This window comes from Leopardus geoffroyi, chromosome E3, assembly GCF_018350155.1.
Source record: "Leopardus geoffroyi isolate Oge1 chromosome E3, O.geoffroyi_Oge1_pat1.0, whole genome shotgun sequence".
Classification (NCBI taxonomy): domain Eukaryota; kingdom Metazoa; phylum Chordata; class Mammalia; order Carnivora; family Felidae; genus Leopardus; species Leopardus geoffroyi.
This window is the reverse complement of record NC_059340.1, coordinates 15,554,832-15,781,785: the sequence shown is the minus strand read 5'-3', so window position 1 is coordinate 15,781,785 and position 226,954 is coordinate 15,554,832. Positions and strand designations below refer to the sequence as shown.

Sequence of the window (226,954 nt, the reverse complement as noted above, 5' to 3'; positions counted from 1 at the left end):
AAGTATAACCGTTACTTCTTTTAACCTTTATTTAGTCTTAGTTCCACAGCTGACTATACATATCTATAATGCTCCTTACCATACCTTATGTTGACATCGCTCTAGTTTTGGTTATGCTATGTTCATACCTCTCATTTTGGTTATCTGAGACTGTTCTTTAGCAGATTCTTCAGTAAGAGTTCATGGAAACAATATCTCGAATGTTGATAATAGTACATGCTCTTTACATTTAAAAGTGAGTTTTTCTGGGGTGTCTGGGTGGCTCAGCCGGTTAAGCTTCCTACTGTGGCTCAGGTCATGATCTCAGGGCTCTTGAGTTCAAGCCCCGAGTTGGGCTCTGTGCTGCCAGCTCTGAGCCTGGAACCTGCTCCGGATTCTGTGTCTCCCTCTCTCTCTGCCCCTCCCCTACTCACACTCTGACTCTCTCTCTCTCTCTCTCTCCCTCAAAAATAAATAAACATTAAAAAAATGTATAAAAGTCAGTTTTGCTAGATATAAAGTCCTTGGGTCACATTATCTTTTCCTTGAATATCTTAATCATTTTATTTTCTCCTATTCTTATCAAGTATTGCTCTTAAAAAGTCTAGCAATGTCCACATTTTGTTTCTCATATAAGCCACTTTTTTTTTTTTTTTTTTTTTGCCCAGATGCCAAAGGATGTTTTTCTCCTGAAAGTCTAGTGAATTTATTTTTTTAGTTAATTTATTTGGAGAGAGAGAGAACAAGTAGGGGAGGGGCAGAGAGCAAGGGAGAGAGAGAGAATTCCAAGCAGGCTCCACACTGAGCCACCCAGGTACCCTGAAAGCCTGGTGAATTTGTTAGTATGTCTCGACACTGGGTTTGGGTCAAGAATTCTTAGGTACATGGTGTGTGTGTGTGTGTGTGTGTGTGTGTGTGTGTAGTTTCAAATATCAATTCAGGAACATTTTCTTAAATTTTGTATTTTGCATAATGTCTTGATTTATGCATATTTTATATCAAGATACATACAGGGGCACCTGGGTGGCTCAGTTGATTAAGCATCCAACTCTTGATGTTGGCTCAGGTCATGATCTCATGGTTTGTGAGATCGAGTCCTGCACTGAGCTCTGCACTGAGTGCAGAGCCTGCTTGGGATTCTCTCTCTCCCTCTCTCTCTACCCCTCCCCCACTCCCTCTTTCTCTCTCTCTCTCTAAATATAAATGAATAGACATTTTTAAGAAATTATAGGGATGCCTGGGTGGCTCAGTCGGTTAAGCGTCCCACTTTGGCTCAGGTCATGAACTCATGGTTTGTGGGTTGGAGCCCCACGTGGGGCTCTGCTAACAGCTCGGAATGTGGAGCCTGCTTTGGATTCTGTGTCTCTCTCTCTTTCTGTCCCTCTCCTGCTCATGCTCTGTCTGCCTCTCTCTCTCAAAAACAAACATTAAAAAAAATTTAATTATAGATACGTATCTTGATTTTTTATATTTTTCTTGATTTTTATATTTATCTTATTTACTTGGTTCATTTCTCTACTTCAGAGACTTCTATGTTCTTTTCTTTTTTTAAAAAATTTTTTAAACCTTTATTTATTATTGAGAGACAGAGAGACACAGAGCATGAGCAGGGGAGGGGCCAAGAGATGGAGAGACAGAATCTGAAGCAGACTCCCGGCTCTGAGCTGTCAGCACAGAGCTGGATGCAGGGCTCGAACTCACAAACCGCACACAAACCGCGAGGTCATGACCTGAGCTGAAGTTGGACGCTTAACCGACTGAGCCACCCAGGCGCCAGGAGACTTCTATGTTCTGTATTGGCTCTTCTTTGCCTGTCCTACATATTTGTCATTTTCACTCAAACCATTTTGTTCTTTTCTATCAGGCTTCTTTACAATTAAAAATGATTTTCCTCCCAGGGCATCTGGCTGGCTCTGTCAGTGGAGCACACAACTCTTGATCTCGGGATTGAGTTTGAGCCCCATGTTGGGTATAGAGATTACTTAAAAATAAAATCTTAGAAAAAAAATTGGGGGGTGGGGGCACCTGGGTGGCTCAGGTGGTTGAGCATCCGACTCTTGACTTCGGCTCAGGGCGTGATCCCAGCGTCATGGGATTGAGACCTGCATTGGGATCTGTGTTGAGCATGGAGCCTGCTGAAAATTCTTTCTCTCAATCCAATCCTTCCCCGCTTGTGCACGCTCTATCTCTCTCTAAAATAAAAAAAGAAAGAAGAAAAAATAATTTTTAACATAAAAAAATTAAGAAAATGTTTTTCTCCCTTCTATTTCTCTTAAGACATCTTTTATTGTGTTTATTTGCTCGTGTTTCTTCTAATTTACTTTTCATTTCCCCCCTTTGTTTCCAATTCTTTACTCATTTCTAGGATTTTCTAATTTGTTTTACTGTAGTTCTTTCTTGTGTTGTATCATTTTCTTAATAATTTTAGATAGCATGTACCTGGGTGTCTCGGTCAGTTAAACATCCGACTTTTGATCTCAGCTCAGATCTTCTTCTCAGGGTCGTGAGTTCATGCCCCACGTTGGGCTCCATGCTGGGCATGGGGCCTACTTTAAAAATTTTTGTTTTGTTTTGTTTTAAGCTGGTTTTAAAATAGCGGGTTACAGGGGCACCTGGCTGGCTCAGTTGGTAGAGCATGGAACTTTGATCTCAGGGTCATGAGTTTGAGCCTCACATTGGGCATAGAATTTACTTAAAAAATAAAATAGTAGGTTACAATTTGAGCTGTTTTGTGGGCAAAATGTTATTCTGCTCTTTTTCTTTTTTTAGTAATGACTTTGTATGAGATTTTATCTTTACCTTTTCTGCTGTTTATTTTATGTGAGATTAATTTTCTGGAGGTTTTAGAAGGAGTTGTGTGGTTCAGTATGGTTTTTCTAACTTCACAGAGCTCCCTCTTTTGTTTTTATATAATATTAAAAAATGTGACGGCTTGCCAACTCTGTTTCCCTCCCAGATCAAGGACTGGCAAAGGCCACCTGTTTTTATAAAGTTTTACTGAAACCCAGTCCTGCCCAATTTTTTTACATATTGTTTATAGCTGCTCTCAGGCCAAATCAGCAAAGCTGAGGAGTTGCAACATGAACCCTCAAGCCAATAAACCAAAAATGCCTATTACCTAGCCCCTGATTTAGACCTTTTCTTTCTTTGTCTCTGTTGCCTCTGTTCTGCTCAATTTTGATTGGACTCCCAGCAGTGTCTTCTCAAAGTCAGGCCCTGTCCTAGAAGCAAGACCCTCCCAGTCAGTTTTGAGAGTTCACCAGGAAGTGGTCTCAGACCTTAGCACCCCTTGCTCACATTTTTTAAACTGTGGTAAAATATATATAACATAAAATCTATCATTTTAAACATTTTTTAAGGTTAACAATTCAGTGACATTAAGTATATTCACAATATCATGCAGCCATCACCACTGTGTATTTCCAGAACTTTTTTATTATCTCAAACTGAGATAGTTCCTGGTAAACTTTATTCTACTTTCTGTCCCTATGAATTTGTCTATTTTAGGACTTCAGGTAAGTGGACTCATACACCATTTGTCCTTCAGTGTCTGTCTTATTCCACCAAACATAATGTTTCAAAATCAACCATTTTGTACCATTATCTGAATTTCATTCCTTTTTGTAGCTAAACAATATTCCATTGTATGTATATACCACCTTTTCTTTATCCATTCATCTGTTGATGGGCACTTGGATTGTTTTCATCTTTTGGCTATTGTGAACAACGCTGGTATGAATATTGGTGTGCAAGTCTCTATTTGAGTCCCTACTTTCAATTCTTTTGATATACATCTACGAGTGGAATTGTTAGATGACATGGTAATTGTATTTTCACCTTTATGAAGAACTGTCACGGTGGCTTTTCCATTTTTCCATAGCAGCCGCACCATTTTATATCCTCACCAGCAATGTACATTGGTTCCAGTTTTTCCACACCCCTGCCAACATTTCTTTTTTTCCATTTTGTTTTTGGTTTAATCATAGCCATCCTAATGGGGTTGAGGTAGTATCTCATTGTGGTTTTGATTTGTATTTCCCTAATGATTGATGGTGAATATCTTTTCATGTGCTTATGGAGCATTTATAAATCTTCTCTGGAGAAATGTCTACGCAAGTCCTTTGAATTGTGTTTATTGTTGAAGGAGTTCTTCATAGACTCTGGATATTGACTTCTTATCAGATATAAGATATATTACTCCCATCTGTGGGTTGTCTTTTCACACTTTTGATAGTGTGCTTTGATTATTTTCCCTTTTTAAATTAATTAGTAAATTATGCAGAGCTACTTTAAGATTATATGAAGATCCTCTTCCTCATCAAACTTTCCATCATCATCTGTTGATTCTTTCTTGAATCAATGACTGCTATTTTTGAGCCACCAACCATGCCCCAGATACTGCACTGGCTGCTTCATGTACATTATCCTTATGTGGCAGATGTCATTGAAGCTGAAGAAGTGAAACAGTGGCCAAGGACACACAGCTAGTAAGCAGCGGAAATGGGAGGAGACTCCAGGAGCTAGAGTTCATGTGCTAGAGCTGGGGAAGCAAGTGTTAGCTGAAAATAGTAGGGAACTCCAAGCATCAGGTCTGTTGAGCAAGCCTGTTTCTGATGCTTCTTTCTTGTGTTTCCCAAACACTGCCTAACCTAGAGAGAGTGTAGGGCAGGCATGCTTCAGGGCCAAGGACTGTGACATGCTGGGTGTGTTCAGCAGTCAGGTGCCAATTCCAACCACTGGGTCACTACGTATCTGCAGGGTCCTGTGGTATGGCGGGCTCAGTAGCTGGGTTGAGAGAACCAGAAGCCCCAAGTTGTCCTTTGACATGATGGGGCGGCGGGGGTGGGGGGGCAGTCTTAGTAACCTGGCAGGTTCTGGGTTAAACATCCCCATTCTTTGGGCTCTTGTGGGACCTTAGCTGGGAGAACCAGAACATAGGCAGGGTGGGGTCCTGGGGTAGGGAGCCAGAGCCCTGAGTCATAGGGTGATCGAGGAGTCAGGGCCAGGGCAAGACATGCTGAGCCAGAAAATCTGGAGGAAAGCCATGGTCTGAATGCTGGGAGGAGGGAGAACTCACCAGATATAGCCGAGGTCACAGGAGAGGAGGCAATCAGGGTTGGAGCCTAAAACAGTTCTAGAAGGTAAGGATCACATGAGGCTGGTATGGGAGATCTTGAACCTATGTCTAGAAATCTCCAGTGATAGAGGCTTGTTCTCAGGGCTGACAGTGGCCTAAGCCTAGTAGATTGGCCTAGTCTGGGGATGCATAAGCCCAGGAGCATACATTAGTCATGGGTAGCCTGTTGGATCAGACTTTGTGGTGAACATTCACCTCTCCTACAGGCCTCTCAGGCCCATACCCGCCTCAGTTTTCGGGGGCTCAGCCTCTGTGTCCTATTAGCTGCAGTCACCTAGCCCAGCTACTCATCTGCCATGATCACTCAAGCCCCAACCCTCTTTTTGACGAAAACTGCATTCTACAAGACCTTTGTTCTAAGAGACTTTCCATGCAGGGTTTTTGTTTTTTTGTTTTTTAACCATCCAGAAAAATAAAAGCAGCACAATATAAAAATACTTTTCACTGAGCCATCTTAAAGTGAGTTAAATATATCAAGGCCCTTTACCCCTAAGTAATTCACTGTATAATTATTGCTGTTTTTTTCTCGCTTGCAACTAATAAGCAGTGTGGGAACGTCATGCAAATATTGCCTTCTTTATCGAAGATCCCCCCTAGATTTAGCATCCACTGATGATTCTTGCCTAATCCAGCTTTACCATGATGGTTGCAAAACAGTTGATCCCACATTCCTTCCACATTTTCCATTCTGCCCTCAGCATTTTCCAGTAAACAAAAGAGCTTCCTTCTCTCGATTTATGTATTTGTGGACTCTTTTTTTTTTTTTTTTAAGGATTTATAATTTAATTCTTAGTTCTTTTGGTGTTCAAATTGTCCCAGACTTGCCAGTGAGAACCCTTTCAAGCTGTCTCGTAGGTCCATGTGACATAAACCCACTCTTTAAAAAAGCATGTCCTTACTTGCTGGTATAACAAGGGATTCCAAGCGTTCTTTATGCCAGCCTGGAACTCAGCTAGTTCTCTGAGGACCCTGATTCGTTTAGTGGTGAAGGTCTCAGAGATCAAGGTCAGAGAATTTGGTGCCCTCAGTGCTCCTGGAGTGTCCTTTCTTCTTGGCTCTCTCAATGGACAGAGTCAGGAAATATATGCAGGTATACCTGTATGTACATATGTACGCATGTTTACACAGTCATAGATGTGTGACACAAACATGCATATACAGATCTTAGAAATCATGAATTTACACTAATATACCCTCAACAAGGTTATTTCTTGCCTTCCCCATTCTTTATTTGTATATCCCTTCTCCTTTCGTGAGAATCCTGGCTCCCATTTGCTCAGTCCTATGTTACATCTAAAATAGTTTATTATATTGGGGCTCCTGGATGGCTCAGTTAGTCAAGCATCCGACTCTTAGCTTCGGCTGAGGTCATGATCTCACGATTTGTGAGTTCGAGCCCCATATCAGGCTCTGCGCTGACAGTGCGGAGCCTGCTTGGGATTCTCTGTCTCCCTTTCTCTTTGCCTCTCTTTCTCTCTCCCTCGCTCTCTCTCAATAGCAGCACTTTCAACAATAGCCAACTGACGGAAATAGCCTAAATGTCCAGCAACTGACAAATGGATAAAGAAGATGTGGTTTATATATACAATGGAATACCACTTGGTAATGAGAAAGAATGAAATCTGGCCATTTGCAGCAATGTGGTTGGAACTGGAGGGTATTATGCCAAGTGAAATAAGTCAGTCAGAGAAAGACAGATACCATATGTTTTCACTCATATGTGGATCTTGAGAAACTTAACAGAAGACCATGGGGGAGGGGAAGGGGAAAAAGAAGAGTTACAAAGAGGGAGGGAGGCAAACCATAAGAGACTCTTAAATGTTGAGGACAAACTGAGGGTTGATGGGGGGTGGGGGAGAGGGGAAAGTGAATGATGGGCATTGAGGAGGGCACTTGGGATGAGCACTGGGTGTTGTATGGAAACCAATTTGACAATAAACTTTAGTTTAAAAAATCCAAAAGTAAACAAATATTTTTCTAAAATGCTTTGAAATAGTTTATAACATCTATAATGGTTTCTGAATTGCTTTTCCCACACCATTACAAACAGCAGACCTAGTAAACGCAGTTCAGGATTTGTTTGCAATTCTTCCCCTCCACCATACTCCCCGTCCCCAACTGAGGGAATATAGTCAAATACTGTGTTAAATTACTTCAAATTCGTTCATTTTCTCCTGTTCAGTGTGATTATGGTACTTTTTTGAAATATTAGTTTACTTGTTTTAGTTTGCTTTTAGTTTTAATTTACTTCCTTTCCATTTTTTATCGACTTAATTTTGTTTTTGAATATGTGGGATATTAGCATGCTTTCAAAAGTCAAAGCTATATAAAAAGATATGCTCAGAGAAATATCATTTCCATCTATTCCCCTCCACCCCTGTAGGTAACCAACTGCATTGTTTTCTTGTTTGTCCTTCTTGTGTTTTGTTTTGTAATAATAAGCAGATATATGTATATTTTCTTCTTTCCCCTTCTTTCTCATGCAAAACATAGCATACTACATATGTGTAGTATAAGAAATACATTTGGTCTTTGTTCCTGGTTCCTGGCACAGAGCTCCTGAAATCCTTAGAATTTCCTGAGTGATGGCAGTGTCTTTAGTTACTCCTAAGGAGCCCCTTTTTGGGCACACCTGACTTTAGGCTAATGAGGTGACAGTGTGGGCCCCCTAGATAGCTTTAGGATGGGGCTGGTCACCAGAAAGACCAAGTGATTAGAGGGTTGGAGCTTTCAGCCTCATCCACTGACTCTTGAACAAGAAGATTCAATGAGCTTTCTGGCTGGTGAATACAGCCACATGCCAGAAGGGTATCACCTCCCAGTTCTACGGGGATACAAGCTCTTGCTCTCAGGACCCCTCTAGGCCCCAACCTACATACCTCTTCATCTGGCTGTTCATCTGTATCCTTTAAAATAAACTGATAAACATAAATAAATCTTTCTCTGAGTTCTGTGAGCTACTCTGGTGAATAAACGAAATCTGAAGAGGAGTTTATGGGAAACTCCAATGTATAGCCTGTCAAACGCACAGGTAAAAACCTGGATTTGTGATTGATGTCAGAAGTGGGGCAGTCTTGTGGGACTAAGGGGGGGGGCAGTCTGATGCTCTCTCCAGGCAGATAATGTAAACATTGGGTTAAAGGCCACCCAGGCAGTGTCACAGAATTGCTTAATGTGGGACAATAAGGGACAATGTGGGACATATATGGAGTACATAAGTATTCAGAGTATTGTGTAGTATAAAGGAAAACAAAGGTTTTCCCTTCATAATGTGCTTTTCTGCAATTAAATCTCTTTGCTTATCGCCTGGAAATCATTGTATCTCAGTCCACAAGAGTCTTCCTCGTTCTCTTACTCCATGAGCTCTTGTAAATGCCAGAGTTTATTCACCCAATCTCCTCTGCTTGGACATTTAGGTAGTTTCCAGTTAATATTAATATTGCAATGAAAAACCTATGTATTTGTATTATTGACAGTATATCCTCAGTATAAATTCTTAGAAGTGGGATTGTTGGGTCAAACAAAAGGTATATTCCTTTTCTATGGCTGTGTAACAAGTTACCACACACTTAGCAGCTTAAAACAACACCTATTCATTAGCTCGAGGTTCTGTAGATCAGAAGTCTGGGCAAGCACGTCTGGGCTCTCTACTCAAAATATAACAAGGCATAAACCAAAGATATTGACTGTGATCTTATCTGGAGGCTCTAGAAAGAATCCGCTTCCAGGAAAATCCAGTGGCAGAATTCAGTTCCCATTTTGTTGTGGGCATTCAGCTTCTACCAGCCTCCCCCTTTCCTTGCCACATGACCCCTCCAACTTTAAACCAGCAACAGTGTGTTGAATCGTTCTTGCTTGGAATTTGACTTCTGTCAAAGGCAAGCAAAGCCGGAAATTAGTTAAAGCAGTAAGGACAGATTTTAATCAGTAACAGCTATTGCAATAGGGAAAAAAGTCCAATGTGAACCAAACTCAACGCTGAGCTATCTCAGGCAGACATTTTAAGAAGGGCTAGGGTTATCCTAGGGATGTGGCCTTGAGCTGGTAGAAGGTATGTTAGTGTCTGTTGAAGTCTGTGTAGGCTAATGCTGAGATAGGTCTTTTAGTTTTAATTTACTTCCTTTCCATTTTTTATCGACTTAAAGATCAGTGAAGAAGAGGGTTCAGAGGAGCTTGGCCAGAGTTTGGTCAAAAAGGGAATCTTTAAGGCACCTTGGTGGCTCAGTTGGTTGAATGTCCGACTCTTGATTTTGGCTCAGGTTATGATCCCAGAGTTGTGGGATCAGACCCAGCATCAGGCTCTGCACTGAGCATGGCGCTTGCTTGAGATTCTCTCTCCCTCTGCCCCTCTCCCCCACTTATACATGCTCTCTCTATATATAAAATTAAAAAATTTTTTAACAAGGGGATCTTTGTCACTACTTCTGCTGCTGCCAAAGAAACTGTGCGTTTAAGTGGGCTCGTGTGATCAAATTAGGCCCACTTGGATAATGTCCCTTTTGCCATATAGCATAACATAGTCATGGGAGTTACACCAAGGAGTGAAGGTTATAGGGGCCATCTTAAAATTCCCAGCCCTCCTTCCAGCAATTTTCCTCGCCAGCCCCTACCTGGATCATACCTGAACCAAGATAAGAGGTCTGAGCTGTTTGGGGTTCTGAGCAATGCTAAGGCTAACTCAGCCTTTGGTTATCAGGAATGGAGACAAGCCTTAGACCCATAGGAACGTCCTTGGTTCCACAGTGTGGAAGCAGTGATGGAGGCTATAAACAGTGTCTTAGAGAATGAGGGTAGGGGCACCCTCTTAAGTTAAGTAAAGGACTGTTCTGTGGGGCGAATCCCATCTGCAGTTTTGTACAAGAACATACACCCACCTCACATGCCCTTTAATGTTCATCATGGTTTCAACCTCCTTGGAGTGACTTGGCCCTTGCTCCTAGAAGCCATTCCAGTGTGAGTGGCTAGTAGGAGCACGAGCTCTTGGTCAGATAAATCCATACTCTGCCATTTACTGGTTGCAGAACCTTGAAATTACTTAGCTTCTTTGTGCCTTGATTTCTTCACCTATGAAATGTGAATGAATAGTAGTAGCTACCTCCTGGGACAGTTGGGGGGGAATCAAATAAAATCATGTTCATAGAATGCTAATACATTCTTGGCACACAGTGAGTGCCCAACAAATGTTAGCTGTCTGAGTTTATCACTCTATCTGGCTTCATTTATGGCTCCATACCCCATGTTCTTCTTGGCTTTCCTGTGGTCCTTAGTGTTAGCCTCTGGATTCTCTCAGCATAGCAGCTCTTGGTTCCCACGTGTCCTGTCCTGGAGCTTGGGTGCTGCTAAGGGTAGAGGCCTAAAAAAGAAAGTACCCTGCATGCCACACATCTTCTTCAAGACATCCAAACAAGAAGCAACCTCCTATCCCTCGGGAGCCTTGCGTGCCACTGTCTGTCTCCCTGCTTGACTCAGTTCCAAACAGAAGTCTTGAGAAAAGGCATCTCTTCTGTTAATCTATTGTTATGTAACACAGTACGTCGAAACTTGGTGGCTTCAAAAACCGTTTTGTTTGTATCATGATTTTGTGAGTTCAGGAGAGGGCTTGGTTGGGTGGTCCATCTCTGATCCGTGCTGGGGCAGCTGGGGCTGGAGGATTTACCTCCAAAATATCTTGTTCAGTCCCATACTGAGCACCTCCACATGCTGGTCTCATCCTTCAGGACCTCCAGATGCTCGGGTTTTTCACAGCATGGCTGTTGAGGACAGTTGGACTTCTGACAGAGAAATTGGCTCCCCCATTCCCAGAGGCCCAGATGGACTCTGTGAGGCTTCCTAGGAAATGCACCCAGAGTTTGAGAACATCATCTCTGCTGCATTCTTTTGGCCACACAAGTCTCCAAGGCCAGATCAGATTCTTGGGGAGGGGGATTAGATTCTACCTCTCAGTGGGTGCAGCAGCAAAGAATGTATGCAGGTTTTAAATCTATCACAGCAGCTCATGCGTGGAAGCTAAAACCCACCTGGAACCCAGCTGCGAAGGAGCCTGGGAAATGTCGTTTTAGGATTTCTAGTCTCTGCAGCATAGAAGGAGAATGGGACACAGGAAAGAGGCTGAGGCAATCAATCTGCTGTATCCATCACAGTCTCTTGGCGTTCAGTGGTGTCTTGGATCAGATTCTACAACCAGCTTCTCTTCATCCTTGGTACCAGCATCCTTGAGTTCAGATGGGAATTGGGAGTGATCAATCAGTCCCTCAACCTAGCCTGTCCTTTAGGTCAAGGCTTTATAATTTTTTGTAATTCTTTTTAATGTTTATTCATTTTTGAGAGAGACAGAGACAGAATGCGAGTGGGTTAGGGGCAGAGACAGAGGGAGACAGAGAATCCAAGGAAGGCTCCCGGCTCTGAGCTGTCAGCACAGAGCCCGATGTGGGGCTCAAACTCACAGACTGTGAGACCATGACCTGAGCTGAAGTGGGACGCCCAACCGACCGAGCCACCCAGGTGCCCCAAGGCTTTAAAATTTTTTTAACTGAGGGACGCGTGGGTGGCTCAGCCGGTTGAGCATCCCACTTAAGCTCATGTCATGATCTCGAAGTTCATGAACTCAAGCCCCACATCAGGCTCTCTGCTGTCAGATCCTGTCTCCTCTCTCTCTCTGCCCCTCCCCTCCTTATGCTCCCTCTGTCAAAATCAATCAATCATTAAAAATTTTATTTAAAAAGTTTTTAATTTTTTTTAACTGAAATAGCAAAAAATATAGCTTATATCAGTATATGGACAAATATATGTGACTGAAATAAAGGTTTCATTAAACAATCCTTAACTTTATTATGTGCAGTGTTCTCCTGATTTTCTACTGTATTCTCTTTTTTAAGCAAAAATACTAGTTGTGCCTCCACTAAATTAATTTCACAGCGTCCGACTTCAGCCAGGTCACGATCTCACGGTCCGTGAGTTCGAGCCCCGCGTCGGGCTCTGGGCTGATGGCTCAGAGCCTGGAGCCTGTTTCCGATTCTGTGTCTCCCTCTCTCTCTGCCCCTCCCCCGTTCATGCTTTGTCTCTCTCTGTCCCAAAAATAAATAAACGTTGAAAAAAAAAAATTTTTAAAAAAAATAAATTAATTTCATGACTCACTAATGGGTTACCATCCACAGTTTGAAAAGCACTGCTGAAGCTACCTTTCCATAGGGAAAGGAAAACAGGGGGGAGAAAATGGGTCAGCAGGAAAAAAATTATATAAGAACAAAAAAAGAAAATATTTCCTCAAAGGAGACTTACTTAATTCAACAGAAATGTAGTCAAGTATATCATTGTTTCACAAGTACTCATCCCCTTCCCTGTGAGGTAATGATACATACCCCACCTCTTAAGCCTTCCGTTGAGAGGCTTGGCCGTGGGACTGCCTTTGGCCTTTGACATGCGAGCAGGCATGTCTCATATCATGTCCGAGCAGGAGCTTTTCAACGTTTATTTATTTTTGGGACAGAGAGAGACAGAGCATGAACGGGGGAGGGGCAGAGAGAGAGGGAGACACAGAGTCGGAAACAGGCTCCAGGCTCTGAGCCATCAGCCCAGAGCCCGACGCGGGGCTCGAACTCACGGACCGCGAGATCGTGACCTGGCTGAAGTCGGACGCTTAACCGACTGCGCCACCCAGGCGCCCCATGAGCAGGAGCTTTAAATGCAGTTGCATGGCTTGGCTTGGTCTCGGGTAATTCTGCCCTCTGCTAGAAGAACAGTACGTTCCAGATAGGTCTGTTCCTTCAGCCTGGGTGCCAGAGTAATACACAGAGCCAAAGTGCAGCCCATTCTCAGCCCTCACATAACATGAGAAACTGATATTTGTTATAAACCACTTAGATTTGCAGTTTGTTACTACAGTAAAGCCGACTAATCTAAGAAGCAACTTAATGAGGGGCATCTGGGTGGCTCAATCGGTTAAGCGACCGGCTCCTGGTTTGGGCTCAGGTCATGATCTCATGGATTTGTGAGTTTGAGCCCCATGTTGGGCTCTGTGCTAACAGTGCAGAGCCTGCTTGGGATTCTCTCTCCTGCTGTCCCTGCCTCTCCCCCACTGTGCTCTCTCCGTCTCTCTCAAAATAAATAAATAAACTTTATTTAAAAAAAATTTTTTTTAACGTTTATTTATTTTTGAGACAGAGAGAGGCAGACCATGAACGGGGGAGGGTCAGAGAGAGGGAGACACAGAATCTGAAACAGGCTCTAGGCTCTGAGCTGTCAGCACAGAGCCCAACGCGGGGCTCGAACTCACAGACCACGAGATCATGACCTGAGCTGAAGTCGGCCGCTTAACCGACTGAGCCACCCAGGCGCCCCAAATAAATAAGCTTTAAAAAAAAAAAAAAAGAAGCAACTTAATGGAAAAACAAACAAAAATCCAAAGCACTCATTTGAACATTTAAACCATACAGAAGTATAGACAGTAAAACAGAGTTCCCCTTCACCAACTCCCTGCTCCTTCAGGAGGTCGTCTTTGATAACATTTTGGTTATCTATTCAGAGAAGCAAATTTTTGAAATGGCTGTTTTCTAACTTTGAGATAAAATTAGCACATAATTGTCCACAAATAAAGTTTTATTGAAACACAGCAGACCTATTTTGTTCATGGCAGTTTTCACACTAAAACAGCAGAATTGAGTATTGTGACAGAGCCTGTAATGCCTAATGTACTTAACTATCTGGCTCTAAATGGAAAAAATGTGCCGGCCCTTGGTCTAGGTCCACCAAATACTAACATTTGGCATTTTGCAGCTTTTGTTTTTATTTCTCTTTCATCTATGAATTTTTTTCTTTTTTTTTTTAATTATTATTATTTTTTCAACGTTTATTTATTTTGGGGACAGAGAGAGACAGAGCATGAACGGGGGAGGGGCAGAGAGAGAGGGAGACACAGAATCGGAAACAGGCTCCAGGCTCTGAGCCATCAGCCCAGAGCCCGACACGGGGCTCGAACTCACGGACCGCGAGATCGTGACCTGGCTGAAGTCGGACGCTCAACCGACTGCGCCACCCAGACGCCCCTGAATTTTTTTTCTAGACCACTTAAAACAATGTATAGATCTCATGACCCTTTGTCTATATTTCAGCATGTGTGTCCTAAGAACAGGTTTACTCTTCTCCACAAACCACATCATAATTATCACACCCAAAACATTTAACATTAACACAATTCTAGTAACTACTATTCAAAATCCTCCCAAATTGGCCTGAAAGTGTCCTTTCTAGCCTTTCCACCCTCAATTCAGGATTTAATTAAAGACTATACAGTGCATTTAGTTTTCATGTCTTGTCAGTTGCTTTTGATCTAGACCAGTTCCCAGTCTTTTTCGGCTCTCATGAAACTGTCATTTTTGAAGAGTCCAGCCAGGACAGCTGTTCAGGTCATCTCTCTGGACTTGACTGTTTTTTTGTCACTCGGTATTTGATTCAGGTTAATCATTTTCATTTTTGGCAGAAATTCTACATAGATGATGATGTGCTCTTATCAGGAGGCCCATGATGTTACTTGGCCCAACTATTTGTGATGTTAAATTTTGTCACTTGTTTATGCGGAGTCTGCCAGATTTCTCTGCTGTAAAGGTCATTTTTTTCCCCTTTGTAATTAGCCAGTGATCTGTGGGGAAATTCTTCTACCTGTACGAATAACCAATTCCCTAACAACCTTTGCTCTGTGGTTTTAGGCTCTGTCGATGATTCTTTCCTGAATCAACTGTTGTCATGGAGAATGGTCTCCAAGTGATTTTAAAGTACAGCCAGCATTGGGAATCGCTAGACCAGTGCTTCTCAATCTGTGTTTACAAATCCCCTGGGCACCTGGTTAAAAGGCAAATCAACTTCGGCAGGACTGGGGTGGACTGAGACTAAGCATTTCAACGTTTTATTTATTTTTTGGGGGGACAGAGAGAGACAGAGCATGAACGGGGGAGGGGCAGAGAGAGAGGGAGACACAGAATCGGAAACAGACTCCAGGCTCTGAGCCATCAGCCCAGAGCCTGACGCGGGGCTCGAACTCCGAGACTAAGCATTTCTAACGGGTTCCCAGGTGTTGCTGGTCCACATGGACCACACTTTACATATCAAGGCTCAGTCTAGCCTCTAGACAACAGCTACAATTATGGATACGATACCTTCCTTCCCCAATTTAGTTTTGCCTACTTGTTAGTCAAGACTCTCAGTTACAAACAACAAAACACACTCTAGCTCAGAAAAGGCATGCATTAGTGGACATTGGGCAACTCTCAGAACCATTTAGGAGCTTGGAGCTGAGCTCCCAGGAACAGTGCCAGACCACATTGCAGAACTGACCTAATGAGGGAACCAGTCTTCCCACTGCCAGGCACTGAGCCCATCTGCGCTCATGCCAGTGATGCAAACCAACTGCACCCACAGCTGCCACCAGCACCAATGCTACACGTGTGCCTGGAACTCTACTGCAAGTTATTGCCAGCCCCCCAAACTGGATGTCTGCTGTCACCCTCACCAGCAAATGGATTCCACAAAGAGCCCGCCTTCTCATGTTCATATTTCTGCACCAAAGTTTCACACGAGTATGTTAGATTGCTGGAACCTAGGTCACATGGCCATTCCCTAGCTGCAAGGGAGGCTGGGAAATCATGTTTCCTGGCTTCTCCCTTGGTGGGGGGGGGGGAATAGGAAAGATTCATAAGGCAAAAAATGCTCAAGAAGGCCCTCCAAAACATGACAAATGTCCAATACAGTTATTTGAAAGAATAAATGCAGTAAGTCTGAGAAATCTATGAAGAATAAGAATAGTAATAAAGACTTCCCCTCTTATATGGAAAAATACATTGCAAAACTGTAATAGTGTGTGATATTAGAATCAGAATGGATAGATAAATCAAGAAAAGACTTAGATCCAGATCCTCACACTTTATATCAAAATTAACTGATAGTTTTGGGTTAAATTGATTTTTTCTTAAATTAAAAAAATTTTAACGTTTATTTATTTTTGAGAGAGAGAGACAGAGAGACAGAGTGTGAGTGGGGGAGGGACAGAGAGAGAGAGGGGGACACAGAATCTGAAGCAGGCTCCAGGTCTGACCTGTCAGCACAGAGCCTGACGTGGAGCTTAAACTCATGAACCGTGACATCATGACGTGAGCTGAAATCAAGAGTTGGACGCTTAACTGACTGAGCCACCCAGTAACCCCTAAACTGATTTTTTTAACCCATTAAAATACTAGAATAAAATAGAGTAAAATATTTGTCAAATTTCATGGTGGAAAATAACTTTCTAAATTTAATAATATTGGAATAACTCACAAATAAAAAGATAAATAGTTTTACCTTTATAAAACAGAGAACTTATATACTTAAAATTGAAGGGAAACAATTAACTGTGAAAATAATGTGCAATAAATACAACAGGCAACATGTTAATATCTTTAATATATAAAAATTCACAGGGGCGCCTGGGTGGCGCACTCGGTTAAGCGTCCGACTTCAGCCAGGTCACGATCTCGCGGTCCGTGAGTTCGAGCCCCGCGTCGGGCTCTGGGTTGATGGCTCAGAGCCTGGAGCCTGCTTCCAATTCTGTGTCTCCCTCTCTCTCTGCCCCTCCCCCGTTCATGCTCTGTCTCTCTCTGTCTCAAAAATGAATAAAACATTAAAAAAAAAATTCACATAAATTAATTTTTTTAACTGCTAAGAACTTTTAACTCATTTACCAATAGGATATATCTACACAGTTCACCAAGAGCCAAATACAAATGGCTAATGACAGACAGAAAATTTTCAACCTCACTGGGAATGAAAAAAAAAAGACAAACCAGCACAAAGGTATTTTTTAAAAAATCTATTGATAGAAGGGGCACCTAGGTGGCTCAGTTGGTTAAGCTTCTGACTCTTAATTTCGGCTGAGGTCATGATATCACAGTTTGTGAGTTCAAGCCCCTGCATTGTTGCTTGGGATTCTCTCTCTCCCTCTCACTTTGCCCCTCCCCACACCTTTCTCTATCTCAAAATAAATAAACATTAAAATATTGATAGCAAATTATATATAATATATACAAATATATAATATATTTATAACACACATATATAATATATAATATATAATCTTAGCTCCACCCCAGTCCGGCCAAATCTGATTTGCCTCTTAACAATATGCCCAGGGGATTTGTAAACACAGGTTGAGAAGCACTGGTCTAGTGATTCCCAACGCCGGCTGTACTTTAAAATCACTCAGGGGCCATTTAAAACAATATTGATGTCCATTTACATTCTCCATGACAACAATTGATTCACATGTTATATATATATATATATATATGGTATGTATTTGTTATCTCTTTCTCTCTTAATAAGAATATCCAGTCTTTAAAAAAAAATTTTTTTAATGTTTATTTCTGAGACATAGAGAGACAGAGCATGAGATGAGTTGGGGAGGGGCAGAGAGAGGGAGACACAGAATCCGAAGTAGGCTCCAGGCTCTGAGCTGTCAGCACAGAGCCCCACGCGGGGCTCAAACTCATAAACCGTGAGATCATGACCTGAGCCGAAGTCGGTTGTTCAACCAACTGAGCCACCCAGGTGCCCCAAGAATATCCAGTCTTAATGAAATAAAGAATAGATGGATATTTTCACACATAGCTTATATGTAATAACCCTATTTGGAGAAAAACAGGGCATTCAAAAGAATATTTGGTATTCAAAAGAACGATGACTGCAATGGATTGAAACACATCAAGAATATAATAATCTAAGCATTCCTACTACTAAAACACAAAAGCAAAACATTATCTTTTGAACTTCTAGGATACCAATTCATTCTGCAAGTTGGTAAAGGAAGAAAAGAATTAAGCATTTATCCTGCCTTCCTTATCAACTCTATTTTGGGATACCCAAATTGCTGATGAAAGAAATTTCTTCTTTTCACAGAATTTCAGCAAAAGGAATTATAGGATTAGAAAATCACTATTTACAATACCTAATGAAGTAATAAATTTAGGCAGTGATTATCAGTGGCTGTTGAAAACATTTGGTGAAATAAGCAGACTGACAGCTTATGGACCCACTGATCAATTTTAAGATCATACAAAGGGACAACCAGATGCTGAGCTTTTGATGTGATGTAATAGGCAGCATATCATTCCCAATGAAGTATTCATGCAGAAAAAAATTCTTTTAGCTTAATCAAATGTCTCTAGAATAACAGAAAATATGGAGGCTAGAGAAATGTGTTAAATGTCATCATAAGGATGTGGTCAACCAAATCCAGTTTATGGGGAATTTACAAGAGTGAAACGTTAAGACATATATCAACCAAGATCTTCTTTGGATATTGATTTGAATAAATCAATATAATTTCAGACAATCAGGGGAGATTAACATAGACTGATTGTTGGATGATATTAATGTATTATTGTTCATGCTGTTAATTATGATAATAAAATTGTGTTTGTTTTTTAATTTTAATTTTTTTAAGAATTTTTTTTAACATTTATTCATTTTTGAAAGGCAGAGAGAGACAGAGTGCCAATGGAGAAGGGGCAGAGAGAGAGGGAGACACAGAATTTGAAGCAGGCTCCGGGCTCCAAGCTGTCAGCACGGAGCCCAATGCAGGGCTCGAACTCACAGACCGCAAGATCATGTCCTGAGCCAAAGTCGGCCAGCCAACTGACTGAACCACCTAGGCGCCCCGTGCTCATGATAAATCCTTATCAGTTAGAAATACATACTAAAAATGTTCATGTTAAAGGAGAGATTAAAATCTCTTTTTCAGGGAAAAAAACCTTGGGATGAGGAATAGATCCATAAAAGAAGGATGGCAAAATCTTCATGTCCATGGGATGCATTATACTCTTTGGTGTTTCATTTGTTTAAATTTTCACAGTAAGGAGGTAAAGAAAGTAAAAGATCTTTCACCTTGACTTTGTAATTCTACTCCAGACGATCCATTCTCGGAAAATAATTTAACATATAGGAAAATTCTTTACGCATAAGAACATCAATCCCACGAGCATTATGAATGCCAAAATTACAACCTAAATGTCAAACAACAGGGCCACAATTTTATCAACTAGATATGTCCCTTAAGGGACTATTATGTGACCATTAAAACATATGTTCATGAAGACTTGTAATTATATGACAAAGTGCTTGTGTGGAAATATCAAGTGCAAAAAAATAGGTCACAGGATTTTATATAAATTAGTATACCAGTCAGCTTTTGCCACATAACAAACCACTCCAAATTTAGTCACATAAGTCACTTAAGTATTTATTTCCCTTGTTTTGTGTGTCTGAATATTTTGCAGCTGGGTCTGGATAGTCTGGGATGGCTCATTCTCACATTTGGCGGCTGGCAGGCTGATTGGTCTAAATGGGACTCATGTGGGACCGTTCATCTCTATTCCACGTGATCTCTCATCCTCCAAAAAGCTAGCCCAGCCTTCTTCTCACAGCACTTTCATGGGCCCAAAGAGCAGCAAAAGAACAAGTGTCAATGTGTGAGCACTTTTCATGCCTCTGATTGCCTCACGTTTGCTAATGTCCCATTGGCCAAAGTAAGTCAGGACACTCAAGCGCAGAGTCATCATGGTGGGGTGGTGGGGAGGAGGTGAGCAAGCTGGAGGTCTTTACTGCAAGATTCTACTACAAGTATGGTCTCATCTATGATTTTTTTAAATACGAAATTTATTGTCAAATTGGTTTCCATACAACACCCAGTGCTCATCCCAACAGGTGCCCTCCTCAATGCCCATCACTCACTTTCCCCTCCCTCTCACCCCCCAACAACCCTCAGTTAATTCTCAGTTTTTAAGAGTCTCTTATGGTTTGGCTCCCTCCCTCTCTTTTTTTTCTCCTTCCCCTCCTCCATGGTCTTCTGTTAAGTTTCTCAGGATCCACATAAGAAAGAAAACATATGGTATCTGTCTTTCTCTGTATGACTTATTTCAGTTAGCATAACACTCTCCAGTTCCATCCACATTGCTACAAAAGGCCATATTTCATTCTTTCTCCTTGCCAAGTAGTATTCCATTGTGTATATAAACCACAATTTCTTTATCCATTCATCAGTTAATGGACATTTAGGCTCTTTCCACAATTTGGCTATTGTTGAAAGTGCTGCTATAAACATCGGGGTACAAGTGCCCCTATGCATCAGTACTCCTGTATCCCTTGGGTAAATTCCTAGCAGTGCTATTGCTAGGTCATAGGGTAGATCTATTTTTAATTTTTGAGGAACCTCCACACTGTTTTCCAGAGTGGCTGCACCAGTTTGCATTCCCACCAACAGTGCAAGAGGGTTCCCGTTTCTCCACATCCTCTCCAGCATCTATAGTCTCCTGATTTGTTCATTTTAGCCACCCTGACTGGTGTGAGGTGGTATCTGAGTGTGGTTTTGATTTGTATTTCCCTGATGAGGAGCGACGTTGAGCATCTTTTCACGTGTGTGTTGGCCATCTGGATGTCTTCTTTAGAGAAGTGTCTATTCATGTTTTCTGCCCATTTCTTCACTGGATTATTTGTTTTTTGGGTGTGGAGTTTGGTGAGCTCTTTATAGATTTTGGATACTAGCCCTTTGTCTGATATGTCATTTGCAAATATCTTTTCTCATTCCGTTGGTTGCCTTTTAGTTTTGTTGATTGTTTCCTTTGCAGTGCAGAAGCTTTTTCTCTTCATGAGGCCCCAATAGTTCATTTTTGCTTTTAATTCCCTTGCCTTTGGAGATGTGTCAAGTAAGAACTTGCTGAGGCTGAGGTCAGAGAGGTTTTTCCCCGCTTTCTCCTCCAGGGTTTTGATGGTTTCCTGTCTCACATTCAGGTCCTTTATCCATTTTGAGTTTATTTTGTGAATGGTGTAAGAAAGTGGTCTAGTTTCATTCTTCTGCATCTTGCTGTCCAGTTCTCTCAGCACCATTTGTTAAAGAGACTGTCTTTTTTCTATTGGATAGTCTTTCCTGCTTTGTCAAAGATTAGTTGGCCATACTTTTGTGGGTCCAATTCTGGAGTCTCTATTCTATTCCATTGGTCTATGTGTCTGTTTTTGTGCCAATACCATGCTGTCTTGGTGATTACAGCTTTGTAGTAGAGGCTAAAGTCTGGGATTGTGATCCCTCCTGCTTTGGTCTTCTTCTTCACTATTACTTTGGCTATTCGGGGTCTTTTGTGGTTCCATACAGATTTTAGGATTGCTTGTTCTAGCTTTGAGGAGAATACTGGTGCAATTTTGATTGGGATTGCATTGAATGTGTAGATAGCTTTGGGTAGCATTGATATTTTAACAATATTTATTCTTCCAATCCATGAGCATGGAATGTTTTTCCATTTCTTTGTATCTTCTTCAATTTCCTTCATAAGCTTTCTGTAGTTTTCAGCATACAGATCTTTTACATCTTTGTTTAGGTTTTTTCCTAGGTATTTTATGATTCTTGGTCATCTATGATTTTTAAAAACTGTGTATTGGGACACCTGCGTGGCTCAGTCTGTTAAGCACCCAGCTTCGGCTCAGGTCATGATCTCACATGGGTTTGAGCCCTGCATTGGGCTCTGTGCTGACAGCTCAGAGCCTGGAGCCTACTTTGGATTCTGTGTCTCCCTCTCTCTTTGCCCCTCCCCCACTCATGCTCTCTCTGGCTCTCGAAAATAAATAAAAACGTTTAAAAAAAATTTAATAAAAAAAATAAAAACTGCATATTAATAAAGCCAAAAGGAACTATCAAAATGTTAACAGTGACCCTTTCTGAGTGGCATTTTTCTTTACATTTTAATATTTTGTGGCATGTTCTAAAGTGTTTGTAATAATATGTACTTTTTTATCATGGGAAAGAATTAAGTTGAAATAAAGAAAGGAAAATAGAGAAGGAAAGAAGAAAGAGAGAAAGAGCATAGGGGGAAGAATTGAGGGAGGAAAGGAAGAAAGAACTCCTAAAACTGATTTACAGCTGGAAGGCTGGTTGCTTTCCAGGGACCGAATTTTCCCGAAGAGTGAAGCTGGGACATGCAATAAAATCTGAGTGGTGTCTCTCTCTCTCTCTCTCTCTCTCTCTCTCTCTCTCCCTTCCCCCCCTCCCTCCTGGGTTGTTAGATCTTCATAGGGCCACAAATAGCATCCAGTCCAGTTATTTTCTTCAGTGTCCACTTGACAAGACTTCTGCTCTAAGTCTCTATGTGCTGGGGCCTTTGCTTCACCCCACACTTTGGATGGTCTATTCCAATGCATGCTCTGATGCAGGAGAAGAGCTGTGCTCATGGGAGACTCCTTTGGTGTGCAGCAGGATGGGGTGGGAGAAAGGGCAGCAGGATCTCCTGATGTTGCAGCTGGTACAGTCACTTAGAAAAGTCTGGCAGGTCCTGAAATACCTAAACATTGAGTCACCACGTGACCCAGCAATTCCACTCCCAGGTACACACCCAAGAGAGATGAAAATGTATATCCCCACAAAAACTTGTACACAAATGTTCGTAGCAGCATTATTCACAATAGCTAAAAGGTGGAAACAACCCAATGTCTGTCAGCTGACAAGTGGCTAAACAAAATGTAGCATATTCAGGGTCACCTGGGTGGCTCAGTTGGTGAGGCTTCCAACTTTGGATCAGGTCATGATCTTTTGGTTTGTGAGTTCGAGCCCCACGTCGGGCTCTGTGCTGACAGCTCGGAGCCTGGAGCCTGCTTCGGATTCTGTGTCTCCCTCTCTCTCTGCCCCTCCCCTGCTCATGCTCTGTCTCTCTGTCTCTCAAAAAATAAATAAAACATTAAAAAAATTTTTTTAAATAAAAAAAATTTAAAAATGTAGCATATTCATACGATGAAATATTATTTGGTTATAAAAAGGAATAAAGCACTAATTCATGTTACCATGTTGGTGAACCTTGAAAACTTTGTGCTGAGAGAAGCTAGTCACAAACGACCACATATTATATTATTCCATTCATTTGAAATGTCTCTAATAGAGAAATCTATGGAATAGATTAGTGTTTATGACTAGGAAGAGATGAGGATGAGGAATGAGAAGTAAAGGGTACAGTGTTTCTTTTCTAGGTGATGAAAATGTTCTAAAATTGATATGATGATTCTTTTAGTGTTCCCAGACCCAATTCCAATGTGTGTGGGGGAAACACTTTGGACACCAACAGGACACCAACAGGATGTCTCTGGTGACAAACACTACCTGGAGATTAGATTCCAACAGGTTAAGGGCTCAATCCTGTACAATTGCCCCCCAGCCCCCATTTCAGATGCTAGTTGCAAGCCCGAGGCTGTTACATGTGCTTCTAACCCACTACGAGTTGAAGGTTCTAACAATCTCCTCAAGTTAATTAATTTGCTAGAGCAGCTCACACAACTCAGGCAAACACTTAATTTACCAGTTTATTAAAGGGTGATAAAGGATACAAATCAACAGCCAGAGGAAGAGACACACAGCGGGGGACTGAAACTTCTACCCCTCTAACCACATGGTTGGTCCTTCTGGCAAACAGCCCCTACCCTTGGGTGGGGTCTAAAAATGTTATGTTCGTTAACATAACAAAAGACACATTTATGACTTTCAGCACTTAGGAAATTCCAAGGGTTTTGGGAGCTGTGAGCCAGGAACTGTGGCTAAAGACCAAATATATTTGAGAAAAATATTTTGGTCATCTGAATGACCAAATTTATATTTCTTATAAATCACAACATTGCAGTGATGGTTGCACATCTCCCCCGAATATACGAGAAACCACTGAGTGGTATGGGTGAATTGTATGCTGTATGAATTTTATCTCAGTAAAGCTGCTCTTAAAAAGAAGAGCTATGATGATAGGGGCATACATATGGTCTGTGACAGCAAATCAAGGGAAACCAGAAAAGGGCCCGATTACTCCAGGTGAGGATGGTCAAGGGAGGAGTGTTTCAATGAGGCCTTAAAACCTAATGGGAAGGAGGGCACCTGGGCGGCTCAGTTGGTTAAGCATCTGACTTCGGCTTAGGTCATGACCTCACAACTTAGGAGTTCGGACCCCGTGTCAGGCTCTATGCTGACAGCTCGGAGATTGGAGCCTGCTTTCGATTCTGTGTCTTCCTCTCTCACTACTCCTCCCCCACTTTGCACCCCCACCCCACCCCCCTGCCAAGAATAAATAAACATTAAAACCTAATGGGAAGGAAGAGGAGGTAAGAAGATTCTCAGGGTGAAGATTGCGATCTGGAACACAGGAATACAGGTGGGAAATTGGGGAACGTGTTGTGGGTGGCTAACTTGTGAACACTTGGGTGAAACAGACAGGAGAGGGTAACAGGAACATTCTTGTTTGAATGCTACTGCTGTGGGCTGGCTTCAGATTTGTTAAATATTTAAAGCCAGCTCTTTGATGCTTGGGTACTTTAGGGAATTCTCTGAGGAACTCCTTTCCTTAATCACTGGGTATAGGGCAAATGCACATCTCCTTCTATAAAATTCTCTTAAAAAAAAAAAAAATTCTCTTCATTCCCAACATTGAAGCAAAGAATTAAGACGAAAATAACTACTTTTCAGAAACCTTATACGTTTTGCATTTGGTCTAGTCTAGCATTTTTCAACCTTAGAGCCACAGACGTTTTGGGCTGGCCAGTCTTTGTCGTGGGGGCTTTCCTGTGCACTGTAGGACGTGTAGCAGTACAACTGGCCTCTACCGGTTAGATGGTTAACACCATCCCTTTCCCCAGTTGACAACCAAAAACATCTGTAGACATTTCTCACTACCAAATGTCCCCTAGGGTGGGTAGTGACAAAATTGCCCCAGATTAAGAACCACTGACCTAGGCCCTTGCTACTCACAGTATGGACCAGCACCATAGGCATCATCTGGAAACTTGTTCGAAAGGCAAATTGTCAGGCCCCACTCTAGACCTGACGAATGAGAATCTACACTTTAACAAGATATAATTTGTACGTTCGTTAACGTGAGAAGCCTGGTCTACACGCCCTGCAGCTTCTAATGTATTTTGGTGACTCAGGTGAAATAAACATTTTTAACATAAAAAGAAAAAATATCAAGGCCACGGCCTAGACTTATTGGCACGGTGTTTTTTGTTTTTTGGTTTTTTCTTTTTTTGCACTGGCCCTTAACTTGGTCCTTGCATTAGAATCTCCATGACCTTGATCTCACGGTCCGTGAGTTCGAGCCCCGTGTCGGGCTCTGTGCTGACAGCTCAGAGAGCCTGGAGCCTGTTTCAGATTCTGTGTCTTCCTCTCTCTCTGCTCCTCCCCTGTTCATGCTCTGTCTCTCTCTGTCTCAAAAATAAATAAACGTTAAAAAAAAAAAAAAACCTCTCTCCTTAAAAAAAAAAAATAGAATCTCCATGACCTTTCTCAAACTATACGAGTTCAGGCCCCAGATTTTCTGATTTGATGGGTTCAGCATGGGGATTCAGGGTCTATGAGTTTTGAAATATCTCTCCAGGTGATGTGTCCCCAGTTAAGATCCTCTAATCTAATAGTACTGGGTCCATAGCTGCGTCATACCAAATCAATTTTTCAAACTGTAAAATTTCTTGAGATAAAATCATTGGATAAGAAGTGTGCCCTGGCCATATTTCAGAAACACAGGGGAAATGGGGTCATATTTGGATTCTGGAAGTGGATTTTTTTCTGTGGTCTCCAAACCCAGAGGAGTGTCGTCTCTGGACGTGCTCAGTTGCTGAAATCCCCTCTCTTGCCTCAGGATCCAGGGAGCTGCACTTTCTGTCATCACAGCCTGCATTGCACACACCCCTGCTGAAACTTTGGCCATCCAGCTCAGGCATAGCTTTCCTTCCAAGAATACCCAGGCTTGCTTAACTTCCTCTGTCCTCAGACAAGAATGGCTGGAAAAAGTGACAGGGCAGGGTTTCTTGGAAAGCAATCTGGCCTGCATCAGCACTAATGATTAAAATGTGTCCTCTTGTGGCTAGTCCCCAACAGACAGCACATTCCTAAGCTATTTTAACTCATCAGTTCAGAAATTCTAGAGTTCCTGTCCTGGGTTCTTGAGGTCTGGATCTTTTTTCTCCTGGAGAACAGACACAGACACCACTGACTAGAGTGTTCTATACATCCCATAGAGCACCTATCTATGTATCTAGCATCTATCTATCTATCTATCTATATCTATCTATCTATCTATCTATCTATCATCTATCTATGTATCTATCATCTAACAACCTGTATCCAGATATAGATATCATCATCTAGATATAGATAGATAGTTGTAGAAATATTTCTATTACAAAGTTATATAACCTTGAATTAGAAAGTTTAGAATGCACTAAAACTTTTACAATCCTGTTAAAGTTTAGTGGTCAGAACTTCCTTGGAGTTGTTACGGTAATGTAGGAAATGCCAAGAACAGGCTGCCTTGGAGAATCTTGGGAAACTTGACTGGCTTCATTATGCTTCTCAGGCCCATAGAAGCAGGCCACAGAACATTTCAGGCCCTGTCCAGAGGCCAGAATTTTCCCAATGTCTACAAGGTCTTGTGTCATCCTACATAAACTGATTTTTTTTCCTTCACAAATAAACACAAAATTAACTAGTTTCAGTATGGCGGACATCTGACTTGAAGCTAAGGCTTCACCAATTTTGTCCCACTTAATCATTCCCACTTTGTCACAATTGCGTTAAGTTTATGAGACCTTTGCTTTTTAACACCAATCAATACCTATTCAATTAAACATTTAAATAACGACATCAACTGCTATACTGATAATGATGACAATTGATGATGCTAAAGAGGGACTGTCGGCAGCTACACAACACCCTCATGAGTTAGCCTGAAATCATCCTGAGTTGGCTGGCATATAAAAGTTCAAATTTGGCCTTTGAAAAGTGTGTTGGGTCTGTCTGTACACCGTGCATTCAATGTATGACAGTGTAGACTGTTCAGGATTGGACTTAGGCAAGGTTGAGAACCATCTGTATATATAGGACACATCCTTTCCCCACATCACATTATCCAAAATTCTCCCCTCTGTTTCCTCGAAATTCGGAACCTTACCCTCTGCCTCATGGTGTATAAGGTCGTTGTCAAGAGAGGCAAAAGTGGTGCAAATATTTAGTATTTCTCTTGAAGTCCCATCCAGTGCCAGCATCTTATTTTGGGAAAATCTTAACATCTTGATGGTAGCATTTGCCAGTTAGACCTGTAACAGCCCTAAAATGATCATATGGGTAATCTTAATGACAAACATGGTCATTAAATTCTAACCAAAGCTTGGCATCCAAACATAAAAATAAGACAAGTGCTTACATTAGATAAATCCTGCATAAAAAAAGAGGATAAGGGATACCACTTCTGATTATCTATCCCAAGCAGAGGCATGTGTTAGAGAAGACCTGTGTTAGAGAAGACTCTGTCTAAGGGCATCCGAGGGAATGAAGTGCAATCCAAACTGTGAGCCTGTCTGGCTTACCTGAAATCTATTTGAGAATACCTCTTTTAAGTCTACTCAACTCCATTAGTTGGATTCTTGGTTGCAAGTGGTAGAAACCCAACTCAAACTAGTTTAAGTCTCAAGATGGATTTATTGTAAGGGACAGTGGGCTCTTGGGACCTATGCATTTTCTCTTGGATCATGGGTCTCTTGGAACCCATAAGCATGAATGCAATTGGGCCTCAAGGGCTATATGGAGTCAGAGACTCAAATACCACCAGCTTCTCTGTCTTCTCTCTGTGCATCTCTAAGTTTCACCCTTTTTTCTCAACAATGCATCTGCTTCCAATCCTCCAGTCTACATGATCTGAAACGTGGTTACAGAGAGCACCTAAAATTTATGTTTTTACAACTTCAGACACAAAAGAAAATGTATTTCAACTCTTTTTCATTCTCTGGTCCAAAACTCCATGAGAATTCTTTCATTAGATCAGTTTGGGACAGGTGCCTTACCTTGAACCAATCAGCTATGGGCAGGGGACAGATCGCATAATAATTGGGCAGCCTGAAAGCAGAAAGGAAGGGACAAGTGCAGCAACTAGAAGGTAGATAGTGCCAGCCAGTCATTCCCATATATGTCCACTGAACCAACAATCCCACCTTTTTGATATCTTCTTTTGCAGTCATTAATCCATGTGTGAGTCTTTTTTTTTTAAATTAAAAAAATTTTTTTTAAATGTTTATTCACCTTTGAGAGACAGAGAGAGACAGAGCATGAGCTGGGAAGGGGCAGAGAGAGAGGGAGACACAGAATGTGAAGCAGGCTCCAGGCTCTGAGCTGTCAGCACAGAGCCCGATGCAGGGCTTGAACTCACGAACTGTGAGATCATGACCTGAGCCGAAGTCAGACGCTCAACTGACTGAGCCACCCAGGCGCCCCTATCCATGTGTGAGTCTTAAGAAACATATCATGTTCATGGATTAGAAAACTCAATATTATAAAGGTTAATTCTCCTCAAGTTGATTTATAGATTAGACATAATTCTTATTAAAACTCAACATGTTTCTTAATAGATCTTGACTAGCTGATTCTAAATTTACATGAAAGTGCAAAAAGCCAAGAATAGTCAAGATACTGGCCTGTAGTGGAAGGTCTAGTCTGTACTGAATGAGCCACTTCCTACTCACTCAAGATAAGACTTTTTTAAAAAGTTAGAAAGAAAATACTCTGTAGCTCAATCCATGTCATTGCAAATGGCAAGATTTCATTCTCTTTTATGACTAATATTCCATTGTATGTATACACCACATCTTCTTTATCCGTCTACCAGTCGATGGACACTTGGGCTGTTTCCATAATTTGGTTCTTGTAGATAATGCTGCTATAAACATTGGAGTGCATGTATCCCTTTGAATTAGTATTTTTGTATTTTTTGGGTAAATACCTATAGTGCGACTGCTGGATTGTAGGGTAGTTCTATTTTTATCTTTTTGAGGAAACTCCATACTGTTGTCCAGAGTGGCTGCACAAGTTTGCATTCCCATCAACAGGGCAAGAGGGTCCCCCTTTCTCCACATCTTTGCCAACACCTGTTGCAGAAATATAATTTGAGTTCAACTGTTCTTTTATAAACTAGCAACTTTTGCATTACCGTACCCATTTTTGTATGAAAATTTTAAAACAAAAGCTTTAAGATCTCTGTGATGTCTGTATGTTTATGTCTGTCTATGTATGCATTATTATAGATGTGTGATATTTTTCTACCTCTGTATGGTGTTGCTAAAAAGTAATTTGCAAAGAGCTCTATTTAATTGGCTTAAAAACAAACAAGCACTGGGACACCTGGGTGGTTCAGTTGGTTGAGTGTCTGACTTCAGCTCAGGTCATGATCTCATGGTTCGTGAGATTGAGCCCCACATGGGGCTCACTGCTGTCAGCATAGAGCCTGTTTTGGATCCTATGTCTCCCTCTCTCTCTACCCCTTTCCCATTCATGCTCACTCTTTCTCTCAAAAATAAATAACACATTAAAAAAAGAAAACAATCAAGCACCATATAAATTAAGTACATTCTCAGAAATATAAAAACAACCTCAGTGGTTTTCAGGTTCATATGATCTAGGATAAGTCTTTAGTAAATAAAAACTGGTTAAAGTTTGTTGGTTTAATTAAAATAGATGTGTCCTTTGAATTATCAGCATTAAGTATAACACTTTTATCTAGGTTTACTAAAAGACAAACTCATGTTATCTCTGTTACAGAATTTATCAGCAAGAAAAATGGCTAACTTTTGTCTAGTGTCTCATGAAATTTTCATGTATTGTCTAAGCATGATTGCAGGAGCAAGTGATTTAGATAGACATAAATGAGATGAGTTATTAAGTGAATTTTTCAGCAACTGTTATTTTTTATGGTATGTCTACTAACATAGTTTCCCCAAATCTTTTTGGTAACTTGAAACTTAAGAGTTTTGCTGAGTTAAGTTAAATGATGGATCATTGAATATCTAGAACACTGTCAAATAAGATAAAATAATAAAACATTAATTACTGGACATAGGTTTACTTATTTTTGGCTTCTTTTTTAAAAAAAAATGTTTAAACGTTTATTTATTTTTGAGACAGAGAGAGACAGAGCATGAACAGGGGAGGGTCAGAGAGAGAGGGAGACACAGAATCCAAAACAGGCTCCAGGCCCTGAGCTGTCAGCACAGAGCCTGATGCAGGGCTCGAACTCATGGACTGCAAGATCATGACCTGAGTCGAAGTTGGACACTCAACCGACTGAGACACCCAAGCATACTTTTGGCTTCCTTTTACAGAGAAACTAAATATATTTGTTCGTGCCATACTGGAAAATTTACTAGGAACAAGAATATACTCCTAGAAATTATGAAATCTCTTTATAAATTTGCCGGTAATGGACAATTGTTTTCTTCCTAATTTTCACTATAAATTAAGGTTTTTAGGGGTTAAAAATTCTAATATGTTAATTAAAAGTAATAGAAATAATAAGGGGAACATCTCTGTATAGAAGGAAAATAGAAGTGTATTTTCAGTAAGTAAAGTATAAGGAATAGAGATGTATTTTTGTTGAAGGAAAAGAAAGTAATTTTGTCCTAAAGTAAAGCTGATGGTTTCAGAATGGGAAAGAGAACAAAGGGCAAACTAAATGGACATAGAAAGTTGTAGAAGACTTGTGGAAAAGAGATCTTGGGGAAGGAATTTTATGTGTGGCCAAACTGGCTAATATTGAAATGGATTTAATTAAATTTTTAAAATTTTAATTAATTTTAATATCAAAAGTACACTGATACAAAATTAGAATTTGGGTTCTCTCTGTTAAAAAGGCAAACTTTTTCTTAGAATATTGGTCTGCTCTCAATAAGAAATTTAAACAAAGGTGTTGGGTTTTTTTGCTTGTTTTTTTTGTTTTTGTTTTTTATCTTTTAAGTAATCTGCCTAGAAAGAAAAAATTTGGGGTTTTACCGAAGTAATCTCAGGGTGCCTTGGTGGCTCAGTTGGTTTAGCATCCAATTCTTGATTTCGGCTCAGGTATGACCCCAGGGTCATGGGATTGAGCCCCTTGTGGGGCTATGCTGAGTGTGGAGCCTGCTTAAGAGTCTCCCTTTCTCTCTCCCTCTGCCCCTATACCCTGCTTGCGCTCTCTCTCCCTAAAATAAATAATAATAATAATAATAATAATTTCCTGTGTTTCATGTTATCTTTATCAACATGTCTTTGATTATTCAAGTAAACCTAAATTTCTCAATATTAAAAGGGCTAAGTTTTGTTCAGAACTATGTAACCTTCTGTATTTGCCTTTGACATTTTTTATTATCACTTTGATTAAATGGATAATTAAATATTATTTCATAATGCTCTGTGATCCTTTTTAGTCAAGTTCCCAAAACCTTTTGATATTTTAAAATAACTTCCCAAAATCTAATTCTAAATAAAGTCTTTTTTCAACCTCCAACTAACCGGGATTTTTCAGTGGGTCCCAGGAACATCTCAAAAGGTTTGTTCTCAGAGCATCTGGGTGAGTGAGTCAGTTAAGCGTCCGACTCTTGATATTGGCTCAGGTGAGATCAAGCCCCACATTGGGTTCTATACTGGATGTGGATGGAGCCTGCTTGGGATTCTTTCTTTCTCCTTCTCTCTGCCCCTCCCCTGCTCATACTCTCTCTCCCTCTCTCACAAAATAAATAAATAAACATTAAAAAAAAAGATTTGTTTTCTCTCTTTATAAAAAAAGAGATACTAAACCAATTAGGATTATTTGATATATTAAATTACATGGGGGGGGGGGGCGCCTGGTTGGCTCAGTTGGGTGAACATCTGATTTTTATTGCTGTCAGTACACAGCCCTCTTTGGATCCTCTGTCCTCCTCTCTCTCTGCCCCTCCCCTGCTTGCACTCTCTCTCTCAAAAATAAATGAACATTTAAAAAAATAAATTACTTGGTAAGTATTATTAAGCAAAAAGCAATACTTCTGTTAATATAAGTGTTCTGGAAATTGTTTGAAATTCCTAGGAATCTGATATGTCCTGGTATAATGTTATTAGTAATAATTCTAATTATTTCAAGATGTTGTGTCACAGAAATAACCAAATTTTCTGGTTAGTAGTGAACTCTCATCAGATCTTTAGCAATGGGTATTTTAAAGTCTTTTATCATTTACAGACAATTATTGTTTTATCCTGACACTTTTGTAAAAGTAAGCCTCATGGAAAGGACTGTGCCAAGTATTTACTACCAACACTGATGCCAAATTATAAGGTGTTGAATCTTGGGTGCATATTTCACAACTGAAGAAGGCTCCACCTTACATCTGGTCCTGTGCAAACGCTGGAGACCTCACAATCAAATTGCCTCGGAAGAGAAGTAGCTGACATTGAGGTAGACTGCTTCTTTCCAAGACATCAGATCAAGACCATTTCTTTCCATTTCTCTTTCCCTATCTAATTATCTTTTTTCTTTTTTTTTAAAGTTTATTTATTTATTTTGAGAGAGAGAGAGAGAGTGACATGCATGTGAGTCGGGGAGGGGCAGAGAGAGAGTGGAAGAGAGAGAGAATCCCAAGCAGGCTACACGCTGTCAACATAGAGCCCGACTCAGGGCTTAAACCCACAAACTGTGAGATCATGACCTGGGCCGAAATCAAGAGTCAGATGCTCAGCCAACTGAGCCACCCAGGTTCCCCTAACCATCCTTTTTCCCAATTCTTACACCATGAAGTGCCTTATGATTCTTTTGTTCACCTTTTGCCTTGCTCTGGCCTGGAAGGGAAATACCATTGTTTACATATTTCAGACATTGCAAAGGGAGATAATCCAACTTCCAAACGTCCGTTGGATTTGCCATGGTTCTGAAGATTCTGTGGTTTTGCCTGTCACAAACTTCTTCCTGATTTCCAATGCCTCAATTTCTCTACAACAAACTCAGCTTCCTCTCCATCATATTAGGCTCCCTAACCCTGGGTGTCTATTTCCCTGTTTCTGGTTCAAAACCCCAAACCTGGGAATCTTGCATCCAGGCTCTTACACAGAAAGGTACACAAGGCAAGAATAACCAAAATAACTTCTTGTGTGGTCTACAGATCCTCAAGTTTTACTGGCCTCTATGGCTGTCACCTTTCTAGTCCTGACAACAGACCCAAACAGGAATTATCAAGAGACATTCAATGATTCAAAGTCTTTTCCTTTGGCAGATCTTTCTTCTCCTGGTTAGGAGTAACTACAGATGACACTATGGTCAAGAACCTCTCTCTTGAAGATGTTGCAGAATCTGCTACTGAAGCAGTAGGTGCCCAACAACATTCCTTAGATTCTCTGGCCGAAGGATAGCCTTTGATTATCTTTTAGCTGAGCAAGATGTCTGAGCTATGGCCAACACCAGTTGCTGTGCCTGGACGAACGCTTTTTTATGTCACTGGAAGCTACATAAAATCATTGAATAATCCACTTAGCTTACAAAAGTGACCCTTCAATGTCTTTTTTTTTTGATTTCTCTGATTTTGATTGATTTGAGTCTTGGGGACCATGGCTCTGAAGTGCACTTCAGATATTGGGAGTTAGTCTGTTTATAATAATCACAATTATCTCCTGAGCATACTGCATTCTCTCAGACACTTTATTTTTTTAATTGTTTTTAATGTTTATTTATTTTTGAGACAGAGAGAGACACAGCATGAGCAGGGAAGAGGCAGAGAGAGAGGGAGACACAGAATGTGAAGCAGGCTCCAGGCTCTGAGCTGTCAGCACAGAGTCCGACACGGGGCTCGAACTCACGAACTGTGAGATCACGACCTGAGCCAAAGTCGGACGCTTAACCGAATGAGCCACCCAGGCACCCCTCTCAGAAACTTTAAATACATGTTCACAGCTGGTAACCACCAAGCAAATGACCTCCCTAAGACTAGAACATCAGAAAAGGAACAAAGGGAATGACCGACTTAAAGAATGTGAACCAAATGCTGTGACGAATGAAGACCACACAGAGAATAAGCAGCTTCAGAGTGGTAGCTGGGAACAGCGCTAATGCCTTACATTTTTATCACTGCTCTCAGACTGAGTCTGATCAAAGGGGGGAATTGTTGAAAACAAAACAACATGCCCCAAATGGAATCGATTATTTTAATCCCCACAAACCCAGACTTAACTTAATTACAGTTTTGGTTCTTCCAGAAATGGAATATTAAATCAGTTAGTGAGAAATTACCTGGTCAAATCAGTTAGTGAGGCAACCTGCTTCATAGTCTCCTGCCATCCCTTAAAGGATTGCCACAACCAATCTGCTTTTTGCTAGTATAACTTCCTTGTTCCTGTTCTCTTCTGCCTTTTGTCTGCTGGCCGATTCATGAATCATTGAATAAAGCCAATAAGATATTTGCAATTTACTCAGGTGAATTTTTTTAAGTTTATTTATTTATTTTTGAGAGAGAAAAAGCACAAGTGGGGGAGGGGCAGAGAGAGGGAAAGAGAGAGAATCCCAAGCAGGCTTCACACTGTCAGTGCAGAGCCTGATGTGGGGCTAGAACCTACGAGCCATGAGATCATGACCTGAGTGAAGTTGGACGCTTAACCGACTGAGCCACCCTGGCATCCCGAATTTTGTGTTTTTTTAACAACAGAAAAATATTTGTGTCTAACTCCTCATCTTCTCCCAACTAGTGAAGGGTGAGGAGTTTTTCAGTATCTGGAAATAATTGCACAGAAGTTATAACTCCAGACACTCTATTTTTTTTGGTATTTATTTATTTACTTATCTGTTAATTTAAAGTTTATTTATTTTGAGCAAGAGAGAGAGAGAGAGAGAGCGAGCAAATGAGCAGGGGAGGGGCAGAGAGAGAGAGGGAGAGAGAGAATCCTAAGCAGGCTCTGCACTGTTAGTCCAGTCACAAATCCTGAGATCTTGACCCGAGCCGAAACCGAGTCGGACACTTAACTGACTGAGCCACCCAGGCGCCCCTTATTTATTTTTAATTTTTTCTGTTAATCACCCAGTGCCTTTCATGACAGCTGCACCTCTTCATCCACATCACTTATTTCACCCATTCCTTACCTACCTCTCCTTTGGTGACCATCAGTTTGTTCTTTGTGGCCAAGAGTCTGTCGTTTGGTTTGCCTTCCTCTGTTTTTCCCTTCGCTTATTTGTTCTGTTTCTATATGAGTGAAATCATATGGTATTTGTCTTTTTTCTGACTGACTTATTTCCCTTAGCATAATACTCTCTGTCTCCATCCGTGTTGTTGCAAATGGCAAGATTTCATTATGTTTTCTGGCTGAATAATATTCCATTGTATATATATACCACATCTTCTTTATTCATCAATCAATGGACACTTGGGCTGCTTCCATATGTTGGCTATTGTAAATAATGCTCCTATAAACATTGAGGTCCATGTATACCTTTGAATTAGTGTTCTTGTATTCTTTGGGTGAATACCCAGTAATGTGATTGCTGGAACATAGAGTAGTTCTATTTTTAACTTTTTGAAAAACTCCGTACTGTTTTCCAGAATGGCTGCACTAGTTTACATTCCCACCAACAGTGCAAGAGGGCTCCCCCTTTCTCCACATCCTTGCTAACACCTGTTGTTTTTGTGTTGTTGATTTTAGCCATTCTAACACATGTGAGGTGATAGCTCATTGTAGTTCTGATTTGCATTTCCCTGATGATGGAGTGATGTTGAACATCTTTTCATGTGTCTGTTGACCATCTGTATGTCTTTGGAGAGATGTCTGCCCGTTTTTAAATTGGATCATTTGGGGGGCGCCTGGGTGGCTCAGTCGGTTGGGCATCCGACTTCGGCTCAGGTCATGATCTTGTGGTCGCGAGTTTGAGCCCCGTGTCGGGCTCTGTGCTGACCGCTCAGAGCCTGGAGCCTGTTTCAGATCCTGTGTCTCCCTCTCTCTGACCCTCCCCTCATTCATGCTCTGTTTCTTTCTGTCTGAAAAATAAATAAACACTAAAAAAAAAAACTTTAAATTGGATCATTTGATTTTGGAGCATTGGGTTGTATAAGTTCTTCATATATTTTGGATGCTAACTCTTCATTGAATATGTCACTTGCAAATATCTTCTCCCATTCTGTAAGTTGCCTTTTCGTTTTGTTGATTGTTTCCTTCACCATGCAGAAGCTTTTAATTTTGATGTAGTCCCAATGGTTTATTCTTGCTTTTGTTTCCCTTGCCTCAGGAGACCTATCTAGAGAAATGTTGCTGCGGCCAATGTCAGAGAAATTACTGCCTGTGCTGTTTTCTAGGATGTTTATGGTTTCAGGTCTCACATTTTGATCTTTGATCCATATTGAGTTTATTTTTCGTGTATGGTATAATAAGGTGGTGCAATTTCATTGTTTTGCATGTTGCTGTCCAGTTTTCCCAACACCATTTGTTGAAGAGACATTCTTTTTCCCATTGCATATTATTTGCTGCTTTGTCAAAGATTAATTGACCATAAAATTGTGGGTTTATGTCTGGATTTCGTACTCTGTTCTATTGATCCATGTGTCTTATTTTTGTTCCCGTACCATACTCTTTTGATCACTACAGCTTTGTAGTATAAGTTGAAGTTCAGAATTGTGATGCCTCCAACTTTGCTTTTCTTTTTTTAAGATTGTTTTGGCTGCTCAAGGTCTTTTGTGATCCGTACAAATTTTAGGATTGTCTGTTCTAGTTCTGTGAAAAATACTGTTGGCATATTGATAGGAATTCCATTAAATGTGTAGATTGCTTTGGGTAGTAGACATTTTAACAATATTTGTTCTTCAAATCCATGAACCATGAATGTCTTTCCATTTCTTTTCTTTTTTAAAATGTTTTTAATGTTTATTTATTTTTGAGAGAGAGACAGAGTGTGAGTGGGGGAGGGGCAGAGAAAGAGAGGGAGACACAGAATCTGAAGCAGGTTCCAGGCCCTGAGCTGTCAGCACAGAGCCCAACACAGGGCTCAAACTCACGGGCCATGAGATCGTGACCTGAGCAGAAATCAAGAATCAGATGCTTAACCGACTGAGCCACCCAGGTGCCCCTAAAGGATACCTAATTTTCATTAAATGAATTTGTTAATAATTTATAGATTTATAATATATAATTTGTGATAATACTTTGACATTTTATGATATGATTATAAACTTTTGTATTTGAAATTTATTTCAACATGTAGTTTAACTTTTTAAAAAATATTTGAGGGGCACCTGGGTGGCTCAGTCAGTTAAGGATCTGACTCTTGATTTCAGTTCAGGTCATGATCTCATGGTTTGTCAGATCAAGCCCTGAGGAGGGCTCTGCCCTGACAGCATGGACCCTGCTTGGTATACTCTCTCTCCCTCTCTCTCTGCCCTTCCCCTACTCACGCACGCATGCACACAGTCTCTCTCTCCCTCTCAAAAATAAAAACTTAAAAAGGTTTTTTAATTCCTAACACTTTATAAAAAAAGAGTTCAGCCTATATATACATTTTTTTTTCTCTTTTTAAATATGCTTTATATCTTAAGGGATTGACTTCTGCAGTTGTGGGGGCTGGCAAAGTAAGTCCGAAGTTCGCAGCCGGGCAGGCAGTCAGGAAGGGAAGGTCACGAGCAGGCTGGAATTCCACATACACAGGTGGAAGCTTGTTCACAGACAGAGGGAAGGAAGATCCAGAGGGAATAGATAAGAATTGTGTGAATAACGAGGAGAAACTGTGTGTAGGCTACCAAATGGCCGCTGCCTTCCTACCACCCGCAGACTGCCAGGCAAGAATATTGCTTGTAGCCCACACTAACTAGGATCACACTAGAAAGAGAATTCTGGGCTCTGTAGTTAAGCCTAGCTGAGTTGCCGCATCACATACCCATCACACTGTGTGAATGCCAGTTTCAGTAGGTAATGCTGTTATGCCCAGAATTCGTGATCCCCAAAGACCACCAGGGAGCCGAGTCCGATGCAAAAGCAAAAGAGCTTTTATTGGAGCTAGCTCGAGCTCAATCCCCTACCTGCACCGACGCAGCGGTGAGATACCAGAGAGAGAGAGAGAGCGGGTTTCAAAAGCACAAAGATTTTATAGGGATCATGGCCTCAGCCAATTGGCTGGGGAAGGGTCGTGGACTCAGCCGATTGGCTGCCAAAGTGTGGTCCCAGATCAGCAATTATCATCATCACCTGGATCTTGTTAAAAATGCAAATGTTGGGCCTGGTGGTCACAGACCTACTGAATCAGAAACTCTGGGGGTGGGGCTCAGCAATCTGTGTTTGAACAAGTCTTCCAGGAGATTCTGATGCACCTGAAGTTTAAGAACCACCATGTCTGAGGATCTCTAACATGTTTGGCCTCAGTGTACACAGAACATTTCTCACTGGTCACCTATTAACCATTGGCTGTCAGCCTCGCTGTGCTATATAAATACCTAGCACCAAACACCATCCCCAGAGACTCTGATTAATTGGTTTGGGGAGGGGTAAAGTTCCCAGGTCATTCTAAGCCTGGACAGGGTTGAGGGCTCCTGCCTCTGGCCCCTACCTGAGAGAAGCCCTCCCTCTTCTACTCACACTTTCCACGCCTTTCACACTCCCCTTCCTCCCACCTCAGACTTCGGAAGAATGCATCAATCGGTAGCTTGCTTTCTTAGAAAACATAAGTTACTCAAGGGGAGGAGGCGTGGTCTGAGGTTTGAGCGGGAACCTCTTTCTGTGGCCATGTCAGGGACATAGTCACTAGGCGGCCGGCCTAGGTCTGCTCTTTCAATGCCATGATATTATATTCATTAGTCTCACCTTTGTCTGTACATTATTGCCAACTTCTGACCCTCTGCCTCCTGCACTTGCCTCCTGTGGGCAATCTCTCTTCCCCCATCCAGCCTAGTGTTTTTTGTTCTCAGAAAACTGGCATAGGCATGTATTCTGGCCTTCTCTAGCTGTTTTAAGGCCCAGCTGGGCCCATTTGTTCAGACTCCTCTAACTCACACCCCAGAACTGCATGTCCCTCCATAACAATATTTGTTCTTTCAGAAATGGGATTCACCCCTGCTCACAAATGTTTCACTTAATCAATGATCTGCTGTTTAAAATTTTTTTAAATGTTTATTTTGAGAGAGAGAGAGAGAGAGGGAGAATGAGTGGGGGAGGGGCAGAGACAGAGGGAGACACAGAATCCAAAGCAGGCTCAGGCTCTGAGCTGTCAGCACAGAGCCTGCCACAGGGCTCAGACTCACAGACTGTAAGATCATGACCTGAGCCAAAGTCAGATGCTTAACCAACGAAGTCACCCAGGAGCCCCAATGATTTGTTGTTTTAAAAACCACTTTGCCGGTACTTTGGTTATTTACATCAATGCCTTCACACTCCCTTGCTGCCTATGGCCTAGAATTTTTGAATTTAGTTCTTCTGGGAGCACTGGGCCTGTACAAGCCTGGAGTATTCTGCATTTTTATTTTTCTCATTGTGTGCATGTAAATATTTTACCGGAATGTAAACCAGAAGTGGGCTTGCTGCCTTGTTCACTGTTGTGTTTCCTCTGCTCCACAGGGCCTGGCACGTAGCGGGCACTCAATCAATATGTGACAAATGAATGAGTACCGAATACATGCACATTTCTGTAAAGCATGTTTGTTCAATGTGTAAATCTCTGTATAGGTGTTGGTGTGTGTGAGTGTGTGTGCATGTGTGTGTATTTGTTGTGTGTTGAAGAAAAATATTTGGGTAGCCCCAAAAGAGCCATTAGAGACTATTTTAATGACTTCCAGCCATGAGTTTAGAATTCGTTCAGAGAACATTTGGAAAATTACCGTTTGTGTAGAATGGAAGAAGAAAGTACATGGATCCATCTGTAGTGGGTTGAATGGTGCCTCCCTCCCCGAAAGATACGTGCAAACCCCCAGAACCTGTGAATGTGACCTTACTCGGAAAAAGGGTCTTTGCAGAGTAATCGAGTTAAGGATCTCACTATGAGATCAGCCTGGATTATCCAGTATCTGCAGGATCCTGCCTGAAAGCCAATGACAAGTTGTCTGTGAAAGGAGAGGGGCAATGTGACCGCAGTGGCAGAAATTGGAAGATACAGCGAAGGAAGCCACGGAATGCCTGCAGCTACCAGAGGCTGTACAGGCTAAGGAAGGTGTCCCCCTAGAGGACCTGCCGAAGGAGCACGTCCTACTGACACCTTGATTTCAGACCTCTGACCTCCAGAACTGTGTGAAAATAAATTCCTGCTGTGTTAAGCCACTTGGTTTGTGGTGATTTGTTATGGCAGCCGCAGAAAGCGAACACACCTTCTGTTGGGCATACAAGAGCTTATGGCCAATTTGTCTGGGGCCATGTGTGTCCTGTGGGTATGCACACCCACGTTCCACCCTGACTGCCAGCACAGGGTTGTGTACAACAGCACAGCAAATATTTGCAAGGAGTGGAGCAAACAGGCAGAGGGTGTATCGGGGAGCCTGGCTGGGAGGGCCAGACAGGGCCCAGAGATCCAGAACCCTTCAGATTCACTGGGCCCCTGGAAAATTTCCAGAAATAATATGTCTGAGGCACTTCCCCCTGGAAATTACCAGGGACCACTAGGGAATAAGGAAGGAAAGGATGGTTTTTCTGCTTCCTGCAAACTGGTCCCTTTCCAGAGCGTGATCCTATGAAGGGCCAGCCCCACTGTGGCAGCCCTAAGGGGCCTGAAGTGCACTGAAGGGTGAGGGGGGTGCCTGCCAGTCATACTTCAGTGAGCTGCAGCTCAGGTCCCAGCATGGCATTCAGAATGCCTTCACTGCCTTCTGCTTAGTTTCCTGTCCTGGTTGCTTTTCCTTCTCTGTCCAATCTGGCTAGAGCCTCAGCCCCTGGGCGTCGGCCAGCTCCACTTTCCTTGAATGACTGGCAAAAACAGCAGGGCCAGGCAGGAATCACCATGAGACAGGGAACGGGATATTTCCACAGTCCCTGAAATACTAAGTAGTTTCAACAGATTACTTGTAACTTACAAAGGGAAAAATGTTAGCTTCACAGTGGAGAAACCTAACTTAACCAGAAGTTAACACTGACCTTGTGTGCCTCTTGCTATGATGGCACTTCCCTTTGGGGTGTTCCTGACCCCCAAACAGCAGACAAACTCAATTTGAAGGTATTTACAAATAACTAGTATGCCTCAGAAGACAGAGAAAGGGTGAGGAAAGAGACAAAAGTGACATAACTAAAGGCAACACGCAGATTTGAAGGAAAAAATAGCTGTAAATGTAGCCGGGGCACAGGGTTGCAAGAGCTTGGCTCTGGGGTCCCAAACAGACCGGCTTCAGCCACGTGCCGCTGACAAAGGCAGAGACACAAGTGGCCGTGAAACAAGAAAGGGATTTATTTCAGTGAGGCTACCACCCCAAGACAGCTGCACTAGCATCTCAAACACTGTCTCCAAAGTGCCAAAAATACCTCCAGGTTTAAACAAGGAAAATATGGGACAAAGGTCGGTGGGTACCTGCAGGTGGGCAGTGAAGATCAGGTCGCTCATTGTCTTGGGCTCAGTCACAAGGCAGGGTCTTCCTGGCTCAGTCCGGTCTTTACAGTCTGTATAGCTCTAGCAGGTATTTGCGGTTCCCATCAGGGGATGCTTTGCCTGCAAGCTCTTTTGCCTGAGTTCAGAGATAAGCTGGAAAGAAAAACCTAATCAATTAGAAAGTAGAGACTGAGGTCAAAATGGAGGTTGTTGAAATCCTCTTTCATAAAAGGACATTATTGGGACAATTTAGAACTTTGAATATGGACTGTATATTACATACATTAGATAAATTTCCTTCACTGGATCAGCGAATAAGAGAATGTCCTTGTTTTTAGGTGACACCTATGAAGTATAAAGGAACATAAGACACAGTGTCTGTAATTTGTTATCAAATGGTTCAATAACAACGATAATTACATACAGATAGATATCCAACAAAGGTACCAAATGTTAACAATTGGAGAATCACTGGTTGGACACTTGGTAAAGGATATATATATATTATATATATATATATATATATATATATATATATATATGTATATTTATATACATATATATAATATATATATATATGTATATTTATATACATATATATAATATATATATACTGCAGTTAATTGTACTCTTTTTAGCCCTTTTTTATGTTTAAAATTTTTCAAAAAAAAACACAAGTGAGGACTTTTTGTCTGTAAATTACAGAACAAAGTGAGGTGATGATTATTAAGGGAAACACTGTCCCATCATTCAATTTAATCCATCTCAACAAACATTCCAAGGCCTCTTATGGGCCCAGAAGAGCGTTGGGTGCCGTGGGGAATATGCACCCTCATCCAAGTGGCTTCCTGTCTGCTAAGGGTGAGGGAGGAGAACCAGACAAATACACAGAGAATAAAAATGCAAAATAGAATAGGAAGAATTTCTTTTTTTTTTTTTTTTTGTAAATATAATTTATTGTCAGCTTGGCTAACATACAGTGTACACAGTGTGCTCTTGGTTTTGTGGGTAGATTCCCATGATTCTTCGTTTACATACAACACCCAGTGCTCATCCCAACAAGTGCCCTTCTCAATGCCCATCACCCATTTCCTCCCTCCCCCAACCCTCCCATCAACCCTCAGTTTGTTCTCTGTATTTAAGAGTCTCTTATGCTTTTCCTCCCTTTCTGTCTGAAACTATTTTTTCCCCTTCCCTTCCCCATGGTCTTCTGTTAAGTTTCTCAAGTTCCACATATGAGTGAAAATGTAGGATATTTGTCTTCCTCTGACTGACTTATTTCACTCACCATAATACCTTCCAGTCCCATCCAGGTTGCTGCAAATGGCAGGATTTCATTCTTTGTCATTGCCAAGTAGTATTCCATTGTATATATAAACCACATCTTCTTTTTTTCCCCCCAATATATGAAATTTATTGTCAAATTGGTTTCCATACAACACCCAGTGCTCATCCCAAAAGGTGCCCTCCTCAATACCCATCACCCACCCTCCCCTCCCTCCCACCCCCCATCACCTCTCAGTTTGTTCTCAGTTTTTAAGAGTCTCTTATACTTTGGCTCTCTCTCACTCTAACCTCTTTTTTTTTCCTTCCCCTCCCCCATGGGTTTCTGTTAAGTTTCTCAGGATCCACATAAGAGTGAAAACATATGGTATCTGTCTTTCTCTATATGGCTTATTTCACTTAGCATCACATTCTCCAGTTCCATCCATGTTGCTACAAAGGGCTATATTTCATTCTTTCTCATTGCCATGTAGTACTCCATTGTGTATATAAACCACAATTTCTTTATCCATTCATCAGTTGATGGACATTTAGGCTCTTTCCATAATTTGGCTATTGTTGAGAGTGCTGCTATCAACATTGGGGTACAAGTGCCCCTATGCATCAGTACTCCTGTATCCCTTGGGTAAATTCCTAGCAGTGCTATTGCTGGGTCATAGGGTAGGTCTATTTTTAATTTTCTGAGGAACCTCCACACTGCTTTCCAGAGCGGCTGCACCAGTTTGCATTCCCACCAACAGTGCAAGAGGGTTCCCGTTTCTCCACATCCTCTCCAGCATCTATAGTCTCCTGATTTGTTCATTTTGGCCACTCTGACTGGCGTGAGGTGATACCTGAGTGTGGTTTTGATTTGTATTTCCCTGATGAGGAGCGACGTTGAGCATCTTTTCATGTGCCTGTTGGCCATCCGGATGTCTTCTTTAGAGAAGTGTCTATTCATGTTTTCTGCCCATTTCTTCACTGGGTTATTTGTTTTTCGGGTGTGGAGTTTGGTGAGCTCTTGATAGATTTTGGATACTAGCCCTTTGTCCAATATGTCATTTGCAAATATCTTTTCCTATTCCGTTGGTTGCCTTTTAGTTTTGTTGGTTGTTTCCTTTGCTGTGCAGAAGCTTTTAATTTTCATAAGGTCCCAGTAATTCATTTTTGCTTTTAATTCCCTTGCCTTTGGGGATGTGTCGAGTAAGAGATTGCTACGGCTGAGGTCAGAGAGGTCTTTTCCTGCTTTCTCCTTTAGGGTTTTGATGGTTTCCTGTCTCACATTCAGGTCCTTTTTCCATTTTGAGTTTATTTTTGTGAATGGTGTCAGAAAGTAGTCTAGTTTCAACCTTCTGCATGTTGCTGTCCAGTTCTCCCAGCACCATTTGTTAAAGAGACTGTCTTTTTTCCATTGGATGTTCTTTCCTGCTTTGTCAAAGATGAGTTGGCCATACGTTTGTGGGTCTAGTTCTGGGGTTTCTATTCTATTCCATTGGTCTATGTGTCTGTTTTTGTGCCAATACCATGCTGTCTTGATGATTACAGCTTTGTAGTAGAGGCTAAAGTCTGGGATTAACCACATCTTTTTTTTTTTTTTTAATATATGAAATTTATTGTCAAATTGGTTTCCATACAACACCCAGTGCTCATCCCAAAAGGTGCCCTCCTCAATACCCACCACCCACCCTCCCCTCCCTCCCACCCCCCCATCAACCCTCAGTTTGTTCTCAGTTTTTAACAGTCTCTTATGCTTTGGCTCTCTCCCACTCTAACCTCTTTTTTTTTTTCTTCCCCTCCCCCACGGGTTTCTGTTAAGTTTCTCAGGATCCACATAAGAGTGAAACCATATGGTATCTGTCTTTCTCTGTATGGCTTATTTCACTTAGCATCACACTCTCCAGTTCCATCCACGTTGCTACAAAAGGCCATATTTCATTTTTTCTCATTGCCACGTAGTATTCCATTGTGTATATAAACCACAATTTCTTTATCCATTCATCAGTTGATGGACATTTAGGCTCTTTCCATAATTTGGCTATTGTTGAGAGTGCTGCTATCAACATTGGGGTACAAGTGCCCCTATGCATCAGTACTCCTGTGTCCCTTGGGTAAATTCCTAGCAGTGCTATTGCTGGGTCATAGGGTAGGTCTATTTTTAATTTTCTGAGGAACCTCCACACTGCTTTCCAGAGCGGCTGCACCAGTTTGCATTCCCACCAACAGTGCAAGAGGGTTCCCGTTTCTCCACATCCTCTCCAGCATCTATAGTCTCCTGATTTGTTCATTTTGGCCACTCTGACTGGCGTGAGGTGATACCTGAGTGTGGTTTTGATTTGTATTTCCCTGATGAGGAGCGACGTTGAGCATCTTTTCATGTGCCTGTTGGCCATCCGGATGTCTTCTTTAGAGAAGTGTCTATTCATGTTTTCTGCCCATTTCTTCACTGGGTTATTTGTTTTTCGGGTGTGGAGTTTGGTGAGCTCTTGATAGATTTTGGATACTAGCCCTTTGTCCAATATGTCATTTGCAAATATCTTTTCCTATTCCGTTGGTTGCCTTTTAGTTTTGTTGGTTGTTTCCTTTGCTGTGCAGAAGCTTTTTATCTTCATAAGGTCCCAGTAATTCACTTTTGCTTTTAATTCCCTTGCCTTTGGGGATGTGTCGAGTAAGAGATTGCTACGGCTGAGGTCAGAGAGGTCTTTTCCTGCTTTCTCCTCTAAGGTTTGGATGGTTTCCTGTCTCACATTCAGGTCCTTTTTCCATTTTGAGTTTATTTTTGTGAATGGTGTCAGAAAGTAGTCTAGTTTCAACCTTCTGCATGTTGCTGTCCAGTTCTCCCAGCACCATTTGTTAAAGAGACTGTCTTTTTTCCATTGGATGTTCTTTCCTGCTTTGTCAAAGATGAGTTGGCCATACGTTTGTGGGTCTAGTTCTGGGGTTTCTATTCTATTCCATTGGTCTATGTGTCTGTTTTTGTGCCATAACCACATCTTCTTTATCCATTCTTCAATTGATGGACATTTAGGCTCTTTCCATACTTCGGCTATTGTTGATAGTGCGGCTATAAACATTGGGGTACATGTGCCCCTATGAATCAGCACTCCTGTATCCTTTGGATAAATTCCTAGTAGTGCTATTGCTGGGTCATAGGGTAATTCTATTTTTAATTTTTTAGGAACTTCTACACTGTTTTCAAGAGTGGCTGTACGAGTTTGCATTCCTACCAACAGTGCAAGAGCGTTCCCATTTCTCAACATCCTCTCCAGCATCTGTTGTTTCCTGAGTTGTTAATTTTAGCCACTTTGGTGGTATCTCAATGTGGTTTTGATTTGCATTTTCCTAATGATGAGTGATGTTGAGCATCTTTTCATGTGTCTGTTAGCCATCTGGATGTCTTCTTGGAAAAGTGTCTATTCATGTCTTCTGCCCATTTCTTCACTGAATTATTTGTTTTTTGGGTGTTGAGTTTGGTAAGTTCTTTATAGATTTTGGATACCAATCCTTTATCCATATGTCATTTGCAAATATCTTCTCCCATTCCGTCAGCTGCCTTTTGTTGATTGTTTCCTTTGCAATGCAGAAGCTTTTTATCTTGATGAAGTCTCAATAGTTCATTTTTGTTTTTAATTCCCTTGTCTTCGGAGATGTGTCAAGCAAGAAATTGCTGTGACTGAGGTCAAAGAGGTTGTTGCCTGTTTTCTCCTCTAGGGTTTGGCTGGCTTCCTGTCTCAGATTTAGGTCTTTCATCCATTTTGAGTTTATTCTTGTGTATGGTGTAAGAAAGTGGTCCAGTTTCATTCTTCTGCATGTTACTATCCAGTTCTCTCAGCACTATTTGCTAAAGAGACTGTCTCTTTTCCATTGGATATTCTTTCCTGCTTTGTCAAAGATTAGTTGGCCATATATTTGTGGGTCCAATTCTGGGTTCTCTATTCTATTCCATTGGTCTATGTGTCTGTTTTTGTGCCAATACCATAATGTCTTGGTGATTATAGCTTTGTAGTAGAGGCTAAAGTCTGGGATTGTGATGCCTCCCGCTTTGGTTTTCTTTTAAAACATTACTTTGGCTATTTGGGGTTTTTTGTGGTTCCATACAAATTTTAGGATTGTTCATTTTAGCCCTGAGGAGAATGCTGATGCAATTTTGATTGGGATTGTATTGAATGTGTAGATTGCTTTGGGTAGTATTGACATTTTAACAGTATTTATTCTTCCAATCCATGAGCATGGAATGTTTTTCCATTTCTTTGTATCTTCAATTTCCTTCATAAGTTTTCTATAGTTTTCAACATACAAATCTTTTACATCTTTGGTTAGGTTTATTCCTAGTTATTTTATGGTTCTTGGTGCAATTGTAAATGGGATTGATTTCTTGATTTCTCTTTCTGTTGCTTCATTATTGGTGTATAGAAATGCAACCAATTGGGGCGCCTGGGTGGCTCAGTCGGTTAAGCATCCAACCTCAGCTCAGGTCACGATCTTGCGGTCCGTGAGTTCGAGCCCCACGTCGGGCTCTGTGCTGACTGCTCAGAGCCTGGAGCCTGTTTCAGATTCTGTGTCTCCCTCTCGCTCTGACCCTCCCCCGTTCATGCTCTGTCTCTCTCTGTCTCAAAAATAAATAAACATTAAAAAAAAAGTTAAAAAAAAAAAAAAGAAATGCAACCAATTTCTGTACGTTGATTTTGTACCCTGAGACTTAGCTGAATTCATGTATCAGTTCTAGCAGCTTTTTGGTGGAGTCTTTTGGGTTTTCCATGTAGAGTATCGTGTCAACTGTGAAAAATGAAAGTTTGACTTCTTCTTTGCCAATTTGGATGCTTTTATTTCATTTTGTTGTTTGATTACTGAGGCTAGGACTTCCAACACTATGTTAAACGACAGTGGTGAGAGTGGACATCCCTGTTGTGTTCTTGATCTCAGAGGGAAAGTTCTCAGTTTTTCCCCATTGAGGATGATATTAGCTGTGGGCTTTTCATAAATGGCTTTTATGATGTTAAGGTATGTTCCTTCTATCCTGACTTTCTTGAGGGTTTTTATTAAGAAAGAATGCTGTCAAATGCTTTTTCTGTATCTATTGACAGGGTCATATGGTTCTTATCCGTTCTTTTATTAATGCAATGTATCACATTGATTGACTTGTGAATATTTAACCAGCACTGCAGCCCAGGAATGAATCCCACTTGATCATGGTGAGTTATTCTTTTAATATATGGTTGAATTCAATTTGCTAGGATCTTGTTGAGAATTTTTGCCTCCATATTCATCAGGGATATTGACCTGTGATTCTCCTTTTTTGTGGGGTTTCTGTCTGGTTTGGGAATCAAGGTAATGCTGGCTCCATAGAAGTCCAGAAGCTTTCCTTCCATTTCTATTTTCTGGAACAGCTTGAGAAGGATATGTATTAACTCTGCTTTAAATGTCGGTAGAATTCCCCCTGGGAAGCCATCTGGCCCAGGACTCTTATTTATTGGGAGATTTTTGATAACTGATTCATTTTTTTGTTTGTTTGTTATGGGTCTGTTCAAATTTTCTATGTATTCCTGTTTGATTTTTGGTAGTGTGTGGGTGTCTAAGAATTTGTCCATTTCTTCCAGGTTATCTAGTTTGTTGGCATATAATTTTTCATAGTATTCTCTGATAATTGTTTGCATTTCTGTGGTGTTGGTTGTGATCTGTCCTTTTTCATTCATGATTTTATCTATCTGGGTCCTCTCTCTTTTCTTTTTGAGAAGTCTGGCTAGGGGTTTATCAATTTTTTTTTTTTTTTAAACAGCTCTTAGATTCATTGATCTGTTCTGTTTTTTTTTTTTAATTCTATATTGTTTATTTCTTCTAATCTTTTTTTTTTTTTTTAATTTTTTTTTCAACGTTTATTTATTTTTGGGACAGAGAGAGACAGAGCATGAACGGGGGAGGGGCAGAGAGAGAGGGAGACACAGAATCAGAAACAGGCTCCAGGCTCTGAGCCGTCAGCCCAGAGCCCGACGTGGGGCTCGAACTCACAGACCGCGAGATCGTGACCTGGCTGAAGTCGGACGCTTAACCGACTGCGCCACCCAGGCGCCCCGATTTCTTCTAATCTTTATTATTTCTCTTCTTCTGCTGGCCTTGGCCATTCTACTTCTAGTTTCTTTAGGTGTGCTGTTAGATTTTGTATTTGGGGTTTTTCTTGTTTCTTGAGATAGTCCTGGATTGCAATGTATTTTTCTCTTAGGACTGCCTTTGCTGCATCCCACAGGGTTTGGACTGTCATGTTTTCATTTTCATTTGCTTCTATATATTTTTTAATTTCTTCTTTAATTGCCTGGTTGACCAATTCATTCTTTAGTAGGATGTTCTTTAACCTCCATGCATTTGGGTGTTTTCCAAACTTTTTCTTGTGGTTGATTTCAAATTTCATAGCATTGTGATCTGAAAATATGCATTGTATGATCTCAATTCTTTTATATTTATTGAGGGATGTTTTGTGACCCAGTATGTGATCTATCTTGGAGAATGTTCCATGTACACTTGAGAAGAAAGTGTATTCTGCTGCTTTTGGGTAAAAAGTTCTGAATATATCTGTCAAGTCCATCTGGTCCTGTGTATCATTCAAGGCCCTTATTTCTTTATTGATTTTCTACCTAGATAATCTGTCCATTGCTGTAAATTGAGTGTTAAAGTCACCTGCAATAACCATATTCTTACCAATAAGATTGTTTATGTTTATGATTAATTGATTATATATTAGGGTACTTCCAAACTGGGGGCATAAACATTTATGATTATTACCTCTTCTTGATGGATAGACCCTGTACTTATGATAAAATGCCCTTCATCTCTTGTTACAGCCTTTAGTTTAAAATGTAGTTTTTCTGATATAAGTATGGCTACTCCAGCTTTCTTATGCCTTCCAGTAGCATGATAGATGATTCTCCACGAATGGGAAGGGTTTCTTAAGAAAAGTATAACATAGGACACAATCACAAAGGTCACAGAGATGAGACACTTCTGAATGGAATTGGTGTTTGCAATGTTTGAAGGTTGGCTGAATTTTCACTGGCAGAGCTGGGTTGAGGTCAATGCAGGTAGAAGAATGCGTATGAGCAAATGAACAGAAGTGGAGACCTGAGCATACTGGTGGTGAGCAAGTCTTGAGTGCTTCTGTTAAGTAGCAATGGGAAAGGCAACACAGTCATCTACCCTCTTAGGTTCAGAGGCTGGGGCCTGAGGATTAAACTGACAACAGGAGAAAAGGTTCATTATTGTCCAGGCACATAGGAGCCAACAAAGGAAGTAGTTGTCTTCTTAAATAGTTAAAGGTTTATATTCTGTTTTTTTTTTTAAGTTTATTTATTTTGAGAGAGAGAGAGAGAGAATATGAGTGAGGGAGGGGCAGAAAGAGAGGAGAGAAGAATCCCAAGCAGGCTCCACACTGTCAGCACAGATCCTGATGTGGGGCTCGAACCCACCAACTGTGAGATCATGACCTGAGCTGAAACCAAAAGTTGGATACTTAACTGTATCCAGTTTAAGTATGGGCCACCCAGGCACCCCATAGGTTTATATTCTTAACTTCATAGGGGAAAAGGGGAGGATTTGGGCTTCTAGGGGCAGCAAAGTCTGGTAGGTTAAATATACAGGAGAAACTAATGGAAAATGAGGGTGATAGAGTAAGGTTTACTATTCAGATTCAAGAGATGAGGAGCTGATGAGTTAACTCCACATCGTTCTCCTCTTCCTGGTAGGATGGGGGAGCATCTTTACAAATGATAATTTCCTTTGCAAAAGGGAAATTTACACCCTGTTTCCAGCAAAAAGGAAGAGGACAAAGAACTCAAGTTTTCTGCTTCTTGATTGCCTTCACCTCAAAATACTCCTTAAGCCACAGTGGCAGATTCTGAGGTGGCATTTTCTGATCTCCTTCACATGTAATTGAATGCCAGGCTCTACATTAAACTAGAAGCCAATAAGGGCAGCAGGGTCTGACTTGTTCATTGCTGTGCCCTCAGCAGCTAGAACACTGCCTGGTGGAAGACATTAGTAAATATGGGCTGGAATCCCCTAGATCCTGCAGGGAGTAGCATATCCTTCCAAGAAGCTGATTGCCCTGGGAAAGAGACCTAGGCAGGTGGCAAGAAGCTGGAAGTCTCTGCAGCCTATTTAACTGGGGAAGGAAAACCAAAGCCACAGGAGAAAATGGCCCTCTTGAATTAGGTCACGGAGGCCTGCCCAAGCCGGGTGCAGGACAAGTCACTAGGCTTGGCAGATGTTCCTGGTCTGCACTGGTGTCAGTAGTCAGCATCCGTGGGCACAGGCCTATTCCCTGGTGCACCTCCCACCTGAGGCCCCTCTATTCCCTGGAGCCTCTCTCCCCTGAAAGTCAGAGACTTGCCTAAGAGTAGAGGCAGACCCCTGTAGCTACTGCAACCCGATACCCCAAAGCACTCAGCATCCCTAGCGTAACCTAAGGCCCTCAACCTGGATCTCTGACTCAGGGGTTCTCACACCAGGTAGGCCAGTAGAATTTATCTGGCAGCTTGTAAAAAAATGAAGTGTAACTTACAGAAAAGTGCACACGTGAGTATAGTTTGATGGATTTTCACAAGGTGAACAAACTGGGTTAATTTCCAGGTCAGGAAACAGAGTATCAGTGACTAGCCTCTCTCAAGTCCCCCTGATGCCACCCCCCAGTCGCTACTCCAGTCCCTGTCTGCCCCCCGGGGTGAGGAGACCCTTCCCCCAGAGCTTCTGCTCGATATAACTGATGAGAGGCTTGGTGTCTAGCTTACAAAGCTGCACAGGTGGTTTATAGGCACATTGAGGCTTGAAAGTCACTCCTGGAAGTCCCATAATCTCTTTTGTCATAAGTGGGGCTAGAAGATGCTTTGCTCCTGTCTTTGGCTCAGCACCAGCAGCTGTCTGGCTGGGTTTACCCATGGAACAGTGGGCATTTCCTGTATCTAGGGTTTGCAGAGCACGCCGGTAGTAGCTCCTGGGCTCAGGAAGCCCGGTTGGTTGGTTCCAGCCTGGGCATGTGGCCCTCGCTCCCTGGCAGGAATTCCATGAAGAGGTATTTTTGGAAGGTGCAGGAATTCTGTAGCCATTTGGAAAATGTCTGCTCATAGGCTGTGCTGGATTCTCATTTTAAAAATGATGATGTGGCTGAGGGGCCTGACCTGGCCAGTTTTCCTAGAGCTAGGGGTGGGGAAAGAGAGGAGGCATGCTCTTTTCTTTTCCTTTTCTTTAACTCGTATCACCATTTTCTTTTTTGTCTCAAATCCCTCTATCTCCCAAGCTTCGAGAGAATTGTGAGGTGTCTCCTGCAGCACATTAGCCCTTTGATGCTATTTGCAGGTAAGTGTTTCATTTTGTCCCAGGTCAGCCAGGGCTTTGGGGTCACTTTAGGTTGGGTGAAAGTTTAATTTAACTCTCACTTCCCTTTCAAGGATTTTTGCCTCTGGAGCCCACACTCTGAATCTCTCTGCCCTCCCAGGGAGGACCCTGAGTGCCCTCCTGTTCTCTTCCCCGTGTCCCCCTCTGCTTTGCCTTGGTGGCCTTCATTGATAGCTGCAGCTTTTGCTATTTCTGTATCTATTCATTCACTCATCCATTCACTCAGCGCATGTGAGGCTCTGTGCTGGGGACAGGACAGAGGGCTGGGCAGACCCAGCCATCTCCTGTCATTACCATTTCTGTCCTTATCCTTGAGACCTCCTTTTGTCCCCAGCTCTCCACTCCCCACCCATTCTCCCACAGCCATACGCGTGCCTCTGAAAGATCCAGGCTCCTTCACCTTGAACTGCAAAGGTAGTGTGTCGTCTCCATTCTCTGTTTCCAAACCCCTTGCTCCTGACCCTCATTTCCAGCTCCCTTGAACTCAGAGAGAGGATAATAAAGTGGGACCTGGCATGCTTCTCTTCTCCTATTTTCCATTTCGGAGGGCCTCCACCTCCCTTCCACCTCTCACCTCGGTACCATCCTCTCCCCATGCCAGATTCCAGAATGGCAATGCCACGAAGGGAGATCTGCTGCACCAAAAACCAAAGCAAAGCCAACAGTCCCCCCAGGTAGACGTGGTGGAGGGCTGTGCTGCCTGAACGTTGCTAGGTGTGGTGCACGGACTTTCCTTGCAGGAGGTGAGATTACTGTGTTAAGGAGTCCTCACCCTGGGCCAGGCCTTCTCAGGAGATGAATCCCCGAGGCGGAAGCTGTGCAAGGCTGGCCTTACAGGGCAGTGGCTTCCAGGCTGTCACTGGAGGTGCCCACCTCCTCTCTTTCCTTGGGCCTGTGGGGCTGCCTAGGCTGTTTGGAAGAAACAGACCCTGAGTCCTTTGAATTGCCTGTGGATTGGTCGGGGTGATGCTGTGCATGCCCTCAGGTGAGCTGATCTGAGGAGAGATCACCTGAAGGAGGTAAAGCTGGGGAGGGAAAATAGATACAGCTTGTTCAGAATATGCGTACCGAGTACGCGGCTTGAAAAATTACACAAAGCAATATACATGTCATGGGAACCAGATGTTCATATAGGCTTCAGTGGTGAGTTTTGCAGAAGAGGGGTTTTAAAATTCTGACTTTATTTATTTTAAATAGGTAATCCAAGCACATGACGCAAAATTTCAAAAAGTGCCAAAGTATATAGATACAGTGAAAAATAAGTCTCTTTCTCGCTCCTGTCCCCAGGCCCCTCAGGTTTCCAGCCAGAAAGAGCCACTGCTACAGTTTACTGTGTGTCCTTCCAGAGGTTATTTCTGAAAACCATAGGCATGCGTGTGTACTTTTAAAAATTGCAAATGGGCATATTATATACACTGTTCTTAACTTTGTTCTTTTCACTTAAGAGTATATTTTGAAGCTTTTCTCTTTTTAAAGTTTATTTATTTATTTGGACAGAGAGGGAGAGAGAGTGTGAGCTGGGGAGGGGCAGAGAGAGAGAGAGAGAGAGAATCCCAAGAGGGCTCTGTACTGGCTTGATCTTACGAATTGTGAGATCGTGACCTGAGCTGAAATCAAGAGTCAGACGCTTGACAGAGTCATCCAGGTGTCCCTGGAGTCTTTTTTCTTAAGATATACTACATGGATTGGCGGTAGAGTTAGAAAGCAGAAAAACTTGTTTCCAAAGGGCTCTGAGCTTCGCTTCACTTCAAGCAGCTCCTTGCTTCTGGCTACTTTCTACAGTGTGGCTCTTGGGTCACCTAAAGCTGTCTTGCTCAGGGAGACATCCCATCACGTGACAGGAAGGAAGGTCAACCTCCCTGCCAGATTTCACTGAAGGGATTTGTGTCCCGTTCTTACCAAAGTCCCGTCTAGAATTTGTTCTCACAGTTTAATAGGTAAGATACAAGCACCATCCCTCACCTGGCTACTCAGTTTTCTTTTTCTTTTTCTTTTTCTTTTTAAGTTTATTTATTTATTTTGAGAGAGAGAGAGAGACAGAAGCAGAGAGAAAGGGAGAGAGAGAATCCCAAGCAGGCTCTGTGCTGTCAGTGTGGAGTCCAACACAGGGCTCTATCCCACAAACCGTAAGATCACGACCTGAGCTGAAATCAAGAGTTGGACGCTTAACTGACGGAGCCACCCAGGCGCTCCTCAGTTTTTCTTCAGGTCTTGTAGTTGGGTGAAGTATTTTGGGGGCCATATGAAGGGTCACCTCAGTTGCAATTCTGTTTTGTGGAGAGGGACTGGCAGCGGCTCCAGGCCATGGTAAACACTTTTCTTGAAGGGGTCTAGAATCCAGGAAGTGGACTGGGGGACATAGCCCTTAATTTGTTGAAAGATTGGATTTGGGGGGCAGCCCTTGGGTCTATCTATAATCACTTTGAGGAGTGCTATCTCCTTCCTTCCCTCTCCTCTTGCTCTCGGCCTGCTAATCTTGTTCATTTTTCTTTGGCTAAACTTTGCAATCCTAGTGGTCCATTTCTTCTGCTCCAAAGCAGCTAGGGACAAATCTGAGCATGTTCTTCATTAGATTTAAATGTTCCAGAGGCACCTGGGTGGCTCAGTTGGTTAAGCATCTGACTTTTGGTTTCGGCTTAGGTCATGATCTCATGGTTCATGAGTTCGAGCCCCATGTCCGGCTCTGTGCTGACAGCAGCAAGCCTGCTTGGGATTCTCTCTCTCCCTCTCTCTGCCCATCCCCTCTGTGCGTGCTCTCTCTCAAAATAAATAAATAAACAAACAAATGTTCCAAAGAAAATTGTCACGGTGGGTATTTGTTTAAATTTCTTCAGATCAAGTTGCTTACAAGATTTTACTAACTTGGGACACCTGGGTGGCTCAGTTGGTTAAATGTCCAGCTCTTGATCTTGGCTCAGGTCGTGATCTCACAGTTTGTGACATGGAGCCCCTCGTTGGGCTCTGTGCTGTCTTCATGGAGTCTGCTTGGGATTCTCTCTCTCTCTTTCTCTCTCTGTCAAAATAAATAAACTTTAAAAAAAGATTTTGCTAACTGAATAAAGAGAAAACAAATTTAGATATGCTGGGCCCTTGTTAGAAAGGCACCAGAGCCAGGAGCTTTCAGAGGTTTGTTATCTCATTTTATTTATTTATTTTTAAATGTTTATTTTTGAGAGAGAGAGCAAGTGAGGGAAGGGCAGAGTGGGGTGGGGGGAGCAGACAGAGGATCTGAAGTGGGCTCCACGCTGACAGCAGGAAGCTTGATAAGGGGCTTGAACTCACGAACCATGAGATTATGACCTGAGCCAAAGTTAGCTGCTTAACCAACTGAGCCACTCAGGCATCTCTCATTATGTTTTTTAAAAATGTAACAGCTTTGGGGTGCCTGGCTGGTTTAGTTCATAGAACATGTGATTCTTGATCTTGGGGTTGTGGGTTTGAGCCCCATGTTGGGTATATAGATTACTTAAAAATAAAATCTTTAATAAAAGTAACAGCTTTACTGAGATATAATTCATCCCCTATTTAAAGTACACAATTCAACAGTTCTTAGTATATGCACAACACTGTGTAACCATCACACAATCAATTTTAGGACATTTTCATCAATTGCCCCCAAAGGAACCCCATATCCATTAGCAGTCACTTCCCATTTTCCTCAGTCTCCTCAGCCCAAGACATTTACTAATCTACTTGCTGTTGCTTTGGATTTACCTATTTTGGACATTTTTCTATAAATGGACTCATATGTTATGGGGTCTTTGTGAATATTTTCTTTCACTGAGCATAATATTTTCAAGATTCATCCACATTGTAGCACAAATCAGAACTTCATTCCTTTCCTTTTTTTTTTTTTTTTTTTTTTTAATTTTTTTTTCAACATTTATTTATTTTTGGGACAGAGAGAGACAGAGCATGAACGGGGGAGGGGCAGAGAGAGAGGGAGACACAGAATCGGAAACAGGCTCCAGGCTCTGAGCCATCAGCCCAGAGCCCGACGCGGGGCTCGAACTCACGGACCGCGAGATCGTGACCTGGCTGAAGTCGGACGCTTAACCGACTGCGCCACCCAGGCGCCCCTCTTTTTTTTTTTTTTTTGAGAGAGAGATAGAGAAGAGAGCAAGTGGGGGAGAGGCAGAGAGAGAGGGAGACAGAATCCCAAGCAAGCTCTGCAACGTCAGCGCAGAGCCTGATGCAGGGCTCAAACTCATGAACGGTGAGATCATGACCTGAACCAAAATCAAAAGTCAGAGGCTTAACCGACTGAGCTACTCAGGCACCCTAGTACTTCACTCTTTTTTATGGCTGGATAATATTTCATTGTACGGATATACTAAATTTTGTTTATTAATCAGTTGGTGGACATTTGGGTTCTTGTCACTTTATCAGCTATTATGAATAATGTTGCTATGAGCATTCAAGTACAAGTTTTTGTGTGGCCTCACATGAACACACCTGCAACTCTCTGATACATATTCTACAGATCTCATTCTGCAGGAAACAAAACAGTCCAATATGGTAGACAGGAATTTTGAACAAAGATGTTAGATTCCTGAGCCCATGCTTTTTGCAATCTATGTTCTGTCCTTCAAGAAGAGGATATAAAGCAATCAACGCATTTATTTCAGGGAGACATGGAGTCCACTGAAGTTGAAGGTGTGCTCTGAATTTCAAGGAAGCAGATCAGGCTTATAAAAGCAAAAGCCGCAAGGTTACATAACTTTTTTTTTTTTTTTTTGTAATATTATGATTGTTGCTAGCAGACCTTAAACTTAAAATCTAATGCATGATTTACTTTTTAGCTACCAGGTGTTAACATTTTCTCTTTCAGTCCAAAGTGGAAGGATGAATGGGAGGAGACAGTGGAGTTGACACTGACAAGTTGCAATTGACAAAAGTCCAAAGTTCAATGGACGAAAGTAAAACGTTTGAGGTATTCCCAGAATTGCACTAGGCAAAAAATTTCCTCAATGTGCTCTAGAATCTATTGACAGTGACCCTTTGGCAATGCTTACTTCATTTGGAATCTTGTTCCACAGTTTATAGAAGTGAAATAATTGCTTTGACAGAATCTGGTATGGATATGTCAGTTCCTAACTGACATAGACATGAACTCTTAATTTTCAGGTGGGAAATGTCAGCCCTCTCCACAACGTTTCTCTTCCCCTTGCCTCTTCTCCAATCCCAGCTTTCACTTCTTTCTTTCAAGTATCAGTTCCCCATTCTTATGGTTGGGACAGAATCTCCAGTCACTCACTTACACTTTTTGTGTGGAATGCAATATTGTGTGAATTTGATATCTGTTCTTGAGTTATATCTCCTATGAGATGAAAGCTCCTCCGCCAGCAGTGGCCAGAGGGGTGGTACCTGAAGCAGTGGACATGCAAAAAGAGGATTTCTTGGAAAAGCTCCTTTTCTTGTCCGGCGGCAGGGTTTCACCGATGAAGGCTGCCCACGTGGGGGTTAAGGCGGCGTGGTGCGCACCCCCTGCGCAGCTCCCCTCCAGCCAGGTCAAGTGCGCCGTTGCTAGGGCAACAACCCGTCCGGGCAGGTGGCTGCTCGGAGCCCTCTCGCGGAGCGAGCACACGCAGGGACGCAGAGGCGCCCGTCCGACCGCGACGTCAGACCCATCCCGCCCTTCAACGCCTGCAAGACCCGGCGCTATTCCCAGTACAACCTCCCGCGGGCGGCAGCTAGGGAAACCCACCAATCACAGAAGCCGACACATCTCCCGGGCCGGGCGTGCGGCAACCAATCGTGGCACACTTGTGATCCCAGGCCCACCCGAGAGGCTGGCGGCAGGGGCTGAGGCAGCCACGGCGGGAGTCGCTGCTGAGGCGGCTGCGGGCGCAGGTCGCGTCGGCGCTGCTCCGCGGGGCCGGGCCGGGCTGGCAGCAGCTGGCGCCTGGCGGTGAAGGCGGGCTCCCGGGGCGGGTGGAATGGCCCCCACCTAGGGCAGTGGGAGAAGCGGCTGAGCGCAGGATGCTGGCGAGGCGGCGCGGCGGCTCCTCACTCAACCCAGGTAAGGGGAACGCCGCGCTCGCTGTGGCCCGGCTCGGAGCGCCTCCCCGGCCCCGCTGCCTTCCCGCCGCCGCCCACATGGCTCCGGGCCCCGGGCGGCTCGGTCCTGACATCCCTTGGCCCCGCGTCACCTCCTGCCCGCACGTCTCCCCATCTCCCTGCGGGCAGTTGTCCAGCCCCGCCCCCCGAGCGCGGCGCCCCTCGCCCTGGCCTGCCGGCTCCTGCACCCACACCCGCTCCCCTTCCCCCAGCGCCTGCGTTTCCCGGTCTCCGCTTCGCCGTCGTCCGCCTCGTCCCCGCCGTGGTCATCCCCCCGCCGCCCCCTCCCCTCGCCGTCCCCTCCCCTTTCGTAGCGCTGGCACCGTTTCCCAGCCCCTGCAGTCCTTTGGGGCGCCTTCCCGGGATGAGACCCACCGCCCCACCCCACCCCTCGCCCGCCGCCCATCCCGCCGGGATCAGATCAGACTTTTGCCTTCACTTGTACCCCGGCTTCGCTTCCACAGAATCACCCTCATGCCTGCCCCATATTGCCATGTCCTCCGTACCTTCCAGTCGCCCCCCATCCCCCCCCCCCCCCCCCATGTCCCTGGGTTTTGCCCTTTTGCTCTCAGATGCCTTCCTTTCCCAGCTCGCCTCTTTTCCCCTCACTTTCATCAGCCACGGTCACTAACACTTCTTTTCCTTTACACTTAAACCTTCAGACACCCTAATACCCTCCTGAACGCCAGATCCGTAGTTTGAACATCATAATTCGTCTTTCAATGACCTGCACGCATAACATGTAAAGTGTCTTGCCCAGAGCCTGGCACACAGTAGGCCTGCCACATAGTGGATGCTCACGCGTGTTAGTCTCTTCCTCCTTCAGGTCTCTGTACTCTCCAGATGGTCGTAGCAAGAGGTTCAGTATCCGGAGGGATTCTTCCCACTCCTTGAAGAGTGATGCGGTAGATGGCAGGACAAAGTAGTGAACTCCGAGTGTGAGAAAGAGATTAAATTGTCAATTATTTACTCACTGTATATATTCAGGGGAAAAAAAAAAAAAAACAACCCCTGAATTCTGCAATCTTTGTGTTAAGTATTGTTTTATATTAATTGGCTTTGTAAATGATTCTTAGGGAGCCTCAAATATAATCACTCCCTTATCAGCTCCCACCTTCAATCAGCAGTGTTTACCTACTAGCCAGAATACAGCGTTGTATGTAAGAAGTGTTTCACTTGTTTCTCTCTCAGTTGGATAGTCCAATCCTGCAATGAATTTTCATCCTTTAAGAGCTTAGAGGAATCAGGTTTAGAGTTTTGGGAATCAGCTCTTGAAGGGATCAAAAATGCTTAGGAGCGAAAGTTCTGACAAGTGCTGTAGGAGTGAAAGTAATTATCCCTCACTTTCCCAAACACTCTCTGGCAACCCAAGGAAGTAGCTACAGCCTTGTCTTTTTTTTTTTTTTTTTTTTCTTTCTTTTTTAAGAGTGAAATAAAAATGTAACTTTTTAAAAGTATAAAAACAATGTTACTGGCTTCAAGCCATTCTTGCTGCATTTGCTCTGATGGTCTCCAAGTCAGGATGAATCAAACAGTTGGTTTTTTCTGCTCCCAGGATCTCCAGAGCAGACTGGAGAAAATCATGTAAGTGAGCTGCTGATGCTGTTCTAAACTTCTGGATTCTGACTTTACTCTCACTGGCTGGAGATGCTTTGACTTTCCCCTAGGTTAATCTTATGTACTAAAACCTAAATGGCTGTTTGTAGATTTTTACCATTCTCCTCTCGGTGTCCTACTGGATGTTTTTCATTGCTTATTTTGCAATAAGCAGAAAATTCACAGAAGAAATTGGTGAACTTCAGCCCTGACTACTAAAATTCTATCATTTTTCTGTGTGCCTATGCCTATCTGATTTCTGATCTCCTTTCCTTTTATCAAAGAAGGGTCCTCCTTTCTAAAACTAACATCTTTGATCTCTGCATTGTCATTTTTTCCCTCAGCCTGCGTACATGCTCAGATTTCCACCTTCCAAAACAAAAACAAAAACCTTCCCTTGACGCTTCCCTCTTTTTCATTTTTTCCGATTAACATGATATTCACTAGCGTTTCGGTTTATGTTCTTTTCTCTAATTTCCTTGTGTGATTATACCTCCTTTCATGGCTTCAAATAGTGCTGTATTTATGGTTTTCAAAGATGTGTATTCGGTCCCCATTTTTCTTGAATTTCAAGTGTTCTTTATTTTCATTTGTCTATTGGAAAGCTAAACTTGGATAGTGAATGCTCCAAACTTGGTTATCTTTTCCTTTCCCTTCCCTTTACTCACATAGCCCCCTCAAGCACATATAAACATTTCTTGTTCCGTTTTAGGCCTTCATCTTAGAAACCTTAGAATCCCCTTCTCTCCTCACAGTAACTCTGTTATAGCTCATATTGTTTCTACTTGAAATCTTTTTCTTTCCTCATTGCCAGAAGATTGGTTGAAGCCTGGGTTATGTTTTTCTCAAATGGAGTTGGTCATTTTTAACCCAGGCACTACTTTATGAAACCACCTGGATAGCTTTTAAAGGGTAAGGATGAGGGGATGAAGGCTTCCACAGAGATTCTGATTCAGTCGATTTGCTCTGGGACCAGACATTGTCATTTAAAAAATGCTTCCTGGGGTACCTGGGTGGCTCAGTTGGTCATGCGAAATCAGGTCATGATTTCGTAGTTCTGAGCTCCATGTCAGGCTCCGTGTTGATGGTGCACTGCCTGCTTGGGATTCTCCCTCTCTGCCTCTCCCCTGCTCTCTCTCTCAAAAAAAAAAAAATTTTTTTTAAGTTTATTTATTCTTGAGAGATAGAGTAAGACAGAGCATGAGCAGGGGAGGGGAAGAGAGAAGGGGAGACACAGAATCCAAAGCAGGCTCCAGACTCTGAGCTGTCAGCACAGAGCCCGATGCAGGGTTCGAACCCATGAACCGCGAGATCATGACCTGAGCCAAAGCCAGACGCTTAACCGACTGAGCCACCCAGGTGCCCCCCCCCCCCCGCCCCGCTCAAAATAAATAAACTTAAAAAATTTTTTTTTAATTAAAAAAAAAACATGTTTCCCATGTGACTGTAATGTGCAGCTAGGGTGGAGAACTAGGGTGAGAGCTTAAGAGGAACTGACAGAACCCTGAGGAACTATAGTATTTAACTGTAATAGTATAGTATTTAAAAATCAGCATAAATGTCACTTTGTTGGCGTGGTTAGTTGCTTACTTTCCTGGCACTTGGTAGACATACCTATTATAGTACATATCATTTTATTTAAATTATTTCTCGTGGGCCCATTTTTCTCATGACTAGGAGTTCCTTGAGGTCTAGGATCACGCCTGAAGGTAAGCTATGTCTCTTCTACACTACTCACAACACTTCTGACACCAAATATGTGGGCTTTCCCTTTACAATTCTCCGACCCTCCAAACACCAACTGGTGTTCTATAATTTAACCCAATTATGGCACCACCTACCTAGAGTTAGTGCAGATCCCACACATTAAGACTTTAGCCTCTGCCTGTCCTCCTCCCCCCACCCCCCACCCCCATGCCAGTTGCAAGTCCCAGGTCATGACCTGTACTTCGGTCTAACTGGCTGTAAACTGGGGCTTCCCACAACCCAGGTCAGTTATTTGCTATAATGGCTCACAAAACTCTGGGAAGCTCTTTACTTAACCATTACCTGCTCATTAGAAAGGATGTAACTCAGGAACAGCAAATGGAAGAGGTACCTAAGGCATCTCTTGTGGGAAGGGGTATGGGACCTCCATGAACTTCCGTGCCTTCTCTGGGGCACCATCCGGGCACATCCATGTGTTCACCAATCCAGAAGGTCTCTGAATCCCTTCAGTTAGAGTTTATGGAGGCTTCATTATGTAGGCATAATCATTGGTCGATGGGGATAAACTCTATCTGCAGCCCCTTTCCCCCATTCTGAGGTCAGGGGTTGGTTCTTCTGGCAACCAGCCCTCATCCCCCAAGATATGGTTGAAAGGGGCTTATGATGAATAACAAAAGATGCTCCTCCAACCCCATCAAGAAATTCCAAAGGTTTTAGGAGCTCTGTGCCAGGAGCCAGGGATGAAGACCTAATATATATTCTGTTATGTGATTCTTATATCACAGTATGGTAGTACTTTATTTATTTTTTTGTCACTGCCTTGTACAGTACTTAGTATATTTTAAAAACTTGATAAAAATTAGTTCAGTGAATCAGTTGGTAAATAATGTGAAACAGATCTTGAATTTACAGTTTTGCAAGATGACCATCTGTTTCTTTCTTGGCTGCTTAACAGGTCACTAGTCATACTTGCATAGTCATTCTTGTTTAAAAAAAACCACACACACACACTCTTTATAAATTAGAGTGGATTAAGATAAATATTATTTGCTCTTAGGATTTGGCTTTTAAGATGGTTAAGCTGTTACATGATTATAGAGGTTCATTCAGGACTTCCTCTTTAGGAGATACTATTTAAAATAGACCTTATGGATGGTTGAGACATAATGTATCTTCCATCTTTTTTAAACAAATAGCTCTGATTTTAGGCTCATAAGCTTTGGATTTTTCAAGTAGAACAGAACTGTTAAATTGATAAAAGATCTTGAACAGTGGCAGAACTATTTCTTTTTAAGAGAATTAAGGAAATAGGGAAGCCATCTACATAAATGAATCTCATTGGCATTGGTGATGGTGAGGGGGAAATTGGTAATTCCCAAATATTTAATTACTATTATAAGAAAAACTTGTAATTGCTCATATAATGGTACTTGTATACTTTGTAATAAGTTAGAATTAAGATTTAAACAATAGAGTTGTCTTCTTTTGTTCTTTAGTTTTCTTAAGATTTTCTTGCTATTTCTGTTTGTAGAATTTGTGATGGACAGTTCTTTACTTTTAGCACTTGAAAATATTGTGCCGCTTCCTTGACACCTCCATGATTTCAGATAAGAAACCCTCTATCATTGAAATTCGTGTTTCCCTACAGGTGACGTATCCTTTCTCCCTGGTTGCTTTAAAGGTTTTTTCTTTGTCTTTAGTTTTCATAAGTGTAAGTGTGATATATCTCGGCATGAATTTGTTTGAGTTTATCCTATTTGCAGTTCTTTTAGGTTTTTGAACTGTTAAGTTCATGAGTTTTGCCAAATTTTGGGTGTTTCAGCCATTTTTAGAATAATTTATTAACACTGTTCTCTTTCTCCTTTCTTTCTTTGTGAGAATACAAATCTTAGAACTTTTGTGATTGTCCTACAGTGCGGGAGGCATTATTTTTTTCTCTATTGTTTAGATCTTTTCACTTTTATTGTGCTACTTCCAGTTTCAGCTTGACTCATTTTTGCCTCTGTTGTATTCATTCTGCGATTGAGCCCATCTAGTGACTTTTTGTGTTGGTATGTTATTTTTCAGTTCTGTAATTTCCATTTGGTTCTTTTCTGTATCTTCTATTTTTTTGCTAAGATTTTTTATTTTGTTGTTTGTTTCAGTTGTATAGCTCAATGCTCATTAAAATATGATGGCTGCTTTAAAATTCTTGTCAGGTGGGGCGCCTGGGTGGCTCAGTCAGTTAAGCCTCTGACTCTTCATTCTGGCTTAGGTCAAGATCTCACATCATGAGTTGGAGCCCTGAGTCAGGCTCTGTGTTGACAGAACAGAGCCTGCTTGGGATTTTTCTCTCTGGCCCTCCCCCACTTGTGCTCTTGCTTTCTTTTTCTCTCTCTCTCAAAATAAAAAACTTAAAAAAAAGTTAAAAAAAATTAAGATCCTTGTCAGGTAATTCTAACATCTGATTCATGTGTGGTTTAATTGTCTTTTATTTATTCAAGCTGTGTTTTCCTGGTTCGTGGTATGATGATTGACTTTTTATTGTATCCTAGACATTTTTGATGTTTTGTTGGAGACTCTGGATCCTATTAAAATTTTCTGTTTTAGTAAGCAGTCACCCTAAGAGGTTTAGTGTGTAGGTCTTAGCCTACTTTTTTTTTGGTAACAACTTGAGTTATAAATCACATACCATACGTTTGCCCATTTAAGTTATAAGATTTTTTAGTATATTTACAGAGTTGTGCATTCATTACTACAATCAATTTTAGAACATTTTCATTACCCCACAGAGAAACTGCACTCCTTACTTGTCACCCCCAACTGTTCCATTTATTATCCCCTCCATCTCTAAGAAACTACTGATCTATTTTCTGGCTCTGTAGATTTGCCTATTCTAGACATTTCATGTAAATGTAAAAATATAATATGTACTCTTTTGTTACTGGTTCACTTAGCTTAAGGTTTACAGTGTTCTTCCATGTTGTAGAATGTACCGGTATTTTGTTTCTTTTTATTGCTGAATAATATTCCATTTTATGGACATACCACTTTTTATTCATTAATCAGTTAATAGGTGTTTAGATTGTTTCCACTTTTGGCTCTTATCAGTAATGCTGCTATGAATATTTTTGTACAAGTTTGTGTGTGGACATGAATTGCTGGGTCATATGGTAACTCTAGAATTCTAAGTGTAACATTTTGAGCAATTGCCAGACTGTTTTCCAAAGTGGCTGCCCCATTTCATATTTCTGCCAGCAATGTATGAATGTTCCAATTTCTCAAAGTCCTCCTTAACACTTGTTCCCTGACTCTTTGATTATAGCCATCCTAATGGGTGAAGTAATACTTTGGGGCTCCAGTTGCATTTCTGTGATGGGTAATGATGATGAGCATCTTTTCATGTGCTTTCTGGCTATTTGTATATATTTAGAGAAATCTCTATTCCTTTGCCTATTTTAAAATTAAGTAGTCTTTTTATTGTTGTGGGATTTCTTTATAATTCTAGATACTTACCAGTTATATGATTTGCAAATACAAATATCCCATTCTTTGGGTGTCATTTAACTTTCTTGATGGTACCCTTCGAAGCACAAAGATGTTTAATTTGGATGAAGTTCAATTTATCATTTTTCTTTTTGTTGCTTGTGGTTTTTGTTTTGTTTTGTTTTGTTGTTAGGCTCCATGCCCAATGTGGGCCTTATGACCCCAAGATCAAGAGTTGCATGCTCCATCTACTGAGCCACCCAGGTGCACCCTTTAGGTTTCATATTTAAGAAACCATTGCCTGATTCAAGGTCATGAAAATTTAATCTTATGTTTTCTTCCAAGAGTGTTATAGTTTTAGCTCTTACATTTAGGTGTTTGTTCTATTTTTGTGAATTTTGTATATGGTGTGAGATACGGGTCTAACTTTATCTTTTTGCTTATAGATATTCAGTTATCTCAGCACCATGTGTTGAAAAAAACCTATTCTTTCCCACTTTTAATTGTCTTGGCACTCTTACCCAGTTGGAATTTGGTAGGGATTGCATGGAACCTGTAGATCAATTTGAGGAATATTGCTATCTTAACAGTATTAGCCTTCCAGTCCAAACACATGAAATGTGTTTTCATTTATTTAGATCTTAAATTTCTTTCAATAACATATATAATCTCTTCTAGTTTTCCATGTTCAAGTCTTGCATTTTTTGGTAAAATTTGTTACTTAATATTTTATTCTTCTGATGCTATTGCAAATGGAATTGTTTTCTTAATTCCATTTTTGTATTGTTATTGTTAACACATAGAAATACAGTTGAGGGGTGCCTGAGTGGTTGAGTCAGTTGACCATCTGACTCTTAATTTTGGCTCAGGTCATGATCTCAGGGTCATGGGCTCCATGCTGGATGTGAAGCCTGCTTAAGATTCTCTCTCTCTCTCTCTCTCTCTCTCTGCCCCTCCCCTGCCCAAAGAAATACAGTTGAGTTCTGTACATTAGTCCTGTATCTTGCAACCATCCTGAACTCATTTAACAGTTCTGATAGTTTTTTTTAATGAGTTATTAGGATTTAAAAAAAAAATATTTATGAGGGGGAGAGAGAGAGAGAGAGAGAGAGCATGTGCATGCATGAGGGGGGAGGGGCAGAAAGAGAGGGAGACAGAATCCCAAGCAGGCTCCATGCTGCCAGCAAAGAGCCCGATGTAGGGCTTGAACCCACAAAGCGCAAGATCATGATCTGAGCTGAAATCAAGAGTTGGACGCTTAACCAACTGAGTCACCCAGGCACCCCAAATGAGTTATTAGGATTTTATATATACATGATATGTCATCTCTGATGAGAGATAGTCTTACTTCTTCCTTCTAATCTGGATGCTTTTAAATTTATTTTTCTTGCCTAATCACCTTGGCTAGAACCTGCTGTACAGCAGACATCCAGTCTTGTTGCTGATCTTAGGGGGTAATCATGAAGTGTGAAGTTAGCTGTGGGTTCTTAGATGTCCTTTTTCATGTTGATGATGTTCTCTTCTATTTCTGACTTATTCCTTGTGTTTAGCATGAAAGAGTGTTGGATTTTGTCAAGTGCTTTTTCAGTGCCTATTGAGATGATTGTGTGGTTTTTGTCATTTATTAATATGGTGTATGACATTACTTGATTTTCATATGTTGAAACAATCTTACATGACTGGGACAATCCACCTTTGGTCATGGTTTGTGATCCTTTATATATGTTTCTGGATTTGGTTTGTTGGCATTTGGCTCAGTTTTTGCATGTATATAGATAAATATATCTTTGTAGTTTTCTTGTAGTGTCTTTAGTTTTGGAATCAAGGAAAACTGGCCTCATAGAATAAATTGGGAAGTGTTTGCATTTCTTCTATATTTTGGAAGAGTTTTAGGGATTGGTGTTCATTCTTAAGGTTTGGTAGTATCCACTAGTGAAGTCATTTGATCTTAGACTTTTCTTTGTGGAAAGCTTTGATTACTAATTCAAGTCTTTTTACTTGTTACAGCTTGATTCAGAGAATTTCTTTGTGAATTGATTTTAGTACTTTGTGTCTTCAAGGAATTTGTCTACTTCATGTAGTTACCTAATTTGTTAGATTACAATTGTTTATAGTATTCTGTATAATTCTTTAGAATATTTTTTATTTATGTAAGGTTGGTAGTAATTACTGATTTTAGTAATTTGAGTCTTCTTTTTTGTTCTTGCTAAATCTAACTAAATGATTAATTCTGTTGATCTTTTCAAAGAACCAACTTTTTATTCTGTTGATTTTCTTTATTCTTTGTTCTCTATTGTATTTGTTTCACTGTAGTCTAATTAATTCCTTCTGTCTACTGGCTTTGGATTTAAGTTACTCTTCATTATCTGGTTTCTTAAGGTTAACAGGTTGTTGATTTGAGATCCTTTTAACTTTTAAAGTTTTAAACTTTTAAGTTTTTATTTTTTAAATTTACATATAATTGACATATTGTGTAAGTTTAGGGTGTGCAACATATTGATTTGAGATTTATTTTTAATATAGGTATTTACAGCTATAATTTTGCTTATTGCATAGCTCTTGGTGCTTTTGCTACATCCCATAAGTTTTGTGGTTTTTTTTTTTTTTTTTTTTTAATTTTTTTTTCAACGTTTATTTATTTTTGGGACAGAGAGAGACAGAGCATGAACGGGGGAGGGGCAGAGAGAGAGGGAGACACAGAATCGGAAGCAGGCTCCAGGCTCTGAGCCATCAGCCCAGAGCCTGACGCGGGGCTCGAACTCACGGACCGCGAGATCGTGACCTGGCTGAAGTCGGATGCTTAACCGACTGCGCCACCCAGGCGCCCCAGTTTTGTGTTGTTTTTTTTTTTTTTTAATTTTTTTTTTTCCAACGTTTATTTATTTTTGGGACAGAGAGAGACAGAGCATGAACAGGGGAGGGACAGAGAGAGAGGGAGACACAGAATCGGAAACAGGCTCCAGGCTCTGAGCCATCAGCCCAGAGCCTGACGCGGGGCTCGAACTCACGGACCGCGAGATCGTGACCTGGCTGAAGTCGGACGCTTAACCGACTGCGCCACCCAGGCGCCCCTTGTGTTTTTTATCTCAGTATTTCCTAACTTACTTTAGTATTTCTTCTTTGGCTCATTGGTTATTTAGGAGAGTGTTGTCTAATTTTCACATATTTGCAAATTTCTCGAATATTTTTTCATGGTATTTTCTAAATCTATTGTGGTTGGAGAATATACTTTGTATGATTTTTATCCTTTGTATGATTTTATGATTTGTTTCATGGCCTATCCTAGAGAATGTGCACATGAAAATGATATGTGTGTGTGTGTAAATACATACATACATATGTATTTATGTATGTATTGTTGCTTACTGTTGCAGCCTGCAGTCTTGTAGGTGTTTGCTGAGTCTACTTGGCAAATCTCTTTACTTGGTCTTTTGTCTGATTGTTTTATCCATTATCAAAAATAGTGTAATGAATTCTCCAAATATTATTGTTGAATTGTCTGTTTCTCCCTTCAGTGCTGTCAATTTTTGCCTCTTGTGTTTGGAAATTCTATTTTTAGGTGTATATGTATTTATAATTGTAACTTCTTTATGGATATCAGGTCTTATAAAGTGCCTGTTGTTGCTAGTAACAAATTTTATCTTAAAGTGCATCACATGTGATGTTAGTTTAGCTACTCCAGAGACTTTTGGTTATGGTGCATGGTATATCTTTTCCCTCCTTTTGCTTTCAGTCCATTTGGTCTTTGAAACTAAAGTATATCTTTTAGGAAACATATGTTTGAATGATTTTTTTAAAAAGTTTTTATTCAAATTCCAGTTAGTTAACATACAACGTAGTGTTCATTTCAGGTGTATGATATAGTGACTCACCACTTCCATACAACACCCATTGCTCATCACAAGTGCACCCTGTAATTCCCGTCACCTATTTATTTTTATTTTTTGGGAGAAAGCATGAGTGGGGGCAGGACAGAGAGAGAGGGGGACAGAGGATCTGAAGCAGGCTCTGCATTGACAGCAGTGAGCACGATGTGGGGCTTGAACTCACAAACCGTGAGATCATGCCTAAGCCAAGGTCAGATGCTCAACCAACTGAGCCACCCAGGTGCCCCTCCCCATCACTTACTTAACCCATTCCCCCATCCACTTCCCCTTTGGTAACCATCAGTTTGCTCTCTGTAGTTAAGAGTCTCTTTCTTGGTTTGTCTGCCTCTCTTTCTCTTTTTTCCTTTGCTTGTTTGTTTTGTTTATTAAATTCCACACAGGAGTGAAATCATATGGTTCTTGCTTTCTCTGACTAACTTACTTCACTTAGCATAATACTGTCTAGGTCCATCCATGTCATTGCAAATGGCAAGATTTCATTCTTTTTTATGGCTGAGTAATACTCCATTGTATACATCTTTATCCATTCATCAGTCGATGGTCACTTGAACTGTTTCCATAATTTGGTTATTGCAGATAATGCTGCTGTAAACATCAGGGTGCGTGTATTCCTTTGAATTAGTATTTTTGTATTGTTTGGGTAACTGCCTTGTATTGTGATTACTGGATTGTAGGGTAGCTCTGTTTTTGTTTTGTTTTTTATCTTTTTGAGGAACCTCCATACTGTTTTCCAGAGTGGCTACGCACGTTTGCATTTCCACCAATAGTACAAGAGGGTTCCCCTTTCTCCACATTGTCACAAACACCTGTTGTTTCTTGTGTTGTTGATTTTAGCTGAAAGGTGTGAAGTGTAGTTTTTTTGTTTTGTGTTGTTTCATTTGAGAGAGTTCCTGAAGGTGGGGAGGAGCTCACCCGATGCAGTACTTGAACTCATGAACCGTGAGATCATGACCTGAGCCGAAGTCAGATGCTTAACTGACTGAGCCACCCAGGCGCCCAGGTATAGTTTTGATTTGATTTTCCCAGATGATGAGTAATGTTGAGCATCTTTTCATGTGTCTGCTGGCCATCTGTATGTCTTCTTTGTAAAAATGACTATTCATGTCTCCTGATTTTGGAATTGAATTATTCATTTTTTGGGTGTTGAGCTTTATAAATTCTTTATATACTTTGGATACTAACCCATTATTGGATATATCATTTGCAGATATCTTCTCTGGTTCCTTAGGTTGCCTTTTAGTTTTGTTGACTATTTTCTTCACTTTGCAGAAGCTTTTTATTTTGATGAAGTCCCAATAGTTTATTTTTGCTCTTGTTTCCCTTGCCTCAGCAGATCTCTCTAGAAACAAGTTGCTACAGCTGATGTCCAAGAGATTCCTGCCTATGTTCTCCTCTAGGATTTTATGGTTTCAAGTCTTACATTTAGGTCTTTCATCTATTTTGATTTTATTTTTGTGTTTGGTATAAGAAAGTGGTCCAGTTTCAATCTTTTGCATGTTGCTGTCCAGTTTTCCTAACTCCGTTTGTTGAAGAAACTGTCTTTTTCCCTATTGGATATTCTTTCCTGCTTTGTTGAAGATTAATTGACCATATAGCTGTGCGTTCATTTTTAGGTTTTCAATTCTGTTCCAATGATCTATGTGTCTATTTATATGCCAGTACAACAAAAATAAAAAGCTCTATGGTCTCCATTGAGGGTGATATTATCAGTGGTTTTTATATATATGCCCTTTGTTATGTTGAGCGATGTTCCTTCTAAACCTACTTTGTTGAGGGTTTTTATCATGAATGGATATTGTACTTTGTCAGATTTTTTTTCTGCATCTATTGAAATGATCATATGGTTCTTATCCTTTTTTTTATTAATGCGATGTGTCACGTTGATCAATTTGTGAGTATTGAACTGGTGTTGCAACCCAGGAGTAAATCCTACTTGACTGTGGTGAATTATTTTGAAATGTATTACTGGATTTGGTTTGCTAGTATTTTATTTATTTATTTTTAATTAAAAAAATTATTTTTATGTTTATTTATTTTTGAGAGAGACAGAGACAGAATGCGAGTGGGTTGGGGCAGAGAGAGAGGAGGCACAGAATCTGAAGCAGGCTGCAGGCTCCAAGCTGTCAGCACAGAGCCTGACATGGGGCTCGAACTCACGAGCTGTGAGATCATGACCTGAGCTGAAGTCTGACGCTCAACCAACTGAGCCACCCAGGCACCCCAGTTTGCTAGTATTTTATTAAAAATTTTGCATCCGTGTTTATCAGGGATATTGGCTTATAGTTCTCTTTAGTGGAGTCTTTCTCTGGTTTTGGTATGAGGGCAATGCTGCCCTCATAGAATGAGTTTGGAAGTTTTCCTTTCTTTCTTTTTCTTTTTTTTAATAGTTTGAGAAGAATAGGTATGAATTTTTCTTTAAATGTTTGGTATAATTCCACTGTGAAGCTGCCCTGGACTTCTGTTTCTTGGGAATTTTTTTGATTACTGATTCAATTTCTTTGCAGAAAAGTCTGCTCAACTTTTCTATTTCTTCCTGTGGTAGTTTTTGTAGTTTATATATTTCTAGGAATTTACCCATTTCTTCCAGTTTGTCCAATTTATTGGCATATAGTTTTTCATAATATTCTCTTATAATTGCTTGTATTTACGTGATGTTGGTTGTTATTTCTCCTTCCTTACTGTGGTTTTATTTATTTGGGTTCATTCTCTTTTCTTTTTGATAAGCCTAGTTAAGAGATGCAAGCAGAACTGGGTGAGTGTGTGTGTGTAGGGGGGTGTTGGAGCCGGGGAGTGATGAAAGAAGAGGCTAGGGGCAGGTAAGCACTGGATCTGGAAGGATTTTATATGTTATGGCGAGGATTTTGTTTCGAGAGAAGTAAAGGGCTTGAAAGGTTTTAAGCAGGGGAGTGTCATAAGTATATTTGCATCTTAGATTACTTCTGAAACAGGATATTGAATGAACTGACTGAAGGTCAGAGAGTATCAGTTATTAGGCCATAGAGATACGCAAGTGAGAAAATATGAGGGTGAGGATTAAAGCCATGTCAGGAGAGGAAGAAGAGAGAGGGAGAATAGATTCAAGAGACACGAAGCGAGAAACATTGACAGGACTTCACAAGTTACCATGGAGAAGTTAAGGGAGAAACTACGTAAAGGCTCCCAGATACTTATCTTGGGCATCTAGGAGGAAGCGGCTCATTTACCAGTAGAAGAAATAGAAGAGGGGGAGAAATTTACTAGGGAAGATGTGTTTCATTTGGTCTTCTTAAATTTGACTGCCAATGGAACATCTAGATAGAGTTGAGTTGTGCCTTGACCTTTGAATGATCAGGTTGAGATTTGGGATGCAGGCCTTGGTTGAAAATAGAGTTGAGAGGCATCAGAATGTAAGTAGAGGATAGCTCTAGATGAAGGAGGGTGAGTGTGGGAATGTGGATGAGGGAACCCAGCACATAAATTAAACAATTGTCAGTGTTCTGTGATGTTTGCTTTTGAAACATATCAAATTTGTGTACATAGTTGAGGCTATTTTTCCCTGGGCTTTCAATTTTGTTCCACCAATGAATCTTAATACCATAACAGTTATAATAGTTTTGTTAATACTTTAATATTTGTGTGTATTCTTTCCCAAACTCTTGGAAAAACTATTTTTTCTACGTGCTATAAATTTTGTAGATTCAGTTTAAAAAGTCCTATTGGGATAATGATTGAAATTGCAAAATTTTTTATGACTTCCAGATTACTTTGTGTTTATTTGTATCTCCTTGCTTCATTTTTGACATTTGTTGAACATTTGCTTTGTTTCAGATGACTCTAAAGGTATGTTATGGAGATTTAAGAAGATTTCACTAGGTGTTTATTATTCATCTGTATTTTCTTTGCTTTATATTTTATCTGATATTTATGCACTCACTGCATGATGATGTATTTTAATTTGTACTTTAAAGGAGCTTGTAATCTACTGAGGGTAAACTAACCACAATACAGTGCATGAGTGTGCAAACCAACATGTTGTTCCCAAGTGCCTGAGGTTACAGAAGTTGGAACAATCTATTTTGGGGGCGAGGGAGATAGGAAAAGAACACTGAGGAGGTGTGTATAAAAGGGAGAATAGGGCATAACCTAGGAGGCAGCAGGATGAGTAGAGGGCAGGTATGGAGGTGTTTTGTGTGGAGTGAGAGTGGTCCTGAATGGGGCAGGCTGCATGGGAGGAGAGCTGGGAAGTGAAGTTGGAAGATGAGGAGGAGCCAGTGTATGAAGGGTGCCACAGGCCTGTCGTCTTTTTTTGTTTTTGTTTTTTTAAGTGTTTTATTTTTATTTATTTTGAGAGAGAGAGAGAGATGAATCAAGTGGGGGAGGGGCAGAAAGAGGGAGAGAGAGAATCCCAAGCACGCTCTTCGCTGTGACTGTGGAACCTCACACGGGGCTCGATCTCATGAACCATGAGATGATTACCTGAGCCAAAATCAAGAGTCAATTGCATAACATACTGAACCACCCTGGTGCCCCCCCCTTTTTAATTATTGAAGTATAGTTGACATACAATGTTATATTAGTTTCAGATGTACAACATAGTAATTTTTTTTAAAGTTTTTATTCCAGTTAGTTAACACACAGTGTTATATTAGTTTCAGGTGTACAGTGTAATGATTGAACAATCTATATATCACCCGGTCCTCATCAGGACAAATGTATTCCTTACTCCCCATCACCCATTTAACCCATCCCCCAGCCATGTCCCCCTTGCTAGCCATCAGTTTGTTCTCTATAATTAAGAGTCTGTTTCTTGATTTGTTTCTTTCTCTCTCTGTTTTTATCACAACATAGTGATTTGACAGTTCTATGAATTACTCAGTATTTACAATGATAATGCTTACAATCACCATCCATTCCCATACAATGTTATTACAATATTATTGACTGTATTCTGTATGCTGTACTTTTTATCTCTGTGACTTATTTATTTTATAACTGGAAGTTTCTGCCTCTTAATTTCTTTCACCTATTTTGCCTATCTCCCAACCCCCTCCTCTCTGGCAACCACCAGTTTGTTCTCTGTATTTATGATCCTGTTTTTGGTTTTTTGTTCAATTATTTTTTTACATTCCATGTATAAGTGAAATTTTATGGTATTTATCTTCTGACTTATTTCACTTAGCATAATACCCTTTAGGTCCATCCACGTTGTTGTAGATGGCAAGATCTCATTCTATTTTAGGACTATTCCATCACACACACACACACACACACACACACACCCCTAACACATACATACATATAGACATACAGACAGACAGACAGACACACACACACACACACACATACATACATACAGGGGTGGCTCAGTCAGTTTAAGTGTCAGACTCTTGATTTTGGCTCAGGTCATGATCTTACTGTTTGTGAGTTTGAGCTCCGCATCAGGCTCTGCGCTGACAGTATGAAGCCTGCTTAGGATTCTCTGTCTCCACTTCTCTCTCTCTCTGTCCCTTCCCTGCTCACACACACACACAGACTCTCTCTCTCTCTCTCTCTCTCTCTCTCTCTCTTTCTCTCTTTATTTCTTAAAATGCATAAACATTTTGGGGCACCTGGGTGGCTCGGTCGGTTAAGTGTCTGACTTCAGCTCAGGTCATGATCTCACCGTTCATGAGTTCGAGCCCCGCGTCGGGTTCTGAGCTGACAGCTTGGGGCCTGGAGCCTGCTTCGGATTCTGTGTCTCCCTTTCTCTCTGCCTCTCCCCCATTCATACTCTGTCTGTCTCTTTCTCTCAAAAACTGAATAAAAAGTTAAAAAAATTTAAAAAATGCATAAACTTTTTTTAAAGTTAAAAAATATATTCAAACATGTATGTGCACACACATATATATACATACATACACACATATATATGCACACACGTGGTATATATATCTTTTCCATTCATCTGTTGGTGGACTCTTAGGTGGCTTTCATATTTTGTCTCTTATAAATAATGCTACAATAAAGATAGGGGTGCATATATCTTTTTGAATTAATGTTTTCATTTTCTTTGGATAAATGCCCACTAGTGGAATTACTGGATTTATATGGTATTCTACTTTTAATTTTTTTGAGGAACCTCCATTCTGTTTTCCACAGTGGTTGCACCTATTTACATTCCCAGTAATAGGGCATGAGGGTTCCCTTTTCTCCACATGCTCACTAACACTTGTTTCTTGTCTTTTTGGAATAGCCATTCTTATTGATGTGAGGTAATATCCCATTGTGGTTTTAATTTGCATTTCTCTGATGATTAGTGATGTTGAGCATCTTTTATGTGTTTGGTGGCCATCTGTATATCTTCTTTGGAAAAATGTCTACTCAGGTCCCCTGCCCATTTTGTGATAGTTTGTTCTTTTTGGTGTTGCATTGTATATGTTCCTTTTATATTTTGGGTATTAATCCCTTATTGGATATGTCATTTGAAAATATCTTCTTCCATTCAGTGCATTACCTTTTTGTTTTGTTGATGGTTTCCTTTGCTGTGTAAAAGCTTTTTATTTTGGTGTAATTCCAATAGTATATTTTTGCTTTTGTTTCTCTTACCTACAGAAACATATCCATGAATATGTTGTTGCTAAGGCTGATGTCCACAGGATAAATGCCTGTTTTTCTTTTAGAAGTTTTATGGTTTCAGGTCTCACATTTAGGTCTTTAATCTATTTTGAGTTTATTTTTGTGTATGGTGTAAGAAAGTGATTCAGTTTCATTCTTTTGCAGGTAGCTGTCCAGTTTTCCCATCACCATTTATTGAAGGCACTGTCTTTTCCCCCTACTGTATTCTTGCATCCTTTGTCATAGTTTAATTGACCATGTAAGCATGGTTTTACTTCTGGGCTCTCTATCCTGTTCCATTGATCTGTGTGTCTGTTTTTGTGCCTGTACCATACTGTTCTTATTAGCATAGCTTTATAGTATATCTTGAAATCTGAGATTTGTGATACCTCCAGCTTTGTTCCTCTCCTTCAAGGCTGCTTTAGCTCTTTGGGGTCTTTTGTGGTTCCATACAAATTTTAAGATTGTTCTAGTTTTGTGAAAAATACTATTAGTATTTTGATAAGGATTGCATTAAATCTGTAGGTTGCTTTAGGTAGAATGGACATTTGAACAGTATTAGTTCTTCCAGTCCATGAGCATGGCTGTATCTTTACATCTGTGTTGTCTTCAGTTTCTTTCATCAATGTCTTATAGTTGTTTTTTTTTTAATTTTTCTTTTTTTAACGTTTATTTATTTTTGAGACAGGGAGAGACAGAGCATGAATGGGGGAGGGTCAGAGAGAGGGAGACACAGAATCCGAAACAGGCTCCAGGCTCTGAGCTGTCAGCACAGAGCCCGACGCGGGGCTTGAACCCACGGGCCGTGAGATCATGACCTGAGCCGAAGTCGGCTGCTCAACCGACTGAGCCACCCAGGCGCCCCATTGTCTTATAGTTTTTAGAGTATAGGTCTTTCACTTCCTTGGTTAAATTTATTCTTTTTGATGTAATTATAAATGTGATTATTTTCTCTTCCTACTAATTGTTGTTAGTGTGGAGAAATGCTACAGTTTCTGTGTATTTTGTATTCTACAACTTTACTGAATTCATTTATTCTAATAGTTTTTTGAGGGAGTTGTTGGGGTTTTCTATATATAGTAACATGTCATCTGCAAATGGTGACAGTTTTACTTCTTTTACCAATTTTAATGCCTTTTATTTCTTTTTTTTGTCTGATGGCTGTGGCTAAGACTTCCAGTACTATGTTGAATAAACATGATGAGAGTAGAAATCTTTGACTTATTCCTGATCTTAGGGAAAAACGCTCAGTTTTTCACCATTGAGTATGATGTTAGCTTTGGGTTTTTCACATTTGGCTTTTATTATGTTGTGGTATGTTCCTCTAGATCCACTTTGTCGGGAGTTTTCATCATTAATGGATGTTGTATTTTTTCAAATGCTTTTTCTGAATCTGTTGAGATGCTCATGCGGTTTTTATCCTTCCTCTTGTTAATGTAATATATCACATTTAAAATTTTGTGAATATTGAACCGTTTTACATCCCACTTGATTGTGATAAACGATTCTTTTACTGTGTTGTTGAATTCAGTTTGCTAATATATTGCTGACGATCTTTACATCTGTGTTCACTAGAGATATTGGCATGTAGTTTTCTCTTTTCGTAGTGTCTTTGTCTGGTTTTGGATCAGGGTAATGCTGGCCTTATAAAATGTATATGGGATCTTTTCCTTTCTCTACTATTTTTGGAATAGTTTGAGAAAAATAGGTGTTAAGCCTTCTTTAATCATTTGGTAGATTTCATCTGTGAAGCCATCATTTGGTGAGAGTTTTTGATCACTGATTCAGTTCAAATTTTCTACTTCTTCATCACTCAGTTTTGGAAGATTGTATGTTTCTAGGAATTTATCCATTTGTCCTAGGTTGTTTGTTTGGTTGACATATAATTTTTTGTAGTAACTTCTTATAATCCTTTGTATTTTTGTGGTGTTTGTTGTTATTTTTTCTCTTTCATTTCTGATTTTATGTGTGTGAGTTTTCTCTTTTTTTACTTGATGAGTCTGGCTAAAAGGTTTATCAATTTTGTTTATTTTTTCAAAGAACTAGCTTTTTGTTTCATTGATCTTTTCTTTTTTTTTTTTTTTTTTTTTTTTTTGGTCTTGATTTCATTTATTTCTGGTGTTTATTATCTCATTCCTTATATTAACTTTGGGCTTTGTTCTTTTTTTCCTAATTCTTTAGGTGTAAGTTTAGATTATTTGAGAATTTTCTTGTTTCTTGAGGTAGGCCTGTATTGCTGTAAATTTCCCTCTTAGAACTGCTTTTGCTGTGTTCCAAAGTTTTGGACCATTGTGTTTCCATTTTTATTTATCTCCATGTAATTTTTTTTTTTTTTTAATTTTTTTTTTTTTTTTCAACGTTTATTTATTTTTGGGACAGAGAGAGACAGAGCCTGAACGGGGGAGGGGCAGAGAGAGAGGGAGACACAGAATCAGAAACAGGCTCCAGGCTCTGAGCCATCAGCCCAGAGCCTGACGCGGGGCTCAAACTCACGGACCGCGAGATCGTGACCTGGCTGAAGTCGGACGCTTAACCGACTGCGCCACCCAGGCGCCCCTATCTCCATGTAATTTTTATTTCCTCTGATTTTTTCACTGACCTACTGGCCATTTGGTAGCATGTTGTTTACCCTCCCTGTGGTTGTATTTTTTCTAGTTTTTTCCTGTGATTGATTTCTAGTTTCATACCATTGTGGTTGGAAAAGTATTTGATTTTGTTTTAGTTTTTTAACATTTTTTTGAGACTTGTTTTGAGGCCTAATGTGATCTATCCTGGAGAATGTTCCATATGCACTTGAAAAGAATGCGTGTGTCCTGCTGTCTTTGGATGGAATGTCCTGTTTATATCTGTTAAGTCTGTCTGGGCTAATATATCATTCAAAGCCACTGGGTTTTGTTGTTGTTGTTGTTGTTGTTGTTGTTGTTGTTGTTGTTGTTGTTTTAATTGATTTTTTTGCCTGTATGATCCATTGATGTAAGTGGAGTGTTAAAGTCCCCTACTAGTCTTGTGTTACTCTCAGTGTCTCCTTTTAGGTCTGTTAATATTTGTTTTCCTTTTTTTTTTTTTTTTTTAAGAAATAACTTTTTGAAAAAAAAATTCAGGTTTATTTACTTTTTGGGGGAGGTGGGGGGGCAGAGATAGAGGGAGAGAGAGAATCCCAAGCAGGTTCCACACTGTCAGCACAGAGCCTGATATGGGGCTTGAACTCACAAACCATGAGATGATGACCTGAGCTGAAACCAATAGTCGGACACTTAATTGACTGAGCCACCAAGGGCCCCAATATTTGCTTTCTTATTTAGGTGCTTCAGTGTGGGATGCATGGATACTTAAAATTGCTATATACTCATGTTGGATTGATCCCTTCATCATTATGCAATGCCCTTCTTTGTCTCTTGCTACAGTGTTTCTTTTACAGTCTCATTTGTCTTATATATCTATCCCAGCTTTTTTTCCTGCCCACTTCCATTTGCATGGAACATCTTTTTCCATCTCTTCACTTTTAGTCTGTATGTGTCTTTAGGTCTGAAGTGAGTCTCTTGTAGGCAGCATATAGATAGATCTTGTAGTTTTCTCTGTTCCTGTCTATTCTTGCCGTCTTCCCTTGTAGTTTGATGGCTGTCTTTAGCGTTATACTTGGATTTCTTTCTCTTTTTTGTGTGTGTATCAGTCATAGGTTTTGGATTTGTGGCTGCCATTGGGTGCATATATAACGTCTTATGTGTATAGTAATCTATATCACATTAATTGTAGCTTAAGTTTGACCATTCTGAAAACACTAAATTTACTACTTCCTCCATGTTTCATGTATATGGCATGTATTTACATCTTTACTAATATTTTATCTTTTCAAAGATAAAGTAGTTTTCAGATAACCATTGTGAAAGCACTAAACTTACTACTCCCTCCGTTTTTCATGTATATGGTATATTTTACATCTTTACATCTTTTACTAATTTTTGTAGATATGATTGATTTTGCTACTTTTGTGGTTCAGCCTCCATACTGATTTAGTAAGTGATCAATCTACTCCTCATAATATGTCTGTATTTACCTGTGAAATTTTTCTTTTCTTAGTTTTCTTAATTCTGATTATGGCCTTTTCTTTCCATTCAAAGCATTCCCTTTAATATTTCTTGTAAGGCTGGTTTAGTGGTGATGAGCTTCTTTAACTTTCGTTTTTCTCTCGTTATCTCTCTTTCAATTCTACATTATAACCTTGCCAGGTAGAGTATTCTTGGTTGTAGGTTTTTTCCTTTCAGCATTTGGAATATATCATGTCACTCCCTTCTGGCCTGCAAAGTTCCTGCTAAAAAAGCAGCTGATTGCCTTATGGGGTTTCCTTTGTATGTAACTGTTTACTTTTCTTTTGTTTCTTTTAATATTCTCTCTTTTAATTTTTGCCATTTTAATTATTATGTGCCTTGGTGTAAACTTCCTTGGGTTCATTTTGTTTCAAGCTCCTGTTCTTTAAAAGCCCTGTTATATACGTTATCCACTTGACTCCACTTCCAGCAGCACTGTGGAAAAAAAGACAACTTGAAGGTATTCTTCTATATTTTTGCATTTTTTCTCTAGTCTTACTTCTTTTTATAACTTATACTGGTGTGAAAAGAGTTTGATTATCATCATCCCCATTTAAGGGATGAAGAAACTGGTGCTCAGTGATTTAACTAGTTGTATAGGTTTTTAAAAAAGTGGATTTCAGACTAGGGCCCAGGTCTTCTAAAACACTAGGCTTAAAAAAATTTTTTTACATTAATTCAATGCTATCATCTTTTCTCTTCTTAATTCTAAAAGTTAGGAGATTAGTAGTATATAATTTGAGCAAATTTGCTTTTTGTGTATGTGTTCCCTCTCCAGGGTAGTTTAAATAGATGAGAAACATGAGTGAAGAATCTGGAAGAAGAATGGTTAGTTTACAATGACCCTCTGATATGCAGATCTGAGAAAGTTGGAATTTGGCAACTTAAACTTTCTATTTTGTTTTACTTCATTTAACCATTTGTTATGAAAATTTTCAATCATATCCAAAAGTAGAAAATTATATTGAATCCTCAAGTACCCATCACTCAGCTTCAGGTTATTAACTCACAGCCACCTGATTTCATATATAATTCCTCTCCCTACTCACACATCTACATTCAGGTATTTTTGAAGCAATTCCTAGACATTTTATTTAATTTGAACCATTGAAAATGTTATATGTGAGTTTAACTTGTGCTCTTATGTCTATTGTCATAGGCATTTGGTCCAGTTCTTAGTATTTGACCAGCTCTTTTCCTTCTTGACTATGGGATTTATTGAAAACAAAATTCCAATACACATCTTCTTTAGGAAGATGGGTCCCAGTAAAAGATCGTCAGCTGCATGTACTGTATTTTTTTTTTTTTTTTGCCGTTTGCCACTTATTGTCAGTGGTTCTTGTGGCAGACCCCAATGGGTAGCTAGAAAAAGGTGTTCCCATTTGGCATGCTATGAGCTGACATAAGAATTGGTCTTACAACAATGGTTTGTTTATTAGAAGTTTCTGCTGAATGGCAAAGCTGTAATTCAAATTAACCCCTGGACACATATTAATTGGCAAGTTTGAACACATGATAAAATTATGTTTCCTTTTGCTAAAAATCTTAGAGAATGGAGAAACCCACTGTAGAATGGACTCTAGACAGCAGGCAAAGTAGAATTGGCTGTTGCTATTTGCTACATTGGTTGATATCATGAATAGGCATAGGAAGAAAGGAGCTAATAAGTAACAATGTAAAAAAGGTTTTAAGGGAATGTTACTTTAATTTGGACATTTGCTCATCATCTCTTTGGACCTAGTATGTGGCCACCTTCCTGATTCTTAAAGCAGGGTGTGATGAATGTACTAATGCGTGCATGTGCCTGGGCCTGTGTGTGTGCACTGAGTTTTGGTGCAGCCTGATTACCAACCTCTATACCTATTTCTGTTGACTGAGAACTGTTTTGATTAGAAATCTCTATAAAATTTGCAGAGATCTGAGTAGGGAAGAATAGTGTCACACTCTTTTCTTCTCTAGAGCATTATTTCTGGGATTCTTTCATTTGGCTTGCTGAGAAAGAGCAGTCCTATTAATAGTGATTTTTCAGATATGTTTGTTGCAGTGTTTAATGCTTTTTCTTTCCCCTGGAGATGAAAACAAGATGAAACTTTTTAGTGTTCCCTTCCAGCTCAGCCTCAGCTCTGTAAATGTCCTAGTTGAGAAAATATTGATACTGCTTATTTGAAAATACAGCAAAATAGAGTTTAAGGTAATGGACAAGGGCTGGTGTGTGTGTGTGTGTGTGTGTGTGTGTGTGTGTGCGCGCGCGCACAGTGATTGACTATATGAGAGTAATGGTCAGACCAGCTTTTGCTCTACTTTCTATTTAAATTATAGGGCTACGTTGTTGTTTTTTTCTTTAATTTATATCCAAGTTAGTTAGCATATAGTGCAATAATAGTTTCAGGAGTAGAATCCAGTGATTCATCCCCTACATAGAATACCCAGTGCTCATCCCAACAAGTGTCCTCCTTAATGACCCTTGCCCATTTAGCCTGTCCCCCTACCCCCAACCTCTCCAGCAACCCTCAGTGTGTTCTCTGTATTTAAGAGTCTGGTATGTTTTGTCCCCCTCCCTGTTTTTATATTTTTTGCTTCCCTTCTCTTAAGTTTATCTGTTTTGTATCTTAAATTCCACATAAGAGTGAAGTCATGTGATACTTGTCTTTCTTTGAGTAATTTTGCTTAGCATAATACCCTCTAGTTCCATCCACGTTGTTGCAAATGGCAAGATTTCATTCTTTTTGATTGCCAAGTAATATTCCATTGTATATATGTACCACATCTTCTTTTTCCATTCCTCTGTCCATTATTCCATTTGGGCTCTTTCCATACTTTGTTGTTGATAGTGCTGCTATAAACATTGTGGTGCATGTACCCCTTCGAAACAGCACACCTGTATCCTTTGGATAAATACCTAGTAGTGCAATTGCTGGGTCATAGTGTAGTTATATTTTTAATTTTTTGAGGAACCTCCACACGGTTTTCCAGAGTGGCCACACCAGTTTGCATTCCCACCAGCAGTGTAAAAGGATTCCCCTTTCTTCTGCAACCTCATCAACATCTGTCATTGCCTGAGTTGTTAATGTTAGCTATTCTGACAGGTGTAAGGTGGTATCTCATTATGGTTTTGATTTGTATTTCCCTGATGATGAGTGATGTGGAGCATTTTTTCATGTGTCTGTTAGCCATCTGGATGTCTTCTTTGGAAAAGTGTCTATTCATGTCTTTTGCCCATTTCTTCACTGGATTATTTGTTTTTTGGGTGTCGAGTTTGATAAGTTCTTTATAGATTTTGTATACTAACCCTTTATCTGATATGTGATTTGCAAATATCTTCTCCCATTCTGTCAGTTACCTTTAGTTTTGCTGATTGTTTCCTTCACTGTGCAGAAGCTTACCTTGATGAGGTCCCAGTAGTTCATTTTTTGTTTCCCTTGCCTCTGGAGACATGTCAAGTAAGAACTTGCTGCGGCCGAGGTCAAAGAGTCTTTTGCCTGCTTTCTCCTCTAGGATTTTGATGGCTTCCTGTCTCATGTTTAGGTCTTTCATCCATTGTGAGTTTATTTTTATGTATGATGCAAGAAAGTGGTCTAGTTTCATTCTTCTGCATGTCACTGTCCAGTTTTCCCAGCTGGAAACTGTCTTTTTTTCATTGGTTATTCTTTCCTGCTTTGTCAAAGAGTAGTTGGGCATAAGTTTGTGGGTCCATTTCTGGGCTCTCTGTTCTGTTCCATTGATCTATTTGTCTGTTTTTGTGTACCATGCTGTCTTGATGATTACAGCTTTGTGATACATCTTGAAGTCCTGAACTGTGATGCCTCTAGCTTTGGTTTTCTTTTTCAGGATTGCTTTGGCTATTTGGGATCTTTTCTGGTTCCATACAAATTGTAAGATTCTTTGTTCTAATTCTGTGAAGAATGCTGGCATTATTTTGATAGGGATTGCATTGAATATGAAGATTGCTTTGGGTAGTTGATGTTTTAACAATATTTGTTCTTCCTATCCATGAACATGGAATATTTTTCTGTTTTTTGGTGTCTTCTTCAATTTCTTTCATAAGGTTTCTGTAGATAGGGCCAATTTAAAAATGTTTTTTAATGTTTATTTTTGAGAGAGAGAGAGAGAGAGAGAGAGAGAGCACAAGTGTGGAAAGAACAGAGAGAGAGGGAGAGACAGAATCAGAAGTAGACTCCAGGTTCTGAGCTCTCAGCACAGAGCCCGATGCGGGGCTCAAACCTATAAACCATGAGATCATGACCTGAGTGGAAGTCGGATGCTTAATTGACTGAGCCACCCAGGCACCCCATGGGCTACTTTTTAAAAAAAGAATGAGGAGAATTAGTATCAAGATGTGAGTAGAGACCTCATTTCCACATCTCTCTTCTAGAGAAATGTACCTCTCAGTTTGATTGGTTTACTGATACTTTTTGGAGGCTCATTATATGATGTGACTTCATGCTCTATTAAGCATGCTGTGATAGGGGACAAAACATATCTCTGAATTTCAGAGCTTAAAATGTTTTGGAGCAAGTAAAATATACATGAAAAAAATTAGAAGCAACCTTTGAGTAGGTAAGATTTAGAGAAGTGATGAGGAAGATGTGCTATTAGGGCTTCCTTTTGTGTATCTATAAAATGAGAGCATTGGACTAAATGATCTAAGGGCCCCTCTTAGCACTATTGTTGTATGATTCTGTGATTCTCCAAATTAAGAAACATGCACAGAGGGAAAAGTAGGTTTCATAAGCTTAGTGAGGAATATGAGAATATTTCCGGGAAAGCCCAGATCCCTTTCTTTACGTTTTTAGTATCCCTTACAAGGGCTTTGACCACCATCTTACTTGATTTCAAACATCTTGAAGGGGATATAGAACATACTTTTCCCCCTCAAATGTAGGTTTTTTTTTTTTTAATTTTTTTTAACATTTATTTATTTTTGAGACAGAGAGAGACAGAGCATGAAGGGGGGAGGGGCAGAGAGAGAAGGAGACACAGAATCGGAAGCAGGCTCCAGGCTCTGAGCCATCAGCCCAGAGCCGGACGCGGGGCTCGAACTCGCGGACCGCGAGATCGTGACTGGAGCTGAAGTCGGACGCTTAACCGACTGCGCCACCCAGGCGCCCCCTCAAATGTAGTTTAAAGTACAATAAAAATGAAAGGTGGAAAGAATCACCCCAAATTATGTTGACACAATTATCAAGTATACTTGGATATATAAGACTTTGCTTTCTCCCAAATTATCCCTTAGTAAAGGAGTTGCCTTCATTTTCGTCCTTATGGAAATTCTAATGTTAAGAGGTGCCTTCTCAATTACTTTGAACAACAAAACTATTAATTTGTGATAATATATTGGCCTGACCTCTGTCAATGCTATTTTTGATGCCAATAGAGATTTCTTGACAAAATCAGTAGAAGAAGAAATTTAACACAGATTTAGTTTTGGATGTCTTAAGCCTTTTCAAGACTATTTTGGAAAACAGTAGTAGGCTGTGAGCAGAGGAATGATGTATTCTAACTAAATTTGAAAAAGATCCCTCTCGCTGTTGAGTTGTGAATAGTCTGTAGGGGGCAGGAGTAGAGGTAAGGATACCTTTCTGTATTTCTGGTAAGAAATGCTGGTGGTGCTAGTAAAATGTTGAGAAGTGGTCAGATTGTGACTGTATTTTGAAGATAGAGCCAATATAATTTTTTTCTGATTTGGGTGTAGGATATGAGGAAATTAATCAAATATTAACTAAATATTTTAAAATCAAGCATATCCCACACTCCTGTTCCACACACTTTGACCTAGCAATTCTTCTTTTAAAAAATTAGTCTAAGAAAATAATCACATGTGCAAAGAAGTTTGTTTAATTTTTTTTTAACGTTTATTTTTGAGACAGAGAGAGACAGAGCATGAACGGGGGAGGGTCAGAGAGAGGGAGACACAGAATCTGAAACAGGCTCCAGGCTCTGAGCTGTCAGCACAGAACCCAGTGCGGGGCTTGAACTCACGGACCACGAGACCATGACCTGAGCCGAAGTCAGCTGCCCAACTGACTGAGCCACCCAGGCGCCCCAAAAAGTTTGTTTATACAAGAATATTATCACAGATAACTATAGAGAACTGGCCAGATAATTGTTGGTAGCTCTGTAAGCAGAAAGAGTTCGGGGTCCCCAGAAAAAAAACATAATGTTTGTGACATAAGAGAGGTCATTTTAAGCTCCTAGCCATCTTCCCCACCCCTCACCCCCAAGGTCTGTGCCCTACTTGCCCAAGCACACTTTCCTGGACTTTCTTGGAGAACTTTCTCAGAACTTTCTTGAAGGTTAGAATTACAAAGAAATACAAAAATCTCAGTAGTTAAAGATTTTAAAGGAACAAATGGAATGCAAAAACTAACAGTCTCTACTAGGCCAGGAAATAGCCTGTTTCAGAGACAATAAATCAGTAGTAAAAACTTACAGTGCTGTTTCATAAGTAAGCAAAGTCCTGCGTTTTTTTCCTGAGATAAGGAGCCCAAAACCCCATCTAGTTTATACAGGCTCTCAGAGCATATCCAAAGCCCCTCCTCTGACAATTCCCTCTGCTTCATTATGTTAAAATCTCCATCCTCGGAGGAGTATGAGGTTCATTAAATGTAACATAGGATGCATGTATAGAACTGTTTTCTAACTACCCCTATGCAGTCTTATGCCTGCCTTTACATTTGATGACAGAGCTTCCTTTTCTGAATATTCATCCTATCCCTAAATAAAAGGAACTCACTGGGGCGCCTGGGTGGCTCACTCCGTTAAACGTCCAACTGTTGGTTTCGGTCATGATCTCGCAGTTCATGGGTTTGAGCCCCACATTGGACTCTGCACTGACAGTGTGGAGTCAGCTTGGGATTCTCTCTCTCCCTCTCCCTGCTCTTGTGCAGGCACACTGTCTCTCTCTCAGAATAAATAAATAAACTTAAAAAAAATTAAAAACAAAAAAAAGGAACCCACTCACCCCTGCTCAGGGATTCATTACTTTGGAAGTTATGCTCCCTGATCTCTTTATTTGCTGCAAATAGTTTCCTTTGTGTGATAACTCTCTACCTGGTCTCTACCTGTAACTTACCAGAGAGCAAACCCACATTGGTTTAGTTCTAGATCCTTTCAGTAAAGTTATTAGGCAGCCATTAAAGTGACTTACAAGTATGTTTCTGGACATGGAAACATGTTAACATATTTATGGGTTTAGTCTTGTTAGGTATTTTACTGAGAATTTGGGGTATTTTAACGGGAAGTTTTACTTCCCATTGGTTGCTGCTATAGTAACTTGGAGCTCTGTCATGTTAGCTTTTGGTTGGTGAATATTTTGTATCTGATATGTGCTTAGAGAAGATTTCAGAGAGGTAGTTATCTTGTTTTTATACAATTGAATTTTAAATTGTTGCACAAGTTATTTTTGAAAGAAGTTGACTCATTTGTTACATATTGAATTCTGACATGTATCAGAGGTTAAGTTAAATGTAATTTAAAATGCATGTAGTACTAAATTTTACCAAAAAGCTTTGCCATTTTAGAGTGATTTCTTAGCGATTACTGCTCTTCTCTCATTAAACATGCATTACACACCTACCACTGCACAAACAAATGGAATGTGCTAGAGGAATCATTCCTATATAATTATCTAAAGTGAAACCAACCGTTATTAGAGTTAATTGCATCCCTAAGAGCACTTCTCTTTGCTTCACTAAGTAAGTTTTGTTTGCTATGTTCAGATTTAAATGAATTTTTATTTCATCTCGGTGTTCATAAAATGGAAAACATGAAACAATTTTCCTAAGATCATTTCTTTGCTCTTCTCAGTAAAACCCATTATTTATTTAATGTATTCCTATTACCACTGAATTTATCACCAGTAAATAATTCTTGATCAGAAACATTAACTAGAAGATTTAGAATAAAAAATTCTCCTGTTTTTGGTGTTCGATCTTTCTTTGGTGTTCATCTTTCTTCCCCATCCCCCATTTTTCTTCTCAAATTTCTCTTAAAATTTTTTTTGTTTTAAAATTTTTAATGTTATTTATTTTTGAGAGAGAGACACAGAGTGTGAACTATGGAGGGGCAGAAAGAAAGGGAGACAGAATCTGAAGCAGGCTCCAGGCTCCGAGCTGTCAGCACAGAGCCCAGTGTGGGGCTTGAACTCATAAACTGCAAGTTCATGACCTTAGCTGAAGTCAGAGGCTTAACTGACTGAGCCACCCAGGCACCCCAGTTTTTGTTGTTGCTGTTTGTTTTTGTTTTAAAGATTATTGTACAGTAAAATAGATTTTTTCTTTTGATGCATAGTTCTGTGAATTTTAATACATATATTTATTCATGTAACAACTACAGCAGTCAGGAGACAGAATAGTTCTGTCATCTCAGAAAACTCTATATCCCTTTAAAGTTAACAGTTTCTGGCATCCAGTGATCTATAGTTTTGCCTTTTTGAGACTATTTTATAAATAGGAATATTTTTTGAGATTGGCTTCTTTCATTCAGCATGCATAATACCTTTGGGATTCACCCAAGTTGTGTGTATCAAGAGTTTGTTCCTTTTTGTTGCTGAGTAGTATCCCAGCAATGGATGTACCATGGTTTATCTAGATTTACACACTGAAGGACATTGGGTTAGTTTTCAGTTTTTGGTGATTGTGAACAGGGCTACTATAGACATTCACATGCAGGTTTTATGTGAACATAGATTTCACTTCTGTAGGATAAATCTCAGTAGTACAATTATTGGGTTGTAGGGTAAGTATGTTTACATTATTAGAATTTACAGAACACCTTTTCAGATGTATCATTGTGTATTCCCAGAAATGTAGGAGTTCAGTTGCTCCTCATCTTTATTAGCACTCGATATTGCCAAGTGTTTTTTTTTTTTATTTTAGCCAGTCTATTAAGTGTATAGTGTTTTTTTTTAAAAAAAAAAAACACAATATTATTGAGATATAATCCACATAACCAAAAAATTCTCCACAGTCTAGGTTTAGAACATTTTCATCACCCCAAAAAGAAACTACATAGTAGTCACTTTCATCTTCCCTCTCCCCTCAGCCCCAGGCAACTACTAATTTTTCTGTCTACAGATTTGCCTGTTTTGGACATTTCATATAAATGGAATCATATATGATCTTTTATGAGTTGCTTTAATCAATTAGAATAATGTTTTCACGCTTTGTCTACATTGAATTCTATGTCAGTACTTCACACCTTTTATGGCTGGATAATACTCCATTGTATGGATATACCATATTTTGTTTATCCATTTATCAGTTGGTAGACACTGGGGTTGCTACTTTTTAGCTATGAATAATGATGCTGTGAACATCTGTGTACAAGTTTTTCTGTGAATACGTTTTTAGTTCTCTTGGGCAGAATTGCTGGATCATATGCTAGCTAGTTCCACATTTGCCCTTTTGAGGACCTGCCAAACTTTTCTAAAGTGGCTACACCATTTTACAGTCCCACCCACCAGCAGTATATGAGTATTCCAATTTTTCCACATTTTCATCAACACTTGTGATCTGTTTTTGATTGTAGCCATCTAATGGGTATTAAATGCTATCCCATTGTGGTTTTGATTTGCATTTTCCTAAAGAGATGATATTGAACATCTTCTCAAGTGCACATTGACCATTTATATATCTTCTTTGGAAAAATGTCTATACAGATTTTTTGCCCACTTTTTATTGGGTTATTTATCTTTTTCAAAAAAAATTTAATTTTAAATTTACATCCAAGTTAGCATATAGTACAATAATGATTTTAGGAGTAGATTCCAGTGATTCATCCCCTATGTATAATACCCAGTGCTCATCCCAGCAAGTTTCTTCCTTAATGCCCCTTACCTATTTTAGCCCATCCCCCTTTACACAGCCCCTCCAGCAACCCTCAGTTTATTCTCTATATTTAAGAGTCTCTAATGTTTTGTCTCCCTCCGTGTTTTTGCATTATTTTTGCTTCCCTTCCCTTATGTTGATCTGTTTTGTATCTTAGATTCCACACGAATGAAGTCATATGATATTTGTCTTTTTCTGACTGACTTATTTTGCTTAGCATAATACCCTCTAGTTCTACCCATGTTGTTGCAAATAGCAAGATTTCATTCTTTTTGATTGCCGAGTAATACTCCATTGGTGTGTGTCTGTGTGTGCACATCTTCTTTATCCATTCATCTGTCGATGGACATTTGGACTCTTCCCCTACTTTGGCTCTTGTCGATAGCACTGCTATAAACATTGGGGTGCATGTTTCGAAAGAGCACACCTGTATCCCTTGGATATGTACCTAGGAGTGCAATTGCTGGGTCATAGGGTAGGCCTATTTTTAATTTTTTGAGGAACCTCCACACTGTTTTCCAGAGTGGCTGCACCAGTTTGCATTCCCATCAGCAGTGCAAAAGAGATCGTCTTTCTCCGCATCCTTGCCAACATCTGTTGTTGCCTGAGTTGTTAATTTTAGTCATTCTGACAGGTGTGAGGTGGTATTCATTGTGGTTTTAATTTGTATTTCCTTGATGATGAGTTCTGTTATTTATCTTTATTGTTGAATTGTAACAGTTCTTTATATATTCTGGATAGAAGTCCTTTATTAGATACGTGATTTGTATATATTTTCTCTCATTTTTTGATTTGTCTTTCACCTTCAGAATGGTGTTCTTTGAAGCACAAATGTTTTTAGTTGTGATGAAGTCTATTTTATCTGTTTTTAATATGTCTCTTATACTTTTGGTCTTGTATCTAAGAAACTATGGCCACAAAGATTTACACCTGTTTTCTTCTCAGAGTTATATAGTTTTAGCTCTTACATTTAGGTCTCCAGTTCATTTTGAGTAAATTTTTGTGAACAGGTGTTCAACTTCATTCTTTCACATGTGGATACCCAGTTTTCCCAGCACCATTTGTTGAAAAGGTTGCTCTTTCCTCACATCAAAGGATGCTCAACATCATGCGTCGACAGAGAATTGCAAATCAAAACTATAATGAGATATTACCTCACACCTGTCAGAATGGCTAAAATTAAAAAAATAACACAAGAAAAAATAAGTGGTGATGAGCATGTGGACAAAAAGGAACACTTGTGCACTGTTGGTGGGAATGCAAACTGGTACAGCCACTCTAGAAAACAGTATGGAGTTTCCTCAAAAAGTTAAACATAGAACTACCCTACAACCTAGTAATTGCACTACTGGGTATCTAACCCCAAACTACAAAAACACTAATTCAAAGGAATACATTCACCCCATGTTTATAGCAGCATTATTTCCTCTAGCCAAGATATGGAGGCAGCACAGTGTTCATAGATAAATGAATGGATAAAGAAGCAGGAGATACACACACATATGCACACATACACGTGTATATATATATATATATATATATGTACATATACACACCATGTATACAATGTATACACACATATACAATGGAAAATTATTCAGCCATAAAAAATAATGAAATCTTGACATTTGCAACAACGTGGATGGAGCTAGAAAGTATAATGCTAAGTGAAATAGTCAGAGAAAGACAAATACTGTATGATTTCACCCATATGTGGAATTTAAGAAACAAACAAACAAAGGAAGAAACAGAGAAACCAAGAAATGGGTTCTTTTTTTAAAAAAATTTTAATGTTTTTTATTTTTTCTTAGAGAGAGAGAGAGTGGGGAAGGGGCAGAGAGAGAGGGAGACACAGAATTCGAAGCAGGCTCCAGGCTCCAAGCTGTCAGCACAGAGCCTGACGCGGGGCTCGAACTCATGAACTGTGAGATCATGACCTGAGCCGAAGTCGGACACTTTACCGACTGAAACACCCAGGCGCCCCAAGAAACAGATTCTTCACTGTAGAGAACAAACTGATGGTTACCGGAGGAGCTGTGGGTAGGGGATAAGGTGAAATAGATGAAGGGGATTAAAGAGTGTACTTATCATGATGAGCACTGAGTAATGTGTAGAAGTGTTGAATCACTATATTGCACTCCTAACGCTCATATAACACCTTTTGTTAACTGTACTGGAATAAAAATAAAAAACGGAATTAAATAAAAAGAAAGAAAAGAAAAATCAATTGACCATAAATGTAAAGGTGTATTACTGGATTTGTGATTCTGTTCCATTCATCTGTATGCTTGTTTTTATGCCAGCACTACATTGTCTTCATTATTGTAGTTTTGTAGTTAAGTTTTGAGGTTGGGAATTGTGCATATTCTAGCATTATTCTTTTTCAAGATGGTTTTGGCTAGAGTGAGAGTGTATAAATCTGAATAGGATTAAGTAACTCCCTGCTTAAAAATCTTTAAATCAGTCACATTTGATTGCATCTATCATAAAATTTCATATCCCTAAACTGATCCACCAGATTTACAATCTGACCCCTACCCATCTTTCCAGTTTCATCATTGACCTGTTTTTCTTGCTCACTGCTTTACCTAGCTCCTTAAAAGCTTTAAAATGCCTTTCCATTGCAAGGCTTTTGTATATCCATTTGCTTTTGCTTAGAATGCTCTTGTTTTCACTTTACCTAATTCCTACTCACTGTTCAGATCTCTACCTAAATATCATTTTTAAAATGTTGTTTTTCTTTTTCATTCCATTTTCTGTGTTACTTTCTTTTCTCTCCATTGTTTTCTTCCTACCTGCCCCCTTTTAAACTGAATATTGGTAAAACATCTTAAGTGTGTCTTCTATATCATGGATTCTGTTTTTTGCATAGATATTTCAATGCTATGTTGCCACCAATGTTCCTTTTTTTTTTTTTTTTTTCTTTTTTTTAAAGTAGGCTCCATGCTGAGCATGGAGCCCAATGCAGGGCTTGAACTCACGACCTTGAGATCAAGAGCTAAGCTGAGATCAAGAGTCAGATACTTAACCTACTGAGCCACCTAGGCACCCCACTAACCAGTGTCCTTAATTAATGCTTTTTTTCTTTTCTTTCTTTTCTTTTTTTTTTTTTTTTTTTTTTTTTTTTTTTTGCAGTCTTTTCGTATTAAGCTGATCTTTTCATCTCAACCTGTTCTCACTTTGTGGTTCTTTGTTGCAGCTTTATAATGAAGTACTGTGCCTGGTACAGTAATATATGTTCAAATATGTGACTAAAGGAATGAATACATGAGTAAACAAAAACCAGATCTTGGTGTAACCTACTGAGACTATCAAAATATTTTTCTACAAAAGTATTCCTTTAAAACTCCAAAAACAAAAAGCCCGGCTATGTTGAGGTATAACTTATGTACCCTAAGATTCATCCATTGTAAGAGTGTAATTCAATGATTTTTAGTAGATTTTATAAGGTTGTGCAAGTCTCACAACAGTCCAGTCTTAGAACATTTTCATTACTGCAAAAAGTCCCCTCATGCCTATTTGTCATTAAATTCTTGCTTCCACCTCCTGCTTTCTGTCTCTATAAATTTGCCTTTTATGGACATTTCATATAAATGTATGCTGATGTAGTTGCTCAGATACACACACACACACACACACACACACACACACACGTAAAATTATTTGCATTTTTAAGCATGGCTTCCTAGGGGTTGCCTTCCTGTCAGCACAGTTCATTGGACAGTGGTTGTGCTCTGATATCTTAAGCCAGTGTGACTTTTCATCTGCCAGTGGATCTGCATTTGGGTAGAGGAGCACATTCAAAGTTGAGGCCATTTTCAAATCTGCACTGGTGTTTAAGGACTGACAATTCCTTTTGTGTCTCCTCTGCCTCCATGCACCCGTGAGCTGGCGTTGAGTTTGACAATCATGATTACAAACTGAGACTACTGGAGCTGTTCATCCTCCTTGCTCACCTGCCACCTGGAACATCACTTACACTGACAGCACAGCTGAGAGTGTGTTATTCACCACTCCAAAATGAGTGACTCCCTTTGATCCTGGGAGCAAAGCCATAGTCTTCATAGTTTCCCTGCCTTGCCCTGCTCTGCAGAACCTCTTTCCTTCTAAGTGAGTGGATGGTGGGGTGGGAATAGTCTTAGGCAAGAATGTCATAGACTTTCATTGTTCTTCCTCAACATTTAGCAGTTTTTCAAACATAGATGCTGCTTAGGTTGTTGTATTCCTTTGTTGATTTCCAGAGGACTGATGGGGTTTCTGTCAGCTTCATCTTGCTTAGTTTTGGGGGAGAATTGCCTACCTTCTCACTTGTCCATAGCTAGACGTCCTGCCTCTCAGGAGGTATTCTTTTTTTAGCATAGCTAGTCCTTTCCCCAGGTGTACTTACTATTAGGAGACATATAAGGAAGGGAGAATTTTTAAGGAATTAGCTCATGTTATTGAGTTGCTGGCATTTCTAAAATCCACAGAGCAGTCTGGCTGGTAAGACTTGATGTTAGCTTTGAGTCCAAATTCTGCAGGGCAGCAAGCTGGAAATTCAGGTACAGTTTCTGTGTTACTGTCTTGAAGAGAATACTTTTTTCTTCAGAAAACCTGTCTCTTCTAAGGATTTCAGTTGTTGGATGAGGCCCACTCATATTATGAAGGGTAATCTGCTTTAATCAGAGTCTGTTCATTTCATTGTTAATCATATCTAACAAAAACCTTCACAGCAACATCTAGACCAAACTAGTGTTTGGTGTTTGACCAAACACTGGGCACCATAATGGCTTAGTTGACATATAAAATTAACCATCACACTTGCCCTCTGAGGATTCAGGGCACATTTTTTTAGTCCAGGTATAGTCTGATTGCTGTCTGCTTTGTAGTATATATCCTTGCTCCAGCTAAACTAGTATTTCCATAATATGTGTATTTTACATATACATAGTATATATATTTTACATAGTATATATGTTTTACATACATGCCCTTGCTTCTACACATCCACACCTTGGTCATAGTGTATCTTCAGCTTAGAATACTCTGTGTATCTAAACCTTCTCTGTTCTTCTGAAGGCTAGATCACAAACACACACGTAATTGTCTTTTCACAGTACACACCAGTTCTCCTGAACTACTTTTTGCCTAAATATGCTGTGTTCTGTCATGCCATTGTGCTTTTGCACACAAGTTCCTACTGCTTAGAGTACCTCTCCCTCTTATTTTCTATAAGGCTTTTTTTTTTTTTTTTTTTTTTTTTTTTAATTTTTGGGACAGAGAGAGGCAGAGCATGAAGGGGGGAGGGGCAGAGAGAGAGGGAGACACAGAATCGGAAACAGGCTCCAGGCTCTGAGCCATCAGCTCAGAACCCGACGCGGGGCTCGAACTCACGGACCGCGAGATCGTGACCTGGCTGAAGTCGGACGCTTAACCGACTGCGCCACCCAGGCGCCCCTCTATAAGGCTTTTATAGATTCATCTGGTGGACTTATGTGCTCCTTTTCATTATACTCCTGTTGTTTATATCTACTAAGGCACTGATTGCATTTTGTTGTCATTGTTTGCATATCTATCTGTCCATGAGACTTTGTTTCCTGAGAGCAAGGGTCAGTGCACTGCTGTCGTTTTCAAAGCTTATCCTCAGCCACACCCAAGTATCTGGCCTGTAGTATCTAAATAAATAATTTGTGGAATGAATAAACTAAATCTATGTTAAAGATTTGGAAGTTGTATATTTCTTCTGTAATTTCTCTTTAGGGTAGAATGTGGAGATAATGACTTCTTGGGGATGAAGCAAATCTGAATACTAGAGATGAGCCTTGGGTTAGACCTCAAACATACTTGGTCATATTAAATATTTGCACAACCCACTGATAGAAATAGTTTTATTTATTTTTCCATTCTGTGGAAGGTACAAAGCTTCAGAATTGTCACATTAAGAAATGCTGTTTCTGATTAGAAATGATTTATTTTTGCTTGCACTTGTGTATACTTGTGTTCTAAGAATATCACAGTATGTAAGACAGCTTTAGCTTCTTTCTAGCCAGAATGTAATGGTGATCACTGATGACTAATTTGTGAACACTTTTAATGTGATGATAAAATAGCTTTTTCCTTTTCTCACTAGATGTTGATCATCTTTCTGAAGTAGAATCTCCATGGCCTGAACATTTTCTGAAAATTATTTTGAGCAGAATATCTATTTAATAACAAGATAACTACATCAAGATGGTTGGAAAACTGAAGCAGAACTTACTATTGGCATGTCTGGTTATTAGTTCTGTGACTGTGTTTTACTTGGGCCAACACGCCATGGAATGTCATCACCGAATAGAAGAACGTAGCCAGCCCCTCAAATTGGAGAGCACAAAGACCACTGTGAGAACTGGCCTGGACATCAAAGTGAATAAAACCTTTGCCTATCACAAAGATATGCCTTTGATATTTATTGGAGGTGTGCCTCGGAGTGGAACCACACTCATGAGGGCCATGCTAGATGCACACCCCGATATTCGCTGTGGAGAGGAAACCAGAGTCATTCCCCGAATCCTGGCCTTGAAGCAGATGTGGTCACGGTCAAGTAAAGAGAAAATACGCTTGGATGAGGCTGGTGTTACTGATGAAGTGCTGGATTCTGCCATGCAAGCCTTCTTACTAGAAATTATTGTTAAGCATGGGGAACCAGCCCCTTATTTATGTAATAAAGATCCTTTTGCCCTGAAATCCTTAACTTACCTTGCTAGGTTATTCCCTAATGCCAAATTTCTCCTCATGGTCCGAGATGGCCGGGCATCAGTACATTCAATGATTTCTCGGAAAGTTACTATAGCTGGGTTTGACCTGAATAGCTATAGAGACTGTTTGACCAAGTGGAATCGTGCCATAGAGACCATGTATAATCAATGTATGGAAGTTGGCTATAAAAAATGCATGTTAGTTCACTATGAACAACTTGTCTTACATCCTGAACGGTGGATGAGAACGCTCTTAAAGTTCCTTCATATTCCATGGAACTACTCAGTATTACATCATGAAGAGATGATTGGGAAAGCTGGGGGAGTATCTCTGTCAAAGTGAGTAGAAGTTGTTTTTTGGTTTTTTTGACCCTGTGTTCAGTTAGTAAAGGTGTGTGTGTGTGTGTGTGTGTGTGTCTGTCTGTCTGTCTGTGTGTGTATGTAAACTACAGAACGTGTTTCTGGAACAGATATAACTTCAGTGAGTTTTTTAAAAGATTTTTTTAATGTTTATTCTTGAGAGAGAGAGAGAGAGAGTGAGAGAGAGACAGAGTGTGAGTGGGGGAGGGGCAGAGAAAGAGAGAGAGAGGAAGACACAGGATCTGAAGCAGGCTCCAGGCTCTGAGCTGTCATCACAGAGCCTGACATGGGGCTCAAACCCACAAACTCCGAGATCATGACCTGAGCTTAAGTGGAACACCTAACCTACTGAGCCACCCAGGTGTCCCTTTCAATGAGTTGTTTTAAAAATTCATTATAGGCCCTTTCATTTATTTAATTCATTTGTATTTTTATGAATTGTGGTTCTTATTTATTTGATAGAAGCCAGCCCAATTTATAGCAGTGAAAGGTATTTTTCTTTAATGTCCATCATTCAATTTTAGCGACTCCTGATTTCTAATTTCTAGGTAGTTTTATTAATAACAATAGTCGACTTTTGTGTAGATTAAGGTTAATATGAGGAGAAGCATCTAATGTTGGTGAGCAAGTGGTGAATTCTAAGCATTTTGGAATTTTTAGTGATAGACAAATATAAAGACTAAAATGATCTAATCCAGTCCCTTCATTTTACAGGTAGGAAGACTTAGTCAGAAAGTAAAAGTGATTTACTCAAATTGAGATGGGAAGGCCAGGATTAGAATCTGTGCTTTGGTCTCAATGGGGTAGTGCCATTTTCCATGGCGTTTTATAACACATAGTGCTTCTTTTGTCGTCTGATGGATCTTGATTTTTTTAAAGGGTAGAGAACTCCAAAATTTGGAAGCTCAATCCATAATCCATACAGGAAGTTCCTTAGATTCAAATACTTCTAGAACTATTGCATTTTTCTTTCTTATGAAATAGTGACTGGGGTGTCCTGACTTGATCCGACAACCTGATTTGATGACTTATATACCTCGAATATGGATATAAAAATGGAAACTACTGTTAAATTCACATAGCATATTTTTATGAGGAAGAAGTTGGGTGTAACTAAGTTTTATTTTATTTCTTATCTTTTTCCATTCATAAAAGTAATATGTACTTGCTGTCAAAAAAAACCCCAAAAAACAAAAAACAGTGTACTTCCCTTCTGTACCTGCTTTTTCCTACCAGGGAATATCTTCTTGATTTCTTTTTTCAATGTATAGAACTTGTACAGTGAGTGTTGATTCCTGATGTAGATAATTTGAAAGGAGCAGCTGCATTTCTGCACCTAACTTACAGGTATGATGATAAATTATTAGGTATTATCACTCTACTGGCTCTGGGTTCTGTTTATTGATTCAAAGAGAATTATAGTCATAGCTAATGTCATCACAGTTTATTGTTCTTTTCATATAATAGACCATAACTAATTTCTAATCACTTGTATTCGTAGGTTAGCATTTCACTTTGTGTGCTTGTATGTTGGCCCAGAGATTCTGTTGCTGGCTCCTTCTAGTAATACAAAATAACACCAAACCCCTGCACCCTTGCCATCCCTAGTCTCTCCAAGGAGGGATTAAGGAGATATGCTCAAGGTAAATTTTGGTGGAAATCAGGACAAGATCATTTTACATATATAATTACTATGTTTAAGGCAAACATGAATACCAAGGAAATTCATAGAAATTACAAACAAATGGATTTTAGAAGGGGAAGAGACCTTACTTAATTAACATTTAGCATACTGAATGGAGGCCCAGTGAGGTTCTGTGCTTTTTCAAGAATCATACGTGGCAGAACCATGACTAGAATTTCCAATGCTTATTCCAAATTTCTTGCTATTATAGGAGTTTTTTTTAAATTAAGGAATACTTACATATTAAATGCACAGATATGCGGTGTACAATTTGATGAATATTTGTATCTGTATACACTTGTATAATCACCATCTGTATAAAAATACAGAAAATTCCCAGTACCCACTAGGCTCCTTCATGCTCCTTCTCAGTTAACATCCTCCTCAACCCAAAAGTAACCACTGTTTCATCCTCTGTCACCAGAGGTGCTATGACATTGTATATGAAGTTCAGAAATAGCCTTGCTTGTTTTTGAACTTCCTATAAATGCAAGCATGCCTATTTATTATTTTTTGCCTGGTTTCTTTCATTTAACATTATATATACCCATACCATTGTATGGGTTGATTTTTTTCATTGCTATGTAATATTCCAATGTATAGATGTAACACAATTTATCCATTGTTCCTTTGGTGAACATTTGGTGTTTCCAGTTTGGGGCTATTATGGATAAAGTTGCTAACACCATTCCTGTACATTACTATTGGTGGACATAAGCATTGATTTTTCTTGGGTAAAGAAAAATGAGTAAAGTCACTGGATCATAAAATATCTCTGTATCTCTATATTTATATGTCTTTAACAGATGCTTAATTGTTTTTCACAGTGTCTGCACCAGCAATGTATGGCTATAGTGTACACTTATGTATTATAGTTGCTTTGCATCTTTGCTAACAACTTGTATTCTCAATCCTTTTAATTTTAGCAGGGCTACAAGTATTTTTTAAACTTAAAAGCAAAACAAAATAACAACATTTGAATTCCTTTTTGAAACAAATCTTCCCAGAGTTCCAATGTAAAACAGATAAAAACAAAGCTATTTTGTTTGAGGCAGGTCCAATCTAGGCTGTACTGCTTTTAAGGCTGAGTCTCTGTTCTCAAAAAGAGCTAATTGGGAGATAAGGCAGAAACATACAGAATTATTCCATTAATAAGTACCAAGTTGTAAACATCTCATATTACTTGAGAGTTGTGACCATAAGGAATTCATAGCCCAGAGTCAGTCATCCTGTGTGCTTTGCTTTCCTATAAATGTTTTTATTCTGGGGAAATTGTTTAAAGTCAGTATTTTAATATTTATTTTTGTATTATTTAGTACTAAAATATGGAAAATATTTACGCAGTTTTGAAGGCTTGAATATATCACCAGATGGTTCAGGATCATATGTAGAAATTGTTGAAGACAGTAATAAGGAAAGCCTTCACAGTTCTACCTACCTTATTTTATTAACTATGAAAGTTAAGCTTTCCTTTGCTTTGCTTAGGGATTTCCAGTTGTTTTCAGTTAGAGTGGTACCTCTTGCCTGCCTGTCATTTCCAGTTACAGTAGGAGCATAGGGTAATCATCTGCTAGTATATTTAAGAGTTCCTCTATGAAAGAATTTGGTGGAAGAAAGCATTCTTTCATTCTGGGATGATGAAGGGAGTCTTCATTAGAGACTGCTGAATATAGGATGGGCTTTTTTTTCCTTTCTTTTTTTTCTTTTTAACTGAAAATAAAAGCCAAGTAATGAGTCGGGAAGGGATGAAAACAGATTCTTTGACTGGCTGATAAGTTTAGTTCTGCATTAAGGTTACAAGCATAGAATTTTAGGTATACTATTTATTGTGTTTTTAGTCATTTCAAGTTCAGTAGTAGAACTAGTTTGTCCAGTGATTGATGTTGTTAACTTTGATGTTTTGAATACTGTGTTCTATTTTAATAAATTATTCACCCATACTCTTCAATTTCATATTAAATTGAGCTATAGTCTTGAATATGATGGCTCCAAAATATGATAGAGAATTCACTGATTGCTTTTATTTCTTCCAAACTTATAGAGAATAGAAAAAAAAAATGAGACATTTCTAAATGTCTTTTTGCCTTTCAAGAAATGTTTGTACAGCAAAGTAGAGGGGTATACATTTTAAGGGAAATACCTTATGCAAATTCTAATAGAATTTTCCAAGAGATTGAATGTGGAGTAGGATTTTGCTGATTAGTGAATGGTATCTACTGCTGATGCCTGCTCCTCCAATATTTTGAGTAGGAAATGGAAATAAAGTTTGAGGCTATTTACATTAACTTCTCATGAATTGTGGAATTTTTGTGGAATTTCAGTAATTTCCATCTGGGAACATTCAGGAAGTTACTAGAGTATACAGCATTGTTCCTGCTTTTAAACTCATTATACCATAAAATTGCCTGGAACAAATAAAAATCATCAATAACAATAACAAAACAATGCACCATCGTATACTTAAAGGTGACTAAAATAAAACAGTATCCTAGGATCAGTAAACAAGTTTATTAGGTCAAAAGAGCAAAGTCAGAAAACAAAACAAAACAAAATATAATGGTAACCCTTAAACTAGAACCAAAGAATCACAGCTATAATTCAGAGACAAGTTATCTGCTTTTAGGGCAGAAAAAAAGATATGTAGCTATTAAGCACAAATAGGTTAGAAGGAAAAAAAGCAGCGGTAAGTAGAAGAGAACAAATAGGAATACAATAATTGACAGTCTCTGAAGCTTCTAGTAAGTAAAGCAGAGAGAAAACTAGAAGTCAGATCCAGAACAAAGTATTAAATAACAAAAATTCAACGGAGTAAATCTTAAAGATTTAATTAGCGTTATTGATCAGTTCATGAATCAGGCAGAATCCCATCTAGCAAGTAGAGGGGAACTCCAAAGGGCTACAGAAAAGGAAAGGTTTTTAAAGGTAGAAAGCAAGTGGAAAAAAGGAAATTATTAGCAAAGAATCCATGTTATAGACAAGGTTGCCCTCCTAAGGGGAATGGAGGGGGGTCTATCATTAAATTTATAAGTTCTGACCAGGAAATTCCCATTTTGACTGGTTAAAGGTTACCTTTCAGGGGGTGTGAAACTGCAGTTAGATTAGGTATTAATTCTGTTTTGTTTTGTTTTGTTTTGTTTTTTTAGTTATAAGAACCAGTTTAATTTGTTCTTTGCCTCTCTGTTGTCATCGACCTTAATTAGGTTGATTTGATGTTGAACAAAAGGGCCTCCACCAAACTTAACATACATAGTCTTATCACAGTTGGATGCAAGCACACAAAGATGGGCTTGGTGCCTGTCAGCTTAATGTGCTAGGTCATCATGAATTAGGGCCATCTTCAATGACTCTTGTAAGAAAGTATAAACATCCATTACACCTCCAGCAGCAATGACTCCCTCTGTAACCCTTGCATTCTGCTGGCCATAACTTAGTCTTATGGCCACATATAAAAGGCTAGGGAATGTGTCTTTATTCTAAGTGACCATGTGCCCAACCAAGAGTTGGTGTTTCTTTTACCAAGGGGAATAGACTGGATATTGGATATTGCAGCTGAATCTTGAGTGCCCTCGGGCCTCTGCCTCCACACCGCTTGGCAGGTGGGGGAGGGGAGGAGTGGGGAGGGAAGCGAGGTATTAAGTCTTGGTTTACTGACTTTGGAGCCTTCCTCAATGCAGTGACACCATTTTGGGCTTGTGGTTTTCTTTTTAAAACAATCAAATAAATAGGTGAGAGCAATGAAGACTGTTTTTTGGAAATGGAGATACTCCTAAGTAGAATAGTTATTAAATTTTGAATATTAAATTTTTTCTTAGTGTTCAAAATGGAATTTAGTTTAGAAATTAAAATTTTTTATAATATAGGATTAACAGGGAAGGATAACAAAATGTCCACCTGAGAATTTTCTGAAATTGAAGGATGGGAAGAATATTATGAGCAAGTTAAGAGAAAGACAGGCTATGTTCATGCAAATGATGATCACTTCTATAGCATGTAAAATTAATAGTATGCAAATTAGGATTACAACTCTAGTAGCTCAGATTAAAATATCCCAGAATAATTTTATAAATGTTATTTTTTTAATTACTTTGGATTACTTATCCTTTGTGAAGGCAGTAAACCTAGCTTTATAAATCTGGTTGTGAATTGAATGTTAGCTAACAGCAATATTTTTGTAGTTGTGGAAATCGCTGTTCTTCTATTACAAATGGAAGAGATAAGTAGCTGAGAAGGGTAACTGCATAAACAATGAATGCAGATGACAGCAAAACAGGTTGCAAAAGAAAAAGAGCAGAGGAAAAATTGTATTTCAGAAAATTTTAGTGAAGAATGTGAAGAAACAGAGCAAGAACGTTAATAAAGCACAGTGCATACTTTTCTTGAAGACTATGGCATTTGATGGCAAAAAGCAGAAATTGGGTATTAGATCATTTATTAATTTAGATTAAGTGTTTCGAAAAATAGAGATCTAAAATAACCATGGTTTTAAACAAAATAGTGGCTGTTATATAAAAGAAGGCAGACCAAGGCTGGTTTGGAAGCTCTGTAGTCATCTGGCATTTAGGCTGCTTCCAGCTTTTGGCTCTTTCAGCCCCGTGGTTCAAGTTGGAGTCCCAATCATATCATCTGTGTCCTTAAGAGCAGAACAGGGGATAGACTGGGCAAATAAGAAGGTGAATTTAATATTTTTTTTAAGGGCATTTCCCATGAATTTCCTTCATTCCCTTACATTCCAGGTAGCCCCTCTCCTTGCATTCTGCTGGCCATAATTGAGTCTTATGGCCACATATAAAAGGCTAGGGAATGTAGTCTTTATTCTAAGTGACCATGTGCCCAACCAAGAGTTGGTGTTTCTTTTACCAAGGGGAATAGACTGGATATTGGGATAGGCAGATAACGGTCTCTGCAATTCACTGAGTACCTACTACGTGCCAGATACAGTGTTAAGGTCTCTGTCTTAAAGGTACACATGATCAAATAGCAGATACAGATTCATAACAGTACAATGTTAAGTATTATGGGAAACTAAGAAGAGGTAATGTGTGGTGTTCAGGAAGGCCTGCCTGGAGATTGTGGTATCAAACCAAGAAATAAAGTCGTGTTTCTTGACCTTGGCACTATTCACATTTTGGGTCAGATAATTCTTTGTTGTGGGGGTTGTCCTGTACATTGTGGGATGGAGCAGCATCCCTAGTCTCTACTCAATAGACGCCAGTAGCAAAACCCCTCCCCACTTTGTGACAATCAGAAATGTTTCCAGACATTGCCACATGCCCCCTGTGGAGGCAAAACGCTCCCCATCTCCCCTCCTGTTGAGAATCATTGACCTAAAGGATAAGTAGCTCAACAAATAAAGGAAGGAGCATTCAGTTTTAACTTGCAGGATAAGGTGCTCCTTGGGTGAGCCATGGCTAGAGCGCTGTAGTTGTTCCTTGACTGTCCAGTGTCTTTCTCTTCCTTAGCCAAATGAGCCATCAAGAGATATTACTCCTAGAAGCAGCCTGTGTCTAATTCTAGCCCTACAGTGTCCAAAAAGAAGAGATGGGTTGGAAGGCTTCTTGTGGCATGACTCCTGGCCCAACCTAGGGGCCTAGCGGCAGGCACAAAAAGACTTAGGGAACAACTGGCCCCTGTTACACCGGACCTATAGACCCTGCCCTTCCACCATACAGTGAAAGTCATGTACACACAATCCCACCTGGACCCAGAATGTTTAATAGCCTAATATAATATAACCTAATATAATTTTTAAAATATAGTAAAATAAAACAAAGCAGTAGTCACTTGGAAGTTACAATATGGACAAATTCTCAAAGAAACATCTAGGGTCGCCTGAGTGGCTCAGTCAGTTGAGCATCTGACTTTGTCTCAGGTCATGATCTCACAGTTCATAGGTTTGAGCCCCACATTGGGCTCGGTGCTGACAGCACAGAGCCTGGAGCCTGCTTAAAATTCTGTGTCTCCCTCTCTCTCTGTCCCTCAAAAATAAATAAATATTACAACAGTTAAAAAAAAATGAGAAACATCTCAAACTGTGGTATTTATGAGGACTATAGGCAGTTTGGTGTTGCTAGAAAGTTCATTTTCAGGTAGGACGTAGTGGGAAACAAGGCTTGAGAGAGTTGGTAAGGATCAAGCTGTGGAGGGCCTTATATTTTATGCTAAAGATCTTGAATTTTGTCCTGTAGACCAGTTGCTTGCAAACTTCTCTTATTAGTGGGACACTCATTTAAAATCTCATGAGGAACCTTGGTTTCTAAAGTACCTAGAAGTGGAGTGGGTTTGTTTGAAGCAACATTTAATTCTGCTTGTATTTAACAAAACTGAAATGAAACTCGTGGAATTATAAAATTTCTATTTTGTTTTTAAAAGAAAAAATTGATTATAATGTCCTCAAGAATGTATAGAAATGATAAAAATTTGGGTATTATAATCGTTTCTAAGAACACTCAATAAGTATAAGTTTGACTTTATTAAAAAAGAAAATTCAACTGAGTAAATTTGAAGATCTAATTGGCTTTATTAAATGATTCTTCAATCAGACAGCATCCCATCTAGCAAGGAGAGGGGACCTCCACTGAGCTACACAAGAGGAAGGTTTTTTAAGGCAGAGAGAGGGCATAAAATAAAAAGGAATTTATTTGCAAGGAATGCATTGTTTAGGCAAGGTTGCCTTCCTAAGAGGAGTGGAAGGGGTCTGTCAATAAATTCCTAGTATTGACCAGGAAATTCTGTTGACTGGATAAATGTTACATTCCTGGCAGGTTGAAACTGCAGTTAGGTTAGTTATTAAGTCTTGGTTTCCTGACTTGGGCTTTAACCTAAGTGGCCCCATTTTGCGCCTGTGGTTTTCCTTTTAACAATTATTCTGCCCCTTTTGATCAGACTCTCATCTTAACTGAGAGATATGATCAAAATTTAAGGCATTAGCACCACTCTCAGCTACTACTCTGTAGTTCTTAGCAGCTTTTGTTGATCCTTTGTGTGGCATTCACAGGTCATAACATTTTTGCTTTATCACTACTTGCTCACCTAAAAGATAATCAAGGGCTATTTTTTATCAAGAACAACTTTGGCCAGAGTCTAAAGATACCTTTGTTGGGGAGCTATTGCTTTAGTAGCAGATTCCACAACAATTTTAAGAATTAAGGAGAAGTTCCTTATCATAGCCTCATTTACGTTTATCCCTAACCAAGGAAGTAGGGACCTGCCAAAAGGAGTGAATTCTGAATCATGAAAGCCACCTTTCAACTCACAATGTGAAATCAGGGGAGTCGACCAATAAGTCTTATTTTGCTTGTGAAAAGTTAGGGCTACAGTGAGATTTTCTTCTGGCTGAAATAAAAGGTCGTTCTAACTTCCAGAGGTTAACGCCCTTAGCAGTGGTCTGAGAGATGAAAATGAGGGGATTATCTTTCCAGGCCAGTAGCAGAGTAAAGGAAAGGAAAAACAAAGGGTTTCATGTTCTGTTAAAGTAGGAAGTCTTGATCCATCATCTTGGGTGCAAGCAGTCTACCTTTGTGTCAGCTACTTCTCTTCCTTGTGATTTGATTTGGAGGTCTCCAGTGTCTGTACAGGACTAGCTGTCATGTGGAGCCTGTAGCTGTGTGTTGTATACTCAAGACTTAACACCTTCTAGTTTTGCAGAGCAGTGTCAGTGGCCAGGAGCACTGGCAAGGTTCTTTCCAGTGGGGCTCAAGAGCGGTTTTGCTCTGATGTTTCCAAAGTACCTAATCATCAGACTGTAAACTGTGAGCTCTCAGCACAGAACCTGATGCGGGGCTCAAACTCACGAACTGTGAGATCATGACCTGAGCCAAAGTCGGATGCTTAACCGACTGAGCCACCCAGGCGCCTCTCCAGTAGTCTTAATTACATTTATTAGAATTCTTAATTCTTAGAAACCTTAATTTCTAGTGAAAGCTAATAAGTAAACAATTGTAAACTGTTAATACAAGCACTCTTCAGATTTGCAGATTTATGAATATATTTTATAATTTCTAGAATCATAGGCCTTTTTCATTTTTCCAGTGCAGCACTAACACATCCAAATATCTTTTAGTTTCTCTAATAAGAAGCCCAAAGTAGTTAAGCCTGTGTTCAGTAATTAATGTTGTAGTATTTTATTGTATTTGGAAATGATCTAGATATGTAAAGAGTTTATCATTCAGCCTAATTTAGCAAACCTTAAGGTTTTAAGGTTACCAAAAAGATTTGGGAAAACTATTTAAGTAGATATAAATATTGCTGAAAAATTCATTTATAAGCTTTTGTCTTGCTTACATATATTTACTTGTTTTTAATAAATATGTTTAGATTACCCACAAAAAAAACTTCATTAAACATTTGACAAAGACAGCCATTATCCCAAGCTATTATTTTTTTGTTGGTAGATCTTGTAAAAGATAATATGAATTTGTATGGCTAATATGAATTTATGTGGCTAATAAGCTTAGGTAGAATAAAAGTTTTATATTTAGTGTTGATAACTCTAAACATGTCTGTTTTAATTAAACTATCAACCTGAAACTTGTTTATATAGAGAGTATTTTTTTTCAGATTACGTGAACTTGAAAAACATTTGGGTTAGTTTCTGGTTTTTTTTGAGAGCTTTAGAATGCTCAATCCTTATAAGCACTTGTCTTCAAACCAACTAATTAGAGCCCTTCACAAATTAATTTTAGCAATACTATCCAGAGACAGCACAATATCTCACATTTATAACATATTTACAAACAGACAAATGCAAAGACGTTATAATTACAATATTTGTGGAGAAGATTTTTAAAATTTATATTTGTCCCTAAATTTATCTTAAGGAGACTGCTAGAGCTTAGGAGCCCTTTTAGCAGTTTGTATTCTATTTTATTTAATAATTTTTTTAGCAGTTTGTATTTTATTTTATTATTATTGTTTTTAAATGTTTATTTTTGAGACAGAGACAGAGAGAGACAGAACATAAGCAGGGGAGGAGCAGAGAGAGAGGGAGACACAGAATCCAAAGCAGGCTCTCCAGGCTCTGAACTATCAGCACAGAGCCCAATGATGGGCTCGTGACAGCTTAGAGCTAAATGTGGGGCTCAAACTCATGGATTATGACCTGAGCTGCAGTCAGACACTTAACCAACTGAGTCACCCAGGCACCCCACCAGTTTGTATTTTAAAAAGACCTTTTCCCCTTTTTTTCCTTCCTTTAGAGTCATATGATTGTGGGCTGTGTTTATAACCCCAAGAGACCAAAGAATATTAAGTTTCTCCAAGATGGACTTTGCTTTCCTAAGGCCAAAAATTTATAAGCCTTTTGAGATAAATAAGGAAAATTTGGGGATTGGTAAAGAAATAGATTAATTTTGAGTTGCCTCTGGGGCTGACTTTTGTAAGCTTTGTAAGATTTGGACATTTGCTTTCAGTTCCTCAAAGACTTGGGTTGTAACTTAAATGACATCATAGATTGATCCACCTATCCAACTACATTACCCTTAATTTGTTTCTTTCCCTTTGGGTTCAGAGTTTTTAATTTTAAATATTTCTGTCAGTATTAAATAACCCCTCTTGGGTGTAAGATGGGCCCCAAAGAGGGTAAAGGATGTTACCTTCCCCAAATCCAGAGTCACTGCCAAAGATAGCCAAAAGAGAGAACCAACAACTTATATGTCCAAGGCAGGTAGAAAGCCAAGCCCAGTTGAGTAAGCAAGAAGACAGTAGCTATCCCTGAGAGAGAAAGATCAATCAACAATGGGTTTGGATTTGGAAAGTAAGGGATAATATGAAACTCTATTTCCCTCTTACAACTGGGCATTACTGACAGATTCAGAAGAACTGATTCTGATAAGAATTTTCACCCTTCCCTGGTTTCTGTCAGTTTTTCTAGGATACCCTCTGCAGACCCCAGTATCTACCAAAGTTTCCTCTTGTCTGTTTAAAGAAATAATATAGCAGTTTACCGGAAAATTCCTCAGTTTCATTGACTCTGGGAGGGGGTCTAAATGGGGGCCCTCCTTTGAAGGTGGAGTTGTCTGTAAGGCCATTAATTTGGAAGACTTTTGTTTATGGCTATGTAGTCTTTTCAGAGTGGAAAACAATTCAGACAGGATTAGTGGATAGACTACTCAAAGGAGGAATAAGAGGAGCAATGGGAGTTATAGGCTTGTTTTAGGTCCCTTTTACATTAATTTTTCTCTAGGCTTTTGCAATGAATTTTTCAATGAAACTACTTTGGAATTTTGGAACCTTTTGGAGGCCTCTGCTTGCCCATTAAAATAGGTGTCCCATTCTGCTTAATTTGGGAACCCTTTCAAGTGCACTTTTTTTTAAGTTTATTTATTTTGAGAGAGAGGGAGAGGGAGGGAGAACATGAGTGGGGGAAGGGCAGAAAGAGAATCCCTAGCAGGCTTTTCACTGTCAGCACAGGGCCTGACAATGTGGGCCTTGAATTCATGAACCACGAGATCATGACTTGAGCTGAAACCAAGAGTCAGATGCTCAACCGACTGAGCCACCCAAGCACCCTTCACGTGCACTTCTTAGATGATCTTATCTAGTTGGAACATTCCCCATCATGACCACTGTAATTCTAGGTTGTTTGACTAAAATTTTGCCATTTCTGTATATATTCAGTGCACCTAGCACCATAGTTTTTGGACATAAAATAAGCAAGTGTGCCAGAGGTGGTACACTTGACTCTAGAATTTAAGGATTTCATTAGCTAAGTCTTTGTTTACATAAAACCAGACAAACAAATATGCAACTTAACACATAGTGGTAACCAGAGGATATTACTGTGGGCTGGCCAAGAGAAGATCTTGTGTACCACGAGTACTAAACCAGTAGACTAAGCCAGCAGATTCTAGTAAATGGGGATTTCAGACTGGAACTGGGGAAGGGATTCCAGCGTGGAATTGTGGACTGGGCTATGGACAAGGGCTAAGGACTGGTGCTCTGTTAGAGCCCCATGTCAGTCTAGGCTGACCAGTTAACCGTGGACTGGAAAGCCAATTAGATCGGTAGTTTGAATGCAAAAAGAGTAGAACTCCAACCATGAAGGACTTACCAATGGCCCTCAGAAATGGCAAGAAAGACCGTGAGCTCAAAAGAGTTCACAGGGTACCGTGCCAGTGTGTTTTGTTGTTACTGAATGCCATTGGAAGTTTGCTTTGGATCCCACTGCTGCCATCAAATATGTTAAAAAACAAGATTCAACTGAGTAAATTTGAAGATATTACTGGCTTTTAAAAATGATTCATGAATCAGGCAGCATCCCATCTAGCAAGTAGAGGAGAGCTCCATTGAGCTACACCAGAGGGAGGTTTTTAAATTTTTTTTTTTTCAACGTTTATTTATTTTTGGGACAGAGAGAGACAGAGCATGAACGGGGGAGGGGCAGAGAGAGAGGGAGACACAGAATCGGAAACAGGCTCCAGGCTCTGAGCCATCAGCCCAGAGCCTGACGCGGGGCTCGAACTCACGGACCGCGAGATCGTGACCTGGCTGAAGTCGGACGCCCAACCGACTGCGCCACCCAGGTGCCCCATGAGGGAGGTTTTTAAAGGCAGAGAGAGGGCATTAAAAAAAGAAGAAAGGCATTTATTAACAAGGAATGCATTGTTTAGGCAAGGTTGCCTTCTTAAGGGTAGTGGAAAGGGTCTTTCAGCACATTCCTAGAATTGGCCCAGAAATTCTGTGTTGACTGGTTAAAGGTTACATTCCTGACAGGTTGAAACTGCAATAGATTAAAGTCTTGGTTTGACACCATTTTGGGGCTTTGTTTTTCTTGTTAACAACTTTTTAGGGTATAAAACATAGAGGATCCCTCTATCATAAAATTAAAAAAAAAATTTTTAAATGTATGCCTGTTTGGGAATGTATTTTCAGATGAAGCATAGGTTAGGGGTGCCTGGGCGGCTCAGTCGGTTTAGCGTCTGACTCCTGATTTCGGTTCTGGTCATGATCTCACAGTTTCGTGAATTTGAGCCCCACATGGTTTCTGCACCGACAGCTCAGAGTCTGCTTGAGATTCTCCCTCTTTCTCTACCCCTACCCTGCTTGTACTGTCTCTGTCTCAAAAGAAAGAGAGAGAGACAGAGAGAGAGAGAGGGAAAGAAAGAAAGAAAAAGAAGGAAGGAAGGAAGGAAGGAAGGAAGGAAGGAAGGAAGGAAGGAAGGAAGGAAGGAAGGAAGGAAGGGAAAGAAAGAAAAAGAAAAATGAAGCATAGGGCAAATTTGATCTGTGAATAGAGTAACCTATGAAATTGACTGTTGTCAAAGAAAAATAAGGCATATTGTAGGTATTACAACTAGTGCCTATTCAGATATTATTGTCTTCTACCTTTTCTGAATTCAAAACAGCATGGTCCTCTGCCTCTCTTAAATTACCTGACTGATGAGGGATAATTTCATTATTTTTGAAAACATCATTACATGCCATCATTGCTCAAAATCATCAAATGTCAGCCATATATTAGAATCACTTAAAGGACCTTTGAAAAGACCCAGAGTTTCTGATTCAGATCTGTGATAAGTCCAAGAATTTGCGTTTGTAACAGGTTCTTAGGTAATGCTGATGTCCTGGTCTGGAGATTTCACTTTGAGAACCACTGCCTCAAAATCATTCTGTGTCTTATGTTGGCTTCATATGCAGACTATGACTTTTTTACCCCTTACCCTCTGGGCCCCCACTACACTGAAATAATTGTATCTACTCAAATATACCATACTGCTCATTGTATTGTTCCTTCTGCCTGTAGTACCTTCCTCACACTTCTTCATCTGAGCAACGCAAGTTGCATTGCAGCATTCAGCACAGATCTGTCTCTCCTAAGGGTCTCTCTGAGATCTCCCTCTGTCCAGTGAACTTCCTGTGTCTTCAGGAAATGCCTTGGCGAATGGAAGAGTTCAGACTTTGAAGCTGATTAGATTCATGTTTAAAACCTTTCACTGACACTAACTGGCTTTATAACATCCGATACACTACTGTTCTTCTCTGTGTCTCTGTTTTTTAAACTATAAAATGGAGAAGATGATGATGATAATGATGATATCATCCAAAATTTACTGAATATCTGTTGTGTGCTAGGCACTTTATTAAGCTCTTTACATGCATTACTTCACTGATGTTTCATATTTATCCTTTCATACTTACCCATAGGTACTTTCAAAACCATTTTATAAATAAAGGACTGTGTCTCTCAGAGAGGTTGAGGAGCTTTTCCTCACTCACAGTTGAAAACGGGTAAGCTAGGGCATGGACCAAGTCTTTCTGTCTTCAGGAATGGTACTCTTAATCTCTATGTTATATTTAGTTTACAGGGCTTTTGAGTAGTAAATAAAATAATGAGTGTCAAAGTGGCTAATCACAGGCTTTTGAGTCAGATGAACAGAGATTTAAATTCCAGCTCAATCCTTTATTAGTTGTAATAATAAACCCTGGATGAGTTTCTTGATTTTTCCAGTTCTTAGTTACCTCATCCTCCCCCTTTCCTTATCCTAGAAATAGAGATGGTAATAATATCCAATAGGGATGGTAATAATACCCACTTCATAGGGTCGTTGTGAGGATTAAATTAGAATGACTATTAACATTTAGCCTAGGGACGCCTGGATGTCTCAGTCTACTTGGGCTCAGGTCATGATCTCCCGATTCATGGGTTCAGGCTTCGCATCAGGTTCCCTGCTGACAACTTAGAGCCTGCTTCAGATTCTGCCTCCTCTCTCTGCCCCTCCCCCACTTGCGCTCTGTCTTCTCCATCTCAAAAGTAAATAAACATTAAAAAAATTTTAATAAAATAAAATATCAAGCCCCTAGCATAGAACCTGGCATAAATGGTCCTTATTATTAGAATATTATTTTTATAATATTGTATATTACATAAATATAATAATCTGATAATAACTTGTGCTCTCAGAAAAAAAAACAACTGGGAAACTAGCACAGTCAAGTGCTTCATGGACTTTTGTTAATGTTATCACACATTCTCCTGTAACCTTGTTTAGGGTAGAGATAGTCTTAACTCCTGAAATGTTTGTCTAACAGAGCAAATTGGGCACCTGATTTGAACAACCCTAGTGGGGAAACTGACATGGCAGGTGGGGAGTTTTAGCATTACAATAGCAGTATTTGAAACTACTTGTAGATGTCTGATCTTTCCTTGTCATATTTTTCCTGTTTTTGTTTGTTTAGTTTGCCTGTTTATGAACTTTACATAAATGGGATCATAGTCTGTTTTCTTCTTTCTTGCATGTGTCTTTCCTTCTTTCCTTCCTTCCAGTCCTCCCTGTCTTCTTTTTCTTAACATTATCTTGAGATTTATTTTTAGATGTATAGCTATCATCAGTTTGGTTTTATTGCCACAATACTATTCTGTGATATAGCTTACTTATACATCTATGCTATTGATGAACATTTGGGTTGTTTTTGGTTTGGAGCTATGTACATTTTTTAAGGTGTGTCCTTTCAAGAGCTTCTCAAAAAATAAACACTTAGGAATAGAGTTGGTAGAATCATGGAGGATATGATGTTCAACTTCACACAGTAATACCAGATTTTTTTCTAAGGAGTTTGCAGTGGTTTACACTGCCACTGTCATAATATAAAAATTCCCAAGGATCTGTATCTATAAGTCTGGCTTTTTTTTTTAAGTTAATATTTTATGTTTATCTTTCATTTACATACATGTATGTAGTTTTAAACTTACATGTACATCTGCAAATATTTAGGTAGTAAAATTAGGATCTTTTGGTGCACAGAAATACAATGCATTTTACAACCATCTTATTTAATTATGTAGGGCAGCCTGGTTTTTTAATTTTCTGATTGGGTAAAAGTAAATGGTACCTTACTGTGATTTTAATTGCTAATTCTCTGATTAAGGGAATTTGAGTACCATATATGTGTATGTGTGTGTTTAATTTTAATTCCAGTAGAGTTAATATACAGTGTTGTATTAGATTGGGTATACAATATAGTGATTCAATAATTCCATACTTCATCCAGTGCTCATCATAAGTGTACTCTTAATCCCTTTCACCTATTTCACCCATCCCTCCCACCCCCCACCCAACTTCCCTCTGGCAACCATCAGTTTGTCCTCTACAGTTAAGAGTCTGTTTTATGGGGTACCTGGAAGGCTCAGTCAGTTGAGTGTCTAACTCTTGATTTTGGCTTGGATCGTGATCCCATGATCCCTGAGCATGGAGCCTGCTTAGATTCATATTCTCTCTCTCTCTTTCCCCTCCTGTGACCATCTAGCCTGCTTGCTCTCTCGTTCCCTCTCAAATTGAAAAAAAAAAAAAAAAAGTCTGTGTTTTGGTTTTTCCCTTTTTTCCTTTGCTTGTTTTGTTTCTTAAATTCCATATATGAGTAGAATCGTATGGTGCTTGTCTTTCTCTGACTGAATGACTTCACTTAGCATTATAGCCTCTAGATCCATCCATGCTGTTGCAGATGGCAAGATACTCTTTTTTATGGCTCAGTAATAATATTCCATTGTATATATATTCTACATCTTTTTTATCCATTCATCTATTGATGGACACTTGGGCTGCTTCCATAATTTGGCTATTATAAATAATGCTGCAATAAACATAGGGGTGCATATATCTTTTTGAATTATTGTTTTTGTATTCTTTGGGTAAATACCCAGTAGTGGAACTCCTGGATCATATGGTAAGTCTATTTTCAATTTTTTGATGAACCTTCATATGCTTTTCCACAGTGGCTGCATCAGTTTGCATTCTCCACATCATCAACAACAGTTGTTGTTTCTTGTGTTTTTGATTTTAGCCATTTTTGACAGGTGTGAGGTGATATCTCATTGTGGTTTTGATCTACATTTCCCTGATGATGAGTGATATTGAGCATCTTTTCATGTGTCTGTTGGCCATCTGTATGTCTTCTTTGGAGAAATGTCTGTACAAATCTTCTGCCCAGTTATTAATTGGATTATTTGGTTTTTGGGTATTGAGTTGTATAAATTCTTTATATATTTTGAATACTAACCCTTTATCAGATGTGTCATTTGCTAATATCTTCTCCCATTCTGTAGGTTGCCTGTTAGTTTTGTTGATTGTTTCCTTCACTGTGCAGAAGCTTTTTATTTTGAAGTACTCCCAATAGTTTGTTTTTGTTTTCTTGCCTTGAGACATATCTAGAAATATGTTACTTTGGCCAATGTCAGAGAAATTATTGCCTGTGCTCTTTTCTAGGATTTTTATGGTTTCAGGTCTCACATTTAGGTCTTTAATCCATTTTGAGTTTACTTTTGTGTATGCTGTGAGAAAGTGGTCGTTTCATTCTTTTACATGTAGCTGTCCAGTTTTCACAGCACCATTTGTTGAAGAGATGTCTTTCTCCCATTGCATATTCTTTCCTGCTTTGTTGAAGATTATTTGACCATATAACTGTGGGTTTATTCTGGGTTCTATTCTGTTCCATTGATGTATATGTCTCTTTCAGAGCCAGTACCATAGTGGTTTTTTTTTATTTTTTTTAATCTTTATTTTTGAGAGAGAGAGAGAGAGAGAGAGTGTGTGTGAATGGGAGAGGGGCAGAGAGAGAGGGAGACACAGAATCCGAAGCAGGCTCCAGGCTCTGAGCTGTCAGCACAGAGCCCGACGTGGGGCCCGAACTCTTGAACCGTGAGATCATGACCTGAGCTGAAGTCGGATGCCCAACCGACTGCGCCACCCAGGCGCCCTGCCAGTACCGTACTGATTTAATTACAACAGTTTTGTAATACAACCTGAAGCCTAGAATTGTGATGCCTCTAGCTTTGTTCTTTCTCAAGATTGCTTTGGCTATTTGGGGTCCTTTGTGATTCCATACAAATTTAGAATTGTTTGTTCTAGTTCTGTGAAAAATGCTGTTGGTGTTTTGATAGGGATTGCATTAAATATACAGACTGCTTTGGGTAGTGTAGACATTTTAACAATATTTGTTCTTCTAATCCAAAAGCATGGAATGTCTTTCCATTTCTTTGTGTCACCTTCAGTTTATTCATCAGTGTTTTATAGTTTTCAGAGTACAGGTCTTTCACCTCCTTGGTTAACTTTATTCTTAGGTATTTTATTATTTGGAGTGAATGGGATTGTTTTCTTCATTTTTCTTCCTACTACTTTATTATTAGTGCATAGAAATACAATGGATTTCTGTATATTGGTTTTGAATCCTGAGACCTTGCTGAATTCATTTATCAGTTCTAGTAGTTTTTGGTAAAGTCTTTAGGGTTTTCTAGATATAGTATCATGTCATGTGCAGATAGTGAAAGTTCTTTTTCTTTCTTACAAATTTGTATACCTTCTATTTCTTTTTCTTGTCTGATTGCTGCAGCTAGGACTTCCAGTACTGTGTTGACTAAAAGTGGTGAGAGTGGACATCTTTGTCTTGTTCCTGATTTTAGGGGAAAAGCTCTCAGTTTTGCACCACTGAGTATGATGTTAGCTGTAATTTTTTCACATGTGGCCTTTATTATGTTGAGTTATGTTCCCTCTAAACCCAATTTGTTGAATTTTTTTTTATCATGAATGTATGTTGTACTTTGTCAAATGCTTTTTCTGCATCTGTTGAAATGATTGTATGGTTTTTATTCTTTCTCTTATTGATGTGACATACGTTGATTGATTTGTGGATATTGAACCACACTTGCATCCCTGCAAGAGCACCTTATATTTTCAGTGGCCATTTGTGGTTGTGTTTTGTGAAATGCCTGTTTATGATCCTTGCCCATTTTCAGAAGGGTAAGTTTCGTTGTTTTCTTTGTGATAGCCTTTATCTGATATATATGTTGCAAACTCCTTGTCCCAGTAGCTTGTCTTTTGACTTTGTTTATAATCTCTTTTGATGAATGTAGATTTTAAAGTTGTTGCATTTATCAATCTGTTCTTTCATGGTTTGAACCTTTCTGTGTTTTGTAGTGAAATTCTTCCTCACTGTAAGGTCATAGAAATAGTCTACCCTATTTTTCTAAAACTGAACAATTTTTTTCTTTCACATTAATTAGCCTGGAATTTATTATTCAACATGGGATTTCTTTTGTGTGTGTAAGATACAGATCCATTTTTAATTTACTTCCATACAGATGACGAGTTTTCTAGAAAGTTGTTCTTCTAGTGATGTGTGGTACCAAGCTAGTTTAATATTGTGTTTACATGTATGTATTATTCTGTTAGTGAGATCTCTTCAATATTACTCTGTTTTAATTATTATTGTTTCTCAAAAATGTCTTAGGGCAAGCCCCCTGCTTCATTCTTGTTCTCTCGGAAGGTCTTGACTATTTTTAGCCCTTTTTCCTCCATATTAATCATACCTAAATTTACACTGAATCTGTAGATAGACCCATAGCCATCATTATATTAATTAAGCCTTCCTATCCATGACACAGCATGATTCTCCATTTATTTAGGTTTTTGGCATCTTTTGATGGTATATTATAATGTTCTTCATAAAAGTCTTGTATTTCTTTTGATTACTTTATGATTAAGTGCCTTTTTTCTTGTTAATGTAAATGCGTTTTTAAATTTCTGTTAGTTGCTCTTGTATAGAAATTCAAATGGCTTTTATATGTTTACATCCTGAAGTTTTCCTAATGTCTTATGTGTTTTATGTGCCTATGCTAGGACTTCCTATAGTAACAAGCAACCTGTTTTATTTTTATTTTTTTTTCAATATATGAAATTTTTTTTTTTTCAACTTTATTTTGGAGACAGAGAGAGACAGAGCATGAACGGGGGAGGGGCAGAGAGAGAGGGAGACACAGAATCGGAAACAGGCTCCAGGCTCTGAGCCATCAGCCCAGAGCCTGACTCGGGGCTCGAACTCCCGGACCGCGAGATCGTGACCTGGCTGAAGTCGGACGCTTAACCGACTGCGCCACCCAGGCGCCCCTCAATATATGAAATTTATTGTCAAATTGGTTTCCATACAACACCCAGTGCTCATCCCAAAAGGTGCCCTCCTCAATACCCATCACCCACCCTCCCCTCCCTCCCACCCCCCCATCAACCCTCAGTTTGTTCTCAGTTTTTAAGAGTCTCTTATGCTTTGGCTCTCTCCCACTCTAACCTCTTTTTTTTTTTTTTTTCCTTCCCCTCCCCCATGGGTTTCTGTTAAGTTTCTCAGGATCCACATAAGAGTGAAAACATATGGTATCTGTCTTTCTCTGTATGGCTTATTTCACTTAGCATAACACTCTCCAGTTCCATCCACGTTGCTACAAAGGGCTATATTTCATTCTTTCTCATTGCCACGTAGTACTCCATTGTGTATATAAACCACAATTTCTTTATCCATTCATCAGTTGAGGGACATTTAGGATCTTTCCATAATTTGGCTATTGTTGAAAGTGCTGCTGTAAACATTGGGGTACAAGTGCCCCTATGCATCAGTACTCCTGTATCCCTTGGGTAAATTCCTAGCAGTGCTATTGCTGGGTCATAGGGTAGGTCTAGTTTTAATTTTCTGAGGAACCTCCACACTGTTTTCCAGAGTGGCTGCACCAGTTTGCATTCCCACCAACAGTGCAAGAGGGTTCCCGTTTCTCCACATCCTCGCCAGCATCTATAGTCTCCTGATTTGTTCATTTTGGCCACTCTGACTGGCGTGAGGTGATATCTGAGTGTGGTTTTGATTTGTATTGCCCTGATGAGGAGCGACGTTGAGCATCTTTTCATGTGCCTGTTGGCCATCCAGATGTCTTCTTTAGAGAAGTGTCTATTCATGTGTTCTGCCCATTTCTTCACTGGATTATTTGTTTTTCGGGTGTGGAGTTTGGTGAGCTCTTTATAGATTTTGGATACTAGCCCTTTGTCTGATATGTCATTTGCAAATATCTTTTCCCATTCCGTTGGTTGCCGTTTAGTTTTGTTGGTTGTTTCCTTTGCTGTGCAGAAGCTTTTTATCTTCATCAGGTCCCAGTAGTTCATTTTTGACAAGCAACCTGTTTTAAAGCAGTGGTTGTTGACTTAGGCCAATTTGCTCCCCTGGGGGATGTTTGGCAGTGTCTGAAATATTTTTGGTTGTTACAGTAGTTGGGTGGTGGCACTATTGGTATCTAATGGCCAGAGCTTGGGATGCCACTAAATATCCCACACTGCACAGGAAAACCCCCACAACAAAGAATTTATCAATTTGAAAATGTCAGTAATGCCAAGGTTGAGAAACCTTAAAATAATTTTTATTATTGTGAAAAATTTCAAATACAAAAGTCAAATGGTGTACAGAACCCTCATGATCACCAACAATTATCAACACTCTTTGTTTCCCCACTTCTGAATTGTTTTAAAGCAAATCCAAGTTAGCATATCATTCCATCTTTTATGTAAGACTGACACACTCCCTACTGTGCTAAGGAGCTCAGTTTCATTCCATCTTTTTTTTTTTTTGTAATAATCATTTATTTCATTAAGAAATATCAACAGTTTTTGGGGCGCCTGGGTGGCGCAGTCAGTTAAGCGTCCGACTTCAGCCAGGTCACGATCTCGCGGTCCGTGAGTTCGAGCCCCGCGTCGGGCTCTGGGCTGATGGCTCAGAGCCTGGAGCCTGTTTCCGATTCTGTGTCTCCCTCTCTCTCTGCCCCTCCCCCGTTCATGCTCTGTCTCTCTCTCTATCCCAAAAATAAATAAACGTTGAAAAAAAAAAATTAAAAAAAAAAAAAAAAAAAAGAAATATCAACAGTTTTTGTGTGTGTGTGTGTGTGTGTTTATTTATTTATTTATTTATTTAATATATGAAATTTATTGTCAAATTGGTTTCCATACAACACCCAGTGCTCATCCCAAAAGGTGCCCTCCTCAATACCCATCACCCACCTTCCCCTCCCTCCCACCCCCCATCAACCCTCAGTTTGTTCTCAGTTTTTAAGAGTCTCTTATGCTTTGGCTCTCTCCCACTCTAACCTCTTTTTTTTTTTTTTTCCTTCCCCTCCCCCATGGGTTTCTGTTAAGTTTCTCAGGATCCACATAAGAGTGAAACCATATGGTATCTGTCTAAGAAATATCAACAGTTTTAAATCAGACATATACAAAAACACATCCTGAATGTAATCTGCCTTAACTTTTTTCCCCTAATATAATAAAGTACTTTATGTTATGTTACTAGTTCCTGTGAAGACATAGTCAGTGAGTAAAATGGTTAAGATTTTGGTTTCTTAGATAGTCCTGGGTTTGAATCCCAGCTCTGCCACTTAACAAGACATTTTGAACCTAGAAAAGTCACTTTGAGTCTTGCTTTATTTCTCATTTGAAAGGTTGCATTTACAAAGGAAAATTTAGAGCCATTCTTGTAAAGAATAGAGATGAACAGCCAGAGGAAGTAGTACATAGGGCAGCGGGGTCCCGAAGGGTCTCAAGGACAGGGATTTCTGGCCCCATGAAACTGGGGTGTTCCACCTTCCAGCAGGTAGATATGTTCAGCACCCTGGAAGCTCCTCAAAATGTAGTGATTTCAACAGCAAATATTGGGGCGCCTGGGTGGCTCAGTCAGTTAAGCGTCCTGACTTCAGCTCAGGTCATGATCTCACGGTTTGTGAGTTGAAGCCTTGCATCGGGCTCTGTGCTGAAGCCCTGCTTCAGATTCTGTGTTTCCCTCTCTCTGTCCCTTCCCCACTAGTGCTGTCTCTCACTCAAAAATAAATAAATATTTTTAAAAATTAATAAAACAGCAAAAATTTATTATATCATAGTTTCTATGGGTCTGGAACATAGGCGTGGTTTAGCTGAGTCTTCTGGCTTAGAATCTCTCACAAGGTTGCAATCAAGGAATTATTCTACATTCAAGTTTTTAAATTATTTTTGCAGTGAAGGCTATAGTTATGGAATTATTCTGTGTGGTAAGGATCTATTTTCCAGCTCATGTGGTTTATGGCAAAATTAATTTCTCCATAGGTTTTGGATGGAGCCCCTCACTTCCTTGCCATAAAGCTGAACAGTTACAACAGGTGGCTGATTTCTTCAGGCCAGCCAAATGAGAAGAGCCAGGGAGAGTGAGCAAGAGGGAAGTCATATCTTTTATTAATCTAATCTCGGAAGTGACATCTATTACTTTTGCCTTAAGTATTAGAAGCAGGTCCCTAGTTCCAGCCATAAGCGAGGATTAAAGGAATACCAGGAGGTGGGAATCTCAGTAGCTCTTCAGTCTGCCCTCTAGCTGCCAATGTCTTATTTCCCTTGCATATGCAAAATACACCTCCACCTCCCCAGGCACCAAAAGTTTCATCGCCTTATAAGCTCAAAGTCCAACATCTTGCTGTCTAAATCAAGTCTAGTTGTATATGAGGTTCCTGGGTATAATTTGTTAAATATGGGTCCTTGAGTACAGTTGCTCTCAATCTGAAGATCTGTGACACTAAAGATACAGTTATGCCTCCTTGCAGTGTGCTGTGGTGGAACAAGCATAGGATCATAGACATTCCAGTTGAAAATGGGGGGAAATAGGAAGAAGAAAGAGGTTTTACTTGTCCATATCAATTCTGAAATCCGTCTGTAAAAATGTAAGACATTCTTTGATAAGGTCTCCATCAAGTAGAAACAATTCTAGGAATTCTTCTCCATGTCTATCTGCCCCCTCTGGGCTCTTGAGTGATCCTTTTTTTTTTTTTTTTTTTTTTTTTTTTTTACTTAAAAAAAAATGTTTATTTAATTTTGAGATAGAGCACGAGCGGGAAGGGACAGAAAAAGAGTGAGACACAGAATCAGAAGCAGGCTGCAGGCTCTGAGCTGTCAGCACAGAGCCCGACGTCAGGCTCAAACTCACAAGCTGTGAGATCATGACCTGAGTCGAAGTCAGAAGCTTAACCGACCAAGCCACTCAGGCACCCCATTATTAGTCTACTTCCTGCCAGAAGAACTTTGGAAATCCACTGCTTCTTTTCCTTTTGTACGATTTGTCTTTCAGTCCAAGTTGGCAGTATTTGTGCTGACAAACTTTTCTCAAAAACTTTATGGTTCTCTATAAATCTCATTGGGGTTCATTTTATTGGATAATAGTTATACCTACAGATTTCTTTGGAATAAACACTTCTTTGCTTTGGGCTCCTGCTGACATGGCTAAGGGATAATGTGCTTACACTTCTTAGAGACCTTATTGTTCATTTGGGAGGGCCCGTGAGACACGGCCTTAATATGTTTAAAGAATTCTTTTTGTGACTGAGTTATTGGAAGCAGCCTGCCACAGAGGTTCCATTTTATGTAATCAGAGTACTCATGTGACTTTTTTCTCCTTTAAGCTACTAATGGCAGTAAGTTACATTAATAGATTTCTAATGTTGATTTAACCTTGAATTTCTGGGGGGGCAAAAAACACCTCCCAAATTGGTCATGATTTATCAACTGATAATTAGTACTGGATTTGATATGTAATTTTTGTTTTAGGATTCTTTTTTTTTCCCTGAGAGAGAGAGGGCACAAGTGAGCAAGGGGCAGACAGAAGGAGAGAGAGAGAAAGAGAAGCCCAGGAGGGGCAGAGAGAGGGAGAAAGAGAAGTGGGGCTCACCTGAAGCGGAACACGAGCTCACCCGAGGCAGGGCTCAAACTCACAAACTGTGAGATCATGACCTGAGCTGAAGTCAGATGCTTAACCAACTGAGCCGCCCAGGTGCCCCTGTTTTAGGATTCTTAAAAAATGTTTCCATGTGTATTTTATGCTGATTTTTCCCCAGTTTTATTGAGAAATAATTGACATAAATCACTATATATAAAGTGTATAGCATGATCATTTGATTTATATACGTTGTGAAATGATTACTGTAATAGTTTCAGCTAGTATCTTCATGCAGATACAATAAAAAGAAAAGAAAGAAGAAAGGAAAAAAAAGTATTTTTTCTCCTTGTAATGAGACTCTTGGGATTTACTCTTTTTATCATCTTTATTGGTTTACATTTTTATATCTATTTCATGAGTGGTAATGACCTATAATTTTAATTTTCAGACAATCTATATCTGGTTTTATTATGTAGTTGTACTAGCCTTACAAATTATTTGGAGAATGTCTCCTCCTATTCTGTGCATCTTTTGATTATCTTTTCCCTCAATATTGGATTTTTCTTGGTTCTCTGTATTTCAGTAATATTTGGAGTTATGTTTTCAGTCTCAGATTGCTGTTAGAATTCTCTAGAAAATGATTTTTTTGTCTTTGTTTTTTGGTAGGCAATCAAGCTGGCTGGGTTCTAACCAGTTTGTCTCACTTTCTGTGAATGGTGTTTCCAGTATCAGTTTGGTTTTAAGACTTTGTTGTGCTACTTTGGGTCTTTTGCATCCACAAACCAATTATGACTTTAGAGATTTGGTAGCAGTTTATTCCATAGTGTAATTCTCAAAGCCTTTGCGTCCTTCATTCTCTCGTAGGTGTGATTTGGGATTTGTACTGATTCGTATGTACAGTTATGGGAAACTTTCTCTGGCTCTTCTCTTCCCTGGATCCTCCCTCCATCCCCCCTCCCCCCAACACTCCCTGGATCCCACAAGCTACTTGTCTTGTTATTCTGGCCAGAAGTATGGGTTTCTCTCAGAGCTTTACCTACCTCCATTCTCACTATGCATTTCTGCATGACCTGGTGCCACCTTTAGGGCAAAGAGGTGAGATAAAACTGTCAAAAATAACAAGGGTGTTGCATATAGTCTTTAGACCCCAATAATCCCTTTTCTTAATTCTTTCTTGCCTAAAAGATGGGGTTTTGCTTAGTTTTTGCTATTCACATTTATGCATAGATAATATGGACTTAAGGATTTTTATTTTAGTCTAAGGATTTATTGTTTCTAAGTTTCATTTGGAAAAAAAAGTCTAATTTTTGGAAGAGTTTTTATTCTGTTCAGTGTAAATTGCCGGTAATTTTCTTAGTGCTTTGGAAATATTATTCCACTGTCCTTGAGGCGCCTGGGTGGCTCAGTTGGTAAAGCATCCGACTTGGGCTCAGGTCATGATCTCACAGCTTGTGAGTTCGAGCCCTGCGTCGGGCTCTGTGCTGACAGCTCAGAGCTTGGAGCCTGCTTCTGATTCTGTGTCCCTCTCTCGCTCTGCCCCTCCCTCGCTCGTGCTCTGTGTCTCTAAGAATAAATGAAACATTAAAAAAAAAAAAATTATTCCACTGTCCTTCCAGTTGCAGTTGTTTCTCTTGAGAAATCATCTAATTGTCAGCAATTTTTTTAAATTTACATCCAAGCTAGTTAACATATAGTGTGATAATGATTTCAGGAATAGAATTTAGTGATTCATCACTTACGTATAACACCCAGTGCTCATCCCACCAAGTGTCCTCCTTAATGCCCCTTGCCCATTTAGCCCATCCCCCCACCCCAAACCCTCCAGCAACCCTCAGTTTGCTCTCTGTATTTAAGAGTCTCTTATGGTTTGTCTCCCTCCCTGTTTTGATATTATTTTTGCTTCCCTTCCTTTATGTTCATCTGTTTTGTATGTTAAATTCCACATACGAGTGGAGTCATATACTTGTCTTTCTCTGACTAATTTTGCTTAGCATAATACACTCTAGTTCCATCCACATTGTTGCAAATGGCAAGATTTCATTCTTTTTGATCACTGAATAATATTCCATTGTGTACATGTACCACATCATCTTTATCCATTCATCCATTGATGGACATTTGGACTCTTTCCATACTTTGCCTGTTGTCAGTAGCACTGCTATAAACATTGCGGTGCATGTGCCCTTCTAAACAGCACACCTATATCCTTTGGATAAATACCTAGTAGTGCAATTGCTAGGTCATAGGGTAGTTCTACTTTAATTTTTTAGGAACCTCCATACTGTTTTCCAGAGTAACTGCACCAGTTTGCATTCCCACCAACAGTGCATCCTTGCCCTTTCTCTGCATCCTTGCCAGCATCTGTCATTGCCTGAGTTGTTAATTTTAGCCATTCTGACAGGCGTGAGGTGGTATCTCATCATGGTTTTTATTTATATTTTCCTGATGCTTAGTGATGTTGAGCATTTTTTCATGTGTCTGTTAGCCATCTGGATATCTTCTTTGGAAAAGTGTCTATTCATGTCTTTTGCCCATTTCTTCACTGGATTATTTGTTTTTTGGATGTTGAGTTTGATAAGTTCTTTATAAATTTTGGATACTAACCCTTTATCTGATATTTCATTTGCAAATATCTTCTCCCATCAGTTACCTTTTAGTTTTGCTGATTGTTTCCTTCACTGTACAAAAGCTTTTTATCTTGATGAGATCCTAGTAGTTCATTTTTTCTTTTGTTTCCCTTGCCCCTGGAGACATGGCAAGTAAGAACTTGCTGCAGCTGAGGTCAAAGAGTCTTTTGCCTGCTTTCTCTTCTAGGATTTTGATGGCTTCCTGTCTCATGTCTAGGTCTTTCATCCATTGTGAATTTATTTTTATGTATGGTGTAAGAAAGTGGTTCAGTTTCATTCTTCTGCATGTCACTGCCCAGTTTTCCCAGCTAGAAACTGTCTTTTTTTCATTGGATATTCTTTCCTGCTTTGTCAAAGATTAGTTGGGCATATGTTTGTGGGTCCATTTCTGGGTTCTCTATTTCTGTTCCATTGATCTATGTGTCCATTTTTGTGTCAGTACTATGCTGTCTTGATGATTACAGCTTTGTGATACATCTTGAAGTCCAGAATTATGATGCCTCCAGCTTTGATTTTCAGGATTGCTTCGGCTATTTGGGATCTTTTCTGGTTCCATACAAATTGTAGGATTGTTTGTTCTAGCTCTATGAAGAATTCTGGTGTTGTTTTGATAGGGAGTGCAGCCCCTTTTTTGTTGTTGTTGTATGCCATTTCCTGACCATATTATGATCTCTTTATCTTTTGGGTTCTGTGTTTTTACTACTATATTTTGTGAGTAGGTGAGGATTTCTCTTTTGATTTATCTGGCCTGATAAATGTTCCTTTGCAAATATTGGAGGTTTTTAACTACAATTCAGTTTTTTAAAAGATGAACATCTAAATTACTTCTTGAGTGAGCTTTGTGTCTTTGAAGGAGTTTGTCCATTTCTTTAAGTTGTTGAATCTGTAGACATAAAACTGCTCATAATATTCTCTTATTGACATTTTCATATCTCTGGAATCTGTAGTGATCTGTAGAACCTCTCATTCCTGAAATTGATAATTTCTGCTTGGAGTTTGTTGAGATTTTTAGGTCTGTGGGTTTTATAGTTTCTATAAAGTGTGGGAAAACTTGGACATTACTTCTCCAAAAATATATATTTTTGTCTTTCTTCTCTCCTCTCCTTTGGAGACTCCAATTAGAAATATATAAAATTGGGTGCCTGGGTGGCTCCTTTGGAGACTCCAATTAGAAATATATAAAATTGGGTGCCTGGGTGGCTCAGTTGTTAAGCATCTGACTTTGGCTCAGGTCATGATCTCACAGTTCATGAGTTCAAGTCCCACATCAGGTGAGCTTAAGCCCCACTTCAGGCACTTCAGGTGAGCATGAGCCCAGCTTTGGGTGAACACAGGTCCCACTTTGGATGAGCCCTGCTCCTCTCTCTCTCTCTCTCTCTCTCTCTCCCCCTCCCCCTCTCCCCCCCCCTTCTCCCCTCTCCTCCCCTCCCCTCCGCCCCTCCTGGGATTCTTATTCTTTCTGCCCCTTGCTCACTTGTGCCCTCTCTCTCTCTAAAAAAAAAAAAAATAAATAAATAAATATATATATATATATATATATATATATATATATATATATATAAAACTGAAATTCTTCCAGAGCTCACTGATACTCTTATAAAATTTAAAAGTAGATTTTTAAATTACTATTATTATTATTTTTGATGTTTATCCATTTACTTTTAGAGAGCACAGCCTGGGAGGGACAGAGAGAGAGGGAGACACAGAATCCAAAGCAGCCTCTAGGCTCTGGGCTGTCAGTGCAGAGCCTGATGTGGAGCCTGAACCCACAAACCACGAGATCATGACCTGAGCCCAAGTTGTTCTCTTAACTGACTGAGCCACCCAGGTGCCCTGACTTTATTATTATTGTTTTTAATGTTTGTTTATTTATTTTTGAGAGAAAGAAAGATAGAGCAGGAATGAGGGAGGGGCAGAGAGGGGGAGAGAGAGAATCCCAAGCAGGCTCTGTTCTGTCAGTGCAGAATCAGACACAGGGCTCAAACCCATAAACCATGAGATCATGACCCAAGCCAAAACCAGGAGTCAGCTGTTCAACTGACTGAGCCATCCAGGTGCCTCTAGACTTTGTTTTTTAGAGCAGTTTTGGGTTCACAGTAAAATTGAGCAGAAAAGTACGGGGAGTTTCTTTATATTCTTGGCCCCCATGTATGCACAGCTTCTGCCACTATCAAAATCCCGGACCAAACTGGTACATTTGTTATGGTGGATGAGCCAATATTCATACATCATTATCATCCACAGTCCATACTTTACAGTAGGATTCCTTCTCATTGTTCATTCTATAGATTTTGACAAATGTATACTGTCAAGTATCCACCATTACAGTATTACACAGAATAGTTTCACTGCCCTAAAAATCCTCTGTGCTTCACTTTTTTATCCCTCTCTTCCCTCAGCTCTTGGCCACCACTAATCTTTTTACTGTCTCCATAGTTTTGCCTTTTCCAGAATGCCATATAGTTGGAATTATACAGTATATAGCCTTTTCAGATTGGCTGCTTTCACTTAGTAATATGCATTTAAAGTTCTTCCATATCTTTTTGTTTTAATTTTTTATTTAATGTTTATTTTGAGAGAGAGAGAGAGAGAGAGAGAGCAAGTGGGACAGGGACAGAGATTGAGGGAGAGAGAGAGAATCCCAAGCAGGCTCTGCACTGCCAGCACAGAGCCCAATGCAGGGCTCAAACCCATGAACCATGAGATAATGACCTCTCAAATCAAGAGTCGGACACATAACCAACTGAGCCACCCGGGCACCCCCCTCCATGTCTTTTCATGGCTTGACAGCTCATTTCTTTTTAGCACTGGATAGCTTAAAATTTTTAAGCTATCTTTTCAAAGAAAGATTTGGTTGATTTGGTTGATTTTCTGTACTGATTTCTTGTTTTTAATTTCATTAAATTCTGCCGTAATTGCTTTGATGCTTCTTTTCTGAAATGTGTATTCAGTGCCATAAACTTCCTTGTAAGCATTGTTTTCACTGCATTGCACGTATTTGGATAAGTTGTATTTTCATTTTCATTTAGTTTAAAATATTTAGAAATTATTATTTGAAATATATAAAAATATAAAAATATTTAAAAACATATTATTTAGAAGTGTGTTGTTTAATCTCCAAGTATTTTGAGTTTTCCAGCTATCTTTCTGTTATTGATTTCTGGTTTAATTCCATTGTAGTCTATAAGAATATACTATATGACCTCTATTCTTTTAAATCTGTTTTTATGGCCTAAATGTGATCTATCTTGGTGTATGTTCCATGTGAGCTTAAGATACATGTGTATTCTGCTGTTGTTGAGAGAAGTAATTTGTAAATGTCAGGTATATCAGTTGATTGATGATGTTTTTGATTTCAGCTATATCCTTGCTGATTTTCTGTCTGGAGGATCTGCTCATTTCTGATAGAGGTGTGTTAAAGTCTCCAACTATAATAGTGGACTTACCTGTTTGCACTTCTATCCTTTGTTGCCTCATGCCTTTGACTCTTGGTTGTTAGGTGCTTACACATTAAGGATTGTTAGGTCTTCTTGTAGACTTGATCCCTTTATCATTAATATAGCTACTCTGCCTTTGATTGGTGTTAATATGTTATATCTTTTTCCATCTGATTACTTTTTATCTGTATGTGTCTTCATATTTAAAGTGGATTTCTTGGAGCCAATATATATAGTTGGATCTTGTTTTTTGATCCATTCTTATAGTAATTGTTTTTACAATAATTTTCTTTTAATTAGTGCATTTAGACCATTGATGTTCAAACTGATTTCTTTTCTTTTTTTCAAATTGATTTCTGATATAGTTGGATTAATGTCTGCTACAAATGTTACAGCCTTCTTTTTTTTTTTTTTTTAATGTTTATTTTTGAGAGAGCACGGGAGTGGGGCAGAGAGAGAGGGGACAGAGGATCTGAAGCGGGTCTGTGCTGACCACACAGGGGCTCAAATGCATGAACCATTGAGATCATGACCTGAGCTGAGACCAAGAGGTCGACACTTAACTGACGGAGCCACCCAGGCGCCCCTAAATGTTACTGTTTTCTATTAATTGCTTTTGTTCTTTGTTCCTATTTTTGTTTTTCACTCTTTCTGCCATTTGTGGTTTAGATTGAGCATCTTATATGATTTAGTTTTTTCTCCTTTCTTAGCATTTGAGTTATACTTAAAAAAATTTTGTGTGTGTGGTTGCCCTTTTGTCTGCAATATACATTTACAACTAATCCAAATCCACATTCAAGTAACACTACACCACTTCATTGGTAGTGCAAGTGCCTTATTATAACAAAATATTTGTCTTTTCTCTGTCCTTTGTATCATTGCTTTCATTCATTTCACTTATACATAAGCCACATACTCAAATACATTGATGCTATTATTATTTTGAACAAATTCTTATCTGTTAGATCATTTAAGAATAAAAAATGAAAGTTTTGAATTTACTTTCACTTATTACTTCTCTAATCCTTTTCCTTTCTTTATGTAGATCCAAGTTTCTGCCCCATTCTAAAGAACTCTTTTAACATTTCTGGCAAGGTAGGTCTTCTGGCAACGAATTCCCTTAATGTTTGTTTGTTTGTGAAAGTCTTTAATTTCCCCTTCGCTTTTAAAGAATAACTTCACAGGATACAGAATTACAAGTTTGTGATTTTTTTTTTTCTCTCTCAGCACTTTAAATATTTCACTCCACTCTGTTTGCCTGCATGGTTTCTGAAGAGAAGTTGGAGATATTTCTTATCTTTGCTTCTCTGTAGGCAAGATGTTGTTTCCTCTGGCTTCTTCAAAGATTTTTTTCGTTATCTTTGGTTTTCTGCAATCTGAATATCGTATGCCTAGGTATAGTCTTTCTTTTCTTTTTCATTTTTGTTTTTCCCCCCCTTTTTGCATTGATTCTGCCAGATGGCCATTGATCTTCCTGGATCCATGGTTTGGTGTATATATTAATCAGGGTTTTCCAGAGAAACAGAACCAATAGGATGGTGATATGTATATTTCTATTTATATATGTAAAGAGATTTATTCTGAGGAATTGACTCATGTAATTTTGGAGGCTGAGAAGTCCCAAAATCTGCAGTTGGCAAGCTGGAGACCCAGGAGAGCAACTGATGTATTTCCAGTCTGAGTCTGAAGGCTTGTGAACCAGAAGAGCTCATGGTGTAAGTTCCAGTCTGAGGTCAGAAGTTCACTCTTACTCAGCCTTTTTGTTCTATTCAGATCTTCAATTAGTTGGATGAGAGCCACTCACATTAGGGAGGACACTTTGCTTTACTCTATTGATTCAAATGTTAACCTCATTCAAAAACACTGTCACAGACATACCCGAAGTAATGGACTTAATGTCTGGGCATCCTATGGCCGAATCAAGTTGACACATAAAATTAACCATCATAGTATCTGAGATTAATTTGGGGAAATTCTCAGTTATTAATGTTTCAAATATTTTTTCTATTCTTTTTTGGCTTTCTTCTCCTTGTATTCCCATTACACGCATGTTACACTTTCCACATTTCTTGGATATTTTGTTTTATCTTTTCAGTCTTTTTTTTTTCCTCTCATTTCTATTCAGTTTTGGAAGTTTCTATTGACATATCCTCAAGCTCAGAGATTCTTTTCTCAGCTGTGTTCACTGCTAAAGAGCCCATCAAAGGCATTGTCCACTTCTGTTACAGTGTTTTTGATCTCTAGCATTTTTTCTTTCTTAGAATTTATATCTGTGTGCTTTATAGTATCTTCCTGTTCTTACATGTTGTCTACTTTTCCCATCAGAACCCTTAACATATTAATCCCTGGTCTGATAATTCCACCATTCCTGCCATATCCAAATCTGGTTCTGATGCTTGTTCAGTTTCTTCAAATTGGTTTTTGCCTTTTAGTATGCCTTATAATTTTTTGTTGAAAGCCTTGCATGATGTGCTGGGTGATGGGAACTCTGGTGAGTAGTTCTTTAGTGATGTGGTGCTATGGTATCGGGGGAGGGGGGCATTCTGTAGTCCTAGGAGTGGGTCTCAGTCTTTTCATAAGCTGGTGCCCTTTAGCTGTGAACTTCACAGTACGTTTTAGTTTCATCCCCCATCTGCCCCCCTTATGCTCTGTCTCTTAGGTTGGACAGGATGGCTGGAGAGGACTGGAATTGAGTATTTGCCTCTCCTCAGGTCAGTTAGGCTCTGGTAAATTAGTTTCTTTTGAGGGCAGGCCCCATTAAGAACCAAAGGCTCTGGCATATTTCTCCTGTCCCTGACAGAAGCAGGAGGGGATTTTTCTCTGATTTTTACAGTGAGAACCTGGAAGTACTCCAGATGGTAAAACTCGCAAAAGTGTGGGGGTGCCCCCTGGAATCTTTAAGTCATAAGTTTGCCTACTCTGAGCCTCTAGCAGTTTGTTATGGTTCAGGTTTTTCTGCCCCAGTACTGCTTTCCCCAGAGGTTTCTGCCTATAAGTCCGTGCTCTGGTAAGTCATGCTTCTTGGTATCTGCCTGTCTGTCTTTCCAGTTTGGGGGCAGCAGTTTACCTTGTGACTTGATTTAAGAAGAGTTTGTTTGTTCAGCTTTTTACTTGTTAGGATGGAAGGGGGACTTGGACTTCCAAGCTTCTTTCATGTTTGACCAGGAACTAGAAGCGATGTTTTTATTTAAAAAAATTTTTTTCCTCTGTTTCATTCTGGATGGTTTAATCGCTTTGTCTTTTAAGTTCACTAATCTTACCGTTTGAACTCTGGGTAATCTGGGGCGCCTGGGTGGCTCAGTCAGCTAAGCGTCTGACTTCAGCTCTGGTCATGATCTCACAGGCATGGGGTTCTGTGCTCTCAGTGCAGATCCTGCTTTGGATCCTCTGTCCCCCTCTGTCTCTGCCTCTCCCTTGCTTTCTCTCTCTTCAAAAATAAATAAACGTTGAAAAAAAAAAGAAATATGTGATCTGCCATAACTATCTTGTTTATTTTTCAACTGAGAATTTTCATAATTCACAATTTGATTTGGGCCTTTTATATCTTCTGTGTTCCACTATGTGTGTTTTTGCCACACCTCCAAGCGATTTTCCAGTTCTCAAAGGACACTGATTAAGTATCCCACAAATTTCACTCAATTCTGGCACTGTCTCTCTGGGAAGTGTCATATCACTGGACCCACAAGACTGCTTCCTCCTCAGGTGCCAGTCATAAGTCTACATTGTCACCTGTGCTCCTGGCTACAAACTGGAGGTTCCCACGTTTCCCTCATTGGATCTATTAATTTGCTAGAGCTGCTCACAGAACTCAGGAAACCAGTTTACTTATTCTTTATTACAAAGGTTATTAAAGGATACAAATGACCACCCAGATGAAGAGATACATAGGGTGAGGTCTAGAAAGGTCTTGAACACAAGAGCTTCTCTTCCTGTGGAGTTTGAGGTATCCACCCTGCAGGTATATGGATGCATTCACCAACTTGGAAGCTCTCTGAACCTGTCCTTTTGGGCTGTTATGGAGACTTCATGACATAGGTGTGACTGATTAAATTATTGGCTATCAGTCTCCAGCCTCTCTCCCCTTCTAGGAGATTGAGGTGTGGAATTGAAAGTTCCAACCCTTAGATCACACTTTTGGTTCCCCTGGCGACTAGCCCCCATCCTTTGAAAACCTAGGGGCTTTCAAAAATTCACTTCATTAACAGAAGGAAAGACACCGGTATTCCTCTGGTTACTTAAGAAAGTCTAAGAGTTTTAGGAGCTCTTTCACAAAATGGGTGGTGAAGACCAAACCTGTATTTCTTATAAATCACAGTGTCACACATGTCTTGTATACTTGTATAACTGTTCCATGAGCATATTGCATAGCTTTTAATGTGTCTATCTGTTACTATTCTAGTATCTCTGCCAATTTTGGTTGATTATTTTTCTTATGTGTTGTATTTTCCTGCTTCTTTGCATGCCTGATAATATTTGATTTGATGCCAGATATGGATTTTACTTTGTTGGGTGCTGGGTATTTTTGTTTTTCTATGAATATTCTTTAGGTTTATTCTGGGATGCTATTAAATTATTTGAGCAGCTTGATCTTTGTATTTTAATTTTCTGATTTGTTAGTTAAGTCTGAAGAAGTACTTTGTCTAGGAGTAATTATTCCCCAGTCTTGAGTCAAAGACCTTCCTGAGTACTCTACCAATATCTGATGAAATAGGAGTTTTTCCATTTCATGTGGTGGGACCAGGTACTATTCCCAGCCCTGTGTGAGTCCTAGATGCAGTTCCTTGTTATTATTTCAGATAATTCTTTCTCCTTCGCAGATCTCCAAATTCTCTCTGTGCACCTTTCTCCTCTTTGATTCTCTGCCCTTCAGACTAACCACACAGATCTTCTCTGACTTGAAACTCCCATTTCCTCAATTTGGGGAATCCACCAAGCTCCACTTGGGTTCCCCTTGTACCACAGGCTGTAAACCTCTGAAGGGAAGATCTGGGGCAATCAGAAGGCTTACCTTATTTGTTCCCCATCTCTCAGGGATCATTGCTCTTTAATTCCTGATGTCCACCATTTGAGCTGTTTTGTCGTGTGTTGTGTGGAGTTTTTTTTCATTGTTTCAAATAGTGTTTCCCACTGGATTATTTTAAAGCATTTTACTTATAGGTATTTTAGTATGATCCTTTAAAAGAGAAGAGCTCTTTATTTTAATCTCAAGTCTTTTATATTGCTTAGACTGATCACCTGTAGTCACCACTGTATCTCTGAGTTCATGAAATATTTATAAATTCATGTGCTAACTTGCTGTATTTCCCAGTGTATCAGTTTTGTCCTGTAACAATCATTTGATCAGTGGCCACCTTTAAATTGGGGGCAACTGATAACTATCTGTTTTCTCCTTTTCCTACTTTTTTATGTTGTCCTGGTTCCAGAGGCATATAACACCTTGATTTTTTTTTTTTTTTTAACTAGAAAAATCTCTATGGGACTCATTCTGAATTAAGTGTTTGTCATTTTCATACATAAAAAAACCACATTTGATACATCTATTTTCCCCTAATACATATGTTGTCAAATTGGGTTCATATCCTGGCTTTACCACTTACTAACTGTGGGGCTTTGAGCCATACCTCTTTATGCTTCAGTTTCTTCATCTGTAAAATGGTGATAATTTTGGTGCTTACCTCAAATGGTTGTTGTGAGATTTTAGTGAACTAACATATGTAGAAATCTTAGGACAATGCTTGGCATATAATAAGTGCTATAAAAGTACATTAGCTATTGTTATTTATACCACTACCACTACTCCATCTATTACTAGTAGTATACATGCAGGGAGAGAACCACCTAACCTTTCTTAGATTACATATGTTGACAAAGAAGAGGTGACTGTGTGTAGTCTTGTTATGCTCTGAGTCCTTATTGATCTCTGAGATATTGGCATCCCTGTCCACCTGATTGCCGCCTGTCCTGCTGATATGTGCTACTGCATTCTACAGCCAGTTAAGTCATGATCTTTCTTTCTAGCTCCACCATGGTTCGGTGGTTCTCCCTGCTGCACTGGCCCCCATCTTGACTCATATTAACCGTGAGAGGTCTGGCTATCCTATTTGGACAGTAAGACCTACAGCCCTCAGCTATAGAATCTCTTTGCCTTCCCTATGGCAAACCCCTTTCTCATAGTATTTTTGCAGTTAGTAAAATTCTGCTAAGAACTCTCTGTTCCCTGGGGCACCTGGGTGGCTTAGTTGGTTGAGTGTCTGACTCTTATTTTATTTTATGTTTTTTGAGAGTGTGCACGTACAAGCAGGGGAGGGGCGGGAGGAGGGGGGGAGATACGAATATCAAGCAGGCTCTACACCTAGCCCCATGTGGGGCTCAATTTCATGATCCTGAGATCATGACCTGAGCTGAAATCAAGAGCCAGACGCTTAAACTGACTGAGCCACCCAGATGCCCTACCTCTGCGAGTTTATTTAAGGCATAATGGCAGGTGTGATACAGGGAAGGAGTAACCAGCTTCCTGACAAGGAAACACAGGTTGGGAAGTGTTTTAAAAAAACATTATGTTATTAAATAAATTAAAATTCTGGGGTAGAGGTGGGGTTGCCAATTTAGAGAACAAGGAAGGTTTCTCTGAGGCAATAACATCTGAACCTTTTCAAGACGTTTTTCTAGTATTGACAAAACTAGGATCAAGAATACTTGTGAACAGATGCAAAAGTTCATGCCCCCTTCTTCCTCTCTTGCAGTTAGTATATTGTTTTCTACGGTACTCTCTCCTGTCCCAACTGCCCAGTTTTAGGCTAGGTCTTTGTAATACATTTATGTTTACATATGCTTATGTTTGTCAGTATACCGTCTTAGGTTTCAGAAGCCAAGAAAACCCAAGGCAATTTTTGTCCAAGCCAAACTACCAGTATCAGAACTACCTGAAATACTTATTAAAATTGCAGCTTTCTGGACTCTGCTCCAGTGTCATAATTATTAATAATTTCATGTGGAATTACTGAAATCATATTACTTGAGTGGAAACATTTTGTCTTGGTTATCCTGATAGCCACACAACAATATAAACTCTAAACAAATATTTGAGTTATCGGGAAACTGGGGGTGATGCATTTTAAAATGGCTTGAAAAGTTTTGTTATTTTGAGATGATGTCAGCAAAACTGGCAGAGTCAAGAAATCTGAAATTTAATATTTTTGATGTTTATTATTTTTTTAATATGAAATTTATTGTCAAATTGGTTTCCATACAACACTCAGTGCTCATCCCAACAGGTTCCCTCCTCAATGCCCATTACCCACCCTCCCCTCCCTCCCACCCCCTCATCAACCCTCAGTTTATTCTCAGTTTTTAAGAGTCTCCCTCTCTTTTTTTTCCCTTCCCCTCCCCCATGGTCTTCTGTTAAATTTCTCAGGATCCACATAAGAATGAAAACATATGGTATCTGTCTTTCTCTGTATGACTTATTTCACTTAGCATAACACTCTCCAGTTCCATCCACGTTGCTACAAAGGGCCATATTTCATTCTTTCTCATTGCCACGTAGTACTCCATTGTGTATATAAACCACAATTTCTTTATCCATTCATCAGTTGAGGGACATTTAGGATCTTTCCATAATTTGGCTACTGTTGAAAGTGCTGCTGTAAACATTGGGGTACAAGTGCCCCTATGCATCAGCACTCCTGTATCCCTTGGGTAAATTCCTAGCAGTGCTATTGCTGGGTCATAGGGTAGATCTATATTTAATTTTTTGAGGAACCTCCACACTGTTTTCCAGAGCGGCTGCTCCAGTTTGCATTCCCACTAACAGTGCAAGAGGGTTCCTGTTTCTCCACATCCTCTCCAGCATCTATAGTCTCCTGATTTGTTCATTTTAGCCACTTTGACTGGCCTGAGGTGATATCTCGGTGTGGTTTTGATTTGTATTTCCCTGATGAGGAGCGACGTTGAGCATCTTTTTATGTGCCTGTTGGCCATCCGGATGTCTTCTTTAGAGAAGTGTCTATTCATGTGTTCTGCCCATTTCTTCACTGGATTATTTGTTTTTTGGGTGTGGAGTTTGGTGAGTTCTTTATAGACCTTGGATACTAGCCCTTTGTCTGATAAGTCATTTGCAAATATCTTTTCCCATTCTGTTGGTTGCCTTTTAGTTTTGTTGATTGTTTCCTTTGCAGTGCAGAAGCTTTTTATCTTGATGAGGTCCCAAGTTCATTTTTGCTTTTAATTCCCTTGCCTTTGGAGATGTGTCAAGTAAGAAATTGCTGTGGCTGAGGTCAGAGAGGTTTTCCCTGCTTTCTCCTCCAGGGTTTTGATGGTTTCCTGTCTCACATTCAGATCCTTTATCCATTTTGAATTTATTTTTGTGAATGGTGTAAGAAAGTGGCCTAGTTTCATTTTTTCTGCATCTTGCTGTCCAGTTCTCCCAGCACTATTTGTTAAAGAGACTGTCTTTTTTCCATTGGATGTTCTTTCCTGCTTTGTCAAAGATTAGTTGGCCATACTTTTGTGGGTCCAATTCTGGAGTCTCTATTCTATTCCATTGGTTTATGTGTCTGTTTTTGTGCCAATACCATGCTGTCTTGATGATTACAGCTTTGTAGTAGAGGCTAAAGTCTGGGATTGTGATGCCTCCTGCTGTGGTCTTCTTCTTCAATATTACTTTGGCTATTCAGGGCCTTTTGTGGTTCCATATGAATTTTAGGATTGCTTGTTCTAGTTTCGAGAAGAATGCTGGTGCAATTTTGATTGGGATTGCATTGAATGTGTAGATTGCTTTGGGTAGTATTGACATTTTAACAATATTTATTTTTCGAATCCATGAGCACGAGATGTTTTTCCATTTCTTTGTATCTTCAATATCCTTTATAAGCTTTCTGTAGTTTTCAGCATACAGATCTTTTACATCCTTGGTTAGGTTTATTCCTACGTATTTTATGATTGTTGGTGCAGTTGTGAATGGGATCAGTTTCTTTATTTGTCTTTCTATTACTTCATTATTAGTGTATAAGAATGCAACTGATTTCTGTACATTAATTTTGTATCCTGCGACTTTGCTGAATTCATTTATCAGTTCTAGAAGACTTTTGGTGGCATCTATCGGGTTTTCCATGTAGACTATCATGTCATCTGCAAAAAATGAAAGCTTGACTTCATCTTTGCCAATTTTGATGCCTTTTATTTCCTTTTGTTGTCTGATTGCTGATGCTAGAACTTCCAACACTATGTTAAACAACAGCTGTGAGAGTGGACATCCCTGTCGTGTTCTGATCTCAGGAGGAAAGCTCTCAGTTTTTCCTCATTGAGGATGATATTAGCTGTGGGCTTTTCATAAATGGCTTTTATGATGTTTAAGTATGTTCCTTCTATCCCGACTTTCTTGAGGGTTTTTATTAAGAAAGGATGCTAAATTTTGTCAAATGCCTTTCCTGCATCGATTGACAGGATCATATGGTTCTTTTCTTTTCTTTTATTAATGTGAAGTATCACATTGATTGATTTGTGAATGTTGAACCAGCCCTGCAGCCCAGGAATGAATCCCACTTGATCATGGTGAATAATTCTTTTTATATGCTGTTGAATTTGATTTGCTAGTATCTTGTTGAGAATTTTGCATCCATATTCATCAGGGATATTGGCCTGTAGTTCTCTTTTTTTTTGCTGGGTCTCTGTCTGGTTTGGGAATCAAAGTAATGCTGGCTTCATAGAATGAGTCTGGAAGTTTTCCTTCCCTTCTATTTTTTGGAACAGCTTGAGAAGGATAGGTATTATCTCTGCTTTAAATGTCTGGTAGGATTCCCCAGGGAAGCCATCTGGTCCTGGACTCTTATTTGTTGGGAGATTTTTGATAACTGATTCAATTTCTTCACTGGTTATGGGTTGGTTCAAGTTTTCTATTTCTTCCTGTTTGAGTTTTGGAAGTCTGTGAGTGCTTAGAAATTTGTCCATGTCTTCCAGGTTGTCTAGTTTGTTGGCATATAATTTTTCATAGTATTCCCTGATAATTGCTAAATTTTTTAATGTTTATTTTTGAGAGAGAGAGAGAGAGAGAGCGCGCGCGCATTAGTAGGGGAGGGGCAGAGAGAGAGGGAGACCCAGAATCCAAAGCAGGCTCTAGGCTCCAGCTGTCAGCACAGAGCCCGACATGGGGCTTGAACTCATGAATCATGAGATCATGACCTGAGCCAAGTCAGATGCTTAACCGACTGAGCCACCCAGGCACCCCAAGAAATCTGAAATTTAGCTCTTTCGTTAAAAGCAACAGAAAAGGGGTGCCTGGGAGGCTTAGTCAGTTAAGCATCATACACCTCTTGGTTTTAGCTCAGGTCACGATCTCATGGGTTGTGAGTTCAAGCCCTGTGTTTGAGTCCTGTGTCAGGCTCTGCACTGACAATGTGGAGCCTGCTTAAGATTCTGTCTGTCTCTCTGCCCCTCCTCCACTCGTGCTGTCTCTGTCTCTCTCAAAATAAATAAATAAACTTAGGGAAAAAACGCAAGAGAAAAACTGACAAAAACTGTTAGAATCAACTTTTCAGAACTCTGGTAATTAACCAAAGGTTTGCAACAATTTGGGGAATACTTATTCATGCAAAATAGCTGAAATTCAGTAAGAAGAGTGAGCTTGTGGCATTTCAGTATACTCTAGTCTCATTCCTCATTGTTCAGATCAGCTGAGCCTGTGTTCGGTCTCAGTGCTTGAGAGAACAGACCTGGTTCTCAAAGAATTGTAATTATTTGTTTTGCCTTGGTTGGAGGCTACCTGGAAGACTGACTCAAAACTCTTGTCTATTTTCCTGACTCACAACTGGCTAAGTGTTACAGCTACTGGGAGCAGGAAGAGCAGCATTTATCAAAAACATTTACAAGCAAATGATTTTATTACTGCTGCCTGAGGCAATGGAAAACAGGTGGGGCAAACAATACACAAAAAAAGCCTTGATTTAGGTGTCCTTGGGGCTTTGAAAACACCAACGTGTCCTTGGGTATATAGAAAGCCATGCACTTGGGCAGGACTGTGTGTGTGCCTAGAGAAGACCTGAGAGGGCCCTGAGCTCACACCTCTGGCTCATCTTGGAGGTCTGTGGAACTAGGAAGTGAAGGCTAAGACAGTTGTGAACTGAGTGTTTAAGGTATACACCCAAACCCACAGAGTACCTCTGCAATGAATGGGAGATTTTTGGGTTCTATGGGTTTAAAGAAAACTGTCCAAGCTAACAGAACAGAGATCAGTGACTATACACAGCAAAGGATATAGACTATACCTTTACAAAATTGGTTTTGAAGAGTCTCTAAGCAAACAATTACCATAATAAGCATCAGTGATGAGAAACTCTGGGAGAGAGAGAATCTGATCTGCAGAATTGTTACAGTATAATATTCAGTATGTTCAGTGTTCAACAAAAAATTATGAGGCATGCAAATAAACAAGGGGAAAATCATCAATAGAAACTGCTCAGAAGAAGCCTGGATATTGCACTTGTAGACAAAAACTTTACATCAGCTATTTTAAATAGTTCCTTAAGGAATTAAACCATGTCTAATGAACTAAAGGAAAGTATGAGGCAGTGTAATGTCACCAAGATGGCAGACTAGGAGATTCTAACCCTCACTCCCACACAAAAATAATGATAAAGTCAACTATCACAGACAAGGATAATCCTGGGGAAATGCTGGGCTACAGTTAGGGGGCTGCAGTGAACCAGAGGAGTGCAGACACTGGAGATGACTGCATAAATGGGATAAAAAGCATTCTGCCTGAATTGTCCCATCCTTCAGGTCAGCAGGGTGTTACAAGGAATTCCCTTGGCCTTGAATTCCCCTCATTGGGAAAGAGGGAGAGTGAGGGACCTCAGCAACTGTAGTTACTGCTACGGAGGACTCCTGTGTTCTTTGCTGATGCAGACCCCAGCAGCTAGAGCTTCCTCATACCAGAAGTGCTACATCCCCTGGAAGTGGAGCTGCCAAGTACTTCCCCTTCCATCCATGAGTTAGAGCTGCCCCTCTCACTTCCTAACTTCAGTGGCCCCCATGATGGCAAACCTGAGCATAGCTTCCAGCACACACTGGTACCACTGAACACCCATCCATATGTCCAAAGGATTATGAGTCCACCATAGCTGCTCAAGTGCATCCATGCAACTAGGTGCTTGCCATAGCTGCACACATGCAACTGTGGGACCAGGTGCCCTCATTTGCCCCAGAACTGGCATGCCCCCACATCTGGTCTTGGAGCTGCTGTACACCTCACCCAACTGATGACCTCACATCTCCTCATAAAGGACATCATTCCCTAGCTAGGCCATGAAGTTTGGAAGGGGTGACTGCTTCTTCAGATGCAAAGACAGTCATGCAACAGTGAACATGAAACCACCAGAAAACACAATAACCCTTTAGTCACTGGCTCCAAATAAATGGAGATCTATGAATTGCCAAAGAATTAAAAATAATTGTTTGTAAGAAACTGATGAGCTACAAGAGAATATAGATAGATAATTCAACAAAATCAGGGTAGCAGTACATGAACAAAACAAGAAGTTCAACAGAAATAGCAATCACTAAAAGGAAGAGTCAAATTCCGGACCTGAAGAATATAATGTGTGAAATAATATAATAGAGGTCTTTAACATCAGACTCAATTAAGCAGAAGAAAAAATAAGTGAACTCAAAGACATATTTGAAATTACCCAGAGAAGGGAGAATAAAGAATGAGGAAGCCAAGGGATTCATGGGACACCATCATACTAAAATAAAATGTATATGCGTTATGGGGGTCCCAGAAAGAGAAGGAAGAGAGAAAGGGACAGAAAGCTTATTTAAAGAAATAACAGCTGAAAATTTCCCAAATCATGCGAGGGAAATTGATAATCCAGATTCATGAAGTTCAGAAGTGTCCCATCAGGGTCAACCCAAAGAAAACTACACTGAGGCATATTATAATAAAATAATCAAAAGTCAGGGACATTGTATACCTTAAACTTATACAATGTTATATGTCAATTATATTTCAATTAAAAAGCAAAAGCAAAAAAGATTAAAGGGTAAAGAGAACCTTGAAAGCATCAGAAGAAAAGTGGTTCATCACTTACAAGGCACCCCCATAAGAATATCAGTGGATTTCTCAGCAGAAACTTACCATGCCAGGAAAGGGTAGGATGATATATTCAAAATTCTGAAAGAAAAAACTGCCAACCAGGAATTCAGTGGCAGGCAAAACTAACCTTTTAAAATGAAAGAGAGATTAAGTTTTTCCCAGGCAAAAACTGAGAGAGTTCATCACCATTAGACCTACCTTACAAGAAATGCTTAAGGGAGTTCTTTCAATTGAAATGAAAACAAACTAGACAGCCATATGAAAGCATAAATCTCATGGGTAAAGATAAATATATAGTCAAGTACAGCATCAATGTAATATTGTAATGGTGGTATGTAAATTACTTTTAATCATAATATAAAAGTTAAAAGATGAAAACATTAAGAACAAGTAGAATAATGTCTAGTCACAAAAGCTTGTTAATTGATACACATTATTAAAAGATACAAACTCTAGGGCACCTGGGTGGCTCAGTTGGTTAAGCGTCCAACTTCATCTCAGGTTATGATCTTATAGTTCATGAGTTCAAGCCCTGCATTGGGCTGTCTGTTGTCAGCACAGAGTCTGCTTTGGATCCTCTGTCCCCCTCTCTCTCTCCCCCTCCCTCCCACCCCCCCACCTCTCAAAATTAAATAAACATTTTAAAATATTTTTTTAAAGATGCAAACTCTGACTATAAAAAAAAAAAGTATGTGTGAAGGGGAGTGTAGAGTTTTTGTATATGACTGAACTTAAGTTGTTGTCAACCTAAAACAGAAAATAATAGCTACAAGGTAATTTTATGGAATTCTTGTAACCACAAGAAAAAACAAAAACCTATCATAGATACTTAGAAGATAGAAAAAAACTCAAAGGAAACCATTACATAAAACCATCAAATAACAAAAGAAGACAGGAAGAGATGAAGAGGGGAACAAAACAATAGCAGAACAGCAAAAAATAGCAGTAAGTTCTCACCTATCAAGAATTATAACTGGAGGCACCTGAGTGGCTCTGTCAGTTGGCCTGAAAGGGAGTCTTAATAAGAGTAACAGCTTCCTTTTCTTTAGAAACCATACATTCCTGGGTGCCTGGGTGGCTCAGTTGGTTAAGCATCCAGCTTTGGCTCAGGTCATGATCTCACATGATCTCAGGTAAGTTCGAGTCCTGCATCAGGCTCTATACTGACAGCTCAGAGCCTGGGGCATGCTTCACATTCTGTGTCTCCCTCTCTCTCTATTCCTACCCCACTTGCACTCTCTCTCTCTTAAAAACAAATAAACATTAAAAAAAATATTTTTTTAGAAAAGTTAAAGTATGAGAACAGTGTCTTCACCAAATAGAGGATAAGAATAAAGAGATGGAACTATAATAAACCAGATGGGAATTCTGGAGTTGACAATAAATAAGATGAAAAATTCGCTCATTAGGCCCAAAAGATTTGAACTAGAAGAAGAAAGAAACTAGCAAACTTATAGATACATTAATTGCTACTATCCAATCAGAGAAACAGAAAAAAAAAAATGTATGTCTGTATACACACACACACACACACACACACACACACACACAGAACCTGTGGATACCATCAAATGTATTAACATACACATAATGGATTTCCTACAAAGAGAAGAGATACCAAATGAGCAGAAAAAAATAAAAACATGTAACTACTCATCCAGGAAGTTCATCGAACTCCCAAGTAGGATAAAACCAAAGAGATCCACACATAGACACATCATCATCAAACTTCAGAAGACAAAGAGAATCTTTAAAGCAGCAAGAGAAAAGGATTCATGGCCTACAAGGGATTCTTAATAAGAGTAACAACTTCCTTTTCATTAGCAACCATGGTTTCCTGGGTGGCTCAGTCAGTTAAGCATCTGACTTTGGCTCAGGTCATGATCTCACGCATTAGGCTCTCTGTTATCAGTGCAGAGCCTGCTGAAGATCCTCTGTCCCTCCGTCCCACCCCCCGCCCCTCCCCTACTTGCTCTCTCTCTCTCTCTCTCTCAAAAATAAATAAACATTTAGAAAAAAATAAAAGAAGAAACCATGGATTCCAGAATGCATGAGATGCATATTCTCAGTGCTGAAAGGCAGAACTCAACTAAGAATTCTTTATTTGCCAAAACTGCCCTTCAGAAATGAAGAAGAAATGAGACAATCTTTGCACGTAAAAAGCAAGAGAATTTGTCAGCAGTTGATCTGCCTACAACAAATGCTTCAGGATGAAATGAAAGAACACTGGACTTGAATCTATATAAAAATTAAAGAACATGGGTAAAGTCCCATAGGTTGACTCAGCGCTGGCCAAGATGGTCCTTAGAAAAAGGAAGTCTTTCAAAGATCACTTGCATCACTTCTCTCCACTTTTCAGGAGTCCTGCTGTTTTCCTTCATCCAGCATATAATTTTTGAATAGGTTAATGAAGTGAGATCTTTTCACCATTCTAATTCTGCATAAAAAATAAGTAAATAAAAGAGTGGGCTTACCGTTATTAGTCAATAGGAAATGCAAATTAAAACCATAGTGAGATACCCCTACATATGCACCACAGTGGTTAGTATTAAATGGTTGGACAATACATAGTGTTGGCAAGAATATGAAACAACTGGAATTCTTAATGTTGGTGGGAGTGTAAACTGGTATAGCCACTTGGGAAAACTATTTGTTATAGCAAATATGCTGTTGCAGAATTTTTTACCAGAGTTTGTTGTCTCCTGCTTTGAAGAATGAAGAGGTCAACACAACTAAAATCAGCAGGCAAAACTTTATTAGAGTATAAGATCAGAAAGTAAGAATAGTATGAAAGCTCTCTTTATACAAAAGGGGCATTCAAAAGTGAATGCCCGCAACTGTAGGCAAGGGACTTTGTTTTATGGGGTTTTCTCAGCCCCGTTCCTTGCCCCTCGTTCCTTCTCAGGTTCTACCCTTATTGGCTTGATAATTTTAGGTGCTGGCTTGTCCATTCCTGATTGACTTGATTCCATTATGTGAGGAGTCAGACTATGGTCCTACCATCTCACATATAACGTAAGTTTTATGATTTACTTATTTTAGTTAGGTATTTTGCTTGTCAAATTCCTAAAGGGAACCTGAAGGGGAATAGGTGGTGTCTGTTACATTTTTAAGAGGAACTTTAGGCCTGAGGGAGTTTGCTCCTGGGTCAGATGCTCCCAGCAGTGTTTTAAAATATGTGTTTTTCCCCACCCAGGTACCGTAGGTCCTAACCTTTCCCTCTCTGCCTATTTTATTCTCTCTTTCCCTGTCACAATGCCTGCCTACCTTCTGACGTATCAAATCTATTCCAACAGCTGGAAGCAAAACCAAATGCTTATCAACAGGAGAACAGATAATGTGGTATCTTCATGCAGTGAGCTACAGACTACTCTGCAAGGAAAAGGGCTAAGGGCAAACTGCTGATACACAAATGTTGAATCTCACAAATAGGCTTTGCATAAAAAGCTAGACACAAAAGAATATATAATTTAAGTTTTCATTTGTATAAAGTTCAAAACTCAGGTAAAACTGATCTATATAATAAGTAGAATACCATTTATCTTATGGGTACTGACTGGCATGTCGCACAAAAGAGCCAGTTTAGAGGCTGAGAATGTTCCCTGTCTTGTTCTGGATGTTGGTTCCATGAGTATATACATAAAAATTTTAATTAAATGCTGAAAAAAAGTTGCTATTCTTGAAGTTCTGTTTGTACTTTATGTTATGTGAGATAGTTTAAGATCTTGAAATATGTGTCATTACTCTGTCCGTGTTGTTCAAATCAGGGATAAATAAAACTATGTAATTAAATCACTGGAAGGAAATTCAACCACAGTTTCATTATTTATAAGTACTAAAAATCTTTTTTTTTTTTTCTTGGTCTTAATTAAAGTATAACATGTTAAAGTAATTTACCTTTGAGGTGAAAATATAAATTTAGGTTTAATAATCAATCTGATGATTACCCTATTTGATTTTAGGCAGTGTTTAAATATTTGGTCATATATGCTATTCTTGAAATCCAGAATGGGCTAAGGGCAATTATTACCAACATTTAACTAGCTTGGTTCTGTTATTTCATGCTGGAGGACCACAGTAGAATGAACAAATAAGTGAACTTTTGAGAAATAAAGTGTCAGTGTTTTCACAACTATTTGTAGGCTGTAAAAAAGAAACGAAATCTGTTCCTTGCAAAGAATGCAAGTCTGGCCAAACACCAAGATGTTGCTGCATAGGGAAAATAAAACAACCAGAGACAAAACCACAACAGAGCTGCTTTCATCCCAGAATGTTCTAGGACCTAAAGAACTTAAGGACTGAGACATAACCAGACATTAGAGGAGAGGAAGGGTAATCAAGGGAGGAGAGAGAATCTATTTTTTTTTTCTTGACCTTGTGTTAACTATTATTCTAAACCTAGAAATGCTGGTTTCATCTGAAAAATCGGAAACAGATTTGTCCAGTTTATTCATTTATTCAACGAATATTTATTGACCTTCTGCTATGTTCCTTAGCACATTGTAAGCACTTGAGATACAGCAGCAAATGAGACACAAATCCTGCCCTTATGGAACATATATTGAGGGTGAGGGGTGGGGTAGGAATGCATTATTCCTAACACACATTATACATGTTGCAGTAAGCCTATATTAGGTAGTTACTTTTTTTCTTTAGCCATAGTTTAGTTTTCAACCCATGGAACCTCCAGTTGAATGCTATTTAAGCCCCATTACCCTTTCTAATGAGACCCTCCTTTGTTCTTAAATAATAAGATCTTCTTGCCTATAAATCAGTTGGTTTGTCTTGATAAGTGGTAAAGAATAGGGTTAGAATTAGACCCAAATCATATGGGAATTTAGGACAGTGGTATCATACGCAAAGCAGTGCAGTAGCCCCCACCCTTGCCTACAGTTTTGCTGGTCAACCACAGCCTAGAAGCAGATAATCCTTTTGGCATGTCATCAGAAGGTCAATTGTAGCCTGATGCTGGTCACAATGCTGTATCACTCACCTCACTTTCTCATCACATAGGCTTTTTATCATCTTCACATCATTGCAAGAAGGGTGAATACAGTACAATCTAATATTTTGAGAGAGAGACCACATTCACATAACATATATATACATTGTAACAATTATTCTATTTTATTTTCAGTTATTGTTAATCTCTTATTGTGCCTAACTTATAATTTAAACTTTATTATAGGTAGAAAACATAGTGTGTGTGTGTTCACACACACACAGTTCAGTACTGTCAGTGTTTTCAGGCATCCACTGAGGGTCTTGGAACTTATCCCTGGTGGATAAGGATTGACTACTGGATCCTAAAGTCAATGCAGGGAAAAGCTGAAATTAATAAAACAGAGAAAAATAGTAGAAAGGAGAAACAAAAATGAAAATTGATTATTTGAAATGGTCAATAAAAAGGTAAACCCTTTGCAATATCAATGAAGGTATATAAGGGAGTAAACGTACATCACCTAAAGGATGAAAAAGGAGACATAATACAGATGTGAAAGAAATTAAAAGAGGGGTGGCTCAGTCGGTTGAGCGTCCGACTTCAGCTCAGGTCATGATATCACAGTCTGTGGGTTCGAGGCCCACATCAGGCTCTGTGCTGATAGCTCAGAGCCTGGAGCCTGCTTTAGATTGTGTCTCCCTCTCTCTGCCCCTGCCCTGCTCGTTCCCTGTCTCTCTTGCTCTCAAAAATAAATAAAACATACAAAAAAAAGAAATTAAAAGAATTATATGTGAATGCTATGAAAGAGTATCTTTGTAGTAAATTGAAAGCCCAGAGATAATAGCTGATTTTTCAGAATAGATGGAGAACTTAAATAGGTTGATTAGTCTCTGAGAGATTGAAAAGGTGATTAAGAAAAACATTTTATTTATTTATTTATTTATTTATTTATTTATTTATTTATTTATTTTCAATATGGGAAATTTATTGTCAAATTGGTTTCCATACAACACCCAGTGCTCATCCCAAAAGGTGCCCTCCTCAATACCCATCACCCACCCTCCCCTCCCTCCCACCCCCCATCAACCCTCAGTTTGTTCTCAGTTTTTAACAGTCTCCTATGCTTTGGCTCTCTCCCACTCTAACCTCTTTTTTTTTTTTTTTTTCCTTCCCCTCCCCCATGGGTTTCTGTTAAGTTTCTCAGGATCCACATAAGAGTGAAAACATATGGTATCTGTCTTTCTCTGTATGGCTTATTTCACTTAGCATCACACTCTCCAGTTCCATCCACGTTGCTACAAAAGGCCATATTTCATTCTTTCTCATTGCCACGTAGTATTCCATTGTGTATATAAACCACAATTTCTTTATCCATTCGTCAGTTGATGGACATTTAGGCTCTTTCCATAATTTGGCTATTGTTGAGAGTGCTGCTATAAACATTGGGGTACAGGTGCCCCTATGCATCAGTACTCCTGTATCCCTTGGGTAAATTCCTAGCAGTGCTATTGCTGGGTCATAGGGTAGGTCTATTTTTAATTTTCTGAGGAACCTCCACACTGCTTAAGGAAAACATTTTAAAAGGCATAGATGTGGGGTGCCTGGTGGCTCAGTCGGTTAAGGATCTGACTTTGGCTCAGGTCATGATATCATAGTTCATGAGTTTGAGCCCCGTGTTGGGCTCAGTATTGACAGCTCAGAGCCTGGAACCTGCTTGAGATTCTGTGTCTCCCTCTCTCTCTCTGCCCCTCCCCCACTCATGCTCTGTCTCTGTCTGTCTCTCTCTCTCACAAATAAACATTAAAAATTTTTTTCTTATTTTTAAATTTTTTTAAATTTATTATTTTTTTAAAAAATTTAATCTTTATTTCTGAGAGAGAGAGAGAGAGACAGAGCTCCAGCGGGGGTGGAACAAAGAGAGAGGGAGACACAGAATCTGAAGCAGGCTCCAGGCTCTGAGCTGTCAGCACAGAGCCTGATGTAGGTCTTGAACTCACGAACTGTAAGTTCATGACCTGAGCCGAAGTTGGACACTTAAATGACCGAGCCACCCAGGCGCCCCCGCCCCAAATTTATTTTAAATAATAAAAGGCACAGATGATTCAAAATTGAATTGTTTCTAACTTTTAGAGCACAGATGAGTCCAATGCTATTTAAACTAGTTTAGGTCATAGAAAAAGATGGAAAACTCCCCTGTTCACTTTATGAAACTATGATTTAATGTCAGAACCCAGTAGAAATTATAGAAAAGAAAACCTCAGAGTTTTCTTCCCATATTGATGCTACAATCATAAATCATAAAGTCATAAGTAAAATATTAGTAAGCAGAATTCAGCAGTGTATTAAAAATTGATAAGTTTTTATGACTAATTTTATTTCAAAAATGAATGGTTCATATCAGAAAAATCTGTTAACATCATTACGTCAATAAATTAAATCCAAATGATCATATTATTTAATGCTGGAAGGCTCTTGGTAAAATTCAATTGTCATTCATAATACAAACTTTTAAGGAATAAGAAAAAACTACTGAAACATAATAAAGACTATTTGTTCACTTAACATGTTGAGTACCCATTGAGTACCCATTGCATTGGGGTTATAGCAGTTAACAAAACATACAAAACAAATAAAAATAAGCCCTTTCTTCGTGAAACTTACATTAGTATTTGAGAGTCAATCCATTAAAACATAGGCAAGTTAAATGTCTAGTTTGTCAGATGGTAATGAGTACTTTAGAGAAAAATAAAGCAGAAAATAGGTTGTTGCCAAGAGCTGGGATATAGGAATAGTAGGGAGGTCCTCATTGGTAAGGTGATACTTCTAGCAGAGACCTATGAGAGAGCAAGAGCAAGTGAACAAAATACAAAAAAAATTGCTGCCCTCATGGATCCTACACTCTAGTGGAAGGAGAAAAAAACAAAAAACAAAAACTGTACTAAATAGGAAAATCATGTATTAGGATAGTAGCATTTATAAATGCTGTGGGAAAAGAAAAATCAGAGGAGATAAAGGGGATCAATAATGAGGGGACTTATTAAATTAAAAAAAGTTTTTAAGTAATCTCTACCCCCATTGTGGGTGCTCAGACTTGGAACCCCAAGATCAAGAGTCACATGTTCTACTGACTGAACTAGCAGGTGTCCCATGGACCAAGGGGTTTTGAGGGGCAGGTTATAATATTACATAGAGTGATCAGAGTATTCCTCATGAAGGTGAGATTTAAGGATATCTTGGAGGTGAAGGAGTTAGCCAAATGGATATCTGGGGAAAGAATATTCCAGGCAGAGCAAACAGCCACTATAAAAACACCAGTGAGGAGCATACCTAGCCTAGGTAAGCAATCACAATAAAGTCAGTGGGGCTGAAACAGAGTGGACGTAGGAGAGTGTAGAAGTCAGATTAGGTTACTACCACTGTAAGGACTATTTAAATATTAGTTTTGGGGGGACGCCTGGTTGGCTCAGTCGGTTAAGCATCCGACTTCAGCTCAGGTCATGAGCTCACAATTTGTGGGTTTGAGCCCCACATCAGGCTCTGTGCTGACAGCTCAGAGCCTGGAGCCTGCTTCAGATTCTGTCTCCCTCTCTCTCTCTGCCCCTCCTCTGCTCGCACTCTGTCTCTCAAAAATAAACATTAAAAAAAATTAGTTTTGGGGCACCTGGGTGTCTCAGTCAGTTAAGCGTCCAATTCTTGATTTCCACTCAGGTCATGATCTCATGGTTGTGAGATCAAGCCCCCACATTGGGCCCTGTGCTGGGCGTGGAGCCTGCTTGAGATTACCTCTCTCCTCTCTCCTGCTGTCACATGCACACTCTAAATTAATTAAATAAATAAAATAAAAATCAGTTTAATGAGTTTTAATAAGGCAAACACCCTTACAACTACCATCCATGTCAAGAAATTGAACTATGCCATAAGTCAATCTAGAAGCCTTTCTAGGTATCCTAATCTCAAATCTCATACTTTTCCCAAAACTATGCACTAATCTGATACTTTTAGAAATCACTTCCTGATGTTTCTTTATAGTTTTATCATCCAAATACACATCCCTATATACTATAGTTTTACCCATCAAAAATAATCTGGCATGTATTTAAATTCCTTTTAATCTATAGATTTCCAATGCTCAGTTTCTATCATTACCATATGCTATTTTTTGAAGAGCCCAGGTTATTTGCTAGTAAAATTCTGTATAATCTGAATTTTGCTGATTGCAAAACTTTTGCAATTGGACTGCTGATTATCCAACATATTCTTTTTAATTCTGTGTTTCATACAAATTGGTGGCTGAATCCAGAGGCTTAATCATACTCAAGATTTGATTTGGCAAGGCTGTTATGCATAGTTGTCTTACCTTTTGTGATTTTAGCAGCCATTAATCCTCAGTGCCTAGATTCATCAGTTTGTTTGACCTTGTAAAATTTTGATAATCTAATTCTGATTTCTTTTCTATATATTATTTGAAAAATGTTTATAAAGAGATACATCCCTCCATCTACTATTTGGTTACCTGGGTTTATGGTCCACATAGGGAAAAGTCATGATAAATACTTGATTCTTAACCTTTATTTGGTAGTTTTCAAGATAATGAGTCGATTCCTTTTCATATCTTTCCAAGAGACTAACTTGAGATTTCAATCTGTTGCAAATTATTATTTTTGTTAAAGTTCAAATTGTCCCATCTCTGGCCCACTAGAAGCTTCTTCAGATTGGCTCCTGCAGACTTTTGCCATGACCATGGGAGTGTCTCATAATTTCCTAGCTATTGGTATGAGAAGATATTACAGGCTCAGCTCAGATCAGAAATGAGTCATTTCTTTATACGCCCTAGTTTCTTTTAGCAGAAAATGTTATTTTACTACTTTTGTCTGGTGAGGCTATCCCAGTCCTTTGTCAGTGCCCCCTAACTATTTTGGTTGTCTGAAGCTCATTTTCTAGTACAGGGGTTGGAAACAATGGCTTACCACCTGTTTTTGTATGGCTTGTGAGGTAGGAATGGTTTTTACAAAATTTTAAAGAGTTGTAAAAATTAAAGAGGAGGATGTGCAACAGGGACTGTGCCTTGATAGCCTCAGATAGTTGCTATCTAGTCTTTTACTGAAAAAGTTTGTTGACTTGCACTCTAGTAGCTTTTTCAGAAAGTGTCCATAGAAACAATATTCTCTGATTAACTTTGATAACAGCTGTTCTATGTCATTTGTACATGAAAGTCAGTTTTTCTAGATCTAAAGTTCTTGGCTCAGTTTTCTTCCATGTTCATGTTTAATCGCTGGCAAAAAGTTTTGATGTTGTAAAGTCTGATAATCTAATTTTGATTCTTATTCTTTATTACTTTATTTTTCTACTATAAGTCACATGCTTATTTTGCCTAGGTGCTCAGTGGATTTTTTCTTTTGAAGTCCCACTGGATTACATCTTGATGTTGGCCGTTTTAAAGCAAATATTTATTCTTGGTTAGATCATGTACTCTGTCAACATATACTTGGGGAAAAAATGTAAAGAATGCTTCTTTGGAGGAACTTGGGAAGATGGCGGGCTAAAAGGACCCCCAAGCTCACTCTGTCCCACATTTTCAACTAGATACCCTCCACATCCAGCGTAACAAACTGGAGTGATCTGAAGACTGGCAAAACAAACTCCACAGTTAAACATAGAGAAGAAGCTGCGGCTGAAAGGTTAGGAAGGTCAGAAAGGCAGAGGGAGGCTGCCCGCAAGAGGGTGGGAGCTGTGTGCATGGAGAGGGCAGAGAAATGGGCCCTTGCACCAGGGAGCTCACATGGGAAGACAAATCCCTAAAATATTTGGCTTTAAAAACCAGAGGGGCTGAATTCCATGTGTTTATAAAACCAGTGGTACTTGGAGCCTGGAGTTTTAAAAGTCTGCTGAATCAGCACAGAGTGAGCCAGGAGGGTGAGCAATAGCTCAGTTGCTGCCCTTAAAAAGACAGCAGCCTGGATGGAGAGGGAACATAAAAAAGGCAGTTTACACAATGTGGGGGAGCGGGGGGGCAAACAGGAGACAGATCTGTTCATACTGATTTCAGAACATGTTGAGGGACTTTACTGAAAATGAGGGAGCTGGCAGGCACCATTTTCCTCCCTTGCCCCCCAGGATAAACACAGAGCCACCAGTAAGAGGCACTTGTATCTCACCTACTAGCAGTGTGCCATGCCCAAGAGTTTTCCTGAGTACTTGCCCACTCCAAGCTTGCTAACCCTGGCCCTGGGCTCAGGGAAAATTCTGTTAGAAAAGACCCACACCAAAACAAAATGTAATTAAATTCACAAAATATAGTGCTAAAAAAAAAAAAAAATCTTTAAAGTAGCAAGACAATAGAAGTCATTAACTTACAAGGGAAAACCCATAAGGCTAGCAGGAGAATTTTCAGTAGAAACTTTGTAAGCCAGAGGGAATGGCATGATATATTCAAAGTGTGAAATGGAAAAAATCTGCACCCAAGAATACTGTATCCAGCAATGCTATCATACACAATAGAAGGGGAGATAAAGAGTTTCCCAGACAAAAGCTGAAGGAGTTCATGACCACTAAGTACCAGCTTTGCAAAAAATATTAAAAGGAACTCTTTGAGTGGAAAGGAGAGGCTAAAAGCATCAGTACAGAGGTAGGAAACACAAAAGCAGTAAAAATGAATATTTCTGTAGAAAATAAGGAATTCATAAAAAAAAGATAAAATATAATAACATATACCTAAAATATGGGGAGGGAGGAGAAAAGAATAGGTTCAAACTTAAATGACCTCCATCTTAATATAGACTGCTATATACAGAAGAGGCTGTATACAAACCAAATGGTAACCATATATCAAAAACCACTAACAAATATGCAAAGAATAAAGAGAAATAAATCCAAATATATCACTAAAGAAAATCGGCAAACATGAAAGAATGAAAGACATGAAAGGATCAGAGACAATCTCCAGAAACAACCACGAAACAAGTAATAAAAAGGCAATAAATACATATATATCAATAATTGCTTTGAATGCAAATGAACTAAACACTTCAATCAAAAGACACAGGGTAACAGAATGGATAAAAAAGCAAGACCCATCTATATCCTGGCTGTAAGAGACCAATTTTATACTAAGACACCTGCAGATTGAAAGTGAATGGATGGAGAAACATCTAGCATGCAAATGGATGTCAAAAGAAAGCCAGAGTAGCAATACTGTATCAGACAAAGTAGACTTTAAAACGATTGTAACGAGACAACAAAGGACACTATATAATAAAAAAGAGGACAATCCAGTGAGACGATACAGCAGTTATAAATATTTATGCACTGAACGAACATAGGAGCACCCAAATACATAAAATAGTTAACAACAAACATAAACTAATTGATAATAATACAGTAATAGTAACACCCCACTTACATCGATGACATCTAAATACGAAACAATGACACCTAACTATGAAACAATGAAGCAATGGCTCTGAATGACACACAGGAGCAGATGGATCTAATGGATATGTTCAGAACATTTTATCCTAAAACAGCAGAATACACATTCTTTTCAAGTGCACATGCAGCATTCTCCAGAATGGATCACATATTAGCTTACAAAACCTCAACAAATTAAAGAAGATCAAAATCATACCATGCATAATTTCTGACCACAACACTATGAAACTAAAAGTCAACCACGAGAAAAAATCTGGAAAGACCACAAATACGTGAAAGTTAAATAACATGCTACTGAACAATGAACGGATCAACTAGGAAATCTAAGAAGAAATTAAGAAGTACATGGAAACAAGTGAAAATGAAAACACAATGGTCCAAAAACTCTGGTATGCAGCAAGGGCCTCTATGAGGGAAATTTATAATAATACAGGCCTTCAACAAGCAAGAAAAATCTCAAATAAACAACCAAAACCTAAAACCAGCAGAAGGAGGGAAATAATAAAGATTAGAGTAGAAATAAATGATATAGAAACTAAAAAATAATAGAAAAATAATAGAAATAAAAACAACCATGGGGTGCCTGGGTGGTTCAGTCGGTTAAGCATCCTACTTTAGCTCAGGTCATGATCTCACGGTTCGTGGGTTTGAACCCCACATCTGGCTCTGTGCTGACAGCTCTATGTGTCTCCCGCTCTGTCTGCCCCTCCCCCACTAGTGCTCTGTCTTTCTCAAAAATGAATAAAAACGTTAAAAAAATTTTTAAATAAAAAATCATAAGACAGCATTACGAAAACTATATGCCAACAAATTGGACAACCTGGAAGAAATGGATAAATGGATAAATTCCTAGAAATATATAAACTACCAAAACTGAAACAGGAAAAAATAGAAAACTTGAATAGACTGATAACCAGTAAAGAAATTAAGTAATCAAAAAACTCCTAACAAACAAAAATCCAGGACCAGATGGCTTCACAGGCAAATTCTACTAAACACTTATTTTTAAAAATTTTTTTAAGTTTATTTATTTATTTTTTTTTTTATTTTTTTTTTCAACGTTTATTTATTTTTGGGACAGAGAGAGACAGAGCATGAACGGGGGAGGGGCAGAGAGAGAGGGAGACACAGAATCGGAAACAGGCTCCAGGCTCTGAGCCATCAGCCCAGAGCCTGACGCGGGGCTCGAACTCACGGACCGCGAGATCGTGACCTGGCTGAAGTCGGACGCTTAACCGACTGCACCACCCAGGCGCCCCAGTTTATTTATTATTTTTAATAATCTCTACACCCAATGTGGGGCTCAAACTCACAACTCCAAGATCAAGAGTCACAGGCTCTTCTGACTGAGCCAGCCAGGCACCCCTCTGCCAAACATTTAAAGAAAAGTTCATACCTATTCTTCTCGAACTATTTCAAAAAATAGAAAAGGAAGGAAAACTTCTGAATTCATTCTCTGAGGCCAGCATTATTCTGATACCAAAGCCAGATACAGATACCACTTAAAAAGAGAACTATAGGCCAATGTCTCTGATGAACATAATTGCAAAAAATCTCAATACAATATTAGCAAACAGAATCCAACAATACATTAAAAAAATCATTTGCCAAGATCAAGTGGGATTTACTCTTAGACTGCAAGGGTGGCTCAGTAATCACAAATCAATCAGTGTGTTACACCACTTAATAAAGAATAAGAACCATATCCTTTCAATGGACACAGAAAAAGCATTTTACAAAGAACACTATACAGTCATGATAAAAAAAAAACCCTCAAAAAAGTAGGTTTTAGAGGGAACATACCACAACAAATAAAGGCCATATATGAAAAACCCATAGCTAACATTATACTCAATGGGGAAAAGCTGAGAGCTTTTCCTCTGTGGTCAGGAACAAGACAGGAATGTCCACTCTCACCGCTGTTATTTAACATAGTACTGGAAGTCCTAGCAGTCAGACAACAAAAAGAAAAGGCATCCAAATTCGTTAAAAAGGAGTTAATCTTTCCCTATTTGCAGATGACATGATATTGTATGTAGGAAACCTGAAAGACTCCACCAAAAAACTACTAGAACTGATAAATAAATTCAGTAAGGTCCCAGGATATAAAATCATTTTATTTATTTTTTAATTTTTTTTACTGTTTATTTTCAAGAGAGAGAGAGAGAGAGCGAGCACACACAAACAGGGGAGAGGCAGATGGACGAGGGAGATACAGAATCCAAAGCAGGCTCCAGGCTCTGAGCTGTCAGCACCAAGCCCGACACAGGGCCTGGACTCCCGAACCGTGAGATCATGACCTGAGCCAAAGTTGGACACCCAACCAACTGAGCCACCCAGGTGCTCCCAGGATATAAAATTATTTTAAAATGGAAAACATTGAACTCTTTTAAGGCATTATTCTATTTCACTTTTAACTTCTTTTAAGGGTATCTGTTGTATTGAGTTAATAACTCTTGCCTTCCTTCAAGCTTAGTCTTCATTTATGAAATTTTTTCATTTCTGATTTTTTTCCTGAGTTCTAGCACTTCATTTCTGAATTATTATAATTATGATTTATGTTGTTATTCCATGTCTTGTATCATTGTCTTAATGTCTTTTAGCTTGTTTTAAAATACTAAGTTATAGGAGCACCTGGGTGGCTCAGTAATTGAGCATTCAACTTCTGCTCAGGTCATGATCTCACAGTTTGTGAGTTCGAGCCTCATATCAGTCTCTCTGCTGTCAGCACATAGCCCACTTTGGATCCTCTCTCTCCCTCTCTCTGCTGCTTCCCCACTTGTGCTCTCTCTCTCTCAAAAATAAAAAATTAAAAAAATGAAACGGTAAGTTATAATTCTAGTATGTTTTTGAGCTGGGTTTTTTTGTTGTTTTTCATATCCATAGGGATGTTATTCTCATTCTGTTTTTTCTTATAAGAACTTTGTATGAGATTTGATCTTAACTTTTTTTGTCCATTTGTACATGAAAATAGTTTTCTTGAAATTTTCAAGGAGTAATAGTTCAAGATATGTTTATATATTTCACAGATCTCTTTCTGTTTTCTTTGGAAGATTTTAAATAATGTGGTTGTTTACTTTTTGATATTTCCTGGCTCCCTGCCCTATTCTCAATCATATTCTCAATCTTCTCATTCCTTTGTCTCTGACCCTATTCTGACTCTACTCTTAGAACTTTCTGTTTAGTGTAGTGCCCTGTCCTGGAAAGGAGCTATGGCTCCTTGGCTGGTTGGTTTCAAGAGTTCCATGTTTCCCAGCCTTCTCTGACTCCTTTCAGAACTTAACCTTTGTACTCATCTTTAGATTTGGGTGACACCCCTCCCAGTTTCAACTATATTCTAAAATAGATATGGTGTAATTTTCAAAGTACAGTTGATCTTTGAGTAACATGGGTTTGAAATGTGCAGAGCCACTAATACATGGACTTCTTCAATGATATATTGGGAAAATTTTGGGAGATTTGTGACAACTTGAAAAAATTCTCAGACAAACCATGTGGCCTGGAGATATTGAAAAAAAAATAAAAAGTAAGGTATGTCATGTGCATAAGATATATAGGTACTAGTCTTTTATCATTTACTATCATAAAATATATACAAATCTATTATAAAAAGTTAAGTTTGGGGGTGCCTGAGTGGCTCAGTCGGTTGAGCATCCGACTTTGGCTCAGGTCATGATCTCATGATTCGTGAGTTCGAGCCCCACGTCAGGCTCTGTGCTGACAGCTCGGAGCCTGGAGCCTTCTTCAGATTCTGTGTCCCCCCTCTCTCTCTGCCCCACCCCTGCTTGTGCTCTGTCTCTCTCTGTCTTTCAAAAATGAATAAACATAAAAAAAAAGTTAAGTTTTACCAAAAATTATGCCCACAGACTTAGAGACTGTACATATTTTCATTTTTTGATGGCTAATGTTAGAAATATGTATAATATCTACAGTGTTTTATATCATGTACAATGATATTGATGTAGGTATTGATAGACAATTCATAGATGAATAAACTTACAGTATCATAAATAGTGCATTTTTTCTTCCTTGTGATTATTAAAATAACATTGTTTTCTAGGGGTTCCTGGAAGGTTCAGTCGGTTAAGCATCTGACTTCAGCTCAGGTCGTGATCTGGCAGTTTATGAGTTCAAGCCTGGCGTCCGGCTCCGTGCTGACAGCTTGGGGCCTGGAGCCAGCTTCTGATTCTGCATCTCCCTCTCTCTCTCTCTTCCCCTCCACTGTTCACACTCTGTCTCTTTCTGTCAAAAATAAATAAACATTAAAAAAATTTTTTTTAAATAACATTGTTTTCTCTAGCCTACCTTATTGTATCACTTTACAGTATAAACTACATATAATGTACAAAATATGTGTTAATTGACTTTTTATGTTATCAGTAACTCTTCCTGTCAACACACTATTAGTAGTTCAGTTTTGGGGAACGCCAAAGTTATACAAGAGGGATGCCTGGCTGGCTCAGTTGGTAGAGCATGTAACTCTTTATCTCAGGAATCATGAGTTCAAGTTCCACATTGGGCATAGAAATTACTTAACAAAAGCAAAGAATTATACAAGGATTTTTTTTTTTTAATTTTTTTTTTTTTTCCAACGTTTATTCATTTTTGGGACAGAGAGAGACAGAGCATGAACGGGGGAGGGGCAGAGAAAGAGGGAGACACAGAATCGGAAACAGGCTCCAGGCTCCGAGCCATCAGCCCAGAGCCCGACGCGGGGCTCGAACTCACGGACCGCGAGATCGTGACCTGGCTGAAGTCGGACGCTTAACCGACTGCGCCACCCAGGCGCCCCTATACAAGGATTTTCAAGTGCGTGGACATCAGCAACCCTAAATGCCATGTTGTTCAAGGGTCAGTCTTGTAAATGTCTTTTCGATGCCCTGTTGCTACCTTCTCCTTCCTCCCACTCATTTCATGTAGGTATTACCGTTATGTTATTGTTTCCAACCACTTGTATTTTGGGGTCTGTAGGGCAACTTTGTCACCTAATTTTATTGTAAACGTTTTTCATGGTTTTTTGGCTTTGCTATCTGGTTTCTTGGTTTTCGTGGATGATTTGACAAGTTTTAAACACCTATTCTTGTGGTTTCTCAGATTCCCTCTCATTTTGAGGTCTCGGACTTAGAATACCTGGGGAGGCACTGCAGGATTCTGAACAGAGGAGTGACACAATCTAACTCTCTCTGGTATATGTAATGTACATAGACCACAGGATGTGAAGGAAGAAGCAGGGTAGCTATTAGAATATTGTAGAAATCCAGGCAAGAGATAATGTTGGCTTGGGCCAGGGGAGTAGCTGTGGAGTTGATGAGAAATGACCATATTTGGATATATTTTTGAAGTATAAATTGATAAGATTTTCAGATGGATTAGATGTGGAGTTTGAGAGAAAGAGGGTAGTCAAAAGACAGTTCCAGGTTTTTTTTATTACATTTTTTTTTCTGTGTTTTTTCATTTTTGAAAGACAGAGAGAGACAGAGGTGGGGCAGAGAGAGAGAGGAACACAGAATCCAAAGCAGGCTCCAGGCTCCGAGCTGTCAGCACAGAGCCCGACGCAGGGCTCAAACTCACGAACTGTGAGATCATGACCTAAGCTGAAGTCGGACGCTCAACCGACTGAACCACCCAGGCACCCCAAGATAGTTCCAGTTTTATTTTATTCTGCACAGCCAGAAGAATGGAGTGGTTTTCAGATACAATTGGGAGGGCCATGGGTATAGTATTTGGGGATAAAATCAGGAGTTAAGTTTGACCTGTGTTGAGCTTGAGATAGTTATTAGACTTCTGCATGGATCTTTGCAATCCCACTATTCCATGGACTGAAAAAGAAAGACATTGCTTATTATAGAAAATTGGAGAATACAGAAAAGTTAGATAAGAATATAAAAATCACAATCACATCACGGTCATTGTGAGCATTTTGATATGATTCTGTGAGAATATATAACACATCACAAAATTGCATTTCTGTTGTGTACACTGTTTTTTAAGGTTTATTTATTTTGAGAGAGAAAACAGGAGAAGAGGAGAGAGGGAGAGAGAGAATCCCAAGCAGGCTCTGCACTGTCAGCGCAGAGCCCAACATGGGACTCAGTCTCACAGACCGTGGATCATGACCTGAGCCAAGATCAAGAGTCATCTATTAATTGACTGAGCCACCCAGGTCCCCTAAATCCACTTTCACAAGACATAACCTAAGCATTTGCTAAGAGTGAAATGGTCTTTGAAAACATGACTTTTAATGGTATTTCATCTTTTGTTTTAGTCTAATAAGTCTAACCATATGGATTATATACTCTTACCCATTCGTTTTTGCCTGTCCATTCTAGCCCTGATGCTTCCTTTAGTCCAGAGAATTTGGTTTCCTGTAGTAGTTGCTGTGTATCATAATTCATACCTGTGGTTTGGCAGCCTGCCTGGTTCAAGAAAGATCCATGCTTTTAAAATGAGTGTTTTGGAAGATTATATTCACCTCAGTCATTTCAAGATTTTGGCGTTGTCCCCAAGGGCAGGTGCCTTCTACTATGAACACTGCAGAGGGAAGTGAGCCTCGATGCCTAGGACTGGGGGAGAATCTGCTGATTCACAGATATCTGGCCTTGCAGCGCTGTTCCCAGGCTGTGGGTGTTGAGAAATCCCAGTCTAGCAGGCACTATGTGTTAAGGTCCCAGTGAGACTAGTGGTATGGTAACTAATTTATATCCTAGTACAATTAGGCGTAAGTGGTGGTTAATTTCTAGAAAGATTGAAGGAGTGAAGGGAATTTGATGAACTGCATGCAGCCTGCAGGTTGTTGTTCTCTAGGAAAGAAAATCAGGCTTTCTGAACGGAGCTCATTTCTCTCTAAAAACTGTATCCTTTTGAACAGAGATCAACAAACTTTTTCTGTAAAGGACCAAGTATTTTTGACTTGACAGGCCATACAGTTTCTGTTGTAATATTCAGCTCTGAGTTAGAGCAAAAACAGCCATAGACTGTACAGAAACTTGTGGATGTGGCTGTGTTCCAGTAGAACTTTATTTACAAAATAGGCAGCAGAGCAAATTTGGGCCACAGTTTGCCAATCTCTGCTTTTGAAGAATGTTTTTTTTTTTTTTTTTTTTTTTTTGGGGGACAGAGAGAGACAGAGCATGAACGGGGGAGGGGCAGAGAAAGAGGGAGACACAGAATCGGAAACAGGCTCCAGGCTCTGAGCCATCAGCCCAGAGCCTGACGCGGGGCTCGAACTCACGGACCGCCTGATCGTGACCTGGCTGAAGTCGGACGCTTAACCGACTGCGCCACCCAGGCGCCCCTGAAGAATGTTTTTTACAACTGAGTATTAGTGGCTATTATCCTCAGTCTCTGAGGATCAGTTTTCTTAGATCTCAAAGCTAGATCACACAGGCCCGACTTCCAGGTCTGCGTTCTCCCACTGCACCTTGCTGCCTCATAGAAAAAGGCAAACGAAACAGCTAGAGCCCCTGGGAAGAGAGGAAAGGTGAGCCTGAAGAGCTGATTTGGAACTAAGAAGGGGCGCCTGGGTGGCGCAGTCGGTTAAGCGTCCGACTTCAGCCAGGTCACGATCTCGCGGTCCGTGAGTTCGAGCCCCGCATCGGGCTCTGGGCTGATGGCTCAGAGCCTGGAGCCTGTTTCCGATTCTGTGTCTCCCTCTCTCTCTGCCCCTCCCCCGTTCATGCTCTGTCTCTCTCTGTACCAAAAATAAATAAACGTTGAAAAAAACAGGTGACTGGTATTCCCTTTGAAAAAAAAAAAAAAAAAAAAAAAAGGAACTAAGAAGCAACTCTAAAAGTTTAATTGTAGAAAGTTTGTGTGGCTCATGAGGCAGTGACCTCCTGGAGGACTGGGACCATACCCACCCTCTTGTTTTTTATTTTATTTTCTATTTCATTCTATTATTATTATTATTATTTTATTTATTTTTTTTTTTTTTACTGTAGCTCAACAAATACTCTTTTGAACCTGGTAAGTGCAAAGTAAACACTATTTTTTTATTTCTTTTCTTCCTCTCACCTTCCCCACCCAAGCAGCTTCAATACATTCTTGGCTGTCCACTTTCTAAGTGTACCAGGTCTCTCCTGTGTGTAAAAGTTGATGGGGCCCTTTTGTGATGAAGGACAGCACCCGAGACTCCCCCACACAGACCCTACGTGCCCTTAAAATGCAGTCTCAGATTACAATTGACAGTTTTTTTCTATGAAGAGCTAAATACTAAATATGTTAGGTTTGGGGAACAAGATGGTCTTTACCTCAACTACTCAACCCTGCCATTGAAGAGCAGCCATAGATAGTGTGTAACAAATGGGCATGGCTGTATTCCAATAAAACTATGACATTGAAATTTCATATGATTTTCTTGTGTTAAGAAATTTTCTTTTGAGTTTTTAAAAACCATTTAAATATGTAAAAACCATTCTTAGCTTGAAGGCTAGACAAAAACAGGCAGTGGGACTGAATTTGGCCCGTGGCCCATACATTGCTAACCCTTGCCTTAGCAGCTTGGCAATTTGCCCTGATTCATGTCCCACCCTAGGAGAAGAACAGCTTAGTTGTGTTATCTGGAATCACTTACATAGTTTTTAGCTTTTGTCATTACATTTATTATGCTGCATATTAATCATATGTATTTGTTTTTCTCTCTTATTGGACTCTGAGCTTCTTCAGAGGAGGGCCATGATCTAGTCAGTCATTTTTGCATCCTTGGTATCCACCACTTGACCTGACACATAGTGGGTATTCAGAAAATGTTTAATTTGAATTTTACGATCAATAAATAAAAAATGTCATTACTACTGAAACACTAGAGAAACACCTGACTGATAGGCAGTAGGCCTTCCCAAGTTCTTCCCTTTAGCAGTCCATAATAACTGCATGTGCTGCTAGTGGATCTTTGGACTCAGTGGTTACATAACAAAAACCTTTCCAGATTCTTTCATTTTAGAGTTCTCTATCACTTTCAGACAAGGGATGGTTGTACTTTAAATTATTACTTTGATCATAATGACAAACAATGGCTTTCATGTTTCTTATGAACAGTGCTATAATCTGGATGAAAGAACAATAATAGCTATTGTTTATTGAGCATATACTACATTCCAGTCTCTTAGTGAACGCTAGTGTTTCTTTAGGCTTTTGATAACTTTCTGATTACCATCAATTTACCTCTTTTTCTGGGTTCTATACTCCTAAAACAAAACAAAGCAACAGCATTGTAATGCTTTTCCTACATACTACCTACTGTAATGAGTGATAACAGTCTACTCTGCCCTTCACATCTAATCTGAATTCACCTAGACTCCATCCCCTCTTCCCCATATCTAATTGGCCACTAAGTCTTATCAGTGGTTTTTTTTAATCTGTCGAGTTTTCCTTCTACTTCTATCACTTGCTCTACTGAATTAATAATTTCTCAAGTTTTCCAATATATAGTTAAACATCTTTACTAGCTTTTCTGACCTTGATTGCCCCGTCCCTCAATCCGCCTTAACCATAATTATCAGCATTGAATGCTTCTAGCAGTAACCTAATCATGTCAGTCCCATGATTAAAACTCTTCTATCATTCCCATCATTTTCAAGATTAAGTCAATTTCCCAGTCATGACATACAAGACCCTATGTGTGACTCCAGAGCTTAACACACACATGTTTCAGAACTCAGAAATATTTGGACCTCAGAAAGGTTATATAATGTACATAATATTATAAAATACCCTCTGCTTATTCTGTGTCAGCACTGTGTAATCATACACATTAATATTTCTTCATCAAAGAGTTTGGTTGTTTATGCCAACTAGAATAATGACTATAAATAGATTCCTATCAGTTCAGGTCATGTTTTGCTGCCAGATGAAGGCAAGAAACTGTTTACTTTTTAGAGTTTTTTAGATCTCAGAATTTGAGATAGGAGATTATGGCCCTGTAGATACCCAGTGGTCTGCTAGAGCGGACTTCCCCTGGCTGTCAAGAGCCCAGTTTGCACATCTCTTCTCGACTCTGCAGTTGGTGAGGCACATTGGTAGTTTGAAATCAGCCATGGAAGGTATGGTATTTATGCCATGGACCTCAGTAAATGCAACAAATCATGGCTTTTCCCCTCCCTGGAGATCAGGTTGTTAAACATTACCAGCAAAGCACTGTATATATTCCCAATATATGTATAGTATATTTGTGTATTTTTACCATTGTGGCAAACCAACTTGCTCACACTATGCAGTAAGGAACAAAAGAGTAAAGTTTTCAGGGAAACACAGAATGTAAAAATTAAGAAGATCAATAAGAGAAACTGGGAAAAGTTGGAGCTTTGGAACCAGAGCTTCAAATTCTAACTCCACTTTTTCCAGGCTGTATGACCCTGGATAAATCACTTATCTGGATTTCAGTTTACACATTTGAAAAATGGGGACTGATATCTTTCTCTTAAGGTTGTTTTAGGGATCTATAATTAGATATCACATGTAAAGCCTAACATAGAATGAGTAGAAAATGTTATTCTTTGTTTACTATAAGCCTTATTTTTCTGGAGATGTTTGTTTCTGCAGACATGACTCCCATTCTCTAACATTGCTAATGCCCCCACAGAAAATATCATGCAGTTTAGCACTTGTTATGTTTTCTGGTTAGTTCATCTTGTGTCAGTTGATCTCCTTATAAAAATGATCCTTGACTTTTCTTGAGCATGTCTGTCTAAACTAAATTTACGGGGCGTCCCCCCCCCATGAAAAGCTTTCAGTCATTCACTTAATAAACATTAATAGAGCATCTATTACATGTTAATGTGCTAGGTGCCAGTGATAGATTAACAAGACATAGACCCTCCTTATGTTTCCATGGAATGATAGTTGGGCAAGGAAGCCAACTGTTTAAGTGCAGGGAAATTGGGAGGTTTTGTAATCATCTTGGTGAGATGTGATGGTGATAGGAACTGAGGTAGTGGCAGTAGGAATGAAGGAGAGATGTCTTACTCAAAGATAAAGACTGTAGAACTGGATAACTTGGGAGTGATCTTGCTTTCTTTCTCCCTGCCCCATCTGAGATCTCTGGCTTTGCCTTATGGATAGGTGGTGGTGCCATTTATCAATATAAGATGTACATAAAAGGGATCAGATCTTGAGCCGAAGATGATGGGTCCAGTTTTAGACCATCTTAGTTTTGAGGTGTGTGGGGGGTATATGGGCAGGGTGACCATATTTATCATTTACTTAAAATTACTTGAATTTATCATACAAACTTGAACATTTATGAGAGTGAGTAGGATGTGCCCTTAATATTGCAGCTGGGGCAATATTTATAAACTGGACCTGGCCCGGAAAACCCAAGGGTGTCAAGAAAAGATCATTAAATATCAAGCCATACAGGGAAAAAGCATAGAGTAGAAAGAGCAGTGGGTTAAGTGGAGTCCTGAAGAAATTTTTAAGAGGGGCAGGAAATGTGATCATTGAAGCAGGAAGGGAACCTGGAGCTAGTGGTCTCACAGAATCCCAGGGAATAATCATTTTATTTTCTCTTGTCTGTTGTTTAGGAGTAGAGCCCCTTTGAAGGATTCATCATCAGATGCAGACCTCTCTGCAGTGAGAGGTCATGTACATGTTAAACATGTACCTGTTAAAAAGGGGTTTTTACCTTTTATTAGAATACTAATTTGAATGACTTAGTTATTATAAAACTCTCTTAAGCACTTTTGTTTTGCAATCATTTGGCCAAAATCTGCTAATTCAGATCCAGTTTAAATCTAGGTGTTATTTTATATTTATTTTATTTATATTTATTTTATCCTAAGAGTATGAGTTATTTAGTCAAATATGTAAGTATAACCACTACAAGCACAAAGTAAATCTCTAGGTCAAGAGATAGAACACATTTTTTTTTCTGAAATACTGAAAATCATAAACAGCACTTCTTTTCCTTCCGTATAAAAAAGTGTTCTTCAGGGAGTCAACAGAAAAATAGAACAGGGGTGTGCCTGGGTGGCTCAGTCAATTAAGCATCTGACTCTTTTTTTTTTTTTTTTAACGTTTATTTATTTTTGAGACAGAGACAGAGCATGAATGGGGGAGGGTCAGAGAGAGGGAGACACAGAATCTGAAACAGGCTCCAGGCTCTGAGCTGTCAGCACAGAGCCCGACGCGGGGCTCGAACTCACGGACCGCGAAATCATGACCTGAGCTGAAGTCGGCCACTTAACCGACTGAGCCACCCAGGCGCCCCTAAGCATCTGACTCTTGATTTCAGCTCAGGTCATGATCTCATGATTTCCTGAGTTCGAGCCCTGCGTCAGGCTCTGTGCTAACTGCAGGAGCCTGCTTGGGATTCTCCTTCTCTCCCTCTTTCTCTGCCCCTCTCTTGCGCTTGCTTGGCTCTCTTTCTCTCTCTCTCAAAATAAACTTTAAAAAAAGGAAAAAAGGAAAAATAGAACAAATGAATATTTTGCATTCTTAGTGGATTATGCTGGCTGTTTTCCTCCTAATATTTTATTATGAAAATTTTCAAACATACAAAGAATTGAAAGAATTACACCTACTAACTATAATTAATATATTGCTGTATTTGCTTTATCACATATCTCTTTGTCCATCTGTTTATCCCTCTAGTCATTCATCTATCCATCTTATTAATTTATTTGTTTGTTTGTTTAATTTTGATGCCTTTCAAGTAAGTTGATTGGCTGTTTTCCTAAGAAATCTTAGCTTTATTTTTTCTGGATGTTGTAATTTGTACAGATGTTTTCAGCTGACCGTTTTTCCTGTTTCTAGAAATATGAAGTTGCCAATAATAACTGTCAAACTTAGAACATTAAAAAAAAAAGCCTGGTAAATAGTGTCAAGACCGATTAGTGTCTTCTTTCTCAATAGATTTATAACTGAGACACTTACAATTGTTAGAGTTATCAAAAAGAATTTCCATTGGTCTTTTAATATTATTTTTTGGTATTCTAAATAAATACTTATTCATACTGTATTGTTTTCAGAGTGGAGAGATCTACAGACCAAGTCATCAAGCCAGTCAATGTAGGAGCGCTATCAAAATGGGTTGGGAAGATACCCCCAGATGTTTTACAAGACATGGCAGTGATTGCACCCATGCTTGCCAAACTTGGATATGACCCATATGCCAATCCACCTAACTATGGAAAACCTGATCCCAAAATTCTTGAAAACACTAGAAGGGTAAGTGAGAGTTTTTAAAATGAATTGAGAAAACTGAATATGGAATTTGGGTCCTGAGCATTTTTTTCTCATTTTGCTTCTTATTTTTTGTGATCAGAAATTTATTTTAAGTTTGAGAAATTCTATTTGTAGAATGCTTTATCATGAGAACTCTTCCTGCATTTTAAGGGTAACTGTGGCTCTTCCCAGGAAGTACGGGGACAGTTCTTTAATCTTTTTTGTGTAGTTTCTAGGAATGGTGCTGATTGTTGGGGAGATATATTCTCATAGCCGATTACCACAAATTTGCTGGAAATACCAGAATTATTAGTGCCCTCACTTCTAGGATTTTTTTTCCCTTTGAACCTAATAGCTTACTTTACTTTTAAACCTTTGTTTAAATGAGGCACGATTTCTTGAAACTTGAAAACTGAACACTGGCTACATCAGAAGAATTATTACAGAGGTGTAATAAGCAACCTTGCGATTGAAAGTTGTATTAAAGTGTAATTACAGCTTTTTCTCTTAATAAATTATGCTAACATCTTTATAAAATATTGTTTCAGACAGGTGAAAACTCAGCTAATCTGAATATATACATTTCCGAGTGTAATTTATTTCAAATCAGACCTTGATGTATTCTTTTTTTATTGTGGTAAAATATACATAACATTAAATTTACCAGTTTGACAATTTATAGGTGTATGGTTCGGCGGTATTAAGTATACCCACGTTGCTTGTGTACTTGCCGCCACCACCCAGATGAGAAAAGTTCTGGAAGTTCATCTTCCCAAACTGAAACTACATGGTCATTACTCATTCCCTCTCCTTCCAGCCCCTGGCAACCACAATTCTACCCTCTGACTCCACATGCATTCTTGTCTGAGACTGCAGTTTAAACAACACAACTATGTTAGTGTAAGTTCACTGATAGGCGGTTTGATTTCAAGATGAAAATTCCTTGCTTTTCTCAAGTATTCTCTTGCTTGTGTCAGTGTCCTTCTCTCTCTACAATCTTAAATCATCTCTTTATTCTGTCCTTCTTTTGATACCTTTAATTGACAAACACACTTACATTTCATGAGGTTAATTTCCATGCAGATTTTTTTCTCTTAAGTATTATATACTTTCATTTTCCTTTTTTAGTTTGTAGTAGCTATATAGGAAGAGCTGTCTTCTTATAAACCATCATATATACAGGCAGATCTTTTTACATAATCTTTATCCTTTTTTATGATTTCATATCTACATTTTATTATAAAAATGTAAACTTACACAACTTATAAAATTAAAAAGATAAGAGAATAAAATTCGCCTCTGTTACCAACCATACACATACCATTCTTATTTCGATGGTTTTCCCTTCCTTCCCTGCTTATTGTAAAATGTAAGATAGCATTGTTTTATAATCTTACTTTTGCGCACACACACACACACACACAGATTTTGTATCCAGCCCTTTCCTCCTAATGTTCGTTAGCATGTTGCTTTTTAAACATAATTTTTCCTGGTTACATAATATATTACCAGATGAGCTACCTCAAATCCTTTCTGAAGCACAGTAGTAGGTCAGTAAATGAATGAACAAATAAAATATATTTCCCTAGTATATGTCCTATAATTCATTTCACCATTTTCCTTTTGTAGCTTACAATTTTGTTTGACAAATTATATTATAGTGAACATCTTTGCACAAAATACATTTTTTGGTACAAATTACATTTTCGTCTCTTTTTGTTTTGTTTTTTATTTTTTTAGAGAGACAAAGAAAATGCAAGTCAGGGAGAGGGTTAGAGGCAGAAAGAGAGAGAATCCCAAGCAAGCTCTATGCTCAGCATGGAGCCCAGCCCGATGCAGAGCTTGATCCCACAACCCTGGGATCATGACCTGAGCAGAAATCAAGGGTCGGACACTCAAGTGAGTGAGCCACTCAGGCACCCCTAGTGTCTTTTTCTAACGTAGACTAAAAAAAAGTAGAATTAAACCAGGTCCAAGTATCTGAAATTTTTTAAGTTGCTTGATATATGTTGATAATTTCTTTTTAATCTTTTGGACTATCCATATAATATAGGTAATTTTATTTTTGATTTTTGCTGATTTTAATAGGTTTCATTGATTAATGTAGTTGAACATTTTCCAGTTATTACCTACATGTACACATTCTTTTATGAACCATCTCTGAAGTTTTAAAAAAGTTTATTCTGCTAAAGATGAAGTACACATCAATCTAACATCCATTATCATAGTCCTTGATAATCTCTTGATAATTGGTAATTCATAGCTTTCTCTTTTGTATGATATCAGAATGTTTTTTATAAACCAGAAATATGTACAAATGATATTTAGAGGTTTTCCAGGCAATAGACACTATAGTTTTCCTACATGCAAGTTGACTGGCTACATTATCCTTGGTCTGCTTGAAAGGTTGGGAAGAATGCTGTGGTTTGAATCCATGTGACTAGAGAATTTGTTTCATACACATCTGTGGCTTTTTAAAGGGTTTCTGAATTCACACTGGATAAAAACCTTCCTCCCCCATCCCTATTTCTAAAGTGACAAATAATTTTGAGCCAAAAAAAGATAAAGCGTGAACTATAATTGCATTTTTGAGCACTTCATGATAATGCATACAAGCTGGCATTCCTGTTTTGTGGGGTTGGGTTTCGTAGCCCTTCTTGTAATCCAAATCCTATGTTTTTTCAAAGCTTTTTTGCCTGCAAAAATTCAGATGCTATTATATGCAGCATTGATGATCATGAAGCTTCCTAAAGTAATGCTTAGAAAGTGATCTTTGATTGTCAGATGTGATGTGAGAATGGTTCCAGAGAAAGAAGATGGCTCAGGAGATTGTTCCCTTTATTTGTGGGATGGGAGTGGGAAGAAATTCACATTTTGATCAGGAATATAGAATCCAAAGCTCCAGGACTAAACGTGCTGGTTTTCATACAGTTCTGGGTAGTCTGGAAGTATTGGTCTCTGAGTCAGCATATTTTGGGGACATATTGCCCAATTTTGAATAGAAAATCATGTGCTTGGTGGTTGCTGTGACTCAGAGGGTAAATTGGAAATTAAATACTAACATATTCCATACTCTTTCCCATCATAGTCTCTAATCCCAAAATTGTGGCACATTTAAGTAAATAGTGCCCTCTATCTTTTTAGATTTATAAACCTAATTGAGAACATGATGATATGTATGGATTCTTATCTTAGAAATACCGACACATAGATACACAGAATTTTACCCACAATTTCAGTGAATTCATAGATGTCCCTGAAGCCCATCAGATTAAGGGCTTCTGTTTTGTGGCCTCCTTAATCAAACTCATCCACTCATGTGGCTTTTTTTTTTTTTAATGTTTATTTATTTTTGAGAGAGAGAGAAAGAAACATAGTACAAGCGGGGAAGGGGCAGAGAGAGAAGGAGAGACAGAATCTGAAGCAGGCTCCAGGCTCCGAGCTCTTAGCACAGAACCCAATGCCAAGCTTAAACTCACAAACCGTGAGATCATGACCTGAGCCGAAGTCGGACACTTAACTGACCGAGCCACCCAGGCGCCCCTTATGTGGCTTTGATTACAGCCTATTTGCTGATGATCATAAATTTGGTATCTCCTAGTGGTTTTCTTTCCTAAGCTCCGAGCTCCATATTTCCATCTGCCATTTGAATCCTTCCACCTGCATGCTCACAGAGACCTGAAACTTGGTGACCAAAATTGAACTTATTTACCAAACGCATTCCTTGGTAGGAAGAAGCTCGATGGAGTTGTTCATTAAACTGAGTAGGAATCTAAAGTAGGGGTGAGATAGGATATGATCATCTATACTTGAAGCATCTATGAGTCACTGAGCAGGTAGGAGGAACAGAGTCCTCAGGGCACATGAGTCAAGCCAGAAAACAGTTTAAAGACCTTGTTACTAAACCCGAAGAGAGAGCTGAAAAGCAGATCAAAGTATAAATGGAATATGCGTTGGAAACCTGAATAGACAGTACTAATGCAGAGCAAATAGTCAAATGGAAAAGCAGATATCAGGGTGTAGAACCCCACAGTTGCAAGCAAGAAGGAACTTGATATAAGGCATAGGAACTGTTAGTAGAAGTGTTAGACATTTTTGCTTGCCCGTTCCATCTTTTCCTGTAGTAGGAACTATCTCTTAAAAAATAAACTAAAAATTCCTGATATTAATTTTTCCAGACTTTCTTAGAGGTGGGATAAGGATGTGGCCAATTTTTACTTAGGCAAAGCTATGTAAGGAGATGTCTTTTAGAGTTTTCTGGGAGACATTGAATTTTCTTGGAAAAAAAATAAAGAATTCTGTGAAAAGAGCTCATCCTTCCCCTCCTGCTTTTTGAACACTGCTATGGAAGAACATTATGCATGGCTGTGCTGCAGCCATCTTGAGGTTGTAAGAGAAGGTATCACTGATACCCTGAAGATGATAAAAGGAAGACAAGGAAAGGGCCTGAGACCCTTGATTTCTGAGCTACTGAGCACAGCTCAGGACTGACCATTCACTTCACCTCTGGACTTCTTATATGTTTGAGCTACTTTTAACCAGTTATTCTGTTATTGTAGCGTTAAGCAGTAACTAGCAGTTAATGCTAGTGGACTCCTACTCTTCAGTGTGTAGCAGGAATAAAGCCCACCCAGTGAGGCAAGCAGAGTGAGTCCAAGAGAGTCTGGCATTATTTGAAGTCCTGGTTCGGGCTGTCTGTGAATATCATCTTCGACTTTGCTTTTGCCACAGTTATGTGAGACATCGTAATTCACATCCAGGAAAAATTCCCCCTTGGACTCCTTTCCTTTAATTGGGCTTCTGGGCCATAGTAGGAATGTTCCAACTAATACTATTCTTGGTGAATTTGGAGGATGATAAATCTTTAGCTATTCCTCATTTCCTTGATTTTTTGTACTCAAATTTTAGCTGTTTTAGTTAAAAGAATACTTACTCTCTTAAAATTTTCATAGACCTTCAAAGCAACAACTATAGAATTAAGTTCAGTTCCTTAATTTGGCTTCCCTCCCTGCCCAAGAGTTTTGCCGTGACTTTGAAAATAGGTAGAATTGTTTCCTTAGGGCATTTTACGAAGAATATATGAGGAAGTTCAGAGTTGTACATTTTACCATCTCTCAGAATACTTCCGTCAGCGTTTAGATGTATCATTTTTAAGGCTTCAATTATTAAACAGGTAATAAGTAAATAAGTGCTCTAGGCATAACACCTAGTTGCTTCCGAAGAAGCAAAGATTGGGTTTGTATACAGGAAAAGATGTAGGTATTTAGAAAAGACATGATGTAGAAATAATAAGATCATGATAAGATGACAGAAAATTTTCCATTGTGTTTTAAAGGCATAAGAACTGGGGGCACCTGGGTGGCTCAGTCGGTTAAGCATCCAACTTTGCCTCAGGTCATGGTCTCACAGTTTGTGAGTTTGAGCCCCTTGTCAGGCTCTGTGCTGACAGCTTGGAGCCTGGAGCCTGCTTTGCATCTGTGTGTCCCTCTCTGCCCCTCCCATGCTTGCACGTTCTCTCTCTCTCAAAAATAAATAATAAACATTAAAAATTTTTAATAAAATAAAGGCATAAAAACTGGTCTTCGAAACCCAGGAATTTGTCCACTGGGTCAGTCTAAAATCTGAGACTACCCCAAGGGAGTAGCCACAGCAAGACTGTGCTCTTTGTGACTCATCATTCAAAGTCAAATCTTGTCTCATTCTCTGTCACCATTTTGGCACAGTCATTCATAAGTGTATACCAATAATTTGTTAACATTCTGCCAGAAATCCTCTTGGGGGTAATGAGTTTCATGCATCCATATTTGCTTTTTTGCTGTAAAAAATGAGTCATCTTCTTTGTTTTTTACTTACCTAGATCAAATGTCAAAGGAGCCCCTTTGTTGTGTGTACAAGTCATTTCTGATTTAATACATTTAAACCATCTTTAACAGCAGTTGTTTTCAGGTGTGACCCTATCTGAAGGCCTATGAGGAATCCAGTCTCTTAAACAAAAGAAGCAGGCTCTATCGTTCCTCTCATTTTTCTCTTTCTGCCTTCATTAGTAAGACCACCTTTTGAGAAAGAGAACATTTGCAGCCAAGAGGTTTGGTTGGGTAGCTATTTACAGTTTCCCTTGGAATTTTATAGAAAGAAACCAATTCTCTTTATGTCAATTAATACATATTGTAAACATTCAGAAATGATTGTACTAAACAATAATATCTAACTCTTAGACGATCCACATCTATGATGGGAATATAATAAACCAGAATAATTAGAAGTCATTTTTTTTACCCTGTGCTCCTCATCAGGGGAAAATATGGGAAAAGACACTTCTAGGCTAACTTGGTATCACATTTCCAGTGCCTGAAACAGCTTTTTCCAATTACATTTTTTTTAAATGTTTATTTATTTTGAGAGAGAGAGAGAATCCCAAGCAGGCTCTGTGCTGTGAGCACAGAACCCTTCATGGGGCTTGATCTCATGAACCGTGAAATCATGACCCGAGCTGAAATCAAGAGTCAGATGCTTACCAACTGAGCCACCCAGGTGCCTCCTGGCCTTTTTTTTTTTAGTTTATTTATTTATTTATTTATTTTGAGAGAGAGAGCACACGAGCACACAAATGAGTGGGGGAAGGGCAGAGAGAGAATCCCAAGCAGGCTCTGCTCTGTCAGCACAGAGCCTGACACAAGGCTCAGACCCACTAACTGTGAGATCGTGGCCTGAGCCAAAATCAAGAGTCAGTCACTCAACCAACTGAGCCACCCAGGCACCCCTCCAATCATTTAAAATTCCATAAAGAAGGGCACCTCGGTGGCTCAGTCAATTGTGTCCAACTCTCGGTTTCAGCTCAGATGATTGTCTTACAGTTCGAGAGTTTTGCCCCACATTGGGCTCTGCACTGATGCCATGGAGCCTGCCTGGGATTCTCTCTCTCTGCCCCTACCCCTCAAAAATAAATGAATAAAAATGTTTAAAATTTTTAAATAAAAATTCCTTAAAACTTTAATAAAGAGGAACAAAGATATGAAAGAGCTTTATGCTAAAGAATGGGGAAATTTTCCAATAATTTTATCATTGATTACATTGAGGACCACATTTATGTCACTTCCTTTTTTTTTTTTTTTTTTTTTTAATGTTTATTTTTGAGAGAGCATGTGTGAAGGGGAGGGCAGAGAGAGAGGAAGATGGAGGGTTCTGAGCAGGCTCCCCACAGTCATTGCAGAGCCTAATGTGGGCTGGAACTCATGAACTGTGAGATCATGACCTGAGCTGAAGTCGGACACTTAACTGACTAAGCCACCCAAGCACCCCTCATGTCACTTCCTTAATCCCAGCTTTACCAATGGCCACAAAGAAGGCAGACCAAGGATTGGACTCACCTTTACTATCCGTTTCTAACTCCAGATTGAAAGGGCTGCCCTGACTAGAAAATGAAGAAGTTAGAGTTGTTAGCTGGTCTGCAAAACATCCTAACCCTGGTATCTCTCCCCTCTTTCTGTAGTCACTCTGTCTTTCTGTATCCATTCTCAAGTCACAGCTCCAGGTAAACAACATATCTGGAGTATAAGGAGCATGTGATAAAGGGCAGAACTGATGCTACAAAAAAAAAAAAAAAAGTAAAATTAAGCACACTTGGGGTGCTCTTCTAGAATGAACATTGAAAGGACAGAGATGGAAATGATAGGTAGAAAAAAGTACGCATATGAAAGACAGAAAATTGAAAATTAACCAGTGAATAGGAAAAATCAGAAGAAATGGAACAGAAGCATCAATCAAATTTGTCATTGTAAAGAAAGTTTCTAAGGCTGAAAATGACCTGAAGAATAAAAGGGCTTACCATTTGCTAAAGAACATATGAAAAAAACATGTCAGTACCATATTTGGTGGTATTTCTAAAATTTCAAATATCCGGGGGGTGGAGGGGGAACCTACATATAATGAGACAGAAAATAATAGGTTACGGGGCGCCTGGGTGGCGCAGTCGGTTAAGCGTCCGACTTCAGCCAGGTCACGATCTCGCGGTCCGTGAGTTCGAGCCCCGCGTCAGGCTCTGGGCTGAGGGCTCAGAGCCTGGAGCCTGTTTCGGATTCTGTGTCTCCCTCTCTCTCTGCCCCTCCCCTGTTCATGCTCTGTCTCTCTCTGTCCCAAAAATAAATAAACGTTGAAAAAAAAAAGAAAATAATAGGTTACCTACAAAAAAATAAAAACTATGCTGATGGCAGAATTCTCTTTTGCAGTACTGGATGTTAGAAATAATGGAGCAGTGGTTCTTAACGTGCACATACTCTATGGTGTCTTTGAACTCCCTAAAATAATATGCAAACTTATGTATGTCGATGCAAATTGATTTTCCTGGAAATAGAAGCAATATCTTTCATCATATTTTCAAGTGTAACAAAGAGTGTTAATGGAGCAATATCCATAGCACTTTTTCCTTTGAAATAATTTAAAACAGAGAGAAAAGTCGCAAGAGCAATACAGAGAACTCCTGTATATCCTTTCTCAGATTTAGTCATTTTGTATCTTTTGGCCATAATTCTGTCCTTCACCAACCTCCCCCTACTATTACTACTTCTCCTCCTCTCTTTCGCTCTCTGTATGTGTATAAAATGTATTTACTAGGTTTACTTCTGTTTTCTCATTTTACAATAACACACATATACACACTATATTGTATTGTGTTATTTATTCATTTATAACTTGACGATATATTGTATACACCATGCCCCTTTGCTTTTAATATTTCTTAAGAGTGAGGATATTTTCTTACATAACTTTGGTACAGTTCTCAAATTCAGAAACCTTCACACTGACATAATGCTTTTATCTGATTTATGGTCTGTATTTCAGTGTTGTCAATTGTCCCAGTAATGTATTTTCTAGTTTTTCCCCCCTACCAGTATAGGTTTTGGTCTAAGGTAACATACTGTGTTTAGTTCCGTGTTGTTGTTTCAGTTCCCTTTAATATGTAACATTTCCTCATATGTTCTGTCTTTCATGACATTGACATTTTTGAAGAATTGAGGCAAGTTATTTTATACAGTGTTCCTAACTGTGGGTTTGTCTGATGTTTCCTCATGGTTAAATCAGACTGTACATTCCCAGCAGGATACTGGATACATGGTTTTGCTTCATTCTTAAGGAATCATATCTGGAGGCATATGATGTTCGTCTGTTCCTCCTTGGTGATGTTAATTTTTCTGTTTGTGAAGGTGTTTTTTCCAGTGTTTCCACTCTACATTTATTTTCTCCCTTTCAATTAAAGCAACTTTACACTTTAAGACTGTGTGAATATCTTGCTTTTCATTAGACTTTTCAACCTAGATTTAGCAACCCCTGATGATTTTTGCCCACAGCAGTCTTTATTATGATAATCACAAGATGCTGATTTTTCCAACCCTGTTACACTCTCCGTAATTCTGCACCTACTTGTATTTGTTATGATAGTGACAGGAAACAGATGGCACACTTTAAAGAGTTTAGCCAACAAGATTTTATTGAAGGGTTGCTTTACTGAAATGTGGCCATGGTTAAGAGTCAACAAGGAATGAGAAAGGGCCAATAACTAGAAAGAAAGAGAAGCCATTACCACCTGTAGGCCTGCAGAGAGGCCTTGCCCCTTGACACTGTGGTGAAAACCTGGAGGAACTGCACTTGGGTGCCGTAGCTCCTGAGGAAAGCAGCCACTGACAGCACAGAGAGACAAGATAGAGGTTTTGTCCACCATGACGGGTTTGTCCATTTCTGAAAGAGAGGAAGGACAGAGAGAGAAACAGAATCCGAAGCAGGCTCCAGGCTCTGAGCTGTCAGCATAGAGCCCAATGTGGGGCTCGAACCCACAAACCGTGAGATCATGACCTGAGATGAAGTCAGACGCTCAACCAACTGAGCCACCCAGGCATGCCAGGTTTGTCCATTTCTTCATGAAATTGTCAAAGTTTGCTTTATTTTGAGGCTACTTTACTGGGAGCTTACAAGTTTACAATCATTACCATTTCCTGGCAAATTGAGCACTTTATCATAATCTAAAGATTCTGTCACTAAAAATGCTTTTTGTCTTACAGTAGAGTTGCCAGATAAAATACAGAATGCCCAATTAAATTTTTATTTCAGATAAACAACAAATAAATTTTAGTGTATGTCCTAAGTAATGTTAAAAACTATTCATCATTTATCTGAAATACAAATTTAACTTACATAGTCCTCGGTTTTGTTTATTTTCACTAAATTTGGCAACCCTATCTTTAAAAGACTTTTTTTTTTTTTTGTAAATTTCAACATTTCTAAGTCTTTATGTTTGAATGGTTTCTTAGCCTGTAGCTAGAATTGTATTTAATCTGGCAAATATCCTTTTTCTAGCAAGTTTTCTACATTTATTAGAATTACTTTGTTATTATTATTATGTGTATGTTTATGTTTATGTTTATTTCTTTTTGAGAGAGAGAGAGCACGAGCAGGGGAGGGACAGAAAGAAGGAGACAGAGAATCCAAAGCAGGCTCCACACTGGCAGCACAAAGCCCAACGTGGGGCTTGAACCCATAAACCATGAGATCATGACCTGAGCCAAAGTCAGATGCTCAACTAACTGAGCCACCCAGGAGCCCCTGTCCTTACTTTTTAAAACTCTATTTTCAAGTATTTTCTTATTTTCCCCACTTCTTTTGTGTTCTAGCTATCTCTTTTTTTGCTTGATTTTTAAAATTCCATCTTCCCCTCCTGCTGTTTTAGAAGTTAGACATATATTCTTTTGTTAGTCTTAAATTACTACTGTCCAAGCTCTACCTGATAAAATGTAAAGCTGTTTGATATTTTAAATCTCCACATAAACATTTACCCTTAGATAACCACCCTTTTAATGCTTTTGCTGTTACTGTTGACTATTTCAGTTCTTTTTTCTAACCCCACATGTTAGAATCATTATTATTATCTGTAGACAATATTTATTTATGTTTATGTACATGTTTACCACTTGCCTTTTTCTTGAGTACTTGCATCTAAGATCTTTATCAGGTGGGTGTCCCTATGTATATATAGGGAGATACATGTACATACACACAACTGTACTATTTTACTACAATATATCTAACAGTGGCTTTTTTCTTTTATTTATTTGGCTCTGTGTACCTATTTTAGGCAAATTCCTATATTTCAATACTTCTGTAAAATTCTCAGCCATTTTTCCTTGAAAGTTGTGTTTCTTCCATTTTCTCCAGTTTGTCATTGGACTCCACAGTTAGTTGAATATTAAAATGTTTCATTCTGCCCTCTAAATATTTTAACATCGGGGCGCCTGGGTGGCGCAGTCGGTTAGGCGTCCGACTTCAGCCAGGTCACGATCTCGCGGTCCGTGAGTTCGAGCCCCGCATCAGGCTCTGGGCTGATGGCTCAGAGCCTGGAGCCTGTTTCCGATTCTGTGTCTCCCTCTCTCTCTGCCCCTCCCCCGTTCATGCTCTGTCTCTCTCTGTCCCAAAAATGAATAAATGTTGAAAATAAATAAATAAATAAATAAATATTTTAACATCTCTTTCATGTTTTCTGTCTTGTCTGTCTACTATGTTCTGGGTAATTTCTTTGGATTCATTTTCTAATTCTCTCTTGGCTCTTTTTAACCTGCCTGCTATATTAAAACGTTCTCTTGTTCCTTGCTTATTTTTTGAATATGTGTATTTTATGACATTTTAAAGAAGTGTTTATTTATTTATTTATTTTTGAGAGAGAGCATGCAAACAGGGGAGGTGCAGAGAGAGGAGGAGACAGAGAACTCTAAGCAGGCTCTGTGCTGTCAGCACAGAACCTGATGCAGGGCTCAAACCCACAAACCATAAGATCATGACCTGAGCCAAAATCAAGAGTGGGATGCTTAATCAATTTAACCACCCAGGTGCCCTTATGGTAATTTTTAAAACATCAGAGTGATCTTGGGTGTTTCAACTACTGAGAAATTCCTAGATTTCTTTTTTTTAATCAACCATTTATGTTCACTTTCTTAGAGACATAGATACCATCCCCAAATTTTCCTATATTCTTTTGTTTTTGTTGAATCAGAGTAGTTGAATTTGATAGAAGTTCAATGTTGCTTTGTTCAAACATTCATTTTGGGGACTTGAACTCTTGGATAAACATCAGTGGCCTTCATGTGAACCTTCATGTATTTTTCACCTAATATATTTTGCATTTTAACAAATGACACTTTCTCATAAATAATAAATTGATAGACGAGAGTGTACAAAGGCTTCATCTTGTAGCAAAAATCTATTGATCATGTTTCATAATTGAATGAAGGTTGTGCAGGCTATTGCCAGTTTGTTTCTGCTAGCTATTTGTTTGTTTGTTTGTTTGTTTGTTTAATATAGTTTATTGTCAAACTGGCTAACATACAGTGTGTAAAGTGTGCTCTTAGTTTTTGGGATAGATTCCCATGGTTCATCGCTTACATACAATACCCAGTGCTCATCCCAACAAGTGCCCTCCTCAATGCCTATCACCCATTTTCCCCCCATCAGCCCTCAGTTTGTTCTGTGTATTTAAGAGTCTCTTACAGTTTGCCTCCCTCCCTCTCTGTTTGTAACTATTTTTTCCCCTTCCCTTCCCCTATGGGCTTCTGTTAAGTTTCTCAAGATCCACATATGAGTGAAAACATATGATATCTGTCTTTCTCTGACTGACTTATTTCACTCACCATAACACTCTCCAGTTCCATCCACGTTGCTGCAAATGGCAGGATTTCATTCTTTCTCATTGCCAGGTAGTATTCCATTGTATATATAAACCACATCTTATTTATCCATTCATCAGTTGATGGACATTTAGGCTCTTTCCATAATTTAGCTATTGTTGAAAGCACTGCTGTAAACATTGGGGTACATGTGCCCCTGTGAATCAGCACTCCTCTGTCCTTTGAATAAATTCCTAGTCGTGCTATTGCTGGGTTATAGTGTTCTATTTTTAATTTTTTGAGGAACCTCCACACTGTTTTCCAGAGTGGTTGTACCAGTTTGCATTCCCACCAACGGTGCAGGAGGGTTCCTGTTTCTCCACATCCTCGCCAGCATCTGTAGTTTCCTGAGTTGTTCATTTTAGCCACTTTGACTGGTGTGAGGTGGTATCTCAATGTGGTTTTGATTTGTATTTCCCTGATGAGGAGTGACATTGAGCATCTTTTCATGTGTCTGTTGGCCATCTGGATGTCTTCTTTGGGAAAATGTCTATTCATGTCTCTTTCCCATCTCTTCACTGGATTGTTTTTCAGCTGCTGAGTTTGGTAAGTTCTTTACAGATTTTGGATACTAGCCCTTTATCCAATATGTCATTTGCAAATATCTTTTTCCATTCTGTTGGTTGCCGTTTAGTTTTGTTGGTTGTTTCCTTTGCAGTGCAGAAGCTTTTTATCTTGATGAGGTCCCAGTAGCTCATTTTTGCTATTAATTCCCTTGCCTTTGGGGATGTGTTGAGCAAGAAATTGCTGTGGGTGAGGTCAAAGAGGTTGTTGCCTGCCTTCTTCTCTAGGGTTTTGATGGTTTCCTATCTCATATCTAGGTCTTTCATCCATTTTGGGTTTATTTTTGTGTATGGTGTAAGAAAGTGGTCTAGTTCTATTCTTCTGCATGTTGCTGTCTAGTTCTCCGAACACCATTTACTAAAGAGACTGTCTTTTTTCCATTGGTCACTCTTTCCTACTTTGTCAAAGATTAGTTGGCCATACATTTGTGGATCCAATTCTGGACCATTGATCTATGTGTCTGTTTTTGTGCCGATACCATACTGTCTTGATGATTACAGCTTTGTAGTAGAGGCTAAAGTCTGGGATTGTGACGCCTCCTGCTTTGGTTTTCTTCTTCAATATTACTTTGAGTATTTGGGGTATTTTGTGGTTCCGTACAAATTTTAGGATTCTTTGTTCTAGCTTTGAGAAGAATGCTGGTGCAATTTTGATTGGGATTGCATTGAATGTGTAGATTGCTTTGGGCACTATTGATATTTAGCAATATTTATTCTTCCAATCCATGAGCATGGGATGTTTTCCATTTCTTTGTATCTTCTTCAATTTCCTTCATAAGTTTTCTATAGTTTTGAGCATACAGATCTTTTACATCTTTGCTTAGGTTTATTCCTAGGTATTTTGTGGTTCTTGGTACAATTGTAAATGGGATCATGTTTTAACCCAGAGATGCTTCTTTTCCTTTCCAAGGAGACAGTAAGTGTACCCCCAACAGCCTCCTTCCTGCCCCTCCAAATCATTCCCTCCTCCTTTCTAACCATAACTTCTGTCCTGAATTTATAATGGATTTGATTTTGCTTGTTTTTAAGTTTCATATAAATGGAATCATACAATACATATTGAGGAAAGAAAAATCAGTCTGTGACAAACAGGAACTGATCACACACAGCATCTAGGCAACAGTTTATTAAAAGCTGGCTTTGTGCTCACCACTAGGACATGCTGGTCTCCTATTTGATATAAATGATCTCACAAAATACCAACATTGGACAGTATTACTTTTTAACCATAATGAACTGAGAAAAGACAAGACCCCTTGATACTTTTGTCTAAGCATGGAGAAAATTACGGTTACTTTGCAAACCACAGAATATCAAATATCCACCTCTTGTCTAATATGAGTGACTACTGCTTTCTTACCAATAATCGCTTTAGTCTTGCTTCTTGTCTGCCTTCCTCTAGGTACGATAAAGTCATAGAATCATCCCTTCTTGTTGGCAGCACCCAATCCAGAGCAAACTCCTTAATCATGTATGGTTTCCAGTGCTCTTTTACTGAGACACCCCACATTTCCCCATGATGTGGGTTTGTCCTTGCTTGAAATGAGTAATAAACTCCGCATGTTCAACTACAGCTATATTTCTGGTAGTCTTTTGCTTGAGGGCACTGACAGTATTCATTTTTGTCTGGTTTCTTTCATGTAATATTTATGGGATTCATGTTGGATTTCACAGTGGTTCATTTTTGTTATTTGATGTTATATTTTGATTATATAACTATTTGGACATTTTGGTTGTTTGTAGTTTTAGGAATGTTTTAATATTGATATAAAATATCCTTGTGAATTTCTTTAGGTAAAAATGAATATACATTTTTGTTGAGAATATTCCTGAGATTTATGTTAGGAGTTGCCAAGACTACTCACAGTAATCCATAATTCTTATACTCACAGTTACAGTTGGTTACAGAAAAAGGATACAAAGTACAATCAGCAAGGGGAAAAGGCACTTAGGATTGAACTCCGGAGGAAACCAGGTGCTATCTTCAAATGTCCCCTCTAATGGAGTGACATAGGATATGCTTCATTCACCTAGCAACATATGTGAGAGCACATACGGATTGTTGCCAACCAGGGGGCTCACTTGAGCTTTTGTATCCAGGGTTTTACTGGGGATTGGTCACAGGCATGTAGTGCCTGCATGACTAGCTTCAGTTTCTCATGCTCCAGACCCCGCAGAGAAAAAGCAGTTGTTCACCATAAATAAATTATTAACATAAACTATCTGCTCATACTGGTACAGCCTGGTCCAATTGTGCACAAACATTATAGACAGAACACTCAGAACTCAGATCCAAGAGCCAACCAATAGCCAGTCCTGAAAACAGACCTTTCATTGGAATATGCACCATGTGAGCAACCTGGGCCTGCTGAGTTAATCTTTTCCTTCACAGAGTAAAAGTGATGGGTCAAAGGGTATTTGTATGTTTAAATTTAGGAGATAATGCCAAAGAGTTTTCCAAAGTGATTATACCAGTTTATTGTCTCACCAATGGATGTATGAGGATTTCCCTTGTTGCACATTGCCAATTGTGGGGAATAAACTTAGGAATTCCCTGAGCCTGCACCGATGGGCTAACAAGGCATAAAGAATTACAGAGCCATAGGATGCTTACACCCAAGCTTGGGTAAACACGATTAGGCCCCCAGAATAGAGTGGGGGGCAAAGGCCCCCCAGAATCAAGTAAGGGGGGGAAGTCCCCCAGAATAGAAAGGGGGGGGGCAAAGGCACCCAATACAAATACCTCATATGAGGTAAGCAAAATTCAGAGTGTTCAGGGTGAAAGCACCCCCCCAATTTAGTACTATAGCAGAAAGCTGCTTTCAGAGGAAGGAAGGACCAAATTAGGTAAACAGGTAAATAGGGCTATAGACCACTGTGCTGCGGGTGATGCTGCCCAGAGCAGAGCTGATTAACAAAAGAAAGGTGCCTTGTTAGCCCATCAGTGCAGGCTCAGGGAATTCCTAAACTTATTCCCCACAGCCAGTATTTGTTAGAATCAATCTTTTAAAATTTTAGTGTTTTCTTGTAGATGCACAGTGATGTTTCATTATGGTTAAGATTCATATGTACTTAAAAACTAATGAGAGTAAACACTTTTCCATATGGTATTTGCAACTGCACTGTTTTATAAAATGCCTACTTAAGTCTTTTACCCGATTTCCTACTGAATTATTTGCTTTTCCCTTAATGATCTTTAGGAATTCTGTACATATTTTTATGTACAGTTTAATATGTATTTCACAAATCCTCTCTCACTTATCTGACTTGCCTTTTCTCTCTCATAAGTCTTTTCAAGAATAAAAGTTCTTGGGGCGCCTGGGTGGCTCAGTCGGTTAAGCATCAGACTCTTGACATCAGCTCATGTCCTGATCTTGGCCATGGTGGAATCAAGCCCCATGCCATGCTGCTCACTGAGCTTGGAGCCTGCCTGGGATTCTCTCTCTCTCCCTCTCTCTGCCTCCCCCCCCCCCCCAACTTGCACTTTCTCTCAACATATATAAATAAACACTTTTTTAAAAAGAATGAAAGTTCTCAATTTTAATCCCTAATCTGGTGTCTTTGCCATTAGTATAGTGTTTTTGTTATATCATTGAATAAATCTTTTTCATAATCCAAGGCCATGAAGATATTCTCTGTGTTATATCTGAAAACATTAATGCTTTACCTTTCTTTTTTTTTTTTTTTTTTTCAACGTTTATTTATTTTTGGAACAGAGAGAGACAGAGCATGAACGGGGGAGGGGCAGAGAGAGAGGGAGACACAGAATCGGAAACAGGCTCCAGGCTCTGAGCCATTCGCCCAAAGCCCGACGCGGGGCTCGAACTCACGGACGGCGAGATCGTGACCTGGCTGAAGTCGGACGCTTAACCGACTGCGCCACCCAGGCGCCCCAATGCTTTACCTTTCTAATTGAGGTCACAACCTACCTAGAATTGACATTTTTTATTGTGGTAAAAATGCATAACATAAAATTTATGATTTTAAACATTTTTAAATGTACAGTTCAGTAGTATTAAGTATATTGACATTACTGGGGCGCCTAGGTGGCTCAGTCGGTTGAGCGTCCGACTTCGGCTCAGGTCATGATCTCACAGTTTGTGGCTTCGAGCCCCACATCGGGCTCTGTGCTGACAGCTCAGAGCCTGGAGCCTGCTTCAGATTCTGTGTCTCCCTCTCTCTCTGCCCCTCCCCCTCTCATGCTCTGTTTCCCTCTGTCTCAAAAATAAATAAACATTAACAAAAAATTAAAATCCGTAGAGCACCTGGGTGGCCCCGTTGGTTAAGCGTCCGACTGCGGCTCAGGTCACGATCTCACAGTTTGTGAGTTCGAACCCCAAGTTAGGGTCTGTGCTGACAGCTCAAGAGCCTGGAGCCTGCTTCAGATTCTGTGTCTCCCTCTCACTCTGCCCCTCCCCCACTCACACTCTGTTTCTCTCTCCTTCAAAAATAAACAAACATTAAAAAAAATTTTTTTAAAAAGTATACTGACATTGCTAAGAAACAGATACTCAGAATTTTTTCATCTTGCAGAACAAACTCTATCCGTTAAACAACAACTCCCCATTTCTACCTTCCCCCCTAGCCCCTAGCAACCACCATGCCACTTTCTATCTTTGGATTTGACTATACTTTAAGTACATAATATAAGTAGATTGTACAGTTGTGTCTTTTTCATGACTAGTATATTTCATTTAGCATAATGTCCTCAAGATTTATCCATGTTGTAGCACATAACAGGATTTTCTTTTAAAAACTGGATGACACATTTAAAAAAGGGCAGGGGGTGCCTGGATGGTTGGTTGGTTAAGCATCCAACTTTGGCTCAGGTCATGATCTCATGATCGTGAATTCGAGCCCCACATCTGGCTCTACGCTGACAGCTCAGAGTCTGCTTTGGATTCTCCGTCTCCTGCTCCCTCTCTCTGCCCCTTTCACACTCATGCTTTCTTTCTCTGTCTCAAAAATAAGTAAAAATAGGGGCGCCTGGGGGCTCAGTCGGTTAAGCGTCCAACTTCAGCTCAGGTCATAATCTCATGGTTTGTGAGTTTGAACCCCATGTTGGGCTCTATGCTGACAGCTCAGAGCCTGGAGCCTGCTTTGGATTCTGTGTCTCCCTCTGTCTCTGAACCTCCCCTGCTTGCACTCTCTCTCTCTCTCTTTCAAAAATAAATAAACATTAAAAAAATTTTTTTTAATAAGTAAAAATAAACATTAAAAAAAACTGGATGATACTCCATTATATCTACATAGGACATTTTGTTTATCCATTCATCCATTGATGGACATTTGGGTTGCTTCCACCTTGTGAATAATGCTGCTATGAACATGGGTGCAAATATCTCTTTGAGACCCTGCAGGATTGCTGGATTATATGGTAATCTTCTTTTTAATTTTTTTGAGGAACTGCCATACTGTTTTCCATACCATTTCATATGACTCATTTCATTTCAAATGAGTCATACCATTTCATAATTACATTACAGTATACAAGGGTTCTAACTTCTCCACATCCTTGCCCACACCTGTTATTTTCTGGCTGGTTGTTTTTCTCTAGTAATAATAATGGGATTACTAATGAATGTGAAGTTATGGCTCATTGTGGTTTGATTTGTATATCTCTAATATGTAGTTATATTGAGAATCTTTCCATGTGCTTTCTGGTCCTGTGTATATCATCTTTGGAGAAATGTCCAAGTCCTTTGCCTATTTTTAAATAAAGTTATTTGATTTTTTATTGTCAAGTTCTAGAAGTTCATTGTATGATCTGTATGTTAAATCCTTATCAGATGTATGATTTGTAAATATCTAGGTTTCTTTAGGCATGTTATTTTGTTCCTTTGTGGGCCTTATTTCCTTATTTCTTTGTATGCTTCATGGTCTTTTGTTGAGATTTGTAATTTTGAAAAAACAATCACCTCTCCCATTCTTTATGGATGGGCTTCATGTAGGGGAAGATCTTCACTATCAGTCAGCCCAGCTAGAATATCTAGGACCTCTCAAGCCTTTTCTAACTAACCAAGGCCACTTTTGCAGTCTACAACAGGGATGATTTCAAATTATGTATCATTTTTCTATAACAGGCTATTCCTCCTTTTTTAAAGTTTATTTTATTTTGAGAAAGAGAGGGAGGGAAGGAGAGGGAGTAGGGGGGGAGAGAGAGAGAGAGAGAGAGAGAGAGAATGAGAGCCAGGGAGGAGCAAAGAGAGAGGGAGAGAGAAAATCCCAAGCAGGCTCCATGGTGTGAGTGCAGAGCCCAATGCGGGGCTCAGTCTCATGAACTGTGACCTCATAACCTGAGCTGAGATCAAGAGTTGGATGCTTAACCAACTGAGCCACACAGGTGCCCCTAAATATCTATTTCTTCTATGTCAGTTTGTTTAGTTTTCCCAAGAGTTGTCGATTTCTTCTTTAAAAAAAAAAAATGTTTATTTTTGAGAGAGCATGTGTGCAAGCGGGAGAGGGGCAGAGAGAGAGGGCACAGAGAATTCGAAGCAGGCTCTGTGCTGACAACAGTGAGCCCAGTGCAGGGCTCAAAAACTCACAAACCGTGAAATCATGACCTGAGCCAAAGTCGCTTACTCAACCAACTGAGCCACCCAGGTGCCCCTAAATATATATTTCTTTTTACATCAGTTTGTTTAAGTTGGGTTTTCCAAGAGCTTGTCTATTTCTTCTGATATTGCAAATTTATCGGCAAAAGGAATCCATAATAACCTCTTAATTACCTTTTAAAATATTGAGGTGAAACTCAGACCACAGTTAACATTATTAAAGTGTACAATTCAGTGGCATTCAATTCATTCACAGGGTTATAGTTACCAACTCTTTCTGGTTTAGTATTTTATATAGCCTCAAAATAACCTTTAAGCAATCATTCCTCATTCCTCTTTCTCTCATCTCATTGGGAACCACTGATCTGCTTTCTGTCTCTGTTAGTATGTTTTTGCGGTTCATGTGTCCTTTTAAAGCTTAATAATATTCCATGGTACATTTTTTTAAAGTTTATTTATTTATTTTTTAGAGAGAGCAGGGGAGGGGCAGAGAGACAGAGAGACAGAGAATCCCAAGCAGGCTCTGCGCTGACAGCACGGAGCCTGACTCGGGGCTTGACCTCACAAACTGTGAGAAAATGACCTGAGCCAAAATCGAATCAGACACTTAACCAACTGAGCCACCCAGGCACCGCTCCAGGGTACATTTCTACCACACTTTATCCATTTGTCCAGTGATGGACATGTGGATTGTTTACACCTTTTGGCTATTCTGAACAATGCTGCTATGAACATTAATGTACAGTTTTCTGTGTAGACATATTTTCATTTCTCTTGGATATATACCTAGAAATGGAATACCTGGGTAATTTGGGAATTTTATGTTTAACTTTTTGAGGAGCTGTCAAACTCTTCTCTACAGTGGTTGTGCATTCTACATTCCCATCAGCAACACACAAGAGTTGCTATTTCTTCACCTCCTCATCAGTGCTTGTTATTTCCCTTTAAAAAAATTGTTGAGGGGCTCCTGGGTGGCTCAGTCAGTTAAGCATCCAGCTTTGGCTCAGGTCATGTTCTCATGGTTTGTTGGTTCGAACCCTGCGTCGGGCTCTGTGCTGACAGCTGAGTCTGGAGCCTGCTTCAGATTCTGTGTCTTTGTCTCTCTCTGCTCCTCCCTTGCTCGTGCTCTGTCTCTTTCTCTCAAAAACAAATAAACATTAAAAAAAATTGTTGGGGTCCCTGGGTGGTTCATTTGGTTAAGTGTTGGACTCTTTATATCAGCTCAGGTCTTGATCTCAGGGTCATGAGTTCAAGGCCCACATTTAGCTCCATGCTGTGCATGGAGCCTACTTAATAAAAATAAAATTAAAAAATTCTAGCCATCCTAGCAAATGTGAAGTGATACCTCATTGTGGTTTTGATTTGCATTTCTTTAATGACCAATGAATTTGAATATCTCTTCATGTACTTGTTTTCCACTTGTATATCTTTGGAGAACTGTCTATTCAAGTCCACTGCCCATTTTTTATTTATTTTTTTTGTTGTTGTTGTTGAGTTGTAAGAGTTCTTTATTCTGAATACCAAACCTTTATCAGAGGTGCCATTGCAGATATTTTTCCCATTCCATAGGCTGTCTTTTCATTTTCTTGATAATGTCTTTTGATGGACAAAGGTTTTAATCTGTGTGTATCCAGTTTGTTTTTCATTTGTCACTCATGCTTTTGATGTCAAATCTAAGAATCCATTCCCATATCTGAAGTAATGAAGATTTACTCCTGTGTTTTCTTTTTTTTTTTAATGTTTATTTTTGAGACAGAGAGAGACAGAGTATGAGTGGGGGAGGAGCAGAGAGAGAGGGAGACACAGAATCCAAAGCAGGCTCCAGGCTCTGAGCCTGACATGGGGCTCGAACCCACAAACTGTGAGATCGTGACCTGAGCCGAAGTCGGATGCTCAACGACTGAGCTACCCAGGCGCCCCTACTCCTGTGTTTTCTAATGATAGTTTTTAATTTTAGTTTTTATATATAGGTCTTTTATCCATTATGAGCTAATTTTCATATATGTAATGAAGCAGGATTCCAACTTCATGTTTTTTTACATACCCAGTTGGCCTAGCACCATTTGTTAGAGAGCTTGTTCTTTACCCCATTGAATGGTTTTGGTACGCTCGTGAAAAAATCAATTGGCTGTAGATGGTGGGTTTATTTCTCAAGCCACAGTTTCATTCCATTGGTCCATATGTTTGTCCTTGTGCTAGTATCAGTGTTTTGATTTTTACAGCTTTGGAGTGAGTTTTGAAATCTATGTGAGTTCTTGAGCCTTGTTTTTCTTTTTCAATATTTTGGCTTTTCAGGCATTCAATATTTTGGGATTCCATATGAATATGATGATTGGCTCTTCCATTTACACACACACACACACACACACACACACACACACACACCTACACACAAAGCCATTGAGATTTTGATAGGGATTGCATTAAATTTGCAGATCACTTTGGGGTGTAGTGCCATTTAAGAATATCAAGTCTTCTGGGGTTTCTGGGTGGCTCAGTTGGTTAAGCGTCCAGCTTCAGCTCAGGTCATATCTCACAGCTCATGAGTTCAAGCTCCGCATCCGGCTCTGTGCTGACAGCTCAGAGCCTGGAGCCTGCTTCGAATTCTGTGTCTCCTTCTCTCTCTGCCCCTCCCCTGTTCATACTCTGTCTCTCTCTCAAGAATAAATATTAAAAAAATATATTAAGTCTTCTAATCTATGAACATGAAATGTTTTTTCAAGTAATTATGTCTTCTTTAATTTCTTTCATCAGTGTTTGGTTGTTTTTACTATACATGTCTTTTACTCCCTTTAAATTCATTCCTAGGTGTTTCTTTTTCAGATTTTTTTAACGTAGGTTTTTTTTTTTTTTTAATGCTACTATGCATGGATTCTTAATTTCCTTTCTGATTATTCATTGCTGGTGCATCTAAACACAATTCATTTTCATATGTTGATCTTTTACCCTGCAATTTGCTGAATTTGTTTGTTAGTTCTAGTAGCTGCTTTATGTATATGTGGATTCTTTTGGATTTTCTGCATGTAGAAATATGTCATCTGCAAATAGAAACAGTTATATTTCTTTTCCAAATTGGATGCCTTTTGTTTCTTTTCCTTGTGTAATTGCTCTGGCTAAGCCTTCTCGTAGAGATTGAATAAAAGCACAAAAGTAGGCATCCTTGGAGCATCTGGGTGGCTCAGTGGGTTGAGCGTCCAACTTTGGCTCTGGTCATGGTCTCACGGTTTATGGGTTCGAGCCCTATATTGGGCTCTCTGCTGTCAGTACAGAGCCCGCTTCAGATTCTCTGTCTCCTTCTCTCTCTGCCCCTCCCCTGCTCATGATCTCTGAAAAATAAATAAAACATTAAAAAAACAAAGTAGGCATCCTTGTGTTATTCCTGATCTCAATGGGAATCTTTCCGTCTTTCACCATTAAATATGATGTGTTGGGTTTTCATAAATACCCTCTATCATGTTATTGATACAAGTAATGATACATGTTACTTCTACTTCTAGTTTGCTGAGTGTTTTTATCATGAAAAGTCTTGAATTTTTTTCTAATACTTTTTCTGAGTCTATGAAGATAATCATGTGTTGTTGCTCTAATTTTCCATTCAGCAGAGGTGTATTACCTACTAGGTGCCATATGAGATGAGCTAAGGGTAAATGAAATATAGTCTTTCCTATTAAGGCAGTATCACTGCGGAGAGAGGCATGGAAAAAAATAATTCCAAAAGTAAAGTGATTGATACTATAAAAAGGGTAACTAAGTACTCTGGAAGATTAGAAATTTTAATTCAATTTGGACTTCACAGTGGTGCTATTATTTTAGCTGAGTTTTAGGAGTTAAATAGAGGTTCACCAGCCAAGACAAGGCTCCAAAGAGGGATTTCAGTCAGAGGGAACAGCCAGAAAAACGGTAGGAGAACATGAAGCTATGTTGGGAATGGCAGATTGTTGTTTGGTGATGAGATCTGACAAGGAGTTGTAGGAGGGGAAGCTGGATGGTAAGGTTGAATGAAGTTAGAATGGCCTTGTGTACCATGCTTGGGCCTTCAGACTGGGTATGACAGATATACAGCAAGGCAGTCACTTGCTCATATGTGCACTATAGCCATATGGATTAGAATGAGAAGAGGCTGTAAACAAGATTTAAAAACATATATTTCAGGCATATAGTATAACTGTTATTACTGGTTTTAAATATTTTTTCTTTTCCTTTCAATCCTCTCTCCCTCTTGTTTCCTGGTTAGTGCTTTCTTGTGTTAGGCTCTGTTATATACCATTCCCAGAATGCAACAGGTGACAGGAGAAAAAAATATATAGAACGGTATGCTACAACCATCAGAATTGGAATTCTGTTAAGTTTTATATAAATATGTATTGTACTTCTTTTGGAGTCATCAAAAAAATTTTTTTAAGTGAAGCAGTAAAGTGCCCTTTTGAAAACACAGAAATACTTGAGCTTAATTTTCAAGACTTTGTGTTGCTAGAAAATAAATGATTAGCCATAAAAACATCAAGTTTATTTTCTGTTTTGACTGGCATTTGGCCAACACTAGAATGGATTTCCTGGTAATTTGGTTTGAGAGATGACTGCTTTACATCATCATTGATACCTGTAAAGCCAAACATAGGGCTTTGCGCATCAATAAATGTCTTCGTTGTTGAGTTATTCAATTTGAATTAAATTATTTGAACAATCCAAGTCTTCTGTTTGTATGTCCTAATTACTATGCAACCATTACAGATAATCTCAGTTAAGCTCTTAAATTATAAAGCAGTGTAGTATTATTGCTGCAGTATGGAAACAGTTGCCATTAACTAGAATCCAGTGGTCAGTGACCTCATAATCAATTATTACTTTGTAGAATTTCTCTTCAATACTGTCATGAGATTAGTATTCCCTAAAAGCATTTTCTACTTGGTTTAATAATTTTTCCAGGGGCGCCTGGGTGGCTCCGTCGGTTAAGCGTCCGACTTCAGCTCAGGTCATGATCTCACGGTCCGGTCCATGAGTTCAAGCCCTGCGTCGGGCTCTGTGCTGACAGCTCAGAGCCTGGAGCCTGCTTCAGATTCTGTGTCTCCCTCTCTCTCTGACCCTCCCCCGTTCATGCTCTGTCTCTCTTTGTCTCAAAAATAAACATTAAAATAATAATAATAATAATTTTTCCAGATTAGGTTCAAAGAGATACAAATTTCAGAATTCTTAAAATGTCTTTTAGGTGTACATTCTAATTTAAAGTACTTTTGATCAGAAATTTGGTGACATATATTGATATTTATCATGAAGCCTCTGGTATTATCTGGAAAGTAATTATTTCCTAGTGAAGGAAAGGGATGAATGATAAAGATTAAAAATAGTAGCTTTTCACTGATGGAAGCACAGTCTAGTCCAATAATTCTCAAATTTTTTGATGCCAGGACTGGAATTATTAAAAATTATCAGACTCTAAAGAGCTTTTGTTTACATTATCCGTGTATATATCCCAGTATTTTATTAGAAACTAAAACTGAAAATTTTTAAAATATTTTAAATTCACTTAGAAATAACAGGAAATCTGTTATATATAAACATAATATAGCCTAGTTTTATGAAAAATAACTACTTTATGTAACAGAATTAGAAGAATATTTTACATTTTTGCAAAATCTCTTCACTATCTAACTTGATACATGGATTTTCATATCTTTGTATTCAGTGTTTCCAATATCAGGTGCCTTTTCCAGGTACCTTCTGGAGAGCTGTACTATAACACTAAAGAGAGAATTGGTGTTCACTTTATGACATCCCGGAAAGGGTCTCAAAGCCAGTTCGAGAACCTCTGGTCAATTTCAAGAAACCATGAAGTGTTAGTTTATTCTGGATTAAAAAGGATGTCTGGCAGATGTCAGTATTTTTTCTGATGTAGATATTAAAGTGGAAAGAAGTTTGTATAATCTCCCTTCCAGACTTCAGGAGACTTAACCAAAATAAATTTGTCACTTTTTTTTTTAATTTTTTTTTTTTACATTTATTTATTTTTGAGAAACAGAGTGAGACAAAGCGTGAGTGGGGGAGGGGCAGAGAGAGAAGGAGACACAGAATCTGAAGCAGGCTCCAGGCTCTGAGCTGTCAGCGCAGAGCCTGATGCGGGGCTCAAACCCACTAACTGTGAGATCATGACCTGAGCCGAAGTCGGACGCTCAACCGACTGAGCCACCCAGGTGCCCAAAATTTGTCACTTTTAAAATGTTTCTGGAGTCTAGGCTACTCTCAGGCATGTTCCATGTGTTGTCTCAACATTCAGACTTCTTTGATCTCATGGCACCTCTATAGCAACATGTGGCAGAGGAAGAGAGAGACTGGGCGTGGAGAATCGCGCATAGTCTTTTTTTTTTTTTTAATTTTTTTTAATGTTTCTTTACTTTTCAGATAGAGCACGAGTTGAGGAGGGGCAGAGAGGGAGACACAGAATTGGAAACAGGCTCCAGGCTCTGAGCTGTCAGCACGACCCTGATGTGGGGTTTGAACCCACGAACCGTGAGATCATGACCTGAGCCGAAGTCAGACACTTAACCAACTGAGCCACCCAGGCGCCCCCGTGCATAAAGTCTTAAGTGCTTCCTCTTAGAAATGTCACACATAATTCCTCTTTATGTTTGCTAGCAAAAGCCATGCCTGATGTCAGGTGGTCCTGTCTAACTTCAAGAGGTCAGGAAGTACAGTCCTCTCATGTGACAGAGGAAAGGAGGACTGAATATGTTGGTGAGCAGTACAAATGCTTACCACTCTCTTTGAAATGATGTTTTTAAGGAACATTAATATAAATACCTTGAGCACAAGGACTTTGTTCACCACAGTGTGATGAGCATCTAGGTCAATATCTCTTATAACCAAGAGATACTTGTTGAACAAGTAAGTGAGAGGAAGACATTAAACTTCCCCAATACAGTAAGCAGTAATATTTTCTAATTGGCTATAGATATAAAAGAGTACACATTGAATTTACCTCTGATGAGAAACCATTTGCTTTCCTTATACTTAGCAGTTTATTATGGTCAATCTTTGGTAAATTTGGATGGTTTAATAATAGCATGCCACGGGCGCCTGGGTGGCGCAGTCGGTTAAGCGTCCGACTTCAGCCAGGTCACGATCTCGCGGTCCGTGAGTTCGAGCCCCGCGTCGGGCTCTGGGCTGATGGCTCAGAGCCTGGAGCCTGTTTCCGATTCTGTGTCTCCCTCTCTCTCTGCCCCTCCCCCGTCCATGCTCTGTCTCTCTCTGTCCCAAAAATAAATAAACTTTAAAAAAAATAATAATAATAATAGCATGCCAAATTCTTCCTTTGCAATGGACTAAACTTTTAGTGGATAGTCAGAAAATATGAATTAGCATTTTTAAGTCTGTCATTTATAGAAATAAAAGGTTGATATACATGCTATAATATCTATGCTACCATTTACCATATGATTTCATTCTCCCACTATTTTTTTCTTCTCAAAATATGAAATTTAGCTTGTGTAGCACATTTCAATCATTGAATCAATAGAAATTTTTGAGAACATTGGGAAACAAAACTGACAAAAATCTTTGCTTTCTTTCCCCAGAAAATAGTAATGATTACAGCAAATAAGGAAACTATATATTATAAGATGATAACTTCTTTGGGAAAAATAGAGCAAGGTTAGGGGGATTGAGAGAGTTGAATGGTGAGGAAACAGGTTACAGTTACACACAGAGGAATCCGAGCAACTCTTATTAAAAAAAAAAATGTGTCTAAGCAAAGATATCAAGGTGGTAAGGGAATTTCCATCCAGATCCCTGGGGGCAAGCCTGTGCAAGGTAGAGGGAGTAAGTAGTCTGTGCAAAGGCTTTCAGGCAGGAGAACACCTGTTTTGTCTGAGGTATTACATGTGGGTGGAGTAGAGCCAATGAATCGGAGAGATTAGATGAGTCAACCTCCAGCCTCTGCTTCTAGTCACTAGGTAGACAGTTCTGATCTAGTCTCTTTGTCATGGAAATTCCTGTCCATCCCCTTGGCTCTGAGACAGTTTTTTAAAAATAGCTTCAGGGGGCACCTGGATGACTCAGTCAGTTAAACATCTGACTTCAGGTCAAGTGTTGATCTCCTGGCTCTGTGACTCTCAGCGGAACCGGAACCACTTCAGATTCTCTGTCTCGCTGTCTCTCTGCCCCTCCCCTGCCCTCAAAAATAAACATTAAAAAATAATAAAAACATATACACAATGGTTTTTAAAAATCAAAGAATTCTGTGAACAATTATTAAAAAAAAAAAATAACAGCCTCAGGTTGAAAAGGCATAACTCATAATTTAGTCTTTGTCCCCAGGCTTCTCTCTTTGTTTATTGGAGAATTCTTAACAGTACCTCGAAAGGCCTACATTAGGCTTTTTTTTTCCTTTGCTCAGTTTTATCTCCTATCAAATCTTCTACCTCACTGTCTCTGCATACACTTACTTTAGCTTGATATCAGAATTTGACTTTTTCAATCCTAAAAATGCACAAATTAGTGTACCCGCAGTCAGTTTCAGTTTGCTCTTAACAGAGCTGTATTTACTTTCAAAAATTTCTTGGGGCGCCTGGGTGGCGCAGTCGGTTAAGCGTCCGACTTCAGCCAGGTCACGATCTCGCCGTCCGGGAGTTCGAGCCCCGCGTCAGGCTCTGGGCTGATGGCTCAGAGCCTGGAGCCTGTTTCCGATTCTGTGTCTCCCTCTCTCTCTGCCCCTCCCCTGTTCATGCTCTGTCTCTCTCTGTCCCAAAAATAAATAAACGTTGAAAAAAAAAAAATTTTTTTTTTAAAAATTTCTTGATTATAGGATTTATTGAAGGCTAAAAAATTTAGTCAACATATACCAACATCCGGACTTTAACTTACAGTTTTCCCTAACATTGTATATGGCCTCCTTAGGCCCATGATCAGTGTCCCAAAGGTAGAGTATTTGATAGTTTAAGCTAAAGGGACTGAAACCACTATAAGAATTCTCAAATTCCCTGTTTGATCTTGTGGGGTCCCTACTACTCTCTGATGATCCTCAGAGATCTTAACTTTATATTACAGTTTCTCATTCCTGATATGATAGTCTTAGTTTCAAGCAACAGCAACCAACTCAGGCTGATTTAAGCAGAAAGATAACTTATTAAAAAGGTGTAGGGTGACATGAGAGTCCGTAAGTAGGTCCTGCCATTTATGGTTAACTGTTAATTGTTTTTCAAAAAGAATGCCAGGACAATTCAATGGTCTTTTCAACAAATGGTGCTGGGACAACTGGATGCCAACATGCAAAGATTGAAGTTGGATCCATTCTCTTTTTTTTTAATTTAATTTTTATAATGTTTAATTGTTTTTGAGAGAGAGAGAGACAGAGCATGAACAGGGGAGGGGCAGAGAGCAATGGAGACACAGAATCCGAAGCAGGTTCCAGGCTCTGAGCTTTCAGCACAGAGTCCAACGCCAGGCTTGAATGCACAGGCCATAAGATCATGACCCGATCTGAAGCTGGATGCTCAACTGACTGAGCCACCCAGGCGCCCCGATCCCTTCTTTAATATCATAACACAGAAATTAACTCAAAATGAGTTACAGACCTAAATATAAGAGCTAAGCCTGTAAAATTCATAGAGGAAAACATAGGAATAAATATTTATGGCCTTAGATTTGACACTAGTTTTACAGATATGACAGCAAAAGCGTAAGGAAAACAAAAGAAAAAAATAGGAAAATTGGACTGCATTGAAATTATAAACTTTTGTGCTATAAATGGTATCATCAAAAGAGTGAAAAGACAACACACAGAATGGTATCTAGATATTAGTATCTAGAATATATAAAGAACTCCATGATTCAATAATAAGAATTCACATCACTCAGTTTAAAAATGGGCAAAGAGGGGCGCCTGGGTGGCTCAATTGGTTAAGGTCTATCTTCAGCTCAGGTCATGATCTTGCAGTTCATGGGTTCGAGCCCCACATTGGGCTTTGCGCTGACTGTGCCAAGCCTGCTTCAGATTCTCTGTCTCCTTCTCTGCGCCGCCCTGCTCCCTGTCTCTCTCTCTATCTCTTTCTCTCTCAAAAATAATTTAAAAAAATAAATATATAAAAATGGGCAAAGATTTTGAGGGGACATTTCCCTAAAAAGATACAGAAGTAGTTGGGGCGCCTGGGTGGCGCAGTCGGTTAAGCGTCCGACTTCAGCCAGGTCACAATCTCGCGGTCCGTGAGTTCGAGCCCCGCGTCGGGCTCTGGGCCGATGGCTCAGAGCCTGGAGCCTGTTTCCGATTCTGTGTCTCCCTCTCTCTCTGCCCCTCCCCCGTTCATGCTCTGTCTCTCTCTGTCCCAAAAATAAATAAACATTGAAAAAAAAAATTAAAAAAAAAAAAAGATACAGAAGTAGCTAAAAAGCACATGAAAAGATGCTTGATGGGGCGCCTGGGTGGCTCAGTCAGTTAAGCAGCCGACTTCGGCTCAGGTCATGATCTCACGGTCCGTGAGTTCGAGCCCTGCGTCGGGCTCTGTGCTGACAGCTCAGAGCCTGGAGCCTGTTTCAGATTCTGTGTCTCCCTCTCTCTGACCCTCCCCCGTTCATGCTCTGTCTCTCTCTGTCTCAAAAATAAATAAACATTAAAAAAAAATTAAAAAAAAAAAAAGATGCTCGATATCATTAATCATTCGGGAGATGCAAATCAAAAGCACAATTAGATACTACTTCACATCCACTAGGATACCTGTAATGAAAATATATGGGAAACAGTATGGTAGTTCTTCAAAATATTAAACATGGAATTATCATGTGATCCAGGAATTTTATTTCTGGGTATATACACAAATGAAAGCAGGTACTCATATCTGTATGCCAGTGTTCATAGCAGCATTATGCACAAGAGCCAAAAGGTGTGAACAGCAACTTATTGTCCATCAGCAGATGAACAGATAGATAAAATGTGCTATATACATACAGTGGAATGAAATTCCTTAAAATGGAATAAAATTTGATACATGCTACCACCTTGAAGACAGACATTATGCTAAGTGAAATAGCCAGACAAAAAGAACAAATATTGTATGATTCTATTTATTTGGGGTACCTAGGATAGTCAAATATATAGAGACTAAAGTAGAACCTTGGTTATCAGAGGCTGGAGGAAGGACGGAAAGTTCTTGAAATGGATAGTGGTAATGGTTGTACAACAGTGTGAATGCACTTAATGCCATTACACTATATACTTTAAAATGGTTAAAATGGTATGAAACTGGTGAATCACTTACAGTGTTCACCTGAAACTAATATAACACTGTATGTTAACTACACTGGAATTAAAATGGGAAATGTTATTATATATATTTTACCACAATAAAAACAAAAAAATATTTAATAATGTGTTTCCAAGTATGTGGAGATATTAGTATCCTCATACACTGCTGGTGGGAATGTAAAATGGTGCAGTCACTTTGGAAAACAGTCTGGCTGGGATTTCCTCAAAAAATTAAACATAAAATGGACAAAGGCCTTAATAGATATTTCTCCAAAGAAGATTAACCCAAATGGCCAATAAGCATATGAAAAGATGCTTGCTTTGAATTCTTTTATGAGACAATCAGGTGTGTCCATAAGAGAAGCCTGAGGAGAGGCTGGGGAAAACTAGGTGTATTACAGGTGCTTACAGGTCCTAGAGAGAGAAGGCATGGCATCCCATGCAGGGCCTTGTGGAAAGACTACCAGGGTGGTTAGGAGACTAGAGGGGGGGAGGGTTAGGCCAGAGCCTTTATTGAGGTTTGTAAATGAAAGGCAAGAAAGGGCAGGGTGAACAGTTTAGGATTAGCTAGTTTAACTTACTTCAGTGGTATTTGAGCCTTGGGGTGGTCCCACTTATCTGGCACCTGCCCCAGGAGGATTAAGGCAGAGGAATAGTGTCTTTTGGGGCACCAGGACCAGATAGAGGAGACATGGCCTGGATTGACTAGTTTGTATATCAGAGACATGCTTCGGGCATGTCTTTCCTGTCTGTAAGAACTAGCTAGTCCTGGAGGGGCAATCTCTTTCCAGACAGAAAGTTGTTTTGGGGGCGGATTTTTTGCTTGTTGTTGTTGTTGTTGTTGTTTTTATGGTGCCAAAATATCATAATATGCAGAAATTAAAAATAATTATAACAGACTGTTCAATATCACTAGTCATTAGGGAAATGCAAATCAAAACCACAACAAGGAACCCCTTCACTTTCATTAGGATGGCTATTACAAAAAGGAAAAGGAAAAGAAATTACAGGTGTTAGGAAGGATGTGGAGAAATTACAAACCTGGTGCATTGCTGATGGGAATGTAAAATGATCCAGCCACTTTAAGTTCCTCAAAAAGTTAAACATAGAATTACCACATAACCCAGAATTCCACTTCTACGTATATACCCAGAAGAATTGAAAGCAATGACTCAAAACAGATATTTATACACCAATGTTCAAAGCAGCATTATTCGCAGTAGCCAAAAGGTGGAAACAACCTATATGTCCATTAATGGATGAATAGATAAATAGGTGGTGTATACATACAATGGAATATTATTCAGCCTTAAAAATGAATGAAATTCTGATACCTGCTACAACTTGGATAAAAATTGAAACCATTATGCTAAGGGAAATCAGCCAGACACAAAAGAACAAATATATGGGGGCGCCTGGGTGGCTCAGTCGGTTAAGCGGCCAACTTCGGCTCAGGTCATGATCTCGCGGTCAGTGAGTTCAAGCCCCGCGTCAGGCTCTGTGCTGACAGCTCAGAGCCTGGAGCCTGTTTCAGATTCTGTGTCTCCCTCTCTCTGACCCTCCCCTGTTCATGCTCTGTCTCTCCCTGTCTCAAAAATAAATAAATGTTAAAAAAAAAATTAAGAAAAAAAAAGAACAAATATTATATGATTCTACTTATGAGATGGATGGGACAGGAAAATTCATAGAAATAGAAAGTAACAGGGTTTATCAGGGGCTGGGCTATGATTCCATTTCCATAAAATTCCAAGTTACTCTTACTGGGGGAGAGAGACACATTATGACTAGAGGTGGCACAAGAGGAGCTGCTGAGTCATTTCCTGTTTCTCAATCTGTGTTCATTCTATAAAATGTCAAGAGCTGTTCAGCCATAATTTGCACATTTCCCTTTGTATGTTATACTTTAATTAAAGTCTACTTAAAATTGGGGAAAAAAGATATCTGTATTTCAGAGTTTTTTTAACAACTGATAATTTATTAAAAATGTTGACTTGATTAAGCACGTGCATTCGTGGTTTCGGCCTTGATTCCTCGTTCAGTACTGATGGAATCAATCTATTTAACAGTCTCAGAAGGACTGTACAGATCAGTGAGTCACTTATGGATCCTCATCTGAAAACAATCCGAAGTCTTAGTACCTTCACCGGAAGAGGTTTTCTTGTAGTGATTCTCAGAGTCTTGGAAGACTTCCAAACCGATCCTTTCACTCTGAGGTTCTTTTCCTTTGCACCTCTGATCAAGTTGGCTCATATGTTCTCCAGAGATTTTCCATTGGCAGCTGGTTAGAGTGATTCTAATTCTGTGAATCACCACCTCCGCTTCCACGGGTATCTTCCCATGTCCCTAGAAGCCATGGCTGTGACACAGCTTCCTGACCAACTGGTTCCTGGGAGAAAACAGGGGGGAGGCAAGAGCCAGGCACTCAGAGCTCTGCAGTAGCTACCACTATGTCTTCCTCAAAGAAAAGAGTTCAGCTTTTAAAGGCTGAAAAGATAGCCATTTTCTCCTCATCTTGGAATCATCTAAAAATAATAACCATAACAAGAAATGGAGACACAGGTGCTTGGTTTGACACTTGAAGGAATCCACTGCCCCAACTAAGAAGACACAGAGGAAGAGCAACAAATGAAGGGAGAGCAAATAGAAATGAGAGGGACACATTGGGAAAAGACGTTGAAGATGATCAACAGATGCAGTGAAGGTCAAGTAAAGGTGAGGGGGACACTCGGTGTGGACACTTTCGGCAAGAACACGTGTTTCCACAGAATTGGAAGCTCTGAGGGCAAAACCAACAGTCCCTTTTCTGTAACAAGAACAGTACACAACCAAGGGCCAGTACTTCCCTAGTCAGGACTTGACAGGAAATGTCATGAGGCAGGGAAGGTGGAGACTGAACACAGACTATAAGCTATTTCCGTACAATACTGTCTGTTGTGAAGTAGGTTGAAGGAAAGAGTCAGCAATGAAAGCAGCCCTACAGTGTGGATCTTGGTTAGTTGTTGAGAAATGAAAGTAAAAAACCCAATTCTCATGTACAACCTGTGTCATAAGGCCCTGGACCTTCCCTAATGCGAATCTCTTGTAAACATTTGACATATGAACAACTCCCCTCTTTCAATAATGGGTAATACATTAAAAAGGAATCCACACCAGAGGAAAATTTGACTAGCATATAGCCATGAGTATTTTTTAATTAATGAAGTAATCCCCTTTTAAAGATTATTATGAATGGGGTACCTAGCTGGCTCAGTTGATGGAACATGCAGCTCTTGTCATGAGTTCAAGCCTCACGTTGGACGCAGAGCCTACTTAAAAAAATATTAATAATTATGCTGAAAGAGATAATGAAGCAAGGGCAAGTGTCTGTTAGCTTCACCTATAGAGAAGATTTATCTCCCAACAAGTCTCATGAGGTAAGGCATTTCCCAGATGTAGAAAAGAGATTCAGATCCGGCAGCCAAAAAGAGTACAAATACTTCTAAATGGAGGCTTAGGGGAGAAAATTGTGCACATCGCATGCACGCACACACACAAGGTTTGGACTCCTTTTCACTGAACTCAGCAGTTCTCGATCTCCATTTAATTAAACGAGATTTTACCTTTGGCTTTAAGGAAACTTTGAACCTTATCTTTCTGCCACAACAGTGATATCTTACTCTTAAATCTAGTTTAACTGAACATCTTAACAGAGTGAAGGTGTGCCATACTGCCTTATTCATTAATCTCCCATTTTCTTTATAGGGCCACTTCTCTCTCTAGAGAATATCATTGTCCTAGCTTAGCTTTCCTTTTTTATCATGACCACTTAAAAAAAAAAAAAAAAAGAAGGGGGGCGGCCGCCTGGGTGGCTCAGTCAGTTGAGCGTCCGACTTCAGCTCAGGTCAAGACCTTGCAGTTCATGAGTTCGAGCCCTGCATCGGGCTCTGCAGGACAGCTCAGAGCCTGGAGCCTGCTTCCGATTCTGTGTCTCCCTCTCTCACTAACCCTCCCCCACTCTCTCTGTCTCTCTCTCTTTCAAAAATAAATAAACATTAAAAAATAAAAAAATAATAAAAAAATAAAAAAGGAAAATGAGGCAAAGCTCTTATATCTGTAATTTGATTTTTTTCTCGAATGATCTTCCAGGCAAGAAAAAAATATTGTGATTAGAAGTTTTGGAAGATGTACTCTCATCTTTCTCTTATTGAAGCATTGCTCAATATTGGGGCCAGGGAGAATTTCTTAGATTTTCTACCATTTTTTCCCTTTGCTACCTGTCACCAAATGCATTCCTTTATGAACATTTCAAAATGTAATTGAGCAAAAGAGAATACTTTTGTTATTAAGCTATCTAATGTTTTTATCAAATTGTAATGTTAGATGCTTAAATTCTTTTATTTCGAAGAGTAGGATTGAATAGCATGACACAATGAATGACAGTCTTCTATCAAGTAACAATACATAGCCTTGATGGTTCAGCAGGTTCAAATCAGGAAGGTCCCATTAGAGTTATTTTTTCTACCTCTCTGTGTTCAATCTCAACTGTAAGTTGGCCTCAGAAACTATTCTAAGTCCCTCATCTGTAAAAATGGAGACCACTATGAAAGGATCTCATTTATTTATTACTTTTTCATCCAACCATCCATTTGTACCTGTATCCAGGATATAAGGATGATTGACTCTGTCCCTCTCCTAAAGAAGTATGGTGAAGATGGATTTGTAATTAGCTGTAATTCAGTGTGATAACTGTCATAAAAGTAGGGCATTTAGGGTGCCATGTAGGCACAGTGTTGACTGTACTTGTATGCATCACTTATCATTCAGTGTCCCTGAAAATTTGGTTGGCACCATTACCTTTGAATGGAAATGATTAGCATGTTTGCCTGATAGGTGTCCTATAGTGAAATGATACAATTTCTTAAGCAATCTGCAAGCTAAAAATTTTCCCCCAGGAAATCAAAGCTTTAATGCTAAATTTGCTGTATTTATACAGCTTTGTATGATGGAAGTGGGTTCCTATTTTACAGTTACTACGCTTTCCCAATTCAATTCACATTCCAATCCATCTTATCAAACTTCAGTTAAGTCAATACACTGAAACAGTTCTTTTTTTTAGTGTCTATTTTAAGAGAGAGAGAGGGAGAGAGCCAGCATGGGGAGAGGTGGGGCGGGGGGGGTGGGGCAGGGGGTGGTGGAGAGAGAATCCCAAGCAGGCTGTGTGTGCGGAACCTGATGCAGGGCTCGATCTCATGAACTGTGGGATGATGACCTGAGCCAAAATCAAGGGTCAAATGCTTAACCAACTAAGCAATCCAGGCACTCTGAAACATGCCTTTTTCTTAAAAACATTGTTGGAGTAGAAGATCATGCTTTGAGGTGATTAATTTTTTTCTTGATATAGAAAATATTAATAACATTTATCTAGTTGTTTCTAGGCAGCACAAGACTATTGAACTCTCCAAGAATCCAGTCTGAGATTTTCCAAACTGCCAAAATATTTTAAGACAAATGAGAATATGTAAACATACATGTTATCAACTGTTTCATATTTGTGTTTTAGAGATAATAAGTCTCTAATGAGCCACCAGAGCCCAGTGGGATTAAAGATATAAATTTCAAAATCTAGATTCCTTCCTGTATTATCATATCTGGCTGGAGTTGTGTTTTCTCTGAATGTGAAATTTCTCAAGAGGGATGCTTATTACATCATTAAAAACAATGAATTACATTACGAAATAAATAATAGAAGGCAAAGCATAGACCAATGATGAAAGTTTGTCATGAAGGAAGGATTGTGATTAATTTTGCACATTTGAGTAGATTTAGAAGGAGGATGGAAAGAAAGAAGAAAAAAAGGAAGGATGGATTATATTATAGAGTTTACAGTGGGTTTACTTTAGAAAGAAGGAGGAATAAGTTAGATTTGAGTTTATAGTAAAATTTGAATTCACAACCAGGGGTGGTGAGACTAAACTTTCTTTGTGCATACACACACGCACTCACACTCTCTCTCTCTCACACACACACACACACACACACACACACTTTGAAGAAAATGATGAACAGAAGCAACACAAAGTGTGCACTGCCTACTACAGTGCTTACTTGGCACATAATATGGTCATTATTACATGTTTTTGGAGATCGTTTAAATTCTCTTATTTTGAAAGAAGGGTTTTTTTTCTTTTTTAAAAAAATTTTTATATTTTTAATTTACATTTGAAAGAAGGTTTTGAGTTAAAGCAGAGATTGGTTGTCACTTTACAGCCTGCAGGGCAAATCTGGCCCGCTATCTGCCTTTGTAGATAAACTTTTATTAGAACTCACTATGCTTGTTTATTTATATATTGTCTATATCTATTTCTGCACTACAGCAACAGAATTGAGTAGTTAGGAAAGTGACTGTATAGCCTACAAAGCCTAAAATGTTTACTTGCTGGCTTTTAGAGTGGGTTGCCAACCCCTCAGTGGAATCCTCAGTTTCAGCCCATACACAGACTGTATATTTCTCATGCTCCAATGAGCTTTGTAAGGTTAATATATTTGTTGCGTTGAACATTGTTTTGAGCCCCTGATTTTCCCCAACTTTTTCTTATACCTTTAATGTAGCTTCATTAGTTAAAATTTTGCCATATTTGCTTCATCTGTTCTCTCCATGTACATTATACATACATGCATTTTCTTCTTCTGCTGCTGCTGCTGTTGACTTATTTGAAAGTTACAGATATTGTGCTTCAGCATATCCCTCTAAGAGTAAGAGCATTCCACTATATAACCTACTGTTTTAAAATTTAAAGACACATGTATGGGCTTTTTGTTTGTGTGTAAGGGCTATACAACTGTCTTTCTTTAGCACCTTGTTCACCTCTGTGTTCCCATTTATAAACTGTAGAAATTCTAAGTATTAGTTATCTATTGCTTACTTGTAGCCTGAATAACGAATGGCCCCCTAAAGATTTCCATGTCTTAATCCACGAAATCTGTGACTATGTTACCTTACATGGCAAAGGGGACTTTGCAGATGTAATTAAGGAATTAAAAATGTATCCTGTATTATCTGATGGGTTCAATGTAATCACAAGGGTCCTTGTAAGAGGGAGGCAAGAGAGTTAAAAGCAGAGAAGGTGATAATCAGTGAGAGAAATGTGACAGTGCCATAACTGCTGTCATTGAAGATGGCAAGGCTAAGAATTTTCACACCCAATTTCAAAGCCATAAAGTCCTGGCTTTTTTTTTTTTTTTTTAACAATCCTTTCCTCAGTTTCTCTCTCCTCTTGCTATATTTTACTATAATCATCAAGAAGAAATTCATGACACCTTCAGTGTTTTGCTTGGAAATCCCCTTACTGGACCACCCAGTTCATTTGGCTCATTTTCTACTTTGTGTATAACTGCAGGTGACAGGGTTACTGAACTTTGTTTCTACATAACAAAGACCCCCTGCCTCCAGTTTCTAATCAGATGTTCCTACCCTCCTTAAAACCTCACAGGGAGCCTCCTCAAAGTCCAAAATCTGTCAATTTCAATTCATGGCAATTTAGGCTTTTATCACTGCTCTCCTTAAAGTCCTTATAGCTACCTCCTACTGCCCAGTTACAAAACTGCTACCACATTTTAAGTATTCGTGATAAGAGAACCCCACTCGTGACACCAGACTCTGTTGTCTCTGGCACTTTAAAATTTAGGGTAGTTAGGCACTCAAGACAGCCAACATATTCTCTCACAGTTTCCGAGGATCAGGAATCCAGGTGCATTTTAACTAGATGCCTCTGGTCTAGGCTCATCATGAGGTTGTAGTCACACTGTCAGCCAGGGTGGCAGTCCTCTCAAGGCTCAATGAGAAGAGGTTCCCTTTCCAAACTCACTCCTGTCACTGTTGGCAGGCCACAGGTCTCCAAATCGTTTGGGGATATCTGTTCTTTGGCACAGAGACCTTGGCGTAAGCCTATTCACGACATGCAGCTGGCTTTCCTCAGAGCAAGGAAGCAGAGAGCAAGAGATTCCCCAACACAGAAGAAACAGACTTTTTTGTGACCTAATCTCAGAAATAACATGCCATCATTTTTGCCATATTCTAGTTGTTAGAAGCAAGTCACTGGGTCCAGTTCACACTTAAAGGAAGGGGATTCCACAGGTCATGAATACCAGGCAGGGAACATAGGGCTCAGCCTCAGAGGTTGCTTAACACAGATAACAAGGCATATGTGTCTCAGAATGTGCCACAAACACTTTCAGGGTGAAAACAACTTAGAGAAAGCTTAATATTCTCTGTAAGATCAACCCACATTCAGAATTTGGCTTCATAGAGAGTTTCTCTTATAACTTGTAAAAACTTGACTATCTGAATGAAATCTTTGAAGAGCCAGTCATTCTAGAAAGGCAAGTTTCTAGATAGATCTGTCCCATTACAGATCAAATCTTAATTAACAGTTTGGTGTAGAAGTCCTTCTCTTTTTGATCACATACTTCCTTACCTGCTTAAAGAAATTACTGATGATAATATGAAATTTTATTTCATAAAAAATCATTGTATGTGTTGTAAAGAGAAAATGCTGGCCTTCTCCATAGGATATAGAATTGTTGATCTCTTTCTTAAAGGACTCAAGGCTTTCTGTCTGCCTTTATTTATTTACTTAATGCTTATTTTTGAGAGACCTAGTAGGTGCGCATGAGTTGGGAAGACGCAGAGAGAACAGGAGACAGGGATCTGAAGCCAGTTCTGTGCCAAGAGCAGAGAGCCCGATGTTGGGCTTGAACTCACCGTGAGATCATGACCTGAGCTGAAGTCGGACACTTAATCGACTGAGCCACCCAGGCGTCCTCCTATCTGCCTTTTTATAATTTGTCTTCTTTCATTTGTCACTTCCCAGCATTGCCTGCCTGTTTGCTGTATCTAACCGCTATAGGTTGAAACCAAATAACTTAGGTTGAATAAAACTGTGTGTGAAGGAAAAGGGACCTGTGGAGGGTTGAATCTGCAGTCTGCAAGCCTTAACTGCTGCTAGCTGCTCGCAGAATTTGCTTACATCTTGATTGTAAATTGTTATGTGTGTGTGTGTGTGTGTGTGTGTGTGTGTGTGTGTGTATTTATATATATATATATATTTATAGGTGAGGCTGTGGTAACAGCTGAAGTCATATTGGGCTTAGATGTTCAGTTCCTAATTAATTTTATAAGAAAGCTGAAAGTGGGGCGCCTGGGTGGCTCAGTCGGTTAAGCGTCCGACTTCGGCTCAGGTCATGATCTCACGGTCCGTGAGTTCGAGCCCCGCGTCAGGCTCTGTGCTGACAGCTCAGAGCCTGGAGCCTGTTTCAGATTCTGTGTCTCCCTCTCTCTGACCCTCCCCTGTTCATGCTCTGTCTCTGTCTGTCTCAAAAATAAATAAACGTCAAAAAATTTAAAAAAAAAAAAAAAAGAAGAAGAAGAAAGCTGAAAGTGACCTGAGGACAAATAATAAGAATTGTGTATTGCTTGTACTTCGGCCAATTTCCTGACCCTCCTGTTTCCCTGCTTGGGATTCTCTTTCTGCCTCTCTCTCTCAAAATAAATAAATAAACTTTAAAAATTAAAAAAAAAAATTCTTTTCCAGTAGTGATGTGTTCCTCTATTCAACAATTCCATAAATAGTAGTTTGCAGCCTCCAGCCATAAGATACTTACGTGGACTTTAGAGAATGTGCATACTATGGGTGTACCATCATACATGGAGAACCCTGACCAAAAAAAAAAAGCCAGCTAAGGAAGCACATCTTCATATACAGAACTCCAGTCAACTTTTTGTTTTTTGTTTTCAATTTTTTTTAGTGTTTATTTATTTTTGACAGAGAGACAGAACATGAGTGAGGGAGGGGCAGAGAGAGAGGGAGACACAGAATCCAAAGCAGGCTCCAGGCTCCAAGCCATCAGCACAGACCCTGACGTGGGGCTCGAACTCACAGACTGTGAGATCATGACCTGAGCTGAAGTCAGACGCCCAACCAACTGAGCCACCCCAGGCGCACCTCCTGTCAACTTTTTGTTCTTCACAGCCAAGATGCACTGGATGTTTGTAGAACTTCTCTAACATGAAAGAGAGAGACCAAAAGAAAGAGAAAAAGGGATCTCAGAGGAAATAAAAACAATGTAATGAGAAAAAGAAAATGTAAATGGACTATAATTAATGTTCTTGTAGAAATAAGATGAAGAAACAAGAACAAGATGGGGTTTTTTTAAAAACAACAGGAACAGAGAATTTAAAATTTTGGAAACTAAAAATATGAGAGCTGAAATTTAAAATCAGTAAAAGAATTAGAAAAACAAAGTTGAGAAAATCTCTTAGAAAGTAAAATAAAAGGACCAACAGATGTCTTGGAGAGAAGAAAAAAATTAGAGGCTTTATTCAGGTGGTCCAACATTTGACTAATTGGAGCAAAAGAGAAAGAGTGATGAGGAAATTATTAAAGTTGTAATAAAAGGACATTTCCAGGAACAGAAGCACATGCATCTCCAGTACCACTGAGTGAAGAAAATGAGCCTCATCCAGGCACATTATCATAAGGTTATAGAACACTAGGGATAAAAAGAAAATTCTTAAAGCTTCTAGTGTGAAAACAAAGGTCACATAGAAAGGACCAGGAATTAGAAGGTATCAGCCTTGCGGGCGCCTGGGTGGCTCCGTCAGTTAAACCTCTGACTTCAGCTCAGGTCGTGAACTTGTGGTTTATGAGTTGAAGTCTTGCATCAGGCTCTGTGCTGACAGCCTGGAACCTGCTTTGGATTCTGTCTCGCTCTCTCTCTCTGCCCCTCCCCCACGTATGCTGTGTCTCTCTCTAAAATAAACACTAAAAAACTTTAAAGAAAAGAAAAAAGAAAAAAGAGGGGCACCTGGGTGGTTCAGTTGGTTAAGTGTCCAGCTTCAGCTCAGGTCATGACTCATGGTTCATGGGTTCCAGCCCCATGTCGGGCTCTGTGCTGACAGCTCAGAGCCTGGAGCCTGCTTCAGATTCTGTGTCTCCCTCTCTTTCTGCCCCTCCTCTGCTCACACTCTCTCAAAAATGAATAAATGTTTAAAAAAAAAAAAAAAGAAAAGAAAAGAAAGAAAAGAAAAAAGAATATAAGCCTTGTCAACCCAAACGTGGGAAGCTAGAAGACAGTGAAGCAATGCCATAATTTCAAAGAGAAAATTATTTATCTGTAATTATATAACCAGATAAACTTTCAATCAAGTATTAAGATAAAATAAACGTATTTTCAGGGACATCTGGCTGGCTCAGTCAGTGGAGCTTGTGACTCTGGATCTTGGGGTTGTGAGTTAGATCCCCATGCTGGGTGTAAAGATTACTCAAAAATAAAATCTTAAAGACATGTTCAGACATGCAATATCACAAAAGATTTGCTTCTTATATATGCCTTTTCAGGAGGCATACTGAGGGGTATACTCCACCAAAGATGAAGGATTAACCAAGTAAAGGGAAGACCTGGGCAAGGGAATGGGAATGAAAACCAGAGAAGTATGGAGAATATACCAAATGACAGCAAAGGAAAATTCCAAGATAGCACCTGAGCAGGAGACCTAGAGAACTAGTAGTCCAGATGGAAGTAAACCAAGTGTTTCAGAAAGGATATTTTGTGAAAGGGGAAAAAAATGGAAGAGGGAGACGTAAATGCCAAGAATCATAGATTACCAAGAGCACAAGTCTCCCACTAAAGACAGTACTGCTAGGAATACATAAACTGTAAATGATGAATTGCCAGAGGCTTAGTGAATTTTTCCTTCATAGCCCCACAGGGTAAAGATAAGAGAAAAATCCCCTGGCGCTCTGACAGAGGGAAGGGAAAAGTAACCATCTTAAAATATGCTTGGGGGATACTCTCTAACAACGGCTTGCCCTCAAAGTAAACTATTTTACCAAAGTCTAAGCCACTTAGGGGAAAGGAAATACCCAGCTCCAACCCCCTCTAGTTTTTCTGTCTTACCTAAAGGGGTGGGAGGGGAAGCTGAGAAGCCCTTGTGCTGGTTCCAGCCCAGGCACACAGACTCACTAAAATACTTAGATGGAAACTATGGGGTTATAGAATAGTCTCCTCCACCCCGCAAACACACACACCCTACCACCACACCAGTCGATATCTTGTATAATGACAGTGGATTACTACTAAAAGAGCTACAATGCTCAGAGTCTGTTTTTAAAGGAAGTCTCTAGGGAAACCTCAAAACAATAAGAAGTACAAAAACAAGGACGCTTGAAGAAATTTTAGCCTCTGATAGGTACTCCTTCAACAAACAGTAAACATAGGCTGATTCCTAGCCAGGTAAGTGTAAATCCTCACACTGAAGGCGTATTTACCACAGTCCCTTTTACCCAGTACATCATGTCCACTTTTAACCAAAAGGTTACAACGTGTGCTAAAAGTCAAAAAACACAGTGGAAGAGACCATAGAAAGCATTCAAACTGGATTCATACATGCCAGAGATTTTGGGATTATCATACGAGGAATTTAAAATAACTATGATGAACGTGCTAAGGATTTTGATGGGAAAAGTCGATAACATGCAAGAATACCCGGATGCAGGCACAGATAGAAACTAAGTAAGAATCTAAAGGAAATGCTAGAAGTCAAAGCCACTGTAACAGAAATGAAGAATGCTTTTGATGACTTATCGTAGCCAGGACACAGCCCAGTAATGAAAATGAATCAGCTTGCAAAACTGAAATTTAAAGAGAAAAATGAATGAAAGAGAACAGACTATCGAAGAACTGTGGGGCAGTTATAAAAGACGTAATATATGTATAATAGGAATGCCAGGAGGCAAAGAAAGAAAAGGAACAAAAGAAACATTTAAAGTAGTGATGGCTGTGAATTTTCCAAAATTAATAACAGACATCAAACCATAGATCCAGAAAGCTCAGAAAACACCAAGCAGGATAAAGGCCAAAAAATCTACACGTAGGCATTATCATAGTCAAATTATGGGAAATCGAAAACAAAATCTTGAAAGAACCCAGAAGACAAAAGCACCTTACCTGTAGAGTAACAAGGATAATATTGGATTTCTCCACAGAAGCCATACAAGCAAGAAGAGAGTGGAGTGAAATATTTAAAGTGTTGAGGGTGCCTGGGTGGCTCAGTCAGTTGGGTGTCCGACTTCAGCTCAGGTCATGATCTCACAGTCTGTGAGTTCGAGCCCCGCGTCGGGCTCTGTGCTGACAGCTCAGAGTCTGGAGCCTGCTTCCGATTCTGTGTCTCCCTCTCTCTCTGCCCCTCCCCTGCTCATGCTCTGTCTCTCTCTGTCTCAAAAATAAATAAAAACATTTAAAAAAAATTTTAAGTATTGAAAGAAAGAAGTCCACCAACCTCAGGTCTGCAACGAGCAAAATTATCCTCTGAAGGAGTAATACTTTCTCAGACAAAATTGAGGGACTTTGTCACCAATGGCCTGCTTTGTGAGAGATGATAAACTCTTCAGAGAGAAGGAAAATAATATAGGTCAGAAATTCAGATCTAGAGGCACCTGCATGGCTCAATTGATAGAGCATCTGACTCTTGATTCCAGCTCAGGATCGAGCCCCACATAGGGTTTTGTGCTGAGCATGGAGCCCGCTTGAGATTCCCTCTCTCCCTCTCTCTCTCCCTCTGCCAGCTCCCCCGCTCACATTCTCTCTCTCTCTCTCTCTCAAAAAAAGAAAAACTCAGGTACATAAAGGAAGAGAAGAAACGTTAGATAAGGAATAAATGGAGGTAAAATAATATCTTTAATTTTTCTCATTAATTGACCTAGCAGATAACATTTTATTTAAAATAATAGCAACAATATAGTCAGTGATTATAACTTCTAGATAAGTGAAATGAATGACAGGAATGTACAACGGATAGGGAAGGAGGAACTGGAAGTAATCTTATTTATTTACACTACTTGTGAGGTATTACAGTGTCATTTGAAAGTAGACTTAGATTAGTTGTAAATGTATATTGCAAGCTCTAGGATAACCACTGAAGACATTTTATTTTAACATTTATTCATTTTTGAGAGACAGAGACAGAGTGTGAGTGGGGGAGGGGCAGAGAGCAAGGGAGACACAGAATCTGAAGCAGGCTGCAGGCTCTGTCTGAGCTGTCAGCACAGAGCCCGATGTGGGGCTTGAACTCACAAACCGTGAGATCATCACCTGAGCTGAAGTCAGACACTTAAGCGACTGAGCCACCCCAGTGCCCCTGAAGACATTTTAAAAAGAAGTATAATTGACATGCTTAGAGAGGAGAGAAAATGGAATCACATAAAATGCTGAATTAAAACTAGAGAAGGTAAAAAAGAGTAGAAGCGAGAAAGTCCAAGGGCAGCAAAAAGAAAATAGTTGCAAATATCATAGGTATTAAACCAATTGTGTCAGTAATTACATTAAATGTGAATGGGCTAGGGGCACCTGGGTGGCTCAGTGGAGTGTGCGACTCTTGATCTCAGGGTTGTAAGTTTGTAAGTTCGAGCGACATAATATATTATATATATATATATGGATGGTCTAAATTAGGAGACAGATACTTAGAGTGCATTAAACACAAAACCCAACTATATGTTATCTACAAGTGTGTTATCTACATATAAGTTACTGCAGGTATGATACTGTGATATAAGAACTATATATTCAGTCCCCAGCTCCTAGAACAGAGCTCTTAAAACCCTTGTCGTTTCTGAGTGATAAGGGTGAAAGGAGCATCTTTTGTTATTCATAGTAAGCCCTTTTCAAGCACAACTGAGTTTAAAGAATTTTTTAAAAATTTTTTTAAATGTTTATTTTTTTGAGAGACAGAGCACAAGTGGGGCAGGGGCAGAGAGAGAGAGGGAGACACAAAATCTGAAGCAGGCACCAGGCTCTGAGCTGTCAGCACAGAGCCCAAAGCAGGGCTTAAACTCACGAACTGTGAGATCATGACCTGGGCCAAAGTTGGACGCTTAAACAACTCAGCCACCCAGGCGCCCCAAGCACAACTGAGTTTAGATTATTGAGTTACTTTATGGGCCCTTAGATAGCTTCAAGATGGGAGCTGGTTGCCAGAGGAACCAACCATGTGCTTAGAGGCTTGGAATTTCCAGCCCTACCTTCTCTAGATGCAGCGAGGAAAGAGGGCTGGGGACTGAGTTGATCAACCACTGGCCAATGATTTAATCAGTTGTGCCTAAATAATGGAACCTCCATGAAAACCCTAAAAGAAAACAAAGGAGTCTAGAGAGCTCCCAGGTTAGTGAACACACCCATGGACTGGAAGAGTGGTATACCCCATACTCCACAGAGACAGAACTTTTTGCCCTCAAGACCCTTCCAGACCTCATCCTACATTCCTCTTCATCTGGCTGTTTGTATCCTTTATAATAAACCAGTAATCATGAGTGAAGTGTTTCTCTGAGTTCTGGGTATTATTTGAACAAATTATTGAACCTGAGGAGGGGATTGTGGGAAACACTACACAGGAGGCCTGGACTTGCATCCTTAACCTGTGGAGATCCGTGCTAACTCTTGAAAGTTAGGATTTCTTGGTGTGAAGAAAAACCCTACAATGGTATCAGAAGGACTCTGAGTAGAGAAACTAGTTTTCTTTTTTAAGTTTATTTTATTTACTTTTTGAGAGAGAGAGAGAGAGCACACAGGAGGGACAGAGAGAGAGGGGGAGAGAGTGCAGAGTCTGATGCAGAGGCTCGAACTCAATGACCATGAGATCATGACCTGAGCCAAAATCAAGAGTTGGATGCTTAACAGATTGAGCCACCCAGGCGCCCCAGTTTTCTTTTAACAAGAAATTGTAGATATAAAGACACAGATAGATTAAAAGCAAAGGGATAAATAAAAGATATACCATGATAGCACAAATAAAGGACAGCTGGAGGAGCTTTCAGACAAAGTAAAAGACACTGTTAAGAGAAGAAAAAGAAAAGCCACAGATTGGAAGAACATTTTTGCAAAACACATCTGATAAAGGACTGACGTACAAAATAAACAAGTTCTTAAAATTTAGAAACAATTCAATTAAGAAATAGGCAAAAGGGGTGTCTGGGTGGCTCAGTCGGTTAAATGTCTGACTTTGGCTCAGGTCATGATCTCATGGTTTGTGGGTTCAAAACCTGAGCCGAGCTCTGTGCTGACAGCTCGGAGCCTAGAGCCTGCTTCGGATTCTGTGTGTGTGTCTCTCTCTCTGCCCCTCCCCCATTCATGCTCTGTCTCTCTCTCTCTCTCAAAGGTGAATAATTGTTAAAAAAAATTTTTTTAATAAAAAAAATGGGCAAAAGATCTGAATGGACAATTTGACAAAGAAAATATATCACTGACAACTGAGCATATGAAAACATCATATGTCCTTAGGGAAATGCAAATTAAAACAAGATACCGCTATAAACCTACTAGAATGGCCAGAATCCAGAACACTGACAACACCCTAAGATTATGAGAATGCAGAGCAACAGGAACTCTCATGCATTGCTGGTAAGAGTGCAAAATGGTACAGCCACTTGGAAGATAGCTTGGCAAGTTTTTTTTTTTTTTAATGTTTATTTATTTATTTATGTTGAGAGAGAGTTGGGGGAAGCAGTGAAGAGAGGGAGAATTCCAAGCAGGCTCCACCTTGTCAAGACAGAGCCAGATGCGGGGCTCAATCTCACAAACCTCAAGATCGTGACCTGAGCCGAAATCGAGTCAGACCCTTAACCGACTGAACCACCTAGGCATCCCCTAAAATGTTTGTTTATTTAGTTTGAGAGAGAGAGAGCAAGGGAGGGGCAGAGAGGAGGAGAGAGAATCTCAAGCAGGCTCCACACTGTCAGCACAGGGCCCAGTGCTGGACTCATATCACGAACTGTGAGATCATGACCTGAGCCAAAATCAAGAGTCGGCTGCTTAACCAGCTGAGCCACCCAGGCACCCCCAGCTTGGCAGTTTCTTATAAAACTAACCATATTCTTACTGTATCACTCAGCTGTTGCTTTCCTTGGTATGCATCCAAATGAGTTGAAAACTTCTGTTCACACAAAACCTATACACAATGTTTCTAACAATTTTATTCATAATTGCCAAAACTTGTGAGCAACCAAGATGGCCTTCAGTAGGCGAATGGATAAATAAACTACTGTATATCCAGACAATGGAACATTATTTAGTGATTAAAATAAATGAGTTATCAAGTCACAAAAAGACATGGAAGAAACTTAAATGCATGTTGCTAAATGAAGTCAATGTGACAAGACTACATACTATGTGATTCCAAGTCTATAATGTTCTGAAAAAGGCAAAACTGGGACAGTAAAAAGATTGCATGAAGGTAGGAGGAGTAAATAAGTGGAGCGGGGCAGGGGGTATGATAATGGAACTATTCTGTATCTACTGTAATAGTGGATATGTGTCATTATGGAATCATCAAAACCCATAGAAACTACAACACAAAGACCGAATCCTAGTGCAAACTAAAGACTTTAATTAATAACAGGGTATCATTCCTAGTTCATTAACTATAACATGTACCACAGTAATGCAAGATTTTAATAGGGGGAGCTGTGGGGGAGAGAGGACATATATGGGGACTTTACTTTCTGCTAGTTTTTCTATAAAGCTAAAGCTGCTCTAAAAACTATAGAGTCTACTAATTAAGAAAAAGATGAGGTTATTACTAACTCTAAGATAACAACAAATTTGTATAAGAAAATGTAAATAGGTGATATTTATAGTGTCACAATAATGGAAACTTACAGAATGTGACTTTAACCAAAAATTATTATGTAATTTTTGAGAGACTAGAGGAAAGGAAGTATTGCTGGTCTGATATCCTCATCTCTCATAGTAGAAAGTCTGCGTAACAGAAGTTTACATCCGTGATCCTATCTGAAGGCATTTCCTCCCCTTTGGCACCCAAGGCCATCTCCTCATATATCCTACATCATCAGATTTTGCTCTCTAGTGGGATCTTTGCCATCAACAAACAAATATGCCCTTAGTTCTTCTATCTTAACACACACACACATACACAACATACTTCTTGATTCCAGTTGCCCTGCCACTGCCATTCCTTTCTTTGGTTCCCTTTACATCAAAACTGAAATTTTCTGTACTCCATTTCTGGTTCCTCTCCATTCTCTGTCTTACATCCACTTCACTCAGAATTTTACAGCTACCATTCTATTCGTTCTTGTGAAGTTGATGGTGACTTTCATGTTGCTATATCGAGTAGTCAATTACCATCTGAACTCCCAGCATCTTTTGATGCAATTGATTACTTCCTCCTTGATAGGTTTCCTTCACTTGGTTTTAAGGACATCACTTTTTAAGTTTTCCTTCTGTGTCATTGGTCGCTTCTTCACAGTCTTATTTGCTGGTTCTTCTTCTTCTTCCTGACCTCTGAAAGTTAGAATGCCCCCATATCTCCGTCTTAAGTCCTCTGCTGTTCTTTCTCTACCCTGAGCCCCAGGCTATCATATCAGGTATCAAGGCTTTGAATGCCATCTGTAAGTTGATAATTCTCAAATTTATATATCCCAACCCAGACTTCTATGAACTCCAGGCTATATATCCAATTGGTGACTTGACATTTTCATTTATTGTCTAATAGACATGTCAAGCTTAATATATCCAAAACTGAACCTACTGATCTTCCCCCTGAAAATATTCTGTAGTCAGAACATTTCTCAGCTGTGTTAATGGCAACTCCATATTTCCCGTTGGTAGTTACTTAGGCCAAAAACCTTGGAATTATCCTTGACTCCGCTCTGCTCTCTCACACCCTACATCGAGTCTGTGTAATTAGACATAATTAGAAAAATAAAAATCCACACACCCACCACTTCTCACCACCTCCTTGTCATCCTCTCCTGTCTGGATTAGTATTGTAACCTCCATACTTCTACCCTTGGCCCTTGACAATGTAAACAGAGCAATTAGGATGATCCTTTTACTTTATTTCATTTTATTTTTATTTTAGAGACAGTGTGCAAGCAGGGTTTCGAAAGGGGCAGAGGGAGAAAGAGACTCTTAAGCAGGCTCCATGCTGAGCATGGAGCTCCCAACTCTGGGCTTGATCCCACGACCCTGGGATTATGACCTGAACTGAAATCAAGAGACGCTCAACCAACTGAGCCACCCAGCTGCCCTAGGAAGATCCTTTTAAAATGCAAGTGAATCATGGTACCCGTTAGCTTCTCATTTCACTACATTGGACAAAATACTTAATTTCTCTGTGTCTTAATTGCTTCATCTGTAAAAAGGGAGTAAATAATACCTCCCTCAAGAGATTGTGGGATTCAGTGAGATCATACATATGAAGCACTTACTTAACATTAACCTGAGACAATAATGTTTACCTGCTGTTCTTAAGTATTTTTATTTCCAGTGCACCCTGCAAATCAGGGGCCTACTTTTGTCTCCTCATCATTCCTTCAGGGCTTGAGGTGGGAGGGTTCTGTAGGATTGTTTGGATCTGAGTGCCTGGCTCATTGCTGTCAAGTGCAGTCCTCACCCTGTTAGTACCAGAGAATAGTATGTCCAGAAACACCATTCATTTAACCAAAGGAAATTCCATTCCTAACTTTTCTGTTTTTATAAGCAATGTGGTGCTTCATTTCTGCACTAAATGGAATTACTTTGTCAGTAAAAGTGTTCTTTTTGTCAGCACTAAAGTTTCTGTCTTTTGAAGCATTTGTTCCCTGAAGGATAATCAAAGGAGGCATCTTCCCACGTAACTTTTTGATTGAGCCTTTTATCTGATGTCTTATCCTGACCACTTTTTGGTTTTTTATTACATTTGTGACATCATATATTCGGGGTGTTTTTTCTCCTTTCATGCAAGCCTTACCTTTCTGGAACTGTCAGTTCCTGGAAGACACTTATAATACTTGATGTTCCCACTCCTGTTTTCTGTCATGCCTTGCTGGTTTTTACAGTGAACTGAAAAGGGAAGGGAAGATTCAACCATAAGATTTGCTAATGGTAATAAAATACAAACAGCATGTTATAATGAGACAGTGCTGGGTAGGGCCCTCTGAGCCTCACTCTGCCACTGACTAGCTATATACCCCCTGGGCTTTCAGTGAACCTCCTGCTTGAATTCTAGCAGAGGAGGCTCCTAAAAGAGAGGAGAGTCAGTTTCTGAGTCAGAGGATATGAAGAATATAACAAAAGTTTCTTGGGGAACTAACCCACTAACTGGAAGAGGGACTGGGGCAAATCAGACTTGTTCTGGTTCAGTAAAGCAGCCAGGGCACAGACCCTAAGCCTGAGTAGCTTATGCCCCGGGGAGTTTGTGGGACACAGTTCCATGAATAGAGGAAGAAGGAAAGACACCTGGGAATCTGGTAAAAAACAAAAGCAAACAAACAAAGAAAAAACCCCATCCTATTGGCTTGAGCCCCTGTGCTAGATATAGTGGGTGCTTGCAGGCATGCACAGTGGAAGTCAGCATTAACATGCTACACACAGCTCCAGGGGCTTAAACACTTCCTACATCAGAAATCTGGAACATTAATACAATGTTATAGTCAGTTATATCTCACTAAAATGGGGGTGGGAGGGACATGGTGCAGGAAGCTGGAACAATCTATGGACTGTGGTGTTAGGGTAGAACAAACAGGATTCTTACATGCAGATACTTCAGGGAGCAGCTAGGCCAGACGGCCCCTGCCCACCCATCCCATGACCTGGGACCATTTGAGGGTATGAAAGAGGCAATGGTAGCTTTTGAAACAGTCCTGGTAGATGCAGTATTGTCATCTGGCACCCACTGTATCTTCCATTGTGATGCATCTGTGAGGAAATACCTTATCCAAAAGTCTGATATTTCTGTTTTAATTTTTTTAATGTTTATTTTTGAAAGAGAAAAAGAGAGAGAGAGTGCATGAGCAGGAGAGGGGCAGAGGGAGAGAGAGAGAATCCCAAGCAGATTCCTCGCCACCAGCACAGAGCCCAACTTGACTTGAGGCTCAAACCCAGGAACCGTGAGACCATGATCTAAGCTGAAATCAAGAGTCAGACACTTAACTGACTGAGCCACCCAAGCACCCCTGATATCTCTGGTTTAATTTAGGCTTCTTAGGACTGTAGCAGAAACCCCAAAGAATGAAGCAGGTTTTAGACATTGCAGAGAAGAGGCAAAAAGTACATTGATTCTCTGAATTTCAGAAGGAATGCTGCTACTTTTAGAAGTGGATCAGTCCTCACCAAGTAAAAATCCTTTAGGTCTGTGAGCTTTAGGATTCACCATTTAGAAGATTTCTTTGTGTTCTGAGGGGCTACTCAGTGACTCTCTTCCTAAGAACCATCTGTAGTTTCTTGCCATACTTTGTCAAGTTCAGCAACTACCTAACTTTGGCTACTGGAGACCTTTTTAACTTTTGATTGACACTAATAGCTCCCAGGTTTGGTTTGGTTTGGTTTGGTTTGGTTTGGTTTTTTGTTTTGTTTTTTGTTTTGTTTTGTTTTGTTTTGCTATTGCAGTGTTGAAACAAACATCTTTATATTTAAAGACTGTGTACATGTGTGTGTGTTAGCAGTAGATTTTTAGCAATAAGTTACTGACTTAATTTGTTCAATTTTATTCTTGAAATATAACATACACAGAGAAAAGTGCACAAACCATAACTCTATAAATGATCACAAAATGAACGTAGCTTCATAGTTGCTACTCATAATATCAAGACAGAAAATTCCCAGCACCCTGGAAGCCTCTTTCAGCTCCCTCCCTCCCTCCCTCCCTCCCTCCCTCCCTCCCTCCTCCCCAGAGTGAACAGTATCCTGATTCCTAACATCATGAAATTGTTTCTGCCTTTTTACAAACTTTAAAATACAGTAAAACCTTGGATTGCGAGTAACTTGTTCTGCAAGTGTTCCACAAGATGAGCAAACATTTCTAATAAATTTTAATTTGATAAACGAGCGATGTCTTGCAAACATCACATGATCACAACTGAGCCAGTGGTTCTTCTCTCTCTTTTACTGTCACTGTGGGATTGTGGGTGATCATCTCCCATGCTCAGACGCTCAGTCTCAGGCTGCAGAGTTTGGCAGAAACTCTGCAGAGTTTGGCAGAAATCAGTGATGTTTCAGAACATTGGAAGGTGCCCACAACTGGCACTAGGGTATTTTTTGCTACTTCAAAGCACATGTGGACAGTCCTTTGCTTTTCCAGACAAGAGTAGGCTTAGGAATGCTTTGGCTTCATTCTAAGTCAGGCTGCCTGCAGATCTAGACCCTTTCCAGTTACATTAAATACAGTCCATGACAAGAGTTTGGTACTGTACTGTAGTCAACATCCATGCGAGCATATACAATGGCCCCCGTGCAGAAAAAGATTCCATTGGACCAACAGACAGCAGTGATTCCATTAGTGATAGTGAAAGTCGTCCTACACAATAACCCCCCTCTCCCTTGTCTCCCTCACACCAGCCACGAAGGTTTTCAAAGGTAAGTGCAGGTTAATTTGTTTATTTTTCTTTATATTTTGTTTTTTCTTTATTATTTTGTATTATATTACCGTATTGTAATCATTTTTATATGAATATTTTGGGGTTGTAGAACAAATCATATGAGTTTCCATTATTTCTTATGGGGAAATTTGCTTTGATATACAAGCGCTTTGGATTACAAGCATGTTTCCGGAATGAATTATGCTCACAAACCAAGGTTTTACTGTACTTTAAATGGAGATATGTGTATCATTTTTAGGCATCTGGCTTTTATCCCCCTTGTCATTATGTGTTGGGAATCATTGATGTTATTGTCATAGCAGTAGTTAATTTTTCTTAATTGCTACTCAGTGTATCATTATATACTACATTTATTTATTTATTTATTCATTCTAATTGCATTGCTTGCAATGCAATTGTCATATACTTTGTCATAAACCAAGTATTTGTATACAGGGGACTGTTTCTGCGTTCTTCATTCTGTTCCATTAATATATTTGTCTGTACTTGTACCAAAGCCTGCCTTTAACTTAATTACATATATATAGAATAGAATATATATAATAATTATAGCTGTATATGTGTGTATGTTAGCTGTATAATTGGCTTATTTATAGCTGTATAATATAGCATCTTAGTAACTAGAATAAGTCCCCTACTTTGTTCTTTTCAAGATTACTTTGATTATTTTTGGCCCTATGCATTTCCTTAGAACTTTTATAATCAGTTTGAAATTACCCCTGCCCCCTCCACCCAAAATAGTATGCTAGAATTTTAGTCGGAGGGGCGCCTGGGTGGCACAGTCGGTTAAGCGTCCGACTTCAGCCAGGTCATGATCTCGCGGTCCTTGAGTTCGAGCCCCGCGTCGGGCTCTGGGCTGATGGCTCAGAGCCTGGAGCCTGTTTCCGATTCTGTGTCTCCCTCTCTCTCTGCCCCTCCCCCGTTCATGCTCTGTCTCTCTCTGTCCCAAAAATAAATAAACGTTGAAAAAAAAATTTAAAAAAAAAAAAAAGAACTTTAGTCGGAATTCCTTTGTTGAGGAGAATGAACATCTTTATTATATTGAATCTTCCAGTCCCTGAGAATGCTATTTCTATTTATTTGGTTGTTAATTTCTCTCAATAATGTTTTATAGCTTTCTGTGTAAAGATCTTATACATCTTTTTTTAGATTTATTCTTAGGTATTTAGGGAGTTTTTTGATGTTGTTATAAATGATACTGTTTTTTATTTTTATTTTTTAATGTTTATTTATTTTTAATTTTTTTTAACGTCTATTTTTGAGAGACAAAGAGCACAAGCGGGGAAGGGGCAGAGAGAGAGAGAGAGAGAGAGAGAGAGAGGGAGACACAGAATCCAAAGCAGGCTCTAGGCTCTGAGCATCAGCACAGAACCTACACAGAGCTCGAACCCATGAACCGTGAGATCATGACCTGAGCCAAAGGTGTACACTCAATGGACGGAGCCACCCAGGCGCCCCTTTAATGTTTATTTTTGAGAGAGACAGAGACAGAGTACTCGTGGGGGAGGGGCAGAGAGAGAGGGAGACACAGAATCCAAAGCAGGCTCCAGGCTCTGAGCTGTCAGCAGAGTCCAGTGTGGGGCTCAAACCCATGAACCATGAGATCATGACCTGAGCTGAAGTTAGACGCCTAATTGACTGAGCCACCCAGGAGCCCTGGTATTGTCTTTTGTAAAAATTATTTCCATAAACGTAATTTTATATATTGATAAGAGTAAGTTTTTAATTGAGATTTTTGAGGTTAAAAGTGTATATGATTTCAGAATCATCTAATATTCAAAATATTATGAGGGTATAGGGTACATTAAGAAAAGCAAATTTGGAATAAATCTAGAGTTTGTAAGGGTGGAGATTTCAAAAGGAAATCAGGAGGAGCCTGTTCTTAAGTTGTGTGAATTCTGTGTTGGTTGCTTGAGAGAGATGGCCCAGGGCTTGCTTTCTCTCTCAGCTAAAATGATTGGAGCTTGGAATGTTGGGTGCTTATTTTCTTGTTCAGATACTCTGACCCTCCCTCTCCCAGCCAGCACTCAGGCAAAATGTAGAACAGGTGGGGCCAGAGTAAATGGGAATTTCAGTTAGTCCTTCAATGCTAGCTGTTTTTGAACTGACAGGCTTCCTCCCATTCTAAAACTGACCAGGACTGAAGCAGTAAATTCATACACCATCAAGCGCTGCCAGCATCCTGAAGTGAGGATGACAGTATCTGTTTCCTTAAACTCACACTTGGCTTTGTTTTTCCAGGTCTATAAAGGAGAATTTCAGCTACCTGAATTTCTTAAAGAAAAACCTCAGGTACTGTATCTGCTTCCTCTTCTTAATGTGATAGATGAGCTCTTGTGTTGAAGTGATCTTTTTAAAGAGTGCTGTGCTGGTCATAGAAAGATTGGCCTCTGATAATTGTTGGTTTTAACAGTCTTACTTTTTAACACAGTCTTACTTTCAGATAGTTCAGTGTCTTCCAAAATTAGGGAAATGCTTTATCAATAACTAAAATCCAAATGCTTGAGGTCACTTACAAGCTATATAGTATTCCACATATAAGGAGCCTGCCTTGGTGAATCTGCTCCAGCCTTCTGATATCTAACTTGAAATAAAAATCTACTCTGTTCTTATATACATCCATGCCTTTTAACTTGTCTTATTGAAGATTTGTGAATTTGTTATATATACATCCATCAGCCCTCAACTACAAAGCCCCCAAGTTGGGAAAGGATGGTGAGAATTTGAAGATTCTAACTTTTCCTTTTTAAAAGATTAATAAAACAGATCCAGAGTTATCCTTGTAATGTCATGCCCTCACCTACTTGGGTTTCCGTATCATGTCTTGAGTTGAAGAGAAACAGGCATGGTTGCAGCTGACACACTGTACCTGAAGTAACCCAGAGTATCCTGCATCTGAACATCATCTGCCTTCCTATATCGTGGTGGGGGAAAAATTGTTGACTCCCTCATGAGCCCAGCAGAAGACTTCCCTTTCTAGCCTAGTGATAATATGTGTTGCCTCCAGGCTTCTGCTCTCAGTAATTAGCTTGGAATTAGGAAATGAAGACTCAGCACTGAACTTAGTTTCTAATATCTTTCCAGATATGGGTTGATGAGGGAAACATACCACCTCACAGACTGTGTGAAGTCGTGTCGCCCAGAGCAAGCCTGGAGCGAATGGGCTGGTCTCTCTAAGAAAGCTGTCTTAGACAAGAAAGAAATCCTCATCTAATAACAGTCAGCCATGAATAGTTGATACCTTTTACTTGAGAATTTCAAACTACTTTCAAGGCATGTTCTTATTAGCATCTATGTAGTTTTAATCTACCCATGCATTCATTCTATTTATTCAACAGATGTTTACTAAATTTCTGTTTATGGGGAGAAGTTGGAAAAGTCCTCAAGAGTCAGAGGAAAAAAAAATTTTTCTCAAGGAACTTCTGATCTCCCCAAAAGACTGTGACCAACTTTTGCAGACAAGGGAGCACAGGGCCCTGAGCCTGGGCTGGGCATGATGTCCCAGAAACCTGGATGGATTCATGAATAGGCCATCACTCACTTGCAGGCTGTGGCGTTTAGAGCCAGGGAATAATCCAAGAGGCAAGTCTTAAAAGAATGTCAAATCCAAAGACTGTTTTGCATAAAAAGTTTGAAGGAGTCAAGAAAGGGAATTTGAGGCTAAAAGGGATACCTCTGCTTCACAGCATACTCAAAAATCATTTCCAGACAGATTGTAGACCTAAATGTGAAAGGCCAAAAGTAAAGTTTTAGGAGACAATAAAGGAGAACATCTTCATGACCTTAAGAGGGAAGGATTTCTTAAATCATAGAAAACACTAATCATTAATTTTAAAATGGATAACTTGGACTCCATTAAAATTGATCATATTTACTTATTATTAAAAAGCATCATAAAAAGAGCAAAAAAGTATGCCTTAAGTGGGATAAAATAATTGAAGCAAAGGACTCCTCTGTAGAATATGGAGGGTTCCTACAAATCAGTTTAAAAAAAAAAAAACTGCACAAAAGGCTTACAGGCATTTCACGCACCTTTTTCTGTTTAGTTTAATGCATCACACACACATACTTAGACAAAGGGCTGTAAAAGACTTTGACTTAACTAATCATAAATGAGAAAACTGAAACCCACAGAACCCTCAGGTTTGCTATTCAGCTAAAAAGGCTCACAGAACTCTGCAAACACTGTATTTGCAAATATAGTTTGATTTTAAAGGATACAAATCAGGATCAGCCAAATGAAGAGACATGTAAGACAAGGCCTGGGAGGGTCTCAAACACAGAGCTCTGCCCATTCGCCGTGGAGTTTGGGTACTTCTCCTTCCCAACAGCATGTACATGTGTTCACCAGACAGGAAGCTCCACTGGTCTTTAGCATCCACAGTTTTTATCGATATCTCATTACATAGATGTGGTTGACTGAATCATTGGTCATGTGATTGAATTCAATCCCAGTCAATGTCCGCTACCCAGGGGCTGGGCTGGCTCAGAGTCCCAGCTCTCTGGTGAAAGGTTTGGTCTTTCTGTGACCATCTTCCATCCTGAGTTATGTTGTCTCTTAGCATAACTCAAGTATGATCCAAGGAGCTCCTGAATTAACAAAGACATTCCTGTTACCTGGGAAAATCCAAGAATTTAGCCTCCCTACCAGCAACCAAGGACAAAGGCCAGTCAAATTCTTTATTATACAACAGTTGCAGACTGAGTTCATTAGAAAATCTGTGATCAGAGCCTGCAAACTACACCTGATATTTCAATGGGAGCAGTCACTTTTCATGCTGACCAACTTCAAGGACTTTAAAACATCTTTTGCTTCCTTTGACAGACTGAGGAAGTGGAGTAGCAGAGCCAGGAACCTCTTACATATATGAGGTGAGGGTTGGGGGACATTCCTGGGTCTTTGGGTTTCCCTGCTTAAGCTCTCTTAGGAGGAGGTGTGGCTGGGGTGGGTGGAGAGCACAGCTCTGGAGTCAGTCGGCCTGGGTTGGAATCTTGGTTCTGTGGCATTGAGCAAATTGTTTCTCTGTGTCTTACCTTCCTCATCTGTAAAATGAGGACTAATAAATAAGATTATTAATAAATAAGAGAGTAATAGTAAGAATTAACCACAACGTCTACAAAAAGCTTGGCACCTAGTAAGCGCTCAAATAGTGTTAGCCGTTATTTTTAATAAAAGGAGTTTAAGATGATAAAAATAATATTTTCTTTTAATATGAAAGGAATCTGGAGACCATTAACCCCAAACACCTATTTGCAGATAAGGAAACTGATCCTAGAGAGAGAGCAGGTTGTTTGTCAAAGTCACATCACAGGAAGGTGAAAGCCAAGGCTTCTTCCACCACCCTGTGGTGCTTTCATTTGGAACGTGAAAAACTTTTTTAAAAATGTGATTTTTTTCTTACAGTCTTACTTGTTGTTTTATTTTTATTTATATAATAACAGTGGATTGAGTGCATACTCTATACCAGGCATAAAGTATCAAGCATTTTACGTATGTAATATAGAAATGACATATTATATGACATATAGTATATAATTTATATAATATGATACATTCTTTCAGGTTTCAAACCACTCTGGCAAGTAGGTGGTATTATTCCTGTTGTACTGATGAGATAATTGAGATTGAATAATTTGAATAAGAGATTTTTATGACTTGCCAGGTGTTAGTGGATAATAGACAAAAAGCACATGAACACTGTTAAGCCATGTCAAAATCATGGATGGCAGCGAGCTAGTAATATTAATGAGTTTCAGGATTTATGAATGCCTTTTTGCTAAGGAGCAAATGCTAAATGTTAGACATATACTCTATGGACTTGTATAACTGCAGTTATCAAGCCTTGGATAATTTTGTTGATCCAAGATACTTTAAAATCTATAGATAAATTCCCTCCCTGAAATACACACACAGAGATTCGTTTATTGACCAGCTGTTTTACAAGACAGAATACAATGTCTGTTGACTTCAGCCTTCGAGTTGCCTCCACAGCATCATTTCATCCTTGCATTGCTCCGTGTGGCCTGTAGGTGCCCATATACAATGCGAGAAGGACTCAGAAGGAGCGAGGAAGACAAAGCATCTCAGGACAGATGATAGTCTTTCTTCTGGTCTTTTGAAACCTTTTGGCATTTGAATATGACAGTCACTGTGTTCTCTAAATCTTCCTTTAAAGAACGTTGGTCTCCACTTTTTTAAAACGAAGAGTCAGCATTTGGACCCCTGAACATGCATCCCTACCAGTGCCCCCGCAGTAGCTTCAACTGCAGATGACAGTTGCAGTCACTTAGAAATGGGCAGGAGCAGCCCTTGCTTTGGCTGCCATCTGCTTGTTTCGCGTACCCAAGCTACTAGCAGGCGTCTAAAAGCATCGCAGACTGAGGGAGAGTGTGCCTCTTTGGTCGTCCTTCTGAGGCAGCTGTTCTTGTAGTTATCTGTCCTCCTCCCTGTCTACCTGGCTTACACCAGGACCACAACTGGAAAGGAGGCAGTATGGTGCAGGGGAGACAAAGCGTGACTCCACACCTATAACCAGATTCTATTTGTTTGCCCTAGGGGAGACTGCTGCCTTTTCAACAGAAGGGAATTTTCTAGGACTGGCCGTCCCCTGCTGAGATCAGTGGAGCGTATGTACCACGGCCCGCATCTCCTGTTCACTTGCCAGGCTCTCCCCACTGAGAGGGTGGGAAGTCGGTATACATTTGGGCCTTCCTGAGTGATCTGCTCCCTGAGTACAGTGCTCTTGATCCTAATTACGTGCACAACCCTGTGGATACGAAGTCCAGAGGGAACGTGTGCTTTCTGTTAAAACTGCTCTGGTCCTCGTCTTTTCTTACCAGATTCCGAACTTTTGTTTCAAGGGGAGGGTTTTAAAATGGGATTCTATAAGCAAAAATTGGGCAGTTTCATCTTGGAATAGGTTGTCTGTACATGTTCTAATGTTTTGTAGAACACTTCCTGTTTAAATGTATTGATGTGGATAATATTAAATATCTTAATTATTTAAATAATTCATTGTATTGTTTTTGAGAAGTTGAGGAATTACCGTATACATTTACAACTTAATGACTTTTGTATTTTATTTTTCAAAATAAAAGCTTTAAATGTGTGAAGCATTCTGGTGGTTTACATGTTTTCATTACTGTGATTTCAGAGAAGCAGGAAGCCCTTATCAGAGAAGCCAACGTTTCTTCAGTTGGCTGTATTGTAGATAATCCCTCCTATGCATCAAAACTTTTTTCAATGAAGTTTTTAATTTTAATTCCAGTAGAGTTAACATACAGTGTTATATTAGTTTCAGGTGTATAATACAGTGAT

The 226,954-nt window shown here is 39.4% G+C and overlaps 1 protein-coding gene across 4 annotated transcripts; it reads left to right on the top strand.

The window, feature by feature from the left end:
* The first annotated feature begins 52,007 nt into the window (after window positions 1-52,007).
* TPST1 (tyrosylprotein sulfotransferase 1) lies at window positions 52,008-226,752 on the top strand. 4 transcript variants are annotated; one of them, XM_045459823.1, is made up of 7 exons: window positions 57,859-58,090; window positions 62,993-63,079; window positions 95,378-96,323; window positions 165,981-166,179; window positions 221,878-221,928; window positions 224,462-224,508; window positions 226,193-226,752. In XM_045459823.1, the coding sequence occupies exons 3-6, from the start codon at window positions 95,479-95,481 to the stop codon at window positions 224,477-224,479; spliced, it is 1,113 nt and encodes a 370-aa protein (XP_045315779.1). In that variant the 5' UTR covers window positions 57,859-58,090; window positions 62,993-63,079; window positions 95,378-95,478; the 3' UTR covers window positions 224,480-224,508; window positions 226,193-226,752. The 4 variants fall into 4 exon arrangements, with proteins under 4 accessions (XP_045315780.1, XP_045315777.1, XP_045315779.1 ...); XM_045459822.1 differs by having other exon boundaries at window positions 62,963-63,079; XM_045459824.1 differs by lacking the exons at window positions 57,859-58,090; window positions 62,993-63,079 and adding an exon at window positions 52,008-52,029.
* Window positions 226,753-226,954: the final 202 nt, after the last annotated feature.

Excerpts from the sequence above, each read along its gene's own strand:
- TPST1 (XM_045459824.1), top strand. The coding sequence starts at position 95,479 with ATGGTTGGAAAACTGAAGCAGAACTTACTATTGGCATGTCTGGTTATT. Across the intron at positions 96,324-165,980 it reads GGGGGAGTATCTCTGTCAAA|AGTGGAGAGATCTACAGACC; the intron begins GTGAGTAGAAGT and ends TATTGTTTTCAG. Across the intron at positions 166,180-221,877 it reads TTCTTGAAAACACTAGAAGG|GTCTATAAAGGAGAATTTCA; the intron begins GTAAGTGAGAGT and ends TTGTTTTTCCAG.